At 40.3% G+C, this 249,807-nt stretch overlaps 21 protein-coding genes across 35 annotated transcripts; 10 read left to right on the plus strand and 11 right to left on the minus strand.

Moving 5' to 3' along the window:
- The first annotated feature begins 1,821 nt into the window (after positions 1–1,821).
- rhot2 (ras homolog family member T2) lies at positions 1,822–14,954 on the plus strand. The gene is made up of 19 exons (XM_051939091.1): positions 1,822–2,016; positions 2,784–2,842; positions 4,826–4,907; positions 5,047–5,090; positions 6,287–6,340; positions 6,466–6,518; positions 7,196–7,304; positions 7,495–7,596; positions 7,701–7,799; positions 7,901–8,009; positions 8,108–8,228; positions 8,356–8,440; positions 8,558–8,703; positions 8,836–8,936; positions 10,693–10,823; positions 10,964–11,044; positions 11,134–11,256; positions 12,631–12,833; positions 13,596–14,954. The coding sequence occupies exons 1-19, from the start codon at positions 1,980–1,982 to the stop codon at positions 13,711–13,713; spliced, it is 1,857 nt and encodes a 618-aa protein (XP_051795051.1). The 5' UTR covers positions 1,822–1,979; the 3' UTR covers positions 13,714–14,954.
- Positions 14,955–16,219: 1,265 nt separating this feature from the next.
- LOC110949014 (histone H1.0-B) lies at positions 16,220–17,733 on the minus strand. The gene has a single exon (XM_022190827.2). It carries the CDS (start codon positions 17,469–17,471, stop codon positions 16,887–16,889), a length of 585 nt encoding a protein of 194 aa, XP_022046519.1. The 5' UTR covers positions 17,472–17,733; the 3' UTR covers positions 16,220–16,886.
- A 2,089-nt stretch (positions 17,734–19,822) lies between these two features.
- On the plus strand, positions 19,823–85,127 carry rhbdl1 (rhomboid, veinlet-like 1 (Drosophila)). Of its 4 annotated transcripts, XM_022190864.2 has the most exons (9): positions 19,823–19,944; positions 27,121–27,198; positions 38,750–38,908; positions 49,511–49,735; positions 50,675–50,823; positions 50,972–51,084; positions 75,757–75,857; positions 77,637–77,697; positions 80,029–85,127. In XM_022190864.2, exons 3-9 carry the CDS (start codon positions 38,843–38,845, stop codon positions 80,298–80,300), a joined length of 987 nt encoding a protein of 328 aa, XP_022046556.1. In that variant the 5' UTR covers positions 19,823–19,944; positions 27,121–27,198; positions 38,750–38,842; the 3' UTR covers positions 80,301–85,127. The 4 variants fall into 4 exon arrangements, with proteins under 4 accessions (XP_022046556.1, XP_022046554.1, XP_051795052.1 ...); XM_022190862.2 differs by lacking the exons at positions 19,823–19,944; positions 27,121–27,198 and adding an exon at positions 30,825–31,391; XM_051939092.1 differs by lacking the exons at positions 19,823–19,944; positions 27,121–27,198 and adding an exon at positions 31,419–31,601.
- Positions 85,128–85,663: 536 nt separating this feature from the next.
- Positions 85,664–90,159, minus strand: zgc:112496 (uncharacterized protein LOC541336 homolog). The gene is made up of 6 exons (XM_022190867.2): positions 90,049–90,159; positions 89,819–89,968; positions 87,819–87,912; positions 86,903–87,062; positions 86,521–86,673; positions 85,664–85,917 (listed from the first exon to the last, which is right to left on the minus strand). The coding sequence occupies exons 2-6, from the start codon at positions 89,941–89,943 to the stop codon at positions 85,742–85,744; spliced, it is 708 nt and encodes a 235-aa protein (XP_022046559.2). The 5' UTR covers positions 89,944–89,968; positions 90,049–90,159; the 3' UTR covers positions 85,664–85,741.
- On the plus strand, positions 90,107–100,508 carry wdr24 (WD repeat domain 24). 2 transcript variants are annotated; one of them, XM_022190865.2, is made up of 11 exons: positions 90,107–90,208; positions 91,413–91,496; positions 91,930–92,414; positions 92,910–93,087; positions 93,272–93,944; positions 94,376–94,488; positions 94,580–94,707; positions 94,821–94,925; positions 95,040–95,377; positions 95,713–95,897; positions 97,364–100,508. In XM_022190865.2, the coding sequence occupies exons 3-11, from the start codon at positions 91,934–91,936 to the stop codon at positions 97,530–97,532; spliced, it is 2,370 nt and encodes a 789-aa protein (XP_022046557.1). In that variant the 5' UTR covers positions 90,107–90,208; positions 91,413–91,496; positions 91,930–91,933; the 3' UTR covers positions 97,533–100,508. The 2 variants fall into 2 exon arrangements, with proteins under 2 accessions (XP_022046557.1, XP_022046558.1); XM_022190866.2 differs by having other exon boundaries at positions 91,413–91,483.
- Positions 100,509–102,291: 1,783 nt separating this feature from the next.
- Positions 102,292–109,924, minus strand: anks3 (ankyrin repeat and sterile alpha motif domain containing 3). Its single transcript, XM_022190868.2, has 16 exons — positions 109,800–109,924; positions 109,248–109,436; positions 108,957–109,155; positions 108,337–108,458; positions 108,173–108,254; positions 106,958–107,075; positions 106,724–106,873; positions 106,278–106,403; positions 106,009–106,124; positions 105,762–105,926; positions 105,544–105,668; positions 103,897–104,038; positions 103,561–103,819; positions 103,426–103,473; positions 103,257–103,348; positions 102,292–103,164 (listed from the first exon to the last, which is right to left on the minus strand). The coding sequence occupies exons 2-15, from the start codon at positions 109,412–109,414 to the stop codon at positions 103,266–103,268; spliced, it is 1,902 nt and encodes a 633-aa protein (XP_022046560.1). The 5' UTR covers positions 109,415–109,436; positions 109,800–109,924; the 3' UTR covers positions 102,292–103,164; positions 103,257–103,265.
- Positions 109,925–111,112: 1,188 nt separating this feature from the next.
- On the minus strand, positions 111,113–113,821 carry c19h8orf33 (chromosome 19 C8orf33 homolog). 3 transcript variants are annotated; one of them, XM_022190870.2, is made up of 6 exons: positions 113,708–113,821; positions 113,510–113,615; positions 112,874–113,310; positions 112,053–112,143; positions 111,659–111,805; positions 111,113–111,543 (listed from the first exon to the last, which is right to left on the minus strand). In XM_022190870.2, the coding sequence occupies exons 2-6, from the start codon at positions 113,535–113,537 to the stop codon at positions 111,350–111,352; spliced, it is 897 nt and encodes a 298-aa protein (XP_022046562.2). In that variant the 5' UTR covers positions 113,538–113,615; positions 113,708–113,821; the 3' UTR covers positions 111,113–111,349. The 3 variants fall into 3 exon arrangements, with proteins under 3 accessions (XP_022046562.2, XP_022046563.2, XP_022046561.2); XM_022190871.2 differs by lacking the exon at positions 113,510–113,615 and having other exon boundaries at positions 113,708–113,817; XM_022190869.2 differs by having other exon boundaries at positions 113,510–113,744.
- A 1,283-nt stretch (positions 113,822–115,104) lies between these two features.
- h3f3d (H3 histone, family 3D) lies at positions 115,105–117,009 on the plus strand. The gene is made up of 4 exons (XM_022190874.2): positions 115,105–115,224; positions 115,978–116,112; positions 116,294–116,447; positions 116,544–117,009. The coding sequence occupies exons 2-4, from the start codon at positions 115,985–115,987 to the stop codon at positions 116,670–116,672; spliced, it is 411 nt and encodes a 136-aa protein (XP_022046566.1). The 5' UTR covers positions 115,105–115,224; positions 115,978–115,984; the 3' UTR covers positions 116,673–117,009.
- Positions 117,010–117,214: 205 nt separating this feature from the next.
- On the minus strand, positions 117,215–119,973 carry LOC110949043 (protein ccsmst1). Its single transcript, XM_022190873.2, has 2 exons — positions 119,765–119,973; positions 117,215–117,757 (listed from the first exon to the last, which is right to left on the minus strand). The coding sequence occupies exons 1-2, from the start codon at positions 119,845–119,847 to the stop codon at positions 117,415–117,417; spliced, it is 426 nt and encodes a 141-aa protein (XP_022046565.2). The 5' UTR covers positions 119,848–119,973; the 3' UTR covers positions 117,215–117,414.
- Positions 119,974–121,190: 1,217 nt separating this feature from the next.
- On the minus strand, positions 121,191–122,663 carry LOC110949016 (G-protein coupled estrogen receptor 1-like). The gene has a single exon (XM_022190831.2). The coding sequence runs from the start codon at positions 122,661–122,663 to the stop codon at positions 121,593–121,595; it is 1,071 nt and encodes a 356-aa protein (XP_022046523.2). The 3' UTR covers positions 121,191–121,592.
- Positions 122,664–125,312: 2,649 nt separating this feature from the next.
- Positions 125,313–145,566, minus strand: gnptg (N-acetylglucosamine-1-phosphate transferase subunit gamma). 7 transcript variants are annotated; one of them, XR_007937797.1, is made up of 15 exons: positions 145,407–145,566; positions 145,225–145,279; positions 145,069–145,136; positions 144,847–144,901; positions 144,158–144,241; positions 143,969–144,062; positions 143,566–143,680; positions 143,398–143,480; positions 140,192–140,320; positions 139,702–139,783; positions 137,505–137,619; positions 135,653–135,792; positions 130,995–131,148; positions 127,084–128,271; positions 126,479–126,613 (listed from the first exon to the last, which is right to left on the minus strand). XR_007937797.1 is itself a non-coding variant. In XM_051939001.1 (14 exons), the coding sequence occupies exons 1-14, from the start codon at positions 145,471–145,473 to the stop codon at positions 126,517–126,519; spliced, it is 1,338 nt and encodes a 445-aa protein (XP_051794961.1). In that variant the 5' UTR covers positions 145,474–145,566; the 3' UTR covers positions 125,313–126,516. The 7 variants fall into 7 exon arrangements, 6 of the variants coding, with proteins under 6 accessions (XP_051794961.1, XP_051794963.1, XP_051794964.1 ...); XM_051939001.1 differs by lacking the exon at positions 127,084–128,271 and having other exon boundaries at positions 125,313–126,613; XM_051939003.1 differs by lacking the exon at positions 127,084–128,271 and having other exon boundaries at positions 125,313–126,613; positions 145,503–145,558.
- Positions 145,567–145,600: 34 nt separating this feature from the next.
- Positions 145,601–149,041, plus strand: tsr3 (TSR3 ribosome maturation factor). Its single transcript, XM_022190879.2, has 6 exons — positions 145,601–145,988; positions 146,650–146,860; positions 147,283–147,476; positions 147,595–147,762; positions 148,409–148,463; positions 148,739–149,041. The coding sequence occupies exons 1-6, from the start codon at positions 145,868–145,870 to the stop codon at positions 148,881–148,883; spliced, it is 894 nt and encodes a 297-aa protein (XP_022046571.1). The 5' UTR covers positions 145,601–145,867; the 3' UTR covers positions 148,884–149,041.
- Positions 149,042–149,353: 312 nt separating this feature from the next.
- Positions 149,354–157,210, plus strand: pdpk1b (3-phosphoinositide dependent protein kinase 1b). Its single transcript, XM_022190875.2, has 14 exons — positions 149,354–149,513; positions 151,449–151,739; positions 151,957–151,999; positions 152,111–152,248; positions 152,362–152,506; positions 152,611–152,708; positions 152,833–152,908; positions 153,001–153,069; positions 153,200–153,296; positions 153,446–153,619; positions 153,783–154,000; positions 154,227–154,284; positions 154,584–154,736; positions 154,888–157,210. The coding sequence occupies exons 1-14, from the start codon at positions 149,490–149,492 to the stop codon at positions 154,999–155,001; spliced, it is 1,698 nt and encodes a 565-aa protein (XP_022046567.1). The 5' UTR covers positions 149,354–149,489; the 3' UTR covers positions 155,002–157,210.
- A 147-nt stretch (positions 157,211–157,357) lies between these two features.
- On the plus strand, positions 157,358–178,171 carry kctd5b (potassium channel tetramerization domain containing 5b). Of its 2 annotated transcripts, XM_022190882.2 has the most exons (7): positions 157,358–157,799; positions 166,445–166,553; positions 167,582–167,673; positions 167,801–167,896; positions 168,106–168,210; positions 170,784–170,909; positions 174,535–178,171. In XM_022190882.2, the coding sequence occupies exons 1-7, from the start codon at positions 157,578–157,580 to the stop codon at positions 174,562–174,564; spliced, it is 780 nt and encodes a 259-aa protein (XP_022046574.1). In that variant the 5' UTR covers positions 157,358–157,577; the 3' UTR covers positions 174,565–178,171. The 2 variants fall into 2 exon arrangements, with proteins under 2 accessions (XP_022046574.1, XP_022046575.1); XM_022190883.2 differs by lacking the exon at positions 168,106–168,210 and having other exon boundaries at positions 157,360–157,799.
- A 789-nt stretch (positions 178,172–178,960) lies between these two features.
- On the plus strand, positions 178,961–185,063 carry ube2ib (ubiquitin-conjugating enzyme E2Ib). Its single transcript, XM_022190885.2, has 7 exons — positions 178,961–179,238; positions 180,643–180,721; positions 180,853–180,936; positions 181,217–181,289; positions 182,817–182,926; positions 183,352–183,431; positions 184,284–185,063. Exons 2-7 carry the CDS (start codon positions 180,656–180,658, stop codon positions 184,345–184,347), a joined length of 477 nt encoding a protein of 158 aa, XP_022046577.1. The 5' UTR covers positions 178,961–179,238; positions 180,643–180,655; the 3' UTR covers positions 184,348–185,063.
- LOC110949050 (interleukin-9 receptor) lies at positions 185,061–193,855 on the minus strand. The gene is made up of 8 exons (XM_022190884.2): positions 193,471–193,855; positions 190,105–190,237; positions 189,803–189,999; positions 189,544–189,689; positions 187,431–187,608; positions 186,755–186,860; positions 186,600–186,678; positions 185,061–186,530 (listed from the first exon to the last, which is right to left on the minus strand). Exons 1-8 carry the CDS (start codon positions 193,550–193,552, stop codon positions 186,096–186,098), a joined length of 1,356 nt encoding a protein of 451 aa, XP_022046576.2. The 5' UTR covers positions 193,553–193,855; the 3' UTR covers positions 185,061–186,095.
- A 1,875-nt stretch (positions 193,856–195,730) lies between these two features.
- On the minus strand, positions 195,731–202,524 carry si:dkey-220f10.4 (tubby protein homolog). Its single transcript, XM_022190886.2, has 12 exons — positions 202,186–202,524; positions 200,051–200,210; positions 199,711–199,941; positions 199,488–199,628; positions 199,194–199,355; positions 198,928–199,088; positions 198,679–198,840; positions 198,428–198,540; positions 196,740–196,854; positions 196,557–196,655; positions 196,316–196,487; positions 195,731–196,215 (listed from the first exon to the last, which is right to left on the minus strand). Exons 1-12 carry the CDS (start codon positions 202,225–202,227, stop codon positions 196,082–196,084), a joined length of 1,692 nt encoding a protein of 563 aa, XP_022046578.1. The 5' UTR covers positions 202,228–202,524; the 3' UTR covers positions 195,731–196,081.
- Positions 202,525–204,054: 1,530 nt separating this feature from the next.
- zgc:113274 (uncharacterized protein LOC552925 homolog) lies at positions 204,055–205,322 on the minus strand. The gene has a single exon (XM_051939669.1). It carries the CDS (start codon positions 205,136–205,138, stop codon positions 204,728–204,730), a length of 411 nt encoding a protein of 136 aa, XP_051795629.1. The 5' UTR covers positions 205,139–205,322; the 3' UTR covers positions 204,055–204,727.
- Positions 205,323–206,014: 692 nt separating this feature from the next.
- Positions 206,015–210,731, plus strand: cfap119 (cilia and flagella associated protein 119). The gene is made up of 9 exons (XM_022190824.2): positions 206,015–206,221; positions 207,096–207,130; positions 207,213–207,278; positions 207,374–207,537; positions 207,775–207,845; positions 208,056–208,172; positions 208,312–208,390; positions 210,366–210,470; positions 210,562–210,731. The coding sequence occupies exons 1-9, from the start codon at positions 206,189–206,191 to the stop codon at positions 210,708–210,710; spliced, it is 819 nt and encodes a 272-aa protein (XP_022046516.2). The 5' UTR covers positions 206,015–206,188; the 3' UTR covers positions 210,711–210,731.
- Positions 210,732–210,775: 44 nt separating this feature from the next.
- phkg2 (phosphorylase kinase, gamma 2 (testis)) lies at positions 210,776–217,032 on the minus strand. The gene is made up of 10 exons (XM_022190887.2): positions 216,812–217,032; positions 214,852–214,963; positions 214,583–214,758; positions 214,433–214,487; positions 214,276–214,341; positions 213,687–213,850; positions 213,494–213,584; positions 213,253–213,406; positions 211,830–211,955; positions 210,776–211,743 (listed from the first exon to the last, which is right to left on the minus strand). The coding sequence occupies exons 2-10, from the start codon at positions 214,944–214,946 to the stop codon at positions 211,498–211,500; spliced, it is 1,173 nt and encodes a 390-aa protein (XP_022046579.1). The 5' UTR covers positions 214,947–214,963; positions 216,812–217,032; the 3' UTR covers positions 210,776–211,497.
- Positions 217,033–218,646: 1,614 nt separating this feature from the next.
- Positions 218,647–238,377, plus strand: rnf40 (ring finger protein 40). Of its 2 annotated transcripts, none has more exons than XM_022190890.2 (20): positions 218,647–218,753; positions 219,231–219,379; positions 219,486–219,653; positions 220,588–220,897; positions 223,810–224,010; positions 224,948–225,069; positions 226,276–226,422; positions 228,618–228,692; positions 228,834–228,953; positions 229,082–229,261; positions 229,505–229,640; positions 230,002–230,123; positions 230,236–230,501; positions 230,816–230,933; positions 231,071–231,220; positions 235,492–235,704; positions 235,803–235,928; positions 236,681–236,821; positions 237,529–237,630; positions 237,929–238,377. In XM_022190890.2, exons 2-20 carry the CDS (start codon positions 219,242–219,244, stop codon positions 238,103–238,105), a joined length of 3,012 nt encoding a protein of 1,003 aa, XP_022046582.1. In that variant the 5' UTR covers positions 218,647–218,753; positions 219,231–219,241; the 3' UTR covers positions 238,106–238,377. The 2 variants fall into 2 exon arrangements, with proteins under 2 accessions (XP_022046582.1, XP_022046583.1); XM_022190891.2 differs by having other exon boundaries at positions 235,495–235,704.
- The last annotated feature ends 11,430 nt before the right edge of the window (positions 238,378–249,807 follow it).

Here is a 249,807-nt window from a genome sequence, read left to right on the forward strand (position 1 = left end):
TTTCAAGGTTGACTTTATTCAGCCTGTGATTTGCTTAAAAATATAAATCTTTCAATTAAATGGCTTCTCAGTATCTGAAGTACACTATATTGCCAAAAGTATTAGCTCACCCATCCAGATTTTCCGAATCAGGTGTTCCAATCACTTCCATGGCCACAGGTGTATCAAATCAGGCACTCAGGCATGCCAACTGCTTTTGGAAACATTTGTCAAAGAATGGGTCACTCTCAGGAGCTCAGTGAATTCCAGCGTGGAACTGTGATAGGATGCCACCTGTGCAACAAATCCAGTCCTGACATTTTCTCGCTCCTAAATATTCCACAGTCAACTGTCAGCTGTATTACAAGAAAGTGGAAGTGTTTGGCAATGACAGCAACTCAGCCACCAAGTGGTAGGCCATGTAATCTGATGTAGCGGGGTCAGCGGATGCTGAGGCGCATAGTGCCAAGAGGTCACCAACTTTCTGCAGAGTCAATCACTACAGACCTTCAAACTTCATGTGGCCTTCAGATTAGCTCAAGAACAGTGCTTCAGCAAAGAGTTTCATGGAATGGGTTTCCATGGCCGAGCAGCTGCATTCAAGCCAGACATGACCAAGTGCAATGCAAAGCGTCGGATGCAGTGGTGTAAAGCACGCCACCACTGGACTCTAGAGCAGTGGAGATGCCTTCTCTGGAGTGATGAATGGCACTTCTCCATCTGGCAATCTGATGGATGAGTCTGGGTTTGGCGGTTGCCAGGAGAACGATACTTGGCAGACTGCGTTATGCCAAGTGTAAAGTTTGGTGGAGGAGGGACTATGGTGTGGGCTTGTTTTTCAGGAGTTGGGCTTGGCCCCTTAGTTCCAACTTTGTGGGAACAGTTTGGAGCTGGTCCCCTCCTTTTCCAACATGACTGTGTGGATGAACTTGACTAGCCTGCACAGAGTCCTGACCTCAACCTGTTAGAAAACCTTTGGGATGAATTAGAGCAGAGACTGAGAGCCAGGCCTTCTGGTCCAACATCAGTGTGTGACCTCACCAATGCGCTTCTGGAAGAATGGTCAAAAATTCCCATAAACACACTCTTAAACCTTGTGGACAGCCTTCCCAGAAGAGTTGAAGCTGTTATAGCTGCAAAGGGTGGACTGACGTCATATTGAACCCTATGGATTAGGAATGGGATGTCACTTACATTCATATGTGAGTCAAGGCAGGTGAGCGAATATTTTTGGCAATATAGTGTATTTAAACTGAGCTCCACACATTATTACCTTAAGACATTAATTAAATGCTAATACCATATACAGAATGCTATACTATTCAGAAATGAGCCATTGTGCATACATCCTAAGTGCTTCAAATGCACACTTACTTGTACAGTTAATGACATTTTGATTTAACATTTTAATTTTACTATAGTAAAAACTTTTAACCGAGTGTTTTGATTGTGGTATTTGTACTTTCTGAGAGTCTGTAAAAAAAATAACTAGGATGTCGTTCATTGCTATATTTAAAAATATTTTTAACATTACTGAAAACAAAATGTATCTATTTCATTTTTCTATGCATATCAGCTACTAAATAATAATATATTTTTACATAACCAATTTAACTACTGGGAATAAAATAATGTCTCTAATTTGCTTTGGTTATATTAAAAATAATAGTTTAAAAGGGGGGGGTTATTATAATTTTATGCAGAGGTAGAAAGCAGAAAAGAAAATTTACGTAAATTGTATTTATGTTTTCTTCTGATGTATACTGGCATTCTGCTGTAGGTGAAATTCAGAGCAGCAGCTGTAAACTGAGCTGCTCCAGCAGGGGGCGTGTTTATACAGCGCCTCCGTGTGAACCGGAACGGTATGGTTTCACCTTGGGTGCATACTGCTGTGAGGAGGCACACGTTTGGTTTTAGCTAGAAATTTGACATTCAAATGAAAGATAAATGTCGCTGTAGTACCGCGGCTCGTCCAGCTGTTGTTCGAAGAAAGAGGAGACATGAAACAAGACGTCAGGATACTTTTATTGGGGGAACGTAAGTCTTTAAAACTGACAGCTGGCCACATGCTAAACAGCTAGCAAACATTAGCAGCAGCAGCTAACTAACTTGGAGCTGAAATTACTTCGGTTACTCTTGGTGGCGACACCCGCTTAAAAGTGGAAATTAAAGTCTCTGGAGTAGTTTTGCCCCATGAAATGAAGCGACGTGTTTCATGTGAAGTGGCAACTTTCCAAATGTCAAATTCCGCCATGTTGGCTCACAGTGTTTTTACTGTAAAGTTGTAACGGTTAATTATGCTAGTTGTTAACTTCCGTTGGATTGCTGCTATAACGGTAGTACTTTTAGTTATATTCGACTAACTAACCAATTACCCTCAGAAATTCACAGTATAGAATACACAGATGTATTTAGGCTGCCGTTTGTTGTTCTACATGTATCCCTAAGTTGCAAGGCATCGGCATGTTAGCTTGCCCGGAATTACCTGCATTCTTGCAGTTGCCTCATTAGCTTATTAGCATCAAAACCGTTCAGATGCTAAAAACTATGTGTTAGAATTAACTTTCATGTGACTGCATTGACTTTAGAGTGAAACAATTTGCGTCCGACTAAATGCACATGCTGCATACTGTGCAATTGGAATAGAACAGTGTTGGCTTATTTTCATATAAACAAAGAGTACCTCAGTCTATATCAGAACATTTGCAAACTTGATAAAATATGTAGCTGCTTTTACAGGTGCTGTTAGCCCGATTGGAAATTTAAGTCCCTGTCTCTGGTCTTTATATACTCTTCTCCAACAGCCAAGGTGGGGAAGACATCGCTCATCATGTCTCTGGTTGGTGAGGAGTTCCCTGAACAGGTAAGTGTGAGCACAGATACTCACTCCTGCTGTGTTTAAACCGCTTAAACATGCCCTTTGTTGACTCCAAGTAACTAAACATCTGCTTCTTGTTCTCTACCTTGCACTCTGTCAGCCAAGTAGTTGTGCAGTTATGCTGCAGTAATCCCAAATTCCTTAGTAGCTTTATGTATTCATGAAATCCCAAATCAAGGGCCAGAGTCTAAGACTTGACCATGTTCTAACATTAAGGGTCTTCAAAAAAAATCACCGAGAAGTCAAGATTTATTGTCGATACAAAATCCAGGAGTAGTTCTTAACAGTGATTAACACCTCAAGAAAAAACTGAAGGTACTGAGTTGTCTTTTATACTGTGAGAGTTGGTAATTTTTCCATGCCCATAGAGTGTATGATAGGAGTGACAGTTTTGACATCATTATATTTTTCTAAATCCATTGGTTAGATTGTCACCAAGGTATCATATTTCATCATTGGGTTACTTTTCAGTAGACATGTGCACTAGGTTATCATTAGATATGTTTCACAGACATGTTCAACCTTTTGCTCCCCATCTTGCCCTCATTATTTTGTGACAGATTTCATGCATAATATACTCGTATGAATTATTATGATTCCAATATATTTTAGAAGTTATAATACCTTAAGTATACACCTTTATATATTGAGCACTCCACATTTCATCTCTTAGAAAGCGTCAAAGTTACAAATTATACAATGTGATGTCTTATCAACCCTTCAGCCATCCTCACACAGTTTTTAGGCCTTTTTTCCTTCACACTCTTTCAGTGCAGTCAGGGCATCGGTGCTTATTAGAATATTCAACATTAAATACTTCTCACACACACATACTACTCATTTCAAATAGCATTTGCCAGGATTATATTATCTTTCACTTTCAGCATATCATGCTCACAGAATTTTACATTAGTGTTTGTCTACATGTCATGATACAGGACAAGGCAGACCAATGAGTAGTTTAGAGACATTAGTGACCCAGTTATGAACCATAGTAATAAAACTATTATATCATTAAATCTTGTGTTGATTGATAGGACTTTGAACTAGGACTAAATGATTTAGGGAAATTATGCCATTGTTATTTTTCTAACAGATTGTGGGTTGATTTGTGATCCAGTTTTCTGAAAGTTAAGCCTCAGTTCTGTCTTAACCATGTGATGAAGCATTGTCACATGACACACTGACGAATGCGTAACTGTACGACAGCATGACTTGTAAAACCGTTGTCACAACAGTTTGCACACTGGGTCAGAAGTGTCACAAAATGCACTAGGTGTGGCTGTTGAATAATGAGACTGGGTTTATATCAGGTGGACAACAGCATGCGTGCTTAAACCGCAGAGTATGCGCTGATCAGTGGACAAGCATAAACACCCCCTGAAAGTTTTAATGTAGTCTGAATAAATAAATTCCATTGTTAGTGTCGTCATTTTTTTTGCCATACTTGTATCCTAAATTTCAGGCTTTGCTGATTGCATTGATTGAAATTGCTATTTCATTAACTGTCTCAAAACTGTTGCTGCTTTTAGGCAGACTGACAAATTCTAAATCCAAAGTAACAGCTTTTTTTGTGTGGAAGAACAAGAAAGGTTCAATTTAATTGTCATGTTTGATGTGCTTTTGACACGTATTTGTGCTGTTTCTATACAATTAAATCAACTCAGGACTACTCTGCCTTGTACTCTTTAATTCTGATCAGTCATATTGCCACTTGAGGTTTCTTGTGATGTCAGAACAGACACTTAATGGTGCATAAAAATCTATATTCTGCAGTAGTTTGCTTGTACCTGATGCACTTTTAAGACATTTTGTTTTACAAAAGTGAAAATTGCCTGTCAGGTCAAGACTATAAGTTTGTCCCTGTTTACTGTGAAATTAAATAATCTGCTCTTGTGTTACAGACTGTTGCAGTTTGATTAAATGACCGAAAGTTTATAAAGCTTGCGGTGTAAAATCTCTTAACAGGTTCCCCCCAGAGCTGAAGAGATCACCATCCCTGCTGACGTGACTCCAGAGAAGGTGCCCACGCACATAGTGGACTACTCGGGTAACATGACGTGAAGGCAAACATGTAGCACCTTCATTACTTACATGTTTGGTTGATCTCAGCGCTTCTTGGGTGCGGGCATGTGGGTTTGAATGACATGACTTTGACATTTCTCCATGTTTGTCTTTAACTCCGACAGAGAAAGAGCAGAGCGATGAAGTTCTCAGAGATGAGATCATCAAAGTAAATACACCACACAGCACAAATGAACATACCAAACATACTTTCCACCGGTAGAGCTACTTGTGGACTTTATGAAACAATACAAATAAATGCAATCAAGGCGGAACTTGTCTGTAAAAATGTTTCCACAATTTTCCTGAGACAAAAAGTCCAGCAGTCTCCCTGAGTCTGATATACTTGGAGAACCGATGCCGATTTAAGCTTTGTAACCCTAATACCCAAAGCAACAACATCCTGAGCCTGATCCCTTTCCTTCCTCTGGCTCCAGGTATTTTTGTCCGTAAAGTTTCTTTCCCATTGTAATTGGCACCTGAATACTACATACATTTTTTATGAAGAACTACTCAATCAGTTTTACCATCCTACTTTTAAGGTAATTTTTTAGTGCACTTTCTGTGAAATGATAAAATACACTCAGTCATTAAAAACTTTGAGACCATATTTTTCAACATAATTTTTATTTTGAAGCCCGAAACTGGATTTTCTTCATATGAATCATTTGTTTAGCATATTGGCATACAGAAACAAAAATCTAAAGTTTCAAGAATGATTTCAAAATAAAGAATTTCACAAAAGAAAACGGCCCCTGCCAAACACAAAGTCACAACAGTCAATACCGAGTATGGCCTCCATTTGCTTCGATGCTGGCAGCAATCCTTCGGCGCATGCTTTGGACCAGGCTTCTGATTGTGGGTTGGGAACAGCCCATACGCCTGGCTACATCACTGTAGCTCAAACCGGCCTCCACCATACCCAGTGCCCGGAGACGTTGTTCATGTGATAGACGCGGCATGATGCTGTTCACTGGACTAACAATGGTGGCCTTTTTTGGGCCTTTATATAGGCCTTCAGAACCCATTCTCAAATTGTGCAGATACTCACTGAGTATTGCTTGGTGTGTATTTGGTTCACTTTTGCAAAGTGACCAACCCATGTGCAATGAATCATGACAAAATGACAACTCATCATTATCTCAACGACCAGGGCACTAGATCATCAGTAAATCCACAATGAATAATTACAACCCCCCGACAAGTAGAATTCTGCGTACATTTCTACCTCAAAGTTTCTATTGACTGTCAGTACATGTGTATTGAAAGTCAGGGATGTGCCAGTGGTTTAAATGAAAAAGGTTGAATGTCTGTCTTTTTTTTTTTTTTGGTATAAAGTAAGTTTCCTTTTTCCAACCCACACAGGCTAATGTGGTGTGTGTAGTGTATGATGTCACCAATGAGGACACGATAGACAAGGTAGTAACCTCCTTCTTTAGCTAGTATTCTCCAGTACTATGCAAGCATTCCAAATACTGCATATTACATGTACTTAATACTTTCAGAATATAATTTTGTGTCCCATCCTCTGTTTTGTTTTTCAGATCAAGACCAAATGGATACCTCTTGTCAATGGAGATGCAGAGAAAGGGAACAAGTATGTACCAGCTAAAGATGAAGAAATAATGAGTGTAACATTTCCTATTAATTGAGGTCCTTATTGGTTAGCAGTCCAAGGCGTTTCCAAGGAACTTTGGTTTTAGTAATAATAATCCTAAATTAAAGCCGCAAGCGGCGTCAAAAGGCCCTCGCCGGCCGCCGACCCTGACCTGCCCCGTTTTTTTCTGGCGAGTGTACATCAAAATTTCATCAAAATATTTACAAATGTGCAAACAGGAGCCATGCTCATTCATTGCTGCATTATGACAATATTTGACATGTTGGCCACAGCAACACCGTCCAAAATACTGGGCTACCAGGGGCTCGGGCCTAAAAATGAGTAATCAATGGATTTTGACTCAGATCCTTCGTCAGGGTGCATGTATTAGCTGTTCATGGGTGTGTGTTGCCTGAGCTCAGCTTGTCTGTTGAACTTTGGACTCCTTCTCAGTGTTTACGTGTAGTTGTGACAAACTTTGTAATCTAAAGACCGGAGACTTTTACCATTTCATTTACTTGACCTGAGAAGCATTCAAGAGCATCAGCTTAATGCCCCAAATGTGTGGAATAAGTGTCTTTCATTAAACAGTGTTTGAATCCCGTAATTTTATCCTGCACTGCAGAATCATAGTGGTGGTGTGCTGAAAGTTACCCTGTCACTGTTTGCTTTATCAGGGTTCCAATCATTCTTGTGGGAAACAAGTCTGATCTCCGCAGTGGGAGTTCAATGGAAACCATTCTTCCCATCATGAACCAGTTCTCTGAGATTGAGACATGTGTTGAGGTAAAGCTCAACTTTTTCACAGACTTATCCAGTGTGCTAATCACTCCAGTCTGTACATACCAGCTAACTTTACCATTGACACACATGTGGCTGCCTGGTTTTACACAAACATTTACACACGTTATCGCACGTTAAGATTGCATTGGTAGTTTTATCTAAAATATTCTTTCTGCTGGCTTTCTTTTTCAAGTGTTCTGCAAAGAATCTCAAAAACATTTCAGAGCTGTTCTACTATGCACAGAAGGCAGTTCTCCACCCAACTGCTCCTCTTTATGACCCTGAGGACAAACAGGTCAGCTAGATGCCGCTTATGGATTGTGGATTCATCCAGTTGTTCACACAAGTGCTCACAAACAAATTAATACCCAACGTTCAATTTCCATTTTTTTCCTCCAGCTTAAACCGTTATGCGTTCGAGCACTCAGCAGAATATTCTACATATCCGACCAGGACAACGACCGCATTCTAAGTGATGCTGAGCTCAATAGCTTTCAGGTGCCAATTAGCATGTTTTCTCAAGTATTGGTCAGACAAAATATTTTGCCAGCTGTTTAAAAAAAACAACCAAATCTTCCCTTTTTTTTTTTTTTTTGTAGAAATCTTGTTTCGGGAATCCTTTGGCGCCTCAAGCCTTAGAAGATGTGAAGACTGTAGTTTGGAAGAACACCAGCGAAGGGGTACAGGACAATGGCCTCACGCTAAATGGTAAAAAACAGTCATGAATGAGAGCATGGAACTTTATATCTTGTTGTTAAAGGGTCACATTCAACTAATGGCCAAGTATCACATCTCCTCTTTTGCAGGTTTCTTGTTCCTTAATACATTATTTATCCAGAGGGGCCGGCATGAAACCACATGGACTATCCTCAGGAAGTTTGGTTACGATGACAACCTTGAGCTGACTGATGATTATCTTTACCCCGAGTATGTGTGGTGTCTGTTATATGCTGTAAAATCCTAAATTGCCTGTAACTGTGTTTTTGTTGTTTGCACACATTAGTCGGGAATGCTCAATTATGTAAATATCTAATTGTTGTTTTTCTGCTGTCAGACTACGAGTTCCTGTAGGCTGCACCACAGAGCTCAATCATTTAGGTCACCAGTTCCTCCAGCGGTTGTTTGACAAATATGATGAAGTGAGTAGCAATCTTTACCACTTGAGTCACAGTGTATCTCTTTGTTAATGTCAGTCTCATTGTTAAATAGTATAAGATTTCCTTGTTTTAAAGAAGTGGTTTCTTTTCCTGTCTTAGGATAAGGACTCGGCTCTGTCACCGGCAGAGCTCAGGAACTTGTTCTGTGTATGCCCTTACATGCCATGGGGTGCAGAAGTGTACATGACTGTCCCAACCACAGACGAGGGCTACATCTCTAATCACGGCTACCTCTGTCAGTGGATGTAAGTATCTTATTAAATGGTTGCTGACTTTTATGCACGAGTAAGCATGCTCTAGAAATATGCGTTACTGCACGTAAAGGCAGTTTATAGTCTGCACTGTTCAAAGCTCACATGTATGCCTTTCACATGTAGGCTTTCTGCATACCTTGACATCCACCGTTGCCTGGAGCATCTAGGATACCTAGGCTTCCCTCTCCTCACTGAACAGGAGTCACAGACTGCTGCAGTCACAGGTGTGTGATTGACATTGCCAGTTTTAGGCAATCTTGACACATGACACACTGTAAATATTACAAAGGTTAAGACAATTCCACTATGGAATATCGGAGATATGGATCTTTCTTTTATCCTGTTCTCATAGTTAAGCACTATAGGAGGATTACCAGCCTTAATCTTGTCCACTGTAACCTGATAGATTAACATACATATGCATTTGCTGCATAAGATGTAAATAGATAGGTCACGTTGAGTAGGGAGTTTTTAGATTGTATTTCTGTTAATCCATTTAGGTATGTATGATTTGATATCTAATGCACTTAATAATTACTCATTATTAAATCAGGGATTCATAACTGAACTTGCATAAGGACATTAAAGTCATTAGAAGGGTGTCTGTACAGACATACTGGGGCCAGTTTAAAGAGCATTTGTCAGGAATGTGTCAACAAGATTGAAAGTGTGCTATAATATGTCTCACTCTCTGCAAGCACCCTTTTGTTGAACTCGCCCTATAGGTGTCAGAGAGACCAGGGAAAGATTGAATTAGGTCTTGTTTGTGTTTTTTTTTTTTTTTTTACGAAAGTTGATTTAGCCTGTATTCTGTGATGAATTAACAGTTTATTAAGTAGTATTGATGATAATTGCTATTGTGCTTTATTTTTAGCCATGCTAATGTATCATTCAGGTCAGGCTGGTGTCAGCGGCCTTCTCTGATCACCTGTCAGTTGGGTTGTCAGTCACATATTTTGATACGGAGTTGAAATAGTGCTTCTGGAGGACTGAGTCGGGAGGCTTTAGTGATTCCCTAGTGCAGAACAGTTTTAGTTGACAAACTACAGTTTAGGTAGACGATTAGCTGAGTCAAGTGTGACTATTCAGAGTGGTTCTTGATAGTCACTGAGATCCTCTAATAGCTACTTTACAGAGGATAAACCCTTTGGATTTGGGTAACATCTACTTACAACTAGATCTTGGACAAATGTTGCAGTTTGTGTACGGTTAGTGTTTTGAATTCAAGAAGTTCTCTCTCCTTCTTTTATTTCTCCAATAATTTTAGTCGCGTTTTCTTGTGGTTGAGTGTTTCCTCTAACCACAAACTTAATTGGTATTTTCTAAAAAAGACTCTGGTTGGTGTACATTGCAGTAGCACCTTGACTGCCACTAGAGGTCACTTTACCCAAGGTTTGAGTTCATCAATACATACATTCATTTTACTTGTTCAGCGCATGTTAAATGTAATGAATTAAACTAAGCAGCCACTTTATACATCCCTATCATGTATGTTGGGAAACATTTTAAAGACCAAGAGTGGAGTTACTAATTATCTGAGATACTAAGCAGGCCTGTTAAGAGGGACATACATTTTTTACAGTCTGGATCTTCATAATATTTATTATTATTGCACATAACATTTTGTTGATGAGATCTTAGATGAAGCAGCTACAATTCCTCAAAGATAAACTGGTCAGCATACATGTTTTCTACAAGCTGATCTGTAACCTGGTATGTTCTGTGTGGTGAATAAGATGAGTGAAACAATGATGAAACACTAGAGAAGTGACCCTTCTTGCCATATACAAGAACTCAAGCTCCTGTGGCAGCTTCATCTGTCTAAACAGGTGCAAGAATTCTGTCCTTTGCTGACTCCTTTCTAATGAACATGTTGGCCTTCAACCTCAGAGCTATGAATGCTGCCTGGAAAATTAAGAAAATGCCAGTTTTCAGATGAGTTTGCGTGTTGTTTACATTGTCTATTTGTGTGCTTTACAGTGACACGGGAGAAACGGGTAGACCTGGAAAAGCGCCAGACACAGCGGACAGTGTTTCTCTGCAAGGTGATTGGACCGAGAGGAACGGGGAAGACGGCCTTTCTCCAGGCCTTTGTGGGCCGCAACATTGCGGTATGGAACCAACAACTGATCTGGCGTCAAAACTGTCATGCATTGCATTATTAAGGTGTGATATATTGGTCTCCATCATTAATTGTATTATTATTGCTGACATGCAACTGTTTTTTTTCTCCTTTCTTTGGTTTTCATAGAATAAGGGAAATTCCACCAGTGCCTTCTCCCCGTACGTCATAAATACTGTCCAAGTCAGCAACCAGGAGAAGTACCTTATTGTAAGTAGCTCCTATGCTTATCCTAATGCTCACCCTTACCCTCTGACCCTGGCTAAAGCTTGAGTACCACTCTTGCCCTTCCTCTGCAGCTCAATGAAGTAGATGTGGAGATGGAGTTCCTGAAGGCGTCGGATGCCTTCTGTGATGTTGCTTGTCTCATGTATGACACCAGTGACCCGCATTCCTTCGACTATTGTGCCAGCATATACAAGGTCAGTCACAAAAATGTAAAAGGAACCTTTAAAAGATTAAGTGTTAATTCATTGTAATTTTAATTTGTATCATTGAGATTGGTTTCTATCTCCTTGATTGTCTTTTGTGGTTGCACACAATCGGCCTAGTTGATGCATTAATACTCTCTAGTCTTTAGCAGTCTCTACTGTCCATATATGTAATTACAAAAAGCAAGTTATGGAGAGCTGAAAATTGCCAGGGTTAGATAATCAATAATAATGAATAGAATAGCAAGGGAGACATATTGACGTGCTTCAATCTTCATTATTGCTTTGATTTGTAATCAAGCAAAGCTTCAGTCTGTAAATATTATGTCACTTAATAAACAGGAGAACAGCAGATCCTGCCATGATTCAGAATCTCCTGGTAAAGAGTAGGGCTGGACCTGAATATCCGAATATTCGTTCGCTACGGCAGTATCCGGATATTAATTTTGGTATCCGAATATTCGCCGCCGGCGGAGCCCATTTTTGGCTCATCCCGCCGTGTTCTTCGGCTCATTTCGGCTCCTCCATTCGTGTTTGTAAACACCACTCGAATGGCCAGTCATGCTTCACTTCATTGCATAAACACAAGACAAGATGCTGAAGACCGGTGTCTTCCCCGGTCGGACGTTACGGGGCGGAATGAATATCCGGATATTCGTCTTTAATAGGGCCCGAATATTCGGAGGCCAGAAACCACTATTCGGGCCAGCCCTAGTAAAGAGATCTCATGACAAAGCTTTACCCTGGGAAAGATAAACCACTTGGATAAAGGCTATAAATGTTTGAGGGCAGTTATTGAGATGAAGAGAGACATGGGTGAAAATTTAAAAAAGTTATCAGGACGGGGCACCCGTCTGAGCGGGCGACCCGTAAACGGAATGTAGTCCCTGACACAGCAGTTGTTGGTTCAAATCCAGCCTGTGGCCATTTACATGTGATTCCCCCACCTTTCCTGTCTCTCTCCACACTTTTCTATATAATAAGGGCAAAAAGGACCAAAAAAATAAGTCATTAGGACTGTATGCATGTCCATTTTTATCTGTCACAAGAATTATAAAGAACATAAACTACCTTTTCAAAAATATTCCTGAGTTGGTTTTCAATTGTGATCATGATGTTTGCAGGAGGAATATTTAATTGCCATCATGTTATTCTGATTACTAGTTTAATCAAAAGCGCCATTTGTACACAACTTGTGATTTAACTTCATTACTGTCAAGTACTTAAAAACTGCTAATTTCAGAGGGTGTCTAGCAACATCAGTCATATATTACAATAAGTTATCAGAATTTTATTAGGGCCCCTTTTAGACAATACAATGACTTCTGTGTTAACTAAACTCTTGATCCCATTTTTTTTGTTTAGCAACACTACATGGAGAGCAACATCCCATGTGTGCTGGTTGCCTCCAAGGTGGACCTTTCTGAAGTCAAGCAGTTTCACGGGATGACTCCAGCAGAGTTCTGTTATAAACACAGACTGCCTCCACCGCTGCCCTTCTCCAGCCTGTTACTCGACTCCACCAGCAAGAACATCTACACCAGGCTCGGCTGGGCAGCAATGTACCCGTACGTTTGAGTTACACAAACGACTGCTACTCAGTCACTGACATCTAGAAGGATTTTAAGAAGGTTAAAAAGATTGAAAATCAAATGTGATTGTCTTCTCAGTCTGCTCTGGTGTGCTGTTTATAATCAAGGTGGTGCTAGAAAAGTAAAAAATATAGACGCTTGTATTGTTGAAGAGCCAGTATTAGGCTTCTTAAGCTTTCCTTTAAATCCGTGCTTTGTGCATGTAAATGGTCAACAAACTTAGAAAGCCCGCTCCAATGGATGTAATTCCTTCCTGCACTGCTCCTTACCTGGTTGAAACGTATTATTTGAAGTCCCAGCTTTTCTGCTTTAAGTTTAACACACCCTCAAATATAGAATGAGTAGCTTCCTCACAGGAAGTCTTCACTTCACCTGCTTCTGCTAATTCTACATCCCTGTACTCAAAGATCTGGAATTACAGTATGAGCCAACATTAACTTACTTTTGTTGAGCAAGCTGTCCAATGAGAGCTGACTGAGCTTTTTAGTGACGGGAACCTTAAAGAGCCAGGAGTTAAAATGGAATGTTTCAGACAGGGTGAGAAGAAGTGCTGCAGCAATGTACAAAATGAGAGAAGCACATGTGTTGTTGAACATTTAGGTGTATAAACATTACAGTATACCCTAAAAATATCATTATGAACCTGTAAATACGCAAAATATAGCTCTTCAAATGTAGTATCTGTGCATTGTTTATTATTGCTAACCATTTGTAATTTTTTCTTCGTCCCATCTGCAGACACCTGAATGGTTCAGACATGAGCAACACATCATTCTGGCTGAGAGTGGCGTTGGGCTCGGCTGTGGTTGCAGTTCTGGGTTTTGCTATCTACAGAGCCTTTGCCAGACTGAAATGACCAACAGCTAGTTGGGTGATTTATCATTCGTTTGTCAACCTGATGCTGCATCCATCATGACCAAACCTCTGATGCCAGATCCAGAAGCATTGCAGTTTGAACGTGACGAAGCCCTCATCCTCCTACTTTTTACCCTGAAGACTCAAAGGAAACTTTCCATATCTCTGCCATTCTCACTGTCTGACCTCTCCACTTTGAAGTCAGTTCATCGCAACAGTCCAGAGGCAATTGGAAGCTGATGATGATCATGTTATTCCCTGTGCTGCCGTGCCCAGCTTTTGCTGCCTTATCTAACCAGGCTAAGTAGGGGTTAGCCTGTCCGCGCTTGATGCACAAAGAACTGCTACTGTTAGTGTCCAAAAAGGTGCTTTATCATTGGGGAAGAAATGCAGGAAGACAGCAGTGCTATCCCCTTAATCTTCTAATGAGTTTTAGGAGTGAGGTTTTTCTATACATGCAGTGTTTCCCAAGCATAATAGAAAAATGCCAAAATTAACAGACTATAGAACCAAAGGGGAGCACATGAAGCATTTTAGCAAATGATTGGCTGTCGCTCAAAATCCTAAATGAACATTTTTCTTTTTCCAAGACACAATAGAAAATGGACCTGTCCAATTTGCCAAATAACTCCATCAGCAGTGAATAATCGTAGCATGTTGCCTGCCCTTAGGCATATCATTTTGCCTGAGAATACATTGTATTTAGCTTGAATCTTATTGTTAAAATATTTTTAGCAGTAAGGCATCTACAGAAATGCTGTAGCAGAGAGATTTCTCTTTGTGCATGATAAAGATTGCTTTATGTGGAAGACAAAGGTTTGCATTTGCAAGAAAGCGAAAAACGTCTTCTCTAATACGAAGCCAGGTAAAACTTGAAAATTATAAATCGCAAGACAAAATGTGGTCAGATTGATCTCTGCTTCTGCTCAGTTTCCCTCCTTTCTGTTCAGAATGAATTGGAATTCGTTTTAATTGAGACTGAAATAGATTAGTAATTAGTAATTTCTCTATTTACATGCACCTGCCACTGGGCATGCAGTTTGACTGTGTTACACTATCTGCCATTGTATTGTTTTCATCACACAAGTCAGTCATGATAGTGTCTGTGTTGTTGATTGAGGCGGGGGCCTGCTCTTTCTGCAGGACACATTTCTTTGACTTTTAAAATGCTGTTTTCTTACTGAAAGTGAACTGATTTAGATGCTAAATAAAAGACCCGACTGCACTGGGTGGAGACTTTGACCCAAAAGACGTTGTGGGTGTTGGGATGAGGGATATGTTGTGAATGCTCTGCCTCCTGTTAATGTTATATATTTGACAGTGGTTGCTTTTTTGGATCTTGATTTGACAGATTTTTTTTGTTTCCAGGATTTATATAAAAGTGTCAGACCTCAGAGACTTAACTCCACACATAATACTGTATGTGTGTTCGAGTGAATGAGTCAAAGGAGGCTTTGTTGTTTCACATAGTGTGGTCTAAATGCCATATGATCTTAGTCACAGAAACCACATTTGTGTCTAACATAATTTATTTCAAAATGGGTATTCTGCTGTTCTTTGGAAATTGGATTACTGTGTTGATGCAGCGCCAATTACTGCCCTTTTGCACCTCTCACAAAGCAGCAGCAAGAAGCTTGAACGGGTGCTCCTCTTTAATCTTTCATCCAGGAGCTGTTTAACAAGGTTTGTGTGATGATCTTACTCTTGTCTTTAAGCAGCGGAATGAATAACGGTTTGTAGAATGTAATTTCTATGTAATCTTGACTTTCATCATTAGTTTGACTCCAGTTTGGCTGCTGCCGCCTCAGACCCACAACTGCATTGGAGGTGCTGTTCCTGGGAGGCACCACAGGATGGCAGTGTTGTTTGTCAGGTGAGGGACAGGGCAGTGATGGGTGGGTGGGACTTGCAAAGGTATCTCCTCAATGATGCGCAGCCGATCCGGGAGAAGGAGACGATTGGATTTGGAGAGTATGTTCAAACCAGCGTGGAGAAAGTAAATGCGTGTTGCAAGTTAACCCTTATATCCTCTGTTTAAGAGTTTTTGCTAAAGAAACCCACAATATCTTCCCACTTAATATTCTGACCCCGAAGTGTTATATTTCTGGTCACTACTTACCTGTTTAATCTCTGGTATGCGGGACTTCACTTTATATCACTACACAACCCCTGTCTGCCCCCATGGATAGTTGGTAAAGAAGTTGTTTAGATGCATGATTGTAGTTGTTAATGTAACCTGGTGATATATAACACTACTGCTTTTCATGTGACTTATGTAGTGCTCATTTAGCACTTCATAACTTGCAGTCTTCTTAAGTGTCACTATATTTAATCAGCCTTCCAGTGACAGAAAAACATCCATCTCACTGAAGCTTCTCTAGTTGATCTTTGTCTGCAACATCTTGGTGCACAATAGCTCTCATATCTTGGAGTAAAACAAATCAGGCAAAGGAGGTTTGCATGTCTGAAATCTCGATATATACACACATATATTCCACAGTGGAGGATTTAATTTTATATGAACGCTTTTTCATCTTTAATGTGCCCAGAAATTCTTCAAAACACTTCACCACGCATATTACGCATGCGTAAAATGCGCGCAAGAAAAGTTCACAGACACAATTGTGTTTTTTTTTGTTGTTTTTTTTAGAAGATGACAAAGGTTTATTGAACTGCAGTGTCAACAGTCTTTAAAAGTGACTGAACACAGTGGGATGTTTGTATATCATGAGTCGTCTGAACATGAGAATAATTTACAGAATGGACGCTGAATGACAACTATAGAGCCTTTAGGAACAATCTTGCTGACGTCCACTGCCTATGGTCTGTACATTGTAAAGGCTCAACAATGCTCACCATTCAAACATTTGTATTTTCAGTATGACCCCGTGCACTAACAATAACTATAGTTAGTCGGACTGTATATACACTTTCAGCAAGATCCCAGTCTAGCTTATATATATCCAAGGATCAGACAGAAATGAACAGTATTATTAACGCAATAAAAATGCTCACAATTATCTCTACAGCTTCTTCAGGCTATAGTGCAGTGGAGAGAAAACTACTGGTAAAAACAGCATGAGTTTGCATGAGACCTTACAAAAATAATACATATACGAAAACATTTCCTTAAGTATTTACAGTGACTTTCTTTCTCATAGTGTCCTTTTTTGTTTACTTCTTTTTTCCTGATTTGGCTGCCTTCTTGGTCGTCTTTGCTTTGGGCTTGGTTGCCTTCTTTGCTGGTTTTGCCTTGGGCTTGGGTGCCTTGGCTTTCTTCACTGGTGCCTTTTTGGCTTTCACTGGCGTCGCCTTTTTCGCGACCTTTCTCACTTTCTTTGCAGCTGCCTTCTTGGGTTTTTCCGCCGTCTTGATCGCCTTCCTGGGTTTGGCTGCCTTCTTGGGTTTGGGCTTCGCCGCCTTCTTCGGTTTGGCGGCTGGCGCTGCCTTGGTGGGCTTTTTGGAGTCCTCCGGCTTGGTGATCCTGAAGGATCCGGACGCGCCGACGCCTTTGGTGTGGCGCAGTGTCCCGGTTTGCACCATCCTCTTCAGGGCCAATTTAATCTGCACATCGGAGTTATCTCCCACCTTGTAGTTCTTGCGCACGTACTTCTGAATGGACTGACGGGACGCTCCGCTCCGGCTCGCGTCGTGAACAATAGCGGCTTTAATCATCTCCGAGTATTTGGGATGAGAAGCAGGTTTCTTGGGCTTGGCTGTCTTCTTGGTTTTGGCTGGAGCTGCCGACGTCTCTGCCATGGTGACTTTTTTTCTTTTCTTTTCTAATAAGTTACCAAAAAAGTCCTGGAGGTGTAATTTCAGCCGACTCGCTGCGCTGGAACGTCAGGAACAGCGTAAACCAAAAAAAATGCGCGGCCAGAAATAAACGCTTTATCCTCCCACAAAGTCCTTGTAGTCAGACAATGTCACGCCGTGTTTTTAAAAGAGAAAAAATATTAATATAATCATCCACGCAAAGTGACGCGTCTGCACACTGGAACACTTAAGTGTCTTATTCCACAGGCGCTTCAGTGAGCCTATGAAGCCTATCTGCGGACGTGATTGAGAACACCAACTGCCAGCAGCTGATCTAGCGGACTCCATGGAACTGGCGCCGTCCCGTTTGTGTTTCTTCATCCTCCAACTCGCGACAAATATAAAAACTGCGGATGAGTTCTGGTCCACGGAACCTCATGGGCAGAAAGCAGAGACACTGGGCTTCACGGAGACACACTTGTCCGGCTCGGTCCGCGTCGGCGAACAACTTTTATTCCAGGAAAACCCGCTGGAAGTAACGCGTGCCGTGAACAATTTTGCACAATTCGCGCTAAATTGACCCAAACGGACGGAACCTGTGACAAAATCACGCGACGCAAATCTAAATCTAATCTTTGCCCGGTGTGATGCGGGAGGTTCGGTCGGCGCAGGATCCCGTTTTTCCTTTTAATACATCGATACATTTTCCCAACTAACACAGTCCGGCCATTGACTTTGAGTGACGTGGTCGAGATTATTTACTGTTAAACCTCCTATAAATGAAATGTCACAGTATATAAGTCACAGGTGACACTTGGGACGATAACGGGGGTTTATTCGGCATGTGTCTCGGCGGGTGGGTTTGCTGTGTTCGCCGCTTTTGGGGCAGATTTGGTTATAACTGTCACTATGGCAGTCGCCACTCGAGCTCCATTGTCAGGAAAGTTGCCAACACCTCCAAAGATCAGGGATTCTGATAGCGGCTAATAAAACTGATCACATTATTTTTGACAGGGGTCAAAGCCAAGTGGGTGCTGCGTGGCCAGGTGTGTGTCCATCTGCAGGGAGGGGGGGACTGCAAAACCAAAGTCCTTCAATATAGGGCGCAGTGATGGCTTTCTTTTGTTCAGGAACTGGCGCATCAGGACCACAGGCACTAACAGCTCTGACATGAGGTTCCCCCTCATTATTCTATTGACGTGAGGAGCCCGTGCACATGAACAAAAACCTGCCAGATTATAAACTTTGCACTAATTCTGCCGGATTATTTTTTATTTTTAATATCAGGTCTCATGTCCCTCCCTGCAACGCCATTTTGATTCCTATATGAAAGTCACAGCCACTGGAGTAGTGCTCCTTTTCCCTCCGACTTTAGTGGCGTTATTTGAGGACTATTTTGGGGATAATAAGGAAATTTTCTGTCCTCCTCCTCATCATGCTCAATGGTGCGCGACAAAGCCGGACAAACAGGCTGCTTGTCAGTGAAGGAGGTCCTCTAGTGTGCATACCACTGAGGGATTCAACCCATTTTAAACCAATGAAGACTGCCCTGTTGTAAATTTAAATGGCATTAATTGCAACCACATCTCCTCTGTCTGCTTTGTTGCTGTTTTGCAGCTGATAAACAATAATCAAAAATGAGTTGAATTTACTCTCTCTTATCTCCCCACCTGTGTCCACCGAGGTGAGGAGTGTGTTTGTGTTTAACAAGAGGATGGGTGAGTTGGTGGGCAAGGAGGGATTGAATGAGTGAAAACGATGAGGGAGGGAGGGAGAGTGAATGAGTGAGTGTTTTTCTGAACTGAAGGAGGGAATGGATGAGAGGATGAGTTGTGAATGGGTGAGTGTGTGTGTGGGAGGGTCCATATCAAACAGTATTTATACTCTATAGCACAAGTGCAAAAAATGGAGGGGGGGGGGGTGAAGGAGTGAATAAATTAAGCTGAGGCGATCTGGGGTGACTGAGTGAATAAAAATATTTATACGGCGCAGTTGCATGGGGAAGTAGAGGGAGGAGGGAGGTAATTGGGCTGTGCAGTTGTGCGCAGACTGTAACTAGTCAGAAATGGTTGTGTGTTAATGTGATGCCTATTGTTTGGCTGTTCGGGCCATGTGCAGCAGGGAGAGCTGTCGTGCATCGCCTTGTGTGTGTGTGTGTCTGCGTGCACGTGTGTGTGTGTGTGTGTGTGTGTGTGTGTGTGTCTGTATATATATATATATATATATATATATATATATTTGAGCGCTGCGTTGTTTTTGTCAGCGATTATCCTCAGTGATGTTTTTGTCTTGTGCCCCGTTTAGGGAAGCGGTGCTCAAAGGAAGAAGAAAAAAAAGAAGAAAAGAATGAAGGAAAAGCAGCAGCCAAACACTGACTTCTCTCTCGGTTAGACCACTCCCTTCATCCACCGACAGAGGGACGTCCTCCACGGTGACTGGACCTTCCAGAGATCCCGCTCAACGCCTCACCATCAAAGTAATTATCACTGGTACTGTATAGAACTTGACGGTTTTATTGGGCCACATGCTGCGCGTTCCCCTTTTATATGGCGACCGATAATTGGATAAAAACGTGTAATTATCCAATGGCTGCTCTTGAATCCCTGCCAGAGGGGACAGATAGCTCAAAAGATGAGTGAATTAATTGATTGATGGGGTATTAATTGGAAGCCACTTTGACAGCTGATTAGCTCGAAAATTCCAAACATTTCTCGATTCCACCTTCTTCATTGCGATGATTTGCTGCTTTTCTGTCTCCCATCACAGTAAACCTGAAAAACAAAAGAAGCTATTTGGTGATTGGGCTGTAGGTGTGCATCTTTTCTCTGCTTTCACGTGATTAGATCAAGAAATAATCAGAATGAGAATCAGCTTTAATTGCCAAGTGCAAACACAACATACAAGGAATTTAGGTTCTTGGTGTCACACTCGGAATTTGGAAGAAAATAATAAAAAAGAAAAACTATAGAAAGAGGAGAAGGGAGGAGAAAAATAACAGTAATAAAATGTATAAAAATATAACACAATATAGGCTATACAGAAATTTAGAGCTATGAAGGAATCTATAAGCACAGTATTTCAAATGATAATTACATGATGCAGTGCCAAAAGCAGAGAATGCTTTTCATAGAATCAACAATAATGAAAATACTAGTAGTTGCAGTCTCGTATGTGGATATGGGTCAATTATTCCAGCAGTGTGAAGCAAGTGTGCCATTCTAGTCATTTATTTCTGCAACCACCACACTGAAATCCATCTCTTATTTTTATCTTCAGTCATGCCAGAGTCTGAGGTGGAGATATATTCAGTTTACATAATGCCAGGGCTGGTTTATTTGTCAGAAGTTAGAGAGAGCCACTTGGGAGTTCCATTACATATGTATTTACGGCAGACAGCCACACCATCGGGTCAGGTACATTTTAGTGGCGCGCCTCTAAATTTTTCTGATGCCAGTTTGTAATTTTAGCCGTCCAAAACCCTCCCAAGTCCTGTCTCTGGCCCAAAGCATTCTGGAAAACATCCTCCACCATTTCACATCTGAAGGCCTCAGCCTCAGTCTGGTTGAAAGTCTCCAGCACATGATCCCACTGGGTTACGTGAAAAGCTCTGAGGTGCATTGATTAAAAGACTGTGCGGCTGTAAAAGTCAGATAAGGTCAAAATAAATCACTTTTTTTATTTACTTAGGTCGCAAAGAAAGAAGTCACCTGACAGGTTTTATATTAGATAATCTTTTTTTTGTGAATCTTAAGAGTTGCCTTACACTTCTATAAATATATCACACCAACTATTTTACTCCCTATTCAATAATGTCTGTAATTTCTTAAATTCAATTGCACCTAGAAAATTCCAGTAGGTTAGAGCAAGAGCAATTTACATTCAACTGTGAGGGGGGAAGATCACACTGCTTCATTGTAAAGGCTCATTTGTTGCTGCTGCTCTGTTTTATTCATTTAGGGTGTGCTAAATGTTGTTTAACTACAGCATGTCTGTACACATGTAGACTAGTGTATGATTGACTGTCTGCGTATGCAAAGTATATCTAAAAGGTAGAGTTAGTGATATTAATCCGATACACAATTTTTAGTTGTTGTTTTTAACATCTCCTCACGGTCCGCCAGCTCTCCAGTCTGTGTATGCATAGAAAAAAAAATCCGGGTTTGTACACAACGTTGGCTCTGTTAAAGAGGAACAAACAGAGGGACTCTGACTGATTCACACAACACTGTTGAAGCATGTCCTGCTCACATTAGCGTCTGTGCACAGGACAGTTGGGAAGGGAGGTGAGATGAGGGGAAATGGAACAGTGGCAGCGAGAGGGACGGAAAATCGGACACAAGCTAAAATCAACTGCCTCTCTCTAGAATGACAGACTCCCACTTTAAAATGCAGCTACAGTAGAAACATGCCCATAAAAGGACAATAAAATGTTTTTTTTTCCTGTATTACAAAGGAATGGAATAACTCAAAACATTGTTACAAAACTTAAATAGTTAAAAAGTCAGGAAGTATGTAGATAGCCACAGAGCAAAAGCCAAACATATTTGCGTAGCTACAGTCTCAAAGGACTTTATAACAATTCCAGTCACGGAAACAAATAACTACAACACCTCCTGAACTGCAGAAACCCTCACCTACAGCCATCCAGTACATTTCCAAGCAATGCACCAACTGAGTTATATCATCATCTGCATGTGACAGGCCATCATCTTAGCTCTGCTCTGAGTTATGTAAGAGAAGTCTAACCCCCCCAAAAAAGAAATGTATGCATTATAGGGTACACTTTATTGACACGAGACCTCTTTTTGCTAATAATACTTTAACTTTTCTTACACCTTTTTGTCTTGCATAGGCGTGTGTTTTATTTGTATACATTCCAGACTGATTCAGTTTTTTTGTTTCTTCAGACTCTTTGTTTCAGCACATTCAGTTTAAAAAAATACTAATGGATGTAACCATTAGTTTAAGAGCCAAGTCTCAGCTCTAGTTTTGGGTGAGTTTGCGTCAATGTTGGAAAAAAAACTGTGAGATCTAGTTTTTTCAGCATATAGCTTCCACATTGCGGCGGTCCACATGTAATTGGACACTTGGCTGTTTAATGTTTCTTGGGCAGCTGTGTGCCGTTTAAATGTTAGTTCACGCTGCAAAGAGCTCACATGTGGCTCCGAATTGATTGAAATGACCTGGTTTGCCGAGGAGCGCAAGTGTTGTAGATGAGCGGAAAATCAGTTGCATGGTGATGAAAAATCTCTTTATGGCTGCACAGCGAGTCAATACTGCTGTCTGAGATGGAGGCGTGCACGTTTCCTTGTCAACAAAGAGAAGACCAGAAACTCAGGGGATTCACTTTAACATACAAACAGAAAAGGCGAGGATGTAGCTCATAGAAACATCTGAAGAGAAAGCTGCAGAGTTCCGTAAAAAAAGAAGTTCTCTGGATTGATTAAAAAAAAATCCATGAGGGAAGGAGGAACGTAGGGGGGAAAAGGACTGTATATCATCAGTATGTTCAATTTAAAATGCCAACTGTGCCCATGAGGGGAACATTGTTCACTTCAGCTGCCAATCACACTTAAGACTGTTTATGTCTTGATGATTAGACCTGTACTAAAGTAACAGCGTGCCATGTTGAAGCAACAAAGTGCGAATAAGTCTTTGACACACTCGCAGTTTTAATACAGTTGTCCTCGGGCCAGCTGGGGTGTGATTGCACTCTGTGGAGGAAGTGTGTGTGTGTGCGCAATTGGATTTTGACAGTTGTGTCAACACTTGGATGTCTGAACAGGTGTCAGTGGCCAAGTGCTGCGCAACCGAGCCAACAGACGCCCATCAGTTCGGTCCGCACCAAGATGTTCTTTGTGTGCGTTTCGCTCACGAAAAAAAACACAGCCTCGTTCATGTCAGCATGTAGAGCAGGTAACTATTTCCACAATGTCAGCTGTCAAACCACCTCTCACATGACGGGCCTCTCGTTGGACGACGTCTGTCAGAGCACCTGTGGGCTGTCAGTCAGAGCAGCTGGGACGAATCCAACAGAAGCTGCTGTGAGGTATTGTCGGTTGTGAAGTGCTCTATTGAAAGACACACATCATTAGGCTTTCTACAAATTAATCATGCACATTCTCATTAATATCAGTTCATATCGGAGCAAAACTTACTTTCAACTTGTCCTCTACGTGACATACTGACCATAAGCTTTCTTGTCTGATCTGCCAGATACTTTGTTCTTGAAGAATGCTACATTTAGCCCTAATCCTGACTTTAACCCTTGACCCTTTAATACACTGAGACTTAGGTAGAGTTCATGAGTGACTTAAGCTGAAGCTGCAGCAAAATACATCCGTTAGATCAGAATCATCTTGTGTGCGCAGATTTCATTGTAATTAGGATTTTTGTTTCAAAAATTTACAACCAAAACAGTCCTTAGTCTTTGGAGCGCCAATTAAAATAGCCATTCATAAAGAGGCATTTCTTTCTTCTGCATTGTCTTCAGTTATTAATTGAAACCTTCACATGAAAACTACAAAAAAAATGCAATTTTTTAATATTTCTTGTGGTTTCAGTACATCTGTTTGCTTACATTTTTTTTTTACGTGACTTCTGATGTGAGCTGATTTTACCAGGAGAGGTCAGTAGCGGCCTAAAGACACTAGTTAGTTAATTGTCATTTCCATCTACATAATCTTTGACTTGGCATGAATGTAATTAGTGCTGCTACATGAGCGGAGGACGTATAATTGTGTTGGACATTTATGTCTGTGTCAGATGGTAATCAAAATGGAAACAGCACAATGAATGCAGGCAGAGAAGATTCGGTTGCCAGTGTTTAGCACTGTGCAAGTGTTTAAACCATAATAATGTTATGAATAGCTTTTATTTGGTTAATTTCATACAAAGCGCAGAAAAACTAAATTAGTATTTGGTGTGACGATTTTTTTCCCTTCAGTCTGTGATGTTGAGTTCAGAGCTTTGAGTGAATAGTGCCATCTACAGACTCTTACCATACGTGCAATACTGTATGTTGAATCCTAAACATGGTATTGCATGAAAGTACATATTGACGAGTTCTTACTCAGGTGATGCAGCTGCAGGTTTAAACACCAGAGGTCTCTGTACACTCCAGTTTTACTGCTGTTGCTGCCAAACCTGTCCTAAGTAGCAGAAAACCTGCCCTCAACTCACCAAGAAGTGGCACTGCAACATCATAATGTCAAACATAGCAATTGCCGTTTGACAGACTAATTAGTCCTTTACAAGATATGAATATTGCAGAGATGGAGCTGAAATAGTGTTTATCTAATGAAATATATCAGAGTTGGCAGAGTTTGTAGAATTAGTAATACATCTCTTTAAAAAAAAAAAAAAATTCCCCTCTTTCTCCTCTTAATCCCCTCTAATTTCAGCCTCCTTCCTGTTACTCTCTCCTTCCTCTTCCTTGCTTCTTCCATTTTCTGTTCCCAAGAGATCGTCTAAGTGGAGCAGTTTGGATTAAAACTGTGTCATTCAGTGACCTGATTCATTTTTCTGCCATTTTTCATCTGGCGGGTGATTCCCTCTCTCGCACAATCACTACTCCTTGACATTCAGCGGCTTTAAGTGTAAAGCGCCATCTATTTAAACTCTCATGATTAGTAGAGGCTAAGAGGTTCTGGAAAATCCTCAGAACAACTCCTCTTCTTAATTTGTAAAAGATTATGTCAACAAAGAGAACAATGGAGCAACACTGTAATGATGTCATCTTGGACAACAACATGCTGAGTGTTCATTTCATTTTACTTACAGGTACCAGTATTTGAGTGCGCTCACCCCTTGAACTGTTAATCTTATGGCTGAAATTTCATTCTGTTTTATCTTGAACTTTCAGAGAGCTCAATTAAAGTAACATTAGGTTATTTTTTAATTGAGCAGTGGCAACCGCAACATCTGTAGCTGTAAGTGATGACAGGATGCCTGTGCATCAAATTCTGCTGGAGTGTATGTTAGCATTGTGTAACCACTTTGGGATTTTGAATTATGGCAAATTACATTTAATGAAAGAAAACGGATGTTTCCACACCAAACTGCCACCTCAACATAGTTTACCAATATGTAATAGAAGGCATTGTTATATGTTATATTTCAAACTGAATACAGCAGATGATATCTCTTTCGATTGAAATGTTTAGTCATAGTTTGTGAACCACCATTCCTAAGCCATGAGTTCAGAATTTAGTAATTGTCTACTTGATTTTTTTTTAAATGGAGTGTTAAGAGGAAGAGTTGGTCTTCCTGAGAAACTTTAAGGACACTGTGCATGCCCATATAATAGAAATGTGTCAATATCAAGATAGCCATGCCCTTAAACATATCCTGCTTTATCATCTATGTTTTTCTAAGTGGGACCATAATATACTAAATGAACTTTATGCTTTATTGAAGGATTTATAAAACTATCAATTGAGACCATAAACTCATTAGGAAATTGTTTGGTGAGGTTATGTATTAAGGGAGAAAAAGCGTCATTTTCTCAGACTTCTATACAGTTGGGCTTCTTTTTACAACCAGAGAGTCGTCCTCTCCTGGTCATTTGCAAGAATGCAGCTTTTAAGCATTACCACATTGGCTTTATTTTTCAGTGACGTCCATTGTCCAAATATCTGCATGCAGCCTAAAGCGGCTTTCACACAGGACACGATATGTGCTGCAAAATAGGTGGAGTTTTCAAAACCTCCTGCAGTGCAGTGTCACCATCCCCTCAAACAGGAAGCGATCAGTTTGATGCAAACACTTCTACAGCGAAGATGTATTTGTCCCGTGCAAAGTAGCAGGCATTAGCATTAGCCCTGCTAGTACAAAAACGCTTCTCCTTGAGTCTCAATACAACCACAAAGTTGTGTCATATATTTTGGGAAATTTGGACACATGCATAACCTGCACATGCCATTGTTGCACAACACAAGCAGTAGAAATGATTGGGTTTAAGAGTGTTCACTTAAGTGTCTCGCTAGTGTCTAAATCTCTGTTAAATTGAGCAAACTTGACTTGTGGTCAGAAACTAGCAGGCCACCAACTCTGCTAACAGAGCCAAATATCAAGCAAGTGCAATAGCACAAGACATAACAAGCTAGCTCATATTACTCACTACTCCAACAGCAAGAAGACAGGCTTGATGTCTGTCTTGGAGTCTTTTATTTCTGAAAGCTCTCACCAAAAACTCCCAGCCAATCTGAGATTTACTCATTTGACCTCTGTGTTGGTCTCTTTTTTTTCCCTCTTATTCCTCCCTCAACATCTTTGATTGTTTCATATCTGCCATGCTGTTTGTACTGAGATTCTTCTACTTTTATGCGTTTCATGGTGAGTGGCTGCCAGCATTAAATTGATGTCCATACTGGCGTTATCAGGTTAGTTTCTGCCTAGCTGAAGGCTGATAGTTAGTGATGATGTAGTGCCACCAAGCATTACACATTTTTCCTGCCAAATCGTATATGCTCATTCAAGTTACACAGTGCAAGCACAAGAGTTCAGAGAGGAAATGAAAGAAGTTTCATTCTTTCTCTAACGAATCAGTGTTTTATCAAACTGATTTTGCAGAAGTTATTTTTATTGTAAAATGGTTGCAAAATGTTGCTTTCATGTTCCAAATATTCCCTTCCCTTTTGATACTTTCCAGGATGGCACATGGTGGAACTGTTTCCCAGCAGATACCGGACAGCACTCCACTTGGCTGCCCACACAGAAACATCCTCAGGTACTGATGTGGCATTTTCTCACTGCTCTGCCTCGACAACCAGTTTAAGATTTCATGAGCTAATTTCTCGTTATTACTTTCTGTAGCACAACTTATATTCTTCCCAGAAGGGACAATTCAGTGAGTCAGACTAGACTTCTCTTCTTTTCCTGAGCATAAGATGCAGCAAGATGCATAATAGCTCAACATGTACATTGTCTATGAGCAGTGTGCAATTTGAGTCTGGCTCACTGGATGTACATGTCGAGTGTAGGTGAGCCATTTCTGCCCTTTCTTCTCCCCTTCAGCACTTTGCGACTTGCCATTTCAGATCAGAACTTTTGATTTATGGGAACTTATAATCAGAATGATCATAAGGTACGGTCAGACTGTTCTCTGGCTCTCTCACCATGCTGTGGAGTGCATTTGTGGCTCACTGTGCAAGATTGATTGACTGAATGGATTTCTTAAGGGTCTGATGCAAAATGGTGTCCATCCATCTTACAATGCAGTATATGGCAAAGTAACCATAACAGTCACATGACAAATTATCATGTAGAGTTTTACAAATTCAAGAGAACATATTTACAGATTTCTCCACGCTGACCTACCTACTCTGTGTTCGCTGCCATGCATTCCTCTCAAATAGTGATTCCTTCTGTGGCTGTTCACGAGACGGTGACACAAAAGGGGATTTGTCCTCAACACACCATGATTTCAAAAAACACTTCATGTCTGCCGCCCTCAAATGCCAGGGGAATCATAATGGCTCTTAACTGCTCATACAAGAATCTCTACCTTCTGTATAGTTAGTTTGCTGAATAGTGATACTGCACTTTCAAACTTATCGTTATCTGTTATTATATGAGGTGTAATAGAACATTATTAAATTATCGGATTGGAAAGAAGCAGTGTAACTTAACATGCTGGAAAATGTGCAAATCTAGATTCACAGTCTGCATTTCACCTCTAAGCTACTCTGAGACAGCCGTGTGACTTTTGGAAGTCCCAGATGTTGTTAAATTGCAGGCAGGTGCGTTCGTTTGTTTGTCTAGAGACTAACATGGCTGTAACAATCCAAACTGAATGCACCACAGTGACTCATTTTGCAAGTCTAGACTGAGCAACAGAGCTGAATTTCTGCAAGTTATGAGGAAGACTAAGCCAAGCTGTAAAGGACGTTTTGATTGGATAAACGATGATTTTATCCCTGTTTGGTGTGCACACGGTGTAATCGCATACAGGTTCACCCTTCATGCTAAAACCTCAGCGTAGCCTGTGTGGAATGAAGCCACACTGAATTTAGACCTTTATGCCATGTATTTATATCTCCCTTTTAGCCCAGCTGCACTGACAGAAAGACAGCTATTCTCACCAACACTTGCCTTATGTTCCTTAAGGTCATTAAGTTAGGAAAAAATGCAGATTGGCAGTCTAATTAATGTGCGTTTACTATTCTCTGCCTGCTCTCACGCAGAGGACGGACCAGTGTTTTGTCTGCTGCTCTCAGGCCTTGTTAAAGTGCTGTCGGCTGCCTGGGTTTGTCCGGCCGTCTGCATCCATCCACCAGAGGTGAATAGAACATGAAGGGTTTAGTCAGGCTCAAGAGAGAGCATTCAGTAGGGGATGCTTCAGGCAGCGGAGACAGTATTTTCTGGGAGGGTTATCTCGCTCTGTCAGTCATCTGTATAATATCCCTTGGTGGCCGTGTAATGGAAACAATGATACAGGCATGACCCTAGGTGGGGTTGTGAGCGTAGTCGGCATCTCATTCATACATTTGGGAGTGTTGTTTACCCGTTTCTATTGCTGTTTGCACCATCAAGGCCATTTGAGTGTTTTTATTGAACATTGTGTGGTTGAATATTGCTGCGTATACTATATAATATATGGATTTTCTTGATAGAAAAGCAGAGATTATATAGACTTTGGTGTCTTGTACAGCTTTGTAATGTCTGAGAGAATGCGTGTATTTCTTGGGAGGGCTGTCTGCTTTATTTTCTTATTGCACTGGATTTTTTTTTTTTATCTTCGTGGTACTTGTGTATCATTGTTTGATGGAAGTCCTTTGAGGTTACCAAGGCAACAGTTAAATCCAGTTTCATTTTGCCTGTTCTTTCAATCTGCCTCACTTATTGCAGTTTGCAAATCCTCAGCAGTGACCTCGTAATTAGATTTGTCTTATTCATGCTCACAACTACAGAGCATTGGAGGCAAATTAATTCTTAACATTGATTAGTAGTTGAACAAAGAGCCCCATGGAGTGATTTCAGTCTTTCCACGCAGAAAAGGGAATCCTGTCGTTTCTATAGACTCGCAGGGTCATTGTTAAGGTTTTGTTCAAACGAGAGTGTGTCAGATGGCCATAATGGAAGGTGACAAAGGGAAAGTCTGGGAGCTCTGCCACGTTCAAGGTGGCCTCGGCCCAATCCATTAGGATAAATACAGCAGTTACTCCCTCCTTCATATAGTCGGTCGCCTCCATTTGACCCAATAAAGCACAAGATGCATAGCTGTAATTTGGAGATTTAGATATTTTTCCACCTTTTCTCACTCTGAAAAGGATTCCCATCTATAAGAATCAAACATCTGATGCAATGATGATATTTAAACAGGCAGAGGAGCAGAAAACAAGAAACATCCCTGCTGCAATCGAGATGTTAGCCGGGATGTCACCAGGTCACAACCTTGCTGACGTCCTCAGACACAATCGGCCGCACAGCGTTTCTTAACTTTTATTACGACTTGAGATTTACGTCCCTCTTGCTGCTTCTCCCCCTTACCGCCATTGTCCTGAGGAAGGAGGAGGAGGAGTCACTGCGGGTTTGTGCAGAGAGAAAACACCTTTTTAAGAGGGGATCTCAAGAAAGTCTGCCGCCCACATGAACAGTTCACTTTCCATCCTTTATTGGTTCTGATCATCTTTCTCTGCTCCCTGCATGCCGCCTCTTTATTATGCATCAAATTAACATGAAATGAGCCTTTGTGCTGATAGTCCTGGTAATGAACTATTGTATTAAGGATTCTGGTCTTGCGTTATTGTTGTTGTGGTATTCATTCGGGCTCATTTGAGGATCAGTGAGGCATCCAAACCATTTAATTCAGTTTAATGTGTGTGTGTGTTGCAGGTGGGAGTACATTTGATCGTTGCAGCAGTCCATACAGCGTGCTAATGTGCCTGCGCTTAAAATTAGCACAGAGATGGAAAGGAGCGTTGCACAGCAGTCTGTGGTTTTTCCAGCAGTGGTGTTGATACCAGTAGTGATTTCATATCGTCTCTCCTTTGCCATTCATCGTGTCTTGCTATAATAAACCCAATCACAGCACAGATAGGGGGTTTCCCACATGCCTGTGTATTAGTAGCTTTTGTCTTGTTTACAGTGTGTGGGTTTGTGTATGCCTGTCAGTAACAGACCAGACGTGTGTGTGTGTCTGTGTGTGTGTGTGTGTGAGTGTGTGTCTGCGCTAGTAGTAAGCGCAAAGCCGCAGTGGAACCCATCCTCTGCTCCCTCCCTGAGATGCCTTAGACTTGTAGTGAGGAGAGGAGCCGCAGCCCCTGACCACTCCTTCCCCTCCTGCAATTGGAAGAGCGAGGCCACCTCCCTCCCCTGTCTCATTGGTATGCATGCGGTGCAGTTGTGTGTGTGTGTGTGTGTGTGTGTGTGCATGAGGAGAGGGAAGAGAGAGAGAGAGCGAGGTAGCAGTCAGTGCAATGGGATAGAGGAGAGCGAGAAGGAGGAGGAGGAGAGTGAATGAGAGCTGCTGGATCTGCCTTGCCTTGCCTGCGTGCCTGCCTGCCCGCCCGCCCGCCTGCCTGTCGTCTGCTGAAGCTGGGTTTACCACCGCGCCACGCTGTACTGGCACAGAGCAGAGTCACGGCCCATTTGCACCACCGACGCCACACTCGGCACCGGTTATCCCTCCAGTGACACCACCAGCAAAAAGGGAAGAAACCAGGGACCAAGCAACGCCGGGCTTTCTCCATCAGCAGCAGTGGGGGGGGACACATCAGCAAGCAACGAAATCGGACTGGGCGCCACAATTTAGGCAGCAGCTGCTACCTAACCATACCCCCCCCTCCACCTTATCCCCATCCTTACCAACACCACCACTCCTCTCTTGCTCCTCCCTATGCCCTTGTCCTCGGCGGCTCCTCTCACCTCCCTGGCCAGTATATGGATAGAAGCTCCCTGTTTCAGCTCATACAAGAGCAGGTAAGCAACGAGCGAGGTTTGCAGCGGCGGAGGGTTTCTATGGTTACAGGCTCCTGGCCACCTCGCCGTCTATCCAGGGACCGAGACATGGAGGCTGGGGGGGTGAGAGCTGATGTTAGGATAGATGGCAGAGGCTGTTTGCTCGGGCAGAACGAGTGCATGAGACGACACGACGGCATCATGGAGCTGTGATGGCCCCCAGAATGTGAGGTCAGATCATGAGCCACAGCAGGATGGGGACCATCATGTCAGGGTTTACAGAGGGGAGGTGTGTGCAAATGGATGGATGGATGCATTGATTGCTGTGTTCTCTAAGTGATGAATGAAGTTATTGGTCCATTCTAGCTGCTGCATTGACCAGTCACCCTCTATGTGAATAGAATTGTTTCTTTGTGAGTGTTTTGTTTTGTTTGTACTTTCCATACACGTCATCCTGTCATCTGAGAGTCACAAAAACTGAAGATTGCAAGATTATTTGCTTTAGGGGTCAAACAACAAGACAGTTTCTGTGAAGCCCCTGCAGGTCATGGTTTTTCAGAGGCTGTTATTTGGCTTTCAACTTTTCTTTTTTCAGCCTTGCTGTTGGAGATGCCTGCCAAGTCCAAACACAGTGTTGGTGACCATATTTAGGCCAGTGAAAAATGTTCCCCTTGACATCTGGTTTCTTAGAATCCTCTCACCAGACTGCCAATTTTTTTTTTTTTACTCCCCAGTCATATTTAGCTTCGGTCTGCCATTTCCAAAATTAACAAACCAAAATGGATGGAAATGGAGGACAGATTCTAAACAAAAGTGAGTTTGTGTGTGCATGTTTGCAGCTCTTATTTGATTTATTTAACTCATGCCTCTCCAGGTTTTGATGATGATGATGAACTGCCCTTTTGGGGGTTGAGCTGATTGGCAGATAGGCTGAGCAATCATTTCATCAAAGAAGGACGAATTGATTGTCTGCTGCAGGGTATAGGGATCACGAGTGGCCCAATCAGCAACCCATTGATCAGCAGTCTCTAGAGAATGCAGAAATGTGTGTGTGTGTGATGATGTGCACAGTTGCGTTTTTATGAATGCGTGTTATTATCACAAGTGGAGGAAGCCTGTGTGGGTTGAGTGAAAAGATGCTCTGTGGTCGCACTGGTGAGTCATTTACTGTATGAGCACTTTAGTGATAACAACTTAGTGATACCTCAGTAATACATATTCCTTCATATATATATCTGAATGTACCTCAGAGAGGCTGACTCATCTGTGTCTATATCCTCTTTCGATGTTGGGCTGGAGATGAAGCCAGTATTTCCATATTGTAAATGGCTAGTCATGCTATTGATTATAGGCTTCATTTTGCTTGTGCCTGAATGTTCATGTGGACAGTTTGTGAGGCCACAGTTGAGCAGAGCACAGCTCCATTAAGCTCAAGTCTGGCCCAAATCACTCAACCTGGCTGACGACAGACTTTTTCCACCTTTGGGACTCCATGCAGCGGCCTTTGATTTGGAAAGGGTCTTTCTAATTAAACTAGAATGAAGTGGAATCTGCCAACAGTTTTTGGACTGTGAACAGGCAAGCATGTTTTTACCAGAGCTTGCCGCCTGGCTAAACAGTGGGCATGTTTTTTCCCCTTTTTTTCATCTTTATCCAGGTAAATGTTTTGCAGGGCATACCTCATGTTGTTGCAGTTCTACCCTCCAGATTTATGTTGTCATCGGAGGATTCTCATGATGGCCACCTTGTCCCTCCAGCCTCTAAGCAGATCCACAAGAGCACCTTGGAAGTCAAGTGCTTTGTTTAAGGACATTTAAAGTGAAGGGAAAGGATTATTCAGTCATTTTCCCTGTTTAGTTTTCTTGTCGTCTTGGGTTCTGAATTTGCAATCTTAAAATTCTGTACAATCAAGATTTGGAGTATCTTTGGCCTTGTATTTCTCTCTCTCTCTTTTTTTCTTTTTTTTTTCTTCTAAGGTTTCAAGTAGATGGAAATGTAGTGGGGAAGGGGGGAGGTGTTACGACATACAACACAGATCTCCCCTGCTGGAATCAAACCAGGGATGTTGCAGTTATGCACCATGAATTTTACTACTAAGGAGCCAGATTTCCCTCAGTCAGACATGCATTAAAACTTCAATGCCTCTGGGTTTACCGTAGTTTTCGTTAATCAGTATGGGATGTTTTGCCACCAAAGGCAGCCAGGACATGCTGGCTGCCTCTGTGTATGTGCACTGCAGGTCTAAAGGAGAAAGGATATTGCAAGCCTACCACACTGAACCACATGAAAAAAAGCTGCAGGGGGAGAGAAAGAGAAAGCAACAGTGGCAACATGAGTGAGTTTATTAGTCTTTGTCTGCTGGAGGTTGCAATGCTGAGCTCAGGCTATTTCTGGCCTGTGCAGGCTCACACATATGCTCATCGTCAGAGCATAGACGTACAAAAACACAGTTTGTCCGCTACTGTTTCCATTGCAGCGCCACTGATAAGGCAACTTAATGGTTAGTGGCAGTCAGCCACTAAAGTGTGCTATCATTTGTTAGTGAATATCTCCCTAAGTGCCATTCAGCTCTTATCTGGCTTATTTATATCCAGCCCATAAGGACTTGGGGTTCTGAATACTATTCTGACATATTTATGTCAAGTAGAGAGAACAGGGCTCTTATACACAGCCCTCTTTTCATCATATTCTGATGCTAATTTGCACTGAGCAGTATTTGAAAATGCTTGTGGCTGTTTGTGCTCTGTTTAAAGTGCAGGAAGTGCAGTTAGATGGTTGTTGGCATCGAGCAAAATTCCTTGGATGTCTCTCTGGTAGTGTCCACTTGAGGAGAGTGTGGTTGGCATCTTGTGGCCATCGGCGTGGAAAAGTTTGAAGGGGCTAATGGTGACCGCACAGTGGAGCATGCAATGGGATAATTCCAGTCGGTGGCCCAGTTGCTGGTGAACATGAGTGTGTCCTGAGGGCAGCAGACACAATTCAGAGAATTTTATCTGATGCCATACAAATGCGCTGTGCCCTGTAAATGCCACTGCCCCTGTGCTTATACACAGCCCTGTTCAAGCTTGATGGTCCTGTTCACAGAGACCAAAGTGGTCTGTGGTGTTGGCGCTGTGCCACAGGGTTAGCACTCTGTTACTGAGACTGGGCCTGGAAACCACACCAGTGCTGCTGCTGCATTCCTGTCATGTCGACTTACTGTAATCACATCTCCCAAAGAGTAAACACACTATTAACAACTAGAGTCAACCATTTAGTGTCTTATTAGATGTCTTCTTAAGTCACTTATGTATTAAAAATGGGTAGGTGAATTAAATTAGTGCTTCTGCTTATAGCTTTTTGGGCTTTGGTGAACCTACTGTACTACATGAGTGAGTAATTACCTTTGTTTTGGTTGAATAATTGCTTATTTAATCCATACAGATCAAAATATTAAGTTCAGTATATATGACAGGTGGTAATTAATACAGAGTTGTGTGCCAGCATGGATGACCTTATGTCAGCTGGAGTCCCAGTAAATCTAGTTAAAGCTTTGGGACTGCTTATCCTCTTAATAATTTTGTCTTTATAATGTTATAAAATAGTGAGAATTGCCCTTCTCAGTTTCCTCAAGGTGACATCTTCATAATGCTTGTTTTCTCTGACCAATAGTCAAAAATCAAATAAATTTAGAGAAGAAATGGGAAAGGGAAAATCTTCGCATTCAAGAAGCTCAGATTTTTGGCATCATTTGATATGATTACCTTCAGCAGAACAAAAGCAGGAATTCTGATTAAGCTGTTCAGATTCTACCATTTTCAGTCTATATGGAATGTGTAGCAATACGGTGGATGTTTTTTTTTTTCCTGTTTCTTTTTTCTGCTCCTTATAATGTGACTGCGGAATTGGCATTAACTCCATACTGTACAGAGGCAGTATCATGTGTTCTGTATATTGGGTGATGGAGGGGGCTGTCTTTCAGCCCGCTGGCTGTATTTCTATCATGGCTGAGGTTTTTGGTTTATCGCCGTGCTGGGGGGTGCCCCCTATGGAGCAGTCTGATAAGTCAGCCCTTGACTGGGGTCAGTCAGAGTAGCTGTGCTGAAGGTAATCGAGGTCCCGGGGGTTAACACTGAGATCATTCCCCTGTAGTCAGCATTCCACTCCTCTTTGCCCTCCTCCTCCTTGTACTCGTGTATACATTTTCATCCCATGTCTGTCTCCTACCTCTTGCTCTTGAGCCAACCATCCCCGCGTTGACACCTCCGCCTTCAGTCCATAATCTCCCATCCTGCTTCCCTTCACATTCAAACCCTGGCATCGTCTCATTACCGCCCCTTTCTTATCTCATTGGTCTCCTTCCATCCATCTGCATTTCTTTTTTTTTTTTTCTTTCCCTCTCAGGCATCTGTATCCTTCCGTCCTTTCATCGTCGGTTTCTTGCCCCCCCTACTCCTTTTTGTTTCCTTCCTTTGCCTCTCGAATGCCAATATGTCGGGGGGGGGGGAAAGGGGAAACGCAAGAAAGGGATGACACACAGGCGATTGGTAACCATGGCAACGCATGCAGCTTGTCAAAGTGTCGCCCTCACCAGTGTTGGATCGCTTCAATAACCGCTTCCCTCTCAGTGCTTTTTCCCTCCTTTCTTCTCTCCCTTTCTCTGCCCTCCTCCCCTGTTCGTGCACGTCACCAGCCTGTCCAAGGAAGAAAAAAAGAAAAAGGCTCTCCTTGCCAACTCTCATTCATCTCGGTGTACCTCATCTCGGTAATTGATAACCCTAATTGGCTACAAGAACCAATCCTCCACCTCCTTGTATCCTCAGCAGACGGTCTCCCCTGTGTTACGTTCTTCCTGAATAAGGTCAGACTGTGAAGCGAGGAGCATCAGTGCAGTGTGACAGCTCAGCATCAGCACTTGGTTGGTGTATGTTGCGCGCGGCCATATACAGTGTGCCTTTGTGTCTGTACTACTGCTGCATGTGTAGTGTAGTGATGTGCTGACATATGGAGGCTGACAGTAATCAGACGTCCCCAGTGTGGCTCTCTGTTCCCCCTGTCAGCCCGGGCTGAGCCAGGAGCACATTAGAATCTGATCTATCTCTCCTCTGTGGCAAGTGGATGCAGAGCACTGGAGTGTGTCACAGCCCTCTTATAGGAAAGAGAAGAAGAGGACTCACTGCCAGACCGCTGGCTTAGACAGACGTGCGTATAACAGACAGTGGTGAGGCATTTTTATTCTTTGTGCATCTTAGTTTCATTGCCATCGCCTCTCCGGCACTTCTCCGCTCCTCTGTTTTCATGCCTTCCCCTCCTTCTGCTTTAATTTCACCATTTTTCTTTTTTTTTTCATTTCATCAACCCCACCTTCCCTCTTCCACCTCTTGCCTCTCTGCTGTCTTTTTGTGCTTTATCTCTCCCCCCCCCCCCCCCCCCCCCCTCCACCCACATGTCATCCTGGTACACTCACACATCACAAACGCTGGAGCTATCTGCACCGTTTCGCTCGGTTCTCCTCAAGGGAAGAATGGGGCCGTGTTTTAACAAACATCCATGGAAGTCAGAGTTAAGGGGATTAACTAAAAATAGACACGGGCCCTGTTTTCTTCAACATCTTGGTTCATTTTTCGTCCACGTGGTTTTGCATGCGTTTTAGGTTGCTTTGACATTGCTGGCTATCGGGTTCTGCCAACCAGAAGCTTAGTATTGACATTACAGTGAGATGTGTGAGATTTTCTTTGGATTTTACCTATTGTGTTTTCAGTAAAGTAAATGGAGCCAGAATCTCTGTTAATATTGGGCGAAGGATTTTTTTTTTTTCTGCTGGTGAGAGCTGTGTTTTTGTACATGGAGGGTTGCAAAAGTATCAAACAACAAAAACCCTTCAGCAGATCAACTAGCAGTGGGAAGACACTCATTCTAAGTCGAGCATCATCAAAACTAACCCATTAGTTCCTGTCCCCACTGCGCTCTCCCAGGTAAATAAATACATGAGTGAAAAGAACTGATTAAATGGAATTAAAGGGAAGTTTGTGTTTAACTAAATGACTGTAAAATCCACTGCAAACAGTGTAGGGGGGAAGCAAAGCGCATAGTAAACATGTTCAGCCAGAGACACACAAACACACCATTGGATTCCCCGATTGATCTTCTTTGCTTCTTCGTCGAGCAGCAAAGCCGTAAGCTTTGAGCCTCCTGCAGCAGAGACTGACACGGTGCAGCAGAGTTTAATGCCGTCCTCCTCATGCAGCCAGTGTAACATCTTTGTCTAACCGTGTCGGAGCAGATCGCGTCCAGACTAAAGGCGCCCGAGTCTGGTTTCTTCTCGTGGACTCATGACATGGACAGCGATGATCCAGCATGACTGACTACACACTGACGCAACATCTGAAAGCTCCCTCCTGCCCGGGGTAACAAGAGGCTGTTGGTTTACTATCCAGAACCTAATGAGGCTGTGTTAGCATTCAGGAAACGGTAAAATGAGAAGCAGCAAGGACTCTTCCCATGTGGTCTCTTTGTACTGCTTCAGTTTGTCCTCGGGCACATTTTCACAAACAGAGTCAGATGCACTAAGGAGAGCTGGCATGAGAAATTAACGCTTCATTGGAGAGCAATTGAATTGCATTTAAGAAGAAGAGGTAGTGAAGAAAATCATGTAATGAGTACATGAAGCTGCCGCCTCAAAAAACACACATTACATAAACCGAGTGTAGATACAGACCCTATACTTTACAAGCCATTTTTAACCTGCTGCTATTTCAGACAACTGCGCTCAGCCGTTTTTATGACACTCTCCTGCTTAAATCAATTACGAGGAGCAGCACTGGCATACAGGCATCAGCAGTAATAACCCATGGGGCTGTGTGTCTCAGTGAGTGAGTAGTGATTATAAAAACCACACTGACTGCGAGCTGCAAATGTGACCAAGGACGGACTCGCACAGTCAAACGAAGCATCTGCTCTGAACCGAAGACTGAAAAGTCAACCTCATTTAACGCTGAGGGATTTATTTATTTTTTTCTAGGAAACTGCAGTTGCTATGTATTAAAATGATGTACCTCCATGTCTTCTGTCTCTGCTTCCAACATCAACAACTACCATCCTTTAGATTTGCTTCTTTAATGTGTTGAATGGGGCAGGTTTGATTCTTTCAGCAGCATCATAGAGGCATCACAGCTTTAATAATGTCAGCGTCACTGTCTGAGCTTGTGCCAAAAGCTCTGTCGCTCTCATTTCTCTTTACGACTATCTATATTGTCTCTGTTTGCACATCTTAGCTGTCTATTACCGATTCATTCTCCCTTAGGGCAAACCAAAACTTTATCTCTGCAGTGTTGCTTATTAAAAATCAGGGTGCATAACAGTGTAATGCAACTGCTGCATTTTTTTTTGTTTTGTTTCAGCTGGACCCAGAGAACACCGGTTTCATCGCAGTGGAGAACTTCACCAGTTTGGTGGAGCACCATGAGCTGCAGCTGGACCCATCCAAGCTGGACATGTTGTTAGCCCTCGTCCAGAGCAATGAAGATGGACAGGTGTGCTACCAGGAGCTCATCGAGCTGGTGAGTGCAAACAACGCAGATACACATTGGTAACGCAAAGGGAGATGGTTTGAGATTCTGCAGCACAGTCGCACGCAAATTTCCACACATTTTGGTTGGACTTCAGAAAGGTTACAGAATTGATTCAGACTGAGCCTGCGAGCTCTGCAGTGGCGAAAATTGACTCGACCATTCAGGTCGCTGTCCTGCACAAGAAGGATCAATCTTTCCAGTTAATGTGTCGGTAAATCCAGACACTTAACCTCACAAGCTGTGCACAGCAAGTACTAGAAAAACACCCACACCGAGCTGACAGAGCACAGTATTAAAGCAATACATTTTATTTATTATACCCCATATATCCAAATGCAATTATATCCCGAAGAATTGAAGATATTAAATGTAGTGCGGCTGCATATCATTGTTTTTTGTAATTTAGCAAACGCACCTCACTCAATTATGAACCACTGTATTTTCTCTATTTTCTAATGGCTTATTAGCTGAAGACTGAAACCGAGCCAGAACACGTTTTACATACTGATATTCTTTTATTTCGCCACAAATGCCTTATTTTGAGGCAGTTTTTGTCCTTTTTGCCTTGAATGTGAGGTCAGACTCTTCATTCATCCTTTGCCTCTTCTTTTTATTCATTCTTTGCTTCTTCACCTATCTGTGTGCACTATTGTGTTCCTATTCACTAAGAGCTGCATGTGTGAGACACTGATTCTCTCCGAGCACATAGACGTGCACCTGCCTTTGGCTCCTGGCACCATACGGGTGTAAGCGCCGTGATTAATTCAACGCAATGCAATTCTTGGCATATTTTCACTTCCTTAAGCTCATTTCCCCCCTCTCTCTGGCGTTCCCTCTCTCTGTTTATCTGCCTCTTTTCTTTCCTCTTATCTCTTTCTCCCTCCCTGTGTTGTGCTACCCGAGGTTTCTAATGAAGGCCACATGAGGCCACTCAATTTGGCGTTGGTCCCATTTCTGAGGTTTCTGGCACTACAGAGAAATAACAGCAGAGGTGCTACTCCCACAGCGCAGCCTCTCCTGTACACATCGACTCCCCTTCATAGAAGTGTCTCTTACTCCACTATTCTTGAAGTGTGTTTTTCTATCCATCTCATTTCTGTGCTTTGTCACCCCCACCTCCTCGCCATTTTGAACCTGCCTCCTTGAACTCTCAGATCTCATTTCCTTCTCTTTCATTCTCTTTTCTTTTCCTTGCGAGCATATGTTCAGCAGAAAAAAACCCCTGCTTCGCCTCTAACAGCATCAGGGAGACACTTTTGAAATTGCCCATCAGCCAAATGCAAATTGCCTTCGATTAGCCCAGCGTTAGTAGTAGCAGGCAGTGATCTGAGGTAATTTCAGAACGCCCAGCCTCACACAGATATCGACCCCCACATCTGATTTTAAAGATTCATCTGATAGACGCGTGAATGCATACAGAACACCCTCACGCTGTTCTGCTTTGCACATGTATATGATTTGCATACATACAAACACCTCCAAAAATTTATCACTAATTAATGCAGCCACCCACTTCCTCTTTGTCTGTCTCACCACCTCCCCCCGCTCTACCTGACATACCCACACTGTCTCAAACGCAGACGGACTCTCATTCATACACATGAGCCCTGCCAGTACAGATTTGCTGACTAATTTAGAGGATATTCAAATGTTGATGTGAATCTGGCCTCCCGTCGTGCGGCATGTGATGTGTGGCTCTGCAGGTCTCTGTTCTCTGGGACGAGGTCCAGGCTGCTACAAGGACGGTGCCAACCGTAGCCTGACATTTTCAACCAGGTCATCAGCGAGCACCTTTGTGTGTCTTTCACTCTGCTGCTCGGTGACTTTTAGCGTTTTTTTTTTTTTTTTACCAAGTCTGTCAAGTTTGTGTCACTCTTGAAATGTCTTATTTGCTGCTTTTGGTCCGGTCCTCTTTTTTTTTTCTTTTTTTTTTTTTTTGGCTTAATCCTGTTCTAGCAGTCGACCAAGTATTGGTCTTGATTGAATTTTAGATTTAATATCTAGGCCTTCTCCATTTTTCATATTCGCTTTCTAAACATTGTTTTCTGTTCGTGAGCAATGTCCTGCACTTTCTGAATAGATCACCCATACTCAAAAGTTATTAGCCGATCAACAAGTAAAAAGTCTCATAAAAAAGGTCTCTTCTAATTAACCCTCTTAACTCCAAGAAGTTTTTGGTTCATTTCTGCCCGTGTCACATTTTTACTCAACATGGGCTCATTTTTCACCTTAATAAAGTCCTGCACTTCCATGGAAACCACACAACTATGCTTTTGTGGAGTATAAATAAGTTGTAATTCCAAAAATCTTGAAAATCTGGCAAAACTAAACTTACATTTCTTTAATGATCCTTTTCTTTTTAATTAAAATGAAAATTGAAGTCCACAGGTGCAAAATTTTCCAAGTCCCTGTATTCCTTTTCTGAATATTTTGTAGCCTCATGCTTGGTCCCAGCTGAGTGAATCATGACTTCTCAGTTGTTTTTTACAGCATGTGGTTAGAGGAAACACTGTACTTTGGGCAAATTTTTAAATGAGACAAGTAGAATAAAGTGACTTGTATGAATTATCATTTAAAGGTTAGATTTTATTAATTTTCCTGGCAGAACTGCACAGTAAGCAGTTAAAGATAAACTGGGAAAATTGAAAATCTCACAAAATTTCCAGTTTTTACAGTGTCACTGAAACAAATGGTGAAACTTGAATGGTTTTTCAAAGATAGAATGACTTTCTAAAGTCACTGGCAGAGGTTAAACGTATATGAAACATAAATAAAGACGTTTCATCAGTGTTGTCTTAGAGTTAGTTTTGTGACAATCGGCGATGGTTGGTCTGTCTGTTTGCAATATTACTCAAAAACAGACAGATTTGGATGAAATTCTCAGGAAAGGTCAGAGCTGACACCAGAATCAATTGATTAGATTTTAGCAGTGATGTGGCTTATAGTCTGGATCCACAGATTTGTTAAAGATTTCTGTATCATTGCCAGATAGTGGCACAGCGTCACTGCAGCTATGACAAAAAGTAAACACTGCCTGATGATGATCACATGATTGCGATCCTACTACAGATCGACCGCTGCAGACTTATCTGGATTTGTCCGTCGGAAACAATACAAGGAACAATTGATTATATTGTGCTGGTGTTTCAGAGTCCCATCAATTCCTGCTACCTGCTACATATTTAGGTCACGTGATTCAGTATCTATACATAACGTACACATGTATAACACACACCTGTGATCAGCCCAATGTCATTTTGTTTGTGGGTACATCTGTGTTAAATGGCCACATTCTATTTTGCCGGGATTTCTGCCACGAATTTGGTCTCTATTTCATTCATTGGAAATGATACAATGACTGAGCAGCCTTGGTGGAGTACTGCGCTCTTTGAGTGCTTTACTTTCTCCAAATTTTGACAACAAGATCTTAATTTTTACTGGGAATGTACATAATTGTGTCCAAATATCAGTTGATATTAATACCAGCCCCAACAAACCCATATCAGTCACTCCCAACTCTATTCACATCTCTGCATCTCTGGCAGATTTACAACGTCTCCTCAGAGAACCCCAGAAGAGATGACAGTCTTATTTTGATTTAGAAAGTTCAGTACCACCATTATTTTAAAGCTACTGCCTAAAGTCTGGTGTCTGTATTGATTCGGGGTCTGGCCTCAGTGGAAGATGGAACAGCCGTCCACATTATTAAAATGGACATGGCAAAGTGCAGACTGTGTGTGTGTGTGTGCGCGCTCAGTCTATGCATTGTCATTGCTTTCTACTTACAAGCTGGTGAGATTTCTCTCAGTTGTCTCTAGTGGGTGTGTTCGACATATTTCTGATTTGTTGTTCTACATTCACTCAGTGAGTTTAGCAGCCGTGGATCCAAACTGCTTCTTTCAACCTCAGTGGGTGTAAATGTGTTTGAATCGCACCGTTAGGCAACAGCTTTCTCTGGTGTTCGTGCGAATGTGTGTGCGCACTAGTACAAGACTGCCTCGCACATCGCTTATGTTCAACCCATCTCTCATGCAGGCCAATCTTAGCCAGAGAACTCCATCAGTTCAGCCAGAGGGGTGAATAAGTAACACTCTGCTAAAACCTCTCTTGGGGAACTGTGCACACACGCACACACACTCTCATGCATGAAGCAGCACTTACAAAGAGTATTGGTCTGTATCTGACTGCTAATCAACAGAAAACTTCTGCACAAAGCTCAGGCAGCAAGAAAACCAACACATTTTACACTCAGCTGCTCTAAAACTAACAGACACTTGGTGCAGGCAGCTGAGAGACACTGAACATGTCAAAGTTCACATGTTAGGGCTTTAGGGGGAATATTCAGTGATAGACCAGCATCTATTTTTGAACTGAGGGTGAAAAAGGTCACCTGGAGTTGGATATATTCCTACATGTGCAATTGCGCGTATCGATTTCTTTAAAGAGAGTCCTCCGATGCGATCATGTTCCAGCTGTGTAATTGAAGAAGTATGTCATTGTTTTCCTTCGGGTGGTAATTTGGCTAATGTTCGACGGAGATCCAAAATGGCTGCCATGGTTAATTACACGGATAGAGGATGTGTTTTAGAGATTATAGTAAAGGATTCTCTTTGTTCAAGTTGGAGGATTTTAAGACTGTTGCTTTGTGCCTTAGTTTTACCCTTCTGCCCAGATGTTGCACTTACATTTTCTGTTCCCTCGGGAGGTATAGCTAAAGAAATTCTTGCGTAATATGTATTTAGTGCTTCTGCTTTGAATTGATTGAATTTGAGAGCAGAAACTTCAGTTCTGGAAGTAGCTGATGTACAGTATTTTAAAGTTTTCAAGTCACATTAAGTGCATCTGTCTCCAGGGACACAGATGTTACCTATCAACATCACGTCCCTCACCAAACTCCTGTCAAGGCTTTCTGTTTTAGATGAATTGCTGAGTAAAAGTGATGCACTTTGCCTAAGTGTTCCGGAGCAATGTTTTTTTTTTTCACCGGAGTTTTAGCACTGCAATGATTAAACCATGAAGGAAGGTTGTGGCCGCAAACTGCTGAGGGAAAAAAAGGTGGACTCTCATTTTAAAAGGATTTGAGCAAGAAAGAACCTGAGTATCTGGGTCAAGGTAGAATCAGCGAGGCTGAGATCCGCAGTGATTTAGATTCTGCTGTGAGTGAGAGCGAGCGAGAGAGAGCAAAGGAGAGAAGGATTTTGGCACTCTGGATGACTCACAAATTAGATAGTAAATGGAAATAGTAACGCTGTTAGCCTGGTGATGGTGAATCACTATGGAAGCCCAGTTAATTGGCGTGGTCCACTAATGTTTTAACAGTGATAACTGGTTTATTGTGTGTGTCAAGGACAGTCAATCACACATAGTCACCTGCTTAGACTCTGAGCAAAATCAGAATAATTTATGGATTTTTTTTTTTGTACCTGCAGTGCAGACACCTGAATGGCCTTTAAACCACGTTTTTTTAAATTGCTATTACTAATTACTATTGAGCTGTGAAGTATTGACCATGTGGTGTGGCTAATTAATCCATCAAGGACGATTGACTTGAGCTGAGAGCAGCATGTACAGTCGGCAGCATGCAGCTACCAAGAGGAGAAGGATGGACCCTCACTGTTTGACACACACTGCTGTCAGTTTGGACCATTCAGCCATCCCTATAGGGGTAATACTGTCTTTATCTTCGCACTCTTAGCCTCAGCATCAATTACTCCCTGGCAGACATTGCTTCATCAGGGATCTTCCGCTGTTACTGATGCCTAAGTCAGAGGTTTTCCACAATCCTCTAACATTTTATTGATGCCGTGCGATTTCTCTGTCGCTCCTCTAAGCACGCTATCTCAAGTTTTGGCTGCTTGCGTGTTTCCTCATTGTCTGTTCGCCGTCTCTCTCCTGTCGTCACTTCAAACGGCTGCTAATACTCACTTTAGAGGCGGCGGTCCTGCATGTCAGAGAAGGTGAAGCAGAGTGACAGCTACGCTCAGCCGTGTCTTCGGGGGAAACAAATTTTCACTGAGCCAGTTTGAATGGGAGAGATTGCAGTGCAACGTAGAGAGGCAGCAGGTGTTGTCACACAGCCAGATTCAATAAACTCCAAAACAGAGGTTTTACTTTGCGAAGAAAGCCAACAACAGAAGACAACACATTCCCTTATCTTGTATTATTGAATAATATTGAGACATTTAGAGTGAGAGAAGGGCTGTCTTGCCGTCATTGTCCACTTGTGGCCTCCTGAATCTTTAAATCAAACTCACCCTGGCCAGCATCTAATCTTTTCCTTTCTCTGCCTTCTAATGTCCCCCTACTCTTCTTCTCCTGCTTTCACTCCCTGCCTCAAGTATAACATAATTGCATTTTCTAGGCCCGATTTCCATACTAAATATGCAGCCCTCCATCTGTGGGAGAAGCCAGCAGCCCAGCTCCACATCGTTCTGGTTATCACCAAGCAACAGGCCCTCACACCCTCGCTGTACAACCACCGGTGTCATAATTACCCACAGTTTGGCTAGTTACCCCGTCCTGCTCTGCTAACTTCCAAAAGGGATTAGCACTTTTTCCTGTTTTTCTTGAGTGACTATTTGAGAAGGGGGAAAAAAAAGCAGCTGTTTCTATTCACGGTTCCTCATTATTTGTTCGTTTATTTACAGCCTTTGTCCTGTGGTATATTTAGCTCATTAGCTTTTATGGATATTGACCCCCAATTTCTTTCACCGTGCCCCTCGCTGTGTCTACATATAATTGGTCTACAAGCAGCAGGACTTGACTAATGAATTACGAATGGTGTACTTTAATGGTGGGTTGTGCTTCCTACAGGCCCCCTCCAGAGGTTTCATTACGCTTCATATGAAGCAGCCATACTGTCTAAGGTTAACATTATGAGAAAGCTGTATATAAGGTCTGCTGTTCAAGACTCATGCAACTGCTGCCCACATGCCATCTCTCCCTTTTTATCCTCAGTGTTTTTCCTAGAAACCCATTTTCATCGTGTCACATCACATCAGTAGTTTGCTTTAAAGGTAACTGCTTAGTCAGCCGGTTGGCTTCATGCAAGCTGTATTGTCACAGCTGCACTAGAGACTTTCAGCTATTAAATAAATCTTTCCTGTGATATACAAGCTTGTTGTCTGCAATAATATGCAGATATAAACTCTCAAGGATTCCTACTGTGGGTATCTGGTCCCACAACATTTTCAGTGGCAACTCTGGTGGAAAAGAACTCCCCGTGTTTGTTATCCCGACAGTCCTCTGCCTCGGCTGTCAAAAATACTGGCATTAGGATAGTTTTCATCCTAAGCCTCTATTAAAGAACTTATCAAGCTCTGGTTGTGTTGGCCTGCAGGCTGCTGCAGAGTCCCTGCTCACTAAGCAAACCTGGAGTCTGTGATAACATGAGCGCACACACTTTCTCGCTTTCCACGGAATAGTTCCTGTTAACAAAGATTTGCTTTTTAGAATCACTTCAACAGCCCATTTGTTGTGCAGCAATCAGCCCTGCTGGCAGTCGCGCTTACATTTAGTCTAAATCACAAACCACTTAGAGATTGTTTAGGTTCCTTATCTATGTGAATATTCGGCTGAAGTTTTATCATCTTTCTTGTGGCAAAAAAATCCAATCAGCAGTTGTTTAAACAGTGCTTTGATGTTCATATTATAGTTGCTGGTAGAATATGTGAGAATGAAATATATTTCTTGACTCCTTTTAAATAAAAATGACACTCATTACAGATTTATTAAGCTCTAAGTACTGTTTTACCTCCAGATTCAGCTTCAATTAGAACAAAATCCTCAACTGTCACTCGTACATTTTTACCAAACTGCGTCATATCTTCTGTACGAGCATTTCTCTTTTATCTCCGTGTCTCACAGATGGGACTAAAGAGACTGTCAAAGTGCTGAACAAGAGAAAATTGAACTCTTTTAAGATGCTGATTAATCATTTTGTGTGACAAACGTTTCTCAGACATTCTCAGCTTTATTTTACATTATTATAAGTGGGCGATTCCACTTAGTCCATACATGCAAAATGCAAATAATGGATTCTTGAAACACTGAAATCACACATAGATGAAGGAATGAAATTTAAAGTACAGTCAACTACCAAGTGAATGGGCCAGAAGTGTGAAAAGTACAGTTTAGCTAGAATAGCAGAGTAGAAATTCAGAACAGTGCCAGAAAAAAGAAAGAAAAGTCTGATAGAAGTGTCATTACCCTCTTCCCGGCTGTCCCCTGTGAAATCAGCACTTTATGAATGTTAGTTTGTCCTCATCGAGGATGATTAGTCATGCTGATGAGCTTCCCCCAGATTATATGAGAACAAACTCTCCTCCTTTGCTGCTGTTTGATCCACTTAGTGTGAAGGAAGCTATGGATTTAATTGCCGAGATGAGAAATGCAGCAGCAGGCGATGATGAGATCTGTTTATCCTGGTAAGGTGTCCTCCAGCTGCTGGCAGTAATGCACACAAAATGACTCGAGACAAGGTTTTTTGCAAAAAGGCATTAAAGCGTCATATAGCAAACACACACCCACAGCAAATGATTGCAAAATGCTGTGTGCTGATTCTGCAAAGTCACGAGAAAGTAAGTTTCTCACCTGTTCGTAAAGGGACCATAATCCAGTTTAATTAAACATTATATTTGACATTAAAAAGTTGGCAATCACTGTTAAATACAGCACATCATCAAACACTTGTCTCTCTGTAAGTTGAATTTAGATGCTCACATATGCAGTTGAATGAATGAGGCGAGTGAAGGGAGTAAAGAAAGAATAGAAACAGAGTCTTATATACAGCAGACAGTCTTGAAGACTATTGTGGTATCCACAGCTGGTGTCTTTTGAGACACCACACAGACTCTTTTACCCTACAAAGCATCCATCCATTCTCTATACAACGCTTTATCCTCACTAGGGTCGCGGGGGTGCTGGAGTCTATCCCAGCTGACTCGGGCGAAGGCAGGGGACACCCTGGACAGGTCGCCAGTCTGTCGCAGGGCTACATATACAGACGAACAACCACACTCCCATTCACACCTACTGGCAATTTAGAATAATCAGTTAACCTCAGCATATTTTTGGACTGTGGGAGGAAGCCGGAGTGCCTGGAGAAAACCCACGCATGCACAGAGAGAACATGCAAACTCCATGCAGAAAGATCCCAGGCCGGGATTTGAACCGGAGATCTTCTTGCTGCAAGGCGAAAGTGCTAACCACTATGGCACTGTGCAGCCCCTCCCTACAATGCAGTCAAGACTAACTTTGCTTGACCATTTATGCTAGGAGATATGCTTATTTGCTCAGCTGCTGAAAGTTAGAAGTGAAGACTGATACCATTCCATTGTGTGTTCAGTCTCCCAACACAATTAGCTAACATAGCTTAGCATAATGACTGAAGGTAGTTAGCTTGGCTTTGTCCAAATATAACAAAATCAGTCCTTTTGTTAGCACTTCTGAGGCTCACTTATTAACATGTTGTAGTGCCGCTGCGATTATGAAGCATAACTGATAACAGTGATAATGAAAATGTGCCAACATCACAATGCTTTTTCTTTTAACTTCAGTCATATTGCCAAATGCGAAATCAGTCATTTTTGGCTCCAATGATATGTCAGCTGCAGTTCTAGATGATGGCAGTAGCAGAGTCCGACTCGTTTTCGTGTAAAGCATGCAAGACTTTCAGAGTTTGGAAGTACTTTTAGCTATCACAGAATAAAAAGGTGTTTCATGAGCATGCCATGGCAGCACAGCAAAATGCATGAACACCTGAAAAGAGAGCATACAGGAGGCACTTCTCTCCTTCTCTCTACGCTCATACATGCTGTATTGAATACAGCTAAATTCCCAATAAAGCAGTTCTCATTTACATATTTTTCCTTTTCTGTTGCCAGTCAACAGAGCGAGTATGAAATAATGAGTGGTGCACATCTCATTCAGACTACAGGAAGCTCCTGTTCTGTTTCGCTTAAATCCAGTTGTTGTCTCTAAAGTTTTCCAAACTGCACACATTTAAAAAAAAACAGTGGTGAAGTGAATTCTGTGTTATTTTCACAGAATATGAAGAGAACAAATGCTACTCAGCGTCTGTAAAATATCTATGTTACAGAATATCCAATGTCTGTGTTGTGCTTTGTTGAGTATACAGATGGAACTTTTTCACTTTGTCAGGGCTTTAAACGAAACTTTCATTTCTTTTGGACTTGCAATCGTTGGCCATCTTTTTATTTAATAAGATCCTGTTGGCGTTTCCAGTTCACCTCTTCAACCTGCTGCAGATATTGACATGCAGTTTGTCAAAATAAAGGAGCCAAAATGAAACAGTCTAGCTGCTAGCTTATCTCCAGACCTTCTGCTATGCTAAGCTAACTGGTGGTTTTATTGATCTTCTTATCTAGTCTGTTTCCTTAAACTGTCAAACTAAATAAAGTAGGAATTGGAAACACCACAGATAACAAGTGAACAGATGTTTTTATGATCCCATGAGTCTAATTTGGAAAATTATGCCCAATATTCCTCAGAATTTCTGCAAAACATGCGCTCCTGCCAACAAGATCTTACGTCTATTGAACTCATGAACGCTTTTCATTCTTTCCTCAGATGAGCAGCAAACGCTCCAGCAGTTTCCGACGGGCCATCGCCAATGGCCGCCGCACGCTGCAGAGGGAGATCCTGCTGGACGAGACGGGGCTGGGTCTGTACAAACGCTTTGTTCGTTATGTGGCCTACGAGATCCTGCCCTGCGAGACAGACCGACGCTGGTACTTCCACCAGAACCGGCTATGTCCACCGCCTGTCTTCATCGCCATCGTCACCATCGTCCAGGTTAGGGGATGATGTAATGGGCTTGTGTCAGGGCATTGAATAAGTCATTCAGTGAATTCTGCTGATTTATTCCCACTGATTCACATATTCCGAAAACATTTTACTTGAAACTCAAACAGTGCTACAAACCTCTAAAACTGACTCGAGTCTGTTGGCTCAGTCGTTCGCCTTAGACCCCCTGAAAAGATTTTCTGCCTTTGATCACATGCTTTTACTGTGAGCTCGATTTGAGCTAGTAACCCATTTGGGAGTCAGGGGCTTAGTGGGTGCGTTTAATGCCATTCCTCCAAGCTGAAACCCAGCATGCAGGGATTTCTCTCTTTTTTTTTTTTTTTTTTTTCCCCCCCCCCCACAAACACCGATTTTGGAACTCGGAAACCAGGTCAGTAAGCACCCTGGCCACCACAGGGGCATTAATTGACCTATTATGTTCATTTGGAAAAAAAGAAAGAAAACCGTGAGCATGAAAGCCTCGTGGACCACAGTTGAATGGTTGGAGATTAAGCAGCAAAAATAACCTACAGCTTCTTAACAAAACTTCATCATTTCCCCTGAAATCATCATAATTCTTCGAATAGAAAGCCAAATGTTCCTATAATGCCTCCAAATGGCACTGAATGGTCTGTAATGACAATGAGAATATGATAATAACAGTTCACATTCATTTTAATTCACAGAGACAATGAGTCATTATTCTATGAAAAGAAATTAATGGAATTGAACCAGATGTGCCGTTTTTTTTCTTTCTCTGCAGTCAGTAATTGTCTCTACAAGTCTAATAAGCATCAGCTGAGGAATACAAAAAGAAGAAAACATCAAGTGTCTTCCATAAAGCACAATGGGTTTTGTTTTGTGGGGCAGTTTGCAGCTTCTATACCAAGCTATAGACATGTCAGCCAGAACTGACAGTTTGGTGTCATTTCCGTGTCTGTGTTGCAGATTATCGTGTTCATGTGCTATGGCATCATGCTAAACAAGTGGGTGCTTCAGACGTATCAGCCTGACTTCATGAAGAGCCCTCTGGTCTACCACCCTGGCCACCGTGCACAAGTGTGGCGCTTCTTCAGCTACATGTTCATGCACGTCGGGTACGTTCGTAGCCCTCCACTTATCACATCTTGATTTCCGCAGGACGAGTTCAGTTAATATCTGGTTGCAGATGACACAGAACTGTAGGAGGAACCAAAATCACATGCTGTCTTTGAGTCTTGTCTCCTCCGTGTGCTCTCTTTTCAGTTTAGAGCAGCTGGGATTCAATGCTTTACTGCAGCTGATGATCGGTGTTCCTTTAGAGATGGTCCACGGCATCTTACGAATAAGTTTGCTTTACATGGCAGGAGTGTTGGCCGGTGAGTGGATTTTTTTTTTTTTTTTTTTTTAAAGAAGTGTATTGTGGTGTAAATGAGCGCTTCACAAAGAGCGTAAAGGAGGACTGTGTGGCCAAAGATGATGCAAGATTTCCTTTCTGTTCTTCACATTTTCCTTGCATAAGACAGGATGAGACATTTACATCAACCACAAATAAACATTTGTTTTACATTTGCAAATGTATACAATTGAAAGAATAAAACTAACATTGCTGCAGTTAATTATATCGATATGATGGCTATCGTGTTGAAAAATAATGAAATGCCATAATTAGTCTTTCAGTGTTTGTTATCTGCGAATTAGCACACCAAATAGTCTAAAGCGACTGACTCATTTAGAGCAATTATGATAATGCTTACATTATTTAGCTGAATGTTTGTGTTAGTTAATACACTGCATGTCACATTTTGAAACAGTATTAGTCATTTTATTGAGTTGCAGAGATCCAATATGCTAATATTTTATATCTTTATCATTCTGGCCAGTTCTCGATGCCAATACTAATATTTACATGTATTTTTTCCACCTACTTGCAGAGAACATCAAGTCTTTCCTGTAGTAGAATTAGCATATTATTATACAGATTCTTATTGCGATGCCCCACTGGCAAGTGCAGAAATAAACTACAATACTTTTTAAATGTTGCACATTCACTGGGCAAAATAAGAAAGCTGCTTCAACTTACACTTGTAATCGAGGGCACCTAAACACTGACTAAACCAGGACTTTAAGGAGTTAAAGTAGACATAAAACCCTTGATGTAGATGTTAGCATAATTTCCCGGATATCTTCCCTTGAAATCCTTTAAAGTTTAATGCTCTAAGTGAAACTGGATCTACAATAAAAAAGCAACCAAAGTTAACTTTTTTAAACATTGTAGCTCAATTTCTCTTAGCCTACAATGCAACACCATTGGGTGAGTTGGCTATGACAGCACTGACAAAATGGAAAATAAGGAACTCCAGACGAGAAAGCGATTCAAAAGGGGGAACTTTTGTGTTGCCTCTGGATGCAGCAATGAATTTTGTCGAGTTAGAAATCAAGAAGAGATTGTCCACATACATGCTTTGCTTTATAATTGGCATGTGGTTCTTGTCGTTGGCTAGCTGTGCTCAAACAAGAGAATCCTTCTTGTAAATGAGGACTATAAGGACGAAAAGGTTTTTGAGTTGGGCCTACTGGTGATGTGATGGATGGACAAGCTTAAGGCCACATGTATAACTAATGTTTGCTAAATGTTTTTGGGAGGAAGCTCACTAATATTGGCTATCTAGCTTTGCTGCTGTCACTTACATTTAGCTCCCCTTTCCTCGTGTTTCCATTTGAAGTGCAAATAAAATTTTAACATGGTCCCAGTCGTTCCAGGATTTACATGCTGCTGTCAGGTTTGTTTTGGATGCTGTTTTGCACATCAACTCCTTGTGGTTTAGGTGGCAAAATTTTACTCGAGACGATTTGGTTGACATCTCCTCCCAGACGGCCACTGTTTCTTCTTCTTCTTCTCCTGCCTCTAATACTGCATTCATTTCACTGGAGTGTGTATGAAGGAGGCCTGAAGGGGTGACAGCTGTTCAACACAAACTTCAAATTAGAAATTAGTGAAGTTATTGGTTGCATTTGAAGTTTTACATCCAAACACAGTCATGATGTTACCAAATAAATCAGACAATTTAGTGATGTCCCTGCAGCGGTGACCTAGACTAGACTGGTTTTGAAATAAAGGCTTGAGTCTCTTTGTTAGAGACCAAGGCAAGTTTGACTAAAAAGGCAGTTTATTCAGAGACAAAACCTTCAAAACATGGTTTCAAGAACAAGACCATTCATGAGAAATGCAGCATTACTCTAATAAGGTATATCCATGGTGTCATTTTTACCTGAAAAGTTCAGATCATTTCTAGTGCATTATGGACTGTACTTTCTTTAAAACAGTAAAAGGCTGTTTCTGCTCTGCCCTGCTCTTTGTTCATGTGTGTTTTTGCCAGTCTGCAGCATTTTTGTGATGACCTACTTTTTCTTTCCCCCCTTATCTCTTAATATTGTTTACAATCTACAACTCATCAGTGCTTTCTTTTTTATTTTTGCCGGTGGTTTATCATTTATCAAGTTAAAGGTGCTGTATCGCATTTTATGTTCGCTTCCGCTACTGTTACGAGCACACACTCTTCCAGCGGGACCAAATTTGTTAACATCTTGTCTTTGAGTTTACATCAGTGACGTCCCTGTTTGATAATTTTGATAAACCTGACCCGACGGGTTGCCCAGCCCAGAATGCAGCAAACTGAATGCAGCAGAGTGACTCACAGTGCCCAGAGGTCAGACTGCAGCGCTCAAATCTTTGTTGACAAGAAACCTCATTAACTTTCATCCTCGTCCAAGCCAGTTTGGAGATTGGAAATTTTAAATCCACGCTGAAGTTTTTTTTTTTTTTTACAAACATTGCATTTACAGAAGTCATACCAACACATCTGCGTTAAACTCTTGTTTCTTTCATCTTCACTGGAACACTTTCCGTGTTGGATCTCTTACATCTCTTGCTAACCGTTATTTCATTACCGTTGAGAGTGAAAGTCTAATGCATTTTGTGCTAAAGTCATTATTTTCACTAACCAGATTTTTAGGCTTTTCTTTCTGTGTGACTAAAAATACAAATTCCTAATTTTTTCTTGTCCTGTCCTCTCTCTGCTTCTAGTAAAGTGAGGTTCGAGCTGCTCAAAAATCCTCTGTAAAAAAGATCCCCTCTCCTCTGCACACTCGCATGCACACACACTCTTAACACTCATGAATTATTGTAGCTTTGATTTATTTTAGCAATGATGACAGAGAGAGAGCAAGCAAGCAAGCATGGGACTTAGAGGAGGAGAAATGGGAGAGTAATGCAGGGTTACTCTCTGGAGAATTAGCCTAAGTGCAGCCTGAGATGCTGTTTGGAGATTTAAGCTGCAGCTCGAATCAAAAAGGATAAAGCAGCAAGGAGATGGTATATGGTGAAATTTTTACCCCCAGAGCCTGCAGTCAAAAAATGCTCTGCTTTGAATTATATACTTGTCCTACATCATGATCAAATACTGAATACATGTAGTACAAGTTGAATCTGGAGCTGTGTGCACCTTTCTGCAATTCACTGCATTTAACCTTCAACTGAATACTGTTGGTGTAAGCATCATGATCACTGGAGTCAACACTAGCAGAGTTTAAGTTCTTCTGATCAGGTTTTTGTCTGACAAATGAGGAAGAAGAAAAAAAAAATCAGTTTGGTAGACCTGAGCTCACGGTCATTGGATATAAAATAAATATTAAACCCTACCCTTAGAGCAAAGAAAAAAATAATAAAAAAAGATTTTTGATTTAGTCAGATTTGACATGTGATGATATGAATATGGATGTATCAAAAATGTTGTCAAAAATGAGTTTTTGTATGAACTGGCAGATGAACAGAGCTACATGACTCTGTGGATGGTAGCATCAGACTGTTCTCCCCTTGAAATATCTCAAAATCTATTGGAGGGATTGTCACAGTTATGTGCACCCAGTCATATGTACCTCAACTTAGAGTGCAGTAATTCTCATTATGTCCATAATACTGATATGATGAATTAAATGTTGATATTGGATTATTAGTATGTCTGTGATAACTATCTGTTTGACATTGCAATATATGTAAGAACAATGTACAATTGTAGTTATAGACTCTCAAAAAAAGCAGCCTAACACACAATAAACTAGAAAAGCACTCAGGAAGCATAGACTTTGTCAAGGCTGCTCAGTCATTGTATTATTTCCGATGGATAGATCCTGATGAGTCTGCAGTGGTGGATGTGTAGTAGGATCATCAGCAGGCAACTGATGTAGTGTTCACTTGTTGTCATAGTTACAGTGACGCTATCTGGCAATGCGTCACTGCCAAAATCTACTCATTAGTTGTCTACTTAGTTGGTCCTTGTGTCATTTCTGACCTTCGCTGAAAATATCATCCAAATCCGTCAATCCGTTTTTGAGCAGCGTTGCTACCAGACAGACAAAGCAACACTCATCTTCACACAACACCGTTGAGGTTCCACTTCCTTGGCAGAGGAATAAAGGTAAAGATGAATTTGACTGATAGCTTTATTCTGTATTCAAGTTTTCTCAAGATATCCTGATAGTATCGTAATGAGGATTTTTCTTTGGCGTAATAATTGCACAGTGAAAATGTGAAATCATGACAGCCCTGTTTATGAGGTTTTGACTTTCCATCTAAAGCCATCATCAGGTCTTAAATGTGTTCAGTACTTCAGTTTGTGCCCAAATACTTGAAACGCTAACACTCCTTTTACCTTCAGCTGAACGATGTGTTCAATGCAAATGGCATGTGCTTATATGACATAGCATGTAGCATAGCAACATATAGCACATACCATAGTTCCTTAATGTCAGTCTGTTAGCATTTATGTTATTGCATCACAATCTTGTGCATCACTGTGTCTTAGCACCGGTTCACAAAGCTGCTGCTGTTGCATCTTTCCACGTGTTTGGGAATGATTTCATATCGTAAACCAAACTAGGAAAATATATTGCAGTTAGATAGATGGAAAATTGAAGTCCCTCCACAGTCATTAAATTAACTTCTAAAAACTATCCTTATAAAAGTTAAATATTAAAAAAATATATATCTTTCCAGCCCTAAAAATAGCATCAATATAACTACACTTTTGCTTCATTTACAATGCTCTAAACGCACTACAGCTCGAGCGCACCAGCTCTCCTACAACATATTCTATGCAACATTAAGTGGGTATAAAAGTAGATTTTAACCAGAATTGGTCTTCAAGTATCTGGAATATAGAATCAGTATATTCGTCCATGTCCTTTTCACGATGTGTGACTTTGAATGGGTGCACGCTTTGATTCTATATGATGTTTCCCTGTCTCGCACTTTGCATTTTGCCATTGTTTTCCCTCAATCTTTAGAAACTTCTGGCTGCTTGTGGATGTTAGAAATTACACCCAGTGCTTTAGGTTACTCTGTGAAATTCTTGATGTTTCCTTCTCCACTTTTGTTGCCCATGGCTGTCTCATGTTTATATTCATGCAGTCCTATTCTAGCTCATGAGCTCAATCATGTTGCCAGCGCACGCGTGTTGCTTGTTATTTTTGTAGGGCTGCAGAGGTTTCGGGTTATAGCTGCACTCAATGGGTGCGTTTATGGAGCAACGTGCTGCAGGTATTGTGCCTTCATGTGTTTGCCTGAACACACTGTGAGGATTTCTGCACTGCAGGGCTTGAATTCAAAGCCCAAAGAAAAACCTCTTTTTTTTTTTCGAAAATGCCTCGAATACCGTGAAAGCGTAACACACTTCTTACAGTTATTCATATTTTACATGCATGAACACGCATCTCTGCAGCGGTTATCTTGAACATAACATTCGGCAGAAAGATTTTAATCCCGGTAGGTGATATAGTGATATGGGCTGATTTGGGCTATGCTGTGCTGCACCCTCTGAAAATAAAGCATGACATTGTACGATTTGTCCTTGGATGTGTGGTGAGAAAAGGAACAATTCTGTAATTATTTTTTGACAGTGCTATTCAGACTTTGGTCCTCGTCCTTGCTCGTTTGGCGTCCTCTCAGTCATCTTTCATGACTCTGCTGCACAAAGAGCGGGTGAAGAGCTCCACTCGAATTTCGTGAGCGGTGTCAGTCAGAATTATGGACTGTGTTGACGAGATGAAGGTAGAATGTTGAGTTGTGAAAGAAAACCAGCAGGGGATAATTTTTTTTTTTTCCATCTACTTCTTCCTCCTCACACTCACTTTTGGTTCCTTTCCCTCGGGCCGACATCTCCTTCAGCTTCTCTGTGTGCTTCAGGACATCAACAGGTGCCAGAACACCATGTTTTTTTTTTTTCCTGGTAGCCTTGTGTGAGCCTCGGGGTGTCTGCCTCCTGTAACACCTTACATTCGAGACAATCCGAATCCACCAGCCTCTCATAATAGCGAGAGAAGCGGCTGGAAGTATGTCGCGCTCAACTTGGATATCAGTGTGTTGATGAGGTTTCACTGTTGACACATACTGATAGGTTTTTCTTCAGCTGTTTGCTGCCTGTCAGTTTATTCTGCAGTCTTTGGTGCAACATATCACGTTGGGGTAAAACTTTCGCTTTGAATCATCACATTTTTGCAGACTTGTCAACAAATTCTGGTTGGAGAGAGAATTTCAGATTTGGTTGTAAAGAAAAAAGTTCCCAGAGATGAAAGAAACCAGTTTTAAGACTGCCACTCTGAGAAGCGTTATGTATCCTGCATTTTGAATTTTAACATACCATCCCTGTCTCTCTTTTCTGTTTACTGTGGCAGAAAAATAACGGTTTCAGAACATAAGTTTGTTTTTGTTTATTTGTATTTAGTTTATTTTAATGAGGACATAAGTAGAGGTTATTCCCTGAGCACAGTAATGACCGATATCACAGCAATTATTATTTTGCCATGCCTGTGTGCACAGGGGGTGTGATGGAAAATACAGTCATAAATGCAATCAAAACAAATAAACAAGAGGAAATAATGGTAATGAAAGTGCTTTAATAGAAGGTAAAATTCTAAGCAAGGATCCATATTACCCATGACTTAAATGCCAGATATTGATATTAATGTTTAATAAAGACACATCGAGCCCACAGAACACACACTACACACAGATACACAACACATACCGACACACAAAAAGGCATGGAATGTGCAAATTTACATCAAGGCTCATTTTGGACTGAATATAGCTGCAGTGTATCAAAGATATGACTTGTGCATGTATGTAAACGCTGCACAAATCTGTATGATAGCGTTCTCATTAAGCCATCATAGCATCTGTGTTGTTTTCGCAAACACCTCAGTGGTGCTTCGTCAGCCAGTTTACAAAACTGAAGTTATCAGTCTCTATCTGTTGGCAGCAGACAAAATAAAATCTCTATAAAAGTCTTCCTTCACCTGCATTAAGTTTCGTCTCCACTTGGCCAGAAGCCCTAAAATGCAGAAAGTGATTTTGGCACTTGATTGAGCTGTCATCACTCTGACTTGTAATCACATTACCAAGTTAGCTGATGGAATCAACATATTAAAAGTTATATATAGCCTGACAGGAGGTGGTGGTCCAATAAGAACAAATCCATTAGATGGAACATACATGCAGTGTGTTTTAGTTCTACTGAAATATTGTCATTCAAAAATTTTTGAACAGAAAGAAGTTCCTTAACTGTCTTTGTTTCGGGGGCAGATAAACTTAGTCATCAACAGAAAATAAGGAATTTATCCAGTGTGACAGCTATGTCCCAACTCTCTTAACTCTCTTCACCGTAAGAAATTTCTGAGTGTTTTTAAAATTTTATTAATTTTTTTTAAGCTTTTGTCATACTTTTTCTCACTACGATATAAATTACTGCACCTCTGTGGAAACAGCACAACTATGGCTAGGAAGAGAGAAACCTCAAAAATGTATTCTATGCTGAATAAGAAATTTGTAATGCCATAAATCATAAAAAATGGGCAATGACAAAAATGATTCTAGACATTTTACAACTTCCATTTTTTCGCATTCTTGTCTCCTGTTTACTTTGTGTAGACTCTGCCTGCAATTCAGCCGAGTTCAGCTGAATACTCTCTAAATTTTTGCTTTTGAGTTGCAGCTGAGACACAAATGGCTTCGCATGAATGAATGAATGGACTTGCTCTTATATAGCGCTTTACTACTCATCAGAGTACTCAAAGCGCTTATACAACAATTGCTTCCATTCAACCATACGCTCACACATTCTCACTCTGGGGCGGACGGAAGCGTGGCTGCCAAACCGCGCCTACGGTCCCTCCGACCACCACCAACATTCACACGCATTTATACAGCAGTGAAGAGCACTAGAGGCAAGGTGGGTTAAGTGTCTTGCCCAAGGACATAACAGCACATGACTAGGCGAGAGCGGGAATCGAACCGCCGACCCTTCGATCATTGGACGACCCGCTCTACCACCTGAGCCACAGCCAACCACGTTTGCACCACAGAGCACAGGATTTTTTGCTTTTTACAGAATCTTGTTAGAGCAAATACTTTATTTTTGGCGATCTTTTAAGCCAAACATGTAGAATAAAGCAACTTTGTTAAAATACCGCGATTTTATGCTTGTATTTGTATGTTTGCAAGTTTCTCGATGGAATGACACATCATGTTAGAACAGTAGTTCAAAGACTGTTGGAAAGTTGAAATTTTGATTATTCTCTCTGATTTGTTCTGTTGTTTCCATAGAGAGTCAGGACTTTGTAGTGCAGTGAAACATGAACCCATAATGAGCAGGAATGTAACAGAAGAAAAAAATGTTCTGAAATTTGGGGATCTGAGGATTTTTGTGTATGAAGTGATATAAAAAGAACAATGTCACACCTTATTGTGGCCCATAGAGATGTCTTAACATATCTTGTTTTGCTACCCAATCATCTAAAATCCAAACATATTCAGTTGAAAGGTTAAAGACACTGAGGTTGCTGGGTCTTTTTCACTATATATTTCTGTCATTGAAAAGCTTCTAAACTTTTACGTGAGAAAAAATTTGAATGTGGGACTTTTTACACTTGAGTACTTTATATATTGTGTCACAGGGGTAAGTAAATGATACGTAGACTTCTTCCACCACTGTCCCTGGATAAGTAAAGATTAAACATTTCTTATAGATGTCACTGAGTAACTGAAGTGGAAACACTGACAGGTTTCACCGTGTCAGTGAGCACTTTACAAGCTCCTGTCTCACCTCTTACTGTCTCTTCTACCTATAGGAGGAATCTACCAACAGAATAAACTGTTTACTGAAATCTACCAGCCAGACAGTGGTAGAATAGTGTTTATTCCTGTCCTTAGTCAGAAGGAAGGCAGAGATATGCGGCCTGAGGGGAAATCGTAATGGCAATGTGATAAATGGCTGCATGTTGGTAGAACTTCATTGTTGCAAGCCAGTTAATGTCGTCGTGTCTTAAAAGCACCACGCCAACTTACATGTGATGTTTCATCCTGCATTTGATTAATGTTGTTCTGATACCAGGCAGGACTGCAGCAGTGTCAGATTTCTGCTGCGGCCGTGAGACCTGCAGTATTGTTGGTCTTAATTTAGCCTGATGATTGTCTCTGCATTCTCTCAGGCTAATAAAAGCCTATTCAGTCTCTGAACTACTGAAGGTCTTTAGACTTTTTTGCCTCTTATTGTACTGTGTTCACATTCCTGTTGTGTAACTGATTGATGCTTTATAAAAGCACGCTGCGCGTATTTAGGCAGGGTAAATTGATTATATCTGCTGCCAGTGAATAGAGGGCCTTGGTGCACAGCCAAGAGTGGCTTTGTCCATCATCCATTTTGCTGATGTTTGATGTTTGTTTGGGGCACACAAGCTGCAAGTTATGTTATTCTATGGAAATGCCCAAAAGTCCACAAATACCGTATAGATCTGAGTCGGAATTTACAAGATTAAAATCAACAAATGCAATCGTGTAATTGGAAATAAAACAACTTTTAGTTAAGATTTCCAGTTTGGTAAAACATGTAATTTCACAGTTTGATGCTCTGGATCCCTCATTTTTGTTAATGCAGTTTAAGTTCAAGCATTTGCTTTAATACCCATTTTGACAGAAAAACACTGATTGCGATTGAAGAGTGTTTATCTACAACCTAATATATACTGTATATTAGGTTGAATATAGTGAATACAATTCACTGAATATAGATATTCAGTGAATTGTCACTGTTGTGGGAGAAGCAGTCAAGCACAAACAAACACAGGTGTAAAGTTCCAAAAAAAAAAAAAAGGATTTATTTTCCCAAAGTAACTTTTATAAAATAAATCGCTAAAGGTAATTGAATCACAGTTGTAGGGCCCTTAAAAAGGGTCAACAAAATATAACTCTACTGAAAATAAGACTAACAAAACTTAAACACCAACTCAAGTAACAGACCTGCCAGAATGAGACACTGGGGCAGCATATATAGTGATGGATCAGACCACATTTAACACACAGGGGGAAACTATATACACAACAACTAAAACTAACTAAATGAAACCCTGATCCCTCCATGATGTAAAGGCTCTTGGTCTGGTCCATGAGAGGGACTTCAGCATAAAACCCTACTCCGTCCTCTGCCCCCGTCTTTTGTTTGTCGAAGCAGGGAATGTCACGCAACAGCCAGCTAACTCAAAGGAGAAATTAATTACTACAAACAAATAGCAAAATCATGAAAATTGTAAACTAAATGTGCATGCTAATAAATCACTTTTAAACAAACCGTGTGTTATAGTTTGAGTGACTGCAACTCACACTGACTAAACATGTCACAGTGGTGTTTGTGGGCGAGTAAATGCTGCAACCTTTTGTGTGGCATCACAGTCACTGAGGAGGAAAGAAACCACAAACTGTTAGAAGCTGAAGCTGAGAAGCTGAAATCAGAATATTTTGACCCCTGTTTTCTTTCAAAAGCGACTCAAACCAATTATTCCACTGGCAAAGTTGTTGTTGATTTAATACAACTTCACAACTGTAGAATTAACACGCCGACAACTAGTCAATTCATCAATTAATCGCTTATTCTCAATTAGAGAACGCAAGTTAAATATAATTCTCCTACTGCCTCTTCCAGTTTCCTTTCAGTCTTTTTTTTTTTTTTTGCTGATCTTTAGATAAAACATGAAAATAGAAGATCTGTGAACGTGTATCAGTTGTGAATCTTACTGCCAATACTGTATGACAGAGTTACACTTGGAATTGAATGCACTGCTGAAATGAAAAGTTTTCATTTTAAATTCAAAGGGTTGTTTCACAATGGGATCAATAAATTCACTGACTGCGAGCAGACAATTGTGGGATTTGGGGGGGAAAATAGTTTTATTTCTCGGAGTAAGTTTGGGCGAGATAAACGGACGCCGCCACACCTTCTGACTGCATCAGCAGCATCGGCAGGCGAACACAGTTAATGAGGGAGAGATGGAGATAAAAAGACAAGAGAGGGTAGGACAGGAGAGAGAAAGCATCAGAGAACCACGGACAGAATTAATCACTCTGTTTGCCAGAGGGATGCGACTCGGCCTCTGATTCCCTGACTTTGCTTGTGACTCACTTCAAGCGCTGGTGTAGAGGCGTTTAACCACACGCACTGATTTGATTGGCTCGAGGGGAATTAGGGGAAGTTTGCGGGGTGTTTTCGGGAGCTGTGGAGACATTTTTGTGCTGCTGTTTCAGCTGAATGCACAATTATTTCCTTGCTTTGAAGGCCTGCTGGTGGTGACAGTGCAGCATCGCTGAAGTGTGGGATATGCAAGGTCAGATGTTTGTCTTCATAGCAGAGCTGCAGACTATTGTATGTATACAAACCTCCATGTTGCGTATGAAGCGTCTGGTCCTGTGTTCCTGATGTACTCTGCTGAACTGAGGAAGCAGGGTGACCTTGGTGCGTTGCAGAGCCTGCCAGCATGATTATGGTAATTCCCAGTCCCCCCATCCCACCCCACAGACAACTCTTCCTAGGTGACACCAAGCTTACTTCCTCTACAACCGTCCCCTGCAGCCCCTCTGATAACACTGAGGACGATGAATATTTTTACTGTAATGCAGCCTCATTGATGGCATCCATTTGTACGGAGTGAGCCCACTGTGTTTATAGCTGCCTATTTGCATCATCCGCGCCAAGCCAATTCGGGCCAGTCATATTTCTCAGGCACTCTGCTGGAGTCAGAGAGGAGGCGATTTCTCTGCTCCGTTTATATTCCATTTACTTCAGTGAGTTAGTTTCAAGGTTCTCTGATGAAGAAGTACATCATGAACCCTGTAGCCATCACTGTGGCTTAATAACCTTGAGCGCTGGAAGTGATTTCAGGCTCTTTTTCATGCCGATGATGGACGGATTTTAGTAATTTCCGTCCAAGGTCAGCCATTGTGCTTGTTAGCTGAAAAGCAGCTGTGAGCGATAATCGTTGTGTTGGTCGTGACAAGAATTTATTCCTTTTCTTGCATTGGAGCTAAACAATTTTAAGAGCTTTGAGTGCATTTTTATGTGCATACACTCATTTGTGAATGTTGTCTTTCTGCGCCTTCGTGCTCATGTGCCCACACACTCCGCCACATCAGATGTGATTGTAGTTTTTCCTGACTGTTAGTGCTGAGCTGAGCGGTCTCCTCTCAGCAGCTGAGGATGTTTCTTGTGGAGGCTATTGATTTTTCCGGATGCCCCCTGGGCTCCGGGGTAGCATTAATATTATCATATTCCCTGTGTGGAAATTTTGGACAGGGTAAAAAAAAAACTGTGAAATCTCCAAGGAGACCAAGGCCGAGGTGTGTTTACAGTGACCTGATGAATTGCATTTGTTCCACCAGACCAGAACGTGACATTGACAGTGATTGAATCATGCTGTTTTTGTTTTTTTTTGATAAGTAGACAGGAGAAGTTCTGATTTATGTTGTGTTTTGACTTTGGATGTGTGTGTGTGTCACTGAAAGTGTTCCTCCAATGATCTGCTTTGACTGCAGCGCTGCAGCACAGGTGTGTAGTGTTTTGTCGCTTTGAGGATGATGGTGACTGTGTGTTTGCTCCGCCACAGCTTGACACTGCAGATAAGTAAAAAGTTTTGCAACCACCGTCTTTCCGTTTGCATCATCTGAGGGTTTTCATCCCCTCCCGCCCACGCTCCACCAGGGCCCACGGTGATGGATGAAGATGTTAGATTGGATGGGGACTGATTGCGAGTCATGCGGCTGCACTTGAAGGAAAGCATCGGCGACAGAGGCGATATTTCCCCCTTATCTCTTTCTGTCTGGGTGACACAGTAGTGTCCATCTCCTTTTTCCCAGGTTCAAAAATATCTTTTTTAATAGAGCTCCACCAGTCTGACAGCACTATTATAGTAGAAAATGAGGCTTTGAAATGGACACCACTCTAGTAAATGACATTTCAAGCTATGAGCTTTTCAAATAGCCTGTAAAGTAGACAAAAGAGCATGTGACAGATGGTCTGACTCCAGTTGAGTCACCCAGACATTTTTGCTCCAGTCGCCATCAAACTATGTCTGCACACAAAGCCCAGCAAAAGAAAGTTCAAATCAAAATCAAATTAAATAATATTCCTCCTTTTATTAGGAATGAAGAAAGCACAGACTTTATTTTCAACAATTTTGATACTCAATGCATTGCTAAAATCATGTATTTGGTAGTTCTGTTTTAGTAATAAAGACTCTGCTTTTTAGGATTTATTGCTTTTTCTGTGCAAATAGTATCTTGAACATCACTCTATAAATACAATGTTTATTGTTTATTATTTATGGAAGATTTTGAACTTTTTTACATTTATGCTTTACTATATGTCACTGTTGGCTGAGCCAGTATTGGTGTATTTACAGGTTAGTGTATATTATGATAAGTAGATATTTTCCCCCAGCTAATAGACTAAATTATCAGTAAGTGATTTGAAAATAACTATTATTTTCACCCCTACACACAGCGATATAATTGCAATGTTACATGGACATGGTATAGATGTGGAACATGATAATTACAGGGTCACACATGTTGATATCAGTTGTGAACTCCAACGTTTTCCTTCTTGTTCTCAGTACGACAGGTCGAATAATTACTAATTCCATCACTTTTTTCTACAACCGTTCCTTTAAGTACAAAACAGAAAGTTTGTTGTCATATTTAGCTAATAGGTTCCCAGCTAAAAGAAACCTGACAGAGACAAACGAACCGCAAACCACAGTGTGTTCATACTCATTTGTTAATCTAATTCTAGCTGGAGCTACAAAATAATTAAAGCATCAGGTACAAACTGCTCCATCATGATTAGCTAATTTAGTAGAAATTCTCTGGGCTCAAGAAAAGGTAAAAAAATGACAGCACGCTCACTGACTAAACCTGTAGATTTAATGGAAGCAGGGTTCTCTTCACATCTTCCAGCTAAAGAAATGCACTCAGTAATGTAGAAACCTGTAGATCTGATTGTGTGATTGCAGCATTAGTGTGTCACCATTCCTCCTGCACATCATCACTCTCCCACTCTTTCCATCAGTCTCCCCCTCTTCTTATTTGTGCTTAGTAAATAAATCTGATCTGGCGTTTCCTGCGTTTATTAGCCAACAGAGGCAGCCCTGTGACTACAGAGGTGCTGACTGCAGCACATCTCCGTGCTGGGCCACAAGATTTAATGCATACAGGATGTCTGGAGCAAGTGTGTACAAATAGAGCTACACAAACCTAAAAGGCAACAATTCCACAGTATCAATGGGTAGAGGATGCCTGTCCTGCTATTGTTCTGTGCTGTGAGCTGAAAGAGAGAGAGAAACAACTGTCTTTTTTTTGCTAAAAATGCCTACAGAGGAATTGATATCAAGATTTTAGCAGTACTACAGCTCCTACTGATTATTGATCCAGCACTTTAATGGCACTCTTATCATTTAATTTTTCTATTCTTTGAAAAAAAAAAATCCTCTCTTCGCTTTTAAATCTTCTCTGACATCTCTGAAAATGAAATTCTGAGTTTCTGAATAATAGTTCAGATGATGTTTGACCATTTCAGACTGAATTTATGAGCACACCAAAGATAAAACGTTCGCTTACTAAAACATCGGGTTACTTTTACTCATTAACTCGTGTTTGTATAATTTAGTTATCTCCATATGCCGGCTCTGGGCTGCTTTGCATAACTTACCTGGAGCAGGAAGAGATGAACTGCAGTCAAACGGCATTGCTCTGCCTGTATGTGATGGACTTTTGCTGGATGATTCGACAGATTCATCATTTATTCACTCTTGCGTGCTAAAGAGTAGTTGCATTTGTGGCTACAGGCATTGTCAGAATTGATTTTATTGAAATGTAAACACACTTTTAAATGTTTAATTCTCTCCAACATTGCCACTAAGAGCAGGGTGTGTGTGTGCTGCAGCGTGCAGGTGATTAAAATGAATCATAGATGAATTAGAAATGGAGTCGATGAGATAAAATGCGCAAGATAATCTTTGTGTAACAAGAATAAATAGTAAATCTATTTCCTTAATTTCTTCAGTACAAGTAGAAGCAGAACTGATAACATCGGAGGTGATCCTCCACTCTTTAATAATTTAGCTATGGTGCCCGTTTAGTATGGAGTTTCAGTAGTTACAGTTACAAAATGGAATCAGCTAAATTTAGTCTCTCAAATTCTTTCATGTTTCACAATGAAACATATTAAAAGTAGAGAGGCACTGGGAGAGTGCAAACCTCTGTCAAAACCCATACTCAACATATTGGAAATCGGTGTTATCGGATGTGTTGAACTTGGCTTGATCCAAAGATCCAGATGGCGCTTCTTTTGTGGAAATCCAGCGTATGATTCAAAAGTTACCTGTAGAATTGCAGCTCCAAATTCAGCCAATAAGAGGCACTACAGTTCTCAAAGCACAGACGCTAAAATTCCTTCTTGTCCATGCTCCACCCCTCATGACTATCTGTCTGGTAGTTTTTGAGTAATCCTGCTAACAAACAGGCAAACAAGTACTGAAAACAAAACTTCCTTGACAAAGGCAATAAATTTATTTCTGTCCTTACAGCTTAGACCTGCAGACAGCATTAGAGGATAAATCTAGCTCTTTCTAATCTATCCGAACTAAATCACCTGAACAAATAAACACTCACTGTCCTTTAATTGTCCTCTTCTGAGTAATTTATTGCCTAACCAACCAAGAAATCCAACTCACTGCCTATTAATGTGCTCAATTGTCCTTTAAGGTATCAGGAAACACCAGAAACGATCTCCGCAGATGAAGAATTTGTTGATGTGTAGTTGTGTGGTTTAAATTTTGACTTCCGACTTCCATCTTTTTTTTTAAGCTGCAAAAAACTGTATTTTTGTATCAGGAATGGGTCAGACTGTCATTAATGTGGAAGTTGTGAGATAATTATGACTCAGCTCTGCAATTCCCTTCATCTCTGCTAAGTTTCTGCGTCTTTCATCTCATTGTTTTGCTGTTACGGCCTGCAGCTTTAACATTTCAGTTCACTTTCATCGATTTTTGTTTGTAAGCACAGCAGGCATATGTTTTAGTGGAAAAACCGCTAAAACCCGCTGTATGTTACCCGACAAGCACCGCAGAAAGCAAGCAATTAGATATGAAAGCCATTAGTACATTTAGCAGCCGACAAGCCAGACAGACTGGAGCAAAATGGAGACTTTTTTTTAGTTGCTGAAAGACCGACAGTGATTCCTAGTGTGCCGGATAGTCAGCTTTTAAAATGTTCGCAATAAGTCACCCAACAAATCTATTAATGTAAGTTTAACATTCACATCCTCTAATGTTTTGACTATAACCCACTTTTAAACCAAGCAGTGAATATATTAGACATTTTGTGATTTCAATGATTCATTTTGGCCAGAAAGCGTACAAACCTGCAATTCACCCTTGAACTATGTCCTGATTTTAACCTAAAACATTTACAACTATTAACTTTTAAACACGTATTCTAAAAAAAATGCACCTTAAGACCGATAACTGTAAGATAAATAGTTGCAGTAATCACAGTCTGCCCACATATCTATAACCTATAAAGCAGAGCGTGAAAAGCCTTGTGGCATATTTCGCCAGTATTTTCCAAGGATTAGAGCATTTACTCTGCTTTACTGCAGCTTCCACTGAAGTGGCTACAGAGCAGCGCAGCCTCGGGCGCTGTCAGAGTCTGGCCTCGGATCAGCTTAGCATGCCTTGTCTGCACCTTGTCCCAGAGAGACTCAAAGTACAAAGTTGACCCATAGCTTTAGGGCAGCCTGGAGTAACAGTAATGGCGGAGCAGGTTTCGGTTTGACAGAGTCTCCAGTCGCTGAGCTGCATTGGTGACTGTACAGCATTCGATGGAGTACAGCCCTGAGTGTGTAGTTGACCTATACTCTGTACAAAGTGCATCATTTTTACTGTCTACACCGCAGTGCACTTGTGAATGTTGCAAGCTCACAAAAAGATTTGAGGATTTTGATGATGACTTCAGGATGGCAACAATAGGTATTATGTGCATGAGGTGGAATGTGTCAGCTCAGTGCTGAAATAATCGTACACCTTATGTCTCAGCTCCTGCTGAGTGCGAGAATCCTGAATCTTAAATCCCCCTCAAGCAGTAGAGCCCACATGACAGGCCTGTTTAGTATTCATACTGTATTGGGGAGCGTCTCACCAAAGCAGGAGGAGAGAGAGCAGTTCGTATCCTCCCCGTGGAGCTCGTCTCTTCCTCTGAGCCGCAGGTCTCAGGTTGTCTCCTCTGCCTCACACACAGATGGTGGTGTCACATCGCTGATAAGTGCCTCCTACGAAGAGGTGGTCTGGATTGGTGTCATTTTAGCAACAAAACCGACAGCTTCACTGCTCATGAAGCTTCTAACCAAAGTTTTTGCATTAATTTTGGTTCAGTTGACTTCATGTACGTGAAAAGTGTTGGCAGAAATGAATCCACTGAGGATGTCCTCTTTCAGCTGTAAGGAAATGTGTTTTAGCTTCATGTCTTTACAGCCTGCAACTTTACTTTTTTTTTTTAAAACAATCACTCTCACCTACAGTGTAGCTTCTGGCTACAGCGCCAAAGCTCTGAAAATTCAGTTTGCTACCTGCCTCACACCAAACAGCAGCCAAACACATTTAACTGAAGTGAGTGACTAGTTTGTAGAAGATTTAGCTGCAAAACAGCGAATAATTCCCCTTGAGGGTTTGTGGAGGGAAAACAGCTAAGAGAGAGAATATTATACTTTGTGTCTGTCATGTGCCCAAAAACATGACTCAAATCAAGGCTAATGTTGCTCAAGGTCTCAAGAGTTTGCTATCATGTTCCCCACATTAACTTCATAAGGTGATGAGATGTTAGTATTTAAGTAGTTTTTATTTTCTTGAAGACAGTGCACTACACAGGCAGTCTTGATTTGCAAACTGTAATAACTGTATTTCTGCTGCAAGCTGCTGGATATGACAAAAATGTTGTATTTGAAATCCTTACGCTGATTGCAGCTGAATGCTTTAAACACTTTACACAAAGCATCCCACTGTGTGTTAGGGATCAAGCAGTGAGACAATGAGGAAACAGGAGTCATAAAGGAAAAGCTAGGTTTTAATCAACAAGAAAAAAATGCAAACATAACCCCAATATAAATCAGTCGTTTATCAACTCGGCCTTTAACAGAGGTCAACAGAATTTAAAATCACTTGATGTTACAGAAACTATACAAGATGTTAAATGAACAAAGTGATCTGTCCCACTGACACTCGAGGGAACAAACACCGATCAGCCTCAGGAAAAGCTTAAGGAACATGGCCAAGAGTCTAAACTGTTGAGTCAGCTGGCAAACTCCCTAAATCCCAATCCGGTCAAGCATCCACTGGATACACAGAAACTAGTCAGGTCCATAGAGGCCCAAATCCATAACCTACAGGACCCAAAAGAGCTGCCACCATCCCCGTGAAAAACACCACAGTACACCCCTAGAGATCCTGTGTCCACGGCCCAAGGGTTCACAGCTGACTTTGTGGCACAGATACTACCTTTGCAATGTTAGACAGGTGTTTTTAATTGCTGTGGCAGATTGGTGCACATAGTGGTTTCGCCATACAAGATGGACCAACTACAATAATATACAAAGAACACCCAACTAAATCCAAGTTCTTCCCATGACATTGCAGCACATGGTTTGACCTGACAAGGTGGCTTCAGATTACAGAGAAATAATAATTATTAGAACAAGCACATGGTCAGTTACACCTACAGTGTGAAATTGTGCATATCATAGATAATTGAAGGTTAAAGCAGATAAACAATCGGTGATGTTAACTGTTTAGATGTGGTCGACTACAAATGAAATGTGAATATGTGTAGCAGCAAATTAATGAGGTGAGATAGCATGAATCAGGATCATATCGATATATATGTGACTGAGGCATCTCACTCTCATCCAGTAATAAAAAAATACATTACCAGAATTGTATCAATTAACTGTAATATATCTTTAAAGGGCTGCATTTAACTATAATCACAGTATTACCAGAACTAAAACCCCAGATGCTATCACTCATATCATTGTATCACCCATCTCTAAAACGTGGAAGTAATAAATTAACTGCAAAAAGTTACAGAGCCCCAGAAAAGCCTAAATGAGAACCTCAGATGTTGATGCTGCTGATGTTGCTCCAATTCAATTTTTCTTTACTTTGAAGAGATCAGAGACCACATACTGTATGCTACACTGTGTAATTGCAATTTAGTGGAACTACAAAAATGGGGCACTGTGGCTCTCCTCAAATCTTTCGCTGAAGCACCAACCTTCATATGTCCCATAAATCCACATAAAATAGCCCGTAGGTGTCGGAGCGAGGAGAGATGAATGACTCAGGAACACGTTCTGATTACCATCTGTCTTTCCATGATCATCACCAGCACCGGGGGCTGACAAGGCGTTCTTTAAGACGCTGTTTACTCTGTGCGGTCCCACAGCACGTACACACACACACATACAGACTTGTGAATGTTACAACATGCATTATAGATCTGAGATCACAACTCCAGCAAACCCCAACTGTGATTAAAAAGAGGCTGTTTTGTTTTATCAGCCCTCTCCGCTTCCCTTATCAGCTCATTTGCATAATTAACAGAGGCTGACGCCGTCCTCACAAGCGACTGCCACAGTGATTTCTTCAGCTTGGAATTCTGTCCTACTTCGTAGTGTCACACACAGCCAGCCTCGGTGAATTCAACAACAGGTGTAGATAACCACACTTAGAGGTATAGCTTTTAAACACTGAAATGCACAACAGCCACCGGCTACGTAAAGTTAATTTCTAGATCCTTTGGCTGTCTGTTGTAATTTTGTTATTCTTATTAAAAAGTGGCGAGATATTCCCTGTGCTCGAAGATGAAGTCGACAATTTTGGAAAAAGATTATTTTGATTTTGACAGTCAAACAAATGTAATCCTCACTTCAGTGCTCCTTCACAAGCCTTGTCACTCAAGTTTATGAATGCTCATTGCTGTGGCAGCAACGCTAACATCTGAGCTAGCTGACTAAAATAGAAATCTTCCAGTCTTACAGATATGGGAGTGGATGTCTATTTGTCATAGCTGAAATGTCTAATAGGCCCGGACGATAAAACAATGGCAAGACATACCAGTGATGGACACTTCATAAATAGATATACAAAAAATAGTTTTAAAAATGTTTGATAAATGCATCAAAAACCGCCATGAAAGCGCATAAAGAAAATGCAAAGTATGGCTCCAGCACAAACTTCATGCATGCTCCTTTTCTCGTTCATAAACAGCCTGTCATATGCCTTGATAACAGAGCTCATTAGCCTTCCATCGCTCTTCTCATGGCTGCTGTGCAGGTCTCTCGAGGCAGACTAGTCCGTGACCACCAGGGCTTTTGGCCACCTGCGGACAGTGGTCAAGACTGTGGTCGGTTGAGGACCAGCAGTAATTGTATTTCAAATATCATAAAACCTGCTTAAGAAATCACAAATAGGCTAAAGTTAAATTCAAAGTAAAGTAGTTACACCTTTTTCCTTGTGCTTCTCACTTAAAATGACTTCTTAAAATGAGCAGTGTTGACAGATATAGACAAAATTCTGATGAAGAATTTTTCAGCTATATCACAGAGCCCTATTATTTCCTACAACACTGTTCTTACTGCCCAGGCGAGCCATAAAAGCCACCACCCTTTCCCCGATAGGCAGCACCTGGAGGGGCCTCCTGCTGCCCAGTAGGAGCCCAGGGCTTTATCTGCTCATCATACCGGGGAAGAACAGAGGTCTCAGTCTGTGTCCATGAGGGAAGAAGCTGAATCCGAGGTTGCTTAAACCAGTTTCTTGCTCGACATTTCCCCTAGAAACAGGGAAGAGAGGAGTGGTTGCTACTGTCTCTCACACCTGCTCTACATCCACTGCAAATAATAGTGGGGACAGGTGTTTTGAAAGGCCTCTGAATTCACACTGTACTCTGGAAAATGTGTAGAGAGTCATAGCTCGGTCCTTTCTTTGAGCACAAATGTCACCTGTTGCTAGCTGGCTGAAATCGTGTTGTGCAGATTGGTTTCACATTTGCAGATCCAAGGCTGTTGGTGAACACCAGATGTGTTTTGATTACACACACACACACACACACACACACACACACACACACACACACACACAAAATGGACAGCGAGCAGCTTGTGTGGAGATACTCGTTGAATTTAACAGACTTTTTATCTGAAATCTGAAGGTAAAACACTATTACCACGTATTTGTCAGATTGCTTAAAGAAAAACACTTCAGCTTCTGAGCTGTGATTAACAGTTGAAGATATCTGGAATTTCTGACACAGACAGTATCTCCCACTTGCTGAAAAGAGCTACAGACATGTCGACAAGCTGTTTGTAGAATTGCTGCAGATGTGCCACAAGTGCTAACCACCTTGGAATAATTCAGAGTAAGGCTCTGTTCTAAGCAGCATGCATTATGCTAAACAAAGCTATCTGGCTTGCTGGCTGTAGCTGCATATTTAATGGGCAGATATGACAAATCTGAACAAAGATCAGAGCAATAGTAATATCAATTTTCTGTGTCGGACTGGTAAGGAATGAAAGTGTAATTTGAGGCTTACCATTTTTCTCTACTTTCACAATCAGCATCTATACATGATGAAATCAATGCCAGTGGATAAGGAAAAGGTTTTCCATCGATAGAATCTCTGACTGGTCTTAAAATATGATTACAAGGCACACATTGGTGCAGATATTTCTAATGTAAATGGATCTCTGGAATCCATATAAATGGATTTTTACATTTTTAATACTGTATGTTGCACTTTATTTCATAAGTACCACAGTAAAACTTCAGGACATGTATAGTTTATATAAATCTTTTAATGGGAAGCCAAGAGTCCAAGCCTATTAAAATTATAGACCACCATGCAATTCAACCACAAGACATGTTGTGTTTCATATAGCGTTGCTTTGTCTCATTTAACATATAATTGATAGTGTAATGGACTATGATGGTCGGAAAATGTTCTTGCTATCACTCATTTGAATAGATGTGGAATACATGAGACGGCTCCTGTGCACAGGTATTGTTCACCCACACACGGGTTTTGACTTCTGTTGCTTGATTAGACCGTTTCTCGACAGTGTGTGGGCGTGTGCAGACTGGGCTTGCTTGACAGCTTCCTCAGTCCTCTTTTGTTCATTTAGTTGCACCTGTCAGAGTGGGACGGTTTACATAATTATAAATGCTATCACAACATATGGCATAGTGACTTGGCTTCCTTCTAAAAAGCCCATGTTTTGCACATTGACAATATTATTATTATTATTACTATGTTGCTTTAATATGCAAAAAAACACAATTTTTTTAAATGAAGTGAAAAGTGAACATCGCACCACTCCCTCAAGCTAAAATGCTCCGTTTTATCTCCTGTCTCTTTAAGACTCAGTCTGTTCTGATTGGTCAGTGAGGTTCTGTCAGCATCCCAGATCTTTCAGTGTTGGGATCTGCCTAACAGAAGCAGCTCAAGTGAGGAAATAATGTAAGAAAGCTGCTTAATCTTTTTTTTAAGGGCATGAAAAACCAGTGGCTTGACAGATGTTATGCTAATGTGTTACATGGTGATGTAAATAAGTCACAGAAGAAAAACCTACACTTCAGATGAGGTGTTTCAGGCAGGCAAAGAAGTAATAGTTTCTGTGAGTTTGAAAAACTCCCTTTGGTGTAGGCTGGAGGGTTTGTAAGTTTGTAGACCTTTTACATGCACAAAAAGCAGTCATATGACACAGTAAGGAAAAGTTAAAAACCCACAAAGTTTTAAATGTGCTCTTTAAAAGTAGCTCCACCAGAAATTAACCTGACCAGACGTCTCATCGGGTAAAGTAATTGAAACCACCCATATGCAGGACTTTAAATTGCTCACACTATCTAGTAACTTTCAAGGCACCAAATCAGTACAGTTGGATTTTTTTGTTGTTTAAAATCCATCTCTAGCCTTTAATTAGATATTGTAAGTCTTCACTGTCCCTACTCGAGCACACCAGCTCCCCTTCAACTCTTCTCAAAGACTTTCAAACTATTCTACATTTCACAATAGCAAGTTTCAAGAAATTCAGTCACATTTGAACCTCAAAGTATAGAGTAACTAGAAAAGCACTCGGAGAGCGCAGACCTCCGCCAGGCCATCTGTTTGTCTGTCTGTCTGTCTGTTTGCGGCCATCTCTCTCAATTGTACAGAGTCCTTCAAAAAAATCCTGGATCCAGACGGTGATCCGGATCACCTCCAAAATCTAATCGATTGTTACTTTTGCTCTTCCGGACATTCTGTAAAAATTTGGTGAAAATCCGTCCTTTACTTTTGAGTTATGCTGTTAACAGACACACAGACAAACAAACTCCAATGATTACATAACCCCCTGGTGGAGGTAATAATACAGAAAGCTCCACTCTGACAGCTGACAGCATTTGCTTTTCAGACTTGTGAAGTATGAAACTTTAAAAGTCTGAATCAATGTTTTTGAGTGCAGATTTCGCTCATGATGCGTCTTCTTCCATATAATAAACACCGTATGGATGTATTAATGGCGTTTAAAATAGAAGATTTTCAGTGGAGGAGGGTCTTTAACTGCCCAGCTTGTTGACAAATGAGCCTCTTTACAACAGACATTTTGACTTGTCATCGTAGGAAAGGTGCAGCTGTTTGCCATTTACATTATTGCTCTGCTCTGTTCAGGCGTCCCACGAAACCGTGACAGTGTGCCAGTGTAACAGCATACAGGAGGAGCAGCTAAGTGGAATTCAGCCATCTTTAATTTTATTATTTACACCTGTGCTTTTCCTACCGTGACATGTCAAAATGTCCCATGCAAAAAAAAAACTTCTGTACGCAGCTGTGATATAAGTGTGTAGCCTCCCTTTGTCATTGCTGTGACCACCACTGTACTTTTGGTCTAACAACTGTGTAACACATTTGACTTATTTCCATATCTACATATCCCAGATTAGACATGCTCATGAATATTAGACAAAGCATCTTCAGAACAGGCAAATTGGAAATTATCCTCATCGGCGAGGTTTGACGATGTTCTTCTGGCCTCACTTTGATCAGAGATCATTTGAAGACGGACTTCTTCTTTTTTTTTTTTTTTTTAAATTGCAGTATCCTGAAGCAAAATCCAATTAGGAAATATTCCTTTTTATTTCTTTACAATGTTAATATAATTAGTCAGCTCCAGTTTTAGCAGATGGAGAAGAAAAGCCTGTACAATACTGCGCACGTGTGTGTGTGTGTGTGTTGTGGATGTGATGTAAAAGGGCATGTGAAGGTCAGCTGATGTAACGCGGCTCCTGTGATTTTTACGCTGAGATTTTTAGAAAAATGCTCCGAGGAAGGTGACTTGTGCTGCTGTGTGATGAGTAATCTGACTCTCCCTTTGTTTTTCCCCCGTCTGCTCTAAAACGCTGTCCTTTGCTCTCGCTTCTTCTGCTCCGAACACACACACACACACACACACACACACACACACACACACACACACACACACACACACACACACACACACACACACACACTCTGCCTGCATTGCGTGCTCCCTGTCCCCCTCATACGTCTGCACTCCTAATATCTCCTCCTCTTTCTGTCTCCACAGGCTCGCTGACAGTTTCCATCACCGACATGCGTGCTCCAGTGGTGGGGGGCTCCGGAGGGGTCTACGCTCTGTGCTCGGCGCATCTGGCCAATGTCGTCATGGTAACTGCCACCCTCATCATCATCATCATCGCCTCCATTGTTACGTCTGAAAATCGGTTTTTAATAGAGACGAAATATCAGAGGCATCCACCAACCAACACTCTGGGCCTCGCTGCCGTCTGGGTTGATTTTATTTTATTTTTTCATTCACAGTAGGATCACATGATGCGATAAATATTCTTTATTGCCCGGCGGTTTTTTGGAAATTGGATATCCTATCTCTTATCTTTTCATTAGCCAAATAAAAGTCCTCGCTTGAAGGTTGTCGATGAGTGACGTACCCCAAAGGCTAAACGTTTCACAGTTCTGTCACCGGTATCAATGAATCTTAAGTGAATCGGCATGTTAGGTATCAATTATTAAGACTTTGTTTGTGGCCACTGAAGAAACAAGAATTCCCTCAACGCAGCTCGAGCCTTTTTCCAGCATTTGTTTGCGTGCGTTTTTGTCACAAGGTTTCTGTGCGAAATGCCTTCCACATTCTCTTCAGCTCTCGAGGCGGTGTTACATCTGACGAATCACTTTAACTAATGTCACTCCTCACTGTGGGCAGCGCACACGCCAACAGGAATGAAAATCAAAATGCAGTGATGGGCCTCTATAACTGTAACCGTGTGCTCATAGCGGCCATTTTTGCCCGGGTGTTGTTAGGAAATCCTTTAAGGCCACTCTTAGTTCTACTCTGATGAGTTTTCGTCGACTTTGTTTCCTTCTCGAAACATCGTCCGGTCTCGACCCAGTAAATCCCAAACCATCTGCCATCAGGCGTCATCATCCGGTTCACTCAAAATCCATTTTCAGGTTCAGTGAAGTTTCGAGCACTGCCGTGTACCTGACGCCCTAGAAGCCATGCAGTTGTCAGAGTACATCTTCCAACCATGTGGCACACAAATTCAACTTAGGGCATCGTACTTCGATGTTTTTGTAGTTGTTTTTAACGAAAAATAAGCGCTCTTGTCGTTGAATGACCCTCTGCACCTCGCGCACATGTCAGATTCCTTCAGCTGTTCTCCATTCCAACATCCTGAATGTGGTAACAAGATCTGTAACAGACAAAATGGATCGGCCGTGCTTTGGCTAAAGATTTGCCCTTCTCATGTAAGAGTCGAGGCATGTGAGAGCAAATTGCCTCCCATCAGAGAGCAGCAACTTCACATCAGTCCCATCTCAGACCTCTTCTCATGCTCTCCTTCCACCAGTATTAATCATTTATTTGTGAAAAATATCGGGACATCACCTGTACTGCCACTTTCTACTTTTTTTTTAAACATATGGTCACATCAGGGTTTATTTATACACTTCTTAAATTTTACATGTCATTCTCCATTTCTTTTTTTCTGCTCTGAGGGAAGTAGAGAAACTCTGGCTCTGATTCATATTCCTACAGCTTAAGGAAAGAAGGGATTGGTGCAATTATTCATCCCAGGGAGTAAATGTGTTATTCTAAGTCAGGGTGCCATTGTTCTTTTTTCCCCGGAGAATCACAAGGGCTATTCATTGGCCCATTCTCCCATTCCCTTAAATTATCTTAGCCCTAATTAATAGAGTGCCACTGGGTTGGAACCAGTGAGTGGAGAGCAGCCAGGTGTATAATCGCGTCTCTGTCTTGTGTAAGTGCTGCTGCCACTCTCATATGGATATGGATTGTCTTTCTTAGTGGTCTAAATATGTCCCGAAGATAGGAACTGAGTGCCAGGCGGGGAAGCTAGTCACATATTTGCTGGTTGTTTGTGTCGTGATTGTTTGCGCTGACGAGACACTTTTGCTCTGTTGTTGCAGAACTGGGCCGGGATGCGCTGCCCGTACAAGCTGCTCCGCATGATCCTGGCGCTAGTTTGCAGTAAGTTCTCTAGATTTACTCTCAAAGCCGCTGCGCTTCTGTTCCTGTCTGCTGCTGCTATTTATGTTTAATTCATAGTCCAGTCATTAAACAGAGAGTCCGTACTTTTCTTTTTTCAGTCTATTTAATGCACACACACCTGCTCACGGTTCAGCACAACACCACAGCATTTATCATCCGAGTGGAGCTTTAGAAACCCCTTCCAAAACTGAGCAGCAGACGTGCTACTTAAGCTATCATCGCTAATGGCTTGGAGTGAGAGGCTCTCTGATTGGACATGTTGCTTTGTTTTCAAAGCATTTGAGTCATACTACTTGTGCTTTTTCTCCACACGAGGGCCGATACACTGTGACTTTCATTAGTGAGCAATATGTTCCCTCCATCTGTCCCGAGCCTTCCGCCCCCGAACTGAGAGAGCAGCGAATCTCTGCTGGAATGCTGTATTTCCTCAGTGTTTTTACAAACATGGGGATAGATATTTCAAAATAAAATGTGACACATTATTTGTCTGTGCTACTGTGAAAACCAAATAACCATTTGCTCTGGCTTTATCGTATCAGTGCTGAGTATTTATTCAGCTAAAGAGACTTTGGAAGAGCAGAAACAAACAACGGCAAATAACATTTGAGGGCAATTTTTAGAATAAAGAGCCATTTAAATCCTCCTGGGACGTTTGTTTGCCTGCAGACGCAGACTTTGACAAAGCACTTAAACGGCAGTACACCGTCTCAATCATCTCCAGGCAATGTCATAAAGTCAGCTCAGCCCTGCTCTTTAAACATGGGTAACTGAGTTAGAGAAGTGGCTCCATTTCTTAGAAAGATAATGAAAATGTTCAGATTTCAAAGGTCCCATAGGTGGAAATCCATTTTTATTGTGCTTTATGGTTATTCTAAACTAGTGTAAAGTAAAAGCGGTTAGATATGAAGACATTTGTTTTAGTCATTCCTCAAGCCTCTACATAACTGGAAAGACTCCCAGCTTCACAAGCTAGTAAGAATCTCCCTCCGTTGCTACGTTCCAACTGTGGAACCAATTATCATCTAGCTCAAACTTTGTATGATCCTGTCCCCGCACTTTCTGCTGCTTCCTGGTGATCCAGTCCAATTAAGTAACTGCCTCTCAGTCTACCAAGTTTATATACTTTCTGAAGGTGTTTTGCTAACTTTAAAATATTCCTACTATGAGCAAAGCACACCAAATTTCCGCTGTTGGCTTTAAGAACGAACGCATTAGCTTTGATTGTGTGCCCGCAGGTCAAATGTGAAAATTGTAACGCAGATCAACATTCACAAATGGTAGACACTTTAAGACGGATTTGAAACCAGTAAACAAGCACTGAGTTTGTTACTGTGGTTTTATGTCGTCTGTTGTTCTTCAGTGCACCCTGAACTCAGCTGGTGTTCACAGCTTTTTGCTTCTCTCCTGCTCTCTGTGCTCACATATACTGTTTTTTAATATTTCCCTACAAATCTGTTCTCATTTACTAATCTGTTTCTTTGACAGACAAGGAAACAACTTGTAGCCTCAACATTGTCTGGCCAGCTCATCGTACACCAGTTAAAAACAACTTCTGTGCTTTGAATTTGATGATGCTTCCACGTACAATGATCCCTCAGAGAGAAACTTAGATTTTTTTTAAAAAAAAGTCCTGTCTCAATCTCTCATTTATTCTTAAAAATGTACTTAAGGTAAATAATCATTAGACAAGATATTGTGGCAAGCAAGAATGATGACTTGAAGACATCTGGTGAACCCAGGCACAAAACAAATGTAAATGCCACTAGTACTCCAGTAAAACATCTTGTTTGTGTATTCTTTACAAGAAAACCTCAGTGTAAATAAAAGACAGACATTTTCAGAGGGATAATGTGCCAGGGTATTTCTTGGCAAGGCAAATGGCAAAGACTCCAGAAAGTGACTGGTGCCATCCAGGAAATGATCCAACACATAACCCTCTGTACAATATCAAATTTTAATTTTACATTAGAGTTTGGTAAGGATTAAACACACCAGATGTAAATTGTTAATTAGGAACCTTTAGAGCTAAAGAAAGGTAGATTTTCTGACCTGTGAAAAGGCCAATTGTTTCCTCTGTATCAGTCTTTTTGATAAGCTAAGCTTATCCAGTTGCTGGCTGTAGCTTGCATACTTATCAAGATGAAAGAGAGGCATCGATCTTCTCATCTAACTCGCTCTCCTGAAGCCAAATAAATGTATTCCCCCAAATGTTAAACAATTTCAATCCCATTTTAGGAGCTGGATTCTCTTCTGACCCGTCTTCCTCACAGCTCTGGCAGATACTAATCTGATTATGTCTTTCCTCTGCAGTGAGTTCAGAGGTGGGTCGTGCGGTCTGGCTCCGCTTCTCACCGCCGTTGCCCTCCTCGGGACCCCAGCCCAGCTTCATGGCCCACCTGTCGGGGGCAGTGGTCGGCATCAGCATGGGGCTGCTGATCCTGCGCAGCTACGAGGAGAGTCTGCAGAAACAGTGCTCCTGGTGGGTCATCGTCTTCTCCTTCATCACCTTCCTCCTCTTCGCCATCTTCTGGAACATCTTTGCATACGAGCTCCTGGGGGTACAGATACCACCTCCCCCCTGATGACGGCCCCCCAGCGGGCCTCCTCCATGTACACACTGACTCTAGCCCTGCTCCAAACAAAGGTTCCCCTTTGACCATAGTTAACTCTCCATTTCCTCTCAAGTTATACCCAAATGAAAGGATACGAAATCATCCAAACTAAAAATCGACCAAGAATCCTTTTTACAGGTACTTTGCAAATCAAAGAAATACGTCTCTTTTATTAAAGAGGGATTACAGTAGCAACAAGTACAGGTGAAAGTTCCTCAGATCCACTTTGAGGAGCATTATATCTTTTTATATACGTTGAATCTCATCCACATAACCAGCGCTAACCTTTCAGTGAGCATTTAGCCGTCGTGTGCTCTCTCTCTTTTTTTTTTCAGAACCTCAGAAAGCAAGTTTCATCCGTCTTTCCTTTGAGTGCATCTTTCACTCATGTAAAGACCTCAAATTAGAAGAATCATGACATGTGCCTCTGGTGAAAAGGAAAGCGAATTAAAGGGATGAGAAGTGAGAGATCACGATCAGCTGCAGCGACGCTCCTTCAACTAATGGGGTGTCAGTGTTTTTGCTGTAAGGCACTTAAGCCTGAATCTGTACCACAAATCAGATCTGCAGGAGAAGATTTTGAAGAGGATTTTCAGGAAGAGCATGTTTATTTCTGAAGGGAGCAATAAAAAATACACAAAGCACCAATGAAAGAATTATTGAGATGATTTTTTTTTAAACTTCACATCCCTGCTGTAACTCACAGGGGTCACTCGCTGTGGCTTATTTGCAAAACCTCTGGCACACTAAGTGAAAAACCAACAAACAGAACTTTTCCTTCAAATGGAGCTGCAGTGTAAGATCTCCAGCCTGATGAAAAGTAAAAAAAGGCGCCCCAAGTGGAAAAAAGGAACGGAAAAACGAATTATGAATTTGCGATTTCAGGCACATCTCGTGATTCTGTCAGCTTCTGTCATTTTCAAAGAATACCTTAAGGATTAAAAAAAAAATCACCGCTGTCATTTTCACTCAAAGAAGAAGACGTTTCTGCATTATTTCCTTGACGTTATACCTACACTGTGGATACAGAAACATAGCTCACGCAACAAAAACAACATGCGAAGGTGGGAAGTTAAAGTGACCGTGTGACAGGAGAGGAAAGAGGGAAAAAAAAGACAGCTAGCTGAAGTTTCCTGGATGGTCATCACTTCAGCGAGCGGACTCCTCCTGTTGTTACGTCAACCACCGACTTGCTAAACGCACCATGTAAAATATGCCATGTCATGCTCTGCGGCTCTCAGCGAGACGAGGACACACACCAACACAAACACACTTCTCCTGTTTTGTCTTTGAGAGCAGCCGCCGACTGATTCTGTAGGACAAACTGAAGAGAAGAAACGCACACACACTAACACAAACACACACACACACACACACACACACACACACTGGCCTCTGCCTGTTCTCGCTCTGACAGACTGAACTGGGGAAGGGCACGGATGTGTCATCATCTGACCTCTGACCTTTGCGTCCCAGAGGGCATTGGGGTCTCTACGTCAGGCCCAGTCGATACCTCAGTTTCTCATTCTTAGGGACTGTATACATTTGTAAAGGAATGTACCTATAAAGAGAAAAAAAAGTGTTATTAAGTTGTCCCCGTTTTTCATTTGATAGTGGATGTGTATATTGTATGTTCATAACCAAGAGTATATTTATTTGTATTTTTTTTCCCTCTTTCAAGGGGAAAAGAGAAAAAGTTTCAAATGGTGCAAAATTAATGCTATGATTGTTGTCCTTCTGATAACTCCTGTATGGCTTTGATCCTCTCGAAAACAATGAGGCAAAATCCCCTGGTTTGTTAGGCGACCGACCAACAAGTCACTTGATTTTATAAATCTTCAGTGCTTTACAGTATAAGCCATAGAAAGAACTAATTGGAGAGGGCAAAAGCAACGGGGGAAAAAAAATGTGTTTGTTGGTTTCGAACCCACTGACTGGTAGCTTCAGTTGAAATTCATTTGTTTTGTGTGTGTGTGAAAAAGAAAGTCATTTCTTCTTTGTGAATATTCTGCAGGTGAAGTGAAAAGAAGACAAACTGTGCAAGTAGATGCCTGTGAAACCCCAGACTGTTTGAGATGTTTTCATGTAGCTAGAATCCTTATTTTTTACAACTCGTTCGCCAGCTTTTTATGCTTGCAATCGACGCAGCTTAATTTTACAAGTGCCCACGTCTCCAAACTCTCCCCCTTCAGCGCGCCGACGCTTCACCGCAATTTTTCTTCTGCAAATCAGAAATTATGAACGAGGCCTCTGTCGTATATTATCTCCAGAGTGATTCGAAGCTTTTGGAGAGCCGAGGCGAGGATAGCCATTACATTTGCTCAATGCCACGTTCCATTTTTCAGTCTTTCAATCAATAATTCATTTGAATGTCCACTGGCTGCCTGGGGAAAATGCTTTTTTCTTTCTCTTTTCCTATTTTTTTTGCATTTGCCTGACTTGACAGTTGGCAGTCCTCAGCATTTACTTCCACATGAAACTGTCAGTAGTGACAGAAGACTCAGTGTTAAATGAGGGAATGAGTTGAAATAGCCATAATAAGCAATTTTCTAATACATTTAAACAAGAACAGATCAGCCAATACATGATAGTGATGTATCCTTGATGGAAACTCTTGTGTATACTAGGAAATATTATTGCTTGGGACAGCAGAGATACATTGATGAATAATGCATACCCACCCTGTTAGCCTATAATGAAGATAAAGAGGATGCCTGAGAGGAGGTTAATGTGCCTCTTTAACTTAAGATTCATAGGAACCCAGAAGGGTTGTAAAAAGGGCTAGTAAATGGCTATGTTTTTGTAGAACACCAACTGTGAACACAACCCCTCCTGGAAGTACATGCAGGACTAACATCAAAGGCTCATGAATTCATGTTGCCCCCAAAACCTAAAGAAAAAAGATCCTCGGCTGAGTTCCCCCCTCACAGGCGTCCAGTGTCGTGTTCTCAGAAGACAGCAGAAGAGAAAATATCGAACAGCTGGGTGAGGGGGGAAGTTTTCAGCTGTAGTTTATTACTTTTTCCGTGAGCCAAATCTCCTGGCCCTGAGTCTGAGCCAACCAACAGCACCAACACACCTTCATAAAAAACAAACCACAGCCTCTCCTGCTCCTCTCAAAGGAGACGCCTGACTCTCATCCTCAGTTTTGCTTCATGAGGAAACTCTTCATCCAGCAGTGCTTCGCCCCATCCTCATGTCGCATCACATGCAGCGTCAGGATGATCCATGGCTGTTGTGAGGACGCACCGGAGCCCACAGCCGAACGGGATGTCCTCCTTTGATGAGTGGCTCTGACAGGTGGCGTGATGTTAATTTAATCGCTGGTGTTAAGTGACGCATTCGTTTGCCACCGTAGAGAGGTTGGTGAGCTGAATAGTAGCAGCCTATCGATATCATGCGATCCGTCACTCTCACAGCCTCCTCATCCTCCTTTCAAGTGATCACAACTGCTGTTAAGACGCAGAAGGTGAATGCTGAGCCGAGTCTGTCTGGGTTTTCGTCCTCGAACCCTCGTTAATGTGACCGTTTGTGCTCATCTCATCCAAAAATGCAGCAACTTCAAAGCAACATACTTGACATTTTCTTTTATTTTGTCATGAGTGGGATTTCCATAATTTTTATTTTTGCACTTCTTATAATGTGACATGTTGTGTGCCATATTCTCTACTGCTATGATCATTCTTTAAGGCTTTTACCTCCCTATGCCAATCCATTGTGCTGTTATGCCCAATGCCTTGTTATTATATATATAGATATACATATAGAAAAGCCCAAAACTAAGCATCGGGCAGAAAAGGCTGCTTTGCTCTTCGCTGTATCTTATGTTCTACATGATCATGCACATGATTCATAAGAGACAGAAGCCGCAGTGCAAACATCTGCATATCCTGTAGCTGCTCTCAACAGCTGTGTGCCAACAAGCCGGTCAGGTTGCCTTTTCTTAGTTCAGCTCTACTTGGATGATGGTAACTCCAAAGCAGGCCGCTGTAGCTTGTTACTTGGATTTTTATTGCAAGTAAGCATTATTGGATGCTCACGAGTACAAACATTTACACTCTTAGTGAGAATAAAGATGTTTAAACCTCAATTTTTACACCAAGGACCCCAAAAGTGCAGACGTTTAGCTTTAGTACACAAGTTTCTCCGGATATTGATGCGTCAAAATGTGCAAAACAGAGTTCAAATTTAAATAAAGTCAACTCTTGCACATTATCAGTCTGTATTCAGAGCACAGATGTAATAGAAGCAACAGTGTTTTTTGGTTTGCAACACCGCTAAAGTCTTGGATTTCTGGCTTTAATGTAGATTATATTTCCACGATCGCAGCAAGTCAAGCTCACGCAAACATCCCAAGGCAGTTTTCTTCAAACGAGTCATTTCCCTCCCGACGGTTTCCAACAACAAAGAAGTCATATCTGTGCTGCTGCGGTAGTTTTTCACGAGCTGCTTACTTGTATCGATTTAAAAAAAAAAAATGGTGCCAAGCTTACGAGGTTCAATCTCTGAGACCAGACAAGAGGTTGGACCAACACAGCGTTTACAAAAAGACAAAGCAGAAGAAGCTATTTTTCTCTCGGTCAAGAGGAAACTAAAGGAAAACTAAATTTACATATGGATAATTTATATCAAAGTCCTCATTAATTATTTCACAATCTATTGTACTTTTTAAATGTTCTGAACGGAACCATTTTATATTGTATATATATGAATATATTTTGTTTTATTTTGTACTGTTCATTGTACTTTGCTTTAATTTAGAAACAATATAAATAAAGAACAATACTGTGGCAACAACCACCGCTTTTTTTTTTTGGTTTGCTTAAACATCTTTATCATTAGCGCTAGATGAAATGAAGTCAATTATTGGCAACTTTTTTCACTTTTAGTAATTCCTAATAAAATAAATGAATGTCTGCTGGGCTACTTTTCATGGCAAACTAATGATAAAGCCAGAAATGTTTTTTTTTTTTTTTAAGTTAAATATCTGTCAACCATATATATAAAATAGCATTTAATCAAAGCTTTGTGTTGGAGTTTGTGTCATTGTAAATTCTGATACCAAGATTTTTCATTTTACTGCAAATATTGGACCTGAAAACTCGCATAGGTCCACAAAAATGATTAGTTTTGCAACGGTTTTGACTATTATTAAACCTACGTTTGGACCTACATTTTGGAGATTTTTACACGTTCAGAAAGCATTTTTAAGGATTTTAACTCTCAGCAGTGTAATTAAATTTAAAATATAACCCACAAATGTTTAATCTTTGAAAAACTCCACCACCAAAGTTCAATAATAAAAAAGCACAAAGCATCAAATCCTCAGTGGATTCTCTTTCATATAAAGACTTTATTATATTAGAAAAAAAGAAAACCAAAAAAAACAAAACATGAAAGCAGCTTTCATTTTACGCAGTTCTCAGCTTCTTCCTAGGTCTGCGGTCAGAGTCTGAGCCGTTTCCCTGAGCACTGTCGCCCGTCACGTCGATGTCCTCCAGGAGCTGGAGCTGCTTTTGTGCTGCTGTGGTCATCGCCCACAAACACATCTCCAGTCTGTGGGGCGTCCAGTCCTGCTGCGGATCCACTGAGGACGACAGGTAGCACGACAAGAGTTTATTTTCTACAGTGCTTTTGTTCAACAAGGTAAAAATTTGAATGTGTTGCATTCAGTAAGCATTTAAGCAGTGGAACAAAGAACGACAAGGCAAAAGACATTAAAGGTCTCTTAAATCTAATTTTATTCAATAAGACCTTTTTAATTTGTGTTGGACAAAAATCTAAAAATTTCCTAAAATATTAGAATGTGATTCTACAATTTCACGTTTTAATTAGTTGAAAAGTTCTTATTAAGTTTAAATTTAATGAAAGCAAATTAGACAGGAGAATAAAAATGAGTCACTGCAATAAAAAAAAAAATGAATAGCTCCAGTTTTAGTTTAATTAAAGGCAGAAGCAAACAAACGGTTTTTACTGATTCAGAGGAACGGAAAGTTGGAGCAGAAGTTTTTGGGAGTTTTTTTTCAGATGTGTGGTGCAAAAACTGAACATGCTGATCTGTGTTTTGTTTTGAATCTCAGCATGTGATTTGGAGATTGCAGTGAGATTTTAATTGGCAGTATTAATATGCTGTAGACTGTACTGGTAACACAGACAACAGCTGTACCACAAAATGTAACCGTTACCTCACCTTTGTTTAGTTTTCCAGTGCGTTCAACCATCTTGTCCAGGTACAGAGCGTAGTGCTTGGCTGTGTACTGGATGGGCTTCAGTCCTGGGACACTCTCCATGGCCTCATCAGACATGAACGCAATCTGTTCTGGAGCTCCAGCTGTGTTAGCAGCTGGAACAAAACAAACAGTCAGCTACAAGCCGAGCAGAAATGTTGCCATTAGGTGTACACAAACTATTTAAATGCAGTCCCATCCTGTGAAGTTATTGGGAATCAATGACTTGATCCTTTAAGAGGATCACAGACATATTATCAGTGTGAATTGCTGAGTCTTTGAGCTCCATCTATTTGTTAAGAAGGTTTGATTAAGTTGTTTTCAAGAAGGAGCTGTTGTGCTGACCTGAAGCTGTGGCCGGGCCGACGCCTTTCAGGATGCTGAGCTCTGCGATCGCCGCCTGTACATCAGGCAGGAGGTTGAAGGCCTTTCTGGAGCATTTCTCCACTGAGTCCTCACTGTTGGACGCCACCAGCTGCTGCAGCCTCGGCCTGAACTTCCCTCTCTGCAGGAGGGCAACACTTATAACCACAATACTCGTCTGAAAGAGTATTTACTGGAGCAGTGTGACTCAAATCTGAACGATTTGAGGAAAATGTTTACTTTCTGACAGGTACGATTTGAAATGCAAAACATAAAACACCATAAAAGCACGACTCTCACACAAGGAGGATGACGTGAATTTATAAAATCCCTGACACAACAGTTAAACCCTGGGTTAGCGCTGAATAAGTAGCAACATAAAAACCACATTGTGATGATTTTGACACATATTGCAAGTGCAATACAAGTCACGATTTAAGTGGGAAAGGTTACTTTTCTTTTTTCCCCATTCAGAAAAATATAAAACAGATTATGTGATATTTAACTGCAGTCTTTACCAAACAAGGATGTTCTTTAACACCTGGAGAATGTAATTTCTAGGTTGTGGCATCCTTGTAGCACCACAATGCTTCATTTATAATAATATATAGTGACACATTTTACCTTTTCATATTTCACTTGGCCAGGTTGCAATTTTGATAATTGGATTAAGTGTTCAGCCCTACTCTGAGTCAGACACACTGCATAATGTGTGTCCTAAATTGGATTGCATCGTTTCAAATTGCAATTTCGATTTGAAATCAATTAACCTTTCGGTCCTCGTATGAGAGAATCTTATGTTTGAGTTTCACTTGCGAAGGGCGACCTTAAACAGACAGACAGTGAGGATGTTTGATTCAAGTTTTCACTCATTATTTGATATCTAGATGTAACTCACAGTGAGCTTCCACTCCATCAGTTTCACCAGCTCTGACAAAGTAACATGTTTGTCAGGTCGACTTGAAATCAGCGCAGGCAGCTCCTCCTGGTACCTGACGACAGGTTGACACCGATTAGGATCAGCTGCCTTTAATCTTAGACTCAAAGCAAAGACATCTCAGTTCAGATAAACACGTTTCTTTTACAGCTACAAACACACATTTAGTTTTTCGTTTCCAGAACTTTTATCACGTTCACTTCTCGTGGATGCTGTAAGTTCTCGTGCACGAAAAGTAGAGCTGGTGAAATCAATCAACTATCTCCATGACAGCAGAGAAATCGTCTTTGGACAAAGACAATGTGATGCGGCTGAAAGTTCTTGAATACCAAGTAAGAAAGAGGAACTTTGGGTCAGGGGCAGAGTGAAGAACAGGCTCAGTGTGTCCACCTCACACAAACAGTAGTGAAGCTGTGAGAGGGCTACAGCTACAAGTTGTTCATACATCACATATTACATACAGTAACTGCAGTTTTCTGGCAGATGTTTTTGCTTTTATAAATTCATTTTCATGGTGTAGCCAGCCTTCATTTAACCAAATACAACCAAGTACTTATGACCAACCAGGAAATGTTTACACTAGTTTGTAGCAACTCAAATATTTTTAGATTATTGTCAATGAGGAGTCTATAGACAGTCTAAATGTGCATCTAATAGGAACGGCCTGATGCAGCTTAATGTACAACATAGAAAATAACACAAAGAAATAAAAAGCACTGAATGAGAAGGTGTGTCCAAACTTTAGACTGGTAGTGTATATATGGTTTTTTTCTCCATTAAACATAGAATTAATTTGAAGGATGGCGAGGGTATCCATACTTCTTCCACTTGCTGTTATTCATCTCTGTTCAGTGGGACTTGTAAGTTGTCGTAGTGTTCTAAAAAGGAATACGGAAATTGTACCAAGAGCCTTTCGGGATGTAGTCTACTTTTTAAAAGTTTTAGAAAATGCTCTCGAATCCCTTCAGTGAAGCTGGGAGGTGCCTGCGCTTTCCATGAAAGAAGTATGAGATGCCTGTTTATTAAGGAGGTAAATGCTGTTACTACATGAGTCTTCTTTAAAACTGAAGATTAACACTTTTTGCTTACAACATAATTCCATATGTGTTCTTTCATCGTTTTGATGTCTTCAGTATTAATCTACAATGTATAAAATAATTAAATAAAACCATGGGCAGGGCATGGGAGGGGAATGGCAACCGTAAATACTGTAACAAAACACTGCAGCAGCTGTTCTTCGTTTTTGTATTTTCCTACTTGCAATGTGTGCCTCAAACAAAATGTATTATAGTAAAGTTAACAGAAACCTCAATAAAATTTGTTTTAAAAAATAATAATGCATCATATATAAATAATCTGGGCATATTTTTATTAGCTGAAGTGTGTTTGATTTAGGTTTAGCTGTAGACTTAGTTGAAGCTCTTTTACAGGGGGAACATAGACAGACAGCGTGTCAAATCGTGATTTAAGGTGGTATTTTATAGTCACTGGTCAAAAGAGTGTCTGCTCATTCCATGTGATCATTGTCTTTAAAGGGACACCTGACTAGTGGGGATTAAAACGGTGGTCGAAAATATGTCACCAGTTGAACAGCTTGAAAGGTATTTGTTCACAATAACCCAAATCTAACTCTTTTCGAACAATTAGATTTTCAGAAAACATGGCAAGTTGCATGTTGTGTTTATATTTTAGCTCAATGTACTTTAAAGAGATCTGGAAACAAAAGTACTGCAACGTTGTAATCTTGCCTGCATAATTATAAGAGTGAGTGACCAAAAAAAGGCTGTTTGGCTCGCAGGAAATACAAATAAGTACTGTTCCACCCCAGTGTGAGTAACTGTCTCACCCTGGACACCCCGATTAAAAACTGTCTGGCACCAACACTGCATTTAGTTGATTTAAAGTGTCCAGTGTTAAATGTTGCTGCGAGATTTGTTGAGTGTGGTTGTGGGACTGATTACCACTTGTCAAGGCTCAGCAGCTTCTCAGGCTTCTTCCCCTTGCTTTTTGCCTCCACTACATCCCAGTATTTGTCAAACACTCTCCTCCATGTGGCTTGATCCTCACAGGCAAACAGAGCAGCCATGGCAGCATACAGCTCCCAGCATCACCTACGAGAACAGGACAGAGCCTTAATTTAGCATGAATAATGTACCACAGCACTGTAACACCAAACAGGTGGTATTTTCACCTTCAAACGCCCCGCTTTTGTTGACCAAACACCGCGTTTAGTTTGGTAGAAAATGAAGTGTGATGTTTCTTCCGTTACTAGACGCGGAGTTCCCGCGAGATTACAGCAAACCACAACTTCCGATACCGCAAGCAGTTAGCAACAGCTACAGTGCAGAAAGGTTTGTCGATTGAAATACTTTGTTTTTTCACGCTGCATTCACATATTTACTGAATTGGACGCATTTGTGATATTTCTCAAATTGTTTGACATACTTGGGAGAATACGAGCTTGCCTCGTACGTGTTTTGTCTTTATTACACCGCCCCGCTAGGTTAGCTAAGTAGCATTAGCATCAGTCATGTTTATGGTTAAAGTACAGCGAGTGGAGATGTTTGTAGTAAAAACTCAGCAGCAGAGAACTTAACGCCCAGAAGCAGCCGGTTGATAAATTATAGATACACACCTTGGAGTATAATTAACCACTATGAATGTACGAAGTTACGTGAGCGTTTTATTAGGAGTTGTAAGGTTAAGACGTTCACTTGACAGCTTGGGCAATGTTTATGAATATGGTGCTTAAGTGAGTAAATCACTCCAAAATATCATGTCTCCATGTGAGCACCAAGCAGCTAGTCAAAGAGGATTAAAATACATAAACCCACAACACCGACAGCTGAATGTATTTTATCCTTGCTCCATCAAATAATAATCTGTTGAATGAGAGCCTGAGCTTGGTAGGTACTGGCATAATCAAACATTATAGAATGCTAATGTTGTGGGTTTATCCATTAAGTAATAAAAATAGTTTGGTAATATTTTATATAGTTAGATCTATACAGAAGTTTCATTTTAAAGTCCACAGCTCAGCACGCAACAATCAGTGTTTCATTTCACATGCTACTGAAAGAATTGCACCTGGCATATGTATATTTTTTAAATAAACATAACATGTCTGTTCTAACCAGAAGCCCTTCTACCATTATGCTGTGTGCTGCTGACATGCTCTATAAGTTTGGAATAGCTTTCCTCTTTCAATCAAATGTAGCTCAAATGTTCTTCCTTTGTTGACACTTCAAAATCTCACTATGCACATGATTTTAATGGCTTTTGGTTGCTCTTAGTGGTCCTAAAATGTTAGGATTTCATATTTATTTTAACTCAGCAAATTGATCTTATATGGTGTCATACTGTTTGTCTTGTTTTTAATAGTTTAGATGTGTTGATTTTATATGTTTCATCCCATTCTCTGTCTTGCTTTTACACATTTTTTTTGTTCTTGCCTGTCCTATAACTTGTACATCAGTCAACTCTGTTTTGTTTTAAAATATTCTATGTATATATAATTTAATTTAATTGGATGTCATTCTCTCACTTGCTAATTAGCTCTCATGGGAGCACATGAAGAGGACTCTGTCCTGCTGCAGACTTTGACAAGGCCGTCAGTTCTTCACCAAGTACATATTGCAGGTTTGTCATTCACTAAAATTACTATACATACATACATACATATATATATAGCCCTACACATTATTTGCTTTGTTACACACTGCCACCTTTGACCAAGTGCTTTGTAAGTCGATTGTTTTTCTTTGAGTGCCACCTGCTGGTGGAGTCAGGGTGTTTCTATACTCAGAATGGGCCTTTGTGGGGTGACTACACACAACAGTTAGCGTGATTGCTCTGTGTACTGTAAAGGCAATGAGTCTGTTACCTTTTTTGACACAAATCTTTGCATTTATGTCCATTTATTACCTAACAGAAATGTGATATGGTTATGTAATGGAGACATTTTGCAGCAATACTGTAAAAGCAAGATGACAAATAAAATTGCAGTCTGTCTGTCTTGTCCCTTGTATTTACCTTTGAACTAAAGAAAAGCACTTTTCTTCTGCACCACTAGGAACATGGAGAAAATGTCACGGGTCACCACCGCCCTCAGCAGCAATACCATCAGTGGCCGAACTATGTTCTGCCACCTGGACGCTCCAGCCAACGCCATCAGCGTGTGCCGTGACGCCACGCAGGTGGTCGTGGCTGGACGCAACATTTTCAAGATCTACGGACTTGAGGAGGAGCAGTTTGTGGAGAAGCTGAATCTACGCGTCGGTCGCAAGCCCTCCCTGAACTTTAGCTGCGCAGATGTCATGTGGCATCAGATGGAGGAGAACCTACTGGCTACGGCGGCCACCAACGGAGCCGTGGTCACATGGAATCTGGGAAAACCTTCTCGCAACAAGCAGGACCAGCTGTTTACAGAGCACAAACGCACCGTCAACAAGGTGTGCTTCCACCCCACGGAGGTTTACATGCTGCTGAGTGGCTCACAGGACGGCTTCATGAAGTGTTTTGACCTGCGCAAGAAGGAGTCTGTTAGTACTTTCTCAGGTAGGGTGATGTATTTCTGCAAATTTAATGGTGACGGAAAAAACATCCCTGACATTGTATATAAGTATTGTTGTCCTACAGTGAAAAATAACAGTGCTTCATATGTTTCACAATGTTATTATGTGCAAAACAGTTAAGTTTATTGACGTGTTGTTGTGTTTAATCTTCTACAGCAGTTGTTAAATTTTGAAAAAGTGACATTTTCTCTGAAAAATGTCACTATATGTCTCTATAAATGTCTCTATATCAAGTCATTTTTGTACAGCTACAAATCATAAATGTACCTCTGAACCCTTTATAGTGTGTACATTAAACCCTGTATGCTTCATACTCTTGGTATCTGTGGTTCACGGATTTGCCACTGCTAAGTGAAAGCCATGTTATTATCAAAAATTAATCTCTAGAGTTTAAACTGTTCATTTAATTTAATGAAGCCCTTCTCACTCCTCAGTAATCATGATTAATATCCCCCTGTTGACACTCCTGTTCCTCTAGGTCAGTCGGAGAGTGTGAGGGATGTGCAGTTCAGCATGAAGGATTATTTTACATTTGCTGCATCCTTTGAAAATGGCAACGTCCAGCTGTGGGACATCAGGCGACCAGACCGCTATGAGAGAATGTTCACGGCCCACACCGGTCCCGTGTTCTGCTGCGACTGGCACCCTGACGACAGGTGAAAAAGTAGCTTTGTAACATCAGCAGAGGAAGAGATTTCAGTCTTTTTCTGCCTCAAGTTGACTCGGTTCATTTTATATCACTTGCAATTCTAAAATCACAGAATAGTTTGACATTTACGAGACATCAAGCACGCGTTTGTCCAAGTCTGGTTGTCACTTTCCACCTTGTTTCTATTTCAGGGGCTGGCTGGCCACAGGCGGTAGAGACAAGATGGTGAAGGTTTGGGACATGACCACCAACAGGGCCAAGGAGATTTACTGCGTCCAGACGATTGCCTCAGTAGCACGAGTTAAATGGCGGCCTGAGAGGAAGTTTCATTTAGCCACCTGCTCCATGATGGTGGACCACAACATCTATGTGTGGGACATTCGCAGGCCTTTCATTCCCTTCGCCACCTTCGAGGAGCATAAAGATGTGACCACTGGTATTGTGTGGCGCCACCAGCACGACCCTCACTTCCTGCTTTCCGGCTCTAAAGACAGCACGCTCTACCAGCATATGTTCAAGGATGCCACTCGTCCTGTGGACAAGGCCAACCCTGAGGGTCTGTGCTTTGGACTGCTGGGTGATTTGGCCTTTGCAGCCAAGGAGAGTCTGATCAGCAGTGACGCCAACAGAAAGCCGTACCCCGGAGGCGACCGCCGCTACCCCATCTTTTTCTTCAAGAAGCCCGACCCGACAGAACAGTTTGCCCATGTGTCCAGTGCTCTTACCGTCTTTGAGACAGACTTGGACAGTAACCGCATGGACTGGTTTGTCAAGACGGCACAACTCTACCTCCTCAGCGGGAAACCGTTTGCTGAACTGTGTGATCACAATGCCAAGGTGGCACAAGAGCTCAAAAGACCTCAGGTCAGACACATCAGCACAAGAACAAATCTGTGCTTAGTGCTGCTTTTGTTTTGTTTTTTGTTTGTTTGCTTCATTTTCCCACAAATATCTCAGCTTGGTAGGATTTTTTATAGAAACAGCAGCATTTTTCCAATACTACTAAAAGGCTGTTCTCGCTCAAGCCATTAATAAAATTCTCTCTATTTTTGGAGATTACTATTTTCAGCTCTCAACAAACTGCTCGTTATATTTGCTTCATACCTTATAATAAGGTGCATCAGTCATTGTAGACTTAAGCCCACATTATTGGGCTAACTACCCTAAGTAATACCAGATGTGAACTTAACCTATAGTATACAGTAGCTGTGTCCCAGTTTAGTACAAATTAATGTAATTGCAGCAGCGTATTTCTTTGTGGTGTGAATAATCTGACTCTTTAATTGAATACAAAGGTTTCCACTACATGGACCATGCTGAGAATTATGTTCTCCGACCCAGCGAACCTCACCACACCCGGTCCAAACCACAACCTCAGTAAACTCGGCACCTTGCCTTTAATGAACAGGTAAATGAGGCTTTTTAGTGCGCCGTTGCAAAACAATAATGCCTGACATTAACACACCAGAACTGAATGTTGGCGCCGGTGATGCTTTCAGTTTCAGTATGAAGGAAATGGGTTCAGGGATGGGCACAGAGAGCAGACTGGAGCGCAGTAAGGGTGACAGCAGGCAGGACAACATCCACCTGGAGCCTGGGAACTCGCACATCAGCAATAATAATGAAGGTTAGAGTGGTCGTTAAACTCTTAGAGGCCAGTCTGGGCACTCAGGACTTTAATGTCCTCATGTTGTTTTTTTCCTGACTCATATAATCAACATTTGTTTCATTTCCCTTCAGAAAATGAGGAGACAGAAGGCAGCGACGGCCAGGCTGAGTATATGTTTGGCGATGCTGAGCTGGACGACGACGACCTCTATTCTGTGGAGCACGACAACCAAACAGGTCAGTCAGTCTCATCACGGAGGAGTTGCCTACGTCAGTACCTGCTATTTATACCTGCCTCTGTGCTCAGCAGTCTTTTGTCTAATATTATCTCTGCTTCTTTTGTCGTAACAGAAGAGCAGGAGTACGCGCTGCCCCAGGAGGCCTTCCAGCTGCGCCACGAGATCATGGACAACCCATCTGCTCCGGAGCACCTTCAGCAGGACAAGGCCGACTCTCCGCACGTCAGCGGCAACGAGGCCGAAGTCACCTGTCTGACACCCATCGAGTCGTTCTCTCTCATCTCCATTTCCCAGCCGCTGTATAGCCCGCATCTGCCTGCCAGCTTCTTTTGCCCCATTGTACGGGAGATGCTGAGCCACTACGCCGAGCAGGGCGACGTACAGATGGCCGTGTCCGTGCTCATCGTCTTGGGGGAGCGAATCCGTAAAGAGATTGATGACCTCACACAGGTCAGATAAAAACCAAAAGCACCATCTTTCTTGAAGTTGATAAAACCGCTCTGAAATGTAGTAGTGTTTGAGTTTTTACTATTTCATAGATTAAACATGAGAGTTTGTTGTTGGCAGAGCCATTAATCTAAAGATATGGATCCTTTAATTTCAGAAAAGCTCACATTGTTTGAACAAAAATTATTTCCACAGACAAGTTCATTGGATTCATTTGGTTTAAAAAATAATCCAGCAAGCTTTAGAGAGCCCTTAGGCCATATGTTTGGCTGTAAATTCTCTTCTACTACTAAAACATGATTCAGTTATAGCAAAACCAACTGTGTTTTCCATTTCAGGAGCACTGGTACATGTCCTACATAGACCTGCTGCAGCGTTTCGAGCTGTGGAACGTGTCTAATGAGGTCATCAAGCTGAGTACGTGCAGCGCCATCACCTGCCTGAACCAGACGTCTACAACGCTGCACATCAACTGCAGCAACTGCAAGCGACCAATGAGCAATAAGGGCTGGATATGTGACAGGTATGAGTACCGCATCTCTGTTTTTGTATTAAAATACAACTATCAGATTGACTTGGCCACTCTCATATGAGGTTTTGTCTCTTGCAGTTAAATTTTAATAATGAATGGATGGGAGACTTACTTTCTTTTTTAAAATCCATTCAGTTTTGTTGAAATAAGCTTCTATGACACAACAAACAAGATGTTGACATCTAATATTGATAGTAAGATTGATATCTATGCTGTCTTGCCTGTATGGAAAGTATGAAGCCACAGCAAGAAGAGGGCTAACTCGGCATAAACTAAAGAAACTAGAGCTGTCACAATCATGAAATTTGACAGTTTGTTCTTGTAAAAGCAGCTGCGATTAGTGGTTGTCTTTTTTGTTAATTTCATGCCTCCATTAGCTTCAGATTAGCAGTATTAGCGCCTCTGAATGCCACCTTTTTACTGCAAATCTGGCAAATCATCACCTGCTTGTTATTAGGCTCTTCTTTTTTCATTTGACTTAAATCTAAAATGTGCCCACAGCAGTGCTGTAGTGCAGCTAAATCCTTCTTTGCAACTAATATCCAGAAATTAAGTTGAGCAGGATAAGTAGTTGCTGCCATTAAACCACAGCAGAAGTAGGAAGTAAATGATGAAAAGCTAGAAAACCGTCATTTAAAATGACATTTCTGTTAGTTTTATCCAGCTGTTCTTATACTAGTGAATAGAAACATTTCTAATGATTGTGCAAAATGTTTGCAGTGAACTCAAATAATTGTGATCAGACGATTATCCATCCATCCATTCTCCATACACCGCTTTATCCTCATTAGGGTCACGGGGGGCTGGAGTCTATGGCAGCTGACTTGAGGTGAAGGCAGGAGACACCTTGGACAGGCCACCAGTCTGTCACAGGGCTACATATACAGACAAACAATCACATTCACACCTACAGACAATTTAGAGTAATCAATTAACCACAGCATGTTTTTGCACTGTGGGAGGAAGAGAGAAAACCCACACATGCACAGGGAGAACATGCAAACTCCATGCAGAAAGATCCCTGGAAGGCCAGGACGCGAACTGCGGATCTTCAAACTGCAAGGCCAAAGTGCTAACCACTATGCCACTGTGCAGTGATCAGGCGATTCTGAAATACTTAAAACAAGCCTACTGGGTGCTGTGATAAACAGCTAGCCTTTCTCTCCAAAGATAACAAAAACAGCTACAAGAACCTCTAAAGCTGTCTGATTAACATGTTGGATCTTCTTCATTTCTTCTGTACAAAACAAACGGCGTGCAAAAATACTAAAACACTGAGAGATGCGCTTGGTCGGAGACTCTTCTGGTTGCCTAGCAGTGGTTCCCTAGCCTTTGTTGATTCTTATATTTAGTGTTTTTCTATTTGGTTCTAAATGCCACTGGTCACTGTACACTGAGAATTCATTTAACTCTGACACGGAACAAGTTCTGACAAGCACCGTGTGTCTTTCCTTTAGGTGCCACCAGTGTGCCAGTGTGTGCGCCGTGTGTCACCATGTGGTGAAGGGACTGTTTGTGTGGTGTCAGGGCTGCAGCCACGGCGGACATCTGGAGCACATGATGAACTGGCTGAAGAGCAGCGCTCACTGCCCTGCCGGCTGTGGTCACCTGTGTGAGTACACCTGAGCCAGTTCCAGCCACTCGTCACACAGCTGCTCCTCTGTGGGAGAGGGGAAAACACACCAGCCCGAATCCCACACAAACACACACCACAGACAGACGAGATGTCTACGTCCCTGAAGCCTGAAGCATTTTGTCACTGTGGAAAGAAGGATGGCTTTGAAATGAGATCAGGCCAGCGGTCTGAAGGAGGGGGAGGTTTCTGTGTGCTCTCCTGGACAGCCATTCAAGAGCAAACACAATCACATGTGAATTCATATTTGCATCTGAACTGCTTTTTGAACTGCTGGTGGATTTGTATAAACAGAAGTTACAAAAGATTAAAAATTCACACTTGCTGCTTTTACATTGTTTTTAAATCCTGAAGGAGGAAATGTTAGCTCATCATAAGTGGATTGTTAATGTTTGTACATAAGGTTTATTTTGAAGTACTGTAGATAATGTTGCATTAATTTATATTAGAGAGATAAATGACTCTATATTCAAGCGATACATTAAAGCAACACATTTTGAATTGACACCGAGTTGTCCTGGTCTGGTGTAGTCTGACATTCACAAGATAAAGCTTCACTTCCTTGCAGTACATCTAATCTCCGTCGAGCCGTGTGAGTAAAACGTCACGCTCGAGGGCACCTTACAGAAAGAACACTACTTATTCATTTTCCTCAAACACGCTTCGCTCTCATGGGCCCAGAAATCCCAGCTGGCAGCCTGCCAACGTCTCCAGCCTCCAGTCCAGCAGCTCCACATAACGTGTGCTGCTCGGAGTAACAGTCGCTTGTCATAGTTTGCATATCTCACTGCTGGTGTGATACACAACAGATAAGTGTAGGAGCCAACAGAGACATCTCTGGTCCAGATAAAGCTCAACAGAACTGCTCCACAATGGGAGAATTTTAATATTTAAATTTATATCCCTGTGCTACTGGTTAGAGGTCTTTATATGGAAATGATCTCTGGGAGGTGCAGAATGTTTTATTAGTCCAGTCCTAAGTCTGATTGTGTTTATTTGGGCACATTTACATTTTGGATGCTTCTATTGTCTGCCATTTAAAGTGTTAATCATCAACAGAGCATCACTGTGGACAACCAGAGACCTTATTTACTGAAGATTCAGCTTGGTGTTTGACGCATTCTAAAGCTTTCACAGATTACAGACTAATTAAAAATGATGTCCCATCACAGCAGTAAAGTTAAAATCATATGATGTTATTTGTACTTTGGGTGGTTAAAGCCAAAAGCTAAATATTAAAGTTGCACAGATGCTAAGGAGACAAATTAGTTCTTAAGAGAAATCAGAACTTCAGCCAGCTGCTTAGAGTCACTTTTACGACACTGTAAAAACAGCGATCATCTTGTCTTCTTGACATCTTGAGTCTCGGTAATAAATTAGTTGTTGAGTCATTACTGAGATGTACGAGCTGGATGGAGTCTGTGCTCGCTGAAAAACCTGCAGGCCTGAGGCTGGTGTATCTGGATCAGCTGTTAAAGCTAAACTCAGCCAACACCCACATTGTGCCAAGGTTGTTACTGTGCAGAAAGTGTCACCACATTGATTTACCGCCAAGGCCCCGGGCACAATCGAGGATTTTCAAATGTACTCCATGTGAGGACATCCTGAAAATCAAGAGGGGATTCCCTGACCCCGAGGCTCAGCCTGCTCTGAACTACTTTACGCTGTAGTGACAGCATTTTAAATATTGACCACATTAATAGTCAGACTAAACTGAACCGCCTGATTAGATCGAACAATATGCCTCGGAGTGTCACAATCACAAATCACATCCAGGAGCAGAGACCAGCAAAGTTCATTGTTGGTTTAAGAGGCAAATTCTACAATGTCTGATGTAGTCTCAAAAAAAAAATAAAATAACGCAGAGCCTAATGAGCACCACAAATCTCAGTAAGAGGAAAAGAGGACAGACAAATATTTAGATATATTACAAAGTATTTTAAGCTGCCGGGTATTCTTTCTCTTTCTTCTGTTTGTTCTGATCATTCTGCTCATGTATACCACTCTGGTTTTCTCCAGGCTCTGCTAACATGAATACTGAACAGTGCTGTCATGAAATTATCATGTGTGTTACAGAATTCTTAGTTGGTAGATGAATGGAGCAAATCTATCAAAAGATGTCTCTTAGAAGGATGCTATTCTTTAAAATGTGACACTAAAATATCTTTACATAAGAAAAAAGCCTCACCTGTTGCATATGTAATACAATTTTCAATTTAAAATCACAATAAAAAAACGTGGCATTTTAAAGATTTCAGAAGATTTCATGGACTCTATAGCAGGGCTCCAGACTAACTATTTTCCTAGGTGGTCCCACAGTGGTCCCTAACTTAAAATTTTAGGAGCGCAAGCAGAAAATTGAGGGGCGCGCACCAGTGGCTGATCTTCCGTTGGAAATGTACATTACTGATACTCTGATTTCTGACGCTCAGAACGCAACTTCGTTGTCCGATTGCACCTGAATGCACCAATGACGTGAGTTTGATCTTTTGATTGTATTTAATTTGGATTTGAAGAAGCTTTGAAGAGGTTTCCTGATGCCAGAGGAGAAGAGGAGCAGCTTTGGACCTTAGCGGTAAGAAGACAGTGGCCGTTTCTTGGTACCGTAACTGTCTGTACTTGCGTTCTCATGTACTCCTGAAATGTCATCATCGAGACTGCATCGGACCAGACTAGTGTGCATAGATATGAATCAGTAGATAGATATACATCTGTGACTGGAGCTCCGAGTGGACAGGAGGATTTTATTAGAGGAAGTCAGACAAAGTCACACAGAGAAACATTAGACTTCACACTGAAACAGAGCTACAGCTCTGTGTCTTGGACAGGATTTATTTTAAAAGCTACATGTGTGAGGGTAATAATCCGTGCCATAGTACACCTCATTAGCACTTCCGGTCACTCCATGGATGCTGTTGTCCGTATGTAATGTGGATTAATTTTTCATTTAAGACGAGAACAGAAATATTCAGAGCAAGTGGAGCAGCTAGCTAACACTTATTACAGTTTGATATACATTTTCAAAAACACATTTTCGAAATCGTTATTTTTCCGGAAAACAAATCATGGCTTTTATTTTTAGAGAAACCTGGAAACGTTGTTTATCCGTAATTCCGCTACCTTGACTGAACGTGGGCTGCACTGCAGTTCCCGTTATTTAAACATCAGTATGTATGATGTATAAATACAGATGGACGTCATATATTTCCCTATGCAGACATTTTTATCGATGTCCAGTATATTTTATAGATATAAACACAATTGATAGAAATATTAGAAATGGATTTCTGTTTCCTCATAATAATTGAGTTAATACCATTAAATGTTCATCAGTGATTCATCTTTAGTGTGAAACTTTTACTTTACACCTATATTTTTTTAAAAATGTTGCTCATTTTAAGGCAAAACATTAAAGGATGGTTTTCTTAGGTAAACGAATTTAAGGTTTAATTGACTTAAATCTTTCAGTCAATGTTGTGTTTCTTTCAATTTGAAATATCTTGATTTAATTAATACAGCTCAGTCAGTTACATTTTATATTTTATTAAGAATTCTTCTTCAGTTTAACACTAGATGAGGCATCAGATCATTGAGTATTTCAGAGCCAGTTTTTTCTTTTCAATTATCTGTATTTAAAGTGATTTTATTAAAATGTATTTTCAATGAAACAGCAGCAACATAAGAAATGACCAAATGTACAAAGGAAGTGCAGCTATTTTAATATTTAAAAAAAAGATCTATCAGTGAGAACATGGTTAAAGTGCAGCTAAAGTTAAATTAAGTTAGCAAAACTACAGATAAGCAATGTTTCCTTTTCCTTCCAGAAAAATAAAAGCCTCATATTTGCTATTTATTTAAAAAAAATCACTAAAAGCAACACTTCCACCAAGTTTGATTTAGTTTGTTGGTATTCATTGGTGGAGCAGCAGCACATTTTGAACAGACAGTTTTACTGTCCGTTGTCTTGTTTTAATCAGTTTTCAGTTCAGTAATTCAGTTCTTAGGCTGATTGGACCAACAGACACTGAAGGACTCCGACAGCTGGTCGGTAATAAATGATAATTTACTGATTGGTGCCGATTTTAATGAACTTTATGTTCAACTTTAGAGTCAGATATAATGTGAGCAGTGAACCCCAGAAGTTGGTGGAATTTAATAGTGTGTGTTGACCAGAGAAGAGAGTTAGCATCCAGTGAATATTAGCTTTAATGTGAATTAGCGATACTAACCGAGCTAGCTGACCAGTCCTGATTAGCAGCTAAATGTAGCATCAAGCTAATGATGCTTGTGTTGTTTCCTGTCAGCAGCTGAAGTGTGTTGTGTTCCTGTAATCTGGTTCATTACGCTCATAAAACTGTGGCTGGTTGAAGTTAATGCAAAGTTCAGGAAACTTAAATGTGATTAAAGATGAAAGAAAACGGTTCCAAGCTGTTGCTGTCTAGCAAAGGATGTGTCTAAACTTAGAAGCAGCTGGAATGGAGACAAACTGGCGGTGTTTCCTGAAGAAATGAGTGAAGGACAGAAAGGTGAATTTGTCTTTAAAATAAGGCTAACTGCTGAATGTAAATAAAGGCTTTGTGAAACATGAGGAGTTTCACTGTCATTCGTTCCCTGCTCTCACACACATTGGTCCGCCTTCTTCTTCTGGAGTCTGTCAGCTACTGGGCTAAAGTGTGAAGTAGAAGTTTGTCAGCAACAAAAAATATTCAATAATAGATTTTTTTTTTAATCGGCAAATTTACTGGTCCCTCATGAGAATGAGAAGATCTTTATTGTCATTGCACATTTTCACATACAATGAAACTAGTTTGAGCTGCCTTGCCAATAGCAACTCAGGCTGCCTGTCATGCGCGAGGAGATGAAAAATTTACTCAGTCTCAAATTTAGTCGCAGTCTGGAGCCCTGCTCTATAGCAATTAGTAGCCACTTGAAAGAAACAAGAAACCAGACTGTCAAGTATTTGTTGTCTGAACAAATACTAAACTTATTTTGCTCTGTAAATGTGGCCATTCTGACATCTTACTGTCTTCATAACTCTGTGTCAACAGACGCAAGAGTCCAGCATATCGGCTGCCATGTTTGAAGCATAATGCGTTTTAGATTTCATACATTTCTCTCGTGTTGGTTCTTAAACTTGCATTCAGCAGGACGTCATTTTCAAATCCCTAACACCAATATACAAACCAGAAGACTTCATTCAAATAAAGTGTAGCTCTGCAGAACTTATTTTAAGTTTGACTACTACACTACTTTTCAAAAACGTACCTCTCCGTGTGGTGGCATCAACATAATTTAACCCACATTTCATACAGAAAGAGAGCACAGTTTTGTAAAATCACAGTATTACTGATCCACAATCAGTCCTTCCTCCTCTCCGAGCATCTGCATCCACCTACAGGAGTCCAGTAAACACCAGCACAAGCGTGTGAGGGTCAGATACCCTTCCTGCCTGCTTGTCATTTCTCCGTTGCCCTCGGCCTTCGTCCATCAGACGAGCAGCGGGTCTGCTTTGCTCCTCGAGCTGCTCTGGTCCGGCAGGGCAGGCCTTAGCTTCGGCCTTCTCCCATTTCACTGAGATTGTTCGGGGTGGTCGGATCACCCTCCGTCAAAGGTTGGCAAAAGCCCCTTCAAAATACAAGAAAAAGCAAGTTATGTTCACAGTAGCTGCAGAGCTCCTCCACATCTCTTCTGTCCATCCACTGAGAGTTTGTAGTCACCTGAAAAGCTTAAGGCCGCTCCCAGCTATCTGAGACTTTTTCAGGAGCACTCAGTCGCCTCAGACTCTGAAGCATGGTTTGCAAGGTCCCTGCTGTAATCATGAAGCAACCAGATGTGAGCACAGACTGACACAAAACCGCTTTAATCACCGAGATTACACCGTCTTACCCAGTTCTTCTTCATAGGAATCCAGCTTCTTCATCAGCTCCTCCCCAGCTGGAACAAGAAGTCAAATCACGTAATATGTTTGAAATTTCAGTTTAGAAACAATAATGTTGTCCAACATAGGCCACTGTAACTCACCTTTAACACCAGTGTCACTTTTAGTTTTATCCTCCATGCTGTTTCCATCTGCAGTGAAACAGGACAGCAGTTCAGTGCGGCAGGCCCTCGCCTTGGCCAGTGTGCTGCTCAGGTCCTGAGCCAGCCGGTGGTTCTCCACCAGCTCGGCGTGGACCCTCTTCCAAGCCATTTTGTCCTCCATCAGACATCCCTCCATCACTGTACGCAGCTCCTTCTCCTGAGACACCTGACTCTGCAGGCTCTCCACTTCCTCACAGCGCTGCACAGGGAGGGTTAGATGAACGCTGAGAAAAAGCACAGAAGTGAAGTTACAGTGAGAATTCTGTCCATGGTTACCTTGTGTAGCTGAATGGCCATCTCCTGCATCTCTGCCTCCAGCTGGTCAGCATAAGCCTGCTCCAGAGCGTCACTAGGAGGCCGAGCGCTGCTGTGCCACCTTGCGATGGCCGAAGTCATCTTACGCTTTGGTCCAAACAATCTGGAAAGGAAAGCAAGACCGGAGTCAGTTTTCATACCAATGGCAACATCCCACCACTCGCAGCTGTACGCCACTGGAACTGGTCTCAGAAAAGAGACACACAGCAAGAAAAAGGCCATTTTTAACCCTCATCAGTACACTATGCGGTCCCCAGGGTGTCCTATTTTTTTAATTGAACGTGGGATTTTTCAGTCCGTGTAGGTAGCTGTCACCCACATAGTTGTCATCTCACAAACCAAAGCTTATTTGATTCCAACCAGGTTTGTGGCATATATACAAAAAAATCATTTTAGAGTACATGCAGACCCCAGAAGGACTGTGCATCTTTTATTTATGCATGTTTGTGTTGCTCTTGTGATGACTGCTTCAGTTGCATTGTGTTCCAATTCAGGAGTTCTTACACTAATATTGTACACAATAAACACGAGTAATCATCACTAGTAATTCCATTGTTTCTTTCATATTTGTATCTCTAGGCGACACACATCTTAGGAAAATATACATTAAGAGGATATGGAGAGTCACAGAAATGTAAAACAGATGAAATACTACTGGGGTCCAGCTGGGCATCAAGTGTACTGATGAGGGTTAATTGTGCTGTAAGTTGGGCATTTAAAATTTTATTTTTCAAGTCACAGTTTTTCTTCAAACTGTTGAAAATGTGAAATTGTTATTAAACGACACACTCCAAAAATGCCAGTAAATGTCACTGTAACCTTCTCTCTATATTCTACCCAAAGCCACTGAAGATCTTGATAGATCTGCTACATTTACATGACTTTAGCTCTCAATATATCAGACTTGTTGTGATTTTTATTTCTTTTAATCCTTTTTTCCCCTCATTCTGGAAGGACAAGGTGAAAATTAACGCTCCAGGGTTTCTGCAGAAATTAGCCAGTCAAATTTTATGCTTTTTAATATTATTTTAAGGCCACGACTATGAACTCACAACAAACTACACGGGTTTGTTTTTTTGTCAAAGATCATTTTTCTATGAAATCTGTCCCTACATTTCACCATTTCTGAATCTGGAACCCCCCCCTGACCACCCACAGGCTGTAGTCATTCTCTGAAATCCACATTTTCTAGCTATTTTTGCTAGAATTTGCATTTCAACCCTTTCCCAGAATTTTTAATGCCAGTGAGAATCAAATTTAACGCCTTTTAATGTGATTTAAGCCCTTAATTTTTGCAAAATCAACTTAATGACTATTAATGCTTTCTAATGCCCTGCAGAAACCCTGTGCTCATGCTGCTGTTGTACTGAGCATCTTCACAGAAATATAAAAAGTGCCGAACTATAACTTTGCAACAAAATGCAACTTTCTTGACTTGCAAAATGATCTTTCAAACTGGCAAGCACAATTCAAACAGGACCACAGAATGATATTTTTCACGATAAGGTCACATGTGGTGCACCAGAAGGTCTGAACTTTGCTTCTCTATAACAGAACAAACACTGCATTTATGGGGTAAATATGAAAGAATGCTTTGCAGTTTCTTACGTTATCCCTATTTCTTTGAGGTCGTTCTCTGTCAGGGTAAGAAATATCCGCAGGTCGATGTCTTGCTCTTCGAGTAAAGGGAGATACTTGGAGAAGCCAATTTGCTCCAGGAACTCTGCCAGGTCCTACAGGAATATGAGATTTTAGGTCAAGAAATGAATGAAATCTGCATGAACTGGCTATGAAACAAAGAGTGTGACTTCAAAAAGCGAGCGTGCCTTTGGACCAGCGTAGGAAGGCGGCAAACCAACATGTGCGGGTAATCCGCAGTTTGATGTCCCACTGGAGTGAGCTGCATCGTTGCTTCCATGGCGAGTCTTGCTTTTGGAGTGATGACCCTTACTTGCTCTGCGAAAGCTGCTCTTTTTACACTGGTCAGAGTCCTGGTAGAGAAAGGTGCAATTGTAGGTCACAGTTTAAAAAAAATCAGCAGTTTGTCTTAAAAATTGTGGCTCGTGTGTTCACCTCGTTACTCTCCACAGAGCCCTCCCAGTTGAGGCCGATCACATGAGAGAGGCCTTCACTGCTGCTGCTGCTGCTCCTCATGGTGGGCATGTCGTTATCGAAGAACGGGCTGTCGTCTGCGGCAGTATAAACAAAATAATTCATTTCTTTGGCTGACACTCGGTGCCGCTCATCAGCATGCCAGAGGACACTATTTTAATCACCGTCTGCAGCACTTCTTGCGGTGAATTTCTTCCAAAGACATATTTCAGGCGTCGCACAGCTCTCACCTCTGCTGCTGTTGCTCTGGCCGTCCAGCTCGTTGATCGGTGACGTCACGTCTCGGTAGCAGATGCCGTCGTTCTGTTCACCGATATCACGAAACGTCATGTAGCCTGGCAGCGCAGCAGGGGGCTCTGAGAGGAGAAAAGTGGCGTAAACAACCCAATGTCCAACCCACAACTTTAGTCATGAACAGAAGCATTCCACTGTACAAAATAAAGCTGACTAATTAACTGCATTTGATTTAATTTCTGTCATGAAATCTCAACAGTGTTTCAACATTCAAGGAAAAACTGGACATAAAAGTAGTCATCAGCCTGCTTCATGCACAGACTGGTTGAATTTCCTCCTAGAATCTAAACCCTGTGTATAATTTCCTTCATAACTGGATCCATCACACTGTAAAAAGCGTGGCTCAGCACTGGCACAGGTTGGATATATGATGTGACACTACCACACAGTTTGCTGGTGCCTCCTACTCGGAACTTGGCGATGGCCTGAGGCCCGTCGTGGATGCTAACGCCTTTAACTCGGTTTCGACCCGGCCTCGTCCTCGGTGGCGCGCTGTCCGAGTCCTCGGAGGAGCTCAGGTCTTCAAAGTGTCCTGACAAGGTGGAACGTGCCCACATCAATCAGAGAGCAAAAGGCAAAGACAGAACTACAGTTTATTTTGTGTTAAGCTAAGAACCTGGTTTTATTCTTGGAGTGCGCGAGTCAATGAGGCTGACAATCTTGGTGTAGCCGTACATCATGGCCAGGGCTCGGGCACTCTCTCCTTTAGCGTTGCGGTCGTCTACTTTCACTTTCTGTAAAATAATGAAAGAAAACAGATGTCAGACTCCCAACAAGGCCTGAACCCCGTGTGAGCAGGGCATTGAGCTTTTTCTTTTTGGAACATCATCCTCAGTGGCACGTGAATCACTCTGGGTAAATTTTCTGGTGATGTAGCTCCATCTTAGACAGCTCAATAGAGACGAACAGAAAATGTAGGGGAAGAGAGCAAAGTAATTACTTTCAGAGTCGAACTTGGGAGTCAGGGGTGAAAAGTGTTTACCCCCATGTAGTGTACACCCTAACCATCATGACAAACAGCAAAAAAGCACGCAGACAATTAGACCCTCCAGAAAAACGCGGGCAAAAATCCTTTTTTATGGGGCTAAAATCCTTGATTATGCAAATAAATATGTGGGGTTTTTATGCCATTTTATGCGGGGAAATTGCGGGAAGTTGCAAAGTATGCGAATAGTTGTGAAATATGCAAAAATATGCGCGATTCACCTGCCGTCTGGCCGCGGAGGGATGTGTCCTCTAATCAGACACTGGGACTGCTGCGGAGTTACTGGACTGACAGCCTGTGCTTTGGGAGGGGGAGAAGCTCACAGCAGCACCTGCTGCTTGTTGAGGACAGTAGCTGCAGAATGATCCGAGTTTTCCTGTCAGTCTCCAAAATGGCAGAAAAAGATTTGTGGCTAGTCGCTTTTGACAAAAAAAAGTCGCTAGGACGCTTTGGAAAGTCGCTAGATTTAGCGAGAAAGTCGCTAAGTTGGCAACGCTGGCGCAGCGCTCCGCATCAGCTCGTACTTCTAGTGTCTGTGTGAATGCGCGAACTGATGACGTCAGGCCGGGCGTCACATAAAAACTCACTCACAACTCCATTTATATTGGTTATAGTTTTCTCATTTTATGCGGAAATTGTGAAATCAAATGGGACCCGCATATTTCTCTTTTTTTCGTGGAAATGTGAGATTCTTGCGGGAATTATGCGCTGTTTTGCAGGGATTATGCGGCCTTTTGGGAAATAATTGACCCCCACATAATCAGCGGCATTTTGGTGATTAAGGCGGGAATTCATGCGATCGCATAATCACGTTTTTCTGGAGGGTCTAGGCAATGACCAACTCACATGATCAAGCAAGTACTGAACAATGATTTCATGTCCAGAAGCAGCAGCCTCCATCAGAGGAGTGAACCCAGACCCCGGCTCTCTGTAGGTGAGAAATCAAAGCCATGAAAATAATGTGTACAGATTATCCCTGTTGTGATTTAATCGTTAAAAAAGACGCTCACTTGACATTAGTATCAGCATTGCTATCCAGCAGGAACTTGACCATCTGCTGGTGGCCTGTGCTCGTACAGTGGAACAGAGCCGTCCAGCCTCGACAGTCCTTCAGCTCCAACTCGGCCCCTTGCTTTAAGGGTAGCGAAGAAGAAAAAAACTCATATGAACTCATATTAAATATTACAGCATACTATTTGAAGGTCTGAAATTCTAACATTGAAAGGCATGTTTCAAAATTACGCTGTTCGTCAGTAAAGGCTGAAATTCTGATATTTCATCAAAAACATCTTAATTCTACATGTTTCCTTCCCAAAAAAAAAATCACCAAAAATAAACTATTATCATGAACCAGATTCTGTAACAAACTATAATTTCTGCTCTCCTCAGCACAACTGAAAGTGTGCCTGACAAAAATTCTTGACTTTTTGTCTGAGCTGCAGGCTGTGTTTACACAGAGCAGACAGGAGATAAACAAACTTGATTAATTTTTTAAGAATGCAGCTTAGATCAAAAACAATGTTTGCCTAGTTTGGTGGATTGGTTTGATTTTCAACGTCACATGAGCTTACATCCACTAATAAAACAGATTGCGACACATCTGTGAATTATTAACGGGTCTGTTTTGTACCTGCAGCAGAAAGTATGCGATGCTTTCATTCCCACAGCTCGCTGCCAGCATCAGGGGTGTCAGTCCTTTAACAGTGGTGGCGTTCACATTCACACCTGCCTCCAGCAGCAGATTTGCAATGTTGTCATGGCCAATGTAGGCTGCATACATCAGCGGGGTCCATCCTCCAATGTTTTTTCCATTCAGATCCACCTCACGCCTGCAAACAAACAAACACGATCATAGATGTGGGCTGTGGAGGAAATGGGAATACCTGCTAATGTTGGGAGTGTTTCCAGAGAAGGAACACACTTTTTGATGCACTCAGCCACCACGTCGTACTGGCCGATGGAGCAGGCGGTGTGGAGGTCCAGAGGGACGTCCAGCTCCTCGGGTCTCACCAGGGAGTCACCCAGCCACAGGGAGAGGCTGGCACCCAGCTGCTCAGACTCACTGGCTTCATCGCTCAACTCGGACATTTTCACGGGTGACTCCTCACACCTGGACACAGACAAGAAGAACCAACATAAGCATCTGTTACCTGATCATTAAACGGCAAGAGCCACTGGAAGTTGTAGAGTTTCGTTCATAATAAACACACAAGCACTGCTAACTAATACAGGCTCCTTAAGTGGCCTCACTTTAAAGTTACAGATGATTTCATATTTAGCTTGCTGAAGCTAATTTCATATTTTAGTCTTTTGGCTAGGTTAGCTTAGTCAGATAACGGTTTAAACGTTTCTCCTCTATACAATGACACAGCGAGCTAAAACTAAACTAAATAAACTTCTAAAACCGTCAAACGTCAATACAAACAAACTAATATTTCACAATGTGGATAAAAACAATGAGTTAAAAACTCACAGTCAGCAAGTAGTTTGTTTTCTCAGCAGCAGAAACTTTTCGTGCTCTGTGTGTCACACTCAATTAGGCTCGTGTTGAAACACACCCCGCCCTTTCCTGTTTGAAAGAGATTTTCAGAGAAAAAATCAGAGGGATTAAAAAAGAAAAGAAAATCATTTATTTGGTGCACAAATGTTATCTAACGTTTTGTCTGTTTTTCTTTAACCCTTGCAACACTGGAATCTTGCTATTTTTAAAGGTGACAAGGAATAAAAGTTCAGTTATGAGCCATTTACAGAGCATTCAGTGTTATGAGGGCGTTAACATTATTGAATCACTATTAAATATTTATTTTAATGTTGAGACTGCTGCTTCAGACTTCTTGGTCTCGGTGTCTTGAGCAACTTCAGGATCAGAATCAGCTTTACTAGCCAAGATTTCACTGAGTCATTGCTCTCATAAACTACATAAAAACAAACATACACCAGATCACATCAACAAGAGAAATTATCTAAATAAGGAAAATGAGGGTTTACCTACATACAACTTTGGATATGTGTGACAGTCCATACTAAAAAGTGACCCAGACTTTTAATGTAAATTTTGCAGATTCCGATAATACAGGAATAAATACTATTTTACTAACAATGAGCAGAGTTATTGACACTTTATATACGTGTGGTAGGTAGACATTAGTTTAAGTAGATCAAAATGAAACGAAAGAATGACCAAAGTAAGACAAAAACTAAGGTAAAAAAGAAGACTTAAAGCTTAAAGATTGTTTTTCAGTGGAATTAATAAGATAGCCAAGCAAAAGACAGGCACCAGTATGCTAAACGGAGTAAACTAGCAGAGACAGAATGTACATAGAATTATTTGTAGAATGAAAATGACAAAGATTTGACTCAGTCTAGAGGAATGGAGCTAAACTGCTTCTTATTCAGGTAATCAGATTAAATGCTACAAACTGACCGAAGAAGTAAAAAGTTTATTTTTTCAAAGCGCAGAAACAGCGTCACATCACTCGACCACTTTGAAGAGGAGTGTGGATTTGGAGATTTCCAAGATAATAACAACTTGATTCTTCCTTTTAATGCTGTAGAGACACAAATATGTCTCAGTTTCGAGCTGAACACTGTGAGGCTTCTGATGCCAAACACAGAATATAGTCAGCAGTGGACATGAAGGTTGGTTTGTGTCAATAAAGAAAAGCTCAGAAATCAAAAATTGTTGTAAACTCACATTATGAAATACCTTTGCCAGAACTGTATCAAATCATGTTTTAGTAAAAATTACTTATTATAGTTTTATATTTTTATGCTTAAACAAAACACTTAAAGCAAAAACACACATTTTTATTTTGAAATATGGTACAAACCGAAAGAACGAATGTTTTTGAATATGACTTGTAATTTCAGTATGTTTTCTCTGCATATCTTCAGCTGCAGTTTATGGGTTTTTATGCTTTTTTAACATTTCTATCACCAGAGTCTCCGTCACACAGTTCAGACTGTTCAGGTAAGTGCCACTCGCTGATGGTGTAAGGATTGTCTTCGGGACAGAAAAAAAAATCAAAGAAAATTGAATCGAAATTCCTCCTTTGATGGAGTAAAGACAAAAGCTGATGTCTCCTCCTGAGTCTGGGCTGCAGTTTGCTGCAGGTTTTCTTCTGCTGCTGGTGTCTGCGTTTTCACTTCAGCTCTCCGGTGGAACACAGACTTCTTTGGGGAGTCTGATACAACTTTGACCTGAGCTGATGCAATTTCTGTCAGGAACAGAGAAATCTGTCAATTTATGACACTTTCACAGTTAAAACATAAACTTTTGTCCACATTCCAAATTTCACTTATCAAATCATCCCACGGCGACAATCTACTCACCATTCTGAATGAGTTTGAACTGCCTGCTCTTCTCTTCTTCCATTTTCTTCCTGTAGTCTCCGGTCATGGCTCTCATCAGCTGCCTCTTCTTTGCCAGAGGAGCTTTGGAGCTCCGCAGAGTTTTCAGGGCACGAGAGGCCTCTTCCTCTAAAGGGGGAAATATTCAAGATGTCAAACCTCAAAGCAAATCAATGTTTATGCCATTTAAATACTTGCATTGCTCTGTATAGGTTTAGACCCCATTTACAACTTGTGTTAAAGGAACACCTGTGCTTCTACAGATCCCTGCATGTTTTACATTCACACTTGTATTTCGAGCCTTCTGATCAGCTCACTCAAAAAACATTTTAGCGCTGGGTGTAAATAAGCACCATGAGGTAAAAATCACACTGACTCTGCTTTGGTGTCCCCTTCTGGCACTTCAATCCCAGTTCCAGCTGCTCGATGCACCAGTCCAGCTGCCTGTTCAGCTGCTCCTCTGCACTCTGAAACACACATTCAGACATGAAATCATTGAAAGAATCTACAGGAGTCCATCATGATGACTTCAACCTCCTGAACGTCAAAACCTACCGTCGGGTTTGAAAGGTACGTTTTCTCAGAGCCTGAAACTGTAAAAACTTAAAGAATTATTGGATTTTCAACTTTCAGACAGATGCAAAGTTGTGTTTTTTTTTTTTTTTACTTCCTTTTACTTCATTCTGTGTGCCTAATTTAGAAATTTGCCAAAAATTAACCGTTTGCACTAAATTCTGCAAAAATCTAAAAATTCTGAGCTCCTTGCCGCAACTTAGAAGCCATAACTGACTAGGTTGAGACCAACGGTCACATGGCAAAAATTCTGGAACTTTTCAGCTGAACTGCAGGATGTGTTTACACAGAGAAGAGAGGAGATGATTAGAAAGATTGAGCGAAAAAAAAAGTGAGTTAATTATTAAAATAAATGTAGCATGGCTTAAAAAATAAAAAAATTGTTACTGTTGCAAGGTGAAATTTTTTTTGCAGAGTTGATGTGAACAACTAGTATGTACATTCTGTAAAAATGTAAGTAGTAAAATATTATCTATAGCATGTAGCACCACAATTGTTTCCAGACTTTATATTGCAGTGAAAAATGAGTCTATAGTGAGTACAAATGTAACAGAAGCAAAAAAAAAAAAACACCCAGAAAATGCTTTAAATTCAGAGGTATGAATGAAAACACTTTACACTGACCAGCTCTGCTTCTTCTCCTCCTGGACTCCGCTCAGCTGGCTTCTGCGGTTGCTCAGATGTTTTTTTCTTTCCAGATTTCTTCTTCTTCTTTGATTTTGACTGCACAGACGGTTCAGATGCAGACTTACCCTCCTGCAAACCAGAAGGCTTTTCATCTTGGATGCACTGCTGGCTGCCTGAAGAAGAGGCGTTGGCGGTGGCATCTGTCGTGTCCATGTCTTCTGCAGGCGGGATTTGAAAGTTGAAGGCAAAATCTGATCCCGGCCCTGCGAAGGATATCTGGCTTGTTGATGTCTCAGTGCTGTCTGATGGGGATGTTTTCTCCTGAACGTTGTCGGCAAGGAAGTTAAATCTGAAGGTGTTGTCACTGCGGGTCCAGAGAGGATTCTCGGCTCGGCCTTCTGCGGGTGTGGAGCTGACTGACTGAGTATCTATATCTGTTGAATGAGTAAAGACATTTACATTTAGGGGCAAAGCACTGACTGTAAACTGAAATATTATTTAGATTTTAACTGTTTAAAACACACATTTTCTCCACAAATTCTTACTACAACCAACCAAACACATGCAAACATAAAGCCCCGTAGGAAATATATTTATCTTATATCTTGAGCATGTAGTTTAGTCCTGATGTACCTATAAACAGCAGCCTCTGCTCAGTCATGCTGGTTCCTCAGATTTGCAGGTTTTCAGCTGAAACGCGCCCGTTCGACTCGATTATTTAACTCCACACATCTGACATCTAAACATGATCACCGAAGCAAGCACAAGTTTACTTCTAAATTCTTCTATTTTCCTGTTTTCCATCAAGCCATGTCGAATGCAGAAACTTACCACCTATGTCACTTGAGAATAGGTCCGTCTGGTAATGTTTCCCCGACGCCAAACTAAAGTTCCGCTTAGCGACGTTCATGTGACCCAGTGAGCGAATTGACACACATCTTGTATTTATTATTTAAAATGGTGTTTTACCTGAAAAAAAAAATACATAATATATAGTATTGCGAGGAGTTTTTAGGCTGATTTTCATTTTTTAAATCTAAAATATAGGAAGACAAGAAATGAGACATCAGATAAATGTTGCTAATTAAAAATTAGATCTAATTTCTGGCTTTAAAAAATCCGACAGCTACAAAATTTTTAATAAATGTTGCTGTGGATTAATTTGTGAATGAGTTTCAAAATATATCTTAATTTCTATGAAAACTAAAAAAAAAATAATTAAAAGTATAAATAGTAAAATGCACAAATTATTATTAATAAAAAATAAATGAAAGCCAAAAAACAATGTAAGGAATAGATACATACATGAATCAATACAGTTTTAAATAATAAATAAATCCAAAAATAAGGAAATAAGAAAAAATAAAAAGTGTTATGTACAAGTTTTAAAATGATGACTACAAAAGTAGGTACAAGTGTAAAAAGTAAAAATAGATATCGCTATGCTGTTAAATCTAATGCAGAAGTGACACCACAGGTTAATTTTAAAGACAAACAAGTGACAAGATTTTGTCACCAGGCTCATTTCAAAGGGGCTGGGTGGTCTGTGCGTTCATTTCCCTCCTTTTTTAACAGACAAAGAATCAGACAGACCCTCCAACAGGATGCTTGACAAGACCCCACAACTATCAGGGCTTCTGCTTAAACAATAGTAATCCCTCCAGGCTGTGTGAGCTGCAGAATGATGCTGAATGTCTTCCTTGATCATCTACAGTGGCCTGCGGTTCTTTAGAAACATTTGTGTAAATACAGAGGTTTGTTTTGCAGCTCATGCTGTTGCAACACCGTTCACGTGGCTTGGCTCTCTTTGTTTATTTAAAACCGGTTTGTATTTTTTTTATGAGTGTAAGGCGTGTATGTAGTAGAACTGCATTTCAGAAATTGATTGTCATCTGTGTTGATGACTTATCTGCTTTCATAGTGTAGACTGTTGTGCAGCATTGTGCCGTCTTGTCTCCCCTTCACAAAGAGGAGTATCAGCGAGCTCTATGCTACAAAAAAATCACTGAAAAACTCTAAAGCTGTAGGACCAAAAGCCGATGGCTAAACTGTGTGGGATTAGAGGAGGCAGTTTCAGCTGCATGAATGAATTCGTGTCGATACTTGATTTTAAAGTATGCCACTTATAGATCCGTGCTACTTCAAACGCAGAGGAAGAGCCTCCTTTTTCCTCCACCAATCACATGTCGTCAGGGGTTTCCGTCTGTGCCAATCCTGTGGGTTGGAGGGCGGGACTTTGAGAGCCCCTCCGCTAGAACTATAAATACCGCCTCCTTCTCCCCCCTCAGGACACATTGAAGTGACAGGCAAGGAGGGAGCACTATTTTCGCGGAAAAATAAACACAAAGGTAAGTTACCGCGTTCACTGTTTGTCTTATATACATTTTAGTCCTTATTAATGGTGTAGTGATATTTAATTTCCAAGACATCTACGGCCGTTTAAAAACGATCGGACTCGAGCCTAAATCGTCAACCGATTGACAACAAAACGGTGCGCGCCATAGTGGCTAGCTAACTGTTGGCTACATTTAATGTGTTTAGTACTAACTTTTAATCGTAATAAAACCTTCTAGAACACACGTTTAGGATTTAATTCACTTGTGTGGCTGAATATTTAACTAGTTTTCAGGGAAACGGTGGCTTCATATTGGCGTAAGCCTCCGTGGTAGCTAGCTGGCGCCATTTTGCAACCGTCCATGCTAGCTTTAAATTTGCTCGATAGACGAGCAAAGAAACGTGTGTGTCCTCTGTAGCTTAATGGTGGCGAGGATTTGAAAAGATTTGTACACGGCTTATATTTCATTTTAACAATTTCGGTTTTAGACGTGGTTTCTGTTTATTTAGAAGCTTCTCCCTCGTTTTTGTTGAATTACCGCGCTTAATGTTTCAGTTCGGTTTGTGTTTGTATTTATCCTTAATGGTTCAGCGGCTATATTGTGTCGTTTTTACGAGGATGTGACTCATCCTTGTCGGTGAGACCGCATAGCGAAAGCGCTCTGTTGCTCAGGTGGCTTGATGAAGTAAACACGTGTGTGTATGTGTGTATAGTTGCCAAGATCATATTGTATTTTTTGTTGACTTGATCTTTTGTTTGCCTTCAGGTAAGAAATGGCTCGTACCAAGCAGACCGCTCGTAAATCCACTGGAGGAAAGGCGCCGAGGAAGCAGCTGGCCACCAAAGCTGCCAGGAAAAGCGCGCCATCCACCGGCGGAGTGAAGAAGCCCCACAGATACAGGTGAGGCTAGCTCAGTTCCACAAAAGGCTATAAAAACTGAAAAGCAAATGACTAAAACTTGTTTCCTATGATGGTATAGGATCATATTGCTACTTGATTTTTTTGTTTTGTTTACATTTTTAAAGCATAAAGCACATTGTTGTCTCTGTCTTAAATGGGCCTTATCTTTTTGTCATTGTAGGCCCGGTACTGTTGCTCTGCGTGAGATCCGTCGGTACCAGAAGTCCACTGAGCTGCTCATCAGGAAGCTGCCTTTCCAGCGTCTTGTCAGGGAAATTGCTCAGGATTTCAAGACAGATCTGCGTTTCCAGAGTGCAGCAATTGGCGCCCTCCAGGTAAGATGATGCTTATTCTTTATTAATACGCTGTATGTTTATCATTCTGTGTTTCTAATTACTTTTTTTTTTTTTTTCTTCCCCACCCTCATGTAGGAGGCCAGTGAGGCATACTTGGTTGGACTGTTTGAGGACACCAACCTGTGCGCCATTCACGCAAAGAGGGTCACCATCATGCCCAAGGACATTCAGCTGGCCAGGCGAATTAGAGGAGAGCGCGCATAAAATGCTCCCTTTGGGTTTTATCTTTTTAGTGGGGGTGGGTGGGACTGACTGGGGTTTGTTTTGTAAATCTTGAACTATTACCAGCATGTGTGCCACCTGATTTTTGTCATTTGTAGTTTCAGGCATGTTTTTGTACTACATCTCTCATTTCACTCAGTTTTTCCTCTTCCACTGTCCTGTTCACTGTAGAGCTTCATATCTGTAAATGCGCAAACAGAATATTCCACTTTCTTTCTCAGGTTTGCAAATGTATTTTAGAATCTGTACCTTTTTAATCCTGTGTGTGCATGTCATAGGATTTCTTGTCGTGCTGTAAATAAACTTTCCGCTACCTCAACCTGACTTGTGTACATGTGCTTTATATGGAAATGAATCCCCAAATGATAAAGGGAATACTCAACAATGTAAAAGTTGGCTTTAAATGGACGGGTCCTGCATTAGCCATCAAGCATCACTAATTTTAACCCACTGCATTTAGAGTCTTGCAATGGAGAAAGCTGGTTAAGTCCAATATTATGTGAACAAAATGCTCAAAAGCTCAGTAACTCATCAAGGCATATTTAATAAACATGTTTTAGTTTGTAAAGGCAATGATGGACTAACACAATCCAGAAGTCTTTTGCTGGGAAAAAAAATGCAATTCTGTGGCAATGGACGGCTTCATTGATGCCCCTGGTCCACAGAAATTACAGTGATGCAATAAATACAACCTAAAAAATATACAGCTTAAGTTCCACTTATGTTAAGTTGGTTTATTCTGAACTTCTTTCTCCTCTTCATCTGGAAGTGAACTGGGTAAATGCTCGTACAGCTGCTTCTCCAGCTTTACGTCAATGTCCGTCTCCTCTCTCACTGCACACCACAAGAGGAAGCCTGTGAAGATGAGGCTGATGGGGAGGACTTTCCACCAGGGCCGCTTGAAATTACTCCCCATGGAGCGATCGACATTCCAGACCCTGTGACTGGCTTTGCTGGTGGAGAACTTGATGGGCTCGTCGTTTACCTCCTTTTCTTCACCTGTGGGCTTTTTAGATCTGGCCGACAGCTGAGAGCTCAGAGCCAGAGATCGCACACTGTTGAGTCTCCTGAGGAAAAAGAAAACGGCATCAGTTAAGACTGAAAGTATAGCACCTAATAACGATTTAGAAGTATTTGTACTTTGGAGACGAAACTTACAAAATCAGCTTATAACATAAAAAGCGCAACACAAAAGCTCCACATTGAACAACTACAACAGTAAAGTGATACCCATAAATACACAAGTAATAATCTATATCACTGGCAGCTGCAGTTTCTCTGCATATTGAGAGTTTTTACTTTTAATACTAAAGTTCAGGAATTCAAGGCATTTACCTGTAATTAATTTCACACTGTTACATTATGACTTGGAGTAAAGGACTTGAATTTATTGTGGAGACGGTGGCTCTATAGGTCATTGGGGGGTTCATTCATTTATGGTCTGAGGGTCCTTGGCTAGAAAATTTTAGAGAGCTGAACATTTATTTTCCTACATTCTCAGGAATTATTGTGCTCTGATTCGCGTCTTCTCTGCAGAAAACATTTTGGGGCAAATCAAAGTAGAATCGCATACAATGAAGTAAAGCTTTTGGGTGGTCTGTTTTGCTTATAAATATGTATTTTCCAGTAGATCAAAAGTCATCTGCTTGTTGTATGTTTTCATTGGGACTGGCAAATGCATGTGTTGAAATCTAATTTCAAACATACATTGTGCAACGTGTCTGACCTTGGGTGTGCTTCTTTTATTATCATTATCTTATTGAACTCGATTGCAGAATGTGCAGTACGCAGAGTCTGCTAATGAGCTGTGAATGAGTAACCTGCTTTATTGTCAGGGATTGTTTATAGAATTGGACATATTTTATTATTTTAACCTAACACAGCAACAGCTTTTGGAATAATTACAGTATCGCCTATGCTATGTTAAAAACAAAAAGGTAGAACAAATACATGTTTGAAGCAGTTTATATCTTTAAGTTCTCAACCCTGCATTAGAACAGTTCATATGTTGATGGTGTCTCATGTGGTAACGGCCCATCCCATGTTTTTAATCTATTAAAAATAAATATTGAACTAAAGCTTTGAAAAAATATATTGCAAATTGATCTGTGTGTCAGAAAAATCATAATTGGATATTTCCCCAAGATCCTTCAGCCCTAAATACAAGCATTTTTAAGCGTAAAATTGTAATGGACCAAACCTAAAATACAGATGTAGATGATTACATCATGGTAGCCCTTAAGTGAAAGTAAAAATAGAAAGCAAATATATGGAAATGAGAAGGTGTCTTCATTATATAAAATATATAAAAACATTTCATAATTCAAGATTTATTTTTTTTGTACAGAAGTAAAGAAATTGTAAATTATTTGAATAAATAAGAAAACACATAAATAATAAAGACAGAATATGCACTAAAGTTTTAAAAATGGAAATAAAGATTGGTGGTAGATGATTATGTAAAATGTTCCACACAGAACATTTCAAGTTCCAAGGTATGAAGATGTAAATGTGATTATGTAAAAATAATGAATCATTAAAAACAGGAACATCAAGAATAATCTTTTTTTAAGCTCTGAAATGTAATTGTGGCATCACTTTCAAAAATCCAGAGCTGGTCCAGATGTAATACCATTAAAAAACAAACAAACAAAATTATTAATAATAATAATAAAAATTGTACACGTTTAAAATGTTGTGTCCAGGGTTTAGTCAAGACAGAGATTATGCCATCTAGGGACAAATCGTAAAGTTGCTCCTTTGACAGTCAATTATAATTCAATGAAACACAGGCAACACATGGTAATTTTTACTTTAATGAAGTGAATTCATATAAATAATGAATGTTCTGACAATTCACAGACTTAATCACTCTCAGTGGATTAACGTGGCTTCTCTGCGCAAAATAAGCTAATACTGTCATGTGTTAAAAGCTACAACTGTAAATATTATCCTCCGTACATTTATCTATAAGTGTTGATAGCAGCTTACACAGTGTCTCCAGTTTAATATCCTCCTGTCATTGAAACTGAGTCTCCATTACAGAACGTGTCGGTCCACAGATTTAAACTCACCTCACGGTCGTCGCAGCGTTCCGGACAAACATCCCTCTACTGAAAGTCAGACCGCTAAAAACTCGTCCTGCTGCTGTAGACATCTCAAACAACTGTTCATTTTACTCCACACGACGTTAGGTCATACAAAACCGAAGGTTTTCTAACCAAACGGTCATGTAACTCACGGTTGTGCAGCATCGACTTCCTTCCGGGGCAGCTCTGCAGCGCTGATGTGGATGGTTCCGCTACACTGCAGAGAAAACTGGAACCACTTTACATCCTTTGTCGCTCGATTTTTTTAAAATTTATTTTTGTAAATATTGCAATAAATTCAATAAAACGCCATATTGAGGCTTACAAGTGTAACTACTTTGGTATTAAATCATCATGTGTTACTTTTATTTTGTTCCATTGGTTGTTATATTGATCTGCTGAGCGTTTTTTTTTTTTTTTTACTTTATTTTTACTTTTTACAAAATACTTCCATACCAATTTACATTTGCCATCATTTTCCAACATGAGTGTTAGTATCGGATGTGTTGAACGTCTTTAAAGCGGTTACACCCGTCGACCAATCACAAAACACGTCCAGATTCTTGTCCAATCACGCTTCGGCTTGAGCGGTACTACTTCCTGGTTGAGTTCCCATGCTTGTGTGCTTTCCAGTCTTCTGCACGTTGTTACTGCAAGTAAGTTTACGATATTATATCAAAATATTGTGGTCGTTTGGTCCATGATTTAGTTTAGGTGATGTATTATTTTCATGTTTCGACAAGTAAAACACTGGTGGCCAGCGTTAAGTTAATGTTGATATTGTTTCTGTAATTATTTGTCCCTCAAAACAAAGGCATGAGTAGGTTAAAATTACTAATCGAAACATTTCTATGTAGTTGAATTTGCGTGTTTAGTTCTATTAGACGTCAGTGGTTTTTATTTATTAGGGTTAGTTATCTCTGAAAAAGATAAATTTGTCTCTAAGGCTTGTTGTGGCTCCATTTTTAACTTTATACAATATATCTATATGTTATTGTTTAGTAACACACACATCTGTTTCTGTTTGTAGGACTAGTTAGTCTCATGGCCAAGAATAAGTCTGTAAAATCAGAATCAAATGCTCCAAAAAGGAAGAAGTTTGCTTCTACAGACAATGATATTCCCCCTGAAGAAACAATGGAAGTTAAAGTAAAAAAGAAGAGGAAAAAGCTGGAAGTAGAGGTGAGTGTTTCAGTAAAAATGTTCCTCATTACTCTGAACCTTTTTTGTAATGGCACCACCTGAAAACAGTCAAAAATAATGACTCTTTTTATTTTATCCAGGAGGCTCCAGTACAGATTCCTCTTGAAACAATCACAGCAGATGATAAAAAACGAAAAAAGGACAAGAAGCAGAAAAAGAAACAGATGACTGAGCAACCAGAGACACAGCAAACCGAGGTGAGGATATTAACTGCAATGTTTTAGAGAGATTTAATGTTTTTTATTAATAGTTAACTGAAGTCTGATTTTAGATTTGAAATGCTGCATTTCAGCGCAGGTCATAATAACTTCATCTTGTATATCAAGTTATGCCTTGACTGAAAGAAAGTGAATAGGGATTGAAGGCACAGTTCAGAGCAGTCAGTCAGTAGAACCTGTTATTTTTATGTCATTTGTCTAAATGGCACAAATTTGTCAGATCTTTCAGTTTTCATTTCCAAAACAGTTGGTTCAATACTATACTGTACATTAATACCAAACTATCTTCAGTCTCATGGCACAAATATTGGTTAAGAGGAATTTGTGTTTCCTTTTGTATGCAGTTTATTTGAAGGAAGCATAGCAGTTTGTGGGAGGATATCAGGGCCTAATCATGTGGACTGAGTTGCTCTGTGACATGTTACATGGAGGCATTTCTGTGCAGCTGGTACATAGATGAGTTTTCTTGAGGCTGACCTGTGCAGCTTGGACCATCTGCTCCTCCCCAGGAGAAGAAGCCTCATTTTTTTCTGAAAGGTTTCCCCGAGGAAGCCGTAGATGAGCGGGTTGAGGCAGCTGTTGGAGAAGGCTGCCAGCCTGACAGCATGTCCTGTCAGAGGGTAGTCCTGCCACAGTGTGCCGCCGTCTGTGTCGCCTCTCAGGAGGTGAACACTAACAAACACGTTCTCCGGGAGCCAGCAGAGGAAGAAAACCAACACAGCTGCTGAGATCATTCGCAGGGCTTTCTGCCTGCGGGGCCTCTGCTGTGGGCCGTTTTGTTCCCTCTGGCTGCGTAGGAGCACCTGTGCGATCCTCCAGTAGCACAGGCCCAGGATGCAGAAAGGTAGCAAGAATCCCAGCATCACCTCCAGCCACTGAATCTGGGTCACGTTGGCAAAGCAGAAATGCAGCTCTCCTGCGTGCTGCATTTGAGCTACAGCGAAAGGCAGCACGGTGAGCAAAGAGGAGGACATCCAGATGAGGCAGCAGCTGAGGCGAGCGCGTGGCACGCTGTGACCGACGGTGCTGGTTAGCACCACACACCGGTCGAAGCTCATCCAGGTTAAGAAAAAGACGCTGCTGTACATGTTGGCCTGCTGGAAAAGGTTCATGAAGGTGCAGAGTCCGGCCTTGTCGTAGTAGCCCTGCTTCAGGTTGAACACCTCGATCATAGAGTCGGCCACCAGAAGGAGGTCGGCCACAGCCAGGTTTACAAAGTAAAGGTCTGGAGCTGTCAGGCGGCCGCTGTGGTCCAGGTTGACCACCAGGATGAGGATGTTCCCAATGAAGCCCACTGGAAAGAAAAATATCACGTAGAGGCCAGAGAGGAAGAGGCTGATGATGTAACTCTGATGATTTTCTGAAGCTGCCTGCAGAAAATCAGAGAGGATTGCTTGTGTGTCATTTGGATGTAGAGTGAAGTTGTTCTGAGTGATGACTTTGTAGTACATGGTTGTGTCCATATTACACTTTTGTGCTCCACTGATGTTAGCAGTATTTAACCACTAGGCTGCAATAGTTCTTAGTTTTCCAAGAGTTTGGAGCTTTTGCGGTGCCATTCGGTTCCTCTTTCAGGCTGCTTGGATAGACTGAGGAGCTGATGCTGTTTGTTCTAGACGGAGAGGACAAATGAAGGAAGTCAACAGCTCATTTTCAGCCCCTAAAGATTTAGTAGCAGAATTCAACTAATTAATATAAATAGGTACAAATTGCAAGTACTTTGACTTGAGTATTTTCTTTACATGACGCTTTCTATTTCACTTCATTTCAGAAGGAAATATCCTACTTTTATTTCACGACTTTTATCTGGTTTATCTGAACAAACCAGCGTTTTTTTGCACGCACACCATATGAAAAGGTTTTAAAATCTATTTTTATTTAACTACACAACTGTTTATACAAGAACAGCTCAAACAGTCAATTAAACAGTTAATTAAATGGCAGATAATTAAGTGGAAGCTATTTTGTTAGTCATTTTTTTATGCAAACACATTTTACAGTTTCAGCGTCGCAAATGGGAACATTTGCAGCTTTTCCATTTAATAATTTAAAATATTTTGAGGCTTGGATGATCGGTTATGAAGGTGTTACTTTGGAGTCTAGGTGATAACAATATTAATTTCGGACTATTTTTAGAATTTTTGCAACAATCAATTGCTCCATTGAAAAAAATCTACATATATATTCATAATGGAAATTACTTCAGTCCTCTGGGAAATAGGTCAAATAGAGCTTTACCTCAACCAGCTACATCAACAAAATACTACTTTCACAAAATGCATATGTAGTAGTAATCCAGTGATATATGATATCTAATAAAATAAGTCACAGGAGATATTTTCTTGCATTGAGGAATTTTGCTTCAATATTTTAACTCCATTGTCTTTATTTTTCTTACATATTATTCCCTGAGTAACATTTCAGGAGCAGTACTTTAACTGCTAAAAGAGTATTTTCACTGTGTGCTGTTAGTACTTTTATTAAGTGAAGGAGCAAAAACGTCTGTACGCAGTTTCAATGTGTAACAATACATTTAGCAACATTAATATATGTAAACTGATAATTACTCTGGAAATATGCATGCCATAGACACATTTCATGTCACGCAAACATGATATGATACAAAACGACATATATTGTATAGTTCATTGTCATTTAGTCCCTCTGTACCTGTTCCTATGTGTGTCAGATTTGCAGCAGTTTTTAAATAGTTTTAGGGTGAACATCAAGAAAATCTGGTGTAAATCATGTCACCTGTTTGTTTTGAGCCGAGAAACTTCAGAATTTTTATAGATTATTGTGACCATATAAATGAACAGTTGTAGTGATCCATGTTTAAGGATCCAACAGTGAACCCCATTTGTGTCCCGCAACAGATCTTTGTTGCACATTAGTCCAGTTTCTGTCTGTTGTTTCTTCATATTTCTCTACTGTTAATTATATAAAAATTGAAATGCCCAAAGACTTGTTCAAATGTACTGTGCTTATCCTTTTGTTGCTGCTTAATAAATTCATTTTATATTTAACAATTAGTGACTTTGAGCTAAATAACTTGTAGTAAACAATTAAGACATCATATTAAATATTCTAAACTTACCACATGCGGTCTCTAAAATCCTCCCTGTCCCTCGGTCATCACTATGAAAGAGTAAATCCAAAGTAGTGTGGCAGTGCCGCCCACCACTTACAGCAAGAAGCACAAACACACAACACAGGTGTATGTATAAGTCACATTTTTTTGGCCAAACATAAAATGAAACCTAATGATTTAATATATATTCTACAGTTTCTTAGAAAATAAGAAAGTGGTCATATTAAACACCCTACTGTGTATTTTTATGCAAGTACATTTTACTCTTTCATAATTAGGTTAAGTAAGAACACCTTTTTCTCTGAAGCAGGTGGACACGGTCGGAATTGTATAAAGTTCAAATGTGTAAATATGGGAGTCAGGCGACTTTTAGCAAAGACGCACTAACATATTTACACAAAACAAGATGAAACGAAAGACACAGATTATTTCTCGTCATCTGTCCTTCCTTCAGGTCCCTGAAAGACACTATGTAGCAGTTTATGTGGCTTTTTGCTTTGGTTTCAGGCATTTTTTGACTCTTGCTGCTGTGATGTTACTGAGTGAGAGTCTGACTTTTTGACAGAACACCTACATCTTGTGCAACCAACGCTCCTGCATTCATTTCCTGCTGGTCTTTGGTTTTGTGCCACTCTGTGGTGGCACTGATGCAATATATTATCCATGCAGGTCAGTAATTCCTAGAACTGGTGCCCACTAATTTGTTGGAAGGCTCACAGGTACAGTTTTCTGCTTCTTTCACAGCTTTTAAGAAATAATTACTTAAAGGTTATAAACTGTCACCCTAAACTGGGAGTCTGACTTTTATTTTCCTTGACTAAATGTTTCCTATGTGGCATTTTGGGAGCTGTGGAGGTTTTTCCAGGCTTTTTGTCTAAATGGGCTATTGTGCTAATCAAGTTGATGCAGACAGTATGAGTTTCCATGAACAAGTCTAATAGATACAAATTCTTACCTAGTACCCAATGTCAGTTCTTCTGGTTCACAACAACTCGAGATACAAATGAAAAGTAACAATAAATACTGTGGCCACATGTTACCAGCATTTATTTATTGCAGATGTATAAAAAACTATTTAAAACTTTCTGCAAAAGAAAAGAAAATGCATGTCTGTAACAACATTAGCATAGTCAACAACAGAAAAGGCATTTTAAAACATCACTTAACCATATCTCTAATATGAGAGCACTCCACAGTCTTCAGTTTGATGCACCAAAAGAGCTCTGTCTTCGTGCATATGAGAGTTTTTGTCCTCTATGACTCTATGTCCTGCAGAGTGTCTGTGATCTCGATGTGTGGAGCGATGATGTTTCTGTTGGGCTGTGTGCGTCCAGGACTTCGACAGCAGTCCCTCAGCTGCCTCATAACACCGTGGAGGCTCTCTCGACACAGCCTGTGCATGAAGAGGACGAGCAGCAGGCTAATGCTGCTCCCTGAGAACAGCACAAACTCGGCTATGCTCAGAAACGCTTGCTCGTGATAACTTAGCATCTTCTCACTTTCAAGCTGAGCTCCTCTTAGCAGCGACACGCTGTAGAACAACAGGCAGATAAACATAACCACGCTGACTGTCAGGAACATGGGACCCTCCTCAGAGCCGGAGAGGAAACGTCCTTTAGACTTCCACTGCCGGACGCAGCCACTTATTAGAAGTCCCAATTGGAGGATGTAGGGAAACAGAAAAGCCATGCACAGTCTGGCAGCTGCGTATGAAACCCCGGCACTGGTAGGATCCATAAAACAGTCAGTCACAACATGTAGACCATCACCAGGTCCACGAACCCCAGCCAGCACCAGAGAGATCAGTGCAGAAGTCAGGATTACTAGAGTCGCACAGACCCCCGGCCTCCTCAGCAGGGAGTGGGACGGCGGATCAAGGGTGAGGACGTAGGCCATGAGCACCAAGACCAGCAGACTGCACAGAGACACCGTGTTGATGGTGAAGGAGAGAGCAGCACAACCCAGAGCTCTGATGTTCAGGTACTTGGGTCTGTAGGCCGCAGTGTGTAGAGAGAGGAGCAGAAGCAGCAGCTGGAAGCCACAGAAGACCCAGAGGAGGCAGTCGAGCCACGCCAGCCGCCGGTGGGCCCTGTAGGTCTGGACGAAGCTGAAGAGCAGGAAGCAGCCTGCCAAGAAGCCCAGGGCGGCAAAGAAGCTGTAGACGTAGTTTGCTCTGGACTTGATGTCATTGGCTGCCATCTCGTCTAGCACAGAGGATGAGGAGTTTACTGAGGTGGAGTTGCCCTTGATGATGGTAGAGGTGACGGAAAAAGAAGGCATGGTGCTCCCTTGGGTGGGGGACACGTCCGTGGTGTGATTCGACTGGAAATGAAACGCAAAAAACACCAACTTCTCGTCAAGCATTTCCTCTTATTTGGAGGATGAAAACAAACTAGTCAGCTACATTCAGATTATGTTGGCTCAGTAAATGAGCTGTTCCATTACTGCACAAAACAAACCAGAAAGATGCCGTTCAAACTGACCTTGTTTGTCATTTATCAGCTGTTTGGAAGACATTTTAATCAGTGTTTACTGTTGCTCAGCCTATGAATAACTATATGGACTTTCCACAGGAACATACCATTACAACATGCAGTTGGTTCCCAAAATAACTCAAAAGTTGAGCTAAAATTTCAGCTGAACTAGAGGTCATTGTTTTAGGTCTCTAAAAATATACAAAGAGCTGATAAAATTTGTTCTTTCTAAAATCTTTTCTATGACCACGTCTCTGGTGGCAAGCCTTTGTCTGTTCCCCTTTGAGGAATTGCCTGCTCACACATGTTTCCACTTACCATTTTTGCTTTCGTCACCCTCTCGTCTGTTTTATATCCACCAGCCCGACGCTGCCGATTGACTCAAAGCTCTGAAAATGATGCTCGTCGCATGGACACAGCTGCTCACTCTGAACGATTTTTATATTTCTGTGGGCAATACCCTAGCAGCATACTTTCAGAATGACTTCGTGGCCATGTGATCAAAATCTTTTCCTCCCCTCGCTCTCTTTTTTTTTTTTTCATCACCGTGACTGAGGTCCATTAAATCAGAGAGCATACTGTGTCCCTTGTTTAACTTCCCCTGACTGCCTGAGAGTGAAGACGGTCTTTAAGTTGAGCTGTGGTTACAGTTTCCATCAAGGAAACAGCTTTAATTTTTTTTTCAGCAGTTCTCCTCGAGGCACGTTTTAATGAGTTCTTTACAAAGCATCAATTATTGTGCTGATAAATGACAAATTTCACCCAAATTGCACCCAAAAAGCAAGTGAACAATGACTTATTATAAAAGCTCACTTCAACAGGCGGTTATTTTTAATCGGTGCATGCTCATGCTGTGGGTAAGAGTGAGTGCTTTGTTTGCAGTTCAGAATAAATGCGTGTGATGGTGACCTCATAAAACTGTAAATACAGGAACTATCCTTCTGAGCCGCAGAGCAGCAGGATGTTTCAAACCTGCAGTGCAGTGGCACAACAAAATGCCACGTTTGTTTTGTGTTTAGTAGAAATCACACATCAAAAACATCAGAAAAATACAAAAAAAATGGTGTTAACTTGCAAAATGAAGTCAAGTCACTGTCTTCTACATTGCACACTCAGATGATGGTTTATTTTCAATAAAGAGATAAGATTAACATTACAAATTTAAGTAACTCATTAAAATATTAAGATTCTGAACCTAGAATATCATTTACTATACAAGCTTACTTGACTGCATTTTATAGTTATGACCCTACTGTATTGTATATAATACCAATTTACCTGACTAGGTTAAATATTAAGGTTAAGGCTTGTGCCACAGTCAGTTTGAGTTGCTTCAGGATGTCTACAGAGCAATTTTTGTTCACGTATGTAACTCCCGTGTGGCTTTATTTTGTTTTGCTGTGACAGATTTCAGATCCACCTGGTCAGCCTAAGGAAACACATGAGGGAGAGGAGGACTTGAGTCCGGAAGAGAAACGGGTTTTGGAGAGGAAGATGAAGAAGATTCTGAAAAAAGAAGAGAAGAAGAGGCTTAAAGAAGAGGGAAAAACATCCCAGAACACTGAAACATCAGGACCAAGTGCATCTCAGCAGGCCTTGGATTACCTCATGTGGTAAGAAAAGCAACGTGATGACCTCCTGCCTGTCACTTCTTAGAGCCCGAGTATCTCCAAAGTGCTACTGCATTGCATTATGGGAAGTGTAGGAGCCAAAGGTTGCTCTACTTGACTTCCACAGATAATTACTAGCATTGCAGGAGCTTTGACAGCAGTCTACAACAGAACTACTGTGATAGGGATGGTGACCAAATTTAGATTTTTATCGGCACAGTCGTCAAGTTTTTTGATCGCACCTTGTGCTTACTAAAAGTCAAGACTTACTAAAAGTCTGCTGCTTTGATTTTGACCTTTTCACCACTAGGTCACTGGAGGTACCTCTTCAAAATGTTTCTTTTATTTTGTCCTGTCCCTTGTATGTATATAAGTGGATGACTTACTGGAACATTACTGCAAAAGTATTGTAAGTTTCAGAAATGTTGAGTGTTTGGTTTTCAAAAGTTAACCACAGCCTGCACACACAACCCACACTGTATTTTGTCTTTGCAGCTGGGCTGAAAACCATTCAGTGTGGAAGTTCCAGAAGACCAGGCAGACGTGGTTACTGCAGCACATGTTCGACTCTGAAAAGGTAAAATTACCCCTGTGTTCTCGCTCCATGATGCGGGGTTTTTCAGCTGAGGCTTAAAGTGCCGGAGCTGCTGACCTCAGAGCTACATGTGACTGTCCAGACAGTCCAGCTGTGGTTAGAGAGTCGTGCTTGTTCTCTCATCTGCTTTGATAAATGAAATGAAATGCATAAGGAAAGTTGTGCTAGTTCGCAAAAAGTTCATTTCAGAATTTTACACAATTGTGTCATCTTTGTACAACCAGTATGTTAGAACTGTCTCCAGAGGATTGAAAGGAGATGCTCACATCTGTGCTGCCTTTTAAAACCTTTTGAACCTGCCTTTTGAAACCCCGCTGAGGTACCAAAATGAGCAGTTCATCTGCCCAACTAAGTAGGTGAAAGTGAATAATTATTCAGAAAATTATACATTTAATGTGCTGCTACACTCACAGTTTTCAATCTACAGGCTTTTTTTTTTACCAAGCAGTAAAATTTGCCTTCAAATTTCCCACAATATGACTCGGTTTGTATTTTTCTACAAACATCTGAGTAGCAAGAGTACTTTCCCACTACCCTACAGAGTGCAAAACAAACTGAGACCTGGATGTTTAGAGAAAAGCAGAAGTCAGACTTTTTTTTTCCTCTGTAAGAGCTCACATTATGCTTTTGGGATTTTTCCCTTTCCTTCGGTGTGTAATGGCTTTTTGTGGATGTAACAGGTCTACAAATGTAAAAATAAAAGCATGCAAACAGAAACAGAAATCTAAAGTTGTAAATGTGCATTACATGGACTCTTTAACTCGCTGGTAAAAATTGGTAGTCGAAGTTCAATTTTGTACTCAATTCCCAGAGTTAGGGAGGTGACAGGAGCCAATGAGTATGAATATTGCAGGTACCATCACCATGGTAACCGTATCTACCTAAACCACACATGGCTGATGGTTATTTACTAATGTGCAGCATCTCTGGTCTCTGTGCTCTTGACACATACATGACAAGCATTTCTCTCGCACAGCTGCTACTGACTGTTTCCACACTACCTACAAGACACACATTGATTTCCACAGAGTTGAAAGGAAATTCTCTTTTAGTCCAGTTTTGCTGAATCATTCCGCAGTTAATTTTAGTTTCTGCCTTCTGGCTGAGTCCTCACACACACAGACACAATTGTGTTTGTATCACTTTCCGATACATTATATTGACTGGCAATCATTTTGATAGACAGATAAAGCAGTAGAGATACCTTCATGCCCACCAACAAACAGCTCAAAGACTCCATTTCCTGCAGTCAGACACGTTAAAATGCAGATGTGACAGATCCGTGGGAGACTTTCATAATGCCAAAGAGGGTGGTTGCACGATACGTCCTGACCTTAACCCCAAAAGCAAATCGTCAACTTTATCACAGTTTAACCAGGAAGCATTCAGCCAGTTGATGCAAGCACAGTGTTGTGAAACTGCATGTGCATGGTACAAGTATAACCTATGAAGGAAAATTGCTTTTTAAATCTTATTTTGGGGCAAAGCCATTGAGCTTTGAAAACACATTTTATCAGATTTGACTCATGATTCTATACATGCAGTTTTTATGACATAGTGACCATAGAAACTGCAGTAATGGCTCTCTGCCCATTCATTTAGATAGGAATTTGGTCTTGTTAGCCCATATAACTGTTCAGAAGTGTTACCAATTGGGTTCCGAGTGGTGAGGATTTCCTATAAGGTCTTTGGTATGATTGGATCTCCTTTCAACTAAGGATACATTGTAGGAATTCACTGTGTCAAGACACAAAGCTGCCTGATTGTTGGTAGTTTAAAGCCAGTTACTTCACTTCAGTTGTTTACCTGCAAGCAACAGACAAAGGACAGGAGCAGCAATCACACTGCAGTTTCTGCAACAATGCATAGACAAGTCTTAATATTAAGATCTGGTTTCACCTCTGTCTCATCCTTCAGCAAAAAACAACTATAATTTGTAAACTACTAGACAAAAAAACAAGATAAAAGAAGTTTCTACTTCTTCCCAGATTCCAGATGAGAAGTTCTCTGTGCTACTTCAGTACCTGGAGGGACTTCGTGGAGGTGCAAAGGACACGACAGTGCAGAAGGCCTTATCCCTGGTGGAGGAGTCGGGACAAGCCCCAGATGATGTAGCTGTCCAGCAGAGGGCGCACAGAGCCAAAGAAGTTATCCAGCTGTTTTCTTGACCTCCAACTACTGCGGGAGAACACGAAATCAGCCGCAAAGAGACTGTTTGTGGATCAAAAGACTGAATTATAGCCCTGATCACAGGCTTGTACTAAACAGTTGTTTTGTATAGCATAATTAGGGATGGTTCTTATTTGTTTAATTCACCAGTGTTGCTCTCATGTTTTAATTAAACTCTGTTATTGTAGCTGATTGTCATTTCTCTTTAAAGCTCCACTTTGTACGAATTCAGAAGTCAGTGTTGACTTTTTACCATTATGGAGAGTTATGAGAGTTCTTAAGGTAAAGCAGAAAGCTAAGACACTTCTGGAGTTAAAAGTCTCAGGAATGTTTGTAGTCCAGACATGTTTGTGCGTGTCCAGGCCCATGATCGGTGAAGTCACTGATGTGAGCAGCTTTTCTTATCCACTCAAGGTTTTATCATGATAAACAGGTTTTCTTTTATAACTCGTTTGTGACAAAAGCATCTAAACCAGTACTTCCTCTTTCATACTTCCAGATTTGTGCTTATCTACTTCATAAACAATGTTAATTTCAAATAAGCTGTGGCTATAATCTAACTGGCACTTTCACATAACAAACTGTTCATATGTTCCACTGTGTATAGTTCTGCGGTCACATCCCCTCTGTGTCACAAACAAGCAAAGATTTAGATTAGAAAGAACAGCTGCTACTTCTGAGTGCAGCATCAGAGGAAGGTCACAAACCGGTTACAAACACACAGGAAGGAAACTGAGTCTATATGTAGACTCCACCTAGATGAATACACCCAAATGCAATACGCTTAAAGACCCCTCTGGTGAAAATCAAGTTATTTGTTTTCATAACAGATCCATTTGGTGTGCTTATATTTATTCATATATATATATATATATATATATATATACAGTGCCTTGTGAAAGTATTCGTCCCCCTTGAACTTTTCAACCTTTCGCCACATTTCAGGCTTCAAACATAAAGATATAAAATTTTAATTTTTTGTCAAGAATCAACAACAATTGGGACACAATCGTGAAGTGGAATGAAATTTATTGGATATTTTATACTTTTTTAACAAATAAAAAACTGAAAAGTGGGGTGTGCAATATTATTCGGCCCCTTTACTTTCAGTGCAGCAAACTCACTCCAGAAGTTCAGTGAGGATCTCTGAATGATCCAATGTTGTCCTAAATGACTGATGATGATAAATAGAATCCACCTGTGTGTAATCAAGTCTCCGTATAAATGCACTTGCTCTGTGATAGTCTCAGGGTTCTGTTTAAAGTGCAGAGAGCATCATGAAGACCAAGGAACACACCAGGCAGGTCCGAGATACTGTTGTGGAGAAGTTTAAAGCCGGATTTGGATACAAAAAGATTTCCCAAGCTTTAAACATCTCAAGGAGCACTGTGCAAGCAATCATATTGAAATGGAAGGAGTATCAGACCACTGCAAATCTACCAAGACCCGGCCGTCCCTCTAAACTTTCACCTCGAACAGGGAGAAGACTGATCAGAGATGCAGCCAACAGGCCCATGATCACTCTGGATGAACTGCAGAGATCTACAGCTGAGGTGGGAGAGTCTGTCCATAGGACAACAATCAGTCGTACACTGCACAAATCTGGCCTTTATGGAAGAGTGGCAAGAAGAAAGTCATTTCTCAAAGATATCCATAAAAAGTCTCGTTTGAAGTTTGCCACAAGCCACCTGGGAGACACACCAAACATGTGGAAGAAGGTGCTCTGGTCAGATGAAACCAAAATCGAACTTTTTGGCCACAATGCAAAACGATATGTTTGGCGTAAAAGCAACACAGCTCATCACCCTGAACACACCATCCCCACTGTCAAACATGGTGGTGGCAGCCTCATGGTTTGCGCCTGCTTTTCTTCAGCAGGGACAGGGAAGATGGTTAAAATTGATGGGAAGATGAATGGAGCCAAATACAGGACCATTCTGGAAGAAAACCTGTTGGAGTCTGCAAAAGACCTGAGACTGGGACGGAGATTTATCTTCCAACAGGACAATGATCCAAAACATAAAGCCAAATCTACAATGGAATGGTTCACAAATAAACGTATCCAAGTGTTAGAATGGCCAAGTCAAAGTCCAGACCTGAATCCAATCGAGGACTAATCCATAATGAAAGTAATCATTGCTCATTAAAAACAGGTTCAATCCATCTGCTGTAAAAAGAGACAAAGAAACAGCGTCAGTGCTGTTCATGGATCCTTCATTTAGACCTGAGCAGCAGACGTATTGCATCCTGAAAGCCTTTTTATGTTCTGCATTACCTTGTTAAACTAACAGTTTCCCCCCAGAGACTAAAACTCTGGTGATTAGAATGGATTGAGGCTGCACTGAAGCCGCTGCCTTCTTTTTTTTTTCTTTCAGGCGTTCACAGCTTTTGATAACGCAGAACGTACTAAACTCACTCAGTCATGAGGAGAAACTGCTCCTAAAAAATTGGATATTGATGGAAACGGAGAGGCTGCGCATTTACGCACCCTTAAAACTAATTTTACAATTTAATGGACTTAATGGATTTTTCGCCATGCAGAGTATGAAACTTCTATACTGACGCCTGTATAGAAGCAGAGAGTACTTATACTACACCACATGCTCTAAACTTAATAGAAATGTTATTCTCACTTTAGATCACACTTCAGTTGATATGAACGTGTTACAAACAGGTTTTCAGGTCGACTAATTGGTCGATACGTCCTCATCCGACCTTATTCTGAAGGTACATGTCCAGAAGATCTGTCAAGTCCCCACATCCCCTTCATTGTCTGTGTGAGGTTGTGTTTCAACCTGTGATCTGGTGCCTTCCCTGGAGCTCATTTACATAAAGAAGACTTGAATTCTATTTTATGCAAATTCAGTGCGATGAACGAAGGTCTAGCGCATCGCGAAACTTTCGTCAAACGGCCAAACTAGCCGTCGTTGAACTAAAACGAGGACAGATTCAGCTACTGCACAGCTTATTTCTAGCCTCAGATGTTTTCAGAAGTACTTTTCACTGAACTGTTTTCATAATAAAAGAGAAAGTTTGCGACCGAGCCGCCATGTTGGTCCGATACATCTTACTAGTGACCACCTAGTAGCCCCCTAGTGACCGCCCACAAAGCGATCAATTTTCAGATGCGGTGCGTTAACAAGCAAGAAAAATGGATCCATTTTCTGTCCTTGTTTTAGTTCAACAATGGCTAGTGTAGATGTTTGACGAAATTTTCGCGAGGCACCGGACGTGTATTCGCTGTACATTTCACATCGATAATGAATGGGATGCGTGAAATTGACAGATTCTGTGGGCAAGTACCTGTATTCTTATAAAGCTCTCAATCAACAGCGTTCCAGGATTAATTTGTTGTTTCTGGCGACAGGAGGAACAAGAAAAACCCTTAGAGAGCACAGTACTCCACCAAGGCTGCTCAGTCATACAAATTCTGACGGATAAGTCCCGATAAGTCCGTAGTGGATGATTTGTAGTAGGAGTGCAATCATGTGAGCGTCAGCAGGCAGCTGATGTAGTGTTCACTTTTGTCGTGGTAACAGTGACGCCATGCCGCTATCTCGCAGTGAAATCCGTTAAACTGTTTTTGAGTAATGTTGCTAACAAACGGACAGACAGACGGACAAACATACGTCGATTGTCACTTAACTCTGATGAAGTATTCCTTGGCAGAGGAACAAACAACATATCAGCACCCCCGCATTTTCACAACTTTGAACTTCCCCAGCTGAAAATGGACTGCCAGATCTGACTTTTTCAACACTTACTGAGCAAGAAATAAAACTCAGTTTGGATTTTTAATTATATATAATCATGACCGATCATTCGGCGATTTCAATTGACCAACATTTTCTTAGATTGACTTCAGCCCTACTTACTTCCACATCCAACAGTTAAGCAACAACATGATGATTATCACTGATTTGAGTGTTTTTTGTGTACAGTTTCACTATTTGTAGCTCTGTTTTTGGTCTCAACCAACTCCTGGAGAAAATGTCTGGATCTCAAGTTGCTGAATGCTCCACTGTGGTCACTAGTTTGTATGCCTGTCTGCTGTTTGCTGTTGAGCAGGAAGTGCTCAGTAGCATTTTAGATGTTTTTCTCCAATAAACAGCTAACTACTGTAGCCAAAAATGACACAGCAATGGTGGCAAGGGTAAACCAGAACAGAAAAATTGTGGGCAGTCAGCTAAATAATGATGTTTGAAATGATTCATGTAAATATTAGATTTCTCTGGAAAGCTGCAGGGAGCTCAGGCTAATTGCCATCCACTAAGCTCAGTTTCTCTAATTGCAACGGAGGTGAAGAGTGCAAAGTTAGCATAACGCCTGAAGCCAGAACCGCCACATTAATGGGAAACATACCAAGTTGAAATATACCAGAATTCTTCTTAACACATAAACATTACTGACACACCATCTAAGTAGTCTACTCATGAGTCTGGAGCTATAAATCTAACACTGAACTGCTGCAGCAGCTGAAGTTTTAGCGTACATCACAAACACATGGACGTACCTCCTGGTGTGACGGTTCCCACGTCCTGAACTGTCAACACCGACAGACGCTCCTCGGTGCCGACCCTGACGACTCCATAGCTCAGATCCTGCATGGACAAGACGCCTCGACCCGGAGGCTGACTGCTGTCCTCCACCGGCCTGAACACAAAACACAACAAAAATATCGTAAATAGGACGAGTCGTAGACACATACAGGTCCTCAAAAGTACTGTTTCCTCTTTCATGTCAAAGTGAAACAGGCTTCTACAAACCCTCTACTTTTGCAAGCTTTCCAGGACCTGCTGCCGAGAAGCATCCTCTCATCATGATGCTGCCACCACAATGCTTCACATCATGATGCCACCACCACCATGCTTCACATCATGATGCTGCCACCACTATGCTGAACAACAGGGATCTATAATATTCTGATCAACACAACACATTTGTGGAAATAGATCATGGCACAAATAAAGAAAGTTACAAAACCATCTCTAAAGAGTTCAGAGAGCACAGTAAGACAAAATGACATTGCATAGTGGTGGCAGTATCATGGGTTAGGGCTGTTTTAATCTGGGATAGGGTGGATTTAGAATTCTAAAGAAAAATGTCAGGTTCAAGAAGAATAAAGTTAATGCTTTGTAAAGAACAAGTCAAAATCCTGACTGTAATCCAACAAAATTCTTGTTGAAAGACATGAATTGCGCAGTTCTCTTGTGAGGAAATTCAGAAACATCCCAGAATTAGAGCTGACCAGTACAGAGGAATGGACTAAAATTCCTCCAAGCTCACGTACAGGACTGACAAAAGGTTACTGGAAACATTTATCTGGAGGTGAGTTTTTTTTTTTTAGTTTTGGGACTTGTGTGTGTGAAAATATGTTAATGTTTGTTCTACAGCCATGGCCATAAGTTTGGACACAAGTACCATGACGCTTGTGAATCTTAGAAAATACCACAAAATTGTCACTTACAATACAGTACACAACTCCTGAGAACTATATTAAGTTTCATATTTAAAAAAAACATCAAAAGAGTTTGGTGTCATTTTGTTATTCTTACCAAATTCGGTTGTGAAAGTACTGCATTTTTTTGGTATTTTCTTCTAATATTATGTTTTGGGAACAAAGTTGTTCCAATTGTTGGAATTTATTGATAATATTATATCCCTTGTTGATTTGTTGACTAATTAAACTGGTGCTGTTAAAAAATATTAGTTATGTTCTGTAATAGACATCAAAACAGACATAGTAAGTCATGCTGTGTCCAAACTTATGGCCATGGCTGTAGAACAGGACAGCTACACATCATTAATGAAACAATGAATTCTGATTTATACAGGCAAACTTTAAAGGTAAATGTCAGGTTAAAGATGTGCTGGGGTTGTTGTCAGTATACATGTGTATCACTATCTGTATATCAGTTGTTGCAGTGTAAGTTTGCCATAAAATTTAAAGATCCAGTGAAGCTGATGTCTCTGTGCCATCTCTGTTTCACTTGCATTTCAAGCTGCCTTTCTTTTTAAACATTAATTGTGTTAATAAACTAGTTTCTTGCTGAAAGGAAGACATAATGGCTGGAGCTACCTGCATAAACATTAAATTCTGACAAACCACTAAATCTACAAAATACTGCAGCTTTCAGGCAGTCTGTGTGCTCTAAAGGGAAGCAACCTGGACTTCTTTGTGTGACTTTGTATGTATGGGATCACGTATTTACAGTATGTGCCCCCAGTGGATGTGTTTGCATAGGTGTGTAAGAGGCTGTTTGCATATTTGCACTCATTTCTGTGTGTGCACATATTTGCATAATCAGTGCATATAAAGCAGTGCTGAGAGTGTGCGACTGTGTGTTTGTGGGTGAGTTGTGTACCTCCTGATGGCCACCGTCAGGGCCTCGGGGGAGCTGGCACAGGAACAGATGACCTCGCCTCTCAGCCCTTTGGTCTGAAAGACGTTGAGGAAGGCGTCGCAGGAGGAGATGGACCCTAACAGACAGGAAGAGCAGCCCAATGTCAGACTGGGTTCAGTTCAGGTGTTGAGCTACTTTTGCACAGAAACCAAACAACTATTATGCAGCTTTCTGAAAAACCGCAGTTTAATCAATTATACTGCATCCCCGAATGAGATTAAAAAACACTCAAAGGATCATTTTGTACTGATGGTTCGAATGTTTTAGCCCAAGTAATTAGGTTAACGTTGGTAACCTCTTAATGGTGGATTTCTTTCTTTCAAAGGAAATGCTGAACTCAATTCTTTCTATTTCATTAGTCCAGGTAATCCATCTCAGTTAGCAACTTGCTATTTTTGCGTTTTCTGTTGGGGTTAGAATGCTGCAGGAAATGTTTTTAAAAAATCTACTATTTACAGCATACAAGAGAAGTGAGTACACCACAGTGAGATATCACTTTAACCCTCCTGTTGTCCTCATTTACGGGCACCAAAAATATTGTTTCCTTGTTTGAAAAAAATCAAAAAATTCTGCAAAAAAATTCCCCAAATTTCTGAAAATTTGCAAAACCTTCATCAAGAAAACTCCAATAATTTGGAAAAGTTTCCCTAACAGTTTTATTTTTTTTTTTTAAAAAAAATCATCCAAATTTGGCGAGAAAATTCTTGTAAATATTTTCAAAAAATGAGTAAAAATCTTCCAAAAAAATCCTAAAAATATCTAAAGTGATTACATATATATATATGAGTAAAACTTTCAATATTTTCTTTGAGAGCATTCAGAAAAAAAAATCTACCAAAATCCAGCAAAATTTGCTGGATTTTGGTAGATTTTTTTCTGAATGTTCTTAAAGAAACATTTTTAACATTTCTTGTTTTCCACTAAAAAAATGTTCAAAGATTTCCCAAAAATGTTGAAAATGTGGACATCAGAAGTTTTACTGTGAAAATATATCTTTTTTTTCCCACATTCTTAAACTTTAAAAAGGGTCAATTTGACCCGCAGGACGACACGAGGGTTAAGAATGCTTCAATATTAAAGACATAAGAACTAAACACATTGAACTAAACAGTTGTCATGAACCAAAGTATTTTATCATATTGTACTATTGGTACCAGACTGGTGCTGCTTAACACCTCTTTGGGTTTTTGAGATATTCTTGGAACTGTTTTACTCTTGCAAACTGCTTCTAATCTATATTTTTGCAGCGTAGCTCCCGACTCTGACGCTGCAGCTGACTTGAAGGCACCGTGGAGCGACAGCACCAACTCAGAACGGCTTCACCACGTGATCGTGACTCAACGGTTTGTCAGAACGCCGACATCAGGCGAGTTTCAAGTTGCGAGGACCCGTCCATCGCTGCTTGCAGCTTTAATTTTTGTTTTATAATTGGTAGTTTCTATTTAAGAATTGACTACATTTTAAAGTAATCTAATCCAACCCTGCATGCCCATGTAGATGCCCTAGAACAAGGCATCCAGTTTTCACCACTTAAACCAGTGGGAATGCAAGAAATTGTGGTTTAAATCTGCATCTGAAACACTTTTTAGGGTTTCTGTTTTGTTCTGCAAAGAATATAAACTTGCCAAAGACTTGAAAGTTGGGACACGACTGCTTTTAACTTTTTGTTTCCAAAAACATTTTTTATTAACATTTTTTATTTCTCAGGATTTTGCATGCACACAGAATTTGAACATATGACAACATACTGCTTTGTGGTAAAAGTCTTGGAGAGCTGCTGGGCATTACAACTCCTTTTAAAAAAAGTCTACAAAGTCTGACAAGTTTGTGTGATCCAAAACCGATGTCATTTTTTTCTTTGTTGAATTTAAGCTGTAGTCTCTCCAGTCTCAGTGAAAGCAAGTTCGTGTCTGTGTTTCTCAGATTGGTCATTAAAGTCTTCAAGTCCAGTCAGGTAGCTCATAAACGGAGATTGTAACTTGGTCCAGATGGTTTTCACTGCAGGTCAATGAGGCCGTTGTCTCCTCTCAAGTGTTGGTCCTTAACTGTCACACTCACTGTAGGTTTTGCTTCATCTGACACACACATAAAAGAATCACATCAATATTAAGAAAAAAGGACTTAAAACAGTGCAGACAGCCTTGTTCAGTTCACTTACTTGGCTTTGAATCAAAAGGAATATTGTGTTGAGTAAGGAGAGCACGCAGTCTCTCGATTTCCTTCCTCTGTTTTTGATAGTCCTATAGACAAATATGATAGAGAAGATATGATAGAGAATGTATATACACTCAACAAAAATATAAACACAACACTTTTATTTTTTTCTCCCATTTTTTATGAGATGAACTCAAAGATCTAAAACTTTTTCCACATACACAATATCACCATTTCTCTCAAATATTGTTCACAAATCTGTCTACATCTGTGACAGTGAGCACTTCTCCTTTGCTGAGATAATCCATCCCACCTCACAGGTGTGCCATATCAAGATGCTGATTAGACACTATGATTAGTGCACAGGTGTGCCTTAAGACTACCCACAATAAAAGGCCACTCAAGTTGCTGTCACATGTTAAAGCCTAATACTGTAAAGCTCCATTTCTGGTCTATTATTAAGATGGTTCATTTTTGGTAAATAGTTTACATACCTCGGTACATTTCTGTAAAGAGTTGTGTCTTTCTGAATCTGCTGAAGTCTCTGGTGGAGTGACTTTCACTTTATGGCTTTTCAGGAGCCCAGCATCCTCAAAAATATCCCTCAAGAGATTGTTGTATCCCTGCAGCAAACACACAGTGAGCAAGATCCTTTTGATAAATTCCTAAAAACAATACCTTAAAAAAAAGGGCTAAAAGCTGAGAGTGTAGCTAAGCCTGTAAACTCCTTCAAGAGCATTGCAAAACCATTTAAGATGACTACCTCATGAAGCTCATTGAGAGAAGGCCAAGAGTGTGCAAAGCAGTGATCAAAGCAAAGGGTGGCTATTTTGAGGAATCTAAAATTCTAAGACATAATTTAACTTCTTTCACACTTTATTGTTTACTACATATTTAACCACGCCTGACGTGTACGTCAGCAGGGTTACTGCATTCGCTTCGGTATCTGGCTGGCTGGGTAAGTATGTATGTGTGTATGTCCGTTCAGATATCTCTGCAAGTGCTGAAGTCAAGATAATCAAACTTGGCACTGAAGATTGGTCTAAGGTCCCCTGCTCAGTTGTGGAGTTAGAGGTCAGCAGATCAAGGTCAAGGTCAGATATCTGGGCGTGGTTCTGCCATCTACTGTGGGCTGGTCTAGTTAACCACGCCTGACGTACACATCAGCGGGGCTACTGCATTCGCTTTGTTATCTGGCTGGCTGGGTAAGTATGTATGTGTGTATGTCCATTCAGATATCTGGGTGTGGTTCTGCCATCTACTGAGGGCTGGTCTAGTTCCATATGTGTTCATTCATAGTTTTGATGCCTTCAGTGAAAATCTACAATGGAAATAGTCTTGGAAATATAGAAAAACCATTAAATGAAAAGCTGTGTCCAAACTTTTGACTGGTAGTGTAAGTTTACACATGTCTAATAACGTTGGATCTTTAAGTATTTTAACAGTGATATCATCTCTGTATTTTTGTCTCTGTGCACAGCCGCAATGGATTTGTCATGAAATTAATCCTTATCATTTCATGAAAAATACTTATGGGCCTGACTGTAATCAGTGCAAACAGAACAAGGAATACGTGTCTCTGATTGAATTACACTAAGCATTTAACAGAAGTGTGCATGTACATTTCGTCATCTTGCAAGTGGCCCAATGAAGATATTTAGAGAGCAAGATAGCTGATACGTAATGCCATTGCCATGTTGTTGTCGATGTTGATAGAATACAACAATCGCAATAAAAATGTTCAACATAACAGAACACTGCTGTCATCTGCACTGTCTGCGTTTGCTTTAGCAGATCTGTTTGCAGAACACTTATTTGAAATAAAAATGCATCAACTACACACGTGGACAAAATTGTTGGTACCCCTCAGTTAAAGAAGGAAAAACCCACAATTCTCACTGAAATCACTTGAAACTCACAAAAGTAACAATAAATAAAAATTTATTGAAAATTAAATCATCAAAATCAGCCATCACTTTTGAATTGTTGATTAACATAATTATTTAAAAAAACAAACTAATGAAATAGGGCTGGACAAAAATGATGGTACCCATAACTTAATATTTTGTTGCACAACCTTTTGAGGCAATCACTGCAATTAACGATTTCTGTATTTGTCAATGAGCATTCTGCAGCTGTCAACAGGTATTTTGGCCCACTCCTCATGAGCAAACAGCTCCAGTTGTCTCAGGTTTGATGGGTGTCTTCTCCAAATGGCATGTTTCAGCTCCTTCCACATATGTTCAATGGGATTCAGATCTGGGCTCATAGAAGGCCACTTTAGAATAGTCCAACGCTTTTCTCTCAGCCATTCTTGGGTGTTTTTGGCTGTGTGTTTTGGATCGTTGTCCTGTTGGAAGACCCATGAGCTGCGACTGAGACCAAGCTTTCTGACACTAGGCAGCACATTTCTCTCCAGAATGCCTTGATAGTCTTCAGATTTCATCGTACCTTGCACACTTTCAAGACACCCTGTGCCAGATGCAGCAAAGCAGCCCCAAAACATTACTGAGCCTCCTCCATGTTTCACCGTAGGGACAGTGTTCTTTTCTTCGTATGCTTGCTTTTTGAGTCTATGAACATAGAGTTGATGTGCCTTACCAAAAAGCTCCAGTTTGGTCTCATCTGTCCAAAGGACATTCTCCCAGAAGCTTTGTGGCTTGTCAACATGCATTTTTGCAAATTCCAGTCTGGCTTTTTTATGAGTTTTTTTCAGCAGTGGTGTCCTCCTTGGTCGTCTCCCATGAAGTCCACTTTGGCTCAAACAACGACGAATGGTGCGATCTGACACCGATGTACCTTGGCCTTGGAGTTCACCTTTAATTTCTTTGGAGGTTGCTCTGGGCTCTTTGGATACAATTCCAACGATCCATCTCTTCAATTTGTCATCAATTTTCCTCTTGCGGCCACGTCCAGGGAGGTTGGCTACTGTCCCGTGGGTCTTGAACTTCTGAATAATATGAGCCACTGTTGTCACAGGAACTTCAAGCTGTTTAGAGATGGTCTTATAGCCTTTACCTTTAAGATGTTTGTCTATCATTTTTTTTCGGATGTCCTGGGACAATTCTCTCCTTCGCTTTCTGTTGTCCATGTTCAGTGTGGTACACACCTTTTCACCAAACAGCAGGGTGACTACTTGTCTCCCTTTAAATAGGCAGACTGACTGATTATGAGTTTGGAAACACCTGTCATGTCAATTAAATGACACACCTGAGTTAATCATGTCACTCTGGTCAAATAGTTTTCAATCTTTTATAGAGGTACCATCATTTTTGTCCAGGCCTGTTTCATTAGTTTGTTTTTTTAAATAATTATGTTAATCAACAATTCAAAAGTGATGGCTGTTTTTGATTATTTAATTTTCAATAAATTTTTATTTATTGTTACTTTTGTGAGTTTCAAGTGATTTCAGTGAGAATTGTGGGTTTTTCCTTCTTTAACTGAGGGGTACCAACAATTTTGTCCACGTGTGTAAATAAATGTCTACAACTAGTTTAAAAATAAAGTTTCAGTGGACCTAACAACAGCACTTATCAGCAGATAGCAGCCTCTCCAATCACAGGTCTTGCAAACATATTGACATTTAGCGATTCATCAGGCAAATTTTATTGATTGGAAATAAGGCTTACTGAACTGGATCTATCACTAGATCAAGCAAGGTCTGCTGTGTTATCGCTCAAACTACCAAACTGCTTCTCACCTGCTCAGTAATAAGACCCTCATAGCGAGCCTGCTCTGCTTCATCCCATTCCCTTTGTAGGTTCTCGCTCAGGGTCGGATACACTTAAACAGAACATCAAAAATGGTAAATAATCCCAATCACCACTGTCATACCCTGTCCGAGTGAGAGTAGTTTCTTTGGTCTTACCTAACAGGGAGTGTGGGTGGCAAACAAGTGGAGTCTCAAAGGTGAGTGAGTACACACAGGTACTGGGCTCTGAGACTTGAGAGAGCTTGCTGCTTGCGCTGCAGACCAGAATCACCTGCAGAACCATGACAAGACACAATTTACACAACAAGTTTTATTTGTTGTACTACTAATTTAATCGTGATATTAAATTGATGTATTCATTTGACATTAGTCTTTTCACTAAACTGTGTTTGTAGGAGGTGGCTCTACAATTTAAAGGAGTTAACCTAACTGTGATGGGTTTCATTCATCCATTAGCGTTATTTAACAGGTGTTCTATTTAAGAGGGAGTAAGACATTGGAAAGAAACTTATATGAACTCCTAGATTCTGCAAAATGACTAAAAGAATGTGTTTAACACCTTTGTTTCTCTGTTTCTGGTTCCACAAGTATCTCCGTCTCTCATCCACATGCCTGTGAAAGTGTTGTTTGCCATTTCCCACTCCTGCCAGATCCTTTAAGGAACACACAAAAGTCCATTCATGTACTTATAGCATAGTTACAACAAAAGCATTCCAATGAAATGTTTACGTTTTCTGCAGCTTCTTACCCCAGTATCCCACTGTAGGCATTCCACCTAAATGACTGTTCATGTTGAGTGATGTTGTGAAATGGACAGAATTCATATTTATACCTGCAAAGTGACAAACATGTTGTGTTTACAGCCAATAATCCAACAATCAGCACTGTAGAAAGACTGTAAAGTAGAAAGTACAGAAGTAGAAGTGCTCTGATCTTGTGCTTAAGTAAAAGTAGCAATACCACAGTGTAGAAATACTCTATAACAAGAAAAAAGTCATGCATTTGAAGTAAAAAGTACAAAAGGGTTGGCATCAAACTATCGTTAAAGCTTTAAACGGTAATACTCCTAAAGCAGTATGGCATATTTCAGTATAATGTATATTTTTGGATTATAACTACTGATGCATAGATTTGTTCATTATATGTTCATGAATTGGTAAAGGTGATTAACTACTTTATGTAGTTTATCTGCTTTATATCTTGTGGGTTTCCCCTTTGGAATCTATAATGCTTTATCTTAATCTAATATAACATCATAATTTATTTGTTGATTGTATATTGTACTAATAAACTTAAAATGAACATACTTGGGTAAAATTCAGGTGCTCAGTGTTGTATTCAAATACAGTATTAAAATTAATGTATTTAGTTATTTTCCACCACTGTGAACATAAACATAATGCTCACATGATAATGTGTGTGATGCTAAATACATACGTTGATTCTGTGAGACTGAAGCACTTTCCAGCAAGCCGATGAAGATGCTCTGGGCCTTAAGAGGACATTATTGTTAATATAACATTTATTTAGTGGTTGATTGATCAACACAAAGCCTTAAGAACTTTCAGTCAGCATCAACTTTTCAATCTCTATACCTTTATAATGTTCAGACACATGTTTAAATAAATTTGAGCCTTAAAAGTTGTCGGACTGTTTTACCAGATACTGGTGATGGTGAGACTTTAGGCTGAAGTCTGCTTCCCTGAGACAAAAAAGGATTGTTTAACCTAAAAACAAACAAACAAAAAACAGTCAGGTGGGCAGTGATGTACGCACAGTTAACAATTCAGCGCATATGTTTTTAGGTTAACGTACCCAAATGTGTTGGGCTCTTCGACTATCTTCATTTTACCGGCGAATCCATGATTAACTGTATTAAAAATAAGTTGACATCCATTCAATAACAAACAGCAGCACAGCACAATGTGGCGCAGCTGGTTATGTCTATTATTTCTGTGAGTAATACTAAATACATACTATAGTGTGTAAGTACTTACTTAAAACAGACACATAGACTATCCACAGCCGTACTAAACGAAATGTTCCCTTACATAAACAATACATGGTAGATTTTTGAGGTACTATTTTCTTACGGCTTAGTTTTGAAGCTACTTTTCCTGCTTTGCTCGTCTTCGTCAGATGACAAATCACGTGATCAAAATAAACTCTGAGTATGCGCAATACACATATGAGCATACGACGTGCTTCCCACGATACAAACAGACAGACCTACGAAACCGGATTTAAAATTATATATATGTGGTGTACAAGTAACGTAGGTTAATATTAGCTGTAGTGTGATAACGCTTTGAGCGGTTAAACTTTGTGCGCATGGATTGTTTTGGATATACTGTTTAGATAAACTTGTGTCAGTTTCTTAGCTAGCTAGCTAATGTCAGCGTGAAGCACATAAACAGATGCTGGTTAGCTTTCGTGCAGGCTAACCACCGTTTGCAACATGGGACGAAAGAAACAGGGGAAGTTTGTGCGCTCTGACAACAAGGGCAAAGACAAACGGCATAAAATGAAAGGGAAATCTTTAGAGGCCTTTACAGAAGAAATGCACACTGCTTTTGAAGGTAATACTACAAAAAACATGTTTCAGGTGTTTGTATGTTTTCTTTTGTACCAACATTTTACCCACATTATAAGTTCATTAGTTTAATGGTAGTTTAATGCATGACATTACTTAAGTTTAGGCCCATAAGGCCTTGATGCATCAACCTGTGAAAGTGAAATTCTAAATAACTGTGAACTTATTATTGCCATAGCTTTGATTTGATAGGATTTTTTTATTCAGACTTCAGTCAATATTCACCGTGTAATAGATTTAAAACGTCATGGAGCACTACTACGTAAGATACTATGAAAAGTATGACTGTCACACAAGGATGACAGCATAAATTTATAAAACCTTTGACACAACAGCCTAAACCCTGGGTGAGATGCACTGAAAATGTGCAAAATGTGACTATTGAATAAAAAGACTGGGCTTAACCTGAACTACATAGTATATATTGATGGATGGGCAAGCATAAGCAACCACTGAAAATTTCAATCTGTTTCAATGAAATAAAATTCAATCACAGCATTATTTATTAGTCATTGCATTGTTTCTAATTACAAGTTGAAATAGTTTGTTTAGGCTGTAAAGATGAACTTGCTTTTTACTTGATAAACAGTGTTCTTCATATTCACAGTATAATGCACACTTTCTGTCCACTATAACTTGTCTTTCAGCAAGTCTTCATGTAGAGGAGGGAGCAGAGGCCCCACAGGTGAAACTGCCGTGTCCACTTGCTATGTGGGAGTTGGGTCACTGTGATCCCAAACGTTGCACTGGCAGAAAATTGGTACGGAAGGGCTTCGTTCGCAACCTGCGCCTTAATCAAAGATTTAATGGACTCATACTGAGTCCAATGGGGACAAAGTATGTCACGCCAGCAGACAGGTTTGTTGAGTTGTTTCCTTCATACCACTCCCACTGAAGTCAGTACAACCCTCCATAGAATCTATACATTGTTATTATTCCAACACATAATGATGATTCATAAGCCAATAATCAATAAGTTGATAATCGAATGATAAATTATGATCCTGAGATTTGTTATATCTGACTTGAAAAGGACAAATCTGAGATATTCAAATGTATGGAATAATAATACTTAAGTATTATTGAATCTGTGGATTGGCCCAATCAGTAAATAGTAATTGTTCTCAAATTTTTTACTGTATTGTAAAGTAAATTTAGTGAATAATTAGGAAATTACCATTAAACCATAACCAATATTTCTATTACAATTTCCTTTTGATGAGTATCCTGTATTATGATTGCATGTGAATTAAAATGTTTGCGTGAACCTATATTCACAGAGACATTGTGGCTCAGAATGGGCTGGCAGTGATCGATTGTTCGTGGGCCAAACTGGAGGAGACACCCTTCAGTAAGATGGTCGGAACTCACCCCAGGTTACTGCCGTACCTTGTAGCTGCGAACCCTGTCAACTATGGCAAACCCTGCAAGTTATCCTGTGTTGAGGCATTTGCTGCCACATTCTGCATTGTAGGTAAGGGTTTGGCTTTAGTTATATAGAAGTCACAAACATATTATCTCACAGACCGCTTTCCTTATCCTTTTAAATGTCATGACAGTGAAACTTTAACATACTGTACCTAATATTTCAGGTTTTGAGGAACTGGCAATGCTCTTGTTGAAGAAATTCAAGTGGGGGACAGTGTTTCTGGAGCTCAATAAAGCTCTTCTTGAACGCTATGCTGCATGTCAGTCAGAGGAGGAGCTGCTCTCAGTCGAGAAGGACTTTCTCATGTCTAAACCAGAGGAGGATGACTTTGGTAAAATAAACTGGGGTTCCATCCATTGTTTTTACAAGATATTTCCCTTGTACATGTGTGCCTCTTAGTTTTAATTTGACTTCATGTACAACTTCTGGCCCTAAAATAATTCATAATCATTAAACCTTATTATGGAAAAGCTCACCTTCAAAATGGCAGAATCACCAGTAAATGCATTTTAGGGAAACCGGACAAAAATATTATAATCCTATTTTATATTTGCTCCCTTTACTGAGCCAGTAACTGAGGAAACATTAGTCTCCCATTCTCTTCTTGGAATACAATACTCATAAAACATAATTCTTAAGACAGCGAAGCTTCTGAATTAGTTATGAGTAATATAATGCATCAAAAAATAAAGGTCACTGTGAGCAGTGATTCATAATTCTATGAACACTGACGTCAGTGTTCATTGCACTGTTTCCTGCTCAGATCTGAATTGTCATTTTACTTAACTATTGTTAATTTGATTTTGACGCATTTGATTCCGTTTGCATCTCTGAAATGTGGGCAGTGATTCAAAGTCTGGATCTGGGCTGATTGTTTGGAGATGTCTGGAAATTTGTGTTTTCTTGCTGACGTATAACCGGTAATATTGAGGCAAATTTTCCTCCTCCTGAAAGCTGCTCATCTGTTTTGTCCCCAGATCCATTTGACGTAAACTCTGGAGTAGAATGTATGAACCTCAACAGACGTCATTGGTAAGCATCTAATACTCATGAAGGCATTAAATATATAGCTTCGGTCAGAGTTAGGTAATCCCTCTGTAGAACTGTTTATTGGCAAACCTTGTCATGATGCAGATATTGATAAATTAATTATAAGTACTGATAGTTATTGTAGTGATGTCAGTTATTCATAATTAACTATGCTTCCTTGTTGAATGTTTATATGGAGTGAAAATCTGCTTTCCTCATTTGTTTTCTATGAGTCAATATATTCAGTGAGGTCATCAGATGGTAATTTCTGTATTTAGTGCACCTGAAGATGATGATTCGAGTGAAGATGCAGAAACGTCAGAAGATGATGAAGAGGAAGCAGAAAATGAAAATCCAAACAGCAGCGATGAATCAAGAGCAGTCTCGCATCATCACGAAGAAGAAGATGATGATGATGACTAAATGAAAGACTTCACAATAAACCATATTTTTACTATGGATCTTTTTAATACAACTGACAAAATGTTTTGACACCTCTGAGTCTTTCATATACTCAAAAACGTTGTATACTAAAAAAAATAAAAGTGATACAATAAATTCTTATTTTATGTGAAAACAGACTAGATGTGCAATCTATGCTTCATTTGAAATGTATATTAGCATGTACAAAGTTGGATACACATGCTCTGATGGATAATGGTGTGAATTCAGGCTCCTTCCACATTGAAGTTGAGTCAGACTTGAATAAAGGACCTGTAGATGAGCCTGGCTTTGATGCACTATTAGTCAACTAAAACAAAGCCGAGCAAAGAGAGTTTGTACGCCACGTCTACTGCGGTATTTGAATATCAACAACTGCTGCCGTGTGGCTCCGGTGCCATCAGTGAGATGAAGTTCAGTAGGTTGTTAATGTGTGGAGGGGGCGGACACAGCGGGACTCTCCTCTGCTGTCCTGCGGTAACATTGTTGTGGAACGACGTCACAGCTCGAAAATGAAGGCGCAGAGGCAGCCATTACTGGAGCTTCTCTAATTATTTTATTCCAAATAAATACTGGCGGAAAACTCCCATGGCAAGAGCTACAAGTCAGCTGGTAAGTGTTGCAACTTTGACATGAATAACGGTTCGAAGCCGGTGCTCAAAATGTACAGTGTGGTGGCTGTGTAACAAATAGTTATGTCGGGCCTTCATTTGAAGAGCGGTGCTAGCCGCAAAAGATCGTTACGACTCACTAGCAACGTTAGCTGGCTAATGTTGGCTAACACAACACCCAGTGTTTGCTACGTTAATCGGGGTTGCCCATCACCTAACTTGATTAGTGGTTAAAGGTTCTTCGAGTTATTTGGTCTTGGAGAACCATCTGCCAGTGCTTGATAGTAGTTTCAGAGGATGTATGACCATTTTCTGCTGCTCAGTAACTGTTGGCTAATGTTAGCTTAACAGGTTCGCGCTTTCGAACGATGCTCCTGCTTGCTAGCGAGCAAACATTAGCTTTATTGCGATCCACCTTTCGTTACAACATAGTTTTTAAGGGTAATGTTGTACTGTTTGATTGTCAACCCGTCCACTTTAAAATTTCGACATTAACACCAGCTCACTAACTTTGAGGACGACTGAGTAAGGTTACGTGAAAACACCAGTGGGTTTTGAAGTTACTTATGTTACCTGGTTTGCTAGCGTTAGCTAATTGGCTGTTAGCGTTAAGTTTGTAACTCACTGTCAGTGATGGCCGGCATTATTTGACAAGGCAGCAGGAGCTAACGTTAGCGTGCTAGCAGGCGTTAGTTAGCAAAGAAAGTTCGCACAGGCCTGTTGTTACCCGAGTACTCAGGGTTAGGATATCGTTAGCTGACGTTTTCTGTCAACCATTACATGGCTGACTAATCGTAAGGAGTGAGTAGATAGTTATATGGCCAGCTGACAACCACCCAGTCAAGTCCGGAATAGGCAGCTAAATGGCCACACCTTGGTTTTGAATGAGAAGAAGCTAAGGCCAACTGAACTAACTAACGTTAACTGCACACTGATTGTTACAATAGTTCAGTAAGTTATAAATAACTATTGTTTGTAGGAGCACCAAACAAAAAAGATAGAAAGTACAAGCTGTCGCTGTGTGCTGTCCTTGAGTCTTCAACAGGCAGTTGTTGTATTTCTGTTTGTGTGCTTTAGCTGCCATGTCAATTCGATTATGTATATACAAATGGGAACACTTTATCGAAGTTATGGTACTAAGTAGTACTGCTGTCACATGAAAGCAGTAACTTTGTCGAAGTTTTTACAACTTCAACATTGAAGGGTGGGACCACCAGGCTCAGAAGCTGCTCCTTCAATAGTTGTATGTCTTTATCAAAGCTAGACTTTGCTATGCAAGTGGTCTCACTTGAAATTGTGCTTTAAAGCTATGATAGCTTACCAACAGTGTCAGAAACACTAATTTGTATTCAACAGCTGTGGAAAGTGGAGTGTCTATGTGATCAAAACCCTATCTCTTGTAGTATCATGTAAACTCCTTAAGAAATGGGTTGGGTAATTACCGACTTTGTGGTACATTATATTATATTCATTAAACAGTCCGCTGCACCATATATTTATTTAGACAGATAATATACAAGGTATTCACTGTTGTCCTCTTGTTAACTAGGGATTCAGAGAAAATGTGAATTAGCATGTACTACCAACACGCAACTGCTAAATCCTTTTGTTTACAGACTGGTGAATTAAAATACTTGAAAGTATTCCTCACATTACTTGTTGTAGTTATTGTTATATTTTGATAATTATATAGTTGCAGGGTTTGTTGGGCATTAATTTAGCCACATACCAGTTGATAGTCACAGTAACATATTAATATTTCCAGTAGTAGTTCTTGAGTGCATTACAACAAGCTATTTTATTCCCCCATATTTCTCAAGTGAAGATACTCTATTTAAACCACATGTGCATATGGCTTTTATTTAAAAAACAAAACAACTACAACTGCATCACCCTGCTGACTGCTATATTCTCAATGCTCCCTCTTTTGTTTCAGTATGATGTTGTGCCCATTCAGCCCAGCGTTGTCATCTGTTCCTGCTCGCATCCATCAATGGTAAGAAACCACCCTGACTCCTGCTCGCCACTTGCTATCCCAGGCGCAAGCAGCAGCCATTGCCCCAGCATGGAGGGCTCAGCCTCAGAGGCTCGTGCTGTAGGAGCGTCTGCCAGCAGCCAGGGCTCAGACCTCCGCACACAGCCAGCCGTCCAGGCCCCTCAGCCACGCAAGAAGAAGCCAGAGGACTTCAAATTTGGCAAGATCTTGGGAGAGGGCTCCTTCTCAACGGTATGTAACTTGCATTCCACTTAGCTTTTGAATTATACCTGGGTAGATGTTGCTACATGCTAGCATTCTTTTGATTAATGGCCTTAGATGAGTCATCCTCAGTTCATTTAAGGTGAATTGACAAATGGGCCCCAACAATTATTAAAGTTTCTCCCAAGTCTGGCAAGCTGCTTACATGCCATGTTATGCTTTTCTGTTTTGTTTTTTTTACCCTAAGGTTGTCCTGGCAAGAGAGCAGGTAACAGGGAAAGAATATGCAAGTAAGTAATAATGCAACAGTTTTTAATGATTGCAGTGATGTTGCACACTATAACCGCAATTCAGAATGTGCTAGGTGTGCTTTTATTGATATTTTCTTTTATCTTTTCCAGTTAAGATTTTAGAGAAGCGCCATATTATGAAGGAGAAGAAAGCCCAGTACGTGAAAAGAGAAAGGGATTTGATGTCAAATCTAGATCATCCATTCTTCGTCAAGCTCTACTTCACATTTCAAGATGACGAGAAGTTGTGTATCCTTTAAACAAGTTTCCTTTGCTAAGGCATATTGCATATTAATAACTTACTACATGTTTTGACATTTTTGTGGTTTTATGAAAAGTGTTCCTTAACTATCTTCTTTCAGATTTTGGTCTCAGCTACGCAAAGAATGGCGAGCTACTGAAATACATTCGTAAAATTGGTTCATTTGATGAGACCTGTACTAGATTCTACTCAGCTGAAATAGTTTGTGCTCTAGAATACTTACACAATAAGGGGATAATACACAGGTAAGATGTCACTCTTTTGCCGTGTCATTTTTGCTGTTTTCCCCTTACATAATTTTTTTCAATGTTAAGTGTTCATACATTACAACACGTTCTTCTCATTTCAGAGATCTGAAACCAGAAAATATTCTTCTGAGTGAAGAAATGCACATCCAGATAACAGATTTTGGGACAGCAAAACAGTTATCATCAGACAGTAAACAAGGTATAACCACAGTTCTGTTATACTTCTCAGGATGAAGTATAGCAAAGCAGACTGATGTCATGAACTAAGCTTTTAAGCAGGAAAAACTTGTCTTTTTACATTTTTTTTCCATATTGTTTTGCAGCGAGAGCAAACTCCTTTGTTGGAACAGCGCAGTACGTGTCGCCAGAGCTGCTAACAGAGAAATCAGCCTGCAAAAGGTAAGGAGGTTATTTTTTAGGCTATTCAGATAAAGATGGGCATCACAGTTCATAACTGTTTCTCTCTTCTTCTTTTTTTTTTTTGTTTGAAGCTCGGACCTGTGGGCCTTGGGATGTATTATCTATCAGCTGGTGGCTGGTTTACCACCATTCAGAGCTGGGTAAATAACAGTGATATACTTTAGTTATTTACAAAAGAAAATGTTAATCAAGGAAGCAAAATCTCACTTGTGATACACTCCCTAACTGTTTATTTTCTTTGTCCTTTTTCACCCATGTTTCATGTTATAGAAATGAGTACCTAATATTCCAGAAAATAACAAAACTGGAGTATGAATTCCCAGAGAAATTCTTCCCCAAAGCCAAGGATCTCGTTGAACAGCTTTTGGTAGGTCACCAAACCACTACGATGTATGTGGGACACAATTCAGTGTTCCTGATAGCTATAGTGAAGTCAGTTACTTACATCAGTTTTTCATTGTGCCACGGTGCTTTTCTGCTGAATGAAAACACATGTTGTATCTGTTTTTCCATTAGTCGTTGGACCCTTCCAAGAGGATTGGGTGTGAAGAGATGGGAGGGTACGACCCGCTGAAGCGGCACCCCTTCTTCGACACCATCTCCTGGAGTGACCTACACCTACAGACACCACCCAAGCTCACACCCTATTTGCCGGCTATGTCTGAAGATGATGAGGATTGCTATGGAAATGTAAAATATTTTATCATGGTCTACATTTAACTTATTTAGTCTTTTTTGTTTAGTCAGGGTGAAGTGTGTTGCCTTGTTTAAAGGTGTAGATTCTTTAAGTGTTTCAAACTATCTACAAATACTATTCCTCTTCTTACTTCACCTGTCTCATTGTGAATCTCAGTATGATGACCTCCTGAGCCAGTTCAGCAACATGCAGGTGGCCCAGTCCAGCTCATCACACTCCCTGTCGCCACACGAATCCACACCCCCACAGAGGTCCAGCAGCAACATTGAACAGTACATCCATGACCTGGACAACAACTCCTTTGAGCTGGACCTGCAGTTCACTGAAGAAGAGAAGCGGTTATTGCTGGACAAACAAACCTCTGGAAACCCATGGTAAACCTCAAGTGTTTCATCCTTGTGAACTTGTTAATGTGTGTCATTGTATTTATATCTGAACCATTCCTGAATCAAAGTTTTGCTCATGTTCTGTAAATGTAGAACAAGGTGAAATTACTGTTGTTTTGTAGATAAGTGATGATGTGGCTACTAAAACATTCATATGTTGAGAAAAAAAATCAATGTTTGCATGTCAGTAATCTCCTGTTGTTTATGTACACAGGCACCAGTTTGTTGAGAATAACCTGATCCTGAAAATGGGCCCAGTGGATAAAAGAAAGGTGTGTGTTAAACTCTTATATTACTTTATTGATTATGTATTAAAAATGTATACATAGTTTAAATCCTTCCAGGTTGTACCTTCTGTGTAGGTTAAAACTTTCCTGCCAGCTAGACTGTATAGTGTTTCCCTGTATTAGCTGACTCCACATCAGTGAAGTCACTTCCCATGACATTGCTCCAACTGCTGGCTTATAGGAAGTAAAGGGGAATTCCCTGTTGTGGTGTGGAAAGTCTCACTGGCCTCATAGCCCCCTCTGTTGGTGAAATAATGTCTTGAGTTGTGTGCATTCCATTGCAGGGTCTGTTTGCTCGGCGGAGACAGCTGCTTCTCACTGAAGGACCACACCTGTACTACGTGGATCCTGTCAACAGGGTCCTGAAAGGGGAAATTCCTTGGTCCTTTGAGTTACGCCCCGAGGCCAAGAACTTCAAAACGTTCTTTGTTCACACGGTACACAATGATTTATCTCTGATGTCTGTCCAGCAAATATTCTCCCAGCAGCATGTTGGTACTAGCCCACTGTTTGGAATCTCTTCACAAATGAGATTTTTCTCTTTTAATATATGTGTTTTTTTGTGTGTGTGCCCTATGATGTTTGCAGCCTAACCGGACATACTATTTGATGGACCCCAGTGGAAATGCAGACAGATGGTGCAAGAAGATCCAGGAAGTGTGGAGAAAGATCTATCAAAAGCACCAAAACCCCGGCCTATAGGAGCACTGTTCATCCTGTGCCCTCTCCTCTTTAGCTCTGAGGCCAATCACTGAGCAGAGTAACACCCTCTTTAGTGCCCTTCATCACCGCAATGTAAACAAACTCTTAGAGACGCTGGCATCTAGACCTTGTTTGTTTTCCTGAGTAGAACCATGGGAAAAATACAACTTTGGATTCAGGGTTGCTTTGCTTGTTCTTTGTGCTCTCTGTGAGGCTTCTATTGCATTTTTCCATGTATGGATGATAAGACTTCCAACCATGCACATCTGCTTTTTGTACATTCTGCAGGGGGGAAGAGAAGGCGAAGCTTGTCTTGTAGAGTGAAACAAGCTTGGGTACCGCTAGGACTATCTCAAATGCAAGGACTGGTTTCCTGCTTCAATGATAACACAAAATCTAGCTTTTGTGAGCCAGAGCCTGTCATGATATCTTAATTAAACCATATCCTAATCCTACATCGTACGTGCAAGCTGTAGTCAAGCCCCACTTTTAGTGCGTATACTCTATAGTTGTAACGGATACTGTAAACCGATTCAGTCTCACACGTTTACCAAACTCAAATCCTATATATATTTTTGTCAGAGCCCAAATATTCCCACGGTATTTGAGTTGCCTTTTTTTAAGTCTCTTGGTACTTGCTTATTGCAGTCCAATTAAGATCTCTATGTAAGAAAGTGGAGTGCTGGTCTGCCGTGAGACATCGGTCCAAACCTGTCTCTCTAAGTGTGAGCCTTCCATAGCCATTACTGAGGATGTTTTGCTAACAGGGGGCGGGTAAACATGCCACTAGCTTGTACTTCCTAATCATAACTTGCTTATCTTTCCTGCATGGCCAGTTTTGTAGCTCAGCCTTGTCCGCTTCTCTCTCCTAGGGCACTGGAGATATAGTTTATTCAAGTTTAAAGGTGGGTATTTTTGACTGCATTGGCAACCATAGCGAATATTATTGGATGATTTGGTTGTTCTGTACCATTCACTGGCTATTTCTTTGTGGTGTGAATTCTTCAATTTCCTTTTCGGTGGAATAGTCGGCTCATCTTCAGTACGTCCCATTGAAAACAAAATCTTATGTGCTGACCACCCCATGCTGAACAGAAAACCTTCATCAACAGAGATACATACACACATACTATCATTCTTGGAAGCAATCACAGTAACGCTGTTGTCCCTGGGCAAGATGGCAGAACTGCCTCATCGGGCTCATTGGCCCATCTATTTTTGTTTTTGTTTTGTTTTTTTGTTTTCATTCTGATGTTTGGCCCAATAGAAATTAAAGCGATTGATTTAACTTGTGCTCTTGTTTTAGCAATATGTATTATCATAATGCTTTTAATTTTTGACATAGTACCTTAAGGTCCTTTCCAAAGGTCCTCTTCCTTCAGCTGAGTCTGTGTGTGCAGTGTGTGACTGGAGTATAGGTGAATAGGACCCTCCAGCCCTGGGGCCCAGGGCTTGATGTGGTTGGATGTCAGTTAAAGGATATCTATCTGATCCAAATAACCGATGAAATTGCTGTATCTGTCTATAAAGTCGAGAAAACACTCGAGAAGTGTTTCGCTCTAGTTAGAAAAATTGTTTGAATCAAGTCGATGGCAGTCGGTTACATTGTGTATGGAATTCTCTACCTGGCTTGTAACTGACTAGAACTGTGATGTACAGATGATGTATTATTAAAATCTGAAGCAAGTAATGCAATGATATTAGGATACAGTTTTTGTATTTTTATTCTTGTATAAGGTTATTTGATGGCTATTGTTTAGCCTATAGTTCATTCTGTGTTATTTAAATTCTAATATATGAATCATATTTGGATTGAAGTCATGTTCAGGGGCCATGTTGTGTATGTATTGAGATGTAAAGCCTTTGAATGTGAATAATTATTGTAAACTATAATATTTTACAGCTTTTTTCTTACTATATCATACATTTTCTATTTGCTCAGTGATTTAATCATATTCTGATAATTTAATGAATCTGTTCATTCTCTCTCTGATTATTTGTGCGCTAGGTCAGTAGATGTTGAATGATGAATTTTCCACTTAATGCTTGGTAGTCCAGTAATTAAAGCATGTAGGGATTTAGGCATACAAATAAAGCCATGTGTCCTGTCTTCTGTTAACCATGACACAGCAGCAAAACGGCAGCATTCAGTGGCAATGGCATCTCACATTTTGCAGCATGTAAATAAAATACCGGCCCATTATCAGTGTTTTTTGTGTCGTGAAACTTAATTTTGAACGTGTATGTAATACCCATGAAGTCATAATACTCGAGGAAATGTAAGCTTCTATTTGTATATTGTCATACGCTTTGACATTTACAGGCTCCCGGAATCAAGAGATCTTATTCTCCATATTGAAGCGTCAGGAGATCAAGCTGGGGAGGGCCTCTTTTCTCTGGAATAATTTATGCAAGTGTCTGTTAGCGCTGGTGGAGTGGCTTTAGTAGGAGTGGCTGAGGAGCTGGCAGCCTGCTTTGCATGAATCGTGGAGTCCAAGTTAGTGGCTGCAGCTTCGATATTTCCTGTCAGCCGCGCAGACAGAGCCGAGGCGAGGGTGGAGGAGGCGAGGAGAGGGATGGCAGAGAACAGCTCCGAGACAAGCGGCTCCGTTCACCGGAGATGTTTGGCCCATTCTCCGGCGGAGAGAAACATTTCAGCCAGCGTCGGGGCGTCCAAATGGATTCGACTAAATGTCGGCGGGACGTATTTCTTAACAACGAGACAGACGCTGTGTCGAGATCCAAAATCATTTCTGTACAGACTGAGCCAAGCTGACCCCGAGCTCGACTCCGACAAGGTAAATGCTAAGCTAGTTGAGCTAGTTAGGAGCGCAGTTGGTTAACTCCAATTAATTTTCCACTAAATTTGCTGATATGTACTCACGACACTGTGAAGAAATTAAGAGGACTGATAACTCTGCTTATCCCCTTGCTCAAGCAGTTCAACTCGTTTGTAGAAATCAGTCTTTATCAATATTCTAAGTGCTAACTCGTTTTTTTTTTCAGGCTAACTAGCATTAGCCCGCTAAGCTAGCTAGATTCCGACAGTCACCACATGACATACGATCTCGCTGCTAGCTTGCGTGTGTATGTTTCTTTTAACAAGATAAGTTAGCAGGTGTTGTGGTTACATAAGCGTGCCGTTTAAATTATTGAACCTTAAAAAGGCAGGGCAGGGTTGTGGGTAACTATTTTTACAGCTTTTGCAGTGAAAACAGCAAGTCGCCTCAGTAGTTGGAAACTTTCCCCCATCCGAGTGAGGCCATTGCATGGCGTTGCACTCATTGAGGTGTCAAATGTCAGACACAGTAGTAACAGTTTATAGCTGCCTCATTTTCCTCTTTACCTGGACTGTGTCGAAATATAAATATAACATTGTCATCCTTGAGGCAGATGGTGTACGCACGCGTGCAGATAACATTTAAACAAAGGACACAAAGGTGGGTTTAAGGTTGTGTTATTTTCTTAAAATTTGACAGTCAAATACATATAGCAAGGCTGCGTCGGTTAGATTTAACTTTCATATGACTGTAGAGTAATCATTTATTAATTAAAACCTCAGACAAAACATCAGGTGTATCATATTGAGATGCTTTTTGATGCTCCACCCATCTACCTACAGATTGTAATGTCTGAGCATTGTTGTTATAATGAACTCACAAGTACCTGCACATCAGATATTGCTCTTGAGTTTTATCTCTGCTAGGGCTGCAACTAACGATTATTTTAATAATCGATTAATCGGCCGATTATTTTTCAATTAATCGATGAATCGGATAAAAAATATTTTTAATTTCCGCCTCTTTATTCAGAAATAGAAGATTTGGAATGACAGAACAAATAAGATCATTATAGGGAAGCCTTCGTCTTCAACCACTGACAGAGGCCTCACATCAGTGATGATCATATTGAGGATGCTCTCAGTCAGACAGCTGCTTTCTGTGGTGGACATGATGTCTTTCTCATCATAAAGCCTATCAGTGTAATTCATCCTGCCTCACTCCAACACAGACCAGTGTCTTCACTCAGATGTTGTCAGAAAATTAAAACTTGAGGCTTAATCTTCAAATTATTACCACTATAGTGTGCAAGTTACGTTCATTTGTAATGCATATTCAAACCATGCTTTAGCTGATGAAAGTAAAATAAAACCTATCTCTCACAGTCACACATGCCCCATCTCAGTCATTAATCAGTTAATAAGCTAACCCTAGCATCAGACAAGCCACCAGAGAGACTGATGTTACGTTTCCTCACTTTAAAACGGAACAAATGTAGGATAATGCAGTGACTTAAGGTGCGTGTCCACGAGATGCGACACATCGCATGTGGCCGGTTGGTGCGTTTCCAGCTGCGATCTGGTGTGTTTACCTGCAGCTCATTTTTATAAAGTAGACTCGACTTCTGCTGTCCTTAAACATCTAAACTAGCCGTCGGTGAACGAAAACCAGGACAGGTTCAGCTGCTGCACAGATTATTTCTCGCCTCAAATGCTTTAGAAATACTTTTCCCTGAAGTGTTTTCGAAATAATAGAGAAGGTTTGTGGCCCAGCCGCTGTCTTTATCAGACTCATCCACCGGACCGACCGTCAGCTGAAAGCGCGGTCACGTGATCACGTAGTGGCCCGCTCGTGACCGTCCGGCATAAGTGCAATTTTCAGATGCGTGCATTCGCATGTAGTGGACACGCAGCATGTCTTTGTTTTGTGAAGCGTGAAATGCTCCCATACTTTTGAGGACTTCGGTCAAACTGTTTTCTCGGTGCTGGTCACGTTTCATTTGTTGAATTTACTTCCCTTTGAAAATACCTGCTCTGCTCTGCCTCCACCTCGCTCTGTTCAACTCGCTCTGCAGGTGAAGTAGACGGCTCCGCGACATGGCGAGTGACGCATGAATCACAAGGAATCGATAATGTAATTGGTTGCCAACGCTTTTAATAATCGATTATTATCGATTTTATCGATTCGTTGTTGCAGCCTTAATCTCTTCCCTTACTTTGTTTGCTCTACAGCCTCTGTTCTCTTGGTGAGGCTCTCCTAATTAGTACATAAGTCATTGCCAGGTGGGGTGAGGTCCTGCTGACAACTGAGAGCTCCTGATGAAGTCACTCATCTCCCTGCATTACCCCGATGCTCCAGGCTTCTGTCTGTTTGTCCATCTGCTCACTTTAACAGCAGAATGCGTGTGCGCTTTAAGGCCCCTCAGCGTTGTGAAACACAATGTATTAGTGTCTGCATACGTAGTGTATTGTGCTCTGTTTTTCCACGTTCATTTTACTGCCCCATTATCCATTGTTCTCATCTACTTGCCGATTTTAATCTTAACCTCTTGCCCCCCATGTATGCTAAGCTGAGACCGTGGCTCATCTCGTATTTTAATGCAAATATTTTAATCTCTGAATAATCAGCTTGCTTTTTTGTCAGTTTATCCTCCACCAGCAACGGATCAGTCCATCTCAATCCCTTGTCTTAAGTGTGTATCACACTCTCAAGCCATCTCTGTACCTCTCTCCTGCAGGGTGTCAGGTTTAAGATGTCTCCCACTACAGGGAAGGTTATTACTAGATAATGTTTCATTGCTGATGTTCCTGAAACTATTTATGTTGACATAATTTCACCTTATTTGCAACTGAGCCCAGAAAGCTATGTGTTTTTGCGCCACTTATCCCTGCATGTGAGTAGGAAGCCTGTCAGACTGACAGATCAGTAAAGAGCTCTTTTTTTGGACGAAGACCGTATTGTGTTTCCCAGCCAAGGAAATGAGTGGTTCAGTCACGCAGGCTGACGTGCTTCAGCAGGACTCTTGAGGAGAACTGCATTATTCATGTTGTTGACTGGAGCTTGTTTTGCACACTGGGGTAGACCAGGGAGAAAGTGGAAGAAGTGCTGTCACGTGCACGGCCATAACAGCTGGTAGTTGTCTATTTAATCATCTTTTTAATTGTTTGTCTCAGGATTGACGAATGCTGATCACTGTTGTCATGCTGATGTAATATTGATGTTACTAGGTTCGTAAGGATAAGTGACCAACTGATGCTCATTGTGGTTGCTATTAAAACTGCCCAGTCAACGAGCTGAGAGATGCACTTCTATCCCATTGGCAGACTTGTGCTCTCAAAGTACTCAGCTCAGGACCACTCCACGAGAGACCCAGCTTTCTAGCTTTCAGAGCTGCATCAATTTTTCAAGCAATCCATCACAAAGGATTCTTGTTCTTTCAACATCTTATTCTTTTCATATTCATATCCATTTGCTTCCTGCAGAACTTCTCTCTGTGGCATGTGTGAGAGAAATATGGCTGCATTTAATGCCTGATTCAGGTTGTGTGTCATGCCTGAGCACACTGTGGGAGGCGACGTAAATATTTAACGGTGATATCGTCTCCTCCTGCACTGTCTTCTCGCAGTAAGTGCTCAACAGGACACTGCAGAGTGCTACTGACAAATAAGGAGTGACGCAAGTCGGATTTTATCACCTTTATCAGTCTAAAGCATCTTTCCTCACAAAATCCAGACACTTAAAAATGATCACTGATTTGTGCTGGAGTAGATTAAAGTGTTGTCAGAAGATATTTCACTCTGCACCAAACTCAGTCTTTGCATCTAGTTTCTTTTTATATTGCAGTCAACATTTTCAGGTCTGTCTAGAGAAAGCTCCACGTTGCAGTGATTTTCACGGTTTGCCAGCATCGCCGTGGAGCTTTACTTAACTGCCTCTCATCATGGCAGCAAAGCTTTTAGGGGACTTAAAAGGAGCTTCTCATTTAGTGCCAGAAACACTCCTCAGTCATAAATTGTTCTGCAAAATGCACTGATGGTGTTGCTTTGCAAAATTGAAAATGGTAGAAAGAGGAGAAGTTCCTCCCAGCCTTGGTGAAAGGTCACGACTCGAATTCAGACGTCGGTGTCAAATATTTTGAAATGGGAGGCAGTTTCACATAATATAGCCTTGATGTGATGTGTGTATTATTTAAAAGATGAAGGCCTAGTTGACGATGCCATTACTGCCTGTACTCCAGAGGGACTCCTGGCTCCTGCTCTACAAGGATCAGACTTCCACTTGGCTAAGTAGCTCCAGTCATGTGACGCAGAAGATCTACTGCAACATCTTTAAGCTCTGTTTCTGCTAGGGGCTGGTACAGCAACTCGGCTTGTGAAGGCAGTGCAACATTTGATAATGTCTTCATTCTTGTTATTCTTGGCCTGAGCAATTTGGAATGGCTTCGCATGACAGTGTTAATTGTTTTTCTCTCCTGCTGTTGTTGCTTTTCTTTCATAATTATGGGTAACCAGCTGGTATATTTAGTAAAGTCTGTATGAAATTTAGCAATCAATATCTTTTGTTATTGTTGAATTCATGAATGGTACCATGCAGAGTTTTCATGCACACCCATTGTTGTCCTCTGAAGCAGACATGCAGGGACTTGTAATTTTCTGTTAACTTAAGGATTGACTTTCGGTATTAATATGTCCGTATAAAGCCTTTTTGGACATCATGTGTTTGAAGGGCGGGTCACTGCGGTGTTTCCTGTGGGAGGATATGTATTGTAGGAGAAGAATGATAAGGTTCGTACACCACACTTCCTTTGCTGTGAAGCCCACCCATCTGATTGGCTTTTGTTTATCTAAAATTGAACTTGTCTGTGGTTTGAATCTAGTCACAGTTAGGCCTGCTTCGACTTGGCTCTTGTTGCTGTGTGTATATATAAAAGTATTTGTGGTCAAAAGCACCATGTCGCATGTCTGGTCTAGACTAAACTGACCTATTTATGGTGGTTATTGTACGTGCTGATGGTCCTTGTCAGTGTATTTGTTAATACCATGTGACTTCTTGGTTAAGTGGTTATAGGTCTCACATTTTGTGTACGGTACTTAACATTTATAAGGTTTTCCGAGGTCTCTCTTTTTTCACCAGTGTTAGAACCATCTTCACAACCTTTACATTCATATTTGTCAAGATAGTTTTTCTCATCACGACTGCAGTACTACACCGAGATGGTGAACTTTCTGAGGCTGCACTTCGAGCTTTCTAATTCAATAAATCTCTCCACTTCTTTCTTGCCTGTCTGCAGCACATCCCAGCAGCAGCCATCCTCCTATTCCCTCAGTGTTCCCACCCCTCTGTTTGTTGCCCAGTGCTCTCCAGCCTGGGCCCCCAGAGACACAGCCTTTTGTTTTTAATTAAAAACACTGCCCTCTTTGTGTACATGGGCTTGGATCAGAGCCCCCATAATCATCTCTATCTGAACTGGGTCACAGCCGCCCCAAGTTCCCCATAGAAACATGTGCACCCAGAGAACCGGCTCCATTGAGCTAGGGGATTTTTGTACAACAGGCATTATAGCACAGCAGGTCAGCGTGCAGCAAGTTTACAGAAGTGTGGAGTACACATAGTATGTGTTTCATTTGTAGGAGTGCACCAGTATATTTCTGTTAAAGCTGTTCATAGCTTTCAGTCTGTGCAGATCAAATATATTTGCGTGGTGCATTTGACCTTTTTCTCAGCAGGTGTTTTGACTTGTCCTACTAAGATGAGCACAGGTGTTATGAATAACATTAACGTCCATGTTATTCAAGTCTCCCAGTGCAACAGTGAGCAAGTGCGCACAATACCAGGAACACTGAAACAAAAGCAGTGAAATGAAATTCAACTATTAAGTTTGTATAATCCTGTGCTTTTCTTACTGGGAACAGTCACATTGTTTTCTGAGAAAAATGCTACACACGTATGCTCAAAGTGCTTTTGAACTCATCCAAATTTATTTTATCCAGATGAGGAAAGCTTCCCCAAAAACAAACACTTAGTTGTTGGTGGTGTTTGACATTCACCATGAAACATAAATGGGGATGTTTTTTGCTATGACCTCAGCAAGTTCCTGTGCAGGTTACCAAACCATGTTCTTACAGAGTAATTGCATTGAGGGTGAGAGTAAAATTGATGAGAACTTTCATTAAAGCAGACATGTTGACAATCAGACACAGGTATAGCTGCTTCCACTTTAGTGGCATCAACGCAGCCATCATTTAACTTCCACCTGTGCTTCTCCTGCTATAACAAGTCAAAATGCCTGCTGTAAAAAAGGCATACAGATGCATTCAGTGAGAACACCGGTGCTAACAAAGATTCGTGTTTTCTATGTTTATTCAGAAAGCAAACTGACTTGTATATTACAAGATTTTGCAAGCATCTTAATTTAAGATGCTTGCAGTGTTAGATAAATTACTGTAATGCAGAAACATACTAGCTGCTGTTTTATATGTAATGTTGGTATAATTCTGCTTTTGATGCTCATTTCGCTGATATTTACATAAGTTCATTTAAAAAAAATCAACATCTTGTGCTTCCATAGGTAGGACAGAAGAAGGTTGGGAACTGTTTAATAAAAATGTTTTGAATTTTTTTAACTGATGATGACATAAATGAGTCAGTTGTGTTTTAATTTACTCTCAGTACACTATTAAAGTGACTCTCTTCACATAATATTTGTAATCCAGGTTTATTAAGATGGAAGAGAATGGTATGCATGTAAATGCACACATTTGAAATGAACAAAACAAATAAATTGAATTTAAAATGGGACATTGAAACAGTAATGCAGTTTTTTTTAATGTTTTACCGTCTTCACAGGGACAAAATATCAGTACGGTGATGCTTCATGTGATTTTTTTTTTTCCTCTTGATATATTATTGATATACTTCTGCCAAATATAGATATTTTTACTAAAACATGAAGGCACTGTAAGACAGACTCCGCTGCAAATTTGAGTTACCAAAGTTAGTAAAATATGACTCTGTGGGGGCACTTGAAAAATGATTTCTGATAAAATGAATGGAAGTTAACTAACCTGCATTGAAGAAGATCCTCACAAGCAAAGTGGCAGACAGCAAGTAATCAAAAGAAAATTAGAGAACTCATTACTTCAACTGACATTTCATCAAAGTAGAATATTATGAATACACACCTACATATAATCATAATGCAGTGAAGAAATATTATTCGGAGTTATTAGGAGTACTTTTTCTTCCACAATTATCTATCATGATGCATTATAGATGAATGTCTCAAGTCTTTCAAAATATGTCATGATCCCATCATCACCGTGGGCAACGCATTATGAAAGTGTCCTATTATGAGTGATTCTGTGACTTCCACACCTGTTCAACCCTGTAGGGACTTTTGTACAAGGATTTCCCATGGTTACAGGTGGCCACTGGCTAGACAGAAATGGGAGCATTTGGTGTACACCAGCCTTTACTATGCGTGGAACATGTGAAAGTCCTCCATGATGGCCCACCTGTACCTGAAGACTATGGAAGTGTCAGAAACTGACACTGGGCACCGAAACCCGAACAGAGCTCCACTGGGCTCCTGTGGAGTATTTTTGCCATGGAAAAGAGGTCAACCAGCCAGGAGGGCTCAGATTCATTACAAAAGAGAAGCGCTGGGACACTGTCTCATTATTGTAAAGATTAATGGGCTTTGAGTTGAATCCATCTTTAGACGAGGAACCTAACTGTGAATGTAGACGTGTCTGTCAGTGAAAGCTTGGCTGCATGTTTGATTTTGGTCATGGCCTGGAGTGTATGACGATATTGCCGTGTTCTTGAATAAATAATGTCACAAGTTGCATCAACCTGCAGTGCTGCTTCTTCGCCTAGATTGTTCCTGAAGCCATGTACTCATCTGAGGCAAAGTCAAACATCCTGTAGCATTTGAGGATTAGTACAAAATTTGCTTACGGCCTTTCCTCTGTGCTTAGTATTTTAGTAAATGTCACACACTTGACTCACTAAATGCTACATTGAATTAAGCAACTTTTAGATGTAAACTGATGCTAGACAACTGTACAAACTGACTTTTATACTATGTGTGAGGCCAATTATCTAACAGACCAGGCTAGGCTAATTTTTGGTTGTAAGCCAAGGTGCTTTCTCTTGGTCCCCTTGGTGGATTCAGCCTGCTGTTCCAAATCTTTTTTTTGTTCTGCTCTAATTGTTTTAGCCTCTTCTTCCCCCATGAGACAGAGATGTCCTAATCACAGTACTTACAGAAATAGGGGAATACCCAGTGGTTGTGAAGGAATTGGGATAAAACCCAAGGCCCGTGGGAATAGGGACGCGATATCCCAAAGCGGTTATATGCGTGGCCCTGCACGTGCATGTCTTCTGTGGAGATGATCAGTACAGGAGCTGACCTGGTAATTCTCATCCCTCGAGTTTTGTTCACTGATGCGCACTGGGAGTTTTTTTCCGCTCAGATTATGTTTCGATCAAGGTTTACGCCTGCTCATTGAAAGATTCGTTTTAAAGAAGCAGTGCCGTTTTATCTCAGTAGGGCAGTCATAGAAATACAGAAATGTATGTGGTCTTTCTGTTTCTTTAAAACTCGCATGGAGTACAGTATTTTTTCTGTTTATTTAATCTTTCGCCTTTTTGCCTTTCAGGATGAAACTGGTGCCTATCTCATAGACAGAGACCCCACATACTTTGGGCCAGTGCTTAACTACTTGAGGCATGGCAAACTGGTGCTCAACAGGGACTTGGCAGAGGAAGGTAATGTCTCTGTGGAACATAGAGGTGTTTATAATAAAGACATTGTAAAGTAACTCATGTAAAAAAATAAAATAAATAAAATAAACCATGATTGGATGATCATAATTTTTTAAAACTGATGTTAAATGGCAGGAATTTGACCTCAGAGTTCTCACTCATACTTCTATCATATTTTTCAATTGTACAACTCAATTTGTTGATTTCAGTATTAATTGTTGGCTAATATTGCCTTTTGAGTTAATGCTCCTGACCTAAATATTTACCATAACAGGGCAGTCAGTGGTTGGACTCCAGCCATTAGTTTTTAGTGACATTAGTGAGAATGTATATTGATTAATATATTATCAGCAACAATGACATTTCCCCTCAAAACATCCTGAATGTTAATGTTTGTCTGCATCAAGTAAATTTGGCTTTTTTTCCCCTTTAAAACTTTCTTTTTTGTAAATGCAATTTACTAAATTCTTGACTGTTTTTGAATATTCTAAATGGTAATATTTTGGCGTTTGGTGGAGGTAAATTGGACGAAGGCACATCACTTGCTTGGTCTTCTCTGTGGTCCAGCTTATTGAACAAATAAGTTCCCACACACGTATCACTACTGCATCGATTATTCCCATTAATTAAAGCAATACAATGGAGAAATGTTTACAAGGAGGCAGGATATTGACTGTTGACAAATCAGCAAAAAGACTACAAGCCAGAGGAGTCTCTCTATTTAGGATAACACATTTTTTGCTTTTTTTTTTTTTTTTTTTACTTAAAACACAGAGGTTAATTGCAGAAAGTTAATAAATATAAAATAAAGACAATCCATTTGAGCTGCCTGCATGTCCACCCACATCCCAGTTAACAGAATTCAGTTGCAGTATAAATGTTTCGATTGGTCAGACAAGTACGGTTGATTCCGACGCATTGTGCTTGTGCAAATTCCAAATTGTAGATGGCATTTTTTCTTAGCAGATAACCCTGACTTTAAGGAGTAGTAACATAATATACCTGCTTAAAAAGTGTTTCCCTGTTTTTAGGTGTGTTGGAGGAAGCTGAATTCTACAACATCACATCATTAATAAAGCTCATCAAGGACAAGATCAGGGAACGTGACTGCAAAACATCACAGGTATAAGTTTTCTGTTTAAACTATGTCATTCCTAAAAACTAAATAAGTGAGTTATGTTGATTAAAGTTGGTTTATTACACTCTGTTATTGCTATTTTTTTTCCTCATGTGTTTGTCCTTCCCTTCAGGTTCCAGTGAAGCACGTATATCGGGTGCTGCAGTGCCAGGAGGAGGAGCTGACACAAATGGTGTCGACCATGTCTGACGGCTGGAAGTTTGAACAGGTAAATCTCTTCCCACAGGGCCACAGCAGCAGTCCTCCTTTCATGTGCTTCACCCACCCCGCTATGCTCACGTTGACCCAGAAAGTCCAATCCTCAATGTTGGAAATGGATTTAAAAAAAAAAAAAAAAGCCAACAGCAAATCACATCTTTCTCAATGTCCGCATACATGATCCGGGCATCCCTTCTGTGCTCTGATTGGTTGTTGCAGCTTGTCAGTATAGGTTACGGGCGGGCCCACCAGTCAGAGTTTCTGCTGATTGTGTCAAGGGAGGTGAAGGGAGAGGAGTCTGCTTTGCCAAACAACAGCGGAGAGGTGTGTCCCACAAATTTCTGTCCACGGGCTGGTCACTGCATGGTCCCCATGTTGTCCATACACACCCCGTTGGTCATTGTTTGTCCCAAGTAGACACATAGCTGTTGGTTGTTTTTTGAGTTGACGTTTATTTTCAATGTTCATTTGTACTGCTTGCTCACCAGTGAGGCTAAGAGAACCTGACACCTTTGTTCTTGTCTGTGATTTTGTTTTGGTTTTTTGTTCATACTGCATTCACAGTTTGTCAGCCTGTCAGAAGCTTTCTCTGTTTTGCCTTTATGTAGACACTTGATTGTTTTTGGGGTTGTAACGTAATACTGGTTCTTGTTGTAGAGGTGAAGAGTTTTTGTTTGTTTTTTCATCTCCTTCCAAGTACATAATGTACCTCTTAACTGAAATAGTCAAACATTAAAATCTCTTTCAGGTCATTGATTAAGCCCCTAAAATTCATTTTTGTGCATTTTCCATGAAAACAGTTCCTTTTTTGTTTAAAATAGCTTAGATATAACTCTACACTGCTGTGTCCTTTAGAATTTGCAAATCGATGCCACTCACGTCAGCCACTCGCAGGTTTTATAAAATAGGAGTTCTTCAAGAAAACCCCACCTCATAAACTGATAGAATTGTGTTTTAAGGTTTGTTGTCCATGAAACCTTGGAAGTCTACATCTGTGTTTTTGAGACAGTCATCATCACACTGCAGTTTTAAGGTGGAAATACTGAGCCGTGGTGTTTACTGCTTACTTTGCTCATGATAGGTCTTCCAGCATATAACAAAACACCATATGGACAAGGTAAAAAGCCTAAAGCTCGAACATCTGCCCAGGAGAGTCTTTTGGAGAGAAGAGCTCTAATTACCTACTACTGTTTTAAAGACTATAACTGATAGTTTGTTGTCTAAATTTGTTTTACCTTGAAAGTCGTTAGAGTTGGTGCATGCTGAGTGTTTCGGCAGAGTGACAAGTGGAATAGTTACTAGCTAGTTGAGATTATTTGGTCAGTTTTCTACATAGCTGCCTAGTGTTAGAGAGTTGACTTAACAACAACTCTCTGGCAGCAGTGGCTAATGAGGCGATGCATGTCTGAACATGCACACTTGGGTACAGGCCATATACATGTAGCCTGCAGTACACACACACTTAATGTTCAACAGCAGATATTCAGAAACAGGAATTGCTTTTTTCCTCATGAGTTTCAAGGCATGCATGCTGTTTGTTTTTAAGGTTGCCTTTATTTGTCCTCCTGTGTCCTTTTTGTCATTTATTTGGAGTGACATGACTAGAGACAGGAGCAGTTTTGTTATTTGGATAGTTTAAAGGTGTCATTTGTAGGATTTTCTGACAACACTCTTTGTGTGAAGGTAAACATTAACCTGCTGTTGCAAGTAGTAGTTTCTGTGATGTTTTCATTTGGTTAACTTTGGGTTGGCCCAGTCCCAGTTTAGTCTCGAGTAAACTCTTATAATAGACAGAATCAAAGTAGGGAATGCAGCTTAGCTAATGCTATGTTGATTGTATTGATCCCAAATAATTTGACATTGCAAGAAATGGAGAAAAATCTCACATGTGCCATCTACATCATACTAACAGTTTGATCTTGAGTCGCAGAGCTTAAAAATTGATCTGTTGACGGCAGTGATTGTCTGTTGTTTGCTCTTTTCTTTGCTTTGTAAGAGATATTGTAGTTTTTAAAGCCTCAGTTTTACTTCTTCACTTTAAACAGGCCTGGTCCTCAAGTCAAATCTACCATTCCCCATTGATTTTCAACCAGCATGTTTGCTTCCTGTGGTCAAGTCCCTGCACTTGTATATTGTCAGTGACTATCTCCTGATCAGCCTTTTCTGTCTATAGTGTCTTTGTACTGTTTTATTTCCATTAGTTTATTTTGTAGACCACTGATAATTTTCTTTCCGTGTGTCTGCTTCGATAATTCAATTTTCCGTTTTCCTGTTAATCTTCTGAATATTTTATTTCTGGTTTCGTGCTTGTATGTCTGCAGGTCCTGATTTTTTTTTTGGTTTCTGTTTTTCTAAATGTGATGACCAAATTCCCACTCGTTTAAATATATCTGTTCATTGTGTTACCTTTCTAGTTTAAATTTTAAAGTGACGCATCGTATTGCCCTCGGTGTACCATGTAGTTGTGTAACCATGGCCTCCTAGGTTGACCAAGGATCTTTCATGTGTCATCCCCACCCTATCCCACATTTTATGGCATTCTGCATTGCTATCTATTTGGAAAGAGCTATAACTGTGAGGTAACTAATCTCAGAAGCAAACTACAAATAAGAATTATGTAATTATGTTTGGATTGGTGCGTAAGAACTATTTTGGGCTATGTCTAATTTGTAGAACGTGTCCTGTTTTGTCCAAAATACCATCTATAATAAACTGTCACAGCTTAAATTTAAGCTGCAGGACCCTGTAGGCTCTCTGCGCTCCATGTTTGGTTTCTTTTACATTAATTTAAGGTCCCCCTATTTTTGTTTTCCCAAAATGAATAACCCAGTTTTTGCCTCTACTTCATCAGTCTAAAGCCAGTTCTTCCTGTGTGCTCTGCTCTCGTGTCTCTTTAGCTGGTCAGCATCGGCTCCTCTTACAACTACGGAAACGAAGACCAAGCTGAGTTCCTGTGTGTAGTCTCCAAGGAGCTGCACAATCAATCATACGGGACAAACAGTGAGCCCAGTGAGAAGGCTAAGGTAAGCGTGTGGAAAGGAGCGTTGAAAATCCATCCACAGCAAACAGCTGTGAAAGATGGCTTATGCTGGATGTTTTTAAATGCGTTGCATTTATGAACATGCCACCAGGGGGGGGACTGAAAGCACCTCTGGTTTATTGATGAGAAATCCCAATGAAGGAGTGCATTGTGAATACTCAGCCCCTCAGTGAAAATAACTGCCTGCATATCCACGAGCAATCAAAAAAAAATGAACATAAAACGTATGAATTAAGGAAGACATGAGTTTTGATGTTTTAATAACTGCTGCTTCTGTTTGGATTTAGGCACAAACAGAGCTTCATTCACTCTACACTCTACTGCTAAAATGTATGCCATGTTACATTTAACCAGAAGTCTGAACGCTAATGCTAGGAGCATTAAGAGAGCAGAGGTCTGCAGATTAGTGGGCCGATTGGCAAGGTCTGACATTTTCTCAACGGTTTAGAGAGTGATGCAGATAGAAGGCATACCCAGAGGAACCTACACTTCCATCAGCTTTTGAGCTGCAGGGACGCACTCTCTGAAGACAGCTATACATTGTTACATCTATATTTATGGTTGTATTTTGTTGTTTAGTAAGGTGATTAACCAGTGCATCTTTGAAGCAAGTGTAGACAGTAGAGATTTTGTTGTGATTCCTTCCAAGGCACCTTATCCAAACCAGCTTCATTATTGTAACTTACTTGCACTGTATATTTTTGTACAAAGATTTGCGATCTAAAATTCTCTTGTATTAAAGCTGATGTGCACACATTTCAAAGCAAAGGAGCTGGGCTTGGCAAGAAGGTGCCCTTGGATATTATTTTTGAGTTTTGCATGTTAGTTAATAATGTGAATCCCCTTTAAGCATAATTACTAGTTTTGTCACCTTGTTCTCCTTCCCAACTTTATACACCTTCATTCATTTCCATTATTTTACGATACACCTTTTTGTCTTCTTCTGTGCTGTCTGCATGCTGCATGTTGCTCAGAGCGAGGACGAAGAGACGGATTATGAAATGAATGACTCTGATTAGGGTTGAGCACTTATGACTCACTGGTGAGCGCTCAACAGCTCGTAGTCCCTCCACCACCACACCTCCTTAGTTTGTCCTCTTTCCTTTTTCTGCTCCCCTCAAAGCATTTAACACTCCTTTTTCACATTTGCTTTCAAAGACAGCAAGAGCTGATATAAGGTACTTAACACCAAAGTCAAGAGACAGAATCCAGGTTGGAAATCAGCTTTGGAATAAAGAGTGTACAAGCCAAAGCTAAATCAAAAGCCAGATGGCTCCTGCTGAGACTGGAGACTTTGTAGCAGGTGAAGCTCTCTTTGAAACCAGATGGGAAGAGCTCCATTTGTTTCAGACCCTTGCAATTATTGACATGCTCACAGCCTTGGTTAATGGAGGGCATGCTGAATCATCAGCTGCTGCATTTTGACTCATTCTCACAGAGAATGACATTGAAAGGAAAGGATGGACTGATGCGCTCCCTCCGCCACTTCTCTACCAGAACTAGCCGTAGTCTATACCTATGTGTTCTTAAACTCAGACCACTACTAAATAATCTGTCTCTGAGCTTTTCAAAATTACACATTGGTAGTAAAAGTGACCATTTGTCTTCCATGTCATATTGCCCAGCACTAAAACTACAGTTAGACTGCAGCATTTCTCTTATTAATGTATTATTTTTTTTGCTTGTATGTGTAAAATGTCTTTTATTCAATACCAGCTTGGGCCTCTTCCATATATTGCCCTAAAGACACAGGATAGGACCTCAGTTTGATTAGTCATATCAGCAATAATGCAACATTTACATCCCTCTAGATCAACATTTGTCACAATTCTTAATTTTGACAACGTAGGGTAACCCGGCCCTGTGTCCAGCCAATACAGCCCAGTCCTAAATCCTCTCTCAAGGAGATGGGACGCCTTAAACAAATGCCTTGCTGCGAGACTCTATTGGAGAAACACTGACCAACATACACTCAACAAAAATATAAAAGCAGCACTTTTGTTTTTGCTCCCATTTTTTATGAGATTAACTCAAAAGATCTAAAACTTTTTCCACTTACACAATATCACCATTTCTCTCAAATATTGTTGACAAATCAGTCTAAATCTGTGACAGTGAGCACTTCTCCTTTGCTGAGATAATCCATCCCACCTCACAGGTGTGCCATATCAAGATGCTGATTAGACACCATGATTAGTGCACAGGTGTGCCTTATAAAAAATCTCATAAAAATGGGAGCAAAAAAAAAGTGTTGCGTTTATATTTTTGTTGAGTGTAGTTAAAAGTAGTCTTTGACAACCAGATTTTTTTAATGAAATCTATTCGCGTAAAGCCCTTTATGTCTCCATAACACCACTTTAGACTCCAGTATAACCTGCGACACACATACAGTAGCAGCCACTACTCTACAAAAAGCAATAATTAAGTTTGGCTCTCCTTTTCATATCGCTATCTTCCAGTGCACATTGAATCATAGATAAAATGCTGACATTTGTGGCCTCCATATTTAGTTTTGTACGACAGCATGATGTGCTGATGTCTTGTGGGTCAGTTCAGGACCATGACCTGTTAACATCGGAATCAAGCCAAACAAAAAATCTGATCTGACAGTGCTGCAAAATTGTGGACAAAAGTGATCAATATTGAGTGCATGATTATCACAATTATTCATTGACTTTAAGGAAAAGTATCCAAATAGGACATAAAAACAGTTCTCCACCTAAAGCCTGTCCCAGATGCAAAATATAAATAGGTTATCCAAAGTGCCTCAATTGCTAAGCATCTGCTTATCAATAGACATTACAGTTTACCAATGTTTCCTCAAGGCATCAGGCTACAGTGGATGCAAACTAGGTAACTGTGCACAAAGAAGCCTCCAGTCTCCCTTTTTGGTTACAGTGGTGCAGCATCTCAGGCAAGTATGTGACCAAGGGTGCATTTTAAATGTCAATATTACAATCAAACACGAACTTTTAATCCTAGGAAGCAAGAATTGTGACTGGGATAAATACTGAACAGCCATGGGATCTGAACAAGAAATCCAAATTGAGCACCAAGTCTTGTACTGTGAGCAAAGCCTAACTTACCATCACAGAGAATGGAAATGTGGTCTGACTCTAGAAATGATCTCTTTACAACATGCATGATGGTGGCCTAAAAAGCCACAGTAGTTCCATTAAAAGTGCGTTGAACCAGTGTTTGGACCTTAAGAGGAATATTCTAGCAGCATGTCTTTCCAGCACCAAGGTTTGTTCCCAAATTTGAGTAAACTGTATAAAGAACTCTTTTTTTTTTTTTTTTTTTTTTTTTTTTTTTTTTTTTTCCCCCCCACTCTTTCACTGCTTTCACTCATGCAAGTTCCTTTTCTCTGCACCCTATTCAATATTTGTTTCGCCTACCGCGTAGTGTAAATGTATGAGTGCTCTTGGCTGGGAGAGTAATCACTGTGGGAAGAACACATGCTTCTGTGGAGGGGAAAAAAAATTCTAAAAGCAACCGTGACTCCCAAAATGCTGGAGGCTGCGTAGTGTCAAGTACTGAGCGACTTTCAGACCATGTTGTATGATGTGTTTTTGTTCATTGTATAATTTTTGTCTTCATCTCTGCAGATTCTTCAGGAAAGGGGTTCCCGGATGTGAAAGGGACTCAGTATTATGAGCTCCAGGTGTTATGATGCAAACATATCATCTTTGTGGAAGAACGTTTGGCACAATGGAGATTTAAAGGGGGATTGTGCATTTATTTTGTGTTTTCCCTCCACTTTTGTTTTTATTTCTTGATGTAAATAAGTCTGTTTACTGACAATTTGTGCCTGTACGTTAAAACTGGACCATGTTGAATTAGTGGAAAGTTTTTTTTCTAATTAAAAGTAAGGAATTGTAATCTACAAATGTTTTATGCTATAAAATATGGCCATCATCATACAAGGCCAATGATTCTCTCAGGGTCATCTATTGAGTTAATTCTTATATCCTCCAACTCAAGGGTCTGGTAAGGGATCAGTACGGTCTTTATAACTCTGAGTATCAAACACAAAATCATTGTTAAGAGATGTTAAGAAGGGAATTGTGCGTTTACTTGATAAAGGGTTGGGCTATTAAATAAGACATACACCCCAAAAGCAAAATGCTTATCCAAAGATTTGAAACAGTTTTACTGAGATTTGTGATCATGAGGATTCCAACTACACAGCACACGTTTTGAGAGATGCATTCGAGGAATCATTTTAGTCTTACTTGAATTGTATATACTGTCAAAAAGGACAGTAGTGTATGAGGACAAAACAAAAATGTCACTGTGATTTGACTGGGTCAATAAAGGGGCATTAGCTAAATAAACAGGGCTTTTATTCATGTTGAGGAAATAACCTCTATTAAAGTTCCATTTAAAAATGGACCAAGCCATTTTTTGAGATGGAAATATCTCCTTTCTTTGGCAACGTTATGAAGTGACATAGTTTTTTAAATATTTGTAGTGGAAATTAAAGTATTGTGTATCTTGCCACCTTAGTAATCCAACTAAGGCTGTAGTCAACCAAAGAACATCTTGGTCGACTAAAATAGTACCTATTCTTTAACCAATCCATTGGTCAAAGAGGGGAAAAAAGTCAGCCACCTACTAGCCTTATTAGCCTAAAGAAATTACAGATCCACATAAAAATCTGGTATTTTTAGCATTAAATCACTTTCCGCTTGTTATTTGATACTGACATAGTAAAACAGACTTGGAGCCGACAGCGTACACCTGCCCTTAGTCATGTTTTCTGAAAATAGAACTACAACAGCTGGTGATCTTAGCACAAGAAATGTAGATAAATATGATGCAGACAAGTTAAGCCTATTGCTTTTACATGATCTGCCATGTTGGTTGTTGCAAACTACTGGTTGCAAAGTTTACACTCGATTTTTTTTTTTTTTTCTGGCCACACTGGCGACTTCTTTGACATGGTGTCAACTAGTTTAGGCTACCAATGTAGCACTTTTCTCTCTTTGAAAATGGGATTCTCCTACCACTGAAAATTTGGTTTAATGTGAGCATATTGAGCAACCAGTCAACCTGGAGACTACAGCTCTACCACAGATACTTGTGGGATTTAAGTTCTTATTATATTTTCAGGATGCATATGTAGTGATTAAGATTATTGCAGTTTCTGCAAAATTGTGGTGGTGTAAAGAACTAAGATGACTCTGAAGTGACGGTTTATATAAAGTTATGTTGTTTGGAACTTCTTATTTAGTTTGAGACCTCATGTTCATAAATCTAAAGTCAACTGCCAAAAACGAAGTGTTTGAAATGTGAGTTCTGTCAGAAAGCGATAACTTTTCTTTTTAATTGTCAGTGTCCAACAATGTCCTGTTTCCTGTCTGGAAAATGTCCTTGAGACAATGGGGATCTTTTTTTTTTCCTCCCCACTGGCATCTGAGTTATCCTTAACTCATTTTTTTCATATGTTTGAGGGAACATCTTGTTTATGACCTTTTTCCTTCTGTTTTTTTTTTTTTCTCTTATTTTTGAGGGGAGGTATTTGTGGTGTTTGGGGGACTGGAACTGTTTGAAGATGGTGGTGAAGGACTTTCTGTTCATATCAAGAGGATTTTGTTTTCATGTAAATAATCCAAATCCAATATTAATATTTAACTCTTAAGACAACTGCACGTTTTGTACACTGTATAGAAAACACGACTTCAAAATGGAAGTTGTTTGTACTGGATCTTTAAAAATGAGAAAATCTTGACAATGTTAACTTCTGTTTTGCATTGTTTGTACAGGAGATTTCTGAGTTGGGGTTTAAAACAGCTGATGCTGAATACAGTGTCTTTCACTGAGAACATGCCTGGAACATGTTTTGATAACCAATAACAAAGCTATACTTGGCTGGCTATGAAGTTGACTGTTACATTTAAAAACAAATGTATTTTTTCTTGCAGTGTGATAGACTCCTTTTAGCATATTGAATTGTGTAGATTTCGTACACAGCATTACAAGCACTACAGTGGAAAACACTGCACATTGCTTACAGCCTGTAATGTTGTTAATGTAAATACTGCATTTTAGAACACTTTTTTTAATAGAAAGTTGTTTTCAGGTTTGATGTGTGGTTTTGATAGGTTGGATATTTCATTCACAAATAATCATTTAGTGTTGCCTTTTTCCCAGTGACCAAAATCCAATGTCTTATGTGTATTGTACACATTGATCTTAGTGTCAGGGATGAGTAAACTTTTCTTAATGCTGGCACACTTTGTACATATAGACTTGTTAATGACACACAAACCTCCATTTACTCACATGTACACGTATACACTTGACTAAAACGGTTTTTATATTGTCGGGGAAACAAGTATGGATGCATGTTTTTGAAATTAATATACACATATATACTGTATCTAGGAACACAAACACACACAAGGGCTTTTAAAGTGCAAAATTTGAGATCTGCAAAGAGGTTCAATCAAAGTAGACTGGATTTCCTGCCAGAGCTAGGCTATGTTTACATTTGCTATAGTATTCTGAAGCCTTCCAATTATGTACTGTCTTGCACTCCCTCACATGTTAACCTACGTCTGACTGCACCGACGGCAACTACCGCTCCCCATGATCTGATAATCACTCTGATGTTAATATACTCCATCAATTTCTAACAGCCAATGCTTGAGCGTTGCAGACAATCTTGCTTCCCACCCCTTCCCTGATGATAGAAATACTCGTTTTTAATAGGATGAATCTTAACCTGCTCAGAGCTAAGGTTTATTTGAGTCTTTTAAGACTTTTTTTCTGTGATTTAAAGTGTATTTGTGTTTTGAATTGCTTGGTTCAGCTGTTTTGATATACTCTGGTCTGAGGTCTTTAAACCCTTCTACTTTAGCAGCTACATTACATTTATTGCCCTTCACAAACAGGTTGTCTGGTCGAGCATCTGGCATTGATAATTTTTCGTGCGATGGACAAACTTATCTAATCTGTAGCCTAATACTTTTAAGTGCCCAGTTTGTTTTGCATTCGAGTCATAAACCACAGACCACTGTAATGCATGATTGATGATCACACTTGTAATCAGAGGGAATGAATGTGTCATTTTTCCTCAATCTAACAATTACATTAATATGGTTCTCATATCACTACATAGATCACTTCTATTTGATCTTATGCAATGTTTAAAAAAATGTAGAAACTAAGTATGAGGGTTAAGGGGATAGATCTTTATGGTCTTGCATAAGGTAAACCCAATAAAAATGTTGTCATTCATATTTGTCTGTGTACGTTTATTTCTCACGTGTGCTTATGCCATTGGTAGAACTCACTTTAATGTCATACTGTCGTTTTACAGTAGTAAACATCACATCAGTAATTACATCGATACATGATACCGGAGGGCATTTGCACTTGTATAAACTGGCAAAAAATGGATGAGTCGTGACAATAAATCATAATTTTTGATATGTAGCGACCTCTTGTGTCGTATCCTCAAAACTCGCTCTTGTGTCTGAGTAGCCTGAAAATATGCCTGTTTAAATTTAGACGAAAACATTTCATTACTCATTTTATTTATACCCGACTACAAAAGCTTTCGAAAAAAATATATATTACATTTTTTAAAATGCACGCTAATGTACCCTTAAGTTTTTTTTAATGTTACAGATAAGAATTTTTTTGTCAGACATGTTTGTTTGTGTTAACGGGCCGTAGTCTGGACAAAGATGACATATAGAAGAAGATAGAAATCCGTCTGGTCGTTTTAATGAGATGCATCGCTTTCCCTCTAACGTACAGAAGCATTTTATTTACTTCAAATTGCTATAAACGGTTGAAATTAAAAACAGGATAGTCCTGAATAGAAAAACAGCGCATGATTTTGTGTATTTTTTGCGCGTTTTGATGATTTTTTTGAGCCGGTGGCGCAGCGAGTCACGGCGCACAGGCGAAGAGAAACAACCGCAAAACAAAGATTATCTTCGCTACTAGCTTAAATGTGTTTGTGATGCGGTGAGCTGCTATCGGCAGCTGCTGTGCTTCTCCAGTGAAATAGAAACTAGTAAATATCTAGCCAGATGAAGTTTTTACCTCAGTCCTTGGCGGTTGAGAAGATACACGCAAAGCACAAGTCGCTAAACTATAAATGCGCAGTCGGATCTTCCTCAGGGTATTTAAGCAAAGGCGGAAGTAAACGGCGGGTGACTGTTTCGCTTCGCTGTGTCTGGTTGAAGTCGGAGCGGGTGGTTTTTCAGGAGGGAAACTTTACAAGCTTTAACGGGATTTGAGCACGATTAATTCATTTCACTTAATTACCAGAGCCAGTGCAGCCATACTGAAAGGTAGGACTGTACCCCGATAACAGCAACTCAATTTTTTACCGTGTATTATGATATTTTAGCCGCTTCAGTTTGCGCCATTTTCGCTAGTTTGGTAATGCATAAATGTGCGCCTTTTAGCTCTGGCGTTCTTTGTCCCTATTCTTTAATGGATTATGATATGGTTTAATCCCGTATAATATTTTACATCCCGGTTTGTTGTGTCAGGATGGGTAATATTAAGCGTCAGGCGAAAGGCAGCGATCACTTTCTCTCATCCAAAAATTGAATCCAAATCAAGTGCAATTGCGCATTTTTGTGCTGCATCAGGCCGTGTCAGACGCTAACAGCGCCAGCGCCTGTTGGGATGTAGCACGATTCTGGCGCACATGAGTTAGCTTGTCGAGCTAACCGGCTAGCTTGCTAATCAAATAGCTTTAGTAGTCAGTTCGCGGTGACAACAACTTTATAATAAAGCCCCGCGAGCACATAACGAATGAAATGTTAAAGATATAGTTTTATCGGCCCCGTTTTTGGCGTTTAAACACCAGGCGGGTTAATAGAAGGAAAAACGTATTTTGTAGACCTGTATCACCGTTGGCTAACTTGGCTAGCTCTCTTAGCGGTTCAGACACGTCGGATTAAAAGCTACTTTTAGACCTATTGCTTGAAACGCTGGTGAAAATGGTTTATCATTGGATAATAAATTGACAACGTAACGTCTAGTCCGACTGTATTGCTAATAAGTTTGCAGATACTGCGGTGACAGTTGCTAGTTAATGCTACTGTTTTGCTGGTTTACCTCGTTGCCATTATCTTCAAAGCATCGTTGCTATAGAGATTATTGCACACTACTTTGGAGCCCTCTAATTAGAAATCTTAATTGGCATCGCAGCAGACTGCTGTACAGCCACATCTGTAAGCATGTAAGTTAGTAAAAGGCGGGCTAATCACGCAGTCTCCCATGATGAACTGATCATAAATTGACTTATATTTAACTATAATTGTATCCAGATGCTCCCAATGATTATCACACCTTTATCTAAAGAGGAGAGGGCTGATTAATCCAGTGCATTTTTGGTAACACAAACTGCCAGAATCTGAAAAAACAATTAAGACTGCAATTAAAGATTATTTTTGGTAACAGTTCCAGTCTTTTACTGTTAGTTTAGTATAGAATGTGTTGGGGAAAATGGACTAAAATGCCCATCTTTAAAGCCCATTTACTTTGGACTAATTTACTCAAACAGTTCAAAACCTAAAAATTTGAAATTTACATTTAGTTAAAACAGAGAAAAGCTTTAAATCCTTATATTAGTGCAGCTGAGACGACTAGAGGATTGGTGTGTTTTGTTTTTTTTTGCTGTATAAATGACTGATTTGATTGATGTTTTCAAAGAATCAACCTGACATTCTGCTCTATTGCAGGAGTCTACAAATCATGTCAGGCATTGCATTGAGCCGGCTTGCCCAGGAGCGCAAGGCATGGCGGAAGGACCATCCTTTTGTGAGTAGGGTCTCAGGAGATTCACTTGTTGTGATTTCTACAATAAAAAGGTTTTTTAAACTTTATTCAGATGACGTCATGTTCCCTATCAAACGCTGATATCTTAACTGTTTGCGCTCTCACTTTTCCAGGGATTTGTTGCCGTTCCAACAAAAAATCCAGATGGGACCATGAATCTCATGAATTGGGAATGTGCTATTCCTGGCAAGAAAGGGGTAATGTGCTTTATTGTGTGTTAGCATTCAGACCAACTTGGTTTTGTATAGTGACCACTGATTCCAGAAACACAGCAATGACTTCTGAAGTTTTTATGGGGAATGTGCTTCCTTTGATTTTATACCAGCAGAGTTAGTAAACGCCATACTCAAATTACTCAGCCAATTTTTCAAAACTGATTGAGTGTGATGAGTTAGAAATGCGCTTTCAAAATGTGCCTTTCATGTTAATTACAAATTCATGTTACAAACCTAAACTAACAGTTTCGTGTCTCCTCAGACTCCATGGGAAGGAGGCCTGTTCAAACTGCGCATGTTGTTCAAGGATGACTATCCATCTTCACCTCCAAAATGTGAGTTGCTGTGTGTGATCTGAATCCAGCAGGAGCTAAGTAGTTGTTATTATTATTCCTCCACAAAATAAACTGTTATTTTCTCTAGCAGCTGCTCTTTGAAATCTATGTACTTGCTTCGGTGGATGGAATTAATAACAATCATGACAAAAAGAAATGTTTAATATGGAAGCCAGGGCCATGCTGCCGTTCATGCAGGGCTTCTCCTGCATTGAGGAATTTTTGGACTCATCTGAAGAGACTTTAACAAGCACCAAAGAGTATCACCAGTGCAATAATAAGTGAAAATAAACAAATTACTTTTTATTTTTTAAACTCAGGCTTTGTTTATTTGAGCATAATTTTTTTAAATGAAATTGTCAGAAATGACAGGAAAATGCATAGATTTCTGTCACATGAGGTAACACAGACTCATTGTGTTTGCTTCACATAAACAATCAAGTTTACTTTCATGTGTAGTCGCCCCAGTCTGAGCCAGGAAAAACCCTGTCATGTCCTCCTCAGAGGGCATTTTACATTACAAAGCAGAATATCTACCCTGATGCTGGCAAGACTAACAGTCTAGCTTGTTGACTCTTTCATAGCTAACTGACAGTCACATTAGGCTGATGAAAACATCCAAGTTTGATGTTTTGAAATGGTCCCATGTGAGGCCTTGAGTGAAGGAGTTCCCCGGCTCTTTCAGGACATCTGCAAACTATTTGTAACGGCCAAATAAGACATCTGTCGTCCATTCAGCGAAAGCGAAATCTTGAATCTCTTCAAACATATTGAAGTTTCATTGCTATAATGAGGAGTGGAATTTAGATTCAAGAGCTAACTCTTCCACGGAGATACTGCTCTGCTGTCATCCTCGATGTTAACCCCGTGTTTAAGTGTTCACATTAAAGCTGAGCAGTGTCTGTTTAACACCTCGGTTATGACTGGCTGAATACTGTTTTCCTCTTCCCAGCAGTAGGAAACTCAGGGTTTTCTCCTGTCATTATTGTGGCTGTTATAGATTTTAAACATTGCAAAAGCCGTTGAAGCAAAATAAAATTAGCAAGTTACACTAATTAATTGCCATGTATTGCTGTACATGAGATATAACTTGGATATTAATTTGTGGTTCTGACCAACATATGCCTTTATACATGCATTATTTACTGTTTATCTTACAGTGTTTATTTTGATTTTAGAGCTGATACTGTTGTGACTCTGAACTTGATCTGACAAAGTGCTGAAGAACTTTGTCTGGAGTACATTACTGGCCTGTTTTTTGTGAATTAAAGCGCTGCACGGCCACTGTGGGTCAACACAGGGTCAGTGCACAGCAAAGTATGAAATGTAATAAGAAGTAGGGGTAGTACTGGTGGAGACCACTTTAATGTGACTTTAAGTTACTGTTCATGTCAACAACAAGCGCTGCTGCTTTCAGTGGAATGTTTCAGTATCCAGGTCCAGTTGAAGATTCTGTTCTTTTTTTTTTTTGTCACATTTGTAATAGATTAAAAACACAAGCGCTCTGAACATGTGATTGTGTTGCAGGTAAATTTGAGCCTCCACTCTTCCATCCAAATGTGTATCCATCAGGCACAGTATGCCTATCGATTCTAGAGGAGGACAAGGACTGGAGACCAGCCATCACAATAAAGCAGGTCGGGACCACACTTAGTTCACAACACTGGGTTTTCCCATCGCTATTTGTAAGGTTTCGTACTGTTTTTGTTTAAAGTTCACTAGTATTTTAGAAGATCCATGTCACTTGGCTCACAGTTATTCTACAAAGCTGGAAAAGTTTCATTCAGATGCCGGGATAATATGGATATTTTCAGTTTTCTTTGCATACTCGTTTTAAACGAAGAAAAATAGTGGAAGGTCTGTCTAGACGTGGATGAAATGTAACTTATTAGCTACATTTTATTGCATATGATGAACATTAAGGGGCATGTTTTTAAATGCTTCAGTAAGATGTGACACAACTAAAAGATGAAAAACTGACTTCAAACATGAGTAACCTGCAAACATAAAGCAGCCTTACAGAGAGATGATTAATTTGTGATTATGTCGTTTTATCCTTTAGATCTTATTAGGTATCCAGGAACTCCTAAACGAGCCAAATATCCAGGATCCAGCCCAAGCAGAGGCTTACACGATCTACTGGTGAGTGTCATTTATTTGATCATTTCCAAACACGATGCTGACATATTTGGATTTTACACTGAAATGGTTTACTGACTGGGTGAGCAACGCAGATCCAGACTGATGTAAAAAATTCTTACCATCTTCTTGCCTGTCTTTTCCTTTCCCTTGATCTTAATGAAAACATGTAAAATCAAGGAAAGGTGTGGAGATGAAATGGAGATACAGGAAAATACAACTGTAGTGCTAAAAGAATCCAGCTGCGTTTACGCTTGGGCTGCATAATTGTGCAGTGGTGGATGTTTCTGATGTGGATGGTGAATGCTAGAAAGAAAGCACTGAAGCATCTTTCTTTAGCAGTTAGAGAATTCAACCAGCTCTTATCATGACTGCCGCTTGCCTGCTTCTGTTATAAACCTTCCAAAGCAAAAAAAAAGAAAAAGAAAAGGTACTTCAAAAGACACTTGTAGAGTCTGAAGAGTTCTGACTGAGGTGAAAGCATATGATGGAGTGTTAATAACGCAGAATCTTTCCTCAGTATTATGTGTCTGTGTGTACTGGAGTCCTTGGTATGTTTTTGCCTGACTACTACATTATGTATCGCACCTTATTTAAACCCACATGTTCTGCAGCTTCATCATGGTTTACTTCACGTATAAAACCTGCAGAAATATGTAGAAACATGAACAGTTTTGTTGCTTTTAACATATGCTGACAAGATAATGTGTTGACTGGGGATCAAAAAAGAAATCCTGAATTTTTGACTTCTATTTGTGAAAGGAAAAAAAATAATCATGGTTTGGAAATGCTTTCAATGTTTCTAATTCCACTAAGGCCTCTACACCATAATAACTGTTTTTAACCCTTTTCCAGCCAAAACAGAGTAGAATATGAAAAAAGAGTTCGAGCACAAGCCAAAAAATTCTCCCCCTCGTAAGGCGAAGACTCGCTCCGCTGCGGCAGAAGGAATGGGTTTAACAAGAATCACCTCCCCGCTCAGTCTCTCAATGAATGTGCTCCTCTCACATCGGGACTTGCTTAAAGACTTCTATTTAAACTCCACACATTCTGTGCCATCCGTTCTCCTCTGACCTATCATTTTTGTTCTTAATTGCCGGTTGGCGCATAATGCTGGGAGGGGGATGGGTGCTTCAGCACCCTGGTCATTTCTTTTTAAACATTAATTGTCTTATGTGGTGCAAGGGACACAGCTCGGTACCAGTTTCAACAACTCCATGCAAGCTGGCTGTCATCAATGTTCAAGGAAGAAAATGTCTTTGTTTTATTTTGCTCTTTCACAGGGTCTCTTCCTTTGTTTCCCCCCCTTTATTTTCCATAAGTTTAATGTAAAATTAGCTTATTTCATTGTCAGTATTTCAACTGCTGTATAATGAATGGCACTTTTATACTGTTGTATCTCACTAGTGTCTCTAGATGGCTCTGTCTAATTCTCTTTCCCAGGTTTTCTATTCAGCATGCTGTAATATACGATAGAATCTGCTGCCTTGGCTGTCTTTTTGTTATTCAGAGTGTTTGCTATGGAATAAATAAAAATGGCCACAGTGACTGAGGCAGGTAGGCTTACTTCTGTATCAGACTTTAAGGTGCTTTGTTCATGTATGTGTTGGCTTAATAATAAAACTTTCTACAAAACGTGGTGTTTTCTTTATTGAAAGAAATGAAAATGAACGTATACAATAACTTCACTTTACCTTGACAAGCAATATAAATGTAGTCACAAAAGTAAGTTTAAGATCTGTTAGATGTTTTTAGCTGCGGTTTCGTTACGCATTTACTCAACAGAAGCACAAGGTAATGCAATTAATATATATCATGTAAATTGTGCAAAAACATACAAAAAACTTGTATAAGCAGCTTGTTAACAGTAACGGCAAATAGAGCTACGACTAGTAACCAATTGTCGACTCCTGATCATGAGTTGTGTTGATGTTTAGCTTCATGTAGTTGAATATTTTACAGTTTCTTCCCATTAATTGACTGTAAACTAAATATGAGTGGGCTGGGGACAACATTCGAGGACATAATGCTGGCTGAAATAACTGTTTAAGCCCAATTCGTTTCAGTCAACCCCTTAGCAAAAGCACAAAGTTATGCAATTAGTACTTATGTAAATTATGCAAAATACTAAGAAACATGCTGCAAAAATATGAGCTTGTTTATTAAAATGGTCAGTGGAGCTGCAGTGAATAATCGCTTGACATTTATTAAATGAATCATGCTGTTTTCATGGTAATTTGAGAAATTTCTGAAGAAAACGTGAAAAATGAAATCCCAGCGTGATATGTATTTAAACATTCTCAGTTTCCCCCCATTTTTCTGTGGCAGTAGACTTAATATTTTCAGGTTTAGGGCCAAAAAAGACACTTGAGGATGTCATGCTGGGTTGTATTTATCACAATTTTCTGACATTCTATAGAGCGGATGACTAATGTAACAATCAAGACAGTGGGAATAATCATTAGTTGCAGCCCTGTTGACTAAATATCTTTGCATACTGTGGCTACTTTGAGTTTTAAGCACTTGGAACGTGCAGAAGTATTACATTTTCTTCTGTCCACCCATTTCACTTAACTTTAGGGCCTTACATGGTTTAAAATACGACTTCCCCCTTTTGCTGTCCTACAAAAACTGAATTTTATGCTTCCTCATCCACTGCCTGTTTGTTTACAAGCTCCCACAGTACCCTGCTGTGACAGAACCAGACTGCTGGAAGGCGCTCAGGGTGCAGTACTCATTGCAGTACCATGGAGGATCCTTCTCCAGGTTCTCCAGGGACGTGTTGCTGCTGAGCCAACAGCCCGAGTCTGCACCTGGACTCTGCGGCCCTGAGCTCAGGGTCAGACTTTCCAGATCATCCTTCTGGTCCGACGGTGGAGCCATAGTGGAGACGGCATACGGGACGCCCAGCAGAGCTTCATCACACACTGGGATTGTCATATTGCTGTACGCGCTGTCCTCCATCACCTGCAGGTGAAGTTGGGGCGGACGCTCCTCCTTCTCTTCCTCCTGGGCGTCTGCACATTTGGTCAGGGTGTCGATGTGCAGCGTTTCCTCTGCTTTCGACATGGCTGCCGTGCTTTCCTGTGTAACCACCCAGCTCTGTAATCACAGTCACGGTCAGGGACGTCCTCAGGAGATAACTGCTGGTGTTCTACGTGCTTGACTTACCTTGAAATCTCCCTGGCAGTCGTTGTACAGTGTGTCAAAATATGGAGCTGGATTTGGAATAAAGGCACTTTGCTTCCACCTGAAAGATAACATTCGCTCTTGGTGAGTGGTGTTTGCTGTGATCAGGAATTTGATGAGCTTGAGGAGGGCCTTACTTTTTAGCAGGGGCGTAGCAGAGAAGTATGACCAGTAGTGCCATCACACCTAAGGGGATGAACACCTTCTTACCCACTTCAGACGTGATAATGTTTGGTGCAAAACCTGTGCAGAGAAACACAGAAAATGCTTTAAAAATCGTCTTGGAAATGAAGAGTCCTCTTGGTTAAGTCCTGTTTAGCTGGTTTCTGGAACTGGTGATGGTTGGAAATCCAGATCAACAAGAAGACAATCTGGATGAGCAGGAGGAAGATGAAGCCCAGGAGGACATAGCTGGTGGACAGAAGAGAGAGAACATACGACAGGATGAAGTCAAGCGCCAGGAATGACCAAGAAAGGAGGGAGATCACAGAAATGGCAGGAACAAAAATGAGGAGGAGGAGGTAGAGGAGGATAGAGCTGCTGGACATAAGGGAACCAATCAAAGGGTACATTGACCAGTTGTGGTGCCTTCTTTGGCTGCCTGTAGAGCCAGTCAAGTCTTTCTTTCTCTTGATTCCCAAAGGAATAAAAGCACCAATCTATTCAGAATTCCACTCAGGAAAATGGTGCTGAGAAGATGGGAATGCTGTTCCAAACACTGTGGGGTTGGAACGGATCAGCTTTCACTGTGGAAAAGGACACGACTTGTGGTGCCCAAAGGGGACATATTCTGTATATATTTTTGAGACTCACCGTCCTCGACTGGTTCTGTCTTCCAGTGAACCTCAGCAGACCAGTCGCTCCACTGGCCCTGGTAATGAGCCATATTAGGACTGGACCGTACTCTGGCACCGTACTCAGTGTCTGGCACAAACCACTCATCATCCACAGAATAGCGTTCAGTGTCTGTGTTAATATCACGCAATGTGTCCTGGAAGAAATGAAGAGGTTGTAATTAGCGTTGCAAACGAACGAGTCGTTCTCATCGGTGCAACTTCAACACATAAGATGAGAGGGAAATATTAGAAAAAAATGCAGATTGGTGGGTAAATCACAACCAGCTGTTTAAAGATTCACAGCTTTTGCAAAATGGTAAAAACAGTTGTGTCAGTCGTGACATTTTACTGCTTCACAGTTGCTTTATTGATTGTCAGTTGTACTTTGAGTTTTTCCACAGTGGGATCAAGAATATCATTAGTCATTTCCAACATGGCGCACACAGTCAGCTGAAGGGTTTTTTTGTTGTTCGGGCTAACTGATATTACGCTAAAGTCTCAGCTTATGACTTTCAACTTTCAACAATATATAACAGCCCGCGTGTATGATAAAGAGTTATTCTGTAGTTCCTAAACTGCAAGAGTCAGACAAACACATCAAATTCATTGGATGATATTTCATCAATCAGTAACAGCAACAATTCTAAACACTAAGGGCTTCTGAGAGTGAAATTAAGAATATTGCTCTGATCTCAGTCTGAGAAATTCTAACACAGTATCTCTATGAAGGCCTGGGAAAGATATATGAGTGCCTGCAGGTGTCTGAGAGTCAGACTTGTGATCACTAATTGCAAAATATTTTCCTCAGAATATTACATATGAAGGGGCTGCACAGTGCAGTAGTGGTTAGCACTGCTGCCTCACAGCTAGAAGATCCCCGGTTCGCATCTTTATCTGGACCTGGGATCATTCTGCATGGAGTTTGCATGTTCTCTCTGTGCATGAGTGGGTTCTCTCCGGGTACTCCGACTTCCTCCCACAGTCCAGAAACATGCTGAGGTTGATTGATTATTCTAAATTGCCCGTAGGTGTGAATGCGAGTGTGATTGTTTGTCTGTATATGTAGCCCTGCGACAGACTGGCGACTTGTCCAGGGTGTCCCCTGCCTTCGCCCGAGTCAGCTGAGATAGACTCCAGCACCCCCGTGACCCTAATGAGGATTGAGCAGTGTATAGAGAATGGATGGATGGAAATACATTCCACTATATTTAAGTAACAGATTTAAGATGGCTTTGTTTCAGTAAATGTTCAAATTATCCAATATCTCACCAAAAGATCAGAGAAATAGTTCAAAAACTGAAAATACATTTGGAAATCAGCTTTGCTTTTTCTTTTCTATTAAATATGTGACAACTCATCACATTTATCTTGCATCCCTGTAAATAAAACTGTATATAGAGTCATTAATACCACAACAGTAACATGCTGCTGATACACTAATGTTTCACTATTAATAATCTGCTGAAGTCATATATAAAATATATTTGTCAGTACTTTCACTTTGACACTCCAACTACATATTGCTGCTAATACTTATGTACTTTTACACATACAAGTAGGATTTTTCATGCAGGAGTTGTGAGTATTTTTTACTTTGCAGTAGTAGTACTTTTACTTAAATAAGAATGTAAACACTTGCGTTTTATCACAGCAGTTAATTTGACATGTCATCATAGCAGTAAAAGCACGGATTTAACTAATTCTAACAAATTAACTTGAACTACAGTTTTGATTAGAGCCGCTCCTGCATTGTTATTCAGTCTTTAGTCCCTGAGCTGTAAAGGAATCCAGGGTTTTATCAGTTTAATCAGTAGAAGCCATTAGTTTAGCTTCTCCTCTCCTCAGAGAGGAGTCTGTGATAATAACAGTATCTCATCTTCCTCAGGGTGTCACCACACTGAGCCGATGTCCACAGAGGCCACTAGTACAACCGCTGTTTTAGCTTCTCAGCTCAGAAACCGTCTTTAGCAGTTAAAAGCAGCTGATAACCAATCAGATGGTCAAAGAAGGTCATTTATTTCCCTATTTTGAAGACAATCGGGCCTTCATTACTCTCTGTCATTCTTTCCAGTTTATTATCTGAATCCTACCTTGTGTTTGTCTCCTCTTTTGTAGAAGTGGAGCTGATACCGCAGGTCCTTAGACAGACTGTACTTCTCATAGGTGCTCATCCATGTAAAGTGATGTTGACTTGAATTTTGGTTCACGGTGAGGCAGCACGGTGTGTTTGGTTTAACTGACGAGAGAGCACATTTAAAACAGATTAAAAGCATTTATGATTCATATGGACTCTTAGATCTGTGCTCTGCGCATCCAGCTCTGAGAATAGAACATTTTTATGTTGCTTACTGTTCATCGTAGGCGAAAATTCTTCATCCAGCAGCACACAGGCATCGCTTCCACCAAGACAAAGGCAGATTTCATAGGAGTCTAAATCTGCAAAGGTTGCTGAGTAATCATAGTCTTCATCAGGAAAAGAGTCGGATGTTTTAAAGGAGCAGAAATAACCCTCTGTGGTGTTTGTCAGCATGCACAAATAGTTATCTCTGTGAGGACAAAAGAGGCAGTAAGGAGACACAATATCATCATCATCATCATCATCACAGTGAAGGCGACCCATCATCAGTATGTGGAAATAAAAATTGTCTCACTTTGTAAATGTTTCTGTGAAATTGAGCCAGTAGGAGCTGCTGCTGTTTGAAATGTTTCCTGATGGAGCGATGTTCAGGGTGCAGTTGACGGTGACCAAGTAATCAGTCACACAGTGGAGATCGTGGTCCACTCCTAGAAAACAGAACGGAGACTTTTAAATTTAGTTTGCGATTCTAGATCAGCGCAGACAGAATTACGACTGACCTGACACTGATTTTAATTGTGGCACCTTGCAGCACAGAATGATAAGGGTTAATTAATGATTTATTAATTATTTACAGTGTAAAATAAATAAGTCATGATTATTCTACAATTTTTTGAATTCTTGTTATTTTATAGATTATTCCAGTTTTATGAAATTACAAAAAATGGCAGCTAAAATTATTGAAAAAAAGATTAACCACAGTAAAATAAACTTGTGAAATCTGTAAATAAGATCGACATCAAAAATCTGTATTTTCATAAACAGAAATTTATTTGTTTTTTTTTACAATGTCAAAGCAGAAAATAGTTCTGTTTTTACTGTATTTAAATCTGCAAAGATATATCATCATTTATTATTACTTGGTGTTATAAATGTATATTTTCAGGATTTAAATATGGTCAATATTTTTTAAACTGTTACTTTACAGATATTCCTCATTTTATGTAAATTACAGATATTACCAATCATTTTTAAAACTACTAATTTTCCTGTTGACTGTAACAATGAAAAAAAAACACCCAAACTGTAGACAGTGTGCCTCATCAAATATCAATGTTTTTTTTGTTTTTTTTACATATTAAATTCCTTCTTTTACAATGCGTGATTGTAAAATGTATTTTACCATTTTTTTTACAGTGTTTTAAATCTGTTAATATTAATTTTATTTAACAGATATTTACTGTTATTTTTGGAATTTGTGGAGTTTTTATTATTATCATATACAGCATTCCACCATTTTTAAAGCATTTTTTTTCTGGCATCTTTGCTGTCAGATTTGCACTTTTTTGTTTATTATTTTACACAGTGTAGAGCTGAGAGCAAGATGTTTAAATATACACAGTAAAACACTTGATTTGTTAGGCTGGCAGCCCACACTTTGTAGGTATTTATTAATTTATCCGTAAAGATGGACGCCTACCATGGACTGTCTGACTTACAGAAGAAGAATACCAGATACACCCAGTCCAAGAACCATTACAGGTGACTTATTAACATCTTAATCATTATGAATTGATATTAAAATCTGCAGTCACAAAGGTTAGGTTCACATTTTCTGTGACTGACTGGCCTGTACGTTCACTGAAACTGTTATTGGTTGCTGTGATACTTGTAATACTTGCTGCAGAGAGATCTCTTGTTAGGTCAGCTCCAATAGGAGAAACAGGGGGACAAAATCCACATCTTCATTATATGCAAAATTATAAAATGAGCTTCCAAACCGACAACATTTCCATCACCAATCAACCTCAGCATGTTTTTGAACTGGGAGACTGGGAGAAAGCTGGAGAACACAGAGAAAAGCCATACATGCAGAGGGAAAACATGCAAACTCCATGCAGAAAGATTCCAGGAAGGCCGGGACGTGAACCAGAGATCTTGTAGGTGCAAAGCGATGATATTAACCACAGAGCCCTCATGATATAGAGTCAGATTCTCTGTTTGTGTTGCTTTCTCTGTCATGACTAAGTCCTGGCCCAGTCAAGAACAAACAGGGAGTTTCGGACTAAAATGATAACGTTAGGAGGACGCCCACCTCACTCCTCTACCTCTGAGAGCTTCGGCCTTACATTAACCTAAACCTAAATGTTAGAATGCGTTTCTCCATATTCCTTTATTATCTGCATTAAAATGTCTTTAGATTTCTTTGAGGGTTTTTGCAGGCTTTTTCCTGCTTTTCCTGGTTTTAGACACCACCGAGGGAAAATAGCCAGCATCAAAATAATAAAGAATATGAAAGCAAATGTTTTTTTTAACCGATTTTGTTAATTGAAGTGTCACTCAAGCAAGCAACAGACATTTATTCATCAAATGGTCAGAAAAAAAAGAAGAAAATGGATGAAATTATCTCTCACAAGGTAACAGAGACTTGTTGCTTTTATTGTATGTACACAGATCAGTCATACTTGTTGTGTGTCATCCCCTATAAAGAACACGGGACTTTTAAGCTAGAAGAATATTTTAAGGTAATGTAAACGCTCTAAATCAGGGATGTCAAACTTATTTTAGTCCGGGGCCACATAAAGCCCAATTTGATCTCAAGTGGGCCTCACCACTAAAAATCACAGCACAATAACCTCTAAATCCCCACAACTCCCCTTTGTTTTAGTCCAAAAAAGCACAGTCAGAAAATGTTCACATCTAATGAATTATCTTTTTACAAAACATAGGGAACAACCTGAAATTTCTAAAGAAAAATGAGTTCAATTTCAATTTTCAGTATTACGCGTCAGTTGATCATTTACACCTGCATTGCCACCGCCAGATCACAGTTTACTGACAAAGGCACAAAACATTCAGTCACAGCTATCTGAAATTGAACAATCTAGTATTTTGCTTTAAGATCAAAACAACTTATCAAGATCTAGAATTATATAAAATGTACAGTTTTACAAATTTACAGTTTACAGTCAATGTCTTCTCTGTAATTTTTACCCTTTGCCAAGTCGTCCCGCGGGCCGAAATGGACCATCTGACGGGCCGGTTTTGACCTACGGGCCATATGTTTGACACCCCTGCTCTAAATAAGTGGACTGCACTTTAATCACGCTTTTCTGCTGTGTACTGAGCTCCATCCACCTGTATATTGAACAATATATGCATACATCTGTAATTATCAAGAATGCAGAACTTCCATGGAGTGTTAATCCTCAAGCTTCATGCAGTATGATCATTGCACCCATTTTCTCTGAACATCCAGACTTGCCAAAAATGCAACATTTGGCGACCAACACCACCTAAACTAGCATGCTGTTTGATTCTAAATTGAAAACAATTAAATGTAGTTTGTTCGGGACATTTATACTGCAATAATCCATACTCTTCAAGTTAAGCTACTACTGTAAAAACAAATTAAAGAAAGAGGATTTTTTTTCCTCTTCATAGTAAGAAAGCTGAGCAGACATTTTTTCAAAGGTCAAAGGTCAAAGTGATCAGACCTTGTCCCTTCAGTCATAACAAAGTTAATTTTTTATCACCTTATGTCTTTATGCGGTGCTAAATCATACGGCTGTTGTGACTTACATCAGCATTTTACAGTTTTCCTATTCAACTTCAAATCAGCAGAAAAATTAAATGCATTCAAATGTGTATATATATATATATATATTGCTCATGCACAGGGCAATTTTTCAAATTGTAAAAATACTGTCAGAAATATAACCTGTGGTGGGATTTCCATGCAGCCAGCTGGACCTGAGCAGAAACACAATGAGCAGCGTCAGCTTCATCCTCAGCCCGGACATCACTTCAGCCCTTAGAAGAAGTCATGCTGCCCCACAACTCTCATAAAGCACTTTTAATATTGCAGACTGAGAGGGGGAGGTACCAGTCAGTCTTTTCACACCCAGAGCTGTTACTCACATGTCAGTGGTGGGAGAGGATGTGCTTTTTTGAGGCAGTGGCTGTAAATGAAACTGTGTGAAAGGGGTGCAGCTGTAGTGTAACCAAACTGTCTGTCATACAGTACATTGACTTTAGTATGACTTCTCATAAAATGCTGCACAACAATAACACATCCTGTCCTAAACCAGAGGCTGTTTTACTTGCTTTAGAAGCCAGCATGAAATTCTCTTAGTCTTGAAATATTTTACACTTTATGCTCTGCCGAGACACTCCGTAGTGAGCTGTGTTGCGTTTGAATGCACTCTGAAAGTGAGATTTCTTTAGCTGTATGGTAACCTGCTGAATACTCACAAGGCTAGAATGCATTCATGCGACATCAGCACCGTGGTTAGATTCACTACGACTGATTGTTGAGCTGATAAGGCAACAAATACACACATGCATGCAAACTTGTCATGTAACAAGCATTATTGTGCAAACCCCTCTCTTGAGCTCTGCAACCAGAATGAGACACAGAATGTTCCTGCACATCCTTCATAGTCGCCCAAGTGAAGCAAACCTGTCGACTGATGTTTGGTTGACAGTCAATTCCTTAAGTAATACACATTTAAGATAGGTCCCAAAACAACTACATTCTGCATCCACATACCAGAACGTAATGCTGCATAGGAACTTAGATTTCTGCTTTTTTTTTGTACACTGTACCTACATTAATTAGCTTAATTCATCAGCTATCTTTGACATAATTTTCTTACATAGGCATAGAGAACATTGCTATGTGCTGAATGTCACTGTGTAAACCATTAAAAAACTTTATTTTCAGCAACAATAAATAAATTCACAATGTATCAGTTGCTTGACTGTGGTATCTGGACAGCTAAAGTAATACAACTGATGTTTGCAGATTGTTTTTTGGCCACTTTTATGACATTTCGGACACCTTGATAAAGTCCTGATGGATAGATTTTGCACCTATGCATATTTGTCAACAAAGCTAAGCCCAAACTCAGTTCACAGTGATGCACTTATCTGATTTCACAACTAACCTGCCACTGGAATATGTTAAGTTAGTGAAACCTATGAGAGTGTTATGCAACACCCTGAATGATGAGATAATGTAAATAGGGTGCACAACCAGGGTGTTGCGTGCTGACGGGAGAGCAGCTGGATGCTGGTTGTGTGTTGTTGTGATCCTGTAAAAGATAAGCACTGACAGCGAGGTTCATGGCTTCCTTTAAGGTTCGTGATTTTGTTGCCCTTGAGCTTGTAAACATGCAAACTTATACGGTTTTGCATCATGCATGAGGTAGTCTGCCAGTCCAGCTATGTTCAGACTGTTTAGTCTGATCTGAATAAACCATGAGTTGTGAATGAATCCATTTTGCATAAATGTTCACTTGTGGTTCGAAGGGCCTTCAATTTTTGTCAAGTTGCAGCAAAAGGTCAAGAACGTTCATCGTTTTTAATATAACTTGTCGAGACTTTAAAAGCATCTAAACAGGAAACAGCCAAAAACAGCTCAGAGTCATATCAGTGATGAAGATGAGGTTTCAGTTTAATTTAAGGTGAGCACAAGTGCACTATCTGTGCACTTGTGCTCACCTTAGTTCACCGCTGAGCATCTCGGACGCCTATTTTTATTTCTTGCAGCCTAAATGACTTCAGTCTCCCTCTGTGAAGCTGTGTGAACTTGTGCTGAAAATGTGTTTGACATCAGCAACGGCGCTCATGTGAGATGGAAATATTTTCAACTGGTTGTATTGTGCAAGACTTGAAAGATCCAGATACGGCTGCTTCTATCTAGATCTGCCGCATCTGATACCAGAATTTTTTTCGCTTTTTTTGGTACGCGATACAGATGTTTCCTTTCTTTGTGATAAAGACTCTGACATGATAGGAGGCAGCCAGAGATGGTGCTTGTAAAATGTCTTCAAATTTTAAGTAATCGCACTGATGGCGATCTGTGAGGTCGACCGCAGCAGCACAAGCTCAGTTTTATGGAAATATCTGCTGCCAGATAAACTGCAGTTGAATGCCAAAGAAAACATTTTCCATTAAAAAATGACCAATCATTCAGATATTGTATAATTATAATTTATTATTTTACTTGTTGTGTTTACACAGATATCCTGAATATTTTAATTGCACAAATCCTTTACACATCTGGCAAACATGACAAGAAATCCCTTAAATTAACCAACTTAAATGACTTTCACTTTAATACAAAATCAGTGGTAAAATAATACAGCACCTATAAAATAAAACAATACTCCTCTGAAGTTTGTGTTGTTGTTTTTTTTTCATATTTAGTGTTTACAAAGTGTTACAATCCACCAGAATACAAAACATGGAAAAAATGGCCCTGTGGAAAATCATGGGTATGTTTTCATTTCAACCTGTAAATGTCACTTGAGGCACACTAGCATGGGTCACTCACAGGCCAGTTTGCCATCAAAAGACGACAGGGTGATGGCAAAGGCCTGCAGGGCACACATGGGGAAACTGTAATCCATGGAGAAGACCTCCTCTGACACTCGGCCAAACTGCATGACTATGTAGTCCTCTGGAGGAGACAGCAGGAGGACAGGATGGTGAGGTTACCGAGACAAACAGGACAGACATTACTCTAATGATGGTTCATGGAGGAAGATGTCATATCTTACCATTGTCAGGGTGGATGATCTGGAAGTTCTTGACAGACGCCTGAGTGACTCGTCCGTGGAAGTTGAGCACATATGACTGAGTCTGTTCGTTCCAGCTCGGGGATTTGTTCACCAGCGTGACCAGTTTGTCTGTGTTGCCGTTTGCATGGCGGGCCAGTAGAGTCTCCAGCTCCTGCGATAAAGTCAAACTTCAGTTTTCTCTCAGCACAGGTTTTTATATGCCGAATTTTCCTAAACGTACATTTTTGGGATGGATGGTCACTCTTTCGTCGTTCTCCAGCATGCCAGGGATGATCACAGTCATTTTCCTGGGACCTCTGAAACCCAGCACGTTGGTCTCCTGCAACATGATAAATGCTTGTGTTTCAGGTTTTACTGGTTGGAACGCTGTGAGAAAAGGATGTTTACTGTCTGAGGTACTCACATAGCAGATTGCTGCCAGTTCCTGACGCACAGATTCACACTCTTTGACGAAAGGTTTTTTCTCTGGGTTTTCACCTCCATCGAAGACTGTGAACTTTGTTCCCAGAACATTGGACCTGAAACAAACCGGTCCTTTCAGATACACAAATCCGTTGTATATTCTGGCACACTAGGATTAAAAAATGAACTCTTGTGTTATACCTGCACAAGTGTCTACTCAAAGTCAGCTTTTCAGGTCCAGGGTTTTCAGAGCAATATAATCTAACTTTTTAAGTACAATTCTAAAATTGTCCTAAAATTTGGGTACAATTTTCAATTATCTCACATCTGTACGTATGAAACATGGAAGAAGTAATTATTTAAACTTGTTATTTTATTCTACACTCAACAAAAATAAACACAACACTTTTGTTTTTGCTCCCATTTTTTATGAGATGAACTCAAAGATCAAAAACTTTTTCCACATACACAATATCACAGTTTCACTCAAATATTGTTCATAAATCTTTCTAAATCTGTGACAGTGAGCACTTCTCCTTTGCTGAGATAATCCATCCCACCTCACAGGTGTGCCATATCAAGATGCTGATTAGACACCATGATTAGTGCACAGGTGTGCCTTAGACTGCCCACAATAAAGAGAGCAGTTTATTTTGAGATGACTGTTGATCAGTCAGTCCAGATTCAAACGTCGCAACTAATAAATGGAAGGCCTTGAATTTTTAGATCAACTCCCACTGCCCAGAGAATGAATCCTAGTTACTCTGGTGATCCACTGACTTCTCAGCTTATTCTTCAGCTCAGCATTTGTAGTCTTGAGTGAAATATATCCACAAATATTTGATGATTTTCCATCAAATCTGGTATGTTTATTAAGGGGATTTTAAATATGATAGTTACTTTGATGCATGACTAAAGTGCCTACAAAATGAACAACATTCCATTAGTAATTGTATTTCTAATGCTAATTAACCGATGTTAGCATGCTAACACACTATGTGAAGGGTAGTAAACATAATAAACATTATACCTGCTTACTGTCAGCATTGTTACTGTGAGCATATTAGCATGCTGATTTACACTGCTGAGCCTAACAGAGCTGCTGGCATTACACTCTTGGGTTGCACCAACAGAGATTAATTTAATCTAAGATTAGTTCTAAGCAGAGTTGATCAAAACCGTGTTGAAAATGAGCAAATTAAGATTAAAATAAACCATCTGTTGCACTATTAAAAACAATCCCTGCTCAGTAAATCCAAGTTTACTGATGAGAACTGAAATTAAAAAGGGTTTAATCAATATGAAGATGTTTGTTTACCCAAATTTTTCGTTTTAAACCTCATTAAATACAAGCTTAAAGTACTGACTCATAGTTTAAATCAGAGTATAAAGTGTTGATTGAATTGGATTTAATCTAGGTTTTGAATAAAAAAAATCTTTTTAAACATTTAAAGAAAGACTTAAACTGGTATTTTTAAGTTTTCATCTAATTTTAGTCTTGATGTAACATAATTTACAGTTGAAACATTATTTAATCAAGTTTAAAAACAATGAGTATAAAGCGGCATCCTTCCAGAGTTGGGAGAAAGAAAAGAAGAGATTGGATAAGACCCATGTTTTTGGTTTCTAAAGTCAAACTAGCCAGTTGATTTGGTTTCTCATGAAGAGGAAATAAAAACAGATGTATACCTGAGTTTTCCGATGTAGCAGTTTGTGTCTCTGGACAGATTTGTGGGGTCAGTGGAAATGAGATAGTTGGATGTTTTGCACTTCTTCCTTTTTCGGCCTGCCATTAGAAACACCTTAATGGCAGCAGAAAGAAAAATAGATGTTAAAAGAGACAGAAAATGAGGAGAACTTTGACACAAATGTGACAGCTTCATATTATCAGATCTACATCCATGTGCACAATAATTTGGTTAAAGCTTTGAAGTGTCAACCCTTTTGCCGTCCTCTTTCTCCATGTGGAGGTAGTACGTCGGGTAAATGCCCTTCTCCATGCCTCTCCTGTCCCTGGTGACTCTACACTGGATTGTCACGTCTCTGGGAGCAGGACGCAGAGCAAACTTCTCCAGATCCTCCACTGAAATCGGAGAAGTCGACTGCAATGAGAAAGAGTGAAATCAGAAAATCAATACGATTTTTTTTTGATGATATTTAAAGTACATATTTCATTTGTAATGTCTCACTCTTTCATTGGATTCACTCCCTGAAGATGAACTCTCCCTGTAGTTGGAGTTAAGTGAAGCGAGACTCGGTGTACTTTTCTCTGCCTTGCTTGACTTTTTGTCTTTTTTCTCCTTTTCCTGGATTTCTTCCTCTTTGCTCTCGTCACTTATTTGGCACCGAGCTGTGGAGACAAACATAAACATAAAACAAACATAAAACATTATTGTTCACTGCAGCTTTACCAGGTTGTTGATCACTAAATGCATTGAGCTGGATTAATACTCACATGTGTCCAGTTGTTTTTTCCTCTTAGGCGATTGAGGAACAGGCTTCCGGGACTCATCGTCCTCTTCTTCATCGTCGCTTCCATCTTCTTTTTTCTTCTTTGGACTTGCCTCCTCCATCGCTGGCTCTGTCTCAGGGGTTAAAGCCTCCTGTAAATGCTTCTCTGCAAAAGACCAGACAGTTAAATGCAGTAAAAGCCAAGTAGAATAATGCTAAAGCTTACATAAAGCTCCTTTGGGTCAGTGAAAATGTGTTCTGTTTAATATGGAGTGTGTTAATGCCTGAATGATGTTACTTTTGCGCTCTTGTTTAGTCGTCTTGTTCGTCTTCTCTGCTTCTCCACTTTCTGTCATTTTGTTCTTCTTTTTTGGTTTCTTCTCTTTTTTGTCCTTGTCTTTGTCCTTTTCTTTCTCCTTTTCCTCTGTCTGATTCACCTCTGACAAAGTAGGAAGTGGCTCATTAGTAGTTTATTAAAGCACAGTGTTTCATAAAAACACAGGACAGTGCACAATTCTTACGTTTGTTTTTTTCTTTTTTTACATCTTTCTTCTTTGTCTTTTTTCCTTCCGCACTGGCTTCATGGTCGTCTTCACCTTTCACTTCAGGCTGTCTGTCAATCTCCAAGTTCATCTTCTTGGGAGTAGCGGGCATCTCTGCAGGCATATCATCGAACGCCACGCTTTCTGTCGTGTCGTATTCACCCAGTGTGATCTCATCCAGTGGGTTATCATGGGCATGTTCGACTTCATCTCCAGGAAACAAGCAAAACAAATGTTTACTATTATCAGGCTGAATAAATTGTAACTTCACCACACACTTGCATGCTCGTCTGCATTTTAAAATGATTCTAATACTGACCAGTCAGTGAAACGTTGCTTAGGGACTGGCTGATCAGCAAAGGCGTCTCATCGGATTGGGCAGCTTTGTGCTTTCGATTCTTCTGGCGAGCGTCCCGATTGGCTACCACCATTTGAGAATCAGCCCTCTTCTTTTGCTGCTTTTTCATCAGAAGGTTTCTCTGTGGGACAATTGTTAATTACACATAATTGAAACTGTCTCCACATAGAGAGACAGTAATGCATTGTTTTAATAGTCAGAAACCTATGTTGCTTTCTAAATGTGCAATTGTAAGAAAGTTATAATGATGTTATGATTAAATGCTCTTTACGATTTCAAACTACTTTACAACTCTGCGACTGTGAACTCATATAGCCCAATGTACCCAGGAAACTTCCATGATTTAACTTTGACCATGAAAATTTAACAAGTTGATCCTGCAAGCAGCCGGTTGTAACTGGCTGCTCAGAAGCTGATAATACCAATGTAACTTGCTTATGGGCCTGCTTAAAAACTAAATTGTTTCCACTTATTGTCAGTCCCTCGTCCAGACTCTACTCTGTTCAAGTCATTCCTTTGCTCAAGTAAAACTTTGCTTTGACTTAAGAGACAACTCTGAGTATTACTGTGGAGAAGTCAGGACTCCACTGAAGAAACTTCCTGACAGTAATTATCTCATTTTTAACGTGTTCGTTGGACGGTTAGTATTAAAGCGTACTGGCAGAACTTTTTGTTGCATCTGAAGGCACAGCTGCTTTTTTTAATGCAAGTGATGACAACTAAACTGAGCAAAGTTTTTGGCCATAATTGCAGTATACTATGTATTTTTTGTATATCAAATATACTGGTAAAATTCTGTTTTGTTTTTGCTTTTTTTGTCTCTTTTTGCTTTTTAAAAATTGTTCATTATTGAATGATTTTTATAACCTTGCTAACATGTCCGTATGATGTTTCATAGATACTGGAAGACATATTGTGAGCAGTAGTAAGGACTATACTTTTCCACCTTGAAGCTGTATTCAAAAACATGATTTCAGACCTCTGGAGTTTTGTACGTAACTAACAAGAGTCTGATTAATAGTGGATTCTTGGAGCAGATGCTAATGCTGATTTGTAAAGAGTTTTAAAATGATACGTCAGTCAGTATTGTACACACATGCATAGATAGGGTCATAGTTTTGCTTCAATTTATTTTACAAACTAGCTGCATAACATAAAGTCATCACTCGACTCCTCACCACTGTCTGTGTAGACAGTGCTGAGAGTTATGAATGGAGTTGGTGCTGCTCTGCTGGAGAAACAGCAGACACCATTTCTGAATTATACCAAACATCTTTCTACCTTACATTGTGTATATGAAACTCAATAAAGACCACAACATATATGCTGATATAAATAGGCCAAAATCAACCGATAACACTGACCAGGCAGTGTTTGAAAGAATGTTATTTGGAAAGATTCAGATAATTATGTTTATGCTGATTATCTGTGTCATTTATATTGGTTGCAGGATTTTATTAAATTCTAGAGAGTGAATTGTCTGCTGTAAATATTGCCAGATGAAGAAGATGAGCTACCATCTCTGATTCTCGTCCCTCAATGTTGCTAATTACTCCTACAGCCACTACTACTACTCTGACAATTAATTTAGGATTAGTACTATTGGGTTGCTACAGCTACCATTAGAATCAGAATGGATTATCTGCAGGCTTTCCTGGTATAAGGCATTGGTGCAGCACTTCACTGGATGTCAGCCAGTAGCCCACGTACTGGACACCACAAATAAGACTGGGACTTAAAGTTGAGCAGCAGCTCCACACAGCAGGTGCTTCTGACACAGTTGGTCATGACCTTGTGACACTCTAGAAAGCTTGATGTTTTTTTTTGCAAAGCTCTGCTTCAGTTCAAACTATTTGTGACTAAAATTAAGCACAAAATAAGCTCCAGTCGTAGCTCTAATGTCGGCATGAGTTAGATTTACATGTATGATTGTGCTAAAGGGTCACAGCTAAAAACCTACATTATCAACTGATATTCATTCTACTCGTTCTAAATTATGTGAACCACCTTGTAATCCTTGTAGCAGTATGAAAAACACAAGCATATATCTTGGCTATTCACACGACATCAGCTACTTGTAATCACTGTGTGTTTACCTGGTTGTCCAGCTTCTGTTGTCGCATATCAGGCTCCTCCATGTCTGATAAAAGACTCGCCACTGGTAACAAAGCAAGCAGTAAGATTCTTAACAACAGCTAAGAACAGCAGGTGATGTCCACCATCAAGGTTCAATATGAGAATATTGAAAAATATTGTCGAAAAGCGCAATTAAGTGTGGAAGCTGGTGTTTGGTTGTGGCACCCAGCTCCATCTGCCAGTCTGTCCACCTGCATGTAGCAGAAGGCAAAGTGGATTAAGAGGGGATAATGTTCTTAAACCACACTGCACAGCTCAGTCAGTGTGGGACAGGCAGTCTCTTGAACAAGCTTTCCATGAGTGCTTTATGGAGAAACTGGGAGGTCTGCTGTTAGAACTGAGGCAGGAGAAACAGGAGGGAGGAGCTCAGCTTGTTAGAGTCATTAGTCTGCATCACTTAGCCAGTAGTCAAACATGGATGCGCCACAGTCACAACACAGTGCTAAAGCTGCTGAGTATCGCTTAGAGAGCCTCACTTTCCTGAGCAGCGCATCACCTTGAAAGTTGTTAAAATGACCCAAACAAGATCAGTTGGCTGCTCGCTGTTAGTGGGACACTCAGGCAGGTTTATCTCGTTGCCGTGGCTACAGCTGCCATGCAGTGATGGAGGAGAGCCACAGCAGAGTCTTTAACGAGAAAATAATCACTGGTTATCTATGTTATCTCAGCCAAAGGGGGTCAGCTAAGGTTTGCTTTTTTGCAGTTTGTCCACATATTGTACAAAAACTACATGATAAAAAATATACTTTTTTTTAAACAGTTTAAGATGCAGTTAACAATTAGTAAAATCACATTACCCATAAAATAATGCAATTTTTACAGTTTTTATATCAGCAAACAAAATCATTATTTTGCATTTGCCATAATTGCAAAGAAGAACCATTTGATAGTGATAAATATTTTTTAAAACTGTTATTTTACAGATTTCCCTTGTTTTGTGCAAGTACAGATAATATGTCGCAAAATCACAGAAAATATTTATTTACATGGCGACTGCACAATCATTTGCATATTCTGTTAAAATGTGTGACCATAAAATTGTACTGTTTTACTGTATTTAAATCATTTAAAAATATCTTTGGTTTCCAGATATTTGCCTTTTTTAAAATTAATTGTTACAGTTTTTGAACCTTATTTCCCCCTCGTTTAGGTTTTTTGATTTTTGGCATCCTTGCTTCCAGATTTGCCCTATTTTTCACAGAACTTAATTTAATATAATTTAATGAGTTAATTGATTAATTGTTAGGGTTTTTTTTTTTTGAATACGTGGCAGAATTTCTTAAAATTTGTTGAAGAGTCACATCTCCTTTCTTATGTTAACATGACCGGATCATTTCAAATGGATAAGACTGATAATTAAAAAGAATTGTTATTGTAACGGAAACACTAAGTAGTTGAACCTAACTTAATTAGAAGTCAAATCAAAAACTGTTGTATTTTTTATTTTCTTTCTATCTATCTATCTATCTATCTATCTATCTATCTATCTATCTATCTATCTATCTATCTATCTATCTATCTATCTATCTATCTATCTATCTATCTATCTATCTATCTATCTATCTATCTATCTATCTATCTATCTATCTATCTTTAGGGCCCAAGCATTGCTTTAAAAATTGAAACAGTACTATAATACTGCTTATAATGTGGCTAGACTGTGATTGCACTATAAACTGCAAACATTTCTTTAGTCACAATTATTCAAGTTTGACAAAGATGCACTTTTTCTTTGGCCACTGACACAAAATCATGTATATTTGCACATTATGACAGTTTGATCCAGATAAAAGTCGCTGTAGACGTTTATAAAGTGATACAACGTGGACATGAATGCTTTCTTTAAAACTGGCTCTGGTTTTGCGCCAAGCTCTGCCCTCTACAGTGGGGAGAGCGGGGTAAACTGAGCCACTTTTTACATTGTTTGACCTGTAGGCAAGTGGAAATGAAAGTGAAGTAAAACCAACACATGTACATTAATTTCATGATGTCTCACATCAGTGGAAATGATTAGAACGCATCCATAATGATTGGTCATGGAAATATAACCTATCAAAAAAAAATGGTTTTGTGGCTCAACTTGCCCCAACTTAGGGGTAAATTGCTCCACCTCAAAGGGTAAATTGAACCACATAGGGGTAAGTTGACCTTTTGACTTTTTCAATTTTCGACTTGAGCAGAATATAACTAACGAGTTAGAATATAACTAAATAAACAACAAACCAAATTGAAACTCATGTTCAATGTTCAGAATATTTTACAGGCCAGCCTTTCAAGACAAAACAGCAACAATACAACTGGAAAGTAACTGTAGCCTTCAATGACTAAATAACTACTGCTTATTCGAGGTAGTGGTCTTGTTGAAGGCTGTAGCCCTCCCCAAAGATGTTGCTTCAGGCATACGGTAGGAGAGATGGTGGCATGCCTTGAAGTTGATGACCAATCTCGACCTAAACAAATAGGGACATTATTAAGAATCTGTTTAGCTACAAGACCAACTGTTTACCTGAGCTGAATTGTGATCTCTTCTACCCTACCTGCTGAACGGTTAGCTTTCCAGCTCTCTGGGACAGGGATATTGTTTTTCTCTGCCATTTCGTAGGCTAGATCACGGGATTTCTTTGCAGTGAGGCCATGGAAGTGGTCAGCCAGTTTTTTCACGTGGTTTGCAAGGTCTTCCTCCATCTCCTCTGTGAAGACCCTCTTTGCATTTGCTGTCCCTGTGTCGCCTGCCACTGTCACTTCCCCTCCCTCTTTCTTTTTTAGGAATCTGCGTAAGGTTGACCTGTCAATATTTCTCTCTGTGGCCACTTTTCTTATGGATTTTCCATCCTGGACTTCGGTTGCTGCCCTCTGCATCTCCTCAAGGGATGTTGAGCCCCAGTTTGTCTTCCTGCTGTATTTCCTCGGCATTCTAGCTTGTCTACAATGATACACATATTTTAAAAAACAAATCAATTATGTATTGCTACAATTAAACACATGTTTTACCTCTGACATCGTAGTGCTTCATTGTGGGGTAAGTTGAACCACTGGGTCAATTTATCCCGAGCAGTTTGGCTCACTTTACCCCACAGCCATCATTTTGTTGAAAACAACCTAGCCTAGCAATTCCGGCTAATACCTTGCTACATGATTCACATGGTTTTATACATTGATAGCTCAGCAACACATATGATGTCTGTTTTTATATATAGTTAAAATTACTTTGAGTTTATAGTCATTATTCGTGGTATGTTGAAAATTTACTTTGACATGCAAAAAATGATTTTTGGAAAATAAAAGTTACTTACCACTTCAACTTCTGTTTCTGTTCACCACAGAAGGCTTGAAATGAGGCGGGCTAACTAAATCCACAGTCATGTGACCACTGATGCATACCGTTGCCCAGATACAGGGGGTGGGTCAATTTACCCACTGGCTCATCTTACCCCGTTCTCCCTACAGCACTCTGGCGCTGATAATATATTATACAGAGAGAATCCAGACGATTCATGTATGAATAAACAGTGACTGATACGTTGGTCTTAATTGCTCTAATGTACCACTTTGTCATAAATAATAGACGCTCAAGTTGTAGAAATACATATAAACGGAGCTCCCATACAAGTTGATAAATGAAAACCATTCCATTTCACCTTACCTTCAGTGCCTGATTCCACACTTGCTCAAACAGCTGCGAAACATATGTATTTCATTGTTTTAATTAATAATGTTGGCGAAAACAAGATTTTTGAGACGTTAAACGAAAAAGGTAAATAAAGGGGTCTGTTGCTAGGATACAAGGAGGTAAACAAAGATGGCGCGATGCAGCTGAACTGAAGCCCGTGTTGGTTAACGTACTTCTTTAAAATACATTAAAATCAATTTTTAGCTACACAATCCGGACAGACTACTGTTGTGTTATCCCACTTCTGCTTTTCAGCTGATAAATTCGACAGTTTGCTTATTTGTCGCTAATTTATGGGGGGGAAAAAGATGGATATCAAAATAAAGGTAGGTGCTGCTAATTTGGTTTGATTCACAATAACTAGTGGGATGTTGGGTTGTTTAGTGTCTGTTAGGAGGTAAAGAAGTGGATTGTGTTGAGCTAAATGACAGTAAGACAGAAGTGATTGTGTCTGGTTTCCTCAACAGAACAACAACCAGCCTTAAAGCCACTGATATCAAACCTACACTGTACAACAAATCCTTTAAAAAAATAAGACAGTCTGGCCTTATCCCAGTTTTGTTGCAATACAAATAGTGACTTGTCAAGAAAAGTACAGAAAATCATTAATGTACACATTAGTCATGAGTAAATCAGGACAAAACTGGTAAAAAAAAAAAATCTTTATTTTCACGAATGTGTTCATTTATGTTTTGTTCTTTTACAAAATGTGACTATAAAATTCTAGTCAATAAATCAGGAAATAATGTAATTGTGTTTACAGATAGTTGCCATTATTTGAAATGGCATATTTGTAATTTTTTTGTACAGATTTTTTTGGATAGGTTTTTGCCTGTTTAGTTAAATGACAAAGAATATCTTGTAAAATGACAGAAGAACTAAAAACTACATGTATAAAAACATTCAGAAAATGTACAAATGACAGAAATAACTGTAAAACAATGTTTGTTGTTTATTCTAGCACATTAAATGCTGTAATTTTACTATCAAACATTGTAAGAGCCATTTGTAAAGATATATATTTTGGACGTGAACAGTTTTAAAGTTTTTGCCCATTTCTCTCTTTTTTTACAGCCAATTTGTACATTAACACTACTGCTTTTTCCATAATTAAACCATAAAGATTCCTATAGCTCACACTGAAAACAGCCAACCTCTTGTCTGAAGTCTTACCGTGTAATGCATTGTTGTCTTCTGTAGTTACCACAGACCCTGAAAGCCAGACTGATGCTATGGTGAGAGTAGGTCTAGATCATTTTGATGCCATGCTGCTTTACTGACATGTTGCCTGACTTGATATTATATCTAACACTTCAGGACGGATGTAAGCTACCATGACATGGAGGAGATGGACAAACTACAGTCCATTCCTGATTTGGAGAGGTTTCTGCTCCCGTCTATGCCCAGAAACACTTTCATTTATAAACAGTCACACCACTAACAGTATTTTCAGCTTTACCTCTTCTCTTCTGCTACAGTGCTTTATGCAGCGTGCTTGGTGTTGACCTCCCTGAACCAAAGAGAGGAGTTCTGCTGGAGCTCTATGTGCAGACTGTGCTTTTTTGCAGAGAGCACAGTTTCAAAAAAGAGCAAACTTCTGCTCTCCTGTCCATCATTAAGTCCATCCATGAGGCCAACATAGGTCAGTACTGAGGAGGCGCATTTATTTTATAGTACATACTCTTTAAGTCTCTGACCAGCTCACAAAGCTCAAGACAAAATACTGTGTTAGCTTATACTGCATTTTAATGCATGTCTAAGTCAAACCTCTACTGACTGAAACTGCTGTTGAGGCCAGACTTGAAGCCGTGTGGCCTGCATTAAATGTAAAATGTTTTTAACCTTCACATATTGCGTGTCTGAAACTCCTTTCTTGCAGAAACTCCACTCCTAAACATCGAACAGTGTCTGAAATACTGCAAGGAGCTTCTGCTCTGTCACTCAGTCAGGGTGTGTAAAACTATCAAAAGTCTTTTTGTTCTCAGTCTCATTTTAACATTCAGAGATTTGTACTCTTTTTTCTTGTTGTTAATTTCATGTAATAGGTGTGGTAACTGTCCTGTTTCTACTGTAATAACACTCAGCGATTAATAAAGTATTTCTGTTCCATGATTCCATTTTTATGAAGTTGTTTCCTGATGTTGTCTCTGCCCTCTACAGCGGCCTCCATTCAGTATCAACATCTTCTGCTCCACGGAGGCAAACTGTATCTTAGAATACATCCACAACAACTACATGAGACACTACAAACTCTACAAATATATCTTCACTCCGCAGGTAAGAAATTATTTTGACTGCACAATTTCTGAACATTCATTTTTGTTTATCTTTAATGTTACTTTTATGAAGACTATCAGGAGAGAAAAATGAGATTCTGCATTTTTATACAGTATTTTTTTTCTACATATTTTAACAGGTAAAACTTGATTTGACTTTGACATATTCTGGGATGAAGGAGCATGGGCCAGCTGCCACGGACGATTCCTCTGTGCCAGGTAATAATTTTTTAGTAGCACAAACATAGCAGGCAACATCGAACAGTGCTCAAGGGTTGACAACAATTTCTTATGCTATAACGGAAAGAAAACTATCTAAATCTGCAAGTCAAGTTTCAGATTACATCCATATCTTCCCAGACTCAAGAAACAAGGAGCATAGTTAAATGAATGGGTTCACAGCATCAAAAAATGCTGATTCTGATAGAACACAAAGCTGTAACCATTAAGGTAGACAGTGCTTCATTTGAACGTTAGTGCTTTACACACATCTTCAAACCACAAGCACGGACTACAAAACCACCAGAAATGACAGATTATCAATTCAGAATCTGACAAATTTTAAAATATGGTCACGGTCTCCCTTTCTGTTCCTACGTTATGGTGTTTTCTCAAACACTGGGATCTCACAGTGACTTTGACCATTAACCATCACTCCATTGTTTCATCCTTGTAGACATATGTATGTTTTTTTTTATTATTATTATTGTATCATTTATGGCAAGAAATGACCTCAAAGTGTTCCTGAGATATTAAAATGCTTTGTACAGATGGACAACCTGAAAACATGGTGCTTCAGTCCTGGTGCAGAGACATGACTAAAGAAAACCGGAAAAAGTTCTGAGTCTGTAAATTAGCAGCTTAAGAAAAGAGCAGTAGTACTTTACATAATGAGGGGGGGAAATCTTCTAAGAGCTTCTGAAATCCTACAAATACAAAAAGAAACACCTTCAATCGACTTGCATTTGCCACATTTGCTCTGCTTTTTGTTGTTGTATTGAGAATTAGATACTTTCGAAGCCGTTTGACTACAATATATGAGCTATATTGTGGCTTTTGTGGACTGAAATGGCAAATACAGCATTTATAAAGCATTTGATTTCACTTTTATTCCAATGAGCGCTCACAGTTATTGCAGAAAACTAGTTGTGGTTGCTCATCAGTGCTGATTGGTTTAGATTATGATTTGTCAACATATCTGTATGTTGGCTACAAGACGGAGAGATGAATATTGGTGATGACTGAGTGGGGAAGTTTAGTTCTTCCTCCGTTTTGTACTACTGTGGTTGGAACCAAGAAAGTTTGCTTTTTTTCAGATTCTTGAGTTAAAATGAGACACGTTTTCGATAGTGATAGTAAGAAAAGCATGCGTGCTGCTATTCTGCATGTTTTTCAGAGAGAATTAGCGATGATTCACACTCAAGCATGAATCAAACACCAATAAAAGCCTAATTTTAAGCAAAAAATATGATAATAACTGTATTTATATAGCACATTTTAAAAACAAAGTCACAAAGGGTTTACAAAAAAAAACAGACATTGGAAAGGAAATAGAATCCAAAACATAAAATACCACTGGATAGAAAGAATTACATATAATAATAAAATAAATATTTAAAGTTCAAAATTAGCCATACAAACAGGCAGTAAGATCTTTTAAAAAATTCTAAGCCAAAATTCGAGCCACTTCTCGCGGTGCGTGTTAAAAGCCTGGCAGCAGCATTTTGATCTAATTTGGATATTTATGACCAGAATAAGAGCATTGCAATAGTCAAGTCTGGAAGAGATGAAAGCATGAGTGACCTTTTGTAAGTCTGCAGAGGAGAGGAACGACCTGATCTGCACCACTTTGGCCACCTGAGCATCAAAAGACAACTCAGAATCCAAAATAGCACCAAGGATTTGGGCCTGTTTGTGAGCATCTGCTGATAAGGGACCCAGGCCACAGGAGAGCTTATTAATGCTGTTAGTGCTGATGGGGGTAATGATGATGCAGATTTAAAGTCTGTGGAGCTGTAGGGAATTCTCAAACATCTAACTTTGAAATTCAGCAAAGCAGGACCTGACGTGAGAAACAATAATCCAGTATTGCCAGTATTTTAGAGACCCCCTAAACTTTCAGAAATCATGCAGTCCTCATTGCACCCTGCTAGATTACATATGTTAATACGTTAGAGTACTTTTATTGCACCAGATGTCGAAAATGTGATGGAGAAAGAAGCCGAAGCAGGACCAAATAAAGACGGGTCTTCTGGCACACAGGAAACATCCATCACAGTGCGTGAGGAAGCAACGCTCGGTAGGATCACAAATCATGACAGGACGGAGTGAGTGAGACTGACTGATTGCACCGTAAATTGTGCGTGACTGCTTTATTTCCTCGCTTTTAGGGTCCAGATCAGAACTGAAGACACTGATCGAGCGAGAAGTCAGAGAGCAAATGATGCACGTGTCTGAACAACTCGATCAGCGCATGAAAGAAATGTCACTTCGGCCTCAGCTAGATCCTTCACAGCCCACAAACAAAGCCAAAAAATAACACTTACAATAGCTTCTCCATTCATTTAAGTAGTATGTAGATTTCAAATAAGCACTCACAGGACATAAGACAAACCAAATATGAGCTTTTATTGTCAATAAAACCTTGTTTTCTGCTTATACAGTACATTGTATGTCTCCATTTGTACAATTACTGTGCATTTCTCAAGCAGGCACTATCACAAAAAGTGCTTCTTCTCAGGAATCAAGTTAGGAATACAGTCATAAATGGTCTTCACACTTAGTGCGAGTGGCTTTCCTATTGGAGGAATGTTTACATACATGACAGCTACAGGATTCTCAACATCTCAACAATGTTTCACACATGGCCTTCAGTGCAGATTTTGTAACTCTGGAAAAGCTAAATCTGAGCTTCAGTACAGTATGCCTATGTAAGTATTAAATAACTAATCACAGTGCTTTGTTTTCCACTTAGAAAGGCCTCCTCTCCTTGGTTATAACAGACGATGAACAGGTAAAATCCTAAATATACATAATGTACTCATACGTTGAAGTTGTGCAATATGTCCTCTACTGCAAAGTGCACTGCAAACAGGATGAGCTGACAGGATGACTTTCAGACAGCCACAGCCTTGGATCGAAACACAGATAAGGAATACTTGCTTATCTTGAACTTGCAGAGTCATGGTGCACATCAAGGCACACAAACAGTCCCTGAATTCCTCACCTTAAAATTATTAAACAGTCACTCGACAAGACAAACAACGACGGCAACATGCGAACGGTTAAATAATAAAATCAAAGCGTTGAGGGATGAGGTCGACCTTTTATGTTTCAAAGTCCTCCAGCTCCAGCAGCATGATCTTAGCCGTGTTCTGGAAGAGAGCTGCTCGGTTCTGCTGCTCCCCTTTCTTCACCCAGTGTCCGTAGATGCGGAAGGCGCAGCCGTCGATCAGCTTGCGGACGCCGCGAAGGGAGTAAGGATCTCTGGCCAGCACCTCTCGGGTCAGCGGCCGAGCCTTCCGGTAGCGGCTGTACATTCTGATGCAGGCGAGCACAGTGACGATGAACACCTGGAGGCAGAAAGAACACAAGGATGGAGAAGTTAGTTTATGAGCTCCCGAAAGCAAATAAAGTTAAAGCCAGCAGTGTGACTCACCCTAAATGTCTTCCGGGGACTGAAGTGCCTCACATCCTCCTTCTGGTACTGTCTGAAGAAGGAATGTGCTAAGGCTTGTTCTGCTGTGAGACGGACAGCTGGGTCCACCACCAACAACCTGGATATCTGCACATCACAGAGAAACACATATTGAAATACAATGTGCTTTTGTTTAGCACTGAATATACAGCATAACACCCATCCATCCTTTAGCTATACACCGCTTGATCCTCATTAGGGTCGCGGGGGGGCTGGAGTCTATCCCAGCTGACTCGCCAGTCTGTTGCAGGGCTACATATACAGACACACAATCACTCTCGCATTCACACCTACGGGCAATTTAGATTAATCAATTAACCTCAGCGTGTTTTTGGACTGTGGGGGGAAAACCCACACATGCACAGGGAGAACATGCAAACTTCATGCAAAAAGATCACGGGAAGGTCGGGACGTAAAAATGGATCTTGAAGCTGCACGGTGAAAGTGTTAACCACCATTCCACTGTGCAGCCCCAATACAGCATAAAAGAATTTCAATAGTATGATTACTGCTAACGCTGTAATAACTTCATGTGCTCAGTTTCTGCAGAAGGAACTCTCTTAAGAGGAAGAGAGTGAAATGGATACTAAAGGGAGATGATGAGGACATATGGACATATCTGGGTTGAACCTCTAAACCCGCCGAAGGGTTTAAAAGACATATAAGCTTGTTTTTTCTTTCAAATCAGCAATTTCAGATCATTTATCAGAGGCAGAAACTATAAAAACATAAAGAACGATCAAATGCCGTCATATTTTAAACTTTCCGATGGACCAGATGTGGAATCGAAACGACTGATAAATGAAAAAAATATATAAATCTAAGCTTTAAATTGTAACATTATGTCCTTATCACTTTATTCTGCATCTCTTCTTTTTTTAAAAATCACCAAAAATAAACAACCTGGCCATCTGCTCTACCCAGATTCCGTAAAAAACAAACAACGCCGTTCTTCTCAGTACAAACGTGAAGCAAATATTAACTCAACTGTAACCAACAGTCACAGGATAAAAAAAGTCTCTGACGTTTTGGCTGAACTATTACTTTTATATAACTCTGTAACTGTGTTGAACTGCAGGCAGAACAGATAGGAGACGAGTACAGGGAGAAACGTTAAACATCAGACGTCAAATATCCATAGTGTGCAGAATCATCATGTTTTCCGGTATTGGTAACACCAAAGGGCACTTCAGAAATGCTGTTCATGTTGATTCCAGGGTTTTTAAATTTGTTTAAAATGTAGAATAAAAAAAAAACTGTGATGTTGAACAGAAGATATTCTTGCTTTCGCTCTACTTCTAGTCATGGTTGTGCTGATTCCACAGAGGTGCAGGACATTGAAAAATGTAAAAAATTCACAGATATGCACAGAGTTTGAGCTCACCAGATCTTTCACAGTGTCAGACCGGTCGTCCCACTCCGGGGAGCTGAACTTATAGCGCCCCTCCATGATCATCCTCAGCATCAGCATCTGTTTGCGATGCCAGAACGGCGGCGAGCCGGCCAGTAAGGTGAAGAGGATGACTCCACACGCCCAGCTTAGCGAGACATACAACAATTAGAAGCAGAAGCGAGGACAACACATGATCGTAGCTTTTAAATCAGTACGGAGGCAAATAACTTACAGATCCACCTCCTGGCCGTAGCCTGGGTGCAGCTCATCCATGGAGCATTTCAGTATTTCAGGTGCCAAATAACCAGGAGTCCCACAAAGCTCTAATAAAAAAACACACAAAACAGACCTTCTATGTGATCAATATATATAGAGAGAGAGAAACAATGCCTTTAATACTGACTTCATGTGATCCACAGTCGTACCTCGGAGCTTCTCTTCAGGTTCTAGCTGCACTGAGAAACCAAAGTCAGACAGTTTGATGTGGCCCTGATCATCCAGAAGGATGTTCTCAGGTTTCAGATCTCGGTGCACGATGTTGAGGGAGTGGAGGTACTGAACGGCCTCTAGCAGAGCTCGCATCATGCTCCTGCAGCGAAACCAAACACATAGATGTGACACTTCCACATTACTTTACAAGCAGCCACACAATGAGCCCAGTGAATTGTTCTGCAGTGATGTGTTCACGCACTTGTTGTTGTGTTACCCATCAAACTTACGGATGCAAGAAAGCAACCAAATTTACATATTTTCTATGTATTCCTGGTGTGAATTTTTGTTTCTATCGCAGCACATAAGATGAGTGGCTGATTTAAACATTTCTTCTCCACTTTCTGAAATTAAACTAAAAGTAACTCCATAAACCCACAGTACAATTTATAAAATGCTCAGTAAATAATATCTGATGTGGAATATGGGAGGTTAAAACATTAAAAACCTTTCATGAAGCCACATCTGTGTAAAAATGCTGCCAGAATAAACGAGTAGATGGAATATATTGACGCTGGAGCTCACCTGGTTTCCTTCTCACTTAAAGTCACTTTTTCTGTGAGGTAGTCAAACAGCTCTCCTCGTCTCATGCTGGTAATAAAACACGACACATTAACAACATGAACGTTGAGATTTTAGGCGGAAATTTTACACACCATTGGATTTTAGCTGTCATACTCACAGGTCAAACACCAAGAATATGAAGGTGGCCGACTCATAGGAATCAATGAGAGTGACTACAAGGAAGAAGAGAAAAATAAAACAGTTTTGCATCTTCAAGAGCAGAAAACTAAAGAACCTTGCAGTATGGAAGGGAAGAGTTGCAACGTACTGATGGAGGAGTGTCCCTTCACCATGTTGAGCACTTGGATCTCCTTCAGCGTGGACGTCTTCACCTCCTCCAGCTGCTGCACCGTCATCTTCTCCGCCGTGATCTCGATGATCTTCACCGCCAGCTCCTGACCGGTGTGTCTGTGAACACACCTGCGCACCACGCTGCTCACCCCCCTGAGAAAAGCATCGACACACAACACAGCATGTCTTCACCGTGATCAAATAAGACTTTGACGGCTGCATCTTAAGGTGCTCTGCCGGACTCACCTGCCAATCACCTCTTTGGGGTCATACTTCTGGTAGAACTCCTTGGCCCCGACCCAGTCTGGTAATTCATCTCCGACAACGATGTCTTTGGTCATGGTGACAGCATAGGGATCTAGAACGACAAAAGATTTAACAGTCACAGTGACGCTAAGGTTTTTCATTTTACAAAAGTAAGAATACTAAAAAAAATGCGTTGGATCCATTCATCTGTCATTCTGATCATCTACTGCAGGGGTGTCTAACATGCGGCCCGCGGGCCAAAACCGGTCCCCCAGAGGGTCCAATCCGGCCCGAGGGAACGACTTTGTAAAGTGTAAAAATGACAGAGAAGACATTAACTGTAAATTGGAAATTTAAAATAATTTCTAGACTTTGACAAGTTGTTTTGATTATAAATTAAAATACTAGATTGTTCGTTGTTCTTTTGATATTCTGTGTCTCATTTTTCTCATTTTTTATCCTGTTTTTGTTGTTCTTTTCTTGTTTTGTCTGACTTCAGTCCTTTGTTTCATGTTTCTGTCATTTTGTTTTTCGTTTTTGTCATTTTATGCTTCCTTGTCTCTATTTTTTAATTTTTTGCCTACTTTTTCTCATTTTGTGTTTCACTTTAGTCGTTGTTTTGGGTGTCGTTTTGTGTTTTTTTGTCTTGCTTGTGTTGCTTGTTCACCTTTCTATGTATTTTTTTCCTCACTTTTGTCATTTTTTGGTCTCGTTTGTGTCATTTGTGTCATTTTTTGTCTGTTTGCAACTTTTTGTCAGATTTTTTTGTCTAATTTTTTTGTCATTTTGCATCTAATTTTTGTAATATTATGTCTTGTTTGTGTTGTTTATTTGTCTTTTTTTGTCTGACTGTTGTCATTTTGATCATACCTGCGACAAAATTTTGTGCATTTGTAGACACTCTGTGATCTGGAAGTTGTGATGTGCAAATGATAAACTGAGGCATAATGTTGCTGAAATTGAACTTATTTTTCTTCAGAAATTTCAGGTTGTTCATGATATTTTGTAAAAAAGATAATTCCTTAAATATGAACATTTTCAGAATGTATGTTTTTGCAGTAAAACAAAGGGGAAAATTCGGAATTGTCATTATTAAAAGGCTACTATGCTGTGATTTTACTGGTCTGGCCCACTTGAGATGAAATTGGGTTGAATGTGGCCCCCCGAACTAAAATGAGTTTGATCTACTGCAATCAGATCAACACATTTTCTGTCACTTCATATAGGTTATTCCAGAAGTTTGTCACAGTTTCACAATATTTGCATCAGTGACATCAATGTGTGGATGGATACATTCAGTAGTACATATAAAATATGATCTCTTATGCTAAATATTACAACACGTAGCCAAATATCACTAAAACCACATTCATCCATTCATTATCATTTTTATTAATTATTCATTGTGTTATGGAGCTTTATGGGTGAACTTTCTCTCCTCGGCAGCACCTGTATCTCTTCCTCTGCACTATTCAAAGGGTAGCTCACCCAAATTTACTATTAAATAATATTTAAGACAAGTATTCCCAAGGCACAGCTCTGCATTTGATTACAACTCTGTCCAATATAAAAGGAGTATTCCCAGTCAGAAAACCAGTGCTACAGCTAGTCTGATCTCACTGTGATATTGATATGAAACATGAGCTGATCATAGAAACAGAGTGTGTCACTTTTTATACTCATTTAGCTCTGAAACAACTTCAAAAATGACCCTACCAACACCTCTAGTACTGCTTATTATGAGGAACTACTGAGCTAACTGCTGATAAGGAAGTATTCTTTTTTTTTTTTTGCTTTAGGTTAAAGCTAGTTAGCAGATCATGCTAATGATTTGACTCGTACATCTCTCCTGCCTGCTGATTATTGAGGAATGTGCTATTTATCCATCGGAACGCGTCTGTGTCTTTGAGTTGGCCTTGATGCAGCAGCAGGTTCACTGACCGTTCAGGAAGCTACTCACCGTGGATCAGATCAGACGACAACAGACGATCAACGAGGACTCAGAGTCAAACTATCATCTCAGGAAAACAGGAAACTACCGAGAATCCATGACTGTGTGTGACTCAGCGGCGACAGCACCCAATATCACTGTCAATGTGAACGACAGCTAGCTAGCACTTGAATTCTGTTTACATTCTGCTGATTTCCTAGAAACCTCTTCATGGAGGACGCTGAAGTTAGTTTCCTGTTCGACAATTAACAGTGTAAAAACCGCTGTTAATACATCATCAGTTATACATATTTTTAATTATCACTTTTTATTATTTATATCTATATAAATATATGCTATTTTTGCTATTTCTTTCGATATTTGGGTCTTACAGATTTTAACACAAAAGATTGACACAAAGGTTGTTCAAAGTAACACAAAAAAATTCCAAAATTAGTTCGATTTTTCTAAAAGAAGTCTTGAAATATGTCTGAAATGACTCAGTATTGTTCAAAATGTAATTTAAGTCATCTAAAATGTCTTGGGAATTGTTTAATAACCCAAAAACGTTCAAAACTACTTAAAAACTTCTTCAAAATGACACAATATGACACAATTAGACCAGGCCCAGCTTAAAAACCATTTTAAATTAGTAGATCAACTCCGTATTACTTGGTTCCACAGAGATTGAAAGTCTTTAAAATAAAATTTGTAAAGTATTGGTGAAAAAAAGAAGTCAGAGATTTCACTTTTTCTGCATGATGACCATATTAGACCAGGTGCAGGTCCAATGATAATACATACTCTCTCTCTCTCTCTCTCTCTCTCTCTCTCTCTCTCTCTCTCTCTCTCTCTCTCTCTCTCTCTCTCTCTCTTTGTTTTTCACATATGGAATAAAGGTTTCACAAATCAGAAATGTGTTTCAAAGAGTCTTTAACCTTCATAGAACAATGTATGGCCAGTCATCATATATTGTTTTTTATTTGGACCAGGTCTAATGTGATCTATTTGAAAAATATACATATGCTGGTCAAAATTGGACTATATTGTACTACAGAGGCTAAAGAGCCTTTAAAATATGATTGAAACCCATTGAAACCATATGAAACATTTGTAAAGCTCCTGAAAAAATGGAGATTAAATACCACGGTATAAAATCTGGATCTGTTCTAATCATAGACTGTAGGTTCTAATATGGTCTACACATGCAAGAAAAGCAGTGCAATCTCATTTTCTACCTCAGTTTCCACTAATAGAATAAAACTTTCACAAATGAGAAATTGTGCTTTAAAAAATATTTAACCTCTGAAGGAGAATCTAGTTCAGATTTGACTTGTCTATATAAATTTGTTTTTTGTTTTTGGCTTGGTTGAACGTGGTCAACATGAAAAAAAGCAATACAATCTCCATTTCATTCCATTTTTGAGAATAAAATTAAAATTCTGAAATGCTGAAGTGGGTGTCAGGCAGCATTGTGTTTTTGATCTACAATTGAGAACACAGTTCAATATCAGTAAAATGTGGAAAAATAAACCAAATCAGTAGCTCAGTAGTTTGGTTTTCCTTAACTGTCCCCTTAACCATTGAATCAGAAACTAACTTCAGCAGGTACCGAGCTGTTACACTGTGTAGCAGTGCTGCCACCGTGAGGCCGGTATTGAAGTTGCAGCATGTTTTATGCTTTATTTTTTCAGGGTTTACACAGGGACACCACAAATAAGTCGAAGTGGCCACTTTTTAGGCAACATAACCTCAATTAAGCAGTTAAAATTGTGCTCAAAATGAAAACAAACAATCGTCTGAGTTAAAATACCAATCCTCCACAAAGCCACAATATGAACAGTAGGGGGCGATAACGCTGCGCTGTTTGCACTTCGACACTATAGAAAAAGACAACGAAGAAGAAGAACCTCGTCGCCGTTTCCTGTTGCTTCCCTGGATGCCTTGAGTTACATTTTCAATCCTTGTGAAGGTTTGTAACGTTAATAGTTCTCCGAAAACTGTATATACCTTTCTGTGCAAGTAAAGTTCATTTGCAGAATCTCTTACAACGTGTGTAGCGATGGTCAGTGAAAATAAAAGCTCAACATTTATCATTAAATACGCTAGACAAAGAGCGTCGTTGAGCTAACCCAGAGAATTACCGTTAGCATTAGCTTAGCTAGCGTTAGCAAGCCCGTAAAAGTCCGTTAATCTTTTCGGAAATGTAAAAATGAAACTGGTATTAGTATCCCACACACGATAAGAGGTCAAGTTTCTGTCTAGAAACACATATGAATAGTACAAGAGCCCTGTGATCCGTTTAACATAAGCGCTTTATATGTCAGGCTAATGTCCCTCCGAGCTGTCATCAAATGAATGAGTTTTCCATTTGCAAACCAACCAGCAGTTTCTTATTGACACCTTAATATCCACACAAAGATTTCATGCCATGTCTGATGTCCTGCAGGGGAAGGAAAGATGTCAGGTGCTGGGGGAGGAAAGCGCCCCTCAGGAGGGGACAGCCCCCCTGGGCCACCTGAGAAGAAGAGCAAAAAAGAGGAGAAGACCACCACCACACTTATTGAACCCATACGGATAGCTGGAGTCTCTTCTACGGTCAGTCAGTTGTTGTTGACATTTGCTGTATTTAATGTATTTGTTACTGAGTATTGCTGCCGAAAGAATCAGAATCTTTAATGTTGTTTGTGTTTGTTCTGTGCAGGAGGAAATGGACATGAAGGTGCTCCAGTTCAAGAACAAGAAGCTGTGTGAGCGCCTGGAGCAGAGGCAGGCGATGGAGGATGAGTTGCGAGAGAAGATTGAAAAGCTGGAGAAGAGACAAGCCACAGATGACACCACCCTGCTGATTGTCAATCGCTACTGGTCGCAGGTACTGCTGCAAATTTTAGCACATTGTCGTCCTATTTTTAGCTATAAGCTCTTTGAACCCACTGAACTCATCACACTGTCACGCTCCTGGAAACGGCATGACCATGGCTAGAATTACAGGAAATTTCCGGATACCACTGTCATGACCAGATATTCGGGTCCAGCCCTAATAGAGTAAAGTGATTTTTTTTTATGAATTGCCACAATGTAAAGTTTAGATTTGGCTTCTTGACTGAGCAACACCTCACAAAAGAGTAGTTTCAAGACCACTGGAAAGTCCAGCCATTCTCTATACACCGCTTTATCCTCACTAGGGTCGTGGGGGGCGCTGGAGCCTATCTCAGTTGACTCGGGCGAATGCAGGGGACATCCTGGACAGGTCGCCAGTCTGTCGCAGGGCTACATATACAGACAAACAATCACACTCACATTCACACCTACGGGCAATTTAGAATAATCAGTTAACCTCAGCATATTTTTGGACTGTGGGAGGAAGCCGGAGTGCCCGGAGAAAACCCACGCATGCACAGGGAGAACATGCAAACTCCATGCAGAAAGATCCCGGGAAAGCCGGCACGCAAACCAGTGATCTTCTTGCTGCAAGGTGAAAGTGCTAACCACTACTACACTGTGCAGCCCAGAAAGAAGAAATTATCTTTGTAATTAAGACCACAAGTAAACACAATAATCAGATTAATGTTACATTATTGCTTTAACAATGCCAGTGTTATCTGTGCCTTCACCTGATTGTAATTAGTTATACGTGTTTTTGTTTTCTTTGTGTGCAAGAAAATGTAGCTAATCAGCCCCATCAGTTTTCCCCCGTCTGTAGAAGTACAACAATTATGGTTGTGAAATGATCTGACAAATTGCAGCAGGATGAATGCTGTGCTTTGAGTAACACTTCTTCCAATCCTGCTGCCTCTGATTTGCAGCTGGAAGAGAATGTGCACGTTCTACGCAAACGTATTGAACCAGAAACTCCGGCAATACCTACCCCTGCCCCACCCTCGGCACCGCTGCCTGACCCCACACCAATGGAGGAAGACGGTGTTACTCTGGCTTCACCAACGTTCGCTGTGCCTCCACCCCCTCTACCAGACGCACAAAATGAGGGCGAACCACCGGAACAACAGCAGCAGGAGGAACGTCAGGAGGAGCGTCAGGACGAGCAGCAGCCCCCTCCTCCGGCAGGCTCTGAAGACTTAATGACACCCTCAGATCAAGCAGCAGATTCAAAAACAGGTTAGCAGCTTTTTTCTGACTAAGCTAATCTTCTGAAAGCCTCTGCATTTATTGCTCTAATCTGACTGTGGAGCCTACTCATTTATTCTTTGTAAAGAGGACTTAAATTTAAGAGTCCACATGGCTTCATCTCCTCATTAAGTTACAGCAGGAGTCTTATAAATCTTTCTGCTGTCGCTACTGTTGTTTACCCTTTTGGAAAAAGAAATTTTGCATCCAGGGTTCAGAGACATGACTGTCACATGCATCAATAAACATGTTATCAGGGCAAGAAGTTTTTAGCTTTGTGTCTCTGCTTAATGCTGCGATTAACCTATTTACAGAACCCAGCCATTCAAATGCCCTCACTCATCGCTCATGCTTTTAATGTAGACAGCATTAAATATAGAAAGCACAGTGCAAAAAAGTATGAACAAGAAAACTGTAAAAAGAAAAACGCAAGTGCAATATTTTCAGTGCAAATGGTCAAGAGCTACTCATACATTCTGAGACAGACAGTATATTAATACTGTCTGTCTGTCTATCTTAAAATGTGTGAGAAGATGGACAGTATTACATATACAAAGAATAGTGCCAAACAGGTATGTGCACAAATAGAACAATGCAATTAATCACTTTTGCCATATTTGTTGTGCAAAAAGACAAGTTGCGTAAAAGAACACAGTGGTGAAAGCAGGATTGTGCTTCAAGTTATTCAGTTTAATGCTATACAGAAGAGAGGTGCAAATTTTGGGCTGGAGAATGCTTTTAAATTCAATTAAAACAGCTACATGTTTATTCAAATATTTATTCTGATGACTTTAGCTTAAATGGTAAAAACAAAGACAGCTAATTATTTCAGCATCTTGGACATATTTGCGTATTCTCCTTGCAGAAAGGGTTGTAACATTTTAGTTTACGCGTGAGACTCCAATGCTAAACCTCAGTCTGTATTCAGAGAGTCCTTGTATGTTTTTGTGTTTTTAATGATAATTTTGTAAAATGTACTCTAGTAAGGCTTCAGTTAGTGGCTGCATAAACTGAAATAGTCTTTGAATTTTTCTTGTTTATTGTTTTATATACTGGGCAGACACATGCATTGTATTTTTTTTCTGAATAGAAATCAGAGTTAATGCATTTCATCATATCATAACATACAGTGGGGCAAAAAAGTATTTAGTCAGCCACCGATTGTGCAAGTTCTCCCACTTAAAATGACAGAGGTCTGCAATTTTCATCATAGGTCCACTTCACCTGTGAGAGACAGAATATGGGGGAAAAAGTCCAAAAACTCACATTATAGGATTTTTAAATAATTTATTTGTAAATTATGGTGGAAAATAAGTATTTGGTCACCTACAAACAAGCAAGATCTCTGGCTCTCACAGACCTGTAACTTCTTCTTTAAGAAGCTCTTCTGTCCTCCACTCGTTAGCTGTATTGATGGCACCTGTTTGAACTCGTTATCTGTATAACAGACACCTGTCCACAGCCTCAAACCATCAGACTCCAAACTCCACCATGACCAAGACCAAAGAGCTGTCAGAGGACACCAGGAACAAAACTGTAGACCTGCACCAGGCTGGGAAGAGTGAATCTACAATAGGCAAGCAGCTTGGTGTGAATAAATCAACTGTGGGAGCAATTATTAGAAAATAGAATAAAACCGCTGATAATCTCCCTCGGTCTGGGGCTCCACACAACATCTCCTCCCGTGGGTTCAAAATGATCATGAGAACGGTGAACAAAAATCCCAGAACTACACGGGGGGACCTGGTGAATGACCTGCAGAGAGCTGGGACCAAAGTAACAAAGGCTACCATCAGTAACACACTACACCGACATGGAATCAAATCCTGCAGTGCCAGATGTGTCCCCCTGCTTAAGCCAGTACATGTCCAGGCCTGTCTGAAGTTTGCCAAAGAGCATATGGATGATCCAGAAGAGGACTGGGAGAATGCCATGTGGTCAGATGAAACCAAAATAGACTTTTTTGGTATAAACTCAACTCGTCAAGTTTGGAGGAAGAAGAATGCTGAGTTGCATCCCAAGAACACCATACCTACTGTGAAGCATGGGGGTGGAAACATCATGGTTTGGGGCTGTTTTTCTGCAAAGGGGACAGGACGACTGATCCATGTTAAGGAAAGAATGAATGGGGCCATGTATTGTGAGATTTTGAGCCCCATTCATTCCATCAGTGAGAGCAATTTAAGCTGAAACATGGCTGGGTCTTCCAGCATGACAATGATCAACAAAGGAGTGGCTCCTTAAGAAGCATTTCAAAGTCCTGGAGTGGCCTAGCCAGTCTCCAGACCTCAGCCTCTTAGAAAATCTGTAGAGGGAGTTGAAAGTCTGTTACCTTGCTAAACCCCCAAAACATCACTGCTCTAGAGAAGATCTGCATGGAGGAATGAGCCAAAATACCAGGTAGTGTGTGCAAGACCTACAGTAAACATTTGACCTCTGTCATTGGCAACAAAGGTTATATTACAAAGTATTGAGTAGGACTTTTATTGACCAAATACTCATTTTCCACCATTATATACAAATAAATTCTTTAAAAAAAATCCTGCAATGTCATTTCCTGAATTTTTTTCACATTCTGTCTCACAGTTGAAGTGGACCTATGATTGAAATTACAGACCTCTGTCATCATTTTAAGTGGGAAAACTTGAACAATCGGTGGCTGACTAAATGCTTTTTTGCCCCACTGTACTTCTTTTGCACTAATTCTGTTTATGTATTTATATCTTTTTCAATTTTATTTGTATATAGTGTCTTTTTTTTTTTTTTTTTTTAAATCTTTTGTCTGTAGCTGGGAGCCACCGATCGAAATTTTGCTGTGTGAATACACAATGACAATAAAGATTTTTGATTCTTGATTGATTCCTTGACCAGTGCTGTATATAACCATCTCCATATCTGTGCAGATGCATCGCCGCCTCCCCCGCCCCTCAGTGAAAACGCCAAGGGTTTCTTGTCAGCGCTGGAGCAGAGCAGTGAGGAGGAACTCACCCTGCACCTCCAGGACCGCATGCAGTTCAGCAAAGAAGCCATCGCCTGCCTGGTTTGTGTCTTCGACAGGCTGCACAGTCGCATCAACGACATGTGCAAGGTGGCCCAGGCTGCAGGTAACTATGGAGACGTGCTTGTTTGTGACACTTTCATGGAGGTGAAGCTACTGGGCACATAGAAACACAAACAAGAAGGAGAAATGTCTGACTTGTTTTATGTTTTACCTTAACTCTCTGAACTTTAAGCAATTTCTGGGCATTGTTTGCTGCTGTCACGTTTTTACTCTCTCTGGATTCATTTTTCTCCGCAATATAAAATCCTGCACCTCCATGGAAACAGGACCACATGGCCAGAAGGAGAGGGCTTAAAATAGTATTTTGTGCCTTGTAGCAAATGTACAATGCCATAAGTCATACAGACAGAAAAAATAAAGTAGAATTTCTTTGATTTATGTGCTTTAAAAAAAAAAAAGAAAATCCTCTACAAGATTTGTCCAAGGGCCCGTAACTGTTGTGAACACTGGAGAAAATTCTTTATTGTACATACTGTAGATAATTTGCTATGTACATTTTCACTTACTTTTATCCATGACTTCTATCTTCTCTATGTAAACGCAGCCTGCACTGTGACTGCTGGTCGCTGCTGAATCATTAATGGCTTCTCAGTTGCGCTGTTGAAGGCAGAATTTTGTGGGGGGGGCAACATTTTAAATAAGACACAGAGCCAAGTCGTTTTGATCAAATATCTTGATTTTAAGCTTCGATTTTGTTAAGTTTTTGTTGAAATTTAAAGTCACAATTAGTTCAAGGACTGTTGGCAAGTTGAAAATCAGCAAATCTTTCTCTTTTTTTACACTTGCTGTGAGAAATTGTATTTTTTTTTTCCAGTAATTAAAAAACCTGACTTGTAATCTGCCAGCTGGTGAGGGTTTGAATACCAACTAATTGAATTTCATATTTCACTGCTGAGTTGTTGGTGGGCATACTGTAAATACAAGCAGGGTTTTTGATTCGTGTTAGCACCACTCTAATTTTTGCACCACTTTCTTGGTAGTGTGTGAGGACGATAGCCAGTCTGAAATCATCAGCGTGAACCACACTCTGCTGGAGGAGAACAGTCGACTGCGAGACCTCGCCACTCTGCTGCAGGGAAGACACCACAAGATGTCCATGGAGGTACGCTGTTTTTACACTGTCTGCTGGTGTTAGTGTTTATGCTTAAACACAGTGGCCCCTCGTCTATCGCAGGGGTTATGTTCCGGACCACTCTGCGAAGTAGTGACCATATTTATTTTATTTTTGCTATATATTTTAAAGCTTTATAAACCCTCACACACCACCACAGAGCAACACTATGGCCAGATGCTGAATGCTGCCACACACAGGAGACAGAGGAGATTGATGCTACGGTCACTGAGCCAATCAGAGCCCAGCGCTGTATGCTACGCATTTTATTTAGATTAAATATTCTCTTAATATGTTTTAATTATTTTTTAGGTATTTTTTTAGATTGTTTTCAATTTTTTAGGCTAGAAAGTGCTTTTCTATTATTAGAAAAATATTTACTATTATTCTGCACAGCAATTCCTTGCACTGCTGGCATTTTCTGCACTTAAGTTACATTTATTCCACAAGCCACTTTATGCTAATGTCCCTTATAGTGTAGTAATACTGTATTTATTCTTTTTTCATCTTCATTATTGTATGTATTGTGTATATATTGTTGTTGTAATTGTTTACTGTACATATGGTTAGTGCTCCTCTGAAAGATTTTTGCTGTTGTAATGCTGGAAATTTTGCCTGACATGGGGAGTAATATAGGAATGTCCTATTTTGCTGCAAAAATAATGCAGCGATCACAAAGCCAGTGCTATGACTGAACTGTAGTGCTGCAATGCACCATGGGAGTTTGGGGTGTTGGGGGTTTAAGTGTCATTATTGTGGCTTATGTTAGTGTTACAATGTTAGGAGTGTGTTTTTGTGGTTTAGTCAGCCTAGTTAGTTTAGTTACATGTTATGTTGTCAGGACTGTGAGTGTGAAAAATAGTGTTTGATGACTTCCTGCCACATTTTCAATGGTACTGATTTCTGTGTGCCAAAGTACAAGCATCTATCAGCTACAGAGTGCATTAAAGGCAAAGATCCTTTCTCCCGCAACATTTTTCAACACAGCTCACCACAATAATAACTATATAAAAATACCTATATATCACAAAATCCGTGATAGCAAATGCAATTTAAAAATCCGCGATACAGTGAGATTGCGAAAAATGAACCATGATATGGGCCACTGTATAGGTACAAGAGTGTGTGAGTGAGGACAACTGTGTACTGAGTTGCTTGTAGTGATGAAGCAGCTGTTATTGTCTCATTGTCTTGCAGTACAATGAGTTGGTGGACAAAGTGACCAGTGCAGAGACCAAAGTGTCCGAGATGGAGACGACGGTGGAGGACCTGCAGTGGGACATCGAGAAACTCCGCAACAGGGAACAAAAGCTCAACAAACACCTAGCAGAGGCCATGGAGCAGGTGTGTTTGTATAACAGCTCCTTGAGACTTTCTACAATGTGGGTGCTCGCTGTTTATTTTTCTGTCTAGAAGCGTAGGTTTAGTCTTTAGTTTTTCTCTTGTACATGACTTGACAGCGATAAGGCTTTAGGCATCAAAGCGTGTCAAGCCAGCTGCCCTTATTGATGCACATCCCATCTTTGATGTTTGCATAACGTGTAGCAGCTTCCTGAACATCAAGATAAGGATACCATAAGATGTGTGTACAGTGGCAGGAATTGCGTGACAGGATTACATGGTTTTCTGCCTTAATAGATCAAAAAAGTGATGTGATTTTCGTCTAATTCGCCAGTGTAGACAAACACTGTGTGCTGAAGCTAATATCAAACAAACAATTGCAGTATTTTGTGGTTTTGTTGAACACATTAATAAAACATTTACAGTACTGGTGAAAAAAGTACTTTGGAATTAAAGACTGATGAAATTCTTTGGAGTTTTGAACCACCCTTCCTCAGACAACTGCTTCAGCTCTGTAGTAATCTGAGCATGTTGAGTGTTACGGCTTTCTTTCGGTCATTTCACAGCATCTTTATTTTGTTAAGATCTGGGCTCTTAGTGCACACTACAAAAGGCATATTCTGCAGTAGATTTACTTAGATTTTTAAAGTAATTGTCATCCTGTCCACCCAGCACCCACTGAGCTTTTGTCTGTGGGTTAATTAGGGTCTAAAATCTTTGTGAGCCTTTCCAGCTTTCTGCACATCAACAATTCTTGCCTGTAAGTCCTCTGAGAGCTCTTTCTTGTGAGGCTCGGTTCACTTCAGCCGATGCTTCTTGTGAATAGCAAACTTTAAGTGTTTTTGTTGGTCAAAATGGCTCTTACCCACACGTCTTGTTTCGTTAATTGAGCTCCAGGTTGGTTAACTCCTGGTTCCAATTAGCTGTCGTTGACATCATTAGCCCGGGGCTTCACATATTCTTTCCAACCCACACTTGGGAGTGTTTGCATGATGTCTTCAGTATGGCCATACACAGCAGTGATTTGGTTTTTGTTAACCCTCTGAGCCCCAAGCATTTTCTGTGTATTATGTTTTTGCTGCTGTGGTCACATTTTCACACACTGTTGGCTCATATTTTACTGTAATATAAAGTCCTGCACATCTATGGAAGCAACACAACCATAGCTAGAAAGAGAGAGAATTCAGTTGTAGTGCCATAAATGCTACAATTATATAAATAGATAAATTACTAATACTGGAAATAATGGTGGCTTTATATTATATTGATAATTTGTGACTTGCATTTATAATTTGTTTCCAGATTTGTCTCCTATCTGCTCTGTGAAAACACAGTCTGCAGTTCAGTCAAATAGTTTCAGGGTTTTTATTGGTCACTGCAGTCAGTCACTGAGCAGTGTAAGGTTGCAATAAAATATTGTCATCGTACATGTTGTAACGTTATAAACTGTAACCTAAAATGTTTCTAAACTACAAAAACATTATTTAAAAGAGAAGCAAAAGATTCTAAACAGGAAAGAAAAGAAAACCCCAACACACCAAACATACGAGACATTTGATTGCACATTTTAAGGCACAGCAGTATTAAGCGTAGTTACAGCTCCAAGGTTAAAAAAAATGTGTGTGTGTGTATATATATATATATATATATATATATATATATATATATATAGTTGTCCTGAAATGTCTGCCTGAAGGCAACAGTTCAATTCAATGATTTGTTCAAAATGTTTTATTTTTAACAGAATCTGGTTGGAGTAAACTGTTTATTTTGGAGCAACATTCAAAGGATGTATTTAGAATGAAGTGATTTTGATAAAATATCTCGAATTTAAGCGTAGATTTGGTTCATTTTCCCAAATCCACGCTATGTGTGATTAGTTCAGGGACTTCCCCAAACTTGAAAATTTGATAATTCTTTCTGATTCTGATCAGTGGTGGAGTTTTGGAGAATATTTTTTAAAGCTAATATGCCTTTGAAACTTAATGGAAAGTTTTGGAATGTAAACAAGTAAAATTGTTTGCTTGTTTCTAATGATTAACATGAAGATCTGAGCATACGTTGTGGTAGATTTATACACAGCTGCAATAAATTCTAAAGGTTCACTGACTTCTTGCCACTGTGCCGTGAACTTTAGGTAGTTTTGTTGCCTTTTTTGTTGTACTTTTTGACACTTATTCTGTGTTTGCTGTCTGCAGCTAAAGTCTGGATACAGCAGCACTGGCAGCTCAGGTGGGCTACCTGGAGGCCAAATCACACTAAATATTCAGAAGGTGAGAAAAGGCAACATTTCTGAGCACAGAAAATCTCTTTTACATTAATTTTGTGTAAAATGCAATTATTTCTTTGCACGTGAGTCACTCTGACATCAGCTGTGCATATTTGTGTATATAAGAGATTGTCTTTGTTTTTAGTTTGAGAGTCTCAACGCAGAGTTGGAGCACAACCAGGAGCTGGCTAACAGCCGTATGGCAGAATTGGAGAAACTGCAGGTGGAGCTCCAGGAGGCTGTGAGGGAGAGCGAGAAGCTGAAGGTACAGATAATATAATAGAAGCATCTTCATCTATTTAGCTGTTTGTCATCATTCTGATTCCCTTTCTCTGACACCAGTCATAGTGTTCCTATAGTAATGTAATTATTATATACCTTCTAATTTTTCAGATGGACTTGCGCAATATTCCAGAGGAAGTTGTGAAGGAAACTTTAGAGTACAAATGTCTGCAGTCTCAATTCTCCCTGCTGTACAATGAGTCTCTTGGGGTCAAAACTCAGCTGGATGAGGCACGGGCTCTGCTGCTCACTGCGAAGAACGCCCATCTCCGACAGATTGAGCACATGGAGGTGACTCTTAGAGAATTTTGCTTGTGTATTTGTTCAAAGCTGTTCCGATAAAGAAAAACAAGCTGTATCAAAGCATAAGGCTCCTAACGTACTTGAAGTCAAGTGATGTAGTAGTGTTATGCTGCAGTTTTTTGTCTTTACAGTCAGTTTGTTGTTAGCTTAGCAACTTAGACTTGTGTGGATGTATTATTATGACTGCTTAGCAATTTTGTCAGCTTTGTTTTACTGTTTCCAACCATTCAGAGTGATGAGCTGTCTGTTCAGAAGAAGCTGCGAACTGACGTCATACAGCTGGAAGATACTCTGGCCCAGGTGCGCAAAGAATATGAGATGCTGCGCATTGAGTTCGAGCAGAACCTGGCAGCCAACGAGCAAGCAGGTACCTTTTCAAAACACTCAAGTCAAGTGGAAGAGGGAAAAATGCCAGTGTCCTGCTTAAGTGTACATCTGCCCATGATGCAATGCTGCGTTTGTGATGTTGTTTTTGTAAATTACATTAGCTTGAGGATGATTCTCTGGTACATATTGAGCAACTTACTGGTCTCCATTTTTATCTTTTGTTAGCAGTGCGGTAATAGTAACATTAGATTTTTTTGTATGATGATGTCACTTCTGTGCACCATGCAGCAGAACTCATCATTTACAGCTTCATATGCATTTGCATATTGGTGAATGACTCAAAACCAAACCACAAGCTGACTTTGTATTCAGCCTTTCATCCTTTGCCTCTTCTCGCTCAGGACCAATCAACAGGGAGATGCGACACTTAATCAGCAGCCTTCAAAACCACAATCTGCAGCTGAAAGGTGATGTGCAGCGCTACAAGAGGAAGTTGCGGGAAACGCAAATGGAGATTAATAAGGTAGATGACGCGACTCACTGACTAGTGGTGCTAATGTTTAGTTGAGAAGTGTTCAATGCAACTGTTGCTTGGTAATACTATTTCGTTAAAATCTGGTTTGTGTTATCGACAGTTGCGTTGTCAGAGCGGCGATACGGGGGTTCTGATTCTTGAGGAAACGACGAGTGACAGCATTGATGTAAAAAAGGAGGAAGATGAAGACCAAGAGGAAGAAGAGGAGAGGAGGAAGGAACTGGAGAGACAACGTGCCCGGGAAAGAGAGAGGGAGAGGGAGGCCGAGCGGGAACGAGAGAGGGAGCGTGAGAGAGAGAGGCAGCGCAGCGACGAACTGAAGAGGAAGGACTCGGACACACTGAAGATGCTCAGAGTCGAACTCAAGTACATCATCCTTCAATTTAACTTCACTTTCATTTCTTACAATAAAATATTTGACTACAATCACATGTTGACTGTAACATATTTTCCATCACTTAAACAAAATCGACAGTCCTGCAAAGTGCAGTGATAGATTAGAAACTACACACAGAAACCAGGATGGATTTCATAGTCATACTGTTCCATTATGTGTAGTTAGCAACTGTGCTGATCAGCATAGTGTTGATCTTATTTGCATGTAGTTACAAGTGCTAACCTAATTAAAATTGTGTGACTGCTTATTTATTGTTATCTGTTCATCTTTTCTAACTTACCAGAAAAGCCCAGGAGTCCCAGAAAGAGATGAAGCTCCTGTTGGATATGTATAAGTCGGCTCCAAAGGAGCAAAGAGACAAAGTGCAGCTCATGGCAGCCGAGCGCAAATCTAAAGCTGAGGTTTGATTTTGTCATTTCACTCTTTCAGTCACAAGTTTGCATATTTTTACACCCAATGAAACGGTCTTTCTTACAGGCCAGTAGCTAAACATTTAAACAGCAACTTTAATACCCAACCTCGATGTCAATCTGTCTAGGTGGATGAGTTGAGGATGCGAGTGCGAGAGCTGGAGGAGAGAGAGAGGAAGGAGAGCAAGAAGCTGGCCGATGAAGATGCTCTCAGGAAGATACGAGTGGCAGAGGAGACCATAGAGCATCTGCAGAAGAAACTCGCTGCCACTAAGCAGGTATCTGTGTAAAAGGATTTGCAACTACAAACTACTACTCACACCAGTAGTTTTTGTTTTGAATCATTGTCAAAGCGAAAAAATCTCAATCCAGGCGATTGCTCTGGCTTTGTTTCAGATGTATGCTGATCAGGCAAAACGCTATGACCACCTGCAAAATATTGTGTTGGTTCCCTTTATGCTGCTAAAACTTAGGACCTCTGGGGATGTCCTGTGGCACCGGGATGGTGACAGTGAATTCTGTGGGTTGCAGGGTGGGACCTACCTAGATCAGTCTTATCCTGGCACATCCCACAGATGCTCAATAAGATTTGGATCTGGGGAGTGTGGAGCCCGGGTGAACAGCTTAGCTCTGTCATGTTCCCCAGCCACCCCTGAGCAGTTTTTGCAGTGTGTTGCAATGCATTGTCCTGCTGAGGGTGGAAACTGGCATCGAGGACTGCTGTTGCCATGGGAGGTTGGGAGGTTTCTTGACCTGCAATGCTTAACGTCTGACATGCAGTATATGTCAAATATCCCCATGTATGTCAGGACTCAAGGTTTCTCAGCAGAACATTGCATTATAAGAAGATGATCGATACTATTCACTTCACCTGTCAGTGGTCATAATGTGGCTGATCGGTGTAATCTCCATGCATACTAATAAACCTGAAAAGGTGCATCACATGACCATTAACATGAAGACATGGTTGCTTAAGTTTTAGGATTGAGTTTTAGGAGTCTTAAAATGCTACAGCTGTACCAGAAGTTGTCTTCAAAGGAAAAGTTGTGTGAATGCAGAATGAGCGGAGTGGGAACTGGAAGGCAGGAGGATGAGCACCTTTACCTTTACTAGTACACTTCCTGCTCCAGCAGAAGCACAGACTGCCTCCTTATTATTGTTCTTTGACTCGTCAACAGTGTGTAACCTTCAAAAACATTTTTCCTTAGCTTTTATCCAAATCTTTTCAAGTACAGCCTGTACATGTATGCATAACTTTACCCCTGTTCGTAGCAATATATTAACATGCTCAACAAGAAAATAATATTCAACCCCTCTGATGTTCACAACATATTGGAATTAATTAGCAAGAAATGAGATTTGAACAGTCAGCCATATATAAATGTCATACTTAAGCTTTTGGGACTGCACCCAAGGTGAATATAAACAGCCAGCTGTGTTAAGAATGAAACTAGTGCAATGAGTATCACATTTGCCTAAAGAAGGTCTCCTAATCTTAGTTGACTAAAGAGGAATTGAAAGCCGACACTATGGCCCGGATGTGATCAGCTGTGTGGTAGTGCTAGCCTATCGGTAACGTTTTGAGCTGTCATCAGGTTGCTGTTTTGCAGCTACAACCTTTTTGAATAATTCCTTTTGTTTTTTGTTTTACTTCTAATTTCTGTCTGAAATATGACTCATTTATATACATACTGTATCCACAGGCACTTGAAAGCCATTATCATGGCATCAGCTTCAATGAAAATAAGTGACCCTGAATACAAAGTTGCTGTAAGCACAAAGTTACTGTTATCACATTTCAATTTTGACCTTTTATTTCATCAAGTTATATTTTAAAACCACACTTATTGGCTATTTAATGCCTGGCACAGAGCTTTTTAAAATAAAATTATTACAACTCTTGTAGTGAAATTGCTGGGGAATCAGATACGCTTTTAAAATGCTTAAAATCTTGTCAGGTACTTTGCAGACTTGCTTAAACAGCACTTTTGTTTATAGAGGGACTGTGAAATGATGGTACCGACAGCTGAAGGAGAAATCTATAAATCTGAAAATGAGGAAAGCATCTCTTTGGGTGAGCCAACCTGATAAATTCTGTGTGTGCGAACCACTTAGATCTGAGCTCACTCACTTGGCTCTGCCGTCTTGTAAATGTTGAAACATCTAGGAATGCTGAAATTTTATTTGTAAGAAAATTCAAGGAATAAGAGAGCAGATGCTCATGAGATGGAAAATATAAAACTTTTATTTGTCCTGGGTCAAATGCTGGTGAAATAATGTCATCGTAACTCTAAGACTTGAGTTGAAGGAACAGTGGATACACCCACATTAGATAATGTATTTGCTCTCTTTTTGTCGGATAATATTCATTCTGGTGTTGACCTTCAAACTATCAGTCTTAAAGCTTTATTAGTTAATATGAATCATATTGTCTTCAACCATGTCAAGGAGTCACACGCTTTACTCATTTAGTTAGGGCTGCAACAGATGTTGTGATCTGATAGTCTGTCGCTCCTCATGCTTGGGAGGTCTTGCAGAACACAATTAACAGAAGGTAAAACATAGTTTGGACTGACAATGATTGGTATGAAGTTATAGCACAACAAATAGACTGCATTGAAGTCAGATGTGTTTGATTTGTTCCCCACGATCACTGGCTGCCAGAATTTTCAGACTGCCAAAACTATTGGATAAACAAGCTACTTGTGAGTTCATCTGACTGTTGTTTACAGGCCCTAGGTGGTTCATAAATGGGCAGCTTGAACCCAAATGTACAAATGCTACACAGTCAATTTTTTAAAATGTGAGTAGCACAGAAAAAAAACAGGTCTGTTTGGATCATGAGGTCATAAGTAGTAGGGGAGGGAATCTTTGGTAATTCACAAGTCAAATATGATTATTGCTGACATGATTCAATTCTAAATAAATGTCTGAGTCAAAACAGTTGTTGATTATTAAAAAAATGGTAGAATGTAAAATTATGGCTCTTCCCCAGTGTGCTTTGTCCAACTGCTGTTCTTTGCTCACTGGGCTGCAAATGAAACATAACTCGCAGTTCAGCCAACTGCTCTTGATTTGTGTCATTGTCAGACAGAAAAGGCAGAGACAGACGTAAGAAAGATGTCAGAGTATGCAGATTTTTTTTTTCCCTCTTGTTACATAACCTATCAATTTATGTTAACTTAGTGCTCCACTGTATTGTTGTCAGTGTTCTGTCTCCAGTGGTGGAGAAAAGCCCTTTAGCAGCGCTGCTAATGCTGGGGTAAAGCCATCATTATCCCCTTGTTTGTTAGTGCTGGAGTTCAATGCTCTGCTCATATTAGTCTGTCTGTGATGAAGTAAAAAAAAAACAAATTACAAAGTACGTCATTGTTCTGAAACTCAAAGGGACTTGTTCAGCTTTTCATTTCTTTCTGTCAAATGTATAATGTTAAAATGATGGATGTTCATATTACATGTCACCAGACTTCCAAATAATAAAGTAAACTTAAATGAAAACAGTCCCTTTAAACCAAAAGGCTCAGATTTCAGATTGCTGTAAATGCTAGGTCTCTGACATTTATTCTACTTTTGCAAAGAGCTAATGTCAGCTTGTCACAGATGTATTTGTTTGGACCTCTGTTCCAGGCACAGCTCACAATCAATGGGTGCTGACGCTCAGCAGGCTTCCCAAAGTTGGCCAATCAAAAGACAGTGATCATTTAGTGAGAGTTTTAAAAAGAAGCAATAGCTAGCAATGAAGAGTGGCTGCGCTGAGGGGTGCCATAAAGAGCCAGTACAGGATAAATATGGATATTTTTTTTATATGAGCCTGAAGAGCTCATGTTGAGGTGTCCCTGAGCAAGACACCGAACCCCTAACTGCTCCTGACATGTTGTGGTTAGCAGCTTCTGCCATCAGTGTGTAAATGTTTGTGTGAATGTGATGTGTAATGTAAAGGGCTTTGGGTATCGTTTCAGGTGTAGTAAAGCGCTATATAAATATAGACCATTTACCATCCGTGAAGTGTGAGAATGAAGATAAATTATAAACTAGCATAACGAGTCAACTTTCAATCTAGAATTTGTCTGTGCAGTAATCAGAGCAGCATTTGTGTTGTGAGGTTATATGAGAGAGAGAGAGAGCATGCTTAGATTTAAGTTTTGCAGCAGCTGTGATTCGTCATACCAACTGATACATCATTGTTTTAACATTATTTTGGTTCAGATCGATGACTTGCATATGTTTTTCATTGTTGCTGTACATTTGTGGCTAAAAAAGACCATATGTTGTTTGCATATGGTGATTATTTGTGTTTTTATTTTCCTTTAGAAATAGTAAGGGAAATGTTGAGGGGGGGGAAAGGTGCTGGTGATTCTTCTTGCTAACTGTAAAGAATGAATTCTTTTCAGATGTGACTGCAGACTGACCATTGAAAGAATACAAGTTTACCATGAACATGTACATATTTTAGGTCTCATTGGTTTTGTAAACTGGAGTTCAGAAGCAGCATAACCCACTGTCAATGACTCTTCATCGTTTTTAATCGCTCACACGTGTGTCTTTTGAGGAGGAGGAAGCCCTGCTGAGTGAGATGGATGTAACAGGCCAGGCCTTTGAAGACATGCAGGAGCAGAACAGCCGACTGTTGCAGCAGTTGCGAGAGAAGGATGACGCCAACTTCAAGCTGATGAGTGAGCGAATCAAATCTAACCAGATCTACAAGCTGCTGAAAGAGGAGAAGGAGGAGCTGGCGGACCAAGTTCTTACTTTCAAAACCCAGGTGAGGTGTAAATCCTCCACCTGAAAACGCAGCACTGATGGTTTTCATTGAGTCGAGGCAGTGAAGCGGTAGGTCGTAATCGTTGCCATCTCTTTCAGGTCGATGCCCAGCTGCTGGTTGTGCAAAAACTGGAAGAAAAAGAAGGAGTCCTACAGAGCACACTGGCTGCTCTGGAAAAAGAGCTGGCCGTCAGAACACAAGCACTAGAACTCAACAAGAGGAAGGTGAGAATGGCCATCAATCATACTGTCAGCTCGTACATGTCAGGTTTGCAAATGACTGATGATTGTGCGCTGCCAGGTGTCTGTAGCTTTAAATATTAACAGTGAGCATAACTGATGTGTAGAAAGTCATAACTCTGGTGTGTTAAGGTGCTTGTGAAAAATTCTGATGTTCAGGATTTGTGGAATTCCTCCCAAAAGTTGTCGCATTAATGAGCTACATTGTTACCAAATTAAACCCAGCAGCAGATGCCCAGACTTTCAGTTTTTTTTTCTCGTAGTCTAGCGCTTGCTTGAGTTACCGTACATGTTTCTGGTAATTGCTAACATTGCTCATGTTCTGCAGATGTGTGGAGGAGTGCACTGAGACACACTTAATGAGGTCATCGTGTCACTTGCGTGAATGTATTGCTTGAATGCTCTCAACTTTTGACCCTTTTTTTTTTTTACATAAATAGTAACAGCCATAATAACAGAAACAATGTAACACACCCAACACACACAAAAGGGGCCACTTAACTGTAAGTGTCTTGACACTGTGAAGAGGGTCTAAAAACTTATGGTACACTGTGGAAAATACTGTCGTCAGAGGTGGAAAATACAGTAAATCTGCAGTAAATAGGATAAGTTAGAGCACACAGAATAGACTCATGATGTCGTGATAGCAGTGCCCACTGTACCACCAACACCGCCACATTACAGCCCAGGAATCTCATCGTTGAGGTTTCTTTTTATTGCTTCCTTTCCCGCTGCAGGCGGTGGAGGCTGCACAGCTGGCAGAGGACCTGAAGGTGCAGCTGGAGCACACGCAAGCCAAACTTAAGGAGATCCAGGTCTCTGTGGCTGAGAACCGCACGGCCCGGGAGAGGGAGAGCAGCAACCTGAAACGAGCACAGGTATGTTGTACTTCAGCGTTGGGGATATCGGTCCAGATCCGCTCGAGTAACCCCTAATTAGATGATCACAGAAGGTTTCTGTTCAATAAATTTGGGCCTCGTCCTCACTAATACATTTTTGTTTTGAAATACATCGCTTTGGCCACATTTATGCCAAATGTCCATGCTGCTCTGGTGTTCTCGGACCCCTGAAACCTGAAATGAAGGCTATTGGATGAGCTGCTGTTGTCTTATTCATTACAAACATCCACGGTTGCATCTTAGTCTGAATAATGACACCCACATTCACTTCAAGATTTGGTCTTATTCGTCTTTGCCTGTCATTTCCTGCTTTGTCACAGCCATGTCATGTTATTTTTATCCAGAAAACAGTGAAGATAGTAGCCTGTGCTGCTTTCATTAACAATTTAGTAGCAGTTCCAGATCATAATCCTCCAAGCCAAGAAATCTGTGGTCTCTTTGCCACTGCTGTACCTCCTGAGTAGAATTCTGACAACTCAGCGACCAACTCTCTGTTGCTTGGTGTTTGTGAATGATCATGCCTTTACAAGTTGTACTAGTATCCACAAAGATATTTTCTGAAATGGTGCTAAGCACTCATCTTGATTGAGGTCATTTTAGATTAAAATGCCACTTTAATATGAAATGTATTAGTGTGGATGTAGCTTCAGCTGCAGCTCTAACAGCTCTGTCCTCCCACCTTCTAGGAGGATCTGTCCAGGCTGAGACGGAAGCTGGAGAAACAGAAGAAGGTGGAGGTTTACTCTGATGCAGACGAGATCCTACAGGAGGAGATCAATCAGTACAAGGTGAGAATTAAATGTTATGAGCTGAGAGGTTTACTTTAAATGAGCTGTTAGTGTCAAGGGGGTTACAAAAATGCCCGCAGCTTCCAGGCACAGTCTGACGTTATTAACAGAAAAAGTGAGTTCAAAGTGAGCCCAAACATTCTCGGAAATATTACGGTCACTTTGTGCCACGGAGGCATGAGAAAATTTTGCTTGTTCCACCCTGAAGTGTGAGGTATGCTATTATGTAATGAACAGAGGTAATAACAGTGCCATTAAGTCACTATATGAGCCCTGACATGCTTTCATCTGTCTTCAGGCCAAGCTGCGTTGCCCCTGCTGCAACACACGTGACAAGGAGACGGTGCTGACCAAGTGTTTCCACGTTTTCTGCTACGAATGTCTGAAGATGCGCTACGACACCCGACAGAGGAAGTGCCCCAAGTGCAACTGTGCCTTTGGAGCCAACGACTTTCACCGCATCTACATCACCTAAGTCACTTAGCAACAGAGGAGCGAAAAGAGAAAATAGTAGGCAGAACCAAAGGAGAGAAAAGAATAGAGGAAAGACAGTGGAACTGAAGATTTATTCAAAGAGGCAGACATTTTGGGGACATCAGATGAGTATGTTTCCCCGTTTTGATCTCTTTGGAAAGACTTGTTTTACCACATCATTGCCATTTGGTGATTTATTTGGTGACCAAACAGATAGTGACACATCTGGCTGAGAGTGTTGTGCTGTAGTTAATAAACACAGTTGTTTGTGCACACGGTGATGTTCTTCCACATTGGGCTGCTCTGCACTGTTTTCCAGTCTTTGCTGTTCTTATCAATGTAAAAGATCCACTCTTTTAACAGTCTGGGCCCACTTTAGAAGTTTTTCAATGTATCGAAAAGCTGCAGAGAGATGTGGCTTACACAGCCTGGAGCGTTTCTCTGAATTGTTTTGTCCTGCTGGCTTTGGAAATCCCGTAAAGTCGTTGAAGCTGAAATTTAAACTTCAAAATTAAAAGAAGCCATCCTTTGCAGACTCGAGGGTTGCATGTTTAAAGCTAAATATGTTTCCAATATATGAAGTACGACAGCCAGAATTGTCTTACGTCTTTAGTTAGACTATAGTATTAACAATGCCTGAGAGACATCAGCGAGTTTGGCATCCAGTCAGCACATACAGGAGTGTTTGGATCACCTTGGGCAAGGTCCTCCGTGTGTGTTCGTCCTGTTGCCATGGTTCCTGTTGGAGAGTTTGACACAACATCTGCAGCTTATAGTGCCTCATTACTGATGAAATCACTCCAGTGGAAAGTCAGCTCATATGTGTGTCCTTAGTGGGCTGTGCTGCTCCAGGTCCTCTTAGGCTGCTTTCCTAAAGGTTAGCCGTGACAGTCGAGTACAAAAACATCTGTGTAACAACATGCTTCTAACCTAATTGAGCCAATGAAACCCTATTTTTCCTCTGATCTGATGATGTGAGCTATTTACTGGGAGGTTGGTTAGCGTCTGTTTGACGTTAGCTCTGGTGGGAAAGGCAGTTCACACCATGTAACGCACACATAAAACGTTGCAGGCTGCAGAGGAGAAGAAAAGTGAATATGTGGAAGAAGTTTAGCAGGCATTTGGGAACCGTTAGCTAAAGCTTCCTCAAGATTTGGCATTAATGTTGCAGGGATAATTTGTTAGATCACACCAATGGGCAGCGGTTGACCTCATATAAATGTACATAACGTGTCATAAATAAATACTGTGCCACAGAACACAGATGTTTAGTAACTGATGGTCCTCATTAATGCATGAGACAATGCTGTGACAGGGGCCAGCCTCATATCTCTCCAAGCATGCGTCCACAGGCTTTGTTATTGCATATTTGTGCTGCAGCAGCAGGCTACACCCAGCCCCAGACATTAATAACACCACCCTGCGTCAGGGACGCTCACTATTCAAATGTCAGTTTCCAACAGCAGAACCATCTCTGTTATTTTTCAGTCTGCCCAGGGCATTCAAGTGGAGAAAGATAAAGCTTATCTCACTTTAGCTTCCAGCAGGCTTTTCCCCAAAGGCTTAAAAAGCAGATACTTTTACTAGGGAATGTCATCTGTTTTTGCCTCAGTTGCTGTTCCTCTTTTTTCTGTGTATGGGACCCAAACTCCTGCCAGAGAGTTGTGTTTTTTGGCAGGGAGCTGGGAATGACGTCGACAGGCGTGGTAATAACAATGAGAACACTATTAAGTCCAGACTGCACGGGCTCACTAGTAAAATGTGGAGGGGGGGAGTGAAAAAAGGAGAAGGGTGTGCCTACAAAATATGAAATATGTGTATGAAAATCTCATACCTGAGGTGGTTTAATTGAAACTTTCACTCGAAGTGAAACAAACGCAACCGCACGCCATGGTCGTGGAGTTTCCTGTGAGTCGGGGAGTGCGCACAGAGAATCCGAGCAGTACAGTACATAGGAAATGACTCATAGGAGTTGAACTGCTAGCGTGGGTGTGTGCGCTATTAAAACAAGGCGCAGACTCCTCCGTATGACTCACTCTGATGCTCGCTTTTCCATGCTGAAAACCAGCACGGATTGTTAATCAGATGAACTTTCGGGAATTGTGTAGCCGACAGCGAGCAGCTTTTTACGCGCAGACATCATGGCTTCGAACGCTCTTTGCGCGCTGTGCGGACTTATTATAGCGGCTGTGACCAGTCTCCACGGCGTGAGCGCACAAAAAAGTAAGTATGAGAAGTTTACTTTTCAACAAATTGTGTCTAACATTAATATTTAATTAAGAAACTGGTTTGATTACGTGATTATTCTTTTGTTCTCACTCCAAAGTTTGACTCCTGAGCGGTCGTTTCCTTGTTTTTCTATGAACATGGGTCAGATTCTGGTGGTCTGCTCTTATAATGGAGTCAGATAGGGGCTCTGCTTACAGAGGCGCTTCCTTTACCAGCTGCATTTCTCACCGGTTCCGCATTCCGATCGCCTTATTTCACCCCATCTATCCGTGCCCCTTGGTGAAAAGGACAGGCCACATGGAAAGAGTGCACCGCCTGTGTCCGTCTTGTGCACAAAGACTCATTTTTAGTGTCTCAGAAAAACAACAACAAAGGAGAAGAGAGCTTTTGACTTTGTTTCCACAGCCCTCTGAAGTTTGGACTCCATCCCAGTGGAGAACACCAGACTCAGATTGCACCAAGAATATAAAACCTTGAATAATTAAAAGGGTTGGGGCCCATTTCCTCAGGCATTAATGTGCCCAAATGTATTTTTAACGAAGTAAACTCAAAACATGTTTGATCCAGAGTCGATCTGTGTGAAACTTTCTCTACATCTGGACATCAGCTGTTGATCCACCCACCCCCTTCCAGTTTGTGACAAACTACAGCACCCCCACGCCCAGAAACACCCTTTGTCAGACTAGGTGCTGACTTGCCAAGGTCTTCCGATTAGGAACACAAAATATGGCTCTAAATTTCTCAGATTTACAAGCTGAACAGCAAGAAACACCTGCAGTAGTAAAAAAGTCATTCATAAATGCGTTAAAAGTGAACCAAACCCATTGAAAGGGAACAACTCCTTTCTAAATCTTCTAATTCAGCTCATTGTCAGGCTCATGGTTGAGGTATTGTATTAAGTTTAATCAGCAGTTTCAGGTTGTTGTCTGATGTGTGCAACAAAAGCTGCTTCTCACGTTTTGGGTTTTCCACAGAGGTCAACCAGCAGTCAAGGTTCAGCTCCTTGCAGTTACTTTTTGAACTCTGGCGCTGGAATCCAGCTGAGTGATGTAGAGCTGAAATCATCGGGAGAAATGCTTACAAGGAGTGTGACACATTTCTGCTATGACCATGGCCGTAAAATGAGTCAGAGCAGCTCTGCAGGCAGGCTGGCTGTGGAGGTCGGAGAGTCTCTGAGGGCCTGAGCATGTGGCTGTAATAGAACCGGAGAGCTGGAGGTCAGAATGCCTCAAACATGACTTTTTGAGCAGGTGGCTTTTTTGGCTGCGTCTGGTTTCATAATGACCTGTACCGAGGAATTCATACGACTCATATACTTCTGGAATTCAGCTTCAGAGTTAACTCTTGATTTCTTCAGGCTCCGACTGATGAGTCAAATCGAGTGAATCTAAAATATTTCCCAAGTAAGGTTTCAGTTTGCAATAGTGGATTTAGACCTTTATCTGCTGGAAGAAGACCAGTCTGCTTAGCTTTAAGATGTGGAATTCATTGGGGAAAAAGTTCAAACTTAAAGGTCCCATATGATGAAATTAGTTCTTATTGTGTGTGGTGGTTGTTAAGAATTTGGAGTTGTAAAATAAAAGCTGTAATATAAAAAAATGCAGAAAAATTTAAAGAAACATTGAGGGGACATGTGAAACTTTGATTAAATTTCTAAAAATCGGCACAATATGGGACCTTTAAGCAGCAGGCATCCTGAATTTTAGCCCCATATTTGCAAATCAACACAAGCATTTTTTATTAAACTCTCAGACTCTGTGAAATACCCAGATATTCCAAACTTTAAGCTTCTAATTTGCAGCATACATTCAGTTAAATGCGCCTAAAATGGAAAAAAAGTTTTTAAGACGAGCTGAGATGACCTTAATGACAGCACAGTGACACCATCAGGATTTTTTTTCTTTTGTTAGATTTTAAAAACCACAATTTTCAGACTTGATTGTTTAATTTGCGGGCAAATAATTGTCTGAATATTTATAAAGAATTAGAGAAAGCCCTGAATGTGAATAACAGTTTCTTTTCTTAAAGGGGAACTTCGTTTTTTTTCAACCTGGGGTCTATTTTCATTTGTCATTTCATACATGTGAGTGATGGAGAAATGAATTTTCGACATAGCTCCAGTATTTAGCCAGGCAGGCAGCTTAGCAGCTCAGCTAGCAAAAAGTATGCGGCAACTTGCCCTCCCCCCTCGTCAAAGTCCACCCTAATGTGCTTTTATTCCCACACCGACCGGCTCGGATAGTCTCAACGAGTGTCCCACAACATACTAGAGATGAGAAGTGAACGAAAACCTCAACATTATTTGGCGATCGCTATTTGTTGTTGTCTGTATCCAAATTTTGGGACGCTAGAAAGCAAATCTCGTTCCGAAATTGCGTGATAGCTCGCGCCAAAATACCGGTCAGTGTGTGTGTGTGGGGGGGGGCAAGTTGCCCCATACTTTTCGCTAGCTGAGCTGCGAAGCTGCCTGCCTGGCTAAATACTGGAGCTATGTCGAAAATTCATTTCTCCATCACTCACATGTATGAAATGACATATGAAAACAAACCCCAGGTTGAAAAAAAACGAAGTTCCCCTTTAATTGATGAATATGATGAATCATTTTAAAATTCCCCTTCTGATTCATTTTGGGGCCTGAACCCCATGTTGAAAACCTAACCGTTGACAGCAAAAATGCAATTTCTGGTAGACATTGTTCCATCACTATCAAGAGCCAGTAATATTATTATATCTGTATGTAATAACATATGACAGGGGGGATTTTTCTTAATTATGAGTGTGGTTGTTTTGCTTTAACATACTGTTTAACTAGGGGTTTTGAATGCAGAGATTTTACAGCGAACACCTCACCTACCACCACTGCATGTCACTGCTGCACAGCTCCTCACGCAATATGATGCAAAAAATGCTGCAGGAAGCTTTGCTGCACAGCAGAGATAATTTTCATTTTCTGTTAACTGTCTCTCGTGTCAGTTCCCCGTAGTCCCACCTTGCTTGGTGTAATTTCTGTTTTACTTCTGTTTACAGCGTTGCTCACCTCGATGTCACAATATTTATTACCTGGTATTGTTGATACCGTTTCCCACACGTTCATTCAGCCACATTGGTTTACGTCAGACTCCCCTCTGTGAGAGTTTTGTTCTTAGTCAGTGATGATTAAAGTTGCCAGTTTGAACTTGAAAATAACCACAAATAACGATTCACCCGAAGCTCTGGGTGGGTGTTTGCTATAACTGTGGACGAGAAAGAAGTTTTCTATGCAAATACATGTGTGACACTGAAAAGGAAGAATGATTATTGTCATTTTATCAGCCGAGTATCTCTCGACTGTTTCCTTGTTGCATTATCCGTTGTACTGTCATATGTGGTATTGTTTTAGTGTTTGGTTGTCTTTGTGTTTAAATATTGTGTTTTCTAGTGTGTATTTCAGCGTGATGTGACGTGACCTTGGGGTATCAGTTCATTTATGCCCTCTTAGCCCTCCTTCACTTACAGGCACCAAAAAATATTGTTTCCTTGTCTGAAAAAAATCCAGAAATTCTGCAAATTTCAGAAATTTGCAAAACCTTCAGGAAGAACATTCCAATACTTCCTTAAAAGTTTTATTTTAAAAAAAATCCCCAAATGTGGGAAGAAAATTCCTGTAAATATTTTCAAAAAATGAGTAAAAATCTTCAAAAAAAATCCTAAAAATATCTAAAGTGATTACGAAATTTCGCTGGGTTTTGGTTGATTTTTATGTGAATGTTCTTAAACATTTTTACTGTATCTTTTTCCACCAAAAATGTTCAGTTTTCCTAAAAATGTTGAAAATGTAGACATCAGAAGTTTCACTGTGAAATTTTTTTATTTTTTTTCCCCCACATTTTCAAACTTTAAAACAGGTCAGTTTTGACCTGCAGGACTGCTTGAGGGTTTACCAAAGGCAGGATATTAAACCTGCAGAGAAAATCACACTCAATTAAACCGCTGAACCAGTCTCCGCACTGTTTGCTGTTGGTCTTAACTGTGTCACATCTTCAGGCTCGTCCCTTCCCTTGCTCATCTGGGAAGTGCACGGCTTTAATTGTTCAGCTGTTCTGGCAGCCATAAAAAGAGATGAAGCTTTCTGTTGTGTCCACAGAGGGAGACATTTTCTTTCAAAGCTAAACCACCGGCGTCTTTCTCTCAGACACGTTTGGGGTTTTATTCTCTGGAATCCGCACATGTACACCACAGCAAAACAATTCAAAGGAAACGCGGCGTGAAAACACATCCTGCCGTTCACACACAACCTGCCTGCTCACGCACACAAAGTGACTGTCTAATTCTCTGTGAGGATGTTAATCTGCATCAGCAGTCTCACCCAAAGGAATTTCCCAGGTTTGTTTAGTAAGAAGAAAAAGTTCATCTAGCTTCATTTTTTTACTGTTTTAGCTGATCTCATCTTAACATCTCCTGCAAGTCAACTGGTTGGAGCTTATATTTTATTTTATTTTATTTTATTACAGGGTGACATTTGGCCAGATCCTCAAACGAATGCACTCCTCCCCCCCCCCCCCCCCCCCCCAAACAAGAAATATCACCACTACTTTGTAACATTTTCTAAGATTACAGTGCTCAGTATTAAACAAATCATGACAAATGTTTTGCTGCAAACTCGCTATGCTGAAGCTTTGACAGACTGTGCCATTCAATTAAATTTCAAATGTTATAACTAAAATATATTGCATTTCTGTGTGCAGGTCAATGTGGCAGCTCAGAGTTTTGGAGCTTAGACTTGGAAATCTGTGTTTCCTGTACATCGTGCAAGCAGTACCCAAAGACTCCGTCCTGCAACACATGTAAGAACCTGAATCCCATCCGACTGACCTGCAGCTGTTGAAAAACTTACTGTGGTTTAATGTAAAGTCCTTTCAGTTTGTGTTTCTCATGTAGTATATCCTCTCAGTCACAGAGCGTAAGCATGTGATTTTAAAAAAATAAATTCCCAAGTACTTAACACCTGGATGACAAGATTTAAAAAGCTGGATGGCAGCCAGAATTATTGTTAGTCGTTTCAGTGTGGACCATAATTGAAAAGGTTTCCGGTCATGTATGTTTTGTTATATTCATATTTCCTTGTAATATTTTCTGTAAAGATTTGCTTGTGTTTTACAAAACAAGGAGCACATAGTTAATGCTAAGACACCAGCTAAAGTTCGTGCTGGTTAACGTCACTGTGCTTAAAACAAAATGTACTCAGTGGAAAAACTGAGTGATTCTTTCATAGTCTGTTTTCAGTTAATGAGTGTTGGTTTTCTAAAATACCTTCATTTAGCTGCTAATACAAAAAAAAAGTTTTACATATGAAGCTCCAAAGTGAAAGGATTTACAGGTATTTTAAGGTCATGTCTTGACTGACAAATTGCCGGTTGCAGTTCCTCGAATGGCCACTTGAGGCTGGCTTCAAAAGCCAGTTAATCCCCACAGACCTCCATGTTAAAATGGGTAACTTTGCAGCATAAATAAACATGTTTACAGCCTGGCACACAGCACAGGTTTGGTCTCCGTAGCTATTGTCTCCTCCCATGACAATTGTGCATGGGGTGAATTTTTTTATGTCATATACCCTTTTATATTATATTAAGGCTTAAAGTTATGAATAATTAAGAGCATATCTGCTTCTGGCCTCTGCTTTACACTTTTACACCTTCTCTCTGGGGTTGAGAAATCTAGTCTACCATAGACCTACACCTTATCACTTTATCACTATCAGTTTATATACCGTCTACGATTGTCATTCACAAGATAGCCATGGCTGAGAACACACCCTGCTTTACTGTCTATTTTACTCTTAATTTGACCATCATTTACGTAATGAACTTCTTGTTGTATGGAAGGAGATTTGAAACTAGTGACTGAGACCATAAACTCATTAGAAGAACATTTTCTGAGATAACACATCTATCTAGCTAGCTAGCTAGCTAGGTGCTTTAACAAGCTAGCTAGCTAGCTAGCTTGTTAAAGCACCATAATTTTCTGCTTATCTCTGTGACTTAAATGCCTTGGTAATACTTGAGTGAGGCTACCTTCACTCACAAATTAATTTGTGCTGTTTCTCCCCTTATTGAGGTTCAGGTTTCTCATGTACTATAATGTGTTATTTAACAGGTAAATCTGTGGATGAGACGCCTGATGTGTGGAAACTGGCAGCCATCACCAGTTTCTCGGTGCTGGCTGTTGTGCTGGTTGGTGCTGCGTTAATTATCGGGGTCATGGTGCATCGACGCAAATCACACAAACGACCTCTACGTGGTAAGATTGACTAGGAAGACGCAGCCTCTGTGACAGTAAAGTGTCTTTTGTGTAAAACATACACCGTTGTTCCTCCGTGTATTATTTTATGGCTGCTTCTGGAGCAAAAACCTTCTTTGTGTTGTTTTTAATGCAAAGAGAGTTGATTTATCAGTATAAGCCACTACTCTGGGGTTAAGTAATCTTCTAAAAATTGTTTATGTCCCTGGTGTAAATTGCTTCTTGGTAAATGTGAGCACACTGTGTGCTGTTACTTCTTTATTTATTTTTTTGGTATGACGACTCTGCAGCTGTGTCACAAGCCATGAGATTGGAAAATAACTTGTGTGTTCACTTCTATTGAGAAACAACAGGTCTTTTCTTTTACTAAAGCCACTTAAAGGCACCACAGCGTGAAAACACAGGTGTATACAATTAAATTATTGATGGATGAATTTCATTTGTCTGTGTGTTGTCAGGGTCTTGGCAATAATGAATAACAGAAGCTGTCAGTAATGTCATTAGGAACACCTTTGCTTTTCTACGATGATGAATGTGTGCTGGGAAAAAAAGGTTTATTACAGGCAATTCAGGAAAAGTGATCACTTTGTTGGATGGGAAAATTGCTAATGTTTTTTCTTGATTTGAATTTTTTTATTTTTTTTTGCAGAACCCATTGAAGAAACTGCGGGGCCACTTTATCAAGCTTAAAACAGCTCAGTGAGTATCATTCTCACCTTCATAGCAGAGGAATAAGTGTTGACCAATGCATCCCTCATAAAGATAGATTTGATGAAACCCTCTGAACCTCAAAACCCACCGGCAGTTTGAAAGGACTAGTCAGGCGTGATGTGCAGTTCCATTTGGAAAATCACCCACAACAAAAAGCCTAAAATTGTGGCATTTATTCAAAATTATATTTACATCTTTGATTTTAAAATCTGCCAAAATAAGCAGTTTGCAATGATAAACTGTGACGCCATTACTGACTCAGCAACAACCGATGTCATGTTAGTCAGAGCGAATAACAAGTATGGAAACAAATTAAAAATAGAACATCTGTAGTATGTAGAGCCATCATATTTTAAATGTTGATTCCAGGTTCAAAGTGTTTGCAAAATATATAATCAAGGAAATAATGATAATATAACATAAGACTACACAAAATCTATTTTTGAGTTCTTTGTACTGCTAGTCGTGGTATAGAGGTGAAAGATTTTATATTGCAGTGACAAATGCCCACGGTGAGGGGAAAAAAATATGAGGAGCAGAAAAAAAACCCAAAGAGAAAAAAACACCCAGAACTGCTTGAGTTTCAGGGAGTGAATATATTTTCATACAGTGCAGTGCAGATCATTGGCAGTATCAAAATGTCATCAAATCAGAATCTCAGTAAATGTGTTGTCTTGGTTATGACTTGCATTCTATCATTTTTGACAATTATCAGAAATTCTAAAGACAAATTCATCAGGCTAGGAAAAGACAAATGTGAAAAATGAAAAAAACGAAAATTTTTACAGTTGTTAATTGTTCTTGTTTGTCAATATAAGTGTATGTTTTTTTTTGTTTATTGTAGTTTTTTTTACTTTATTGTACTAAATCACCACTAACTAAGAGTGTTAAATCAAGCATCCAAACTGGTCCGACACTCAGCATAACATACTGAAATGATACTGACGATGATGTAACTGAATCTCTGTCATGTCTCCACAGCCTCATCTTCTTCTGGAAACAGATGTGACAGAACCACGGAGCGACTGATTACGAGCCAGGCGGAGGAACCTCTGGGCGATGAACCGTACACTCTGACTGCAGGGGGAACCCTGGCTACAATTGGACCATTTTAATTTATTAGACTGTTGGGTGGGGAGACGTCCTCAGTTCTCACTGTGGGTCTGGTGGTGACCACAGGACTTGCAAAGAGCAACTCTCCCACCTCTGTAGGAATAGTAACATCATATTACTAGCGGTATCATCTTTAGAAACAGTGTGCCTTTATATTACTCTTATTTTAGATCTGCAAGACCTTTGCAGGTTTTCGGATGTTTGATTCAAAAAAAAAATTCTGATCCAGTCCAAGCTCCTGTATTGCGTTGTGCTGTTTTTCAGCAGGACTCCAGTGAATGTAACACAGCTACAGCTGCCAGCTGGGCTGCAGTTTGATCCCCTGCTATTCTAAGGGGTTAGACGGGGTCTTTGTGCTGGTCATTTACCACAACAGCCTCTGAAAGATAAATCACATGTGAGTAAGACATACTGTTTGGCACATTAAGGCCATTTGAATGTAGCTACTTTTAGGTGAAATGTATTCTAGCCTTGCCAGTACCTCCATGTACCTGTTCTTTTAGTAGCCTGATAAAGCTGTTGATTAAGGGAGCAAACCGTACTCATGCACTGTTACCGGGTTTCCTGAGACCAACACTGACCGCTCACTGCAGGTCATCACAACATTGTCTTGTCTGTTTTCATGTTACTAAGTTTTAGGAGAATTTAGATTTAGTTTTGTCTGTTCCAATCCCCTGAATTCACATCACCGTCCGAGTGCCTGTAGGACAGGATGCTTGAAACACTAGATGCACAATCCCAAACTGCTAACATGTGGGAATGTTGCGAGGAATGTACTGTAGTGAAGAAAATTACAGACGCCGACAGTGTTTTAGGTGGAGCTTCACAATCACACCGCTTGTTGAATCGGACCTGTGAACATCTTTTTAAAGCTGCAACAAAGAAAAGAAGAAAAAAAAAAAGATGGTGATTGTGGAGTCTGTAATTTTGTTGCCACCGAAACCAGCAAGAACCGCGGTGGACAGGGTTGTTGTTTTCCACTTTTTTTTGGAAAATGTTTTTTAATCAAACTGTCATTCACCACATGGTTCTTTAGAATTCTTATGTTTTGTCCCTGACAATGTTTCAGGTCCTGTTTTGGATCTGTCTGCTTGTCCTCTGTCCATTTATCATAGATACTTTTTTTTTTTAGATGTTTATATTATTTATTTTGAAGTATCTTGCAGTGTCAACTGTGAGGGACAAGCACATGTTTTAAAGGGACTCCAGTGAAGATTTTCTTAAACTTCCACCAGGCCAGCCATTGATGTTACTGAGCAATAACTAACATTTTTATGCTTATTTCTCTTCGCCTTCTATTCCTCTTTTGTATTTACTGTACATGCACTGGCTTCTTTTACTTATAAACTGCTTTGTGTAGCAAATGTATTTTCA

Source organism: Acanthochromis polyacanthus, chromosome 19, assembly GCF_021347895.1.
Source record: "Acanthochromis polyacanthus isolate Apoly-LR-REF ecotype Palm Island chromosome 19, KAUST_Apoly_ChrSc, whole genome shotgun sequence".
In the NCBI taxonomy this organism is placed as follows: domain Eukaryota; kingdom Metazoa; phylum Chordata; class Actinopteri; family Pomacentridae; genus Acanthochromis; species Acanthochromis polyacanthus.

Bases quoted from the DNA above. Each gene is read 5' to 3' on its own strand.
- wdr24 (XM_022190865.2), top strand. From the start codon at position 91,934: ATGGAGAAAATGTCACGGGTCACCACCGCCCTCAGCAGCAATACCATC. The intron at 92,415-92,909 runs GTAGGGTGATGT...CTGTTCCTCTAG, and splicing joins GTCTGTTAGTACTTTCTCAG to GTCAGTCGGAGAGTGTGAGG. The intron at 94,489-94,579 runs GTAAATGAGGCT...TGATGCTTTCAG, and splicing joins ACCTTGCCTTTAATGAACAG to TTTCAGTATGAAGGAAATGG.
- h3f3d (XM_022190874.2), top strand. From the start codon at position 115,985: ATGGCTCGTACCAAGCAGACCGCTCGTAAATCCACTGGAGGAAAGGCG. The intron at 116,113-116,293 runs GTGAGGCTAGCT...TTGTCATTGTAG, and splicing joins AAGAAGCCCCACAGATACAG to GCCCGGTACTGTTGCTCTGC. The intron at 116,448-116,543 runs GTAAGATGATGC...ACCCTCATGTAG, and splicing joins CAGCAATTGGCGCCCTCCAG to GAGGCCAGTGAGGCATACTT.
- pdpk1b (XM_022190875.2), top strand. From the start codon at position 149,490: ATGGCAAGAGCTACAAGTCAGCTG. The intron at 152,000-152,110 runs GTAAGTAATAAT...TATCTTTTCCAG, and splicing joins AACAGGGAAAGAATATGCAA to TTAAGATTTTAGAGAAGCGC. The intron at 153,070-153,199 runs GTAAATAACAGT...TTCATGTTATAG, and splicing joins TTACCACCATTCAGAGCTGG to AAATGAGTACCTAATATTCC.
- LOC110949014 (XM_022190827.2), bottom strand. From the start codon at position 17,471: ATGGCAGAGACGTCGGCAGCTCCAGCCAAAACCAAGAAGACAGCCAAG.
- rhot2 (XM_051939091.1), top strand. From the start codon at position 1,980: ATGAAACAAGACGTCAGGATACTTTTATTGGGGGAAC. The intron at 2,017-2,783 runs GTAAGTCTTTAA...CTTCTCCAACAG, and splicing joins GATACTTTTATTGGGGGAAC to CCAAGGTGGGGAAGACATCG. The intron at 8,704-8,835 runs GTAAGTATCTTA...TTTCACATGTAG, and splicing joins GGCTACCTCTGTCAGTGGAT to GCTTTCTGCATACCTTGACA.
- gnptg (XM_051939001.1), bottom strand. From the start codon at position 145,473: ATGTATTGTTTATGTAAGGGAACATTTCGTTTAGTACGGCTGTGGATA. The intron at 144,902-145,068 runs GTAAAACAGTCC...TGTCCTCTTAAG, and splicing joins CTCACCATCACCAGTATCTG to GCCCAGAGCATCTTCATCGG. The intron at 143,481-143,565 runs GTAAGACCAAAG...GTTCTGTTTAAG, and splicing joins CCACCCACACTCCCTGTTAG to TGTATCCGACCCTGAGCGAG.
- LOC110949016 (XM_022190831.2), bottom strand. From the start codon at position 122,663: ATGGACACAACCATGTACTACAAAGTCATCACTCAGAACAACTTCACT.
- zgc:113274 (XM_051939669.1), bottom strand. From the start codon at position 205,138: ATGCCGAGGAAATACAGCAGGAAGACAAACTGGGGCTCAACATCCCTT.
- tsr3 (XM_022190879.2), top strand. From the start codon at position 145,868: ATGGGACGAAAGAAACAGGGGAAGTTTGTGCGCTCTGACAACAAGGGC. The intron at 147,477-147,594 runs GTAAGGGTTTGG...CTAATATTTCAG, and splicing joins TGCCACATTCTGCATTGTAG to GTTTTGAGGAACTGGCAATG. The intron at 147,763-148,408 runs GTAAAATAAACT...TTTTGTCCCCAG, and splicing joins ACCAGAGGAGGATGACTTTG to ATCCATTTGACGTAAACTCT.
- c19h8orf33 (XM_022190871.2), bottom strand. From the start codon at position 113,786: ATGAACGTCGCTAAGCGGAACTTTAGTTTGGCGTCGGGGAAACATTAC. The intron at 113,311-113,707 runs GTAAGTTTCTGC...CTCATTCAACAG, and splicing joins ATTCTCAAGTGACATAGGTG to ATATAGATACTCAGTCAGTC. The intron at 111,544-111,658 runs GTGAGTAGATTG...TGTTCCTGACAG, and splicing joins GTTCAAACTCATTCAGAATG to AAATTGCATCAGCTCAGGTC.
- si:dkey-220f10.4 (XM_022190886.2), bottom strand. From the start codon at position 202,227: ATGGAGGAGCCTGATATGCGACAACAGAAGCTGGACAACCAG. The intron at 199,629-199,710 runs GTAAGAATTGTG...CTACTTTGTCAG, and splicing joins AAAAAAAGAAAAAAACAAAC to AGGTGAATCAGACAGAGGAA. The intron at 196,855-198,427 runs GTATACATCTGT...GGTTTGTTTCAG, and splicing joins TGCTACATCGGAAAACTCAG to GTCCAATGTTCTGGGAACAA.
- LOC110949050 (XM_022190884.2), bottom strand. From the start codon at position 193,552: ATGTCCGGGCTGAGGATGAAGCTGACGCTGCTCATTGTGTTTCTGCTC. The intron at 189,690-189,802 runs GTAAGCAACATA...CTCTCTCGTCAG, and splicing joins ATTTTCGCCTACGATGAACA to TTAAACCAAACACACCGTGC. The intron at 186,861-187,430 runs GTGAGTCTCAAA...TTCTCTGCACAG, and splicing joins GACAGAACCAGTCGAGGACG to GTTTTGCACCAAACATTATC.
- anks3 (XM_022190868.2), bottom strand. From the start codon at position 109,414: ATGTCCGAGTTGAGCGATGAAGCCAGTGAGTCTGAGCAGCTGGGTGCC. The intron at 106,125-106,277 runs GTGAGAGCTGTG...ATACTGCCGCAG, and splicing joins CCAGAGCAACAGCAGCAGAG to ACGACAGCCCGTTCTTCGAT. The intron at 103,820-103,896 runs GTAACCATGGAC...CTCCCTGTGCAG, and splicing joins TGGCCATTCAGCTACACAAG to CGCTGTGAGGAAGTGGAGAG.
- rhbdl1 (XM_022190862.2), top strand. From the start codon at position 31,353: ATGGATAGAAGCTCCCTGTTTCAGCTCATACAAGAGCAG. The intron at 31,392-38,749 runs GTAAGCAACGAG...GTTTTGTTTCAG, and splicing joins TTCAGCTCATACAAGAGCAG to CTGGACCCAGAGAACACCGG. The intron at 38,909-49,510 runs GTGAGTGCAAAC...TTCTTTCCTCAG, and splicing joins ACCAGGAGCTCATCGAGCTG to ATGAGCAGCAAACGCTCCAG.
- LOC110949043 (XM_022190873.2), bottom strand. From the start codon at position 119,847: ATGTCTACAGCAGCAGGACGAGTTTTTAGCGGTCTGACTTTCAGTAGA. The intron at 117,758-119,764 runs GTGAGTTTAAAT...CTTTTTCCTCAG, and splicing joins AACGCTGCGACGACCGTGAG to GAGACTCAACAGTGTGCGAT.
- kctd5b (XM_022190882.2), top strand. From the start codon at position 157,578: ATGGCAGAGAACAGCTCCGAGACAAGCGGCTCCGTTCACCGGAGATGT. The intron at 167,897-168,105 runs GTAAATCTCTTC...TGGTTGTTGCAG, and splicing joins ACGGCTGGAAGTTTGAACAG to CTTGTCAGTATAGGTTACGG. The intron at 170,910-174,534 runs GTAAGCGTGTGG...TCATCTCTGCAG, and splicing joins AGCCCAGTGAGAAGGCTAAG to ATTCTTCAGGAAAGGGGTTC.
- cfap119 (XM_022190824.2), top strand. From the start codon at position 206,189: ATGGGGGGGAAAAAGATGGATATCAAAATAAAG. The intron at 206,222-207,095 runs GTAGGTGCTGCT...TGTCTTCTGTAG, and splicing joins AGATGGATATCAAAATAAAG to TTACCACAGACCCTGAAAGC. The intron at 208,173-208,311 runs GTAAGAAATTAT...ATATTTTAACAG, and splicing joins AATATATCTTCACTCCGCAG to GTAAAACTTGATTTGACTTT.
- zgc:112496 (XM_022190867.2), bottom strand. From the start codon at position 89,943: ATGGCTGCTCTGTTTGCCTGTGAGGATCAAGCCACATGGAGGAGAGTG. The intron at 87,063-87,818 runs GTGAGTTACATC...GCCCTCCTGCAG, and splicing joins TGATGGAGTGGAAGCTCACT to AGAGGGAAGTTCAGGCCGAG. The intron at 86,674-86,902 runs GTCAGCACAACA...GTTTTGTTCCAG, and splicing joins CGGCCCGGCCACAGCTTCAG to CTGCTAACACAGCTGGAGCT.
- rnf40 (XM_022190890.2), top strand. From the start codon at position 219,242: ATGTCAGGTGCTGGGGGAGGAAAGCGCCCCTCAGGAGGGGACAGCCCC. The intron at 226,423-228,617 runs GTGTGTTTGTAT...TGCTGTCTGCAG, and splicing joins TAGCAGAGGCCATGGAGCAG to CTAAAGTCTGGATACAGCAG. The intron at 230,124-230,235 runs GTAGATGACGCG...TGTTATCGACAG, and splicing joins CGCAAATGGAGATTAATAAG to TTGCGTTGTCAGAGCGGCGA.
- phkg2 (XM_022190887.2), bottom strand. From the start codon at position 214,946: ATGACCAAAGACATCGTTGTCGGAGATGAATTACCAGACTGGGTCGGG. The intron at 214,488-214,582 runs GTACGTTGCAAC...TCTTCCTTGTAG, and splicing joins GAAGGGACACTCCTCCATCA to TCACTCTCATTGATTCCTAT. The intron at 211,744-211,829 runs GTGAGTCACACT...TTCTGCCTCCAG, and splicing joins GTCCCCGGAAGACATTTAGG to GTGTTCATCGTCACTGTGCT.
- ube2ib (XM_022190885.2), top strand. From the start codon at position 180,656: ATGTCAGGCATTGCATTGAGCCGGCTTGCCCAGGAGCGCAAGGCATGG. The intron at 180,722-180,852 runs GTGAGTAGGGTC...TCACTTTTCCAG, and splicing joins GGCGGAAGGACCATCCTTTT to GGATTTGTTGCCGTTCCAAC. The intron at 182,927-183,351 runs GTCGGGACCACA...TTTATCCTTTAG, and splicing joins CAGCCATCACAATAAAGCAG to ATCTTATTAGGTATCCAGGA.